At 33.4% G+C, this 275,546-nt stretch overlaps 22 protein-coding genes, 1 non-coding gene and 1 pseudogene across 38 annotated transcripts; 12 read left to right on the top strand and 12 right to left on the bottom strand.

Moving 5' to 3' along the window:
* The first annotated feature begins 3,991 nt into the window (after positions 1-3,991).
* On the top strand, positions 3,992-5,457 carry LOC112420754 (uncharacterized). Its single transcript, XM_024780406.1, has 2 exons — positions 3,992-4,080; positions 5,004-5,457. The coding sequence occupies exons 1-2, from the start codon at positions 3,992-3,994 to the stop codon at positions 5,455-5,457; spliced, it is 543 nt and encodes a 180-aa protein (XP_024636174.1).
* A 21,473-nt stretch (positions 5,458-26,930) lies between these two features.
* Positions 26,931-27,898, top strand: LOC11430443 (lectin beta-1 and beta-2 chains). Its single transcript, XM_003605045.3, has one exon. It carries the CDS (start codon positions 26,931-26,933, stop codon positions 27,729-27,731), a length of 801 nt encoding a protein of 266 aa, XP_003605093.1. The 3' UTR covers positions 27,732-27,898.
* A 10,868-nt stretch (positions 27,899-38,766) lies between these two features.
* LOC11425551 (probable protein S-acyltransferase 14) lies at positions 38,767-44,622 on the bottom strand. The gene is made up of 7 exons (XM_024782409.2): positions 44,140-44,622; positions 42,253-42,472; positions 42,068-42,159; positions 41,694-41,817; positions 41,533-41,618; positions 40,861-40,926; positions 38,767-39,539 (listed from the first exon to the last, which is right to left on the bottom strand). Exons 1-7 carry the CDS (start codon positions 44,347-44,349, stop codon positions 39,420-39,422), a joined length of 918 nt encoding a protein of 305 aa, XP_024638177.2. The 5' UTR covers positions 44,350-44,622; the 3' UTR covers positions 38,767-39,419.
* Positions 44,623-54,675: 10,053 nt separating this feature from the next.
* On the top strand, positions 54,676-58,019 carry LOC11423995 (vestitone reductase). The gene is made up of 4 exons (XM_003605039.4): positions 54,676-54,874; positions 56,369-56,890; positions 57,256-57,451; positions 57,588-58,019. The coding sequence occupies exons 1-4, from the start codon at positions 54,748-54,750 to the stop codon at positions 57,730-57,732; spliced, it is 990 nt and encodes a 329-aa protein (XP_003605087.1). The 5' UTR covers positions 54,676-54,747; the 3' UTR covers positions 57,733-58,019.
* A 15,495-nt stretch (positions 58,020-73,514) lies between these two features.
* LOC11423994 (F-box/LRR-repeat protein At2g42730) lies at positions 73,515-75,535 on the top strand. The gene is made up of 3 exons (XM_039833877.1): positions 73,515-73,952; positions 74,100-74,996; positions 75,292-75,535. The coding sequence occupies exons 1-3, from the start codon at positions 73,527-73,529 to the stop codon at positions 75,472-75,474; spliced, it is 1,506 nt and encodes a 501-aa protein (XP_039689811.1). The 5' UTR covers positions 73,515-73,526; the 3' UTR covers positions 75,475-75,535.
* Positions 75,536-79,005: 3,470 nt separating this feature from the next.
* Positions 79,006-80,888, top strand: LOC11424353 (F-box/LRR-repeat protein 13-like; annotated as a pseudogene).
* A 1,692-nt stretch (positions 80,889-82,580) lies between these two features.
* On the bottom strand, positions 82,581-85,029 carry LOC11434067 (aspartic proteinase Asp1). The gene is made up of 8 exons (XM_024780405.2): positions 84,851-85,029; positions 84,447-84,573; positions 83,955-84,190; positions 83,537-83,785; positions 83,229-83,367; positions 82,931-83,122; positions 82,754-82,826; positions 82,581-82,675 (listed from the first exon to the last, which is right to left on the bottom strand). Exons 1-8 carry the CDS (start codon positions 85,027-85,029, stop codon positions 82,581-82,583), a joined length of 1,290 nt encoding a protein of 429 aa, XP_024636173.2.
* A 7,557-nt stretch (positions 85,030-92,586) lies between these two features.
* On the bottom strand, positions 92,587-94,021 carry LOC120579864 (aspartic proteinase Asp1). Its single transcript, XM_039832593.1, has 6 exons — positions 93,972-94,021; positions 93,554-93,787; positions 93,241-93,379; positions 92,938-93,132; positions 92,763-92,835; positions 92,587-92,678 (listed from the first exon to the last, which is right to left on the bottom strand). Exons 1-6 carry the CDS (start codon positions 94,019-94,021, stop codon positions 92,587-92,589), a joined length of 783 nt encoding a protein of 260 aa, XP_039688527.1.
* Positions 94,022-107,071: 13,050 nt separating this feature from the next.
* Positions 107,072-116,761, top strand: LOC11428640 (protein transport Sec1a). Its single transcript, XM_039832592.1, has 21 exons — positions 107,072-107,218; positions 108,429-108,484; positions 108,599-108,680; positions 109,172-109,250; positions 109,365-109,415; positions 109,548-109,644; positions 109,741-109,773; positions 110,802-110,927; positions 111,292-111,483; positions 111,560-111,643; positions 111,729-111,827; positions 111,912-111,988; positions 112,741-112,837; positions 113,109-113,234; positions 113,330-113,425; positions 113,933-114,055; positions 114,303-114,383; positions 115,168-115,376; positions 115,489-115,579; positions 115,667-115,756; positions 116,708-116,761. The coding sequence occupies exons 1-21, from the start codon at positions 107,140-107,142 to the stop codon at positions 116,759-116,761; spliced, it is 2,022 nt and encodes a 673-aa protein (XP_039688526.1). The 5' UTR covers positions 107,072-107,139.
* Positions 116,762-119,448: 2,687 nt separating this feature from the next.
* LOC11424352 (ATP-dependent RNA helicase DEAH13) lies at positions 119,449-126,004 on the top strand. The gene is made up of 12 exons (XM_003605027.4): positions 119,449-119,587; positions 119,669-119,741; positions 119,961-120,033; positions 120,117-120,203; positions 120,297-120,346; positions 120,451-120,511; positions 120,606-120,989; positions 121,270-121,515; positions 121,633-121,863; positions 122,433-122,549; positions 122,691-123,893; positions 124,142-126,004. The coding sequence occupies exons 2-12, from the start codon at positions 119,722-119,724 to the stop codon at positions 125,663-125,665; spliced, it is 3,996 nt and encodes a 1,331-aa protein (XP_003605075.1). The 5' UTR covers positions 119,449-119,587; positions 119,669-119,721; the 3' UTR covers positions 125,666-126,004.
* A 5,434-nt stretch (positions 126,005-131,438) lies between these two features.
* Positions 131,439-131,511, bottom strand: TRNAK-CUU (transfer RNA lysine (anticodon CUU)). Its single transcript has one exon. It is a non-coding gene; the product is annotated as a tRNA-Lys (tRNA).
* Positions 131,512-132,101: 590 nt separating this feature from the next.
* LOC11425550 (F-box protein VBF) lies at positions 132,102-134,980 on the bottom strand. Its single transcript, XM_003605025.4, has 3 exons — positions 134,657-134,980; positions 133,053-133,171; positions 132,102-132,584 (listed from the first exon to the last, which is right to left on the bottom strand). Exons 1-3 carry the CDS (start codon positions 134,906-134,908, stop codon positions 132,230-132,232), a joined length of 726 nt encoding a protein of 241 aa, XP_003605073.1. The 5' UTR covers positions 134,909-134,980; the 3' UTR covers positions 132,102-132,229.
* A 1,331-nt stretch (positions 134,981-136,311) lies between these two features.
* On the bottom strand, positions 136,312-143,045 carry LOC11423056 (ATP-dependent DNA helicase 2 subunit KU80). Its single transcript, XM_003605024.4, has 12 exons — positions 142,884-143,045; positions 142,648-142,740; positions 141,950-142,001; positions 140,109-140,240; positions 139,228-139,631; positions 138,587-138,873; positions 138,038-138,233; positions 137,707-137,913; positions 137,397-137,564; positions 137,010-137,315; positions 136,618-136,748; positions 136,312-136,511 (listed from the first exon to the last, which is right to left on the bottom strand). The coding sequence occupies exons 1-12, from the start codon at positions 142,896-142,898 to the stop codon at positions 136,451-136,453; spliced, it is 2,052 nt and encodes a 683-aa protein (XP_003605072.1). The 5' UTR covers positions 142,899-143,045; the 3' UTR covers positions 136,312-136,450.
* Positions 143,046-144,779: 1,734 nt separating this feature from the next.
* On the top strand, positions 144,780-148,291 carry LOC11423993 (uncharacterized). Its single transcript, XM_003605023.4, has 6 exons — positions 144,780-145,201; positions 145,921-146,046; positions 146,518-146,587; positions 147,017-147,109; positions 147,239-147,352; positions 147,969-148,291. The coding sequence occupies exons 1-6, from the start codon at positions 144,999-145,001 to the stop codon at positions 148,023-148,025; spliced, it is 663 nt and encodes a 220-aa protein (XP_003605071.1). The 5' UTR covers positions 144,780-144,998; the 3' UTR covers positions 148,026-148,291.
* A 5,014-nt stretch (positions 148,292-153,305) lies between these two features.
* On the bottom strand, positions 153,306-162,760 carry LOC11418936 (pentatricopeptide repeat-containing protein At1g09220, mitochondrial). Of its 9 annotated transcripts, none has more exons than XM_039833480.1 (7): positions 161,010-162,760; positions 159,685-159,841; positions 158,844-158,914; positions 158,330-158,581; positions 156,731-157,228; positions 154,450-155,504; positions 153,306-154,302 (listed from the first exon to the last, which is right to left on the bottom strand). In XM_039833480.1, exon 1 carries the CDS (start codon positions 162,702-162,704, stop codon positions 161,220-161,222), a length of 1,485 nt encoding a protein of 494 aa, XP_039689414.1. In that variant the 5' UTR covers positions 162,705-162,760; the 3' UTR covers positions 153,306-154,302; positions 154,450-155,504; positions 156,731-157,228; positions 158,330-158,581; positions 158,844-158,914; positions 159,685-159,841; positions 161,010-161,219. The 9 variants fall into 9 exon arrangements, with proteins under 9 accessions (XP_039689414.1, XP_024636625.1, XP_039689415.1 ...); XM_024780857.2 differs by having other exon boundaries at positions 153,306-154,632; positions 155,319-155,504; XM_039833481.1 differs by having other exon boundaries at positions 155,319-155,504.
* A 1,240-nt stretch (positions 162,761-164,000) lies between these two features.
* LOC11435035 (tRNA 2'-phosphotransferase 1) lies at positions 164,001-171,373 on the bottom strand. 5 transcript variants are annotated; one of them, XM_039833299.1, is made up of 10 exons: positions 171,172-171,373; positions 169,379-169,498; positions 169,046-169,171; positions 168,619-168,779; positions 168,391-168,538; positions 167,757-167,846; positions 165,978-166,032; positions 165,573-165,695; positions 164,756-164,812; positions 164,001-164,358 (listed from the first exon to the last, which is right to left on the bottom strand). In XM_039833299.1, exons 4-10 carry the CDS (start codon positions 168,675-168,677, stop codon positions 164,234-164,236), a joined length of 657 nt encoding a protein of 218 aa, XP_039689233.1. In that variant the 5' UTR covers positions 168,678-168,779; positions 169,046-169,171; positions 169,379-169,498; positions 171,172-171,373; the 3' UTR covers positions 164,001-164,233. The 5 variants fall into 5 exon arrangements, with proteins under 5 accessions (XP_039689233.1, XP_039689232.1, XP_003605066.2 ...); XM_039833298.1 differs by lacking the exon at positions 168,619-168,779; XM_003605018.4 differs by lacking the exons at positions 168,619-168,779; positions 171,172-171,373 and having other exon boundaries at positions 169,379-169,608.
* Positions 171,374-172,544: 1,171 nt separating this feature from the next.
* Positions 172,545-178,573, bottom strand: LOC11424351 (chaperone protein dnaJ GFA2, mitochondrial). Its single transcript, XM_039832591.1, has 14 exons — positions 178,463-178,573; positions 177,998-178,081; positions 177,644-177,682; positions 177,073-177,147; positions 176,518-176,577; positions 176,342-176,429; positions 176,160-176,224; positions 176,003-176,077; positions 175,625-175,697; positions 175,360-175,451; positions 173,844-173,927; positions 173,490-173,550; positions 173,151-173,208; positions 172,545-172,836 (listed from the first exon to the last, which is right to left on the bottom strand). The coding sequence occupies exons 1-14, from the start codon at positions 178,571-178,573 to the stop codon at positions 172,740-172,742; spliced, it is 1,062 nt and encodes a 353-aa protein (XP_039688525.1). The 3' UTR covers positions 172,545-172,739.
* A 386-nt stretch (positions 178,574-178,959) lies between these two features.
* Positions 178,960-182,475, top strand: LOC11434526 (uncharacterized protein YpgQ). Of its 2 annotated transcripts, none has more exons than XM_003605016.4 (9): positions 178,960-179,132; positions 179,787-179,868; positions 180,297-180,550; positions 180,639-180,669; positions 180,794-180,812; positions 180,958-181,055; positions 181,421-181,519; positions 181,676-181,848; positions 182,049-182,475. In XM_003605016.4, exons 1-9 carry the CDS (start codon positions 179,115-179,117, stop codon positions 182,133-182,135), a joined length of 861 nt encoding a protein of 286 aa, XP_003605064.2. In that variant the 5' UTR covers positions 178,960-179,114; the 3' UTR covers positions 182,136-182,475. The 2 variants fall into 2 exon arrangements, with proteins under 2 accessions (XP_003605064.2, XP_039689235.1); XM_039833301.1 differs by lacking the exon at positions 178,960-179,132 and adding an exon at positions 179,231-179,455.
* A 2,147-nt stretch (positions 182,476-184,622) lies between these two features.
* On the bottom strand, positions 184,623-193,595 carry LOC11438654 (chaperone protein dnaJ GFA2, mitochondrial). The gene is made up of 18 exons (XM_003605015.3): positions 193,310-193,595; positions 193,116-193,197; positions 192,572-192,658; positions 192,191-192,273; positions 190,903-190,986; positions 190,752-190,790; positions 190,046-190,138; positions 189,141-189,191; positions 188,969-189,056; positions 188,779-188,843; positions 188,622-188,696; positions 188,262-188,334; positions 187,795-187,886; positions 187,625-187,696; positions 186,459-186,515; positions 186,095-186,155; positions 185,653-185,710; positions 184,623-185,170 (listed from the first exon to the last, which is right to left on the bottom strand). Exons 1-18 carry the CDS (start codon positions 193,379-193,381, stop codon positions 185,074-185,076), a joined length of 1,329 nt encoding a protein of 442 aa, XP_003605063.1. The 5' UTR covers positions 193,382-193,595; the 3' UTR covers positions 184,623-185,073.
* Positions 193,596-197,491: 3,896 nt separating this feature from the next.
* Positions 197,492-201,356, top strand: LOC11420716 (FT-interacting protein 1). The gene has a single exon (XM_039832590.1). It carries the CDS (start codon positions 197,680-197,682, stop codon positions 201,262-201,264), a length of 3,585 nt encoding a protein of 1,194 aa, XP_039688524.1. The 5' UTR covers positions 197,492-197,679; the 3' UTR covers positions 201,265-201,356.
* A 5,450-nt stretch (positions 201,357-206,806) lies between these two features.
* On the bottom strand, positions 206,807-208,353 carry LOC11430441 (F-box/kelch-repeat protein At3g23880). Its single transcript, XM_024781008.2, has one exon. The coding sequence runs from the start codon at positions 208,178-208,180 to the stop codon at positions 207,392-207,394; it is 789 nt and encodes a 262-aa protein (XP_024636776.1). The 5' UTR covers positions 208,181-208,353; the 3' UTR covers positions 206,807-207,391.
* A 15,767-nt stretch (positions 208,354-224,120) lies between these two features.
* Positions 224,121-233,224, top strand: LOC11419927 (uncharacterized). The gene is made up of 9 exons (XM_003605009.4): positions 224,121-224,721; positions 224,877-225,927; positions 226,195-226,649; positions 226,975-228,079; positions 228,492-228,770; positions 230,310-231,113; positions 231,502-231,951; positions 232,053-232,198; positions 232,673-233,224. Exons 1-9 carry the CDS (start codon positions 224,228-224,230, stop codon positions 232,767-232,769), a joined length of 4,881 nt encoding a protein of 1,626 aa, XP_003605057.1. The 5' UTR covers positions 224,121-224,227; the 3' UTR covers positions 232,770-233,224.
* A 1,959-nt stretch (positions 233,225-235,183) lies between these two features.
* On the top strand, positions 235,184-240,521 carry LOC11425549 (protein VARIATION IN COMPOUND TRIGGERED ROOT growth response). Its single transcript, XM_024781803.2, has 2 exons — positions 235,184-235,772; positions 239,651-240,521. Exons 1-2 carry the CDS (start codon positions 235,633-235,635, stop codon positions 239,862-239,864), a joined length of 354 nt encoding a protein of 117 aa, XP_024637571.1. The 5' UTR covers positions 235,184-235,632; the 3' UTR covers positions 239,865-240,521.
* A 14,495-nt stretch (positions 240,522-255,016) lies between these two features.
* On the bottom strand, positions 255,017-259,520 carry LOC112421391 (uncharacterized). Of its 3 annotated transcripts, XM_024783027.2 has the most exons (9): positions 259,316-259,517; positions 258,618-258,676; positions 257,807-258,089; positions 257,513-257,728; positions 257,180-257,428; positions 256,227-256,429; positions 255,848-255,866; positions 255,390-255,596; positions 255,017-255,311 (listed from the first exon to the last, which is right to left on the bottom strand). In XM_024783027.2, exons 3-9 carry the CDS (start codon positions 258,083-258,085, stop codon positions 255,075-255,077), a joined length of 1,410 nt encoding a protein of 469 aa, XP_024638795.1. In that variant the 5' UTR covers positions 258,086-258,089; positions 258,618-258,676; positions 259,316-259,517; the 3' UTR covers positions 255,017-255,074. The 3 variants fall into 3 exon arrangements, with proteins under 3 accessions (XP_024638795.1, XP_024638794.1, XP_024638793.1); XM_024783026.2 differs by having other exon boundaries at positions 255,848-256,429; positions 257,903-258,089; positions 259,316-259,520; XM_024783025.2 differs by having other exon boundaries at positions 255,848-256,429; positions 259,316-259,519.
* Positions 259,521-275,546: the final 16,026 nt, after the last annotated feature.

Raw genomic sequence — 275,546 nt, 5'->3', positions numbered from 1 at the left:
CAAAAAAAAAAAATGTTGTGCACTCCCATTTTTTATTTTATTTGTTGAGACGGTGATTTGAATGTGCGCTCCCATTTTAATACACATTCGTTGACACAAACAATACTCCTATTGATTAAAACCACCCCTTGTTGCTAATCAATCATTGTGAAGCCTCTACTCAAGTAAAGAGACTGTTTGATGCACCAATTTGTTCCATGAAACATTGCTTATCGGAGGATTATCAATGTTGTGCTTCTTTGACAAAGTATCCTTCACCTGGATTTTGATTCTAAACCCAAGCATATTTTATTTATTATTTTTAACATTTTAATGCATAGAGATGGTAGCCAAAAAATCTATACATTCTCCCACTAAATATATCCACCCAAAGGAAAATATTTGTATTCAGCTTCCAGTCCATTTCATATAAACCTCCACTCACATTCAACATATCTTCCACAAACACCTGTTTATTAATTGATGGATATAAATCATTTCGACACACTCACACAGCTTAAAGAGATAAAATAAAAAATAATTCAATAACATGGTATTTTAAAATAGTTAAAATGATATGATGCTGTTTGTGTATCTAAATAATTTGTGTGAGTTTGATTTATTTTTAGCAGGGGTGAAAAAGGGTCATCACAATTCTAAAATATCAAATTTGTATTTTTTTTTTTTAAGGAAGGAAATCTCAAATTTGTTGAAAAGTTATTTTCATCGTACGTTTTTTGTTTGTTACTAAAAAAAGAAGTTTTTCATTGAATTATAACAACTCACACAACAAACATAAAGACAAAGATAATTGTGAACTTTATATTTTCTTTTTAAGTAGTCTAGTATTTAGAAATCACTATAAATAAGGTGTTCAAAGTTTGAATCATGACCTCCGTATATTAAAAAGTATTGTTCATATTAACTGAGGTATTCTGAACAAATTATTGCAAACTTCTACTTCTCAATATTGATATATATCAATCGATGGTGGGACACCTTGATATGTAGTCCACAATAGAACTACCCCTATTCTAAATCTAAACATATATATGTTTTGTTTGTTGTGGCGGTGGGATTGAAAAAAAAAAAAAAACTTTGTTTGGAGTAAAAGAAGTAGTAATCAATGACCAAAGTAACATCAAGCAACCACAATAAATAGACCTAGATCTCAATGTGAAGTAACACAATAATCATATTTAAACCAACAAAAATAAGACAGATGAGAAGAAAACAACACACCAATATTGTTTACCTAATTCGGTCTATAATGATCTACTATCGAGAGAGAACAACTCTCCAATCCACTATGATAAGAATGATATAAATAGGTTACAAGAAATCACTTATAATCTCACAAAGAACAAACCCTAATTTGTATCCATTTTTCAAGTCACCTAGTCTTCACAATAAATACTAAGAGAAAACACGAAAGGAAACTTTTTGTGTTAGCAAATGTTTCCCAACCAAGAAAAAAAACTCTCACCCAAGACTCTCAACTCTAAAGTTCCCTCCTTTGATTTTCAAAGTTTCTATCTCTTGCAGCTCTCTCACAAAAAAGTGAAGAATGAAATCTTATATAGTGTCCAGAATCCGAGAAATCGTGCCATGATTGGCACCTATCGTGCTACGATTTACAGTTAATACACCAATACATTACTATACCAATACATGCTCACGTGCCACAATTTTTTCATAACTTCGACATACAATTTTTGAGTCAAATATAAACATTTGAATTTTTTTTTCTTTTTTACAAATACACGTTTTGAGTTTGTTAAGGCCACATATTAAAAACGATGTTTGATAAACATATGCAATCAAAGATTGAAGAGATAACGGAAAATAAACTAGATCAACTCAAACACCAAGGTAGTAGAATTAAACCATTTAAGATCAAATCTCAAGTTGAAATACAACTTGACATTAAAAATCCCAAGCTCTTAGATAAAAGGTTAGTCAACCATTGGCTTGCATAAGAGCTCAGATAAGAGAGAGGGAAATTAAGGAATATTTAAAGGATGATTACATTTTTTTTTTAATATGAATTTCATTGTTTGAATAATTATTTGTAGACATCACTTGCAAATTTACTCATGTGTAAAATAAATATGGAGAAATTTTAAATGAATAGATTTTATGAAGTATTTTGTCAAAACTAAATTTAGATAATTACAAATAGTATTTTAAAACTACGATTTTTTTAGACAAAAACTTAGAACTTGAAATGTCTTATTTACTCTATATAATATGAATCTCAATTTGGTTCATATTATTATTTCAAATTATGAAAATTGGTATATGTTTAAGAAGTTTACACATTAGTGCCTATCTATTTTTCAAATTGTTTCGTATAATTTTTTAATTTTTTTTTTTACAAATTGGTCTTATTAATAAAAAACTTGGTCCCTGTTTTTCATATTTTGAAATTCGTCCTTCAAACTTTAAAATTTTCAAATTTGACATAAATTTTTTAGGCTTAATTATACTAATTTTTTAGGTTAAAGTGTGCTAAACTTTTAGTCTAAACTATATTTCTATACCTTAAAGTTATAAAGAGGAGTGATATTTTGACTTCAAGAAAGTGTTTTAACTTACTCCAAATCATGACCTTGAATTTCAATATTGATTAATGGCTTAGATTAATTGATATGGTAGACTTTAATTTTATTCTATATTGGAGTCAACACTCATCACCACAAAATAATAAAACAATGAATGTCTTTTAATTGATTGATTTTTTTTATTCATCTTCCCTTTGCTTTTTCTTTTCTCACGCTAAAAGAAATGGAAAAGGTTTAACAGAAAAATATAAAAACTCTTTCATGGCAAAAATGTTTATCAGCAAAAATTGTAAAACTCGGATTATCTATTGATCAGCTGAAATGTTTTACTACCAAAATAGTATTAACAGTGTAAAAATAATTGAGTTAATATGTTAACAGTGAAACAAAAATCTTAAAAGACTAATTGAGTTAAAATGTTTTAAAGATTTGTATATTTGGGATTTTTTTTCTTCATGAAATGAAACTCTTAAAATTTTTACTCCCTTAGTTTCTTTAAAATGTTAAATAGTATTACTACCTTGTCAAGATAGGGTTTTTATGTTTTGTTGTTAATGTTAACCCTTTTCTATTTCTTTTAGCATGAGAAAAAAAAAAAAGCAAAGGGAGAAGAATAAAAAAAAATCAATCAATTAAAAGACATTAATTGTTGGTGATGAGTGTTGACTCTAATAGAGAATGAAATTAAAACCTACCGTACCAATTAATCTAAGCCATTAATCAATATTGGAATTAAATGTCATAATTTGAAGTAAGTTAAAACACTTACTCTTTGAGTCAAAATATCCCTCCTTAATTATAAATATTAGAAACTTTGGTTCCATAAGTTTGTTGTGTCATTTTGGTCGCTTTATGTTTCAAATATTTTGGTTCATTATTACTTACAAATACCATACACTTTAGTCCCTTAAATTAACGATATTAAACACTTTAATTCTTTTTGTCAATGTCGATTATGTGTAACTTGATGACTAAAGTGTCTAACATTTGTAACTAATTAAGAAACATAAATATAAAAAATAAAAAACTTAAGTAACATGAAGCAAGAAACATGATAATTCACATCAACATGAGCAACATAAATAACAACAAAAAATGTCAAAGTTAACATGGGTTTATTTTTCTTTGCAGAATAATAAACTACAATATCAAACCCAAAGGAATAAAATTGGATATATCAACAAAATTAACCCCACTGCTGTAAAGCAGTTGTGCATTTCTTAACGTTCGCCGCCGCTGCAAAGTGACAACCTTCTCTACTGTGTGCCAACCATTAGGTTGTACCCCCCATTCAATCACCCCTCTTTGCAAACAAACCAAAATTGTGCTCGCTCGTTGGATTGTTGTAGCTTTTCTTTCTCTCTCTCTTAGGCACTCAATCGTGTGAGAAAGGGATAAATCATGTATTTTTTAGGGTGTAATATCTCAGTTTTTGGATAGGGGCAACAATGAAGGATGCAGATATACGGACTGTTGAGGATCCAGATCTGCAACTTGTTGATTCTTGGTTTGATATGACTGGTGTCGATCCAGAAATGTTTACTTACCGGGGGGCAAGATTTTATATGATAAATACTTATAGAAATTTTTTAGCAATGCAAAAGTGATAAAATAATAACATCATTATCATTGAGCAAAATACTTGATATTATAAACACTATCATGTTATATATTACAAAAATTAAAGACTCATAACATCTACAAATTAAAATTGTTCTTTATGTATCTTTATATTTAAAAAGTATGGTAGAAATCATTCAAAATTTCATCTCAAATGCATTTACAGATTTCATCTTATAAAATTTATAAGAGAAACTATTTTTTATGGTATAAATTTTCATTTAATAGGGACAATTTATTATTTTAAGGACAATCTACTACAAGTAGATCCGGGGCTGTTTCTATATGTGTTATAATGATTCAAAAATTCATTTCACGTGAGGGTGTACTTAATCTTATGAGAATTGTTGTTGACACATTTGGTTTGGCTGAGATACACGAGTAATTTATCTAAATGTCCATCGGCAGTTAATTGTCGAAGTTTGTGGAAACCGGCTGCAGTTAACTACCGAGGATTTCCTCGGCAGTTAACTATCGAGGATTTCTTCAGTAGTAAACTGCCGAAGCGTCCTGAAGCCAAGTCAGAGGCAGTAGCTTCATTTCCTGAACCTGTAATGTGTTTCAAACACAAAACACAACATATGTACCTTTTTTTTTATGCATAACGCTTCAAATGGCAAAACAAATATTGGCGCAAATGCACAACTTAATTAAACCAACATTTTTATACCATTAAACAAAGTAAAATATCCCATGAAATTAAAAGTAATGTCATCAATATACGAATATACAAATCAATGTGGTGGATTTCAACATCACTGCAGAGTTTAATCAATTTTTATGGCTTAAAGCGGTTCCATTAAAGGTTAATATTTTTGTATGGCGTCTCTTTCTGAATAGACTTGCAACAAAGGACAACCTGCGCAAGAGGAACGTCTTTGAGGTTTCCAATGTGTCTTGCGCGGCCTTGTGTGGTAAGGAGGAGGAAAGGGACCATTTCTTTTTTCAATGTGATCATTATGGTCGATTATGGCTCTTGATATCGAATTGGTTTGGTATTGTTAAGGTGTTTCATGGCAATATATTTTCACATGCTAATCAGTTTTGTGCTCTTGGAGGGTTCTCAAAGAATTCTAGGACAGCTTTTACTATTATATGGATTTCGGTCTTATTTGTTATTTGGAAGGACCGCAACAGGAGGATTTTTCAGAACCAAGTTGAACATCTCGAAGCTCTTTTTGAAAGGGTTAAACTTCAGACTTATTGGTGGCTGAAAGCAGACTTCATCACTTTCGCTTTTGATTATCCCTTTTGGAGACAAAATCCTTTACATTGTTTACAGACTGTTGTGTAATGTCTGTTTTATTTTTGATTTATGGCTGTTTTTAGCCTTGATGTGTTGTAATTAACTCTTCTCAGCTCCCTTCGGCACTCCTTGTGCTTGAGGGACTGATTTTTTTTATTATATTTCATTTAGTTTCTTCAAAAAAAAAAAAAATCATCAAAATACCAAAACTAAAAAACAAACTACTACTACTGGTCCTGGTCCTGCTGATGCTGCTGGTGCCTCCTCCTCGGCCTCTGGCCTCCCCTCCTGGCCAATATCGGCGCGATCTGCTCCCTAACATGGCTCATGGCCTGAAACCACTACTGAGAGCTCATGACCTCCTCCTGGCCCATCTGTGCATCAGCATAGGCAACAGCGGCACGAAATATGTCATAGGTGTCAGGCGAGCTTCTCGCCTCATACCGCTCCCACTGCTGTGCAATGATCTGCTCTTCATTTGCTGGCCTCGGAAGATCTCCTGGAAGATGTGGAAAAATCTGAGGGTGAGACACCCTAGTGTACCATAACACATAGCCATCCGCCATCAACCATGTCTGCTCTCTTGCCTGCTCACCCCAATCGGCTGCCTTAAGCGTATGAGTGCGAAAGTCGACGAATGCCTGCACAATCTGAGACGGTGGCAGCTCTACAACATTCGTCGGATGTCTGGGGACGGTCTGGACGTATCCGTACTGCCTCAAAACCCTCTCGGGCAAGTGACGGTACACCCTACGAACACCACACATAATCCAGCCTGAATACCAGAAAACCTCCTCAAAATCTTGGATCTCCATGTACTCTTCGTACGGCCTCCAGCATACGTCATCAAACTATATACGATCAAGCAGTGATCGATACGTGACCCCCTCTCCATGACCCTTCTGAAGCTTCCACCTCGCCGCAACCGGATAGTTTTCCATGTAGTCGGTGTTGGGATCAACACTGTAAACTACTCTAATTTTTTTTTAAAAAAATAAACCTAAACAAACTAACATTATCATTAAAATGATTGATACAACTTACTTGTGATAATGTGCAGTTGATTTGCTTGCAATTCGTGAAAATGAATTTGGTGAAGATTGGAGAGAAATTGAGAACTTTAGAGAAGTTTTGAAAATGGTATATGTTTCTGTTTCTGCGTCTGTTTATGTTCAGATTTCCTCAGCAGTTAACTCCCGAGGTTTTCCTCGGCAGTTAACTGTAGCCGGATATTTAATTCCTCGACAGTTAACTACCAAGGGGGTAAAATCGTATTTTACTCGTGTTTCTCAGCCTTATCAAATGTGGGAACAACAATTCTCTAATCTTATACGTTGTTGTGTGAAGGGAAGAAGTGAGAAGTAAAAAAATGTGATGCAGAAAACATATTAAGATTTCAAACCAACACACTTTGTCATTTTTTCTTTGGCAAAGACTTCATTCACTTTTTTGTAACTTTTCATGTGTAGACCTAGTATTTTAATAATATTTATGTAATAATTGTTGAGTAATGCTAGCAACACTCTCTTTTGAACACTCTCTCTAATACTCACTTTCTTATTGGTTTAAATCATTGTGGGTCTACACTTTGAAAATTGAACAAACACAAATTAGTGGGACATACATTGATTTCACCCAATAAAAGAGTGAGTGCTAGAGAGAGTGTTGAAAAGTGAGTGTTGCTAGCATTTCTCATAAATAGTTTATCTTTAATGAATTGAATGAGTTTGTGTGGGGGCAACGTATAGTTTGAAGAGGGGTCAACATGTAAAATTAGTAGGTTGATGGTTAAAAAAATACTAAAGAAGTGGGGCCAGCTGCCCCCAATTAGATGCAAGTGCATCCGTGCCTAGGTGTCGAGACGACACATGGATACATCAGATGGTTTTATTCCTTCTCACATCCACGCATCATACTTTAGGACGAGGATGTTCCTATCCCTAGGCTACCCGAGCAGGTGGCCCTTGATGAGGTTGTTGCTGAGCATAATGGGGAGGATGGGTACTTGGTGCTGACTGGAAGGTTGGACCAGAGACCATATCTATGACGTCATGCCAGTAGTATGGTTCAGCAAGGGACTGATGAATGAAGTCATTTGGCACGAATCCTGGCGGAGGTTTATGGCAGGATGATTTATCGTCGTAGGCGTACTAGGGTGGGGGTGGCAAAGCTAAATTTTACGGTGTTGTAACCTCTGGATCATTTCTATTTTGAATTTTTCGTTTGAACATTTGGTTCGTAATCTTGGCATGATTTTTGTTTTTAATTTAATGTTTGAAAATTGTGTTGTGTGTTTAATTTCTGTTTTGCATTAAAGTATTTATTTTGTACGATCACGAATGCATGTTTATATCGTTTGGAAGCAATTTAAGTCCCAAATGCATATCTCAGCCATAAAACACAACACTTTTGTCTCAGTGCTGAGATATTTCGGACTATATAATCTGAAAAGTGCCTTTTTTTACTCTAAAGTTTGGCAATTGCATATATGGGGTGTTTGACACTTTTTGAATTTTATAATCCAAAACAGACTAAAATAATTCAAAATATATAATCCGAACAGTACCAGCGTGCTTTAGGTTCAAGGTGCTTCAGGGTGCTCATGTCCAAACAATTTATGAAGTTTCCGGATTTTATAATCAAAACATGTTTCGGATTTTAGAAACGGAACAAAGGGTATTTTTAAAAAGAAAAAAATATGACGCGCGAGAAACTGATAGATTGAAAAAAATAATAGTCTAAATTTAAAGGAAATGAAAAACACCCAAATTTATTAATTTGGGATTTTTGTTATTTTAATAAAAAAAAATAATCTATAATCCAACATGGCCTTGCCATCATAACAATTTTAAAACAAGTTAGCGTTTAAAAAAAAGAAAATCTGGATGAACTTTTTCAGGTTTTAAATGATAAAGATAAAAAAAGAGAACAAAATAATATAAAGGGCTCAAAGTATTACACATAAATAAGATAAAGAACCCCGGAAATAATTTTTTTTGTGGTGGCCGGTGTTTGAACCCCGGACCTTACATATAAGATTAAGAACCCCTGAAATAACTTTGCCTATATTTAAAAAGACTTTCATGTTTCAAATATTATATATGAAATACTCTGTTAGGAGTCCCACATCGAGTAGATCAAAGTGCTTGATGTGGTACTTAAGCTATGAGGTTCTCCCATCCATTGAACTAGCCTTTTGAGTTGGGCTCTCCTTATGGGCTTCAGTCCTAACAATTGTTGCTTTCATTTGATAGTTGGACCACAGAAAGGGCTATCTATAGGTTGGATTAAGCTGCTCCGCCGAATACCGCCAAAAAGGAAAGAGCTATCATCGGGTCAATGCCGACAGAGTGAAAGCCGTCGTGGACGTCGGCTCTTAAAGGACGTGGCAATGTTAGAAGTCCCACATCAAGTATATCAAAGTGTTTGATCCGGTACTTAAGCCATGATGTTCTCCCACCCATTGGACTAATCTTTTCGTTGGACTCTCCTCATGGGCTTAAGTCCTAACATACTTAATGAATGAGACATAGATGAAATGAGTATTACTTTTCCTACCATATGCATGACTAGTGCGCCCTGTTAATTTTTAAAAAATGCCCTTGTGTAATCAGGATTTTAAAATTCAGATTCATGTTTACTATTTCGGATTTTATAATCTGGACAATTCTTATTTATAATCAGCCATCAGACTCTCTCACATTTCAGCAGTTTTGAGTTTTGCTTTTAAAAACAACAAAAAAACTAAGTAAGAAATGCTAAAAACCTGTCAAATAAAATCATAAATATAAACATACCATCAAAAAATTCTAAAAATCAAATATAACTACTGCAAATATTTTTGGATTTTTTTGAGAATATGAAAAATGGATCTAAACGATTTAATTTTTGATTTTGAGAGGCGGAGTCCCGTAAGAAGTTCCTTCTACGGGAGTCATGATCCTTGAATTTTTTCTGATTTTTTGGGGAAGTTTCGGAGTAATCTGATCAAGTAGCCCAAAAACCTGATTTTTGAATAAGAACAGGTAACAATGACTCAAAACAGAAGGATGAGAGTTAGAAAGATTAACATTGTTCTCTAAAATGACTATCCATGTTACAAACATGTTTAAAATTTGTGCTGATACAGTTCGGATTATATAATCTGAACTATTTTTCCCTAGAAAAATGGTGTTTAGGGGGTGTTCGGATTATGTAATACGGAAAAATCATGTAGCGCGCCCTATTTTTTGAAGTTTTCGGATTACAAAATCCGGAAAATTCCAAATTTGTGAAAAACTCAAATTTTCATCCTATAACAAAGGAAAAACTGAATCCGGATTTTAAAATCCTGATTGCACAAGGACATTTTTGGAAAATTTATAGGGCGCACTAGTCATGCATAGGGTGGGTAAAGTAATACTCAGATGAAATGAATATTTTACCATGATTCAACCTTCCATCCTCTCTCACACGCTTTAATTTGTGTTAATCACTGGAATTTATGTTGGAACAAAATGTGTTTATCATTAACCCTTAAGAGTTTTGATGATAACAAGACACTAAAAATTGTCAATTGGATATGCTAATATTTGTTCAAGTGTACAGGATTATAGACAAAAATTGACATCTTAAAAAGGTCTTAACAATAAAGAGCAAAGGAATCAACAAAAAGGGAAGCTTAAAGCGTCTGAAGAAAACTGCTCCTGAAGATAAAGCGCTCCTGAAGACAAAGTGCTCCTGAAGTGATGATGTCATCAGAAGCAAGTTCATCAGAAGTGAGTTCATCAGAAGCAAGTTTATCAGAAGTTAAAAATCACCAGAAGTTGCCGTTCATTAGAGGATGCAACTTAAGGCTTCAAAAGTTGTTTAATGGGATTCAACTTCGTCTAAGGATTGCAGAAGACTGGAAAATTGAAGCAACGGCTATTTTGAAAGGATTTGAACGCATTGGATGCTTGTTCCTCAAAAGAGCGTTGACAAAGTACGTTTGTACGAAATGTACAACCACTACCTCCACTACTCTGTTTTGTCTCTGCTACAAGATAAGAAAAACAGCTCTGCCTGCAACGATGTTCCTTCACAATGGGAATGCATTTGAAATTGATCCTTCTTAGGACAATAACCATATCAGGCAAAGGATCATTGGTGATTGATCAAAAGCTTCAAACGACTCTATTTTGAATGTGTTGGCAATTCAACGTCTCTTTCACACCTTTATATAAAGGAGTGAAGACTCAGAGTTTCAATAGAACAATACCAAGAATTAACAGTGCCAAAACTCTGCTGAAATTGTTCTGCATTCAAAAGTTCACTTAGAATTTCTTATCAACTTTCATATCTTAGAAATTCTAGAGTCTTAAGAGTGTGTATCTGATTTGTATTGTGAACACCACTGATTGTATATCAAGTGTTCAACCTCAAACATTTTTCTTGTAATTCTGTTTGAATTAAGAAGTCTCTTGCAGTTGTGCTTGAGCAATAGAAGTCTATTGATTTTGTTCTTGAGCATATGATAAGTGCTAGAAAGTTGTATTTTAAGTGATATATTTTAGGCACTTTTGTTACTTATTATGCAAGTTATTAAGGGAAAAGCCGAGAGATAAGTGATTATTGCCCTTTTACGCTTTATTTATCTTACTTCGCCCATTTGTGCAGGATTTGAACTCAAGACATCAAGCAAAGAGCAAAAATGAAGAAAAGTACAAAAAGGCTGAAAAATGAAGGTTACTCGCCCCCAACTCGCCATGGCCAGTAGAAGGCGAGCAATTCCAGTAGCCAACAGAGATTACACGCCACCAGCTCGCAATGGCGAGTGGAAGGCGAGCCCACTCGCCATGGCGAATGATTTTACTCGCGAGGCGAGTTAGGGCGGTTTAGCCTCTCACAGCTGACGTGGCACAAACCCAATGGCGAAGGAACCTCAACTCGCCATGGCGAATGAAGGAGCTCGCGAGGCGAGTAGATGCAGAATCAGAATTCTATAAATAGCCCACTCAACCATTACATTCATATACTTAGTTTTTCTCTGAGTTTTTCATACTTTTCACTTGTAATATTCTTAGAGAGAGAGATAGGGCTTGTTCTTCATAGAGTGAGAGTGATAGAAAGTGGATTCTTCATTCTTTGTTGAGAAATCACAAGTTGTAAATGAATCTTTCTCCTTCAATTCATTCTTGCAAGGCTTCCATGACAATGAGTAGCTAAATCTCCTTTGTTGGGATTAGAGGTACTTGATCTTAGCTTAACATGTAATCTTTTGATCTATAAATATATGGTTCTAGCATTTGATTTGATATTAATGTTATTCTTGCACTTTAATCTTTATCTTTGATTTAATTGTGATTGAGAAATACTTTTGAATCTAGGTTTAGAATAACCATCTATCAAAACATAGGTTCTAGACATGGAATCGATGTTTTGATAATCACTTTGTGTATCCAAACCTAAAGCTTTCTTATCATTCTATAGATTGAGAAATCATCGATTGAACGATAAGATCGACTCTTGAATCATTCAATAGTTTGAGACATCGACAATTGAAGATACAATTGATTTCACAATATTGTTTGGACACGAATAGTGTTGTCGAGGGATACGTGATAATATCAAAGAAAAGCTAGAATCCATGTGTGATCATTAGGTTACGTGTGACGCTTGATCAAGGAACTCTAATCCTAACAAGTTTCACGCCCTATTAATCTCAATTTTATCGTTTGCAATTGAGTTACTAAAACAAACAACCAATTATCTTTTTAACTTGGAATGGTATTTGGTGTCGAACGGTCCGCGATATCGCACTAGTCCCTGAGGAGACGATATAAATACTTACAATTGTTTGATGCAAAAATACTACATCAGCATAGGAAGTCTCTTGCAGTTGTCCTTGAGCATTTGAAGTCTCTTGCTAAGTTTAACAGTGAGCAATTGTAATCAAATATTACTTTTTAGTGAACTCTCCTTGGAAGTGCAAGGGGGACAGAACTGACTTCCGGTTTGTGGAAGGAACTTGTATAAATTGCTTTGTGTCTTTCTTCTCTCTCTCTGTTTATCCGCTGCAATTAGTTATGAACATCACTTCAGAAGTATAAGTTTGTGTGGGAATAAATAGATAAATCAAAGTGGGGCGGAAGCAAAATTTAATTGTAAAAGAGACATCACTGGATCATGGAGGAAAGGATACTCCCTCGCTAACTTCCTACGTGAAGGTGATGTTTCTCTAATAACTCAAAGTAGCTTCCACAAATCCTTCTAAAAGAAGGAAAGAATTAATTGCATAATTAGGAGGCATCATCAGCACATGGAGGAAAGGATACCCCGTCGCTGACTTCCTACATAAAGATGATGTCTTTTAACTTATAAATTTGCAACACTACTTAGGGTGATCATGGAATCGAGGAGGAAAGGATACCCCCTCGCGGACTTCCTATGAGAAAATGGTATCCCCTAAGCAATCTGCAGCCCCCAAGACGTTTGAATTGTCAAATTAAATCTAGCTAATTCCCATCTCTCTTTGTCATACCCCAAATTTTGACCACTTTTCTCTATTCTTACCCATTTTATTTGTATTTTTAAAGTCGGGAATTTTCGTCGTTTCAGACGAAATTTTGGCAAAGAGGTTACTTTGAAGTACCTCATTTTTGATTCCGAGTCGGACTCTCTTTTCTCTTTTTATTTTCTTTCCATCTTTTATTAATTTTAATTTTAAGATTAGTTACTTTTTTTATACTTAATAATTTTTATTTTCCATCTTTTAGTTTAATTTGTTTTATTTTATTTCGTATTAGATTTATTTTATTTTATTTCGTATTAGATTTATTTTATTTCTTTTTAATTAATTAGTGTCAAAAAAAAAACAAAGTGTCAATAGGTCCAAAATAAAATGTACAAGGTCTAAAAAAAATTTCAAGTCAAGTGTCAACTTTAACATTCCTTTTTCAAAATTCACCATAATTGTCCTTCATTTCCATTAAACCATTTTTCCTTTTTTCATCAACCTCCTCACCTATAAATAGAGCCCTCATTTCACACAATTTGACACACCAAAAAGTTCTCTTGAGTTGTCAAAGAACTTTTCTCTCTTCTCCCTATTTAGCTTGTGTTAACGAGCTATTCTTTTCTTCTCCCTTTTTTTTCTGTCCCTTCGGAATAAGTCCCTTCGGAAAAGTCCCTTCGGAATTTTGTCCCTTCGGTAGCCCATTTCTTTTATTTTCTTGCATTTTTATTTCTTTTTAGCATTTTTACATTTTTATTTTATTTCTATTTAGCATTTTAATTATTGTTATTTATTTTCCAGCAATTAGAATGTATTTAGGTCCAATGTAAATATAAATGAGAAAAGTGTGTGGGTGTGTGTGTCCTTTTATTTCCTTACCGCCTTAGATATATCCAAAAAATGCAAAAAAAATTAGATTAGGGATTTTGTGGTGATCCAACGTCACTACAAAAATCCACGCGCTTTTATTTTTATTGCTCCGTTAGTTTAATTTTCATTTATTATTCAAAAACAACAAAAACATGCAAAACTCCAAAAATATTTTCTTAATAAACCTTGGCTTGTAACCCAAGTTGCTTTTCCTTTTATTTTTCTTAATCAAATGCTTAATTGAATTAATATTCATAATAGACTTGATTTCTTTGTAATTAAAATTCGACAACCTCACCTTATTTTATCTCATGCCTTGAGGCCTCTTATCCCTTCTTGAAACCATTTTCTAAAAATCTAAAATCAACCAACCCACCAAAAAGAAACTTTTCAGGTGAACTACATTGGTTTTGATCCCTTTTCTTAAAGGGTATGTAGGCATAGGATTTTTATCCTTCCAAATCAAATAAAAATAACCAAAAACATACTTCTTCTTCCCCCATTCTTTCACTTAGATTTTTAGGTAATAATTTTCAAATAAGCAATGAATTTAGCACAAGATAAATTAGGTAAGAGGTTCCTACGGAATACCGTAGACGCTTAGGGTGCTAGCACCTTCCCTTCGCGTAACCAACCCCCGAATCCAAAGTCTCGATGAGGGTTTTTACTCATTTTTTCCCTTCCCACGAATAAAAATCGAGAGTTCAAAGATTAACGATTCAAATCAATTAATGGTTTGATATCCGAAAATCACGAGCACAGAAATGGCGACTTCACTGGGGACTTAAATTCTACGCGGGTTAAACCCACCTTATTTTATTTATTTTGTGTTGTACTATTTGTTTATGCTTTGTACATATTTGCTTACATACCGTGTTACGTGAGTGGTGAGATAAGTCCTACACCCGGGCTTGAGTGAAACATAAGATAGGACGGAGTACGATCATAGTGCCATACCAGGAGCGGTCCTGCGATATGTGTACACGTGATGTAACTCCACTCAACGTAGGTCTTTCAAAAGTAATAATATGTCGTCATGAGCAGTCGTGATTGGCGTTATTATTTTTGAAGTCCGTTAAACGTTAAGGACCTTTAGATCACCCTTAACCCATCTTGGCCTCTTTTTAGGACGTAGTGCGGTGGCTAAACCAAGAGCAGTCTTGACTTTGGTCGACACGCGATACTACACTCAAACTAGACTTACTTATGATTGTTATTGGACTAGGAGCGGTCCTATACACCGATATGTTCATAAGGGAAGTTGTAATTTGGGAACTTGGTAGAACCCGTGATACAGGTACATTTGAAACCATAGTCCTTACCAAGTGGCGTTGTTACCCTCGACTCCAACATTGTAGAACTTAACCTCCTCATGTATTCAATGAACTTTAGTATAAACATGCATACATGCATTCATTAATAAATATATTTTTCCATCAAAAATTGAAGGACTTAGACAAGTTTTTTGCAAACATTATGGATATGGACCTTGTACGAGTGAACACCAAGAGATACAACTTCAAAAATCTTAACTGAGCTTTAGCTTTTGTACTTTTTCCTTGGTTTCGTTCTTACCTTTTGAAAAAGGACCTTTTGCAATATCTTCACAATTTTCAAATGAAACCATGTTTCTCTACCATGTTTAAAAATTAACTTTGATAAGTCCTTCAAAAAAAAAAAATCATCATCTTTGCATTCATATTTCTAGTCTGTATCTCATATTTTGTTTCTACCAGCAAAAGGTCAATCCATCAGTAAAGTCGTTCAATGTCTTCATCCAAGTTCGGCTCGCATATGCAGACACTCGTGCAAACAGGAAAAATGGATCGACTTGAGCAAGAGGTCCACGAGCTTCGTGGAGAGGTAACAACACTTCGGGCTGAGGTAGAGAAGTTAACTAGCCTAGTATCTTCATTGATGGCTACAAAGGATCCACCGCTTGTTCAGCAAAGGCCTCAGCTACTATGTCAGCCAACATGCATGAAACGGCCTCGACAACAGGGTTCTCAGTCGCTTATTCCTCAAAATCAGGTCCGAAAAGCATCTCAGTGTGACCCAATTCCGGTGAAATATGCGGATTTGCTTCCCATTTTGCTTAAGAAGAACCTTGTTCAAACCCTGCCACCTCCTCAGATGCCGAATCCGCTGCCACCTTGGTATCGCCCTGACCTCAACTGTGTATTCCATCAAGGGGCGCCAGGTCATGACACTGAGCAGTGCTATCCTTTGAAGGAAGAAGTTCAGAAGTTGATTGAAAATAATGTCTGGTCCTTCGATGACCCTGATATAAAAGTGCTACTTCAACAACAACATATGTCTTCTCACTCTATTGCCACTCTTAGGTCCATCACCAATGTTGTTCAAGATCCGGGCTATCAATCCCAATTTCAGCAATATCAACAACAACCTCGACAACGAGCTTCGGGACAACCACAATTTGATTCGATCCCCATGAAATATGCAGTGTTGTTTCCCGATTTGCTTAGGAGGAAGCTTGTCCAGACCAGACCGCCTCCTCGTATGCCTGAGAAATTGCCAACTGGGTATAGGCCCGACCTCTCTTGTGTCTTCCATCAAGGGGCACCTGGTCATGATATTGAGCGCTGTTTTGCTTTTAGGAATGAAGTTCAGAAGTTGATCCAAGATAAGGTCTTACGCTTCTAAGATTGAACGCAGACATGCAAGTTAATCCGCTATCGGATCTTGAAGCCTAATGTTGATACATGGAATGTTTAGCTACAATTGGGTCTTTGCTGATGTTTATTTCTACTACTCATTTGTTCAATTAGTATGTTTGTTTGTTGCTTTATGTTTTTCAAAAAAAAAAAAAAAAATCCTTCCGTCCCACCCGAGGCGAGAGTGAATTTGTTTAGGGCTTTTTGCTTTATGTATTTTCATCATTAATGAAAGGTCGTCTTGATCCCGACCTCGTTTTTATTTTGTGCTTTTTCTGGAAAAATGGTAATACAAAAAACCAAAAAAAATCTTTTCCTTTAACCATTTTCACATATCTGCATAATCATAATGTTTATATCAATAATCAACTCATGCATTAATAAACCCGTTGAACACTTAAACCTTGTACTCTTTCTCGACTTTGAGTTCCTTGTATCTGGGGCTAAAGAAGAGGATGATGAAGAAGTTTCCACTGAGGTTTCTCGCATATTGGGGCATCTTGGCCGTCGTAGCTGCAAATATGAAGAAAGAATGTCCAGAAGAGGACTTTCATGTACAAAGATTGGCACGAGATGCTACCATCTGCCTTGCAGGGATATTGTACTTCATGCACATTTCAACAGGGGCAGCCCCCCCGCCATCCCTCAGTATTCAATGTAAAGGCACTGTGCCACATGAAGGTCAAAGTCCTGTCAACGGAAGTTCCAAAGAAAGCCAAGATTGATTGAACTTAAAAGTGTTATTGTCGGGTGCCATGGACAGTCATATCAAGAGGATAAAGCAAGTATTCGACAAAGAAGGCTCGTCCCCGTGAATGTCAAGAAAGTGGCTTTGTGCTTAAAAATATGTTACCCAATTCTAGGGGCAAATGGATGCCAAATTACAAAGAATGGTGGTAAACTTGTATGTCCTGTAAATACCGATGCAGTCAAGAAATACTTTGTTAAAATGAAAAAGCTCGATAAGTCGCAAACCTGAAAAAGCGGCTTAGGCAAAAAAGAGCGTCTCGATGGACTGAAAACCCGAAAGGGCGGTCCATGCAAAAGTTAGAGACATTTATAAAAAAATGATTATCCTGATAGGTTGAAACCCGCAAGGGCAATCTATGCAAAAGTTAAGGATCATGACAAAGTAATTGCATCTGGTCGGACATGACTCACTTGGGGCATTTCAGCTGACAAAAGACCTCCGGCTCATTGCAAGGTAATTGCACCAAATCATATATGATTCATCTGGGGTATCTTAGCTGTTAAAGGGCTTCCGATCTGAAGCGTCTGCAAATCAAAGACTCAGAACAGTGGAATTCAAAGTCGGTAGAGGAAACAGTAGTTATTGTGTTCAATGTACCTTTTCCATATAATTACCATTTTCCAAACTCTTTTTTTAAAATCCGTGGAGCCACGCCTTTGGCAGGCCACCACTCCATTTACATTAATTTGAGCCTATGTCCATTTATTTGAAATTCTCATTTATTCTGTTTTGTAAATTTCTCTTCTATTTTTGATGTTAATACGTAAAGCAAAAAAGAAACTTTTAAAAACTTTTTTCATGTCTTCTGAAAAGCATAAACAACAGGTACATCTTCTTCGAACTTATGAGTAGGTGAAGCATACATCAACATCCGTCTCAAGTACAGTTAAACTCTACAAGGTAAGCATGACCAAAAGTTGTGAGATGACCTCTGTCAAAAAACAAATATATACAAAAAAAAAAAAAAAAAAAAGCTCGCTAAGTCGAAAACCCGAAAGGGCGGCTTAAGCCAAAAATGAGCGTCCTGGTGGACTGAAAACCCGAAAGGGCGGTCCAGGCAAAAATTAGGGGCATACAAAAAAAGATTTATTCCCGGTGGATTGAAAACCCGAAAGGGCGGTCCAGGCAAAAGTTAGGGATTTTAAAAATAAAATAAAAAAATACAAAAAATACAAAAAATGAATGAAAAAGACAGAGGCATCACAGCTCAAGTGGGTCGACTGGAAGAATCACTTTGTACTGATTTATAAATGGCGACTTCTGCCATAATGATTGATTGATGGGTTTCATCCCGAGAAATGGCGACTTTTGCCTGTGCTTTGATAGATGGTGATTTCTACCGGTGGTTTGAATAAATGGCGACTTCTGCCATAATGATTGATTGATGAGTTTCACCCCGAGAAATGACGACCTGCCAATGGTTTGTTTCAAGGGCAACACCTGCCAATGGTTTGTTTCAATGGCGATTTTTGCTTGTGCCTTGTTTAAATGGCGATTTTTGCTTGTGCTTTGTTTAAATGGCGACCTTTGACTGTGCTTTGATTGATGGGTTGGCAACTTCTGCCGGGTTTCGAATCGGTGAGCTTTATCCCCAAGGAATGATTACTTAACCATCAACTGAGACATTATATTGGGTCGTATCCCCATCAGTGCTTTGATTATTGGGTCGTATCTCCCATCAGTGCTGTGTTCATTGGGCCGTTTACCCTTTTTGCGGTATGATTAATGGGCAGTTACCCCTTCAGTGGTTGAATTAACGGTTTGTTACCCCTTCAGTGGTTGAATTACTGATTTGTTACCTCTTCAGTGGTATGATTGATGGGTCGTTACCCCTTTAGCGGTATGATTAGTGGGCAGTTGTCCCTTCGGTGGTTGAATCAACGTGTTGTTACCTCTTCAGTTAAGGCGTGACCCCGCCGTTGGTTTTGATTAGTGGGCAGGTACCCCTTCAGTGGTTGAGTAAATGGTTTGTTACCTTTGTTACCTCTTCGGTGATATGATGGATGGGCCGATACCCCTTTAGCGGTATGATTAGTGGGCAGTTACCCGGTCAGTGGTTGGATTAACGTTTTGTTACCTCTTCAGTGGTATGGTTATAAGGCGTGACCCTGCCGTTGGTTTTGATTGTGGAGTTGTTACCCCTCCAGTGTTTGTTTCTTAGGGCCTTACCCCACCGGTTGGTTTGGATATGGGGTTTTACCCTGTAAGTTGGTTTGGATATGGGTCGTATCCCATCAGTAGTTTGAATATGGATTTTACCCCATCAGTTGGGTGACTGTTGGTTCGTATCCCCATCAGCAGTTTGATTATTGGGTTGTATCCCTATCATTGGTTTGATTATTGGGTTGTATCCCTATCATTAGTTTGATTATTGGTTTGTTCTCCTATCAGGGGTTTGATTTTGAGCTTTACCCCACTAATGTTTTGTTTGGACGGATTTACCCCGTCAGTGTTTGACTCACCTCCTGTATTGGTATCCCCGTTGAAGATTCTCAAGTGTTTGTGCTGCGATGCCGGGCTACTTCCTTTTAGGACCTGTCCAAATCTTGTCTCAAAAGTCTTCCGTTGTACTGTTATATGTGTCTCGTACATGTTCATTCATTCATGCATACATAGCATGCATACAAATATCATTCATGCATGGTTGCATTATTACCTAGTGTCTTATTCCAGTGTACCTCGTAAAAGTGTCATACCCAATGTGTCTGATTCAGGAATGTTACCAATTGAGTTTATTTCAAGGGGCAGGTCCCATCCAATAGTCTTTGTATCAATATATTTCGGCTCCCTAGTACCTTATGTGAGCTATCCTTGTACCGAAAGCATGTGCCTTTTATCTATGTTGGTCGTTACCCGAGTTGAGGTAACTGACGGTATTTCCTTTTTGTATGTTGGTCGTTATCCGAGTTGAGGTAACTGACAGTATTCCTTTTTGTATGTTGGTCGTTACCCGAGTTGAGGTAACTAACGGTATTTCCTTTTTGTATGTTGGTCGTTACCCGAGTTGAGGTAATTGACCGTATTTCCTTTTTGTATCTTGGTCGTTATCCGAGTTGAGGTAACTGACGGTATTTCCTTTTTCTATGTTGGTCGTTATCCGTGATGAGGTAACTGACGGTATTTCGTATCTCCCTTTTTGTTGGTCGTTACCCGTGTTGAGGTAATTGACAGTATTTTCTTTTCATATGTTGGCCGTTATCTCAGTAAAGGTAACTGACAGTATTTTCTTTTCGTAAGTTGGTCGTTACCCGTGTTGAGGTAACTGACGGTATTTCCTTTTCGTAAGTTGGTCGTTATCCGTGTTGAGGTAACTGACAGTATTTCCTTTTCGTATGTTGGTCGTTATCCGTGTTGAGGTAATTGACGGTATCTTCTCTTTCGTATTTTGGTCGTTACCCGTGTTGAGGTAACTGACGGTATTTCCTTTTCGTAAGTTGGTCGTTATCCGTGATGAGGTAACTGACAGTATTTCCTTTTCGTATGTTGGTCGTTATCCGTGTTGAGGTAATTGACGGTATCTTCTCTTTCGTATTTTGGTCGTTACCCGTGTTGAGGTAACTGACGGTATTTCCTTTTCTTATGTTGGTCGTTATCCGTGTTGAGGTAATTGACAGTATCTTCTCTTTCGTATTTTGGTCGTTACCCGTGTTGAGGTAATTGACGGTATTTCCTTCCATATGTTGGTCTTTACCCGAGTAAAGGTAATTGACAGTATTTCCCTTTCGTATGTTGGTCGTTACCCGTGTTGAGGTAACTGGCGGTATTTCCTTCCATATGTTGGTCTTTACTCCAATAAAGGTAATTGACAGTATTTCCCTTTCGTATGTTGGTCGTTACCCGTGTTGAGGTAACTGACGGTATTTCCTTCCATATGTTGGTCTTTACTCCAATAAAGGTAATTGACAGTATTTCCTTTTTAAATGTTGGTCGTTACCCGTGTTGAGGTAACTAACGGTATTTCCTTTTTCTATGTTGGTCGTTACCCGTGATGAGGTAATTGACGGTATTTCCTTCTGTATGTTGGTCTTTACCCCAGTAAAGGTAATTGACAGTATTTTCTTTTCGTATGTTGGTCGTTACCCAGTAAAGGTAATTGACGGTATTTCCTTTCGTACGTTGGTTTTTACCCCAGTAAAGGTAATTGACGGTATTTCGTTTCGTATGTGGGTCGTTACCCCTGTAAAGGTAACTGACGGTTTTTCCTTTCCTATGTTGCTCGTTACCCCAGTAAAGGTAATAGACAGTATTTCATTTCGTATGTTCGTCTTTACCACAGTAACGGTAATAAAATAATATTTCCTCCCCAGTGATATCTATCAGTTTTTTCCCCAGTCAATGTATTTTTGTCGTCCTTGCATTCATACTTGCATCGCAGACATTCATACCAGTATATTCATAAGCATTGCATTCTCAGCATTTCAACTGGTCAAAAATTGGTGTACTTAGTATTTAAGTCTCTTCGACCCGTTGATTTAAAATTTTCATTTTTTTTAAATCTCCGTGACGGAGAAACTTAAATAGGGGCATCTGTCATACCCCAAATTTTGACCACTTTTCTCTATTCTTACCCATTTTATTTGTATTTTTAAAGTCGGGAATTTTCGTCGTTTCAGACGAAATTTTGGCAAAGAGGTTACTTTGAAGTACCTCATTTTTGATTCCGAGTCGGACTCTCTTTTCTCTTTTTATTTTCTTTCCATCTTTTATTAATTTTAATTTTAAGATTAGTTACTTTTTTTATACTTAATAATTTTTATTTTCCATCTTTTAGTTTAATTTGTTTTATTTTATTTCGTATTAGATTTATTTTATTTTATTTCGTATTAGATTTATTTTATTTCTTTTTAATTAATTAGTGTCAAAAAAAAAACAAAGTGTCAATAGGTCCAAAATAAAATGTACAAGGTCTAAAAAAAATTTCAAGTCAAGTGTCAACTTTAACATTCCTTTTTCAAAATTCACCATAATTGTCCTTCATTTCCATTAAACCATTTTTCCTTTTTTCATCAACCTCCTCACCTATAAATAGAGCCCTCATTTCACACAATTTGACACACCAAAAAGTTCTCTTGAGTTGTCAAAGAACTTTTCTCTCTTCTCCCTATTTAGCTTGTGTTAACGAGCTATTCTTTTCTTCTCCCTTTTTTTTCTGTCCCTTCGGAATAAGTCCCTTCGGAAAAGTCCCTTCGGAATTTTGTCCCTTCGGTAGCCCATTTCTTTTATTTTCTTGCATTTTTATTTCTTTTTAGCATTTTTACATTTTTATTTTATTTCTATTTAGCATTTTAATTATTGTTATTTATTTTCCAGCAATTAGAATGTATTTAGGTCCAATGTAAATATAAATGAGAAAAGTGTGTGGGTGTGTGTGTCCTTTTATTTCCTTACCGCCTTAGATATATCCAAAAAATGCAAAAAAAATTAGATTAGGGATTTTGTGGTGATCCAACGTCACTACAAAAATCCACGCGCTTTTATTTTTATTGCTCCGTTAGTTTAATTTTCATTTATTATTCAAAAACAACAAAAACATGCAAAACTCCAAAAATATTTTCTTAATAAACCTTGGCTTGTAACCCAAGTTGCTTTTCCTTTTATTTTTCTTAATCAAATGCTTAATTGAATTAATATTCATAATAGACTTGATTTCTTTGTAATTAAAATTCGACAACCTCACCTTATTTTATCTCATGCCTTGAGGCCTCTTATCCCTTCTTAAAACCATTTTCTAAAAATCTAAAATCAACCAACCCACCAAAAAGAAACTTTTCAGGTGAACTACATTGGTTTTGATCCCTTTTCTTAAAGGGTATGTAGGCATAGGATTTTTATCCTTCCAAATCAAATAAAAATAACCAAAAACATACTTCTTCTTCCCCCATTCTTTCACTTAGATTTTTAGGTAATAATTTTCAAATAAGCAATGAATTTAGCACAAGATAAATTAGGTAAGAGGTTCCTACGGAATACCGTAGACGCTTAGGGTGCTAGCACCTTCCCTTCGCGTAACCAACCCCCGAATCCAAAGTCTCGATGAGGGTTTTTACTCATTTTTTCCCTTCCCACGAATAAAAATCGAGAGTTCAAAGATTAACGATTCAAATCAATTAATGGTTTGATATCCGAAAATCACGAGCACACTCTTATATGAAATGAAGAAAGTAATTTGCTCGGTTGGTTTAGTGCTAACATGTTTCCTCATAATATCTATCTTATACAGGAGCAAGAAAAGGGTTGGATTACACACACTCACTTAGAACTTGATTGTTGGGTTGAATAAAGATTACAAGAAATGCTTGAGTTTGTGATTAGTGTACGCTTGAAATAAAAGCCTTTAATGAGACATAAGTTTTCAGTTGAATTGTCGTATATTAATCTTGTTTATTGTTACTATGTTTATGTCTTTTTCTTGAGGACAAGCAAAGATTCAAGTATGGGAAAGTTTGATGAGTCGTTAATTATCTATTTTAGTATAATATTTAGTTTTGTTTTAATTAGATTTAAGTTTATTTTATTTTAATATTATTTCCTTTTAGAACTATTTTACTTCAAATTGCATATTATTATATTTTATGAATGAATATTTGATGGATTGAATCTTGGAGCAAAAGAAAGGGTTTGGAGCTGATTCGGAGCCAAAATACGAAGATTCGGAGACAAAAATATGTCTCCCCCAAGTCAGAAGCTTGGCACGGCCCGTGCTAACATTAGCACGGCCGTGCCACCTCCCAGGACTGACTTTTGCTGCTTTTGCTTAGATTTTAAGCTACTCTATTTTAGTTTTACCAAAAAGCCCGCAGTTTCTTGTGGAACATTCTAGTGATGTAATTGCTTAGATTCTAAGTCGAATGTAAACTATAAATAGAGTAGCTAGCCATCACAAATATTCATCTTTTATTCTTGGAATTCAATAAGTGACAATTGTCTTTCTTAATAAAAGTTCTTTTCTTTTCCTTTACTTTCTTGTTATTTTATTTATGTTCTTCTTCTTCTTCTCTATGTCTACGATGAACATGAGTGAGTATACTTCTCTTGTCTTGGGATTGTTGGATAAGTCTAATGACAAAATCCTAATCAAACCAAGCTTAAACCTAATCTTATATAACCCTAGTTTCTAATCTAAATTCACCGTTTTAACATGAATTAACCATTATCAAACTGTAGAAGCGAAAGAGGATGGTTTGATAATTGTTAAGTTTTCATCTCAAATATCAATTCATAAAACGAGAGTGGAGTCTTGATATTCGAACAAGTGAATTTAGACAAAGATTGCAAAGGCAGCGAAATAGTCTTTGTAATCCTTGAGACATTAGTAGTTTCAATCCTTAAAAGCTTATTCCAGTAATCAAATCAGCGAAATAGGTTTGATTGCTAGAAGAAAACTCTCACTGGACTGAAAGGAAAAGTGAGGGGCTAAAGGGAAACCGGTCTTTAGAAATTAGGTCTAACATAAGGTTCTAGGTTTAAGGTTTTGGAAAGTGAAGGATTTGTCATTATGATGAACCAATAATCCCAAAGCTCTTTTTATTATTATATTCTCTTTCAACCGTTTGAAAACCCCAACTTTGCAAACTTAATTCTCTTCTAATCATCAACTAAAGTTAATTGAATTGAACAACTCCATGTAGGAACGATACTCTTTTATTACTACTTCGGTAAGACCGTGCACTTGCGGTTTTATCGCATCAGTGTGCAAAAGAGATTCACTATAAAGAGTACAAACAAATATGACTGGTGCATAAAACACGAGCACCGAAGAAAGAAAACAGAAAAATAAACAAAAAGATTACAGCCCAACACCCATACAAGAGAAAGGGTGCTGCCACCAATCATGATAGCAAAAAGCAAAATGTAACATATTTGCCTTTAACCACTGGAAAGATAACATTTTCACCTTGTCTGCTAAAATTTGAGGAGCTGCAACCTTCTGCTGAAACATTATGTTATTCCTTTCCTTCCAGATAATCCAGACACAAGCTAACCAGATTATCCGAAAGAAAGTGTAAGAAGAACGCGGAAACCCCTCCATCTGATTAAAGTGTATATAATGATTAGTACTCCCTGCCGGAGTGACGAAAGATAAGCGAAGCCACTGCAAAACCGCAGACCACACGCTGCCAAAAGTGTTGCAGCCGAAAAAGAGGTGGTCTGCGGTCTCCAAAGAGCCGCACCCACCCACGCAAATGTTGTAACCAGTTTGAAGAAGTTAACGTCGAACGAGATTATCTTTGGTTGGAAGCCTGTTGTGAAAAAGTCTCCAAGCGAACAATAAAACCTTTAGCGGAACCTGCTTTTGCCAAACATCATCGGACAAGCCTTGTTCATGAGGAGCATCAACCTGCTTTTGCCAACATCAACAGACAAGCCTTGTTCATTAGTGGAACCCATTATGAGCATCGACTGTTGGGTGACATAGAATTGGTGATATTTGTGACATTGACAAACCACAATGTTAGAAATGACATTTTTCTCTCTTTCACAAAGATTATGATACTGTAATTGATCAATGTCACCAATATTACACAATTCTATGTCATCTAAGTGTTATTCGTGATGTAACGAGAAAATAAAAAAGTAGTACTATTTCTTTTTAAAAAAATAAATAAATAAAAAGTAGTACTATAAAGTAATAAGTGGTCGTGGTTTGAAGACTCACTGACTGCATTAAACCCCATTAAAAAGTACCGGTAGGTAGGGATGTCAATTAGGTATAAGCCTCTTGGACATGTGGAAAAATATCTACGATGGATAAGATTTTTTTTTTTTTTTTTTTTTTGAATACACGATGGATAAGATATTTGAATTTTTGTGTTTGGGTTTGGAAATACGCAAATGTATAACTCATTTCATAAAAAAATTCTTATACCAATCCAATCTCATTTTTATTACCTTGTTAAAAAACTTTTACTTTCAATCCCTGTTTTCTCCTCTTCTTTTCTATATTATTGATGATATTAGTTTTCAAAATATCAAGTGGTAAATATTAGAATCTACGGTTAGTGAAATTATGAATGAACGTTTTTTATAATATAAAGATTATGAATGTTATATTTCGTAATCAAAAGGGAGGGTAAACAGATGACTGATTATCTTATGACTTATGTTGAGAGATGTCTTCGATAACATGAATAATATATTGATTATTTTCATAACATAAAACCACATATAAATAATATTTTGCCATAAAAAAGATGATTTTTGACAAAAAAAAGATGTGTTTTGATTTCAAAAATGATATTTTGACTTTAGATTGAACATTGAAACAATAAATCATATTTTTTTGGGATAAAAAATCATCACTTTAAGGCAAGAAACAGGGATCAGGACCATAATTGTAGGAATTATGAAAATAGAGACAAAATAATCTGATTTTTTTATTAAAAAAAAAAGACTATAAGGGAAAAGTGCAATCAATTCTATTATTTTTTTTTTTGAATTTTCCCTAGAAGGAGTGTCAGAAAGAGATCGCTCAATACATTCCTTCTCACAAGATATATAGCACCGACACTTTGATGTATATTCGCCATTGAACACATACACGTTTAAATCATGGCTTCATGTCTTAGTTCAGTTGGTAAAGACATTGCATATTATATGCAGGGGTCGGAGTTCGAACTTCGGACACTCCATTTCTCCACATTTAATATGTGTGAACTCTAGTCATTAAGACTACTTGACCAAAAATAAAAAATCATGGCTTCCTCCAACTATATATACATACATCACAATGAATTATAACCAAATACAAACCATGGCTTCCTCCAACATATTCCAAATCTCATTCTCCCTTATTTTCTTAACATTCTTCTTCATCCTGTTACTCAACAAAGTGAACTCAATAGAATTCACTTCCTTTGCCATAATAGAGTTTTCCCAAGATCAAAACAATCTAATCTTCCAAGGTGATGCTTATATTAGCTCATCAAACAAGTTACAACTCAACAAGGCAAAAAGTAGCTCAGTTGGTAGAGCACTGTACTCTGAACCTATCCACATTTGGGATAGCAAAACAGGTTTAGTAGCTCACTTTGATACATCCTTCAATTTCATCATAACTGCACCTGACTCCGGCAATGTTGCAGACGGTTTTACTTTCTTTCTTGCACCAGTAGATACTCAACCTCAAGATGGTGGAGGATTTCTAGGGCTTTTTAATGACAAATATTACAACAGATCACTTCAAACTGTTGCTGTTGAGTTTGACACATATTATAATTCTGATTGGGATCCAAGAGATCGACATATCGGAATCGATGTAAACTGTGTTAGGTCTACAAAAACTAAGCCATGGGTTTTCAGGGATGGTGGAGAGGGTATTGTTCTGATAAAATTTGATGCTTCTACTAATGTGTTAAGTGTTACTTTATTTACTGAGGATGGTATTTATACACTCAGTGATGTTGTGAATGTGAAGGACGTTCTTCCTGAGTGGGTAAGGGTTGGATTCTCAGCTGCCACTGGACGTGATTTTTCAGTTCATGATATTCTTTCATGGAGATTTTCTTCTATTTTAAACCACCAACCAAGCTCCATGCAAGCTGCTGCTGCATAGTTTTCTCAATCTATAAGAAAACTAAATAATAAGAATATTCTGGAAATAATAATGATCGTTATCATGTGTTTATTAATTTCGTTAAAAAAAAAATCATGTGTTTCTTATGTATTATGTCATTGTATGTTTTTATCTCTCAACTGCTTATACATCTCTTTAGGTGAATATACATTATGAGCCTCCCCCAGAATCTATGTTACAAATGTCTTTCCACCAAACAGAAACTCCTCTACTCTAATAGACTCCATGCTCATACCATAATTATTTGTGGCTTGAAGATATTGATTGTTCATGATGAAGGGAAAGATAGCTATACATCTAATATAGTTTATATATGAGGAGGTTTTTCAAAATGTATTTTAAGCCTTTAGGCTTTGTTTGGGAGTTGAATTTTGGAGGGGAGGGGAAGGAAAGGAAAGGCTTATGGAGTGGTAACCCTTGTTTGTAAGTTTTAAAAAAACAAAGGAAAGGTTTTGGGGGGTTTTGAAGGGCTTAATTTGTCCAATTTTAAAGTTCCCCCAAATTGGGGGGTTTTGGGGGGTTAAACATACAAATTGACAATTTTGCCCTCTTAATAATTCAAAATTCCAATTTTAGACCTTACTAAAATTATTACAATCTTTTTTAAAAACAACTTATTCAAAACAACTTATTTATACAAGACAGCTTAATAGGACCTCATTTTCAAAAACAGCTTATTCAAAACAACTTATTTATGCAAAACAACTTATTACGACCTCATTTTCAAAAACAGCTTATTGAAAACAACTTATTTATACAAAACAGCTTAATAGGACCTCATTTTCAAAAACAGCTTATTCAAAACAACTTATTTATGCAAAACATCTTAATACGATCTCTTTTTCAAAAACAGCTTATTCAAAACTGCTTATTTATATAAAACAGCTTATTACGACCTCATTTTCAAAAACCGCTTATTCGAAACAACTTATTTATACAAAACAGCTTATTACGACCTCTTTTCCAAAAACAGCTTATTTACGCAAAACAGCTTAATACGATCTCTTTTTCAAAAACAGCTTATTCAAAACAGCTTATTTATACAAAACAGCTTATTACGACCTCTTTTTCAAAAACAACATATTCAAAACAACTTATTTATGCAAAACAGCTTAATACGATCTCTTTTTCAAAAACAGCTTATTCAAAACAACTTACTTATACAAAACAGCTTATTACGACCTCGTTTACAAAAACAGCTTATTCAAAATAGCTTATTTATGCAAAACACCTTAATAGACCTCATTTTCAAATACAACTTATTCAAAACAGCTTATTTATGCAAAACAGCTTATTACAACCTCATTTTCAAAAATCGCAGCTTATTCAAAACAACTTATTTATGCAAAACAGCTTAATACGACCTCATTTTCAAAAACGGCTTATTCAAAACAGCTTATTTATGCAAAACAGTTTAATACGATCTCTTTTTCAAAAACGGCTTATTCAAAACAGCTTATTTATGCAAAACAGTTTAATACGATCTCTTTTTCAAAAACAGCTTATTTATACAAAACAGCTTATTACGACCTCAATTTCAAAAATAGCTTTTTAAAACAACTTATTTATACAAAACAGCTTAATATCACTTCATTTTAAAAAATAGCTTATTCAAAACAACTTATTTATGCAAAACAACTTAATACGACCTCATTTTCAAAAACGGCTTATTCAAAACAGCTTGTTTATGCAAAACAGCTTAATACGATCTCTTTTTCAAAAACAGCTTATTTATACAAAACAGCTTATTACGACCTCAATTTCAAAAATCGCTTATTTAAAACAACTTATTTATACAAAACAGCTTAATATCACTTCATTTTAAAAAATAGCTTATTCAAAACAACTTATTTATGCAAAACAGCTTAATACGATTTTTTTCTTTCAAAAACAGCTTATTCAAAACAGCTTATTTATATAAAATAGCTTACTACGACCTCATTTTCAAACTCCGCTTATTCAAAACAACTTATTTATACAAAACTGCTTATTATGACCTCATTTTCAAAAACTGCTTAGTCAAAAATCGCTTAATACAATCTATTTTTCAAAAACAACTTATTCTAAACAGCTTATTTATCCAAAACAGCTTATTATCACCTATTTTCAAAAAACAGCTTATTCAAAACAACTTATTAATACAAAACAACTTATTACGACCTCTTTTCAAAAAACAGCTTATTCAAAATAACTTATTTTAACAAAAAAAGTTTTGGATAAATAAGTTGTTTTGCATAAATAAGTTTTTTTGAATAAGTTGTTTTTAAAAAAGAGATCGTAATAAGCGGTTTGTATAAATAAGTTGTTTTTGAAAAAGAGGTCGTAATAAGTTGTTTTGAATAAGCGGTTTTTGAAAATGAGGTCGTAATAAGCTGTTTTATATAAATAAGCTGTTTTGAATAAGCTGTTTTTGAAAAAGAGATTGTATTAAGCTGTTTTGCATAATAAGTTGTTTTGAATAAGCTGTTTTTGAAAATGAGGTCATATTAAGCTGTTTTGTATAAATAAGTTGTTTTAAAAATGAGGTCATAATAAGCTGTTTTGTATAAATAAGTTGTTTTGAATAAGCGGTTTTTGAAAATGAGGTCGTAATAAGCTATTTTATATAAATAAGCTGTTTTGAATAAGCTGTTTTTGAAAAAGAGATCGTATTAAGCTGTTTTGCATAAATAAGCTGTTTTGAATAAGTTGTTTTGTATAAATAAGCTGTTTTGAACAAGTTGTTTTTTGAAAAGAGGTCGTAATAAACTGTTTTGTATAGATAAACTATTTTGGATAAGTTGTTTTTGAAAAAGAGATTGTATTAAGCTGTTTTGAATATGCTGTTTTTCTGAAAAGAGGTCATAATAATCTGTTTTGTATAAATAAGCTATTTTGAATAAGTTGTTTTTTAAAAAAAGATCGTAATAATTTGCTTTTCATAAGATAAGCTATTTTTTAAAAAGAGGTCGTAATAAGTTGTTTTGTATAAGTAAGTTGTTTTTAAAAAGTGATTGTAATAAGTTTTTTTTTTTTTTATAAATAAGTTGTTTTTTAAAATAGATCTTAATAATTTGTTTTTCATGCGATAAGTTGTTTTGAATAAATTAGAAGTTAAATTACGAAGTATAACAATGTATTGATTTTAAGAGGAAAAAGGGTAAAATAGTAAAATTATAACATAAGCCCTCCATCTCCTTTCCTTGTTGGTTTTTTAACTCCCAAACAAGGGGAAGGTTTTCCCTCCTTTCTCCCTTCCCTCCCTTTCCTTCCCTTCCCCTCCTTAGCCTTTCCTTTCCTTCCCCTCAAAACTCGCAAACAAAGCCTTAAGGAACTATTAAAGTTTCTTATCTAGCAATTCATGTCTGTAGTAAGGTTTTGCAACTCGAGAGTTTACCTCAACTCGTTTTATTTAGGTAAACTCGACTCGTAAACTCGAATCGTAAACTCGTACGAGTTTACCTAAAATTGAAATTTTATACAACTTATTATATGCATACATATGTAAGCTAATATAATACTATAAAAAGATCAATAGTGAAAAATATAGACTTACTTATAAATGCAAAGTATACCAAACCATCATAAAAAAGTGGTATGCTTAACTTAGTATCAAAATAGAAAAATTAACACACAAAAGCATAGGTTTCATAAGTCTCTAAAGTCTACCCATCCCAAAAATAAAGTTTCACAAGTTTATAAACTTGAGAATAAAACTATCCAGAAAACAAACTAGGTAATTTCTTCGAAAGGTCAATCTTCTAAAGTTCCATAACACCATTCTCATCTATATCTTCATCTTCGGAAACCTAATGTTTCATTCGCTCCCCTGTTCTTGAAAACTCAAAGAAAATGATATGAAATGTTTCACTTCAGTAAGCTGAAACGTGTTGTAAGCTAGAAAGTAAATATGTTGTCATTTGGGCTTGAAAAAAATGGGCCAAAAACAATGGGCCATTTTTGAAGAAAAAAAAAATACAGGAGTAAACTCGCCCGATTTCACACGAGTTTACTGAGTGTTAACTCGGTCAAACTCGTCAAACTTTCCGATTTTACTAGAAATCGAGTTTACCTCCGAGTTAACACGTTTTTAGCACCTAAACACGTAAACTCGGTAAACTCGCCGAGTTGACACGCGGTTTGTGGAACATTGGTCTGTAGTTTTGATCAATGATGTATGTCATCCTATAATGATATATTTTTTAAAATACATGTATTGACCAAAAGTCTATGACAGACCCGCGCAGGTAAAGAGTCTAGTTTTGAGATTAAATTTATCTATGGACAAGCTAATATGGTTTCCGATAGTCTAAGCCAAGATAAAGAAGATTAACCTCAAAGTTGCAAGAGAAGGAGTTTGTTTTATTAAAAAAAATGAAATTAATTAATTATTAACTTATGGAAAATAATTTATATCAAACTAAATGAGTAATCATTAGACATTGCAGCCATTCAGGCACATGTCATTAACTAAATCAGAAAATTGTTTTATTTAAAAAACTCTATACAATTCCTCATTCAATATAGTGATTACTTGTTTTTTGTTAAATCAATACACTCACTACTATGATTTTATGATGTAAAACAAATATTCTTTACGCACAATAATAGAGACTAATTTGAATTCAAGACTTATAGTTAGTGCTCTTGAGTCACTTACTATTAGATTTTATGTATTTGTTGTGTTTTTTTATCGGATTGCTAACTTGTGATAAATGTTTACTCCGTATGCAATAATTAGATGTTTGTAAAGTTTTTAGCCAAAAAAAATGTGTGAAGAGGTACTTTACAATATCACTAACATATATAAATTAAATTCTAATGATCGAAAACAATAACCAAGCATCCCTTATTAAGCTGAGATAGTCATATGTAGTGAAATCTTGTCAGTTGTAATTAGTTAGATTAAAGTTATAGCATTGTCCTCTAAATCAACATTCAATATCATTTTTTGGTTCAATTCATATACTTTCTCGGTGTAATTTTTTTTATGCTGTCGATAAATTATAATTGTTAAATCTTTAAAAATATTTAATTTTTCATTATAACCACTTTTAAGTCATTACACAACTCATAATTTTTTTTAGTCCGGCTCTATCTCTAGCACCATTGAACTAGTTTCAACTAATTTACTTCTTTACTTAGTGTTGTTTTCGTGTTTTTAAAAATCAGAAACTAATACCAAAGAAATTACCGAGTTAAGTCACGATCAGGTCGCTCTCTTTAAGACGTTTCACGGCACTATCCAAGTTAGTGCAAGGTAGACTAACAACCGCGCCGCCTCCAAGATAAAACAGCCCAGATCACTGTTACGATTACGTACTGCACAATATGTAATCGCTCGAGAATATACACCTCAAAATATGGCTTGATCGTTGATTAATACCACTCAATATGGTACGTAACCACTCGAATCGAAACTGAAAGGGACAGAAGGGAGTAGAAGCAGAAGAAGGACTCACCAATGTGGGGCATTTTTAAGTCACACACTAGTTCTTACATAGTGTTTTTCTATCCAACTTTTCACTAGAATTAACTAGTGTTCCAACACTTAGTCTTCTCAATGCTTGTTCAACTGCCGAACCTGCCTGGTTATAAAACAAATATGCTAAGGATATGAGCGACCGCGTCCCTACACATGCCCGCCCTATCCGCATGGCAATGTAGTTATCCAAGACAAACGATCCCTGACATTCGAGACGTTCTCACACGTCTCGTTAGCTCGACCTATTCTCTAGTGGAGAACTTGCAAGGCCATTCCGTCAGAACCAACGGTCTCTACCAAGGAAGACCGACGAAGCTTCGAAAAATAGAGGCAAGCATAGCTTCTCTTTCTATTCGCCCGCTGAATACGAAATTAATCCCCCTTTGCGCCATCTACGAGCAGTAAATCATGTCCGCCCTTAAGTCATCACTCTTCATCAAGAGCAACGACTTAAGGGGCTACTGTTCTGGACCGTCCAAAAGGATCTTAGGCCCATTCACTTAGGCCCAATACAATCCAAAGCCCAAACACCACGTTTTGCAACATTACTTGCGACTTACCCCTTTTCCGCGAAGGGGGTGCACGGAGCAAGCAGGACCGGTTCAAACGAGCCATAACATCTATTTGCACGTTCCCGCAATTATTTCTCTGGCGGTTACACTTTCCACGATTTCGTAACTGTTGGACCCAGGTGTGCCATTACAATGGCTCTGCAGTCCTCCACCTCTATATATAGGGGACTCTTAGCAGTCCCCAATGTAGAATCTACTCTTTCTCTAAACCCTCACTCTATGATCTCTACTTACTTGAGCGTCGGAGCACCTGCAGGTACACACCCCCCGGCGTTCCAAGAAGTACTCTTGACGCATTCTACCACCATTCAAACCACCACATTTAATGCACCGGCAGTCACCTACTGATCAGGTACGATCAATTTGTTTGTTGTGATAAAATCATCTTTTTAAAATAATTTAGTTTGTTTAGATACATCAATGTAAAATGATAGTTTGGAATGAACGAAACAACAGAATATTCAAGCTACCATGATAGAACTTTTAGAAAAGGTTAAATATAACTTTTTTTGGTGGCTGAAAGCTAACAATGTCAATTTTGTTTATGGCACTCATAGATGGTGGTCGGACCCATTACTTTGTTTGAGTATCGACAAACCTTTGCTTTGTAATTATACAGTGACTGTTTATTTTTGGGGTGACTTCTTTAGTACACCTTGTGCTTTAGAGGAACCATCGCCGGTGTTAGTATATTCCATTTTTTATTTTAAAAAGAAAAATGTAAAAGGATTTTTTTTTATACAAAATCACATCAATTTATGAAAGTTTTTTTCTCTCTCTAAATATGATCTTTTGTTACAAAGGCCACAAAAATGTAAATATATATGTTACAAAGGCAACAAAAATGATATTATTCTAACAACGTGTTAAAATATTGAGAAGGTGTAAGATTGTATTGTTAGTAGATATTAAATTTCAAATTAAAAATCTCTCGTCTCTTTCCCTCCCCTCCTCTCCAAAACTCTCGAACCAAACGGACCCTAAATTAGGGTGAGGTCTAGATTACCCTCTCTTGTTTAGGGGGTATTTACCATTTCAAGATATCAACCAATTAAAATGTAATATACAAATATAACATTAAATGTCAAATAAATGAGTCAATTTTTCTATAAAAAAAATCAATTTTAATAAGGTAACTTTTAATTTTTATTTGATTATATTTAGGTATACAATCTTGATTAATTTACACTATAGGGTTTATAACAATTAAAATTTTACATCAAATTCAACCCATCATATACGTTCATAAATTTTGTTTCATTCCAAAACCTAGAACACAAATAACGTGCAATTTCTTCTTCATTCTTCTTTCCATCTTGATTGTTCAATTCTCTTGTTCCACAATTGCCGCCGTTTTCAATTATCGTGAGAATTGTTGCCATCCGTTTGATTCCAGACATCGTGAGATCGTCGTTGTTTCCAAAAGTTATATCCACGAATTGCTCATGAATTAACGCCCGCCTTATGAAATTCATGTTTCTATTAGCATTATTTATTATTTATTTATTTCACTTTGTCTTCTCTTCCATAGCGTTAACCGACCTCACACTATGTTCACAATCTCAACAAATGTTCATTTCGGCAACACAAAATTCACCCGGAACAGAAACAACATAACAACACAATATAATGATTTGGATAAAACAAATTCCAAAAGTAAATTTAATAATATTGTACCAAAAATAAAATTAAGGGTTAAATATGTTTTTGGTCCCTATAAATATATCAACTTTTCGTTTTAGTCCCTCTAAAAATTTTCTTCAACTTTTAGTCCCTATAAAATTTTCAATCACTATTTTTTATCCCTATTTTTAAGTTAATTTTAGTATTTTATTATGAAATTTAGCAGAAATGTGTAGCATATTATAAAAATCTTTCATAAAAAAAATTAGAATTTTTTAACAAAACATAAATTTAATATAAATTTTTAAGAATCAAAAATATAAAAATTCATATTAAATTCATGTTTTGTTAAAAAATTCTAAATTTTTTTGGGAGAGATTTTTATAATATTATGAATTTTTCTGCAAAATTTTACTAAAAAGTATGAATTCTACATATGAGTTTACTTTAAAGAAGGGACCAAAAGTGAAGATGGAAAATTTTTTAGGGACTAAAAGTTGAAGGAAAATTTTAGAGGGACTAAAACAAAAAGTTGGTATATTTATAGGGACCAAAAACATATTTAACCCTAAAATTAATAATCAACACATTGAATATCCATTTATCTTAATCAAACGCAAAATATGTATGATAAAATACAATTTTATATATTCTCAAACAGCTCAATCAAACTCAAAACACAAATAAAAATGGAAGCATCATTGGAATTCATGCCAAAGTTGAAAGTCACCACTGTGACATTATAATGTCAAACGGTTGCAATCAAGTCACGATAGTAGTGAGAAAGAAACGAAAATGAAAAATCAAATAAAGAAGAAAATCAAGTCACAATACCTGATGTGATTACGGAAACAACAATAATTCTCACAATGTCTGGAATCAAAAGGTTGGCAGCGATTCTCACGATAATTCGAAACGACGGAAATTCTGGAACGAGAGAATTGAACAATCAAGATGGGAAGAAAAATGAAGAAGAAATTGCACGTTATGTGTGTTCTAGGTTTTGGAATGAAACAAAATTTATGAATGTATATGGGGTGTGTTTGGTAAAAATAAGTTATAAGCTAGCTGAAAGCTGAAAAACTAGCTTATAGCTGATGTCTTATAACTGATAGCTGAAAAACTGGTCAAATAAACGAAAAAATATTAGGTTAAACTGCTGCAGACGTAACAAAATTAATAAATAAGGATAAAGCAAATGAGGGCAAGAGGATAGGAATGAAATTGGTGTGCGATGTATTTTTTTTAGATGGAATTTGTTAGGTTAAATAATTGCAAACCTAATAAAGGTAATGAGTAGGAAAAAATTAGGTTAAGCTGTTGACCCAGCAAAATTAATAAATAAGGAATAATGAACAAGGATATTAACAAAAAGAAAAGACAACATGATAGGAATGAAATTGGTGCGATGCATTTTTTTAATATTAAATAAGTGTACAAAAATATTTCCTTAAAAAAAAGTGTACTGAAAAAGAAAAAAAATGGCAAGAGGAAAGGAATAAAATTGGTGCATGCATCTTTTTAGATGGAATTTGTTAGGTTAAACTACTGCTAACCTAATACAACAAATGAGCGGGGAAAAAATTAGCTTAAATTGCTCCAGAACTAACAAAATTAATAAATAATGATGATAAGGATTAATTAATTTAGATGGAATTTGTTAGGTTAAACTACTGCTAACATAATACAGTAAAATGAGCGGGGAAAAAATTAGCTTAAATTGCTACAGACCTAACAAAATTAATATAGAAGGAATAATAAATAAGGACAAAATTCGGATTTGTTGTTAGCTGATCAACCCCATCGCCTCGGGCGTTTTTCTTGTTGCGTTATTTATGTTCCATCTAGTTGGATAGACTTCAAATGCCTTGCATTTCTTGCTAATTACACGATCTTTTTTTTTTGTTTGAGAATTTCCGTTACAAAAGCCCAAAATTTTCGTGTGAAAATATAACAAACCCTAACCCCACCTATATTCTCATTAGTATATAGTGTGCTCATATCTCTTTTATATTCCTCAGTTCTAAAGAAGCTTTGGCAATTCTTTGTCCACAAATTTAACATTCTCTGTTATCTATCTATCAAATAATCAAATGAAGCTTGTTACAATTTTCATCATCATCTTGTTGGCATGTACATACCCTGCAGCCATGTCTCGAATACTCTCAAAAAAATCATCCTCATCAGTTGATGAAGTTTTTCAACAATGGATGCTGGAATATAATCGAACATACTCATACAGCACTGAGATGAAAATACGCAAAGAAATATTCAAGAAGACCTTGGAATCCATAGAGAACTTTAACAGCACAGCTAAAGATAATAAGTTAATTTATATTTATGACTTAGTAAAAAATTGATGAGTTGTATCTTTAATATTTGTTTCTTGTTTTTTTCACAGGTTATACAATTGGCGTAAATCAATTTGCTGATTACAGCTACGAATTAGACCATTGTGATTGTCTATTACCTAATGAAGATTTTCATCTATAGATGGATGTTTCTAGAAGGACTTATTAAACGTTTGGTTTTTTAGTTTTTGGTAGAATACTTTATTTCTTTTTTAGTTTGGTATACCTGCAATTTCTTTTATTACTCCCGTTTTTTGTTTAACTGTGGTGATTTTCGTTCCTTGATTAATGTTATATATTTGCAAGTTTGTTTGTTTTGTTTGTTTCTTGCTATCTTCAACTTTAAACAAAATTTTGTTACCTTCACGAAGAGTTAAAATTCTATAAATATGCATAATATCTAAAAAATTGTTTGTTACGAGAGAAATATAAAGCGCACAACAATACAATTCGCTATTTATGTTAAAATTCTAAAACGACACTTAAAAAGGAATGGATGGAGTAATTAATAAATAAATAGTATTTTGTTTATTTCCTCTATGTTGTCCAGTCCAATTAAAAAGAAAAGGGAAATCAAGTTTCCTATGTTGTCCTTAGTACGTGTATGCAAAAATTACACAATAGTAATTAGAGATTTTTTTGTTCTCAATATTATTTTAATAGTTTCAACAGGTAATTCTCACAGCATATCTACTATAAACGATTGTGAGGGTTTTGGGAGTTCATATTTCTTTAATTTAAAATTTAAATAATAGCTACTCCACTTGATTCCCTTTGTAACCAGACCGAAGAGTGTCGATCCAATTGTTCCCTTGCTTAGTCAGCTTGTGTTCATCGATTAACTTTCTATCACTGGAACATGACAAAGCACTGTGCTCAGCGGCGTTCGAAGCGAGTAATTAGATCTTCTCACAGGCATTTACATTGAACTCTATCACCATATTTGCCCGGTCACAAAACCCTAAAATAAAGAATAAAGGGGACTAATTTAAGAAATGTATGAATTCATTGACTAACAACTCATTGACATTAATTAAATTCATAGATTACTAATAATCTACAATTTGAGAATATATTATACAAGTATTGGAATGCTACTAGTTTCTTAAGAATTGAATATAAGAAAAAGAAGCAAGAGAATTGCATTGCTTGGGGAAAAAAATCCTCACACTATAAGGAAACTTGAACATTAGCCTGTCAAACCATAACCTCACACTTTCCCCTCTCATTGCTCCCTCCATTTCAACTTAACACATGCACCTCTAAGTAACATTATAAAAAAAAATCATACTAGCTCTGTGCAGATGAATTGCTTGGAGCCTAGAATTACTTACAAGCCGGATTTGTAAGAGTGAGAAAGCAAAGGGTTTCAGAGTCTATATGCCTTTTGTTACATGATGTGTACACTTCTGTTTGGTTTGAGATAACATTTTCTGATTCATATTTTTTGTTGTTTTCACTTTTATTTTGAAACTGTCCCGATGTTAATTCTGTTTCATGTTTTTAATGATTTGTACATGAAACGAAAAACATGTTTTCGATTCAAATGTTTGAAACCTGAAACGGAGTGAAAACCGGGAACAGTTTCGCAATTAAAAGTGAAAGTATAAGATGAAAACATTAAACTTAAACCAAATATGCCCTTATGGTTTTTCAGCTATTGGGAATCGAAGTCGGGTTTTGATGGATACTCGAGACCTTGAAGAGCTGGCATCCTTCGAACATCTTCTTCTGAATAAGCAGGAATGAACCAGTATTTCTTGTCCATCCCAAAAACCTGATATCAAAGAAGCAACATAAATCATAATGTAAGGGTCAAAATGATCTCTATTATGAACCAACTATTTCAAAGACATTAATTATTATTAATAAGAAAGAATATACAAAATGTTTGTACTTCATATATTTAGGATATTGGTATATAACATATAAGAATATACAGGATGCAACAAACATTTTGAAGTGTCTATACTTAAATTGCAACAAGACTAAAGTAAAAATATTCCTACTTTTTTCCATGGAAACATAAAAAAATGGTTGTTATTCAACCCATATATCAAAAACAAATATGCCAATAATATCTAGTTCTCTTCCTAACATAAAGAGACATCGAGTCAAAAAAAATTATACAGATCACATGTGCAGAAAGAGGCTGGCCTCAAAATCTGAATGAAACTATGTTTACAATACAGCACAAGTTTACACTGCCCATATTTTAACTAGCACATGGGGAAAACGAGGGTGGCAAAATTGTGTAAAAACTAGTCCATGTTAGTAGGTAGACAAGCCATTGTCTTTCCACAAATAAAATTACACGATGATGTATTAGACAATGGAGCCTAAGCTGACACAGACACATGTCATTCGGTTACTTCACTATATAAGTACTTGTGTCACTGTCAACATCTCGGTGTCAGTGTCTTGTTTGGTGTTTGTGTCTGTACTTCATAGCTAGAAACTTCTTTAACATAAACTGGACATTTCAGCAAGTATTTTCTACTTGGATTATTTAGGATAGATAATCTACAAATTATGACATCTTGGAAAGTGACAGGATAGAATTAGAGTTAGCTCAACTAACTCTAATTCATAACATTTAGAAAACTGCAGAATCTAACTGTAACTACCTTGTAACTGTCCAAAACTGAATTCATACCAGTTTTGACAGCTGACAGAATTTAGTAAGCTTGGGATTGCTATATTAGAAATCATCAATGGAAAATAGAATTGAGCTCACGTTGAGCTAAAGAATCACTCTCAAACTCTATGAAAGATCAAATATCAAAAGTTTAAGAAATCCAATAAAAAGCAACAGGACAAGGGATACATATACAGATCAGACAGAGAGAGAGACAGAGAGAGAGAGTCCGAGTTTTATTCCCCATAATGCATACTTAAGTTACTCATCAAAAAACTTAATTGAACATCCAGTCTCCTTAATCAATAGTGCCAAGATTGTTAACACAAAATGAGTTTATTGGACTGATATTTACACCATTTATCAAATATTTTTTATGAAGTTGACATGAAAATACCCCATACAGGTTACAGAACATATAAAAATAAAGTGACAAAACACTGTTACAGCAAGCACAGACCTGTTCAAAATTTTTCCGACGACCAAGATCATAACGCCATTTTGGAGTAGTTTTCTTCTCATATGCCTGCTCACAACAAAGAGCAAACCATTGATCAGTATCCACTTCACATAAGCAAAACTCCATACAACATGGAAAAGCATATGAAAGTATTATATTGAAAAATACAGTAATCTTTTTGCAACACATTTTCACACAGCTTTTACCTCAGCAACGGAGGATACAGTTCAGGCATCATAAATATTTCAACAATTTAAACTCAACTAAGGGAATCTTTTAGGTGAACTTATTTGAGCTTAACAATTTAAAGTCAACTAAGCATTTGTGAGACTGTTTGAGAGAGCTTATAGAAACAGCTAATGAAATGTCCGTAATCTCTTTTCATCTAACTTCCATAAGCTCTCTAAGATAGCTTAGGAAAGCAACTTACAGCTTATATAAAAACTGTTTGAGATAGCTTAAAGCTTGTAAAATAAATAACTTATACATCTGTACTTATATGATAAGTACTTGAGGTATGAGCGCTTATGTAAGTTGTTTATCCAAACAGGACCTAAATACGGCCATTCAACAAGGAGCAAAACAGTTTCTTCAGGTGAAAGTTGGATAAGGTGTAGGGGATCTACTATCCCAAGTAATACAAAAAAGGTTCATTTTTATGGAAAAATTTACCTCAATAGTGGTTGTATTGGCAGCCACCAACGATATGTGCATAATCAGAAATCCCATCACACTCAATGCGAAAGCGAGGTTCAAAACTGCAGGTAATCCAACATTGTTACATAAACTCACAGATGGAATCAAAATCTAGAACGGAGTGTTAGAGATCCTACCAAAAGCAAGAAAAGTCGTAGCAAGAGAGCTAGGTGTTCCAGGGATTTCTCCATCACTAAAGAATGCTATGAAATGTGGCAGTAACGATGCCGTCACTAGAGACGTCTCAAGGAAAGTATAAAACTGCAAGATCATTTAATCAGATCATGTTAACCAAGTTTTTTTTTATTGGCACCATAAATAAAACAAGAAATTTAGAAAATCAGTGTTATAGTAATACTGATATTGGTTCTTGGTGTTGTTGGTTTTACTTTAATGTCTCAGGAAGTCAGAGACGTTAAATACAACCATTGCAAGTCAGAAATAATTATAATATCATTCATAAAAGTAATAACTGGATAACAAATAAGTAACTCTAGTTGAGTGTTCATACCAAGAAAAGAAGGAAATACTTGTAATTTAGAGCCCCGACACAGTTAACTACCCACACACAATGGTGGTCCATCTTCAACACACATCGCCCACCTGATATCAAACCGAAAAGGAATAAAATCAAGTTGTCTTGTTCTAAATGTGACACTACAAAAAACAGATACTTTTCTGTGCGAAAAAACTCACAAACTGAACAATGATGGCATCGAGGCGGCTTGAGCTGGTTGCACTTCCTACAATACCGGATCCGTTGATTGGATGGATCACACTGCACGTTACTGAACTCTGATCCAACTAATGGGTCTTCCTCTCCTCTCTCCTCATCAATTGTAGGCCTCCAGTTCGGAGGTACACTTCCAGGGTCAATAAAAACTACGGAAAAATAACTCCACAATAGCATAACCAACTGCATAATAAAGAGGAAAATTCCAAATTAGCACATCATTCAATTCACATACCAGATAAACGACACTTCATTAATCAATCAAACTAATTAAATAAGTCTTAACGAAAGCTAAACATCTGTATGAGCTTGTGTAGATAAACTTCAGAAGAAACACTTGTGTAAAAAATATATTGAAGAAACACTTGTGGAAAAAATATATTGAAGAAACATCCTCTCCAGTAACTCAGATTTTTAAACAACTACCAAGGTTTAAAAAACAGTCTGTGATCGTGATTGTGTCCAGATGTCACGGTTTTTTATGTCTCCACCATGACTACATAATCCATGTTTGATCGCGATTTCTGCGATATCAAGCATCGTGACACAAACACGACAATTATGCAATTTTAAACAGCGATGACTGCTTGTCATTTTTCGAATAAGCATCGTGACGCAAACACATTACATCACACAACGCAAATGCAACTTCAAGCCTTGATGACTACTTGTCATTTTTCCAAAGAGCACTGCGACACGAATGCAATTTAAAACCTTCATAGATACTTGTCAGTTTCAAATTAGCATCATCAATGTAGATATTTAACACCTCATTTTTCGAATAAACATCACGACGCAAATGCAACTTAAAAACTTAAAGACTATCAGTTATTTTTCGAATAACCACTGTCAATTAAGATGCCTAATACTTCATTATTCTACATCCCACTCAGAATCTGAAAGAAAAAGATAAAATGAAAAGGGATCCCAACTAATGAAAACTTTAAAGAGAACAACCATTCTTTTGTTACCAAGATCGCGACAACACCATCCAAGCTTGATCGCAATTTCCGCAAAATCAAGCATCGTGACAGGACTGCGACACAACTACAATTTAAAACCCTGATTACTAATTGTTCTTTTTCGAATAAGCATCACAACACGACAACAACACGAATGCAATTTAAAACCCTGACAACTAATTCTCACTTTTCGAATAACCGCCATTAATTTATATATCTTAACACATCATTATTTTACGCCGCATTCAGAATCTGACAAAAAAGATAAAATGAAATAATATCCCAACTAATGAAAACTTCCAAGATAATAACCATTATTTTGTTACCAAGATCGCGACAACATCATCCATGCTTGATCGAAATTTCCACAGAGTCAATCACCGTGACACAACCGCGACACAACTACAATTTAAAACCCTGACAACTACATGTAGTTTTCCGAATAAGCATCGACAAGACCACAACATGGATGCAATTAAAACATTGACAACTACTTCTCACTTTTTCGAATAACCACCATCAATTAAGATCCCTAACCTCTTAATTCTACGCTGCATTCAAAATCCGATAGCAAAAGCTAAAATCAAATGGATTCCCAACTAATAAAAATTTCCAACAGAACAATCATTATTCTCCATTAATTTCAAACAAAATTCACACTTCTCAATGTCATCTCCATAGTATCACACTGAAACCCATCAAATAGACACTATAAATCATCATGATCCCTAAGTCAACAAGCTAAATTCTAATGAAAACATCATATCCTAAACATCCTCAAACAAATCAAAAACAGATTAAAAACATTCACAAACCAAAACACAAACAAATTCAAATAAAATTAAAAGCATAATTAACAAAAAAAAAAAAAGGGTTTTTGAAACTTACCAAAGCATGAAACAAGATCAAAACCAAGACAGCAATAAGAGAATCAAACCCTCCATTATACAAAGAAGGAACATAATTGGTAATAACAACAGCATAATAAGTAACACCAACAACACCAAGAACCAACAAAATCATAATCGAACCAAGTCCTCGTAAAGCTGTGCAGAACTTGAACACGTTCCATGCCATCGTAGCTCCAGATCTATGCATAATCAATCAAAAAAACCAAAACCCACTTCGATTTCAATGCAAAGTTTGAAACTTTTCGATTTTCACAACAACCCCACAAAAGCAGAATCATCAATTTTCACGAAAAACACCGACAGCAACAACCTCGGAGCTAGAAATTTTTTGATTGGGTCATGGGTTTGGTGAATCTAGGGTTTATTGAGAATTTGGGGATTTTTGGAGTGGAGAAGAAGATTGAAGTGAACACGATATAGAGATTCAGAAAATGTTGAATTTTTTTTCAAACATTTATTTTTATGATGAATAAAAGAGTTTTTTTTTTTCTTTTTTATTTAACTTATATTCTATGAGTTTTTTTTTAAAATTTTTTATGGGAATGTTTTGGTGAGTGTTAAGGTGGTGGTTATTATTTTACTTTTAAGGAAGGTGGTGGTTATTTAGCTATAAGTAGGGTACTATTATTACCAAAAATAATTAAAGTATCCCTAAAAGAAATTAGCTAATAGAATACTATTATTACCAAAAATAATTAAAGTATCCCTAAAATAAATTTTTTTTCCTCAAAAAAAAAAAATACTAATTGGTTTTTTCGAATTCTGTTTCTTCACTTATTTATCTTATGGATAAATTTCTAACCATAAGAATACTTGTCCAAAAATAAAATAAAGTAATTAGAATTTTTTGTGTGAATTGAATATCATCTACATACAACTGTTGAAAATATTCTCTCGAACTGAGTAGGATTATAATAGATGATAAATTTAAGGCTTAATAGCAGTTATTGTCCCCTAAAAAATATTCACGAAGTTGTGATTTTGACCCCCTAAAAAAAAATTATAAAACTGTCCCATAAGTTTTGCAATTGTAGCAGTTTTGACCCCAATGCCAATTTTTGATAAAAAAAAAAGTAAAAAATAAAATAAAATAACACGTGGCACCTCACTTGGGGTGCCACGTCAGCGTAGACCAAGTTAAAATTGATCTAGGGGGCCAAAACTGCCACAGATACAAAATTTATGGGCAGTTTTGTAATTTTTTTCTTAGGGGCCAAAGTTGCAACTTTGGAAAAGTTAGGGGGTTAAAACTGCTATTAAGTCTAAATTTAAATGAGATTTAACACACGGGGTCAAATTTTTAATGTTAGATTTAAACTTAAAATTTTTGCTTGAGCTGAAAGATAAATTGTATCATCTCATTCAAACATTGTTGGGTTAAATAGTAATTGGGTTGATTTCTTAGTGTAGTCGTTCTTTTCTTTTTGCAAAATTAGTTAGTTTAGTTTTTGATTGACACTGCTATTAATAGTTAACAGTTAATAACAGGGTAATAAATAGGTGATGTAAGCATCTAAAGTTGCTTCGTTTTGGTCAATAAAATCTAGAAGGTGAGTTATATAAGACTTGACATTTTCAAACCTTAACGGAAAATGGTAAACGAGACGAGTTTATCAAAGAATTTGCACCATATTTTCTTTTCTTTTCTTTTCCTTTTTATGGTAATCATAGTGTGAATAGATATGGATCCAAACATGACAGGTTCATATCTGTTGTATTTTTCATCAAAAAATATTTTGTGTGTTATCGTTGTATCTAAAATTAAAACTAAAGTAAAAAGTAGAATTTTTGTAGTTTAATCATTTTTAGGAAACAAATACTAACGTTTGTCCTAAGAACCCAATTTAAGGAACTTAAAATGAAAATTAAAGATAAATTTTATATTGAAAATATAATTTTTGAAACTTTTAAAACTTTGAATGTACAATTTCAAGAAAAAACTTATATATTTGACTTTTTAACTTATGCTTCAAGTCACAAGTTAATATTTCCCAACAAACTTATAGTATTTTTTTTTTTTTAAGCAAAGTAGAAATTGAATTAAAATAAAAAGGAAGTACAAGACTGGGGGGCATGAACCTGACCCGGATAACCACCAACTCAAACCCTAACGGGTGATACAACAAATATGTACACTAGTGGTAAATAGAAACAACTACGGACAGTCCAGCGCACCCACGTGTGGATACGAAACAGGACTGCAAAAAAAAAACGTAGCATGAGTGTCTAAAGTATCAAGGCAGGCGTATGAATCGTCTGTCAACACAGAAACGATTCAAGGTCCAACAACTCCCTAAAAACAGCAAGCGAAAGTGCCCTTTCGAGCCAAATCAATCCGATCGAAGTCCAAACTGAACAAACGTCGGAACACAGTCCATCTACGGCAGAACCGTGACAGATGAAAATAGTTCTGAAGGAAATTATAGTATTATATTAGAAGGAAATTGTTTGTAATAAGTGGTTATATGGCTCAACAGATTTGAATATATGAAGCTCGAGATATGTAGTGCGGGTGCGATACGATACGAATGTATGGACAAGATATGACTAAGATATAAATACACGCAAACAAAATTTAAGACACAACACGACTAAGATACGTTAACAAAATTTTGATAATAAAACTTATATACATGTAAAATAATTTAAAGAAATATGTATTGATTACTATTTTTTTTTCTTCAAGTAGCTTAATGGCTAGAGTTCATATTTTAAGGTAAATTTGTATAATTTATAATCTATTTTCATTCCTAAGTTACAAAATCAACAAAAGCATCATTAAAATAAGTTAAAATAAGTTTTTGTCTAATGTTGACTAAATTGACACTTCTTTCCCTAATTATCTCCTTTCTCTAAAAACATAATTTTAGGTCTATTTCATTAAGAGACAATTTTAATCATCCAACTCTCAAATTGAATCATATATATCTTAACTAAATTTTCACAACATTGTTCACGATTAGATTTACCCTTCAACTTTTCTAGGATACTTATTTGTTAAGTATCTTAAAAATATATGTGTATATGTGAAGCATCCAATAAAATATTTTCTAAAAATTTTAAAACATAATTCTAATACTTTTTTGGATGCATATCTGCGGAATATTGGTATCTGATACATACACAAATATGTCTTCGTGTTTGAAGTATCTGATCCAAGTTTCATATACTTGAGCTAGGGAATAAGATGTATGTTGGAGGTTCTAAATTCAAACTTAAACGATGAAGAACAAATTAGCTAACAAATAATTACTAAATGTTCCAGGCAAGGCCAAGGTCCCACTTCGGGTCAAGGTCTAACTCCAACCGAAGCCCAAAGCTATAGATATAAGGACAAAGGGGTAATTATACATATGATTGTTATCACATAAATGTTTCGTCAAAATTACATGACATTCTCAAAAACTTTGGTGACAACGACATATTGTTAGATGATTATCGTTGTTTATAATATTAATATATGATATAATATTATTACTAACGTGACTGAAACATGCATGGTCACACACATAGGACAAATAGATGAAATAAGATAAATAAATATGTAAGGCTTATTTATAAATTTACTATAAGTAGAACTTATTCGTAATTAAATTAATAAATATGATTTATTAGTTAAATTATTAAATGCAGTACATTGTAAGTTACAATGCGTTAAAGTGGAACGCGGTACATCATAAGAAATGGTGCGCACAAATGAGTCCATAAATAGAACGCACTTATGCATGATTCGGTTACCACTTTTACAAAACCCTATCTGTAAACCCTTGTTTCCTTAAGTTTGCCCATCAATCCTTCTTATTTGTAGCATCTATTTGTTTCTGTTTTGGTTTCAAACGTAACGGGTTTCTCAATAAATTTGTGATCCTTCCTTTCAGTTTTTGCTGCTCCTTTAATTCTGCTCCCATTGATCATGATTGAGATTTACGATTTTGAGTAATCACTCCACCATTAATGCATTGATCCTCTACCTTGTGTTAATACTTGTAGTAGTTAGCTGCTGATGGGAGTAAATGAGCAATTTTCCGATGTTTCTAAGCAATTTCTCAAGCGGGAAAATAAATTTTAAAAGAAATGGGCCAATTGACGTGGATGTTTCTCTTGATGGTATTTATAGTAGTCCAAAATGTGGATTTAAATTAGAATGATCCAACTGTTGAATTAAAAGAATTTGACCTAAGCGTGGACTTAACATTTAGTTTGGTTCAGAGGTTTTGAAGTGAAGGGAAGGGGATCGGAGGAAATATTTTAAATTTGTTGTGTTTGGTTTAATTTTTAGAGTGTGAGAGGGGGGGGGGGGGGGGGGGAGCAAAATCATTCATAAGCTCATTTACTACTTCCCCAAATTGGAGTTTTTTGGAGGGAAGAGGAGGAAAAGAGAGACGAGTTAATACAATTTTAATTATATAGACATAATTATCCTCATATTTATGTTTAAATGACAAAATTGTCCTTATTAAAAATTTAAGTATTTTCAATATATTATTACGCTATTTTTCGTAATAACATGCCAATGTCATTTTTTTTTTTAAGGAGAACCACATATTGTTCTCTTCTATTTTTATTTTTTTTTACGAGAATTCTTTTTAAGATTATTTTTTTACGAGAATTCTTTTTAAGATTAAAAATCATGATATTGTTTTAAGATTAAAGGGATAAAAAAAGTAACTTGGATTTAAAATCCCTCTCCTTGTGGACCAAACATATATTTAATTAAAATATCTTTCATCCCCTTCCCTCCTACCGTTTGAACCAAACATATATTTAATTGATATATGTCCCCACCCCCTCCCCTCCACTTCGTTGAACCAAACAGACCCCAGGTGATCATGACCCAACTGTGGACTTAAACGAGTTTGTGACTAGAGTTGGGCAGAATTTAGGACTGTACCTGAAGATGAAATTTCGGAAATGGACTTGTTGAAGACCATCTAACTAGATTAAAGGGGGACTCAGCAGAGGCGGAGCCAAGCCAAATTTTATGAGGGGGCCTAAATATGAAAAATATTTATTTGGACAAATTATTTTTTTGGTACAAGATTTGGACACAATTCTATATAAATAATCTTTGGACACAAAAAAGAAAATTAAAATAAATTAAGAAGATATCTTATATTGTCGCAAGTATTTGAGCAAACTATATTGAGGCCTGCATACCCACACACACGTGTGCAGGTATAAATAGAAAAGAATTAAAAATGTGTTTTTTTTCTTTCTAATATGATTAAATTATATCTATTTTATGCAATTGTGTTCAAATTGTGTGTCCAAATGATTGTAACCATCAAAGCATATTCAACTAATTGTTTTAATTTTTTTTATTTGTGTGTGCGCGTTCAAACATTTTTATTTTATTTTAGACACATAATAAAAATATTATAGCCAATATACTATAAATTCATCTTGGTATTAGGGATGACAATTGGATCCAGATCTAATGGGTACCCGCAAAAAATACCCACAATGGATAGGGTAAAATCCCGCTTTATGGGTCTGAGCACGGGTACGGGTAATACCCACAAAACTAAATGGGTATGGGCACGGGTAAGGGTACTATATTGTCCAGACCCGTAACCCCGTATATACATATTTATATAATATCATAAATTATTTATTTATTTTTTATGTATAATTAATTAATTTATTTAGCTATTTAAGTCTAAACCTAAACTTACACCAAACAACTGCTTAATACAATTACAACTCCATCATGATGGTGTATAATTTTCTAGGGATATTTTGGATGTTTTCTATTTGACTAAATACCACGATTCATATTATTTTATGAGTTAATTTTAAAAAATTGGAATCGTAGTTTTATTTCATTTGTGATGTTTTTTTTGTTTTTTCATAGTTAAAGTTAGAGTAATGGATGCGGGTATGGGCACACCCATAAGGTATGGGAAAGGGACTAAAGTTGTTGTCCGCGTGGGTACGGGCACGGGTACGAGTATTTTTTATAAATGCAGATATGGGGATGGGCACTGTAGTACCCTACCCATTGGATACCCATTGCCATCCCTACTTGGCATAGTGGTTGGGTTCCTTTTTTTCTCTAGTAGTAAGCATGTTAGAACATGCAACTTCAGCTTGCAGGTTTAAAATTGGCACTAACCGCTGGAATAAAGTGTATAGTGTAACATCATAGACATAATATGATACTCCCATCGTTCAGAGTTAACTAAGTCAAAAGCTCATTTCAAACGTATTAAGAAAAATGTATAAATGAAGGAGAGAGAGGAAAAAAAAAATAGTTTTAAGTGCACTTGTTAAGTATTGGTGCATTCTCTACTATCATAAATGTAAAGTGGTATATATTGAAGGGTTTTTCTATATTGAATTGGAAATGATTAAAGTAATTAATATTGTATTGAAAAGTGGAATGACTCGGTTATTTTGGGATTTTTATTTTTTTTATTTTTTTTTGCAAATGGCTCAGTTATTATGCATGGAAGAGAGGGAGTATTATATACAAATGATTGCATGCCGTGGCCTTCCCTAGTCATAGCATAGCTCCACCACCGGGACTCGGAAGAAAACGGTGCCCTTAACATTAATTTTGATGACTCAAAAGAAGAGGTTGATCTAGAAGGTAATTTTGCTAAGGAAGTAGATGAAAAACCTATTCATTAGGGTGAAGGTTGTATGGATACAAATTAGTTTTGTGATGAACCAGTTAGAAATAATGTTTGTGGAGTGGCACAACTAGATTATGCATGTATAAATGATAAGAGCAAGGGTAAGGACAAATTGAGTTTGAGGGGGTATGTTACATATGTTTATGATTCTTTTATTATTCTATTTTATATCCTAATTATGTTAGGATTAATTAGCCTTTCTTTAGGTATAATTATTTTCTTTATTACTTTGTCTCCAATCCTATATAATATAAATAGTAGCTCTTACTTGTATCAGAAACACATTAAAAAAAATCAAGTTGTTTAGGCTCTAGTAGCAAAGAGCTCCTTCTAAGAACGTACCTGAGAATACTGGGTTCGATTCCCAAGGGGAATAACACTTGACCAGTGCGCATGCCTCTACGCATGAGCCGGATTAGTCGTCCACCATTAATAGGTCGAAAACCGGTGCAAAAGTAAAAAAAAAAAAAAAAAAGAAACACATTCAAAAAATATACAACTGTCTATTTAGTTTATATCTTCATGATTTTCTAGATGCCCAAAACTACAATTAGCATTACTTTTAAGAACATGAATTAATTTGAAATAATGGGTTTAAAAGACAAAATAAAAACAATTCCAAATTGGTTCGTTGATAAAGTGAAATTTTTTCATAGAAGAAAAAAAAGGATCATGTCTCTAGCCAAGAATTGTAGTATGTTAGTATGAAAATAATGGTTTTGGCAAGATAGGTAACTTGCAAATTCATACAAGGATGTATGACAATGTGTTGGAGTCAACTTAATGAAGGTTGGATTAATGTCAACTGTGATGGAACCTATTCTATTATTGGCCCAAGAGTTGAGTTGCCTTGTGAAAGGGTAATTAGAAGATCATTTGGGTTCTTTTTCAATTAGCAAGATCTCTTAGTGGTAATTTAATTTATTTCTTTGGGGCTTGGACCATTTTCTTCATAAAAAACTGATTAAAACAATGATCCAATTTTTATGTGCGTATGAATGTGAAGGACAAGTCACTTAGTCTATGAAGCCCCGATACTTCAAAATGGATGACGTACCGTATCCCCTGCGTATCCTGCACCGATACCTGCCCGATACTTTCCGATACGTATCCGGAGAGTATCTAAATATTAAATTTTATTTTTTAAAAAATAATTATCCGATACTTTCCGATACATCCCGATACGCACGGATACTTGTGTTTTTTTATATTATTTTGATTTCTGTTTTTTTTTTTTTGTGTAAAAAATAAGAATAAAAACATTATATTACTATAATATATATATATTTCCTTTATCTTTCTTTGGTGCCAGTACGACCCACACCACACCACACAACCAATTGCATCTTTCCCTTTCTAAGAAATTAGGGTTTCAACTTTTTCTTCCAAAGTGGTCGCCGTCCACTTTGGCCACCGTCGAACTATCCAAAAGCTTGCTTTAAAGCTTCCTGTGCAACCTTGTTCTTCCTCCTGTTGTGAGAGAAATTTGAGTACTTTCTCTTTTATCCATTCTTTGAAAAGAAACAAAATGGATCCAAAAAGGGTAGAAGATTTGGTTTATGTGCATATTAATCTTCGACTATTGTCAAGGAAAGAATGTGGATATAAGAAAGGACAATCAAGAATGTGGGACATTAGAGGAGATGCGCATGAACCGCTTGATGGTGTTGGAATTGAGTTAGCAGAGTTGTCTTTGGATGAACCGGATTTGGAAGTTGATCTGTATCTTGATGATGGGAATGGAGGAGAGGAGATGTAAACGTCAGTTACTTGTTAGTGTTAACTCTTAGTACTGATGTGTTCTTTTTTTGGATATAGTGATTCTTTTTTGGATCGATATAGTATATCACTAACAAGTTCATTTTGGATATAGTGTAGCATTGATGTATAACACTGATGGTGCTCTTAATTTTGGTATATATTGCGTATGTAATTGACTAATGACCACTCTCTTAATCGTCAATATTATATTTATATTAATGTGCTACGAGTCTGGTTTCTTGTGTTTGTTAATATACTTGCATAATAAAAAAATGGTTATAATTATATAGTACATTTAATTATATAATTTTTTTATTAACGTATCTCAGCCGTATCGTATCTTGATTTTTGAAATTTTGCCGTATCGACGTATCGGTGCAGTATCGTATCCGTATCGTATCTCGTATCCGGGCTTCACAGCACTTAGTCATTCACATTGACACGTCACCTTTTTTTTTTAAAAAAAGTCACTTAGTCACCTTGTTTTAGAGATCCCTTGTTTCGAGAAGCGTAGTATAGTGTCTTATTTTAATTGGGGATTTCTTGCTCCCTATCTTATGACATTGGTTTGAATCTCATGTTAAAGGATTCAATTTTGATTTTCATCAATGACACTCATCTTAAAGGTGCTTGAAAATTTTGGATTCTTCATTATGGTTATCTTATTTAGGTATTGGGTTGTATTTTTGTTGGCTTTTATATGGTTTGAGTCTAACTTTATAACTTCTTATTTACCGCAAACCTTATGCGGTAAATAATTTTTTAGTGATTGCATTTTTCCCATCACTCAAATTAATAAGACCCTTTTCTACCATAAACTATTAAGTTACCCAAAAAGAAAAACACAAATAGCTGTAACTCGGATTTATGGAAATGCTTAAATCATGATGATTTGTTAAACTGCTTAATTACAAAAGACTTAACTTATAAGTATTTCCCTTGTATACAAAAAAAAAAAAAAAACTTACATTTCCCTTTTTGATGCTGGCATTATCATTAAATAGAGTTATATTACAATTTTCAGACGTACATCTCACTTATTTTATGAATTTTAGACGTTTATCTTACCATGCAATTTGGAATGGAGACAAAAATAAGAAAACCTAGTTGAAATTTTAAACACTTGGATATTTTTAATTATAGAACATAGTCGTATTTAAAACATGACAGCATTAACTGAAAAATTAAAATTTAATAAAAGTTGCGTGACGCAATTAGAGAACAACTCAATATTGCTTATTCATTCAAAAGTAGTAGTAACATATAATGTACAGCTAGATAGCAATGCAATGCAATACCATACATTAATAGACAATGAAGCTTAAATAGCTGGAATGGCATGTGAATACTATGAAGAATGCTCGACCAACGCCATAGAATATGGATGTATACGGTAATTGAATATTTAGCATGTATATTCACTATATTAATTGTATATAATATTGACCAAAAAATATATAAGTTAACAACATCATGTAGTGCATCTATTAAAAAGAAAATAATGTATCATTGTGAGCTTAACTCAGTTGGTCGGGATATTGCAGATTATATGTATGGTTTCCCCGTTTAAAATGCGTGGGTCAATTAATTATTTGACTGAAGGTTCGAACTTTTTCTCTTATAGAATCGATGGTTTGATCTCTAGCCGCTATGCATATAAAAAATATTTACTCTCAGAGGTCAACCTTATTATTTTATCCTTCTTTGTTAAATTATTGCAAAATATGTATATTGACTATATAAATTTACCAAATTTTTTTAAAGGTTGATCTTGTTAAGAGTATTACATTAGATGAAATATGACTTAATACGATTTTATAAGTGGGGGTATTATTCACATTATTACATTAGTCATTTTGTAATAATTTAATTAATCATAGCTCAAATTATAAGTTATTCACATCAAATCAATAAATCCTAATGGCAAAGTCGAACCTACTCTTCAACATATTAAATGTCTTTGCAACCTTTTACCATTTGTGTCCACTTACTAGACACTTTTTAAACAAAACATGACAATCAATCAATAAATCCTAAAACAAAAGCATATTTTAATTGATTAATTAATCAGTACATTAACAATTTAATTATATTAATTTGGCTAATAATTAACATCATTGTATTGAACTTATGTATAAATATTTCCTACCTTGAGAGAAGATAGAGATTGAAATAGGAAGAGAGAAATGGAAAACGATAAAGGTACAATTTGTGTGACAGGAGCAACGGGGTATGTGGCATCATGGCTGATTATGAAGCTTCTTCAACATGGTTACGCAGTTCATGCCACCGTTAGATCACACCATGTTAAAGGTATATATAACGTTCATTTTCTTGGAAATTAAGCAATAATATATTCTTCTATATTTGCTATTCTTTTGTTTAATTGATGATGATATAGCCAAAGCTAAGAGAGATTTTAGGAGATAATAATCTTTGTTAGTTATCACAATTGAGGTGAAGTCATAAATTAGTGAATTATGTAAGGAGTTGATGTTTTGTTTGTGATCTTTATAAGTTGAGGGATGAAAGGGTTGACCACCACCTTGTATGGGAATTAAGATTTTGAATGATTTAAGAGTACTTTGAAAAATTCTTGATTTTTTTTTTTTATCTTGAGTATTGATTATAAGTATTTTCTCTCAAAAATACTCTTTTAGAGAGATGAAAGATTCTCGTTTCTTTTTCTTCTTCTTCTTGTGTAGATCTTCCTCCGCACTTTTCTTATCTAAAACTCACAATTTGAAAAACTCAAAATATGAATTGAGAGTTTGGATTGTTTTAGAAGATTTTCAAATATTCTTCAATTCTTTTCATCTTGCAAATATTGGTCTTAAGTTTTCTCTCAAAAATCCTCCAAATGGATAAAAGATTATCGTCCCTTTTCCTTCTTCCTGCTTAAAATTGTCCCTTTTCCTCAAACTCAAACAAAAAGTCTAAGTGTAAGTTGGACCATATATCCTTGAAAAGGGGATGTCTAACTTTATGGTTGGGTGGCCCTACAACAAATTACAGATACTACCTTCCTTTTATTCTTTAATTTGTATATTTCCAGGAAGAATGACTAAATTGTGTAAAACTTACAAGTGTGACATTAGATAGGTTTCAAATTAACCTTGATCCCTACTTCTACTAATATTTGATCATTTTGGTCATGTCTTAGATATTGAAACTATATATATACTACTCAACCAGTAAAAAATTGGACAATTTAAATTGTGGTCACATACTTGCAAATTATTTCACGATCTTTTGATATTATGAAAAATTATAATTAAATACGACTAATCATATTAATGCAAATATAGTTGCAACCCATTGAAGACCTCTTTAAAAATTTTGATTTTGCGAATTTATGTAGAGTACAAAGACAAAAAAAATATATAAAAAAATCAATAGAGAGAATAAGAATACAAGAGAGTGTGACACGTATGCTCCTATACAATGAGAGTGTGCCACATAACTAATAAAAATTGAATTTTCTTATTAGTATAGATTCGCGAAATCCGATGATCCAAATTGGACCTAGATCCGCGGTCTGAGTAAGGATCGGATAGCTGTTGACCGCGGCTCAAAGTCACTAGCCCATTACGGACCAACCTGATAGAAACATGCCATCTACTTTGTTTTCATATCTGTGTTTTCATTGCTACTATAATTTTTTTCTTCGAAATTTGAAAAATTATATTAATATCATCTAGCTCAAATACTATAGTAGTAAAAATTGTAATCCACATACACACTCACTAGTGTATAGAAAAGAAATTTAACACTGATTTTTTATTTTATTTTTTTTACTTTTAATAGAAAAGAAAGACTTGAGCTATCTTACAAATTTACCAGAAGCATCAAAGAAGCTAACTATCTTCCATGCTGACCTTGATGATTCAAGTAGTTTTGAAAAAGCAATACAAGGTTGCATTGGAGTTTTCCATCTAGCACACCCTATGGATGTGCAAAACCAAGAGCCAGAAGAAAAGGTGACAAAAAGAGCAGTGGAAGGAACCCTAGAAATTTTGAAAGCATGTTTGGAATCAAAGACAGTGAAAAAAGTGGTTTACACTTCTAGTGCAGCAACGGTTTTGTTCAATGATAAGAATCTTGATGTGGTGGATGAAGATATTTGGAGTGATATTGATATTTGTAGAAGTAGTAACCTTGTTGGATCTTCTTATTTGGTGTCTAAAATTATGACTGAAAAGAGTGTTTTAGAGTTTGGAAAAGTGAATGAATTGGAGGTTGTTAGTTTGGTTCTTCCTTTGGTTGTTGGCCCCTTTATTTGCCCTAATATACCTTCATCTGTTTATATAGCACTCGCCATGATCTTTGGTATGTATTTCATTCTCTCTCTCACTCTAGGTTTAAATTTAGTCTTGGACATACAACAACGTTAAAACTCTTAGAGAGAGTTGACCACCCATTTGGGTCCCACAAGACTGGAGTGATTAGTCTCTACAGTTGTGCGTGCGGAAATACCTGATTTATAAAAAAGAATATTATATACATTTTCTTTATTTGCAAGCTATTTATTTATTTATTATTATAGGCAAAATATTATTAATTAAATAGGGTAAACGAGTTCCTAAAACTTATAGCAAAGGATAATATATTAACTCTCCAATTCTAATATTTGAGGTATATATATATGTAATTCTAATATTTTGTATATTTCTTATGTGCTATGTTTATTATAGGAGACCAAGATAGATACAAGTATCTCACCAACTCATACATGGTGCACACAGATGATGCCACTCGTGCACTTATATTTCTTTTTGAGTCAGAAAATGTTAATGGAAGGCTTATTTGTTCCTCAGACAGAATATCATTTCATCAATTGTATGAATTGCTTTGTCAAAGATATCCAGGGTATAACATAACAATACCAAAGTAAGTTTCATAATTTATAAATCTAACCAAACATACATTATTTAGATTTGTTCTAACTCACTTATTTTCTACATATATGGTTGTTTTCCTATATAGTAAAAAAGCTTAGCCTAATCTTTGGGTAATTATTTTGCAGTTCAATGAACACAAAAAATGGTGATAAAAAGTTCAGTGATCTATCATCAAAAAAGCTCTTGGATACTGGGTTCAAATTTAAGTACAGCGTCAATGATATGTATGATGGAGCTATACAATGCTGTAAAGAGAAGGGCATTCTTTAGTTCATCTATGGGATCATGAAATTTATCATGATAAAATTTTTAGAGGAAATTTATTATGATAATTGAAGAACAAGAAAATACGCATAATATTGCTGACTTACATAGACTAGGATATTCAATTTGTTTGATATTTAATATTTTGCTTCGGTAATTTGGGTTTTCAATTTGAGCTTGTTTTATTGTTAGTTTATAATTTCATTTTTTTGTAATGTTTTATAATTTAACTTAATGATCTAATTCTGTCAGAAAAAAACTTAATGATCTAATTTAATTTAATGATTTTATTCTAATTTGCATTCTAATTTTAGATTACTAATATGAATATCAGTATCAAGCACATGCTAGAATTTTATCATATTTAAAATTTGGATGAAGATGTGATATCATTCTTATTTATGTGGTTGCTCAAAGTACAATGGGTTGATCGACAGGTGTTGATTGCCCCATAAGGTCCAACAATGATAACATAGTCCGGTTCGACTTTGTGAGGAAGTATGAGGGGTTCCTCGTGGTAGACATCGAATGCGAAGATTCTCATATTGAAGGGGAGATGTTAATTTGTCAACTATGAGTTAAAGTTCTATATTGGATGCAAGAGTAAATTTTGATAAGCATATAAGTGATATGATCATATACCTAATGCCTTAAAGTTTACTTGAGGGGGAGGTGTTAATTTGTCAAGTGTGAGTTAAAGATTCATATTAGATGCAAGAGTGGATTTTGATAAGCATATAAATGATATGACCAAATACACATGTCTAGGGGTGTAACGGTTCGGTTTGGATAGATTTTCAGTCAAAAAAAAAGAAGTCTGAATCGATGAAATCTTCATCGGTTTGGTTCAGTTTGATTTTCACTCTTTTCAAAAAAGGAACCGAACCAAACTAATCGGTTTTGTTCAGGTTGGATCGGTTCGGTTGACCAATTTATTTGGAAATACTATTAAAAAAAAAAAAAATCATATTCTCACAAATTTGTATTTCATACATAAAACATACGTCATACTAAAATATTTCATGTAACTTTGTATTTCATGTTATCTACTTTTTATAACTAACTTTACTCTATTTAATAAAATAATAATAACGATGATGGGAGAAAGTGAATGGATTAAGGTCCCGTTTGGATTGAGCTTATGAAAAATAACTAATGCAAAAAAATAAGTTTTTATTTATTATTCATAAGCTTGTCAAGGTAGCTTAAGAAAAAACGATTTATGAAGATACAATATTTGTTCGTGAGAACTTATAAATTAATATAAAAACTTATTTGTTTGGATAGACTAATTTTCATAAGCTCAGAATAAGCTCAATCGAAATGGGGCCTAAGTAGTATTTTACGTTAGACTTTAATTTTGGGTCTGTTCATAAGTGTGTGTGTGTGAGGAAGGATAATATTAGTAAAATGGGGAGTGGGGTTAGGATCGGTTCAGTTCATCGGTTTCTTGGATCTCAAAATGAAAATCGAGAACCGAACCAAACAAGTTCGGTTTAGATTGGTTTGTTTCAGTTTTAAAAGCGAACCAGAAAAGGTCAGATATATTCTCGGTTTGGTTCGTGTAACAGCCCGATTTTTAGCTAGATTTATTTTAATTACTTTTATTATGTGTTTGTGTGTGATTAATCATCATTGGGTGCATTTTCATGGATTTCCGTATTAGAAGGGTATTTTGGTCATTTAGAGAGTAAGGGTAAAATAGTAATTGTGGTGAGAATTATTTTTAGTATTTAGTGTGAACCATTATTTTGTTAAGTTACGAGTAAATTGAGTTTTTACCGTTTAGTCACCGTTAGTGACATTTTACCGTTATTAGTTAAAATATCGTTTGAAGTGTAGAAATATTTTTGGTTTGAATAGAAATGGGTTAAGCCCACTAGAGTTTAGAATTGAGCCCAATTGAATAGAGCATGTAACACCTCATTCCCAAATATAAATTATTTAATAAAATATACACACATCAGAGTAATAATTTCAATGGGCATGTCACACTTCATTTTCAAATTTTCTTAAATAGAAATATATAAACTATTTAAATGACTTTCATCAATATTATCATTAATTTGCAGCGGAATAATTATATTTAAGCAACAACAGTAACTGTCTAAACTTCCATAAAACATCTTGGCATAAAAGCCTCAACCAGAATAATTCGACAATCATAGGGCTACAACAGCATTATCCAAAATTTGATACATAGGAATGAAAGAAAAACAATAAAATCCCATCCCACGTATCAGAGCCCTAGACACTTTGAGCCACCACCTACTACTCAGGATCACCTACAAGTTACCTGTAACACCCCGTTTTCCCAATATACAAATTTCTTAAACAATTATCAGAGTAAAACCATAAACGGGATATCACATAGAAACGTAATCCAAAAACAGTTAAATAATAATTTAACCTTCACAAAATATCTTTAACATAGCAGCTGAATATTAATTCGAAAATCATAAATTAACTTGGCACGTAGGCCCCATCAAAATAGTTCATAATCCATAACATAATAAAAATAATATATTATCCACGTAAAAGAATGAAGCATGTATAACATTAAACCCCATCCCGTTACGTATCAGAGCGACCTAGACGACACAGTGAAGGCAAGGCCACTCACGACGGCAACTGCACACTAAGCACGATCACCTGCAAGTTACCCATACGAAGGGCAACATTTTCAAGCAGAAGGGGTGAGATTTCATAACAAAATAATGCTAATCAAAGTAATTCGAATCATAAATTAACATTAACATCATAATCATTCTTGGATAACTTTTGCATATTCAAATAACAAGTATCACGTATTCATATATTCAACAATATCACGTATTCACTTATTCAACCGTCATCAACAACATAGCATTTATGGACATGACAATGTGACAATGCTCTTAGACTCCTTATATGCATGTGGTACCAATCGTCATCATAAGTATTAATATACTTTAATCGTGCGGAGGACAAAGCTCCTATAAAACGTGCGGAGGACAAGGCTCCTAATATTCGTGGTGAGGACTAAGCTCAATGATATGCTATGCATGGACACATATGAACAAAACATCGTAATCACTTATCAACATGCATCCAATAACTTGGAGCTAAACTTCATCATATAATTATGCACTTAGTTAAATAACGGAAGCAGCATAAACAGGTCACATAACAAGATGATATCATTATATCAATAACACATAAATTGTATCATTATCAACTCTTCATATCTTGCATAAATATACATTACATTAACTCATGTTCAATCAATATTATCATGACTTAGACTACTCTACAGACTGCATTTAACAACATCACTAGGTCTCATTACCAATTAGGGGTTCACTCTTGATCAACAAGTGCGACACTGATCGCACAAACACACAAACAAGTTCATCCTGGTTGTACTCGCGAGGCGAGAGTACTTACTCGCCATGGCGAGTACCACTCAACTCCCAAACTAAGGTTGTTCTGGGTTCCCTCTGATCCTACATTCATTCCTAATCAATACTAGGTATGTTCTGGTACTCAAAGGCATACAAAATTCAACTAAAAAGGTCGAAACACGAAATCTAACATGCACTCTGCCTAAGCTCGCTATGGCGAGTAAGGTCGCTCGCTATGGCGAGCTGCATTGCACAACTCGCGAGGCGAGGAATCAGGGTTCGCGAGGCGAGCGATGAATGTTCATCACTCGCGAGGCGAGATTCATAGCTCGCCGTGGCGAGCGATGAATGTCGCTACGGCCAGACTTCCTAAATTCACAAAAACTCGACGTTTCACATGGTTCTAAGCTTGTTTTTGATTCCAAAGTTCGTCCTAAACATTATCTAAGGTCTAGGAACACTTTCTACATCAATTAAACCAATTCTCACCGTTTGATCATCAATTCTAAGGTTTTGACCTAGTTTTCGTTTTCTCCAAATCACTCCTAAATCTTGTTAACTAATCATCAGAATCACATTCAATTAACAATACTGAGTTATTAGTCTCACCCTTACCTGGTTATGAAGAAATCGCAGCCCTCTCTATGCTCTTCTCCCTTCTAAGCTTTTCTCCCTTCTTCAAAAGTTTTCACGTACAATGAGTTTCTAAAATATTAGGTCTTCTCCTATTTATACCTCTTTCTAATAACTTATCTTATCTCACTTTCTCCCCCAAAACTATCTAAAATATCAAAACAGCCCTCAACTAAATATTTTATATTATTTTCAAATCTTTATTTTATTTAACAATAAAATAATTCCCATATCATAATCAAATCCTCCAAAACTCATAACTTAACACGTCATCGATCAAATCATCAAAACATACCAAAATCATACATATATTATATAAATATAATATAATCACCTAAACTCGATTAAATAACGATTAAACGAAAGTGGGCGTTACAACTCTCCCCCACTTAAAAGATTTTCGTCCTCGAAAATTTACCTCAAGCAAACAACTCTGGATAAGACTCCAGCATCTTACTCTCAAGTTCCCACGTCAAGCTTTCACCAGTCGCTCCCGTCCAAACGACTCTCACGAGAGGTATCTCCTTGCCTCTCAACGTCTTCACTTTACGATCATCAATCCTTACCGGTAAAGTCTCTACTGTAAGGTTGTCTCTAACTTGCACATCGTCACTTTGGATCACATGAGATGGATCCGAAACATACTTTCGAAGTTGCGACACATGGAAAACGTTGTGCAAATTCGCAAGATGCGGCGGTAAACCCACACGGTAAGCCATCGTTCCAACTCTTTCCAGTATCTGATACGGACCAATGAACTTCGGGGTCAACTTCTTTGACTTCAAAGCACGTCCTACACCAGTCATAGGAGTGACTCTCAAAAACACGTGGTCTCCTTCCTGAAATTCAAGATCTCTTCTACGCTTATCGTGATAACTCTTTTGTCGACTCTGCGACGCTTTCATTTTCTCTTGGATCATCTGAACTTTCTCAGTAGTTTGCTGAACAATTTCTGGTCCTAAGACCACTCTCTCTCCTGATTCAAACCAACACAACAGAGTTCTGCATCTCCGACCATACAAGGCCTCGAACGGTGCCATTCCAATACTAGAATGATAACTATTATTATAAGTGAACTCGATCAACGGAAGATGACTATCCCAAGTTCCTCCTTGCTGAAGAACACAAATTCTCAACAAATCCTCTAGCGACTGAATTGTCCTCTCCGACTGACCATCTGTCTGTGGATGATACGCCGAACTCAATCTCAACTTCGAACCCAAGGCCTCTTGCAAACTTTTCCAAAATCTAGAAGTAAATCTTGGATCTCTATCTGACACGATGCTCGAAGGAACACCATGCAACTTCACAATCTCCTTGATATAAATCTCTGCTAACTGGGCAACAGGGAAACTAATATTAATAGGTAGAAAATGAGCTGACTTCGTCAACCTGTCAACAATAACCCAAATTGCGTCGTTCCCTCTAGGAGTATTCGGCAAACTCGTCACAAAATCCATCGATATACTATCCCATTTCCATTCTGGCACGTCTAAAGGTACCATCATTCCAGCAGGTTTCTGATGCTCAACTTTCGACTTCTGACAAACTAAACAGGAATACACAAACTGTGCCACATCTCGTTTCAAACCAGACCACCAGAAAATCTTCTTTAAATCATGATACATCTTCGTAGCTCCCGGATGAATACTCAAGCTACTTCTATGAATCTCTTCAAGAATCATCTTCTTAATCTCTTCATTGTCTGGGATACAAATTCTTCCTCGGAATCTCAACACACCTTGATCATCGATTTTAAAATCACCGTCTTCAGTCTGATCTCTAGCAACCAACAAGTCCACAAACTTTACATCAACTTTCTGTGCTTCCTTGATACTTTTCAGAAATTCACTATCAATCTTCAGCATACCCAATTTCACACTCTGAGGTGACCATTCGCAAACCAAACTCATATCTCTAAACTGTTCAAGCAATTCGAACTCTCTGACCATCATGGCGGACATATGCAATGTCTTCCTACTCAAGGCATCTGCAACAACATTAGCTTTACCTGGATGATAATTCAAACCAAAGTCATAATCTTTCAACAATTCAAGCCATCTTCGCTGTCTCATATTCAATTCCTTCTGATCGAACAAATACTTCAAACTCTTGTGATCACTAAACACCTCAAATCTCGAACCATACAAGTAATGTCTCCATATCTTCAATACAAAGACTACAGCCGCCAACTCGAGATCATGCGTAGGATAATTCTTCTCATGAATTCTCAACTGTCTTGAAGCATAAGCTACCACTTTACCTTCTTGCATAAGTACACCTCCTAAACCCAACTTGGACGCATCACAATATACCACAAAAGGTTCATCTGACTTCGGCAAAATTAACACTGGAGCAGTCGTCAAACGCTTCTTCAATTCACCGAAACTTTTCTCACAATGGACGTCCCACACAAAAGTTTTACCTTTACAAGTCAACTGCGTTAGCGGAAGAGCTAACTTAGAAAATCCTTCAATAAACCTTCTATAGTAACCAGCTAAACCCAAGAAACTTCTAATCTCTGTAACGGACTTTGGAGTTTCCCACTGTGATACCGCTTCAACTTTAGACGGATCCACTGCAATACCATCACCAGAAATAACATGGCCTAGAAAACTCACTTCTTTCAACCAGAATTCACACTTAGACAATTTGGCATAAAGTTTCTTCTCTTTCAACACTTGCAAAACAATCTTCAGATGCTCAGCATGTTCTTCTTCAGTCTTGGAGTAAATCAAAATATCGTCGATAAACACAACCACAAACCGATCCAAAAATGCATGGAAGATGCGATTCATATACTCCATAAACACTCCAGGTGCATTGGTCACACCGAAAGGCATAACTTTATATTCATAGTGACCATAACGCGTTCTGAAAGCTGTCTTCTGCATATCCTCATCCTTTACTTTAATCTGGTGATAACCTGACCTCAAATCAATCTTGCTGAAAACTCGTGCACCCACTAGCTGATCCATCAAATCATCAATTCTCGGAAGTGGATACCTATTCTTGATAGTTACCTTGTTCAACTGTCGATAATCAATACATAGCCTCATACTACCATCTTTCTTCTTTACTAACAAAACCGGCACTCCCCAAGGCGAAACACTTGGTCTAACAAACTTCTTCTCAAGCAAGTCTTCCAACTGTTTCTTCAACTCAGATAACTCAGAAGCAGACATACGATAAGGTGCCATCGAGACCGGCTTCGTTCCAGGAACAAGATCAATAGAAAACTCAACTTCTCTCTCTGGAGGCACATCAGGAATCTCATCTGGAAAAACTTCAGGAAATTCACACACCACCGGTAACCTATCAATCACTGCTTGATTCTCAGTAGATAAAGTAGCCATTAACGAAAACATCAAGATACCGTCGTGTTCCAGTTGCTTCAGCTGCTTAGTAGATAAAAACTCTGCACCACTTTCCTCTTCGACGGAAGAGAAATGCACTGACTTGCTAAAACAATTAATAAGAACGTGGTTGTACTCTAACCAGTTCATACCCAGAATCACATCCATACCGCTCAAAGGTAGACAAACTAAATCCATTTCGAAATCACGACCAAACATAGACAAAGGAAATTTCAAACATACGAGAGAAGTAGTCACCGAACCCTTAGCTGGAGTTTCGACAACCATCTCTCCATTCATATCAGACAAATCAAGACCCAAAGCAGAAACACAATCGAAAGCAATAAAACAATGCGTAGCACCAGTATCAATAATAGCAACTAAAGGAGTATTATTAATATAGCAAGTACCTCTGATCAAACGATCCTCGTTCTCTGTCTGAGTACCAGTCAAAGCAAAGACTCTACCAGTAGTCGGCGCCCTCTTAGGCTGAGTACACTGTGAACTAATGTGACCCTCTCCATTGCAATTAAAGCACACAATGTCTGTACGATTGCAATCAGCTACAACATGACCTTTCTTGCCACACCGAACACACTTCTTGATTTCCTCAGGGCAGACGTTGCTCTTGTGGCCCTTCTCACCACAATTGAAACACACAATCTCTGCAGCATCCCTCTTCTTAGGCCGTCTCACATCGACCATCTTCTGTTTCCCTTTATCAGCAGGGGCACTGTACGGCTTAGGACGACTCTGCTGTCCCTTGCCCTTCCTTTCATTCACTACCTTGTAGTGAGCCTTCGTATCCTCTTCATAGATCCTGCAGCTATTGACCAAATCCTGAAAAACTCTCAGCTGTTGGTACCCAATCGCCCTCTTGATGTCGGGCCTCAAACCGTTCTCGAACTTGATGCATCTCGAGAACTCAGCATTCTCTGCAGTATAGTGCGGATAGAACTTAGACAGCTCCACGAACTTGGCAGCATACTCTGTCACAGACATGTTTCCTTGCTTCAACTCAAGGAATTCGATCTCTTTCTTCCCGCGAACATCTTCCGGAAAGTATCTTCTCATGAACTCTCTCTTGAAAACAGCCCAAGTCACAACAGCTCCCTCCTGCCCAAGGGTAGGCAGAAGAGCAACCCACCAGTCATCAGCTTCCTCGGCCAGCTGATGAGTACCAAACCGCACTTTCTGATCTTCAGTGCACTGCATAACCCGGAATATCCTCTCAATCTCCTTAAGCCACGTCTGGGCTCCATCAGGGTCATAACGTCCTTTGAAAGTCGGAGGGTTCTTCTTCATGAACGTCTCCAACATCCTAGCTTCAGCATTCGCACCGGCATTCACGTTAGGTTGTTGTCCCACAGCTTGGGCAACAGCTTGTAGAGCAGCAGCTAACGCAGCATCATTTCTTCCAGCTATTTCCGAGATTCTACAAAAGTAGAAACAACAACATAAGATAGTAATATAAATATTACTAAGACTCGACACGACTCTCAAATTGACCGGACGGACCAACCTGCTCGGATACCAATTGTAACACCCCGTTTTCCCAATATACAAATTTCTTAAACAATTATCAGAGTAAAACCATAAACGGGATATCACATAGAAACGTAATCCAAAAACAGTTAAATAATAATTTAACCTTCACAAAATATCTTTAACATAGCAGCGGAATATTAATTCGAAAATCATAAATTAACTTGGCACGTAGGCCCCATCAAAATAGTTCATAATCCATAACATAATAAAAATAATATATTATCCACGTAAAAGAATGAAGCATGTATAACATTAAACCCCATCCCGTTACGTATCAGAGCGACCTAGACGACACAGTGAAGGCAAGGCCACTCACGACGGCAACTGCACACTAAGCACGATCACCTGCAAGTTACCCATACGAAGGGCAACATTTTCAAGCAGAAGGGGTGAGATTTCATAACAAAATAATGCTAATCAAAGTAATTCGAATCATAAATTAACATTAACATCATAATCATTCTTGGATAACTTTTGCATATTCAAATAACAAGTATCACGTATTCATATATTCAACAATATCACGTATTCACTTATTCAACCGTCATCAACAACATAGCATTTATGGACATGACAATGTGACAATGCTCTTAGACTCCTTATATGCATGTGGTACCAATCGTCATCATAAGTATTAATATACTTTAATCGTGCGGAGGACAAAGCTCCTATAAAACGTGCGGAGGACAAGGCTCCTAATATTCGTGGTGAGGACTAAGCTCAATGATATGCTATGCATGGACACATATGAACAAAACATCGTAATCACTTATCAACATGCATCCAATAACTTGGAGCTAAACTTCATCATATAATTATGCACTTAGTTAAATAACGGAAGCAGCATAAACAGGTCACATAACAAGATGATATCATTATATCAATAGCACATAAATTGTATCATTATCAACTCTTCATATCTTGCATAAATATACATTACATTAACTCATGTTCAATCAATATTATCATGACTTAGACTACTCTACAGACTGCATTTAACAACATCACTAGGTCTCATTACCAATTAGGGGTTCACTCTTGATCAACAAGTGCGACACTGATCGCACAAACACACAAACAAGTTCATCCTGGTTGTACTCGCGAGGCGAGAGTACTTACTCGCCATGGCGAGTACCACTCAACTCCCAAACTAAGGTTGTTCTGGGTTCCCTCTGATCCTACATTCATTCCTAATCAATACTAGGTATGTTCTGGTACTCAAAGGCATACAAAATTCAACTAAAAAGGTCGAAACACGAAATCTAACATGCACTCTGCCTAAGCTCGCTATGGCGAGTAAGGTCGCTCGCTATGGCGAGCTGCATTGCACAACTCGCGAGGCGAGGAATCAGGGTTCGCGAGGCGAGCGATGAATGTTCATCCCTCGCGAGGCGAGATTCATAGCTCGCCGTGGCGAGCGATGAATGTCGCTACGGCCAGACTTCCTAAATTCACAAAAACTCGACGTTTCACATGGTTCTAAGCTTGTTTTTGATTCCAAAGTTCGTCCTAAACATTATCTAAGGTCTAGGAACACTTTCTACATCAATTAAACCAATTCTCACCGTTTGATCATCAATTCTAAGGTTTTGACCTAGTTTTCGTTTTCTCCAAATCACTCCTAATTCTTGTTAACTAATCATCAGAATCACATTCAATTAACAATACTGAGTTATTAGTCTCACCCTTACCTGGTTATGAAGAAATCGCAGCCCTCTCTATGCTCTTCTCCCTTCTAAGCTTTTCTCCCTTCTTCAAAAGTTTTCACGTACAATGAGTTTCTAAAATATTAGGTCTTCTCCTATTTATACCTCTTTCTAATAACTTATCTTATCTCACTTTCTCCCCCAAAACTATCTAAAATATCAAAACAGCCCTCAACTAAATATTTTATATTATTTTCAAATCTTTATTTTATTTAACAATAAAATAATTCCCATATCATAATCAAATCCTCCAAAACTCATAACTTAACACGTCATCGATCAAATCATCAAAACATACCAAAATCATACATATATTATATAAATATAATATAATCACCTAAACTCGATTAAATAACGATTAAACGAAAGTGGGCGTTACATTACCCATAGGAAGGGCAACATTTCCAAGTAGAAAGGGTGAGATTCTCAATCAATAAAAATAATATATAATAACATCAATTGAAAATCTAACACCTTACAACATCAATGATTATTCAATAAGCATAGGTATTTCATAATCAACAACAATCATCCAAATATAGAATTCAATCAACAAATGCAACTCATGAAATGACACGACACCCCCCCCCCCCCCCCCCCTAATACTCCTCAATAATGCAACTATGCATGTGGTACCATAATTCAGGGCCGTGACCCACACCGCTGTCGAATGGTTAAAGCATTCTCAACAGGACCTAAGTCCTCACTGCTCCACACCGCTTTGAACAACTAGTGTTCCACCGCTTTGAACGACAAGGCGTTCCAGAGCCGAAGCTCTCCCACTTGATGTTTATGCCACTACCCAACCTGTGTATATCTACATACAACTCGACTATTACATATATTTCATATGACTTACTACTCCACAACTCAGTAATCCAAATCATACACAATTATTTATAATTATGCACACACATCAATCACATTCCACATGTTATATATATATATATATATATATATTCACTTGTTTTCATACACAATCATCTCCAACATTTACTAACACCAATCAATCCAATCGCCGGCTTGTTCTAATAGGATTCGGTTACCTACACCAGGGTTATACTAGTTAAAGAGGAAGTTATAGAATGCTCAAGAAGTCCCCTCATGCACTAAGTAACAGTTCAGAAAAAGGCTGACTAAGGCTCACTTCGCTTAAGCGACGTCTAGCTCGCTTAAGCGACCAACTTATAGTAGGTCTGGGTTCAGTTCGCTTACGGGTCGCTCACGGTTCGCTTGAGCGAACTTTGGACAGAATCAAAATGGTTTTTCGCTCACAGGGTCGCTTACCATTCGCTTAAGCGAATTCTTGGCAGAATCAAACTTAATTTTCACTTACCAGTTCGCTCACGGTTCGCTTAAGCGAACGGGTAAAATCGCATTCTAGGCAGTTTACTTGAATGCTCGCTTAAGCGACGGCTGCTTCGCTTAAGCGACCAATCATCTGGGCAGTGCAAAAACCTACGGTTTCAGACCTCTCCTCACTCCAAAAATCCAATTTTAATCCCCCGATCACCCAAAATGTTTTCCAGCAGATGTTTACAGGTCCTATATACAACTAAGCATCTAAGGAAACACAGAACAACCATTAACAGCAACAATTACAGATCATTCCACCATCATACACAAATTCATCAATTCATCCAATCACTCATAAATTTCAATCAATTTATGATCACAGCAACAACAAGGATTAAGTTTTCATTCTGAACATTATATTACAAGAGAATTAACATTATCTTTACCCATTTCCCTTCAGAATTCTCGTCAAACCCTAACCCTCAATTTATTTTCCAAAACTATGCAATTAGGTCAATTTCAGAAATTATAGATTATGATTATCGAGAGATAGTCTCACCCTTACCTTAGTTTTGCAGAAAATAAGACAGCAAGGATCGGTTCTAGGCTCTCATCTCTTGTTCTTGCTCTTCTTCTCCCTTTTCTCCCAAAAGCTAGTTTTCTTACGTTCAAACGTTCTGACTGTTTTTCTTTCTTTTTTAACTCCCTTCAATTCTATTAATTCCCCTTAATTTTAATAAATTATAATTAACTCTCTAATTCCTAAAATAATATTAATTTCCACTTATTTTAATTATTATTATAATAAACTATATAATAAAATGCACACACCACATAAATCACCAAAAATCATATAAAATCACATATGAGACTCTAAATAAATCAAAATAAAATAAAATAATAATTAGGGCGTTACAGAGCACACCTAAACCTAACTTGGAGAGAAATTCATTTCATTCATTTTCATTTCACAAAGTTAGAGAGAGGTAGAGAGAGAAAGAGGGAGAAAGGAAGAACAAGGGTTAGAGAAAGGGAGAAACTTGAAGATTGAAGAATTAGGAGCTAAAGTGAAGTCTAAGTTTGAATTAATCATAACCTAAGGTAAGGGGGTTAGTCTTCATCATAATCATAATTGTTTGTTTGCAATTTTTCTTGGTTTGTATGAAAAAGTGCTTAATTAAGTGAGAATTTATATGAACCCAATCTCTAATTTTCGTGCTCTTGTTTTGGTGATAAGTTTGAGTATGTTAATTGAATGATAAATGAATTGTTGGTGATGAAATAACATGTTCATAATGTATGAGAATGGGTTGTTGTGAAATTATGCTTAATTGATGACTTATGACATGTTGTTGTTGAATTGAGGTGTGTGAATCAAGTTCCAATTGATGTTGTTGCTGCTGAGATATGTTGTTGATTATGATTTATGGCTTGGGTGTTCATATATCATGAATTGTTGATGAGAAATAAGATGTTGTTGGTTGTTTTGCAATAATGGGTAAAATGATGATTTTGGGTTTAAAATGATGTTTAATTCAAGTGGTTTTATGGAATTGAATGTCTTTTCATGTTAAGAAACGTTTGGATACACTTTGGAATCGAATTTGGGTAATGGGAAGTCGAAAATTGGGATTTTGGAGTGAAAATGGATTTTTTCCGTAAAACTAAATTTTTCTGAACTTTGCTCACTCGCCAGGCGAACTAGTGGCGAGTAGCTACTGTGATGACTCGCCATGGCGAGCTGCCCAGTTGCAGCATCCCCTGTTTTCGCGTTTTGCGTCGTTTTCACTCGTTTCCGTTTTGTTTTGGCTTTTGATTTTAACATGAAATTTTTAGACAATTGAGTTGGCAATCCATTGGCCTTGGTTTGACTTGAGAATAATGTTTTGTTTTTGAGTTATGAAGAAATACTCTAAGGAGGTTTTAATAAAATTTACGAAAATTCCGCACAATTGTTTCTAAGTCAACCCAAACCTTATGGATAGTTTCCAAACTTCAAAGTCTGTTCATTATAAGTTCAATTGAAGGTTTTAGAGCATTCGAAACTTGGTTTGTGAAATTGGGACTTAATTTGGAAAATTACCTAGAATGTCTATTTTTCCGGAATGTGATTTTTCTTAAGAAATGGAATGGGGTTAATATTGTTTAATGATTTTTGAATTTCTGGAGATGTATGGGTGAATTATGATATGTTGGATAAAATGAGGTGTTGTATGTTCTCTTACTTGGAATATGAAAATGCTTGAATTGGTGAAACTATATGTGATAGTTGATGTTGAATAACATTGTTGATTGTTTATGATCATGTTGAGGTGATGATGATGAATGCTATGATTTAATTGTGTATGGACATGTTTTCTTGATAATGCAAATGATGTGGAGATGATGATATTGGTGAATCCATATACATTGTTTATTATGATGTGGTGGGTGAATATATATATGATGTTGTGAATTGTTGGTGAGTCCATATACATTATGATATGATATTGATTATGCAAGTGGTGATGAATTATTGGTGTGATTGCATAAATGCAAATACATGTTTGGTGATGACGGGTATGTTTATATATCCAATTGGTGATGATTTTGATGATGATATGGTGAGTTGTTGTGTGGACATATGCATTAATATTGAGTCATATGTTCATGCATACATATTTGGTGATGACGGATATGTTTATATATCCAATTATGTTTATATATCCAATTGGTGATGATGGGCGACGGCCTAAATATTGGTGATGAACGGTACCGCATGCATATAGGTGTTATGTCTAGGATCATATCATGAGGTGACATGAGTCCTAGTTGTGAAAATTAATTGATGTGCTTGTGGTTGTAAATGATTGATGGTGATGTTTGTATTTGTTGGACTGTTGTGCCATGTTAAGATTAATTATGTGAATTGATAAACTCATGGAAGTAGTGGAATTGTGAATGATGATTATTGATGATGATGTGTTCATTGAATATATGTCGGTGAGACTTGGATTGCGGTGATAATGTATGTATGGAATATATATATTTTGATTCGTACATGATATTGGATTATGCTATTCATGCTTATCTGTGTTATTGATTATGTTGATGTAATACTCACCCCCAGTGGTTTTAACCGCCTACTTGCCTGTATGGGTGAGTAGACGTTGTGCAGGACTAATAGCTTGGTGTTTTCTTGAGGTTGGTGGATAGTGGGAGCTTTCTCCACTATCGGGTCTTAGAGTAGAGTGGCTCTGATCTAGGGTTTTTTCGTTAGCTCTAGATCTTGTTGGATTATTTTGATACTTTGAGATTTTGTCCATGTGTCGGAATTGGAGATTTTATACCTATGTATTTTGAGATCACATGACATGTATGTTGATGTATGATATTTGTATCCGCTGCGACCAATGAGGTTTTATATACATGCATGTTGACCGTTGATTTGTTTTTGATTTTCTTTGATTTGGTGAAAGTAGCGACTATATCTTGAATATATGAATTATTCACATGTTTAATTGCTTTAATAGAGTTAGGGCGTTACAGTTCGGTTTAGACTTTTGATTTTATCGGTTTTGTCCAAACTGCTTACACCCTTACACATGTGACTTCCGCGTCATTAAATTTGTTGTCCAATTATGTGTTGGCGTGGACAAAATCAAGGGGACGTCAATTTTTCAAAAAAGTTTAAAATTGAAGACTAGTAGTGTTATTTAGTTTGGGGCCAAAATCACTTCTTTGTAAAGTATGGGAGTCAAAAAGCAATTTAGTTTTAAAAAATAAAACCTTACCAAAACTAAGACCAGTGTTTGACATGTAGTTTTGCCCTAATCCTATAAAGTAATATTAACAGCGTTGTTGTACGGAGTAGTGGAATACACACCTTGAGAGTGATCATGGTTGGAAAATTCAAGTTCCATCCCGGCAACAAAGTGGAAGTGAGCATCGACCATGGCATCGGCATATACTGCTCATGGTTCACCGCCACCATCGTCAAGTGGGTCTCCTCCGACAAATTACTGGTCGAATACGATGACGTGGACGTGAAGCCAACAACTGTCGGTCTTCATCAGCTCCGACCAGTACCTACGCCAGAGAGCGATGATTGGGAAGTGAAGATCGGCGACAAGGTGGAGGCTTTCCGGAAACAACGGTGGTGGGAAGGCCGCGTTATTGAAGATTTAGGGAATGGAAGTTTCCGTGTGTGTTTTACAGACTCGGAAGAGATTGTGTTTCCAAAAGACCTTCTTAGGGTTCATCGCCAGTGGATAAATCACAATTGGGTTCCGCCAATCACACCCCAACAAATCAAAAACCATAAGGTAAGATTGTTTATTTTTAAGATTATAATAACAGTGACAATAATTTATTGGAAAAAGTTGTTTTTAATTAATGAATAAATATAAGTATAAGTATTTACATACATAATTAATGCTATAAATATTTATACAAGTTGTTTATCAAACCAGGAACTTCGTAGGGAACTGAAGCGACAGCGGCAGGAAGATAGGATTAGTGATTTGCCTGACTGCATATTGCTCCACACATTGGGTTTTCTTGAAGCACGAGATGCTGTTCGGACTTGTATCTTGTCTAAACGGTGGAAGGATCTTTGCAAACGCGTCACTACTCTCACATATACTCCGTCTCCACTTACATCTTCGTATGAAAGATCTAAGAAATTTATGTCTTGGGTTCTGTCCAGTAGAGATCACTCATATTCCCTACTTAATCTTACTATTGATGCTTGGATACAGGAAGATGAAGAGCTATGTAAACTCATTAATATAAATCCGCTACTCTCTTTGAAAATTAATGGGTATGGAAGGTGTCCAAAATCTGAGTTACTTCCTTTAATCTTTGGCTCTCACTCTTTGACATTTCTTGAGCTTTGTTATTATAGTTGGTATGACGGGTATGCAAAGTGTCCAAAATCTCTTCACTTACCTGCATTAAGAACCTTGCATCTTAATTTTTTCAGATTTGTTGCAACTCACAATCATTGTGCTGACCCTTTTCCAAACTGTCACGTGTTGAATATTTTGGTTCTCGATAGCTGTTCTTTGATTGAGGATGCACAAGTCCTCTGCATATCTAATCAGACATTATCCAATTTGACTATAACCTATGTATCAGCTGTCCAATTTTCGCTTTCTACTCCAAATCTTAGTTCTTTTACTATCCATGGTGGTTCTTTTTTTCGTCAACTCTTGGCCTCCACATGCAATCTTTCTTTTCTTCAACAAGTAAATATGTATGGCATTTCCAATAACGTGGAAGCTTCAATCTTCTTAAGATGGCTGCAAGTGCTGGCCAATGTAAAGATTTTGAGATTTGACTATTCTGTCATTGAAACAATACAAAAGGTAGGTGACTGTTGTGTACTTTCACATCTATATTTTGATTACACAAACATTTGGGTCCTTGAATATGTTAATCCGTGTAAGTAGTCTTTGAATGTATTACAAAAACATATCCGAATTTGTCATTTTCTTATCAACTTGAGCCTCTAAGATGTATTTCATTTGTTAGTTTGATCTATGAAATTACTAACAGATTACTCTAAGATGTATTTCATTTGTATTCTTAATGTTTATAACATATCTGCATTCACGTAAAATATCCATATAATAATGTCTCCTATTCATTCGAATTGTGCAGGAATTCCGCTTAAATCCAATTTCGAAGAAAGCGCAACCTCCACGCTTTGCTAGATTGGAGTTGTTTATAGTGCACAAGCCTTTTTATCCAGATAGGGAACAAGAAATAATGGAAGTAGTGAAACACTTGCTTCAAAACACTACTTCAGTGCCTAGAGTTCAAGTTGGTAGCTTTTGTTTTTGATTATTTTGAGGTTGATGCCTCAACCTTTTTTCTACTGTTGGTTTTCAAAACAATTGTTCTGTTTTTTTGTATATTGTTTGCTAAAAACATATGAAGTGAAGAATTGTAATACGTGGTCAACATCTGTTGACCTTGTACAATTTGTGATCTCAGAACCATTCTCATCTCTCTAACTAATTATGACTAATAGAAAAATTGTAACATATATCTGTGTGAAAATTTACACCTACTTCTTTCTTTTAATTCTTTACTTTTGTAGTAATTTATAATCTCAATTTGCATTGTGATGAAATATAGATTGTTTTAATTTTCACATTATGAGAGTGCCTTTAATAAGTTTCTCTCATTTGGCTTGGGGAGGACCTTGATTTTTATTGCTTCCTTCTCCAATGAATCAAGAAACAATGATTCAAATTCATGAATCAGCTCACACAGTGTCTCGAACAAGTTAAGGATTTTAAACATATACCAGGCTGAATGGCTTCAATTTGCAAACGAATCAGCAAAAATCAGCAGTTGAATTATTGTTGCATGGAAAACATCTAAGAAGTAGAGATCAAATGATACAGATACGGAGTCTAAGATAACCTCATCGTACAGTTGACGCTCACCGGGAAATAGTATTCTAAGAGCGACCTTGGAAGTTTTTATCCATCTTCCAACCATTCCTTACAGTAACTGTTGTAAATCTCATAGCACTCTTTCTCAAATCCAGAATCCGCCATCAATTTCACCGTTTCATGAAAGTTATTTGTTTCAGGCAAAAGTGCATCAATTACGAGCTTGCGGTCCATCACAACCAATTTACAGTTACCTTTCACCATTTGCAAAAGCATGTTACCAATATTGGAATTGTTTTTCTTATGTTCCTTCATATAAGTAATGAAATATAATGTTGCTACAATTATTGTGGTTGTTATGAATCAACTCGAATGACTACGTGTTGTTCATCGAGTCCAGGACGCTGAATTTCTTCTGTACCATCTGGGGAAGACAGAGAGTAACAAAGAATAATAAGACAGTAGCTATAACAAACTCCAACAATAATCAACGACAATTTAATCTTTATGAGTTGTACAATTAAACATCGAGATAAGAGTACATGAGATTCACTTCGAATCCGCACTGAATTTGTCTCAACAAATTAAGTGAAATGATAGGAAAGGATGTACATGAAATTAGACTATATGCATCAGGTTTTCCATTCATAATTTTATCAGAGAAAAAGGAATATACAGAAGTAATTGTCGATACCAAAAATGCTGAATGAGCTTTGAATCAGCTTCTGCAATAATTTAGAGTACCTATTTGGTGACATGAGTTTTGGATTGACAGGTCTCAATGCCAACTGTCTCAATCTAATTTACTATTGATAAAGGACTCACAGACACGACACTGAATCATCGACTTTGATATTAATTTAAGAAAATAATTCATTGAATTTAATCAAATGTGTCAGTGGCGTATTGATATTAGACATCGACACATGTTGGATACTACACCCGCATTCAATCAATAATGTCAGTGCTAAAGAATTTGCAATAGATGATACATATTTTTTTTCCCGAAAGTCAGCATATTTATAAACAACTGGTCGTGACCACACATTAAACAGATTTTTCTTGTCGTAAAAATGTGACAATAATTTGCATTAGTTTACAAAGTTCCTTTCCATTTCAAACTCCTCTATGACTCTAAGAAGATATCAGTCTTATAACTCTTAAGCCAAATACAAATTAACAGGCTACACTATCCTTTGGAAATTAAATACGATGTCCAGAAGAATTTCCAATAGACTAATAAAGAAAAAGCTATAGAGAATTTTAGGAGCTTTTTTCCAAGTATCATTGGATTCATTTCTTATGCATTGAGCTCTTCTTTTACTCATCTTTTTGTGAAGAACTTATTGAGACACTATAGAAAGGTAACACATAATCATTGGAGGCCTTCATCTAAGTATTTTACCTAATAACTTGCAAGATCTATCATTTGCCTTTCACAGTATTGAAAACAATTCAAGAATCTGATTCAGAACCTGAAAACTCCTCCGTATCAATATAACAATTCGTTTATACAATATTATTTTATTTAAACTTTTTTAATATAATTATAGTTAAAGAAAATTGTTTGAGATTCAAACTATGGAGAAGGGTCACAAAATGAAAATTCTTTCTTGAAACTGTCAAGAGATTGGCAACCCTGAGACAATGAGAGCTTTTAAGAAGCTCATCTGGACATGCTTGACATTGTTTTCATCATGGAGACCAAAAAGTTGAAGTCTAAGTCCTTTAACCTCCGTAATGTTTTTAATCTCAGTAATCATAATTTCGTTGACTGTAACACTTATGGTGGTGGCAAAGCAGGGGGCCTAGGTCTTTGTTGTAACACTGATTCTGTGAATATTGATATAAAAAACTATGATTCATACTATATTGATTTTTTCGTGTATGATAATAGGCCAAATTCTATCTCATGGAGAGCTACTGGCATTTATGGTAACAAATAAATAAAACAAAAATTCATTAATAAATAAAATAAAAGACTTTACCATTTAAAAAATAAAATCAAATAAAAAACTTTGAGTTTAATGGGGTGTGGGTTGACCGTCTATCTAAAACAACTTTGCACACACGACCAATCAAAATATTTAGAATCGCCACATCAATTAATATTTTTAATTTACGTGGGTCAAACATGACAATTCATAATGTTTTGATAGATTGTGTGTGCAAAGTTGTTTTGCCCTTTGATTAACCCAACTTTCATTTTTTGCATCAAAACTTGCTAAATATCACTTTTGACCCCAACTTTAACTCATTTTGCTCAAGTGACGCCCCTTGATTTTAACGAGGTTAACGTCAGTTCAGTTAATTGTTTGTTTGTGTAATTGTAGGTAACAAAATACACATGTGACTTCTACGTCATTAAATTTGTTGTCCAATTATATGTTGGCTCAGTCAAAATCAAGGGGACGTCAATTTTGAAGAAAAGGTTAAAATTGAAGGCTAGTAGTGTTATTTAGGGCCTGTTTGTTTTGGATTTTTTTGAAAAAAAAAATCTATTTTTTTATCTAAAAAAATCACTTTTTATTTTTTTATTTTTGTAGTGTTTGTTTTAGATTTTTAAAAAATCCATTTTGTTAAAAAAAACTTTAGCCTCAAAATGAAAAGCTATTTCAAGTAGCTTTTCTAAAATCTATTTTTTTTCTAAACATAAGAAACTAAGTGTAAGAGTTCTAAATTTAAAAAAAAAATGATTTTTTATGATAGTAAACAAAGAAATAGTTTTAGATTCTTTAAAAATCTTTAAATAAAATCTCAAGATTCTTTTAACTCAAAATATATATATTTTTTAAAGCTGAAACAAACACTACTAAGGGGCCAAAATCAGAGTCAAAAAGCAGTTTATTTTTAAAAAATAAAACCTAACCAAACTAAGACCTGTGTTGGACATGTAGTTATGCCCTAACCCTATAAAGTAATATTTGTTGTACAAAGTAGTGAAATACACACCTTGGGATTGGGAGTGACCATGGTTCAAAAATTTAAGTTTGATCCGGGAAACAAAGTGGAAGTGAACATCGACCGTGGTGGCGGCATATACTGCTCATGGTTCACCGCCACCATCGTCAGGTGGGTTTCCTCCGACAAATTACTGGTCGAATACGATGACATGGACGTGAAGCCAACAGATGTTGGTCTTCATCAGCTCCGACCAGTACCTACACCAGAGAGCGATGATTGGGAAGTGAAGATCAGGGACAAAGTGGAGGCGTTCCGGAAACACAGGTGGTGGGAAGGACTTGGAAGAGATGGTGTTTCCAAAAGACCTTCTTAGGGTTCATCGCCAGTGGATTAATCACAATTGGGTTCCGCCAGTCACACCCCAACAAATCAAAAACCATAAGGTAAGATAGTTTATTTTTAAGATTATAATAACAGTGACAATAATTTATTGGAAAAAGTTGTTTTTAATTAATGAATAAATATAAGTATAAGTATTTACATACATAATTAATGCTATAAATATTTATACAAGTTGTTTATCCAACCAGGAACTGAAGCGACAGCGGCAGGAAAATAGGATTAGTGAGTTGCCTGACTGCATATTGCTCCACATACTGAGGTTTCTTGAAGCACAAGATGCTGTTCAGACTTGTATCTTGTCTAAACGGTGGAAGGATCTTTGCAAACGCGTCACTACTCTCACATATACTCGGTCTGGAGTTACATCTTCAAATGCTTTTGAGCAATTTATGTCTTGGGTTCTGTCCAATAGAGATCACTCATATTCACTGCTTAATCTTACTATTAATGCTTGGATGCGTGGTGGTGAAGAAGAGCTATATAAACTCATTAATATAAATCCACTACTCTCTTTGAAAATTAATGGGTATGGGAAGTGTCCAAAATCTGAGTTACTCCCTTTAATCTTTGGCTCTCATTCTTTGACATTTCTTGATCTTTGTTATAGTAGGAATAACACGGATACAAAGTGTCCAAAATCTCTTCACTTGCCTGCATTAAGAACCTTGCATCTTAAATATTTCAAGTTTGTTGCAACTCACAATCATTGTGCTGACCCCTTTCAAAACTGTCATGTGTTGAATATTTTGGTTCTCGATAGCTGTTCTTTGATTGAGGATGCACAAGTCCTCTGCATATCTAATCAGACACTATCCAATTTGACTATATCATCTGTACTAGCTGAACAATATTCGCTTTCTACTCCAAGGCTTAGTTCTTTTACTATCGGGCATTGTCCTATTTTTCAGAAACTCTTATCCTCCACATGCAATCTTTCTTTTCTTCAACAAGTAAATATGTATGACTTTTCCAATAATGCGGAAGCTTTGATCTTCTTAAATTGGCTGCAAGTGCTTGCCAATGTAAAGATTTTGAAATTTGGCTATTCTGTCATTGATACAATCCAAAAGGTAGTCTTTGAATATGTTAGTTGGTGTTAGTAGTCTTTGAATGTATTACGAAAACATATCTGAACTTGTCATTTTCTTATCCACTAGGTCCTCTAATATGTATTTTATTTGCTAGTTTGATCTACGAAATTACTAACAGATTACACACATACGGATGTTTTTGAAGCTCCGTACATTCAAATACTGTAGGGAAACTGCCCCACACGTTCAATGGCTAAACTCATTTGTATTTTTAATGTTTATAACATCTCTGCATTCATGTAAAATATCCATTTAATAATGTCTCCTATTCATTCGAATTGTGCAGGTATTCCTCTTAAATCCAACTTCGAAGAATTTGCAACCTCCACGCTTTGTTAGATTGGAGTTGTTTATAGTGCACAAGGCTCCATATGCATGTGAGGAACAAGAAATAATGGAAGTAGTGGAACACTTGCTTCAAAACACTACTTTAATGCCTAGAGTTGATATCATATAACCTCTATTTAGATTACTATAAATTATAGATCTTAAGATTATTTTCTCATAGTTCAAGTTGGACGTAGCTTTTGTTTTTCATTATTTTGAGGTTCATGCCTCAACTTTTTTTCTGCTGTTGGTTTTAACTCTATTTTATGAGTACAGATTGAGCAATTTTTCAAAACAATTGTTCTGTTTTTTTCTATATTGTTTGCTAAAAACATATGAAGAAAATGTCTCTACTTATTCCACTCAATCTATCCTTGATTTTTTGTTTTTGTTTTGAAGAAGCTAAATAGCCCACTCAAATTGGCACCGGAAAGAATTGAACCTGAGACTTTGAAAAGACCTTGATTTTTATTGCTTCGTTCTCCAATGAATCAATGTTTTGAAGACCTTGATCACAGTGTCTCAAACAAGTTAAGGATTCTAAACATAGGCCAGGCTGAATGACTTCAATTAGCAAACGAATCAGCAAAATTCAGCAGTTGAACTATTGCTGCACGGAAAACCTCTAAGAAGTAGAGATCAAATGATACAGATGTGAAGTCTAAGATAACATCATCGTGCAGTTGATGCTCCCTGGGAAATAGTATTCTAATTAAGAACGACCTTGGAAGTTTTTATCCATCTTCCAATCACATAATCCTAATAATTTATTTATGAATAAGTCTTCCAACCATTCCTTACAGTAACTGTCGTAAATCTCATAGCACTCTTTCTCAAATCCAGAATCCACCATCAATTTCACCGTTTCATGAAAGTTATTTGTTTCAGGCAAAAGTGCATCAATTATAAGCTTGCGGTTCGTCACAACCAATTTATAGTTACCTTTCACCATTTGCAAAAGCATGTTACCAATATTGGAATTGTTTTTATTATGCTCATTCATATAAGTAATGAATTTTAATACCGAATGAGCTTTGAATAGTGTTGCAATTTGCAATTTATATGCAACATGTTACTATGTTGTTGCAATTTGCAAACAAAATCATTAAACAAATTATGAAACAGAAAACAGTAGTGTAAATAAGTATCTTCAACAAATTTCAATTTACAAATAGATGGTTGAAGGAAGATCTGAACCAAACCCAATAAATCTCCATTTCATGTTCTCTCTCTTAGACAGTATGTTGTGATTAAAAATTGCTTAAACAGACAGATGAACAAAATTTTGCTGAGAGAAACCAATTTTAGCTTTCGATGAGAACCTGTCTTCTTATTTCAGATGGAATTTCCTTGCAAAGGACCAAAAATTCTGTAGGCTGTTTTACGATCGATAAAACACCCACACTGACAACACACTGAATCTTCGACTTTTTGATATTAATTTTAGAAAATAATTCATTGAATTTAATCAAATGTGTCAGTGGTGTGTTGGTATTAGGCATTGAGACATGTATACTAAAACCCATATTCAATCATAGGTAACAAAACATATTGATTCTCTTGGTGTGTATAAATAACCTTAAACTGACAACAACACCCCTTCTAGATCCCTAGTATTACCGTCGTACAAACCAACATCTTCACTCAGAACAACAATGGTCACAATTATTTGAAGAAAATTGTAATTTTTCTAATTGAAACAGGAATTTAGATCCCTCAATATCACATATATTGGAAGGTTACAAATTACAGACATTGATATGCTCACTTTCCTAACATGGCATCATATGCATGTGATAATATATCATGATAATATACTGATCTATGACCGAGGAATTTGTTTACAATTTGCAGATGCCCATCCAATCTGTTGTTTCTCATTGTCATAAACCACTACCTTGTCTTGCAAAGAGATGTCTGTTAACAACAAAAGAATAGACTTTACAATAAAATTCTCGAATATATAGCATTTTTGTAGGTTTAGGAATGTCTTACCTCCAACTACATTACGATTTCCCAAGCCAGCTTCATTGCCATTAAGAATCCCTAAGCAGACATTGCCATATTTCTAGAAATGAAAAGACCATCATAAATGTAAGCTTCAAGTGTTCTTTTCATTATAAGAGGGATATGATAAGATTATATATAGATTCAAAAAAAAAAAATACTAACTGTAATTATTAGATAAGCTACAGGAGGCAGTTGAAATTGCAAATTCTTTGATTTTGTAAAGCTCAGAGTCAAGGGCTTGAAATAGTTGTTGACTTCATTCAGAGATTTGAATGGTTTGACACCCTTCCAACAAATTGGTAGTGATGGATCCTTAACTCTACTAAGTGGCTTCCCTTTTAAATCATTATTCACCTGAATCATATGTATCAATTATTAGTAATAGAAGATGAAATTTGAATATCATAGGGCAAAATAAGAAAATAAAATTGATAGCATTGTTTCTTAGTTTTTGTCTAACCATATTAGCAACAATGGTATAGACTGGGGAACTGAAGTAAGTGTAGGAGCTCCCACTATCAAAGATAATTTGAAGACCCTTAGCAGGAGTAGGCTTTCCATTGAAAAACAAATCTACTGGACCTGTGTTATAGTGTTTTCTGAAACAAACAAAAAAATATATAAGGTTACGTGTAAGTTCTTACAAGTTACGACATTCTTTGTCTCAAAATGAAAGATCCGTGTAAAATGGCCAAATATATATATTTCATTTGGCCGAATATATCACTTATTATGGACAAAGAGAGTAACATTTAGTCCGACACTTACTCTAATGAACTTTGAATTATAGGTGTCCAAACAATTCCAGATGAGGGAACGAACTTATCTCCAAGGAATAAATATCCTCCTCCTTCTGCACTAAGGCAGTGACCTAACACATTGTGGATAAAGCCAATAGAGGTAAGTTGAGACAAAATACTTGTCTTTCCGTTGCCAAGGCCAAGGATCCCAGCTGGTTTGGAATGTGGGGGAGTAGGACCAGAAAACTTCTGCTCATATCCACACCTAGCATGCCAAAGACACAAAATCCAAATATAAAATTAGAATACTTATGATTGCATTGCTCAATGAGTTTAATTAATATACTCTGTCAGTGTATAATTATTGTATACATCATTAGATATCTGTGTAAATGATCAAAGTCGTATTATTAAATGCAAAAACTATGAGAAAAACAAACAGTTACCCGAATGCCACCAAAGGATCCTTTGTAGAGCTACTAGGGCTTCCTATATGCATATAGTCTCGGACTAATACACCAAGAGTTGATGCATGGTCTGCATATTGAACGTTGTAAACACATGGTGGACTTTGCTTAGAACATATTTGACCTAGTACATGTGTTGATTGGGTTGCAACACAAATTGGATCCGAACATTTTACAACTTGTTTGCCATTAGGTTTATAAAGTTTATCTTTGGGCTGCAAAGGTAAGGAAATAGAGTGAAAATCATCATAAGACATCCTTATTTAGTTCAACACTTACTGAGATGAACTTTGAAGATTTTTCGGTGTTTCGCTAATAAATATAGTTGCATTCAATAACTTCTATTATTTCAAATTATTATTACTTTCTACAGTGTCCGTCTTGTGGCCAATATATGTATATGTGTCCGTGTTTCATAAACAGTACTAACTAATAACTAAAAATGTCAACATATTATAATTTAAAACATACCATGGTGCAACCTTTACACGGTGCATCGGGTCCATCGCATTGAACCCAAGTTAAATCACTGCCGGTGTCGATGTCAAGCTCGTAAGGTTTGGGAGGATTGCCAATGTTGATGGACACGGTGTATAACCTACATCAGAGGAGCATGCATACATACATATAAATTATAACTCAATAAACTATTGTAATCTATAATTTATAAACTAGAATAAAAAATTCAAAAAGTCAATGTTAGGTCACCCATTGAAAATGATATAATTTGATACATGCGAAGATGATTATGAAATATCAGTATTAACTGGTTGCATTAATACTGATATTGATATTAGAAGAAAAAAATGTCCCTGAATTATATTGCAAAAACAATTATTGATGAAGAAAAGAGAGGAATTGTGATATTAACATACCCATCTGGATATACATTTCCCTTAATTGTGTAAACAAGAGAAGAAATGAGGGAATGTATAGAAGTTGGGGGGATTGAATTATTCTTATTGGCTGCTGAGAAATGATGAGGAAAAATAGAAGAAAGTAATAGAAAGAGTGAAAATGCTATCAATGAAAATCCTCTATTTTTCACATCCATATTCAATAAATCAATGGAAAAGAGATTGAATTTTGGATATGGAGCTCAACGTTGTCTCAATGGTTTATTTATATAGAAAATTAAAGGAGTGCGTTACATCTTCTTCAATGTGAGAAAATTTTGTCCATTTGAGTGTGAATAAGGATTTTGTCCATTTTCAAAAAAAAAAAAAATCAGTGCAAAAGATAATGAATTTGGATATGGATGTCAACATTGTCTCAATGGTTTATTTATAGAAAATTAAATGTAATTGAATCAATGAAGATATTTCGTTACATCTTTAATGTGAGAAGATTTGGCTATCATATCCCACCCCCTTCGAGTAGAGTTGCGAAATACTTTTTTGGTTTCTCTTCCAAATACATAATAGGATAATGTTGTTTTTGAATTTTCAAACTGTTGTATTTGAATTTTCAAATTCTATTATCTACCGAAGTTGTTACTAGGTTGAATCACAATCAGGTCGCTCTCTTTAAGACGTTTTGTGGCACTGCCCAAAATTGTGCAAGATAGACTATCAACAACGCTGCCTCCAGGATAAAACAAGCCCAGCTACAAATGTTCGATTAACTACTGCACTGTAGAAAACCGTTCGAAAATTACACCTCCAATATGATACCAAGATCATTCTTTTAATACTAAAACCATTTTAATATGGTACTGTTACCACTCTATTATGGTGTTGAGACCACTCAAATATGGTGTTACCACCATTCTAATTATTAACTTCTCCAACTATGAACCCACTTGGATTGCCCTAGTGGTATAGGCTTGGGACTTGGGAGTGTGCTCCTCCTCAAGGTCTCAAGTTCGATTCCCTCTAGTGTCAATTTGGGTGGGCTAATTTAGCTTCTTCAAAAAAAAAAAAATTTCTCCAACTATGATACTATGATCACTCAAATATGGTTTTACACCATTCTAACGTCTAACTTCTTCAAGAATCGAAGAAGAATATATTTTAGGATCATTCATAATTTTGAAGGGACATTATACCGAAAAAGAGACAATGATCTTAAATTATTATTTATTCCGAAGGACATAAAAATATCGAATGGACTATGAACTTAATATCATTCTTAATTCCGAAGGGACATTAAACCGAAAAGGGACTATGGTCTTAAGAACACTCTTAATTTCGAAGGGACGGAAAAAAAGAGATGAAGAGAAGAAAGACACGTCAACACAAATCAAGGAAGGGAGAAGAGAGAAAGAGTTCCCGACAACTCAATGAAACTCTTTGGTATATTTTTTGAACTAGGTGAGCTCTCCTTTTATAGGGAGAGTTTGTAACTAATTTGGAGAAACTTAAGAATTAAGTAAACTTAAAAATTAAGCAACCCACAGATCAGCTCAAGTAACACACTAATCAGATAAGTTCAAAAAGAAACAAACCCACAAGATTAGCTTAAACAAACTAATGAAGGAAACATAAGAAATTCAGTTGAATTCTCAATCTTATTGCAACAAACATAACCTAAGATTATGGGAAGTGATATCCATGAATAAAGAATAATTATTATTATTATTTTCATCATTATCAAGTACTTAAAATAGCTCTAAAAAAAGTATTTAAAATTAAATACCACTATGTAAACACTGTGTGTGTGTTCTATTTTATGTGGGACCCCCACACTCTATTTTTTCAATTCACACAATACTAGATCAAAGTTTAATTACTTGGTGTTTAATCTTCTAACCTTCTAATTTCTTTCCATCTTCACACCAATGTTCCAACAATCCCCCACTTGAATTTAAACAATGGTTTCAATAATATGTCAAACGTTCCTATAAGGTTGGTAATAAACAAAGGCGTCGCCAACAACTTGAACCTTCGCATAGAAGGATAATATTTCGATTTAACAAGAGTTGCTTACAACATTGAACTCTATCTCAAACATAGAATCCACACACAAACCTTTTCCTAAGGTGTATTCTAAAAGCCTCTACGTTAATGGCCCTGCACGTCTATCCTAATTTTAACGAACGCTCTAGGTATTCTACCCCGAATCACATAGGAACCGACCTCAGTTCTACATTCGTATAGGTGAGTCTATCAAGAGTACCCATGTAGCTATGTACTCCACTCAACATAGAGGATAGGTCTCATTAAGAGATTATATTATCTCATCCTTCTATCGCTGCAGGATTCATGCTTTCTTAATTTTCTCATAGCATGTTCAATCACTCATACTTGTTATTACCCATTGAACCTATTTCTTGGGATCTCCAGTCATTTAGGTCAGGTTACCATCACTTGTGACCTTTGGGCATTATTCCCATCCTATTGGATATGTTTAGGTCTTTCTTTCTAGTAATTTCCTTTCGTCAAAGGATTGACTAGTTCTTTATCAGTATGTACATGATATGTTTTAACTGTTCCTTTTGAGAGTAGCTAGCTCTCTAATCATTTATGTGTTCGTGTCTTAATTATCGTCTCTTTTCATTGTAGTAACGATTCTCAATTTATGTAATAGCTGCAGTACTATCACAATGAATTAACACTCTGCCAACAGTTTTATCCACTAAGGGTTCTCAACTAGCAAACATCGTGTTGTTATGGAAGATGGTGATGATTCACGATGGTGGCTCTCTGTTCTCCCAAACTTTTTTTCCCGTGAATCCGGCGAGGAATTGATGTGGCATAAATTGTACATGTGTCATAATTTTATTGGGAACAGTACCAACAACACTTGTGGTATTGTACCTAAGTTTTGTCCTAATAATAATAATTATTTTTATCATTATTAGTTATTTAAAATTAAATACAACTATTTAAACACTACTAATGTGTGTGTTCTATTTTATGCTTACACTCTATTTTTTCAATTCACACAACATTCGATCAAAGTTTAATTACTTGTTTAATCTTCCAACCTTCCATTTCTTTTCATCTTCACATCAATGTTTCAACATATACTTTAAGTTTAAACTAATGTGTATACCCATGTACCACACGGGGAGGACATCAAGAGGAACAGGGGAAAAATCTCATTGAATAAAATTAAAAATAAAATATTTCATACTTTATACATTAAATATTAAATTCTTTTAAATTTGACTTAATATTTTGAAAGTAAAAAGTATTAGAAAAACTCATTGTTTCAACTATCACTCTACCGCTGATCACTCTCTTATTTGCTTATAACATATTTTAATTTTAAAATTCAACTAATTGTAGTTTTTAAGCAAAATTACACAATTCGTTCAGGAAACACTTTCATCCTTCTTCTTTTTTCACGTTTTAGTCCTTTATGTTACAGTTAGATAACAATTTCGTCATTTATCTTATCATTTTCCTGATTAAGTCGTTTATGTTACAAAATGTCAACATCGTTATCTTCTTTTTTTTTCAAAACAAAATCAAAATAATTATACAATTTTTATAAAAAAATTCAACAAATTCATAAACAAACTCAAATGTTCAACATACAAACTTTGAAAAAAAAATCTCATAAAAAGACTAACAACGTTGACATTTTATAACAAAAAAGATTAAATCTAAAAAAAATGCTAAAAGAAGAAAATGTTAGTTACATGATTATATCATGAAAGATGAGTTCTCGTGAGTTTAGCTCAGTTGGTAAGGATAATGCATAATATATGCAAGATCGGGGGTTCAAACCCCGACCACCACAAAAAAAAAAAAAAAATCATGAAAGATGAAATCAAAAAATAAAATGAAAACAAATGATAAATGTGTTCTCTAGATTTCTTTTTATAACTAGGAGAAAAAACATGCATCAAGGAGAATCGTAAACATTCCAGCTAAGTTGGCATCCCGACGAGACTCCAATCAGCTACCACCAAACTCAGAAATAAATCCTAACACTAATCATAGATCATCTAACGCTGCGTTTTTTATTTTTCATAGATGCTAGTCAATTGAAAGTCAAATGGAATGTATAATTTTGGCTAATTTTTATTTAGAAATCAATATGCCGCATACAAAATTAATATTTATGTTATATCTTTCTTCTTACTTTAACCGATAATTTGTTTAGAAAATGGTTGAACTCTACCTATAATTTGTTTAGAATATGGTTGAAAAAACAAAAACATTTTACAATTAAAGAAACACAAATAAAGAACATAAAAGGTTCATTAAATCTAATTGAATTGTAAGAAGGTGTCAAAAGATCGAACAACTTCTTATTCATCAACACCATCTAATTGGAAGACACAAAAAATATTCGTAAGAGAAATGATATTTATACAATCAATTTGTGACAACTTTTGTACAACTTTCTCTCTCATAGTCTTATCCTCTCTCTTCCTTTTTCTCTCTCCATTGTTTTTGACCAATAAGAAGAGAGAAAAACAAAGTTGTCACTAAAGTTGTCATGGAATGGATGTACAAATATCATTGCTCTATTCGTAAAGAGCACTGATATATGAACAACCCAATTTCTTACACCGTATGTACACCGTCTCACATTTTCCTTGTCAATTGATATGCACGCAAAACGAGGAGGGTAAAAGAATATTAAAATAATAGCAAATAGTATCTAAAGCATGCAAAAAGATTGTCGGTTGTCACAAACTGATGTTCATATAACATTTATGATTTGTAAAATGTTTTTCTTTCAAGTTTATAATAGAAATCAGAAAATATAATGTAGAATAATCCAAGACTCTTATCATTGTTGTATACAGTACCGACCAACTTCTTCAAATCATATGAACCACAATTGTAAAGTCCTTGCACACTATTTCTGTGAGCTTAGCTCAGTTGATAATGACATTGCATAATTTATGCAAAGACTGGGGTCTGAACTGGACACACATTTAATTGTGTGAGCTCTAACTCCTAAACTACTAGATAAAAAAAAAAAAAAAAAGTCGTTGCCCACTAGACTGTGGTTGAAATATTTACTTATTGAATTGAAATATCAGTAGCTATTAAATAGCCAATGCAATCCAAACAAATAGCAAAAACTAAGCTACATGCATGCTTAACCAAAACAGTGGCAATCAAAAATAAGAATGAGTCAAATAACAACCTACTATCACTTTCCAAGTTAACAGGCATCACTACAAGAAAATCTTAGATTTGCTACCATAATTGTGCTACAAAATGTAATGGTAGTAAATATGAATATAATTTAACTACCATTTCCCTGAAATTAGTTTTACTTTGATTTTGTTATTTTTAAATATAAATACATAAAATAAAATAACGAGCAGTGCTATGCAGTACGAGACATGTGGTCACGGAATTTGATGAAACACCAACAACACTTACCATTCAAGGGTAAAGTGGAAATAAAGAAATTGTATGGGGGTAAAAATGTAATAGCAAATTCACAGTAAAGTCATTCGTTGTTTTTCGTTTAGATTCTTCCGTACCATGTAGCATTTTCCTAAAATAACTCCTAAAAGAAAAAACTTTCTCTATCTCTCTCTCTCTCTCTGTTATCGCGAATACTCTCACTCCCAATCTCCACCATTGTCGCCGTCGATTGCTCCGATAACCGCCGCCTCGCCGATCTACATCGTTGCGTTCACCGATCCCATTTCTTCATCACAATCGCAATCTCAGAATTTCAATAACAATCTCAGGCACAACAAACCCCAAATTCTTCACCACAATCGCAAATCCCTAACATTGAATCACTGTTGAATCTTCTCCGATTTGCAACGGATTTCGCTACTTCGCAACTTTTCTCCGATCTTCGCAGGATTTTCTCTGTTCTACACTTCAAAGTTTGGTTCGCTAACTCACATCTGATCTTCGCTACTTTGCAGAATTTTCATCCGATTTTCTATGATTAAATTCAATTTAATTTTTCTATTATATGAATTTCAGCACCTCAGAATCACCGAATCTTCGTTACCTCGCAGGATTTTCTTTGGTCTACACTATTGATTCAGGTATTGATGTGTGAAGCTATGATTAACTTCAATTTTGTTTTTCTTTCATAAGAATTTTAGCAGTTATTGATTTCCTCTGTTTGTTTGTTAAGTTTTTGTGCATATATGATATCAGGACTCCTTTGTGATTAATCAACATAATTTATTATTTTGAATTTTTCAATTTTTAACATGTGTAGCATAATGACAACAAAGTTGCTACTACATTGTCTTAGTTTTTTGTTTATTTTATTAAAAGGTTATCAACGAAGTTGTGGTCTTGCAACTTCAACTTACAGCTTGCAAATGCTTTGGCAACTGAAGAAGTCTGTCTAGAACGAGTGGAACAAAGTGCTTCCCTCAAAAAGCCCGAGTCCACGACCTAAAGAGGAGCCGAAGGGAGCTAATGAATCGAGTATGTATGAAGGGGTCAGTCAAGCGGTTCGGGTTCTCGGTCAGTTCCCGTTCGCCTGCCCCCCAGAAGGAGACTACCAGGGTTCAGTCTCGGCCTTAGAACGTGGATATGTCTGTGCTACTAAAGTACCCTACCCAGAGTTGCAGGTTAGTTGTGATAGTTACAATCTCCTTTGCAAGTAAGTTATTTTTCTTCCTCATATTTGCCCCATGCTTAACTCTTTACTTGTGTCTGAAATCAAAACATCACCAATGTCCATATAGCTAGCTAGTTTGACTCAGTATCTTTTGAACTCCTGCTTCTATTAGAATGGGAAAGCTTTCTGTTTTTATGTGATGGTTTCTAGGACATATTTGGTTTTGATATTATTACCTATAACTCAAGTGGGCTTGTCCTGAATAATCTTATTATATAAGGATACCTTTATTTTTCAAGATTCAGTAAGGATGAGATGAGAACTAAATTGATTAGTAATTTGTGTGTAATCACTATTTATTTATGGTGAGTCAATGCCTATTTTTACAATTAAATATACACACACACATGATTAGATACCTGAAAATAATATTATTAAAATATATATTGCTACAAATTTACTACGAAATTGTTATGAACTTGCGGCTATTGTTTTACTTCAAAATTATTGCGGCAATATCCTAACTAAATAGCTAGGAAGTATAGACTTTTGTACAGTACAGTATATTGCTACATATTAGTCAAAAAGTAGCTATGATTTTTTAAATATTAGTTACCAATTACCTAGGAATTATTTTAATAGATAATTTGCTGTCAAATCCATGCTACGGCCAATATGACAGCTAATTCCCAACTAATTAGTGTCTACTGGTGTTTGCTATGAGTTAGCTACTAATTTCCTCTTATTTATTTCGTAGCAAATCACTGATTTTCTTGTAGTGGTTTGTTCTAACAAAGAAAAAAGCTCAGATAAAACATAATATATCTCATCAGGTTGTAAAACATGGAATCACGTAGTATTTGTGTTATTTATAGATGAGAACCCCAAATTAAAATAAAACGGATGCATCATACACCACCACAATTAAGAGTGGTTGTTCCATGGTATGCATCAATTACAGCATAAAGAAAACTTAGGTAATGTACAAACTTTAAATATACTCCTATCACATATATTGTAAGGTTATAGATTACAGTCATTGATATATGCTAACTAATTTAACATGGCATCATATGCACGTGATTTTATTACTAGTATGGAATTTCTATCCGTTATTACAATAAAAGATATATCATGATAACATACTGATCTTTTATCAATGAGGAATTTGTTTACAATTTGCAGATGCCCATCCAATCTGTTGTTTCTCATTGTCATAAACCACTACCTTGTCTTGCAAAGAGATGTCTGTTAACAACAAAAGAATAGACTTTACTATAAAATTCTCGAATATATATATATAGCATTTTTGTAGGTTTAGGAATGTCTTACCTCCAACTACATTACGATTTCCCAAGCCAGCTTCATTGCCATTAAGAATCCCTAAGCAGACGTTGCCAAATTTCTAGAAATGAAAAGACCATCATAAATGTAAGCTTCAAGTGTTCTTTTCATTATAAGAGGGATATGATAAGATTATATATAGATTCAAAAAAAAAATACTAACTGTAATTATTAGATAAGCTACCGGAGGCAGTTGAAATTGCAAATTCTTTGATTTTGTAAAGCTCAGAGTTAAGGGCTTGAAATAGTTGTTGACTTCATTCAGAGATTTGAATGGTTTGACACCCTTCCAACAAATTGGTAGTGATGGATCCTTAGTTTCTCTTCTAAGTGGCTTCCCTTTTAAATCATTATTCACCTGAATCATATGTATCAATTATTAGTAATAGAAGATGAAATTTGAATATCATAGGGCAAAATAAAAAAATGAAATTGATAGCATTGTTTCTTAATTTTTTTGTCTAACCATATTAGCAACAATGGTATAGACTCGGGGACTGAAGTAAGTGTAGGAGCTCCCACTATCAAAGATAATTTGAAGACCCTTAGCAGGAGTAGGCTTTCCATTGAAAAACAAATCTACTGGACCTGTGCTATAGTGTTTTCTGAAACAAAAAGAAAAAATATAAGATTACGTGTAAGTTCTTATAAGTGACGACATTCTTTGCCCTAAATATATATATATATATTTCATTTATACGCATTTCTTAATCTGTGTAAAATGGCCGAATATATCACTTATTATGGAAAAGGAGAGTAACGTTTAGGTCAATACTTACTCTAATGAACTTTGAATTATAGGTGTCCAAAAAATTCCAGATGAGGGAATGAACTTATCTCCAAGGAATAAATATCCTCCTCCTTCTGCACTAAGGCAGTGACCTAACACATTGTGGATAAAGCCCATAGAGTGAAGTTGAGACAAAATACTTATCTTTCCATTGCCAAGGCCAAGAACCCCTGGTGTGGAAGGTGGGGGAGTAGGACCAGAAAACTTCTGCTCATATCCACACCTAGCATGCAAAGACACAAACTCCAAATATAAGTTACAATATTTATCATTGCATATTGCTTAATGAATTTAATTAATATACTCTGTCGTTGTATAGATATTTGTGTAAAATAACTGTACATTAATAAAGTATACTAATTAAATTCTTGTTTGATGCAAAAACTATCACAAAAACAAACACTTACCCGAATACCACCAACGGAACATTTGAGCCACTCGGGCTTCCTATGTGCATATAGTCTCGGGCTAATGCACCTGTAGATTCTGCATTGTCTGCATATTCAACCTTGTAAACACATGGTGGAATTGGTTTAGCACACTTTTGACCGAACGTGGAGAAAGGTGGTTGGACTGCAGCACAAATTGGATCCGAACATTTTACAAGCTGATTGCCATTAGGTTTATAAAGTTTATCTTTGGGCTGCAAAGGTAGAAAGGTAAGGAAATTAAGTGAAAATCATCATAAGACATCCTTATTTAGCAATGACACTTTATTTTGAAGATTTATTCAATGTCTCACGCATATAATTACATTCAATAACTTCTATTATTTCAAACTATTACGTGTCTATCTTGTGGCCAATATATGTGTATAATAGTGCTAACTAGTAACTAAAAATGTCAATATATTGTAATTTAAAACATACCAAAGTGCAACCTTTACACGGTGCATCGGGTCCATCACATTGAACCCAAGTTAAATCACTGCCGGTGTCAATGTCAAGCTCGTAAGGATTGGGAGGATTGCCAATGTTGATGGACACGGTGTATATCCTACATCAAGAGGAGCATACGTACATACATATAAATTATAACTCAATAAACTATTTTTTGAATAAGTAACTCAATAACCTATTGTAATCTATAATTTATAAATAAACTAGAAGAAAAAACTCAAAAAGTCAATGTTAGGGTCACCCATTGAAAATGATATAATTTGATACATACGAAGATGATTATGAAGTTTCACAAGAAATTATAAATATTAAAGAACAAAGTTCATCATAATTAGTTGACATAAAATGATTGACCAAGTTATTAGAAGAAAAAAAGATGTCCCTGAATTATATGGCAAAAACAATTATTGATGAAGAAAAGAAAGGATTTGTGATATTAACGTACCCATCTGGATATACATTTCCCTTAATTGTGTAAACAAGAGAAGAAATGAGGGAATGTATAGAAGTTGGGGGGATTGAATTATTCTTATTGGCTGCTGAGAAATGATGAGGAAAAATAGAAGAAAGTAATAGAAAGAGTGAAAATGTTATCAATGAAACTCCTCTATTTTTCACATTCATATTCAATAAATCAATGGAAAAGAGATTGAATTTTGGATATGGAGCTCAACGTTGTCTCAATGGTTTATTTATATAGAAAATTAAAGGAGCGCGTTACATCTTCAATGTGAGAAAATTTTGTCCATTCTAGTGTGAAATTTTGTCCATTTTCAAAATCTGTAACATTTTATGTATATGTATTTTGTGACTATATGCAATTTATAACATATATTTAACATTATTTTTGTTTTGGTAGAATCCTCAATTTTGTCCTCGTGAGCATAGCTCAGTTGGTTTGGACAATGCATAATATATGCAAGGTCGAGGTTCGAACCCGGCCACCACCAAAAAAAAAATCCTCGATTTTAATTGTGATTTTGCTATCCTATATCTATTCTACAAAAGTTTTATTTTGATTGCGATTTACGAGTCCCGGTTTCGCTATTACCTTCCAACCTTAAGTAATTTTAACAATCTTGGTTGCGAAATACTTTTTTTTTCCCTTCTAAATACATCATAAGATATATACTTGTTTAAATTAATTTTCAATAAAGTGAACAAGTAAGTGTCCTGTAAGCTTACATCAATCGCGAGAAACATTACATAATAATATAGGCAGGAGCCGGAGTTCAAACCCCGAACAACCTACTTCTTCACATTCAAAATATATAAGCTTCGATGTTACTTGACAAACAAAAAAAAGGAACAAGTTAGTCCATTAATTGTTTTTGTTTTGTAACAAATTGATCATTTTTTCATTCAACTTTGTTAAAAAGTGTTTACATGATCTTTTAACATTGAGTTAGAACGTCCAAAAAGTATACATGATATCAAACATTATTTAAATTTTATTGTTTATCAATTCAATCATAATTTTAGAGATAAACACTTCATCAACAATATTATAAATTAAGTAATCGAATGATAATAATACCAGTTGAGATCCTCTCAATTTTCTAAAATAAATGGCAATGTTCATTACTATAGTTTTGATGTAAATACATGATATAAATGCACATATTTCTAGAATATATGACATTAATTGAATATTTATACACAAAATATGTAAGCTCCGATGTTACTTAACAAAAAAAAAATATTTAAGCTCCGATGTTACTTGATAAAAAAAAATAAAAAAATAAAAAAAGGAACAAGTTAGTCCATTAATTGTTTTTGTTTTGTAACAAATTGATCCATTTTTTCATTCAACTTTGTTAAAAAGTGTTTACATGATCTTTTAACATTGAGTTGGAACGTCCAAAAAGTATACATGATATCAAACATTATTTAAATTTTATTGTTTGTCAATTCAATCATAATTTTAGAGATAAACACTTCATCAACAATATTATAAATTAAGTAATCGAATGATAATAATACCAGTTGAAATCCATGATGTAAATTAAATGGCAATGTTCATTACTATAGTTTTGATGTAAATACATGATGTAAATGCTCATATTTCTAGAATATATGACATTAATTGAATATTTATACCCAAAAACTATAGTAATGGATATTGCTATTTATTATAGGAAATGGAGAGGATCTCAATTCGATTAATACACTTATAAAAACCTTAGAGCACCTCCAGCGGGAGGAATTTTGCTGAGTCCGCAAGCATGTAATTTGGAAAAGTGAAGTATTTGGCAAACTGTACTGGTGGAGTCCGCCAGCATGTAATATTGGTTACTTTCTTAAGCAACTTTGTGTCACGGTTCTCACCATTTAAAATATATATTTGGGTTGCACCATTGGAGGTGTTCTTAGTTTTGAGATAGTTGAATTTAGACCGGCCAACTACTTTGCATCAAACATCCACATCAATATTTTTTTAACTAAGTTTGATGCAAAGAGTGTAATTGTGCATATATTGTTTGACTTAAATGACTAGATGCACACTTTTACACTAACTTTGATGGAAAGAGCGAAAACATTTTTATTTTTTTTATTTTTTCTAATAAAAAGAAAACACTTATCTTGATTATGTGTTTTTCATTGACAAGTTTAATACTTTTTTAATCTTGGATGCATTTCATTACATGTTTTTCGTACCATTTTTCAAATAAAATTCAATTTTTGTGATTATAATAAACGGTAAGAAAATTGTAGATATCAAATTTAGTTGGTAATTATGAATATTTTATATGAAAAATCACACAAAAACGTCTAGTCAAATGTTATATTATTGAAAAATTATTGTTGCGAACTCTTTATTTTCACCCTTTTTTTTTTTTACAAAACTTTATTTTCACTCTTGAATTGCATTCACATTGACCATCGAATAAACGTACAATAGTGGTGAAGATATTTATTTTGGTTGACAAATAGTAGTAGAAGATTGTTCTTGCAAGGAATGAAAATGAAATATCTTAAATTGTAAAAGATACTTCATCCGTCTCAAATTATAAACAATAAATAATAATTTCATACTTATTAAAAAAATTAAAATATAGTAGTTTGTAGTATAGTTTTTTTTTTTTTTTTGCGTTATCCTTAGAATAAGTTTCATATAAAGATGTAAAAATAATTTTCATTGATTATTGGTTATAAATAAAATGAAATTAGGGAAAAATGAATGCAATTTATAATTAGTTTCTCTTTAAAAAATATGATTTTTTTTAAAAATAGCATAATTAAATATGATAAAAATTAGTCATTTTTACTTATAATTTGTAAAGAAAGATAATGAATTTTTTTGCTTATAGTTTACTACGGATGAGTTGTTCTTGCTTGCAAGGAATGAAAATGAAAAACATTTAATTGGTATTTGTTGAATTGCTTTTATTAAGTTTATACTTAGTTAACCATCATTCAATTGGTTTTCCATAGATGATGACATTCACCCTTTTTATAGAAGATGTGTATTGATAGCTTCTGACGCGTTTTGGTCTTTGGATATTGACATTGACCATGACACATGTAATAATTGATTTAATCTTTTATAATTTCTTAAAGGATTAAATATATTTTAATTTGTCTTTGTCTATAAGATTTTTTTTTTTTTTAATAGACAAAATGGTAAAGTCATTTTAAACTCACACACAAAAGTGGAGGTATCGGAGTTCTAACCCCGGTCATAACATCCGGCCTAACAATTTCAACATTTTATCAGTTGAGCTAGTACTTCTAAAAGTTTTAATTAGTGGTTTAAATGGAAAATGCCAAAATCAATATATATTATCGAATAAAATGTATAGGCATCTTATGTTATAATTATAAAAGTTTCGTCTTAAAAATTTAAATTTTTTAACATAAAATTATCAGATGAGTTTTTAATGATATGAATTAAATACATATATTTTGTTAAATAACTCTTTATAATGTTCTTAGCATGTCTATAAAAAAAAACTTTAAAAATTATTTCTTTATTGACAACATGACCAAAAAATGCTTGCAAAATATTTTTATAGAGACTAAAAAGGTATTCTTTGTAATGCATTCTAAGTATTATTATTTTTTTTAGCAAAACTTAGATATTTAATATTATCTAATTTTTTTGACATTTCATTTGTATGTTTTTTTTTTTTTTTAAGGAATTCGTAATGTTAAAAGCATAGCCATATCCATATCGAATGAGAACTCTAACTTTTGATATTAGTAATTGGATGCATATGAACCACTTGGTTAAAAGAAAATCACTTTAAAATCACTAAAGTGCATAGCCCACTAATATTAACCAAATAAACATAAGTTTGGCACCTAAGTTACCACCGTTTCTTTCGTTTGATCTCTAAACTATAAAAATTCAATAAATAAATCCTAATTTATTATTAATTCATCAAGTTAATCTCTAATTTTCTTCACCAATAGGATGATAATTTAGGGATTGTCTTGATGGATTAAAAACAATTCAATTTTTTTATTAGAATAATTATTGGCCAGATTTTACTTATTTTTTGGTTGAACTCTAAATTACTATAGGCCCCTCTTTCCTTTAGGAATTGGACGGTTAACACACAAGAAATATAGTTTAGGAACTACTTAGTATAGGTTAAGTAAGAGTTTCTCTATTTCTATAGGTCATCAACAAACCGTTTCAGTGTTGGTTTCAATAAACGAGCTCTGCTTTTGGTTTCTCATTTGTGGTGGTCCAGTCAAAATCTGGGTTTTTGATCTGGATTTGGTCTCAAAGATGGTGATTCATGCTACCGGAGCTCTAAAAAAGACAATGTGGCTATCTTCAGGGGACACACCTTGCTTTTGTTGAATCATAAAACTCGTTATGTTGATGTGCGAATTCGTCTTGATGTGGTTCAGATGTCTTTTCAATGCAGTAAGAGTTTGTTGTGCTCGAAGGGGCCGTGATGCTTGTTGTGCTTTGTTGTTGTAGGGGAAGTTGGTCCGTGAATTTGTGTGTGTTGACGGTCGGTTCATATACCATGACTGAAAAGACGGGTTTGGTTTTGTTCAGATCCGTCTCTAGTTTGGTTATGATGTTCGCAACAGTATTGCTCCTCCAAGATCATGGATGTGCTTCATAACAGGTCTTCTAGGCTAGAAATGGTCATGTACTTGTTGTCCGTTGTTGCTGCGAATTGTGGGTGCGGGTGTTACCGTATTGGTGATGCTCATGGTGCTCAGACTCGTTCATTGACCATCCCTCGATCTAGTCTTCAATTGGATTTGAGTTGTTTTCTATTGGTTTTGGCTAGAAATGGTCGTGAACCTTTTTGTCGCAGCATAGTGGGTTGTAGGCATGGGGTTATGTATCCGTGTTGGTGGTCGAATCTCTCACCTTCGAAGTTTGGCACTATATAACATGGGGGAGGTTTCAAATTCTTCATCAGTCTTTGATGTTGGATTGTTTGGCTCGAAAGAGACGTTATGCTTGTTGATGTCGCAAGGAGTTGTTGGTTCTTGGATCCATTTTGTGTTGACGATTGGTCCGTACACTGCTAGTTGGACATCCACCGGTGTTGTGTTTATTTATTTGTATCACCCAATTGGGTTGGCATACACTTTGTGTGGATTGACTAATTTAGGTTTATGTCCCCCAGTTCTTTTTTGTATTTATTTTTTCCTTTTTTTTAATAATATATATATAAGCATCTGACATAGACTAAAATCTGTAAGTCATTCTAACTCTGTTGGACTATCTTCTATTCCTTTTTTTTATGTTATTGAACTCTTGCCTTGTAAAAAAAAATTCTATAGGTCATGGACTAAACTAGCAAGACTAATCATTTATAGATTAAATTGATTGATTATTCACTATAACCACTAACTTTTCATCTCTCACGTTTTGAACACACAGAGCCCGCAAACGAGTCCATCATCTAAATCAGACACTAGCAGCCATGATACAGCTGACTATGGACCCTATTGGTGATAATACAACAATTGAGAACTTTGATAATGGAAGAGACATTGTTCCATGACAACATATGATCGGAATGGCTAAACAGACCCCAAAATGAGCCTATCATCTAAATCAGACACCGGAAGCCGTATTACAACTAACTATGGACACTACTTGTGACAATACAACAACTAAGAACTTCTTGGTTGATGGAGGAGGCATGCATTGCTCCCCGACATTGAGTGATAACGAAAGCTAAATATGAGTAGTGTACAATGGACAATACTTGTGGCAATACTTACTTTTGATTCATTTACAGGTTACTACATGCACCTATGCTAAACCCTATTTTTACCCTACTTTCTCACTTCTTAATCACATAGTGGTGGACCCTAATTGTAATTTATTCCATTAACTCTTTCATTAGTTAGTTACTAGCCACCATTAACCCTTTCATTTTCCTTCAATTAGTAACAACCCATTATACTTATTGTATCTTTTTATTTGACCCACTTAACTCAACAATTATTAAGTTTCGTAAAAAGAAGGTGCATTGATTTCTAATAAAAAAAATTACTCTTTTTTATGTCAATGAAATTCCAAGGAATTTCAATTTCCTCTCTTTGATTATATTTACTCTCGATTTTTTCTTCACCTCTTTCTCATTTTCCCTTATCTTTCTTTTCCATTTTATTTTCTCCCACTAATCATTCATATATAAACCATTGTTCATATACTGTTTTCTTTATCGAACTCATTTTAGATGTATGATTTTCAGTTTTTTTTTTTTAATTTCATTTTCTATATCATGTAGTCTTCATAACTTGGTGGGATATACTTTTTTATTAGTTTCTGATAAATCTTTCTGTTTGGATTTCTTCTCATTTGTTCATTTTTCTCTTATGTGTAGAGAGAAGTTTTGGTGCAACAAAGTGGTCATTATACCTAAAAGGTATGAATATCACTATTTTTCATATATTTTTTCATTCATGTTTTCCATTAATATGATCTATGATTTTTGTGCTTTTAGTTTTTTCCTTTGTGTTGTTTGATCGAGTATACTAAATCATTTTTTTTGTAGCAAAGTTCAAGATTTGATTGATGTAGACAACAAGGTAGCTGCTGTATGTTTTTATATTTTTGTAACAATTTTAACAATTGATTATAACAAAATATAATGTTCTAATATTTCCTTTTGTGTGGGGAAAGAATTCTAATGGATATCGGGTGGATTTGAATTTTTCTTAGAGAAATAAATGTTAAATATAGAGATTGGTAATTCAATTGGTTTGAGAAAAAAAAATTAGAGGATTTCATTAATATAAAGAATTTCAACAAATATACCACTAAAAATTACTCCCTCCATTTTTAAATATAAGCAAAATCTATTTTTTATGTTCATTCATTTAATGATGCATGTGGTCCATATTATGAACCACATACATCATTAAATGAATGAACCTAAAAAGTCAATTTTGCTTATATTTAAATACGGAGGGAGTATACTTTTAGAAATGCCTCAATTGAGGAATGAATTGATGTATTGGTGTGTAATTCCTTTTTTTTTTTTTATTTTAAATCCTTAGAGTTTATTGTTACAATATCACAATTGAATTTTCTATTTTGTCGTTGAATTTGATATGAATCCAAGCTACTATCGTTGACATTAGAAATGCAAGGATACATGGTTTGTTTGGTATTAGCCGAGGTTTGAACTCCAAACTTTACATATATTATGCATTGTCTAAACTGACTGAGCTATGCTCACGAGGACAATGATACATGATTTATCATGACAATAAATCTTCTTAAAGAAAATTTGTAATAACACTATCAATTCGTATATTGTCTATGATTATTTTTTTTTGGAACAATATTGTCTATGATTATTGTTGGACACAAACTCTAGCGGTAAGATGTCGGACATGAAAATTGTTGTGGTAATTTTCAATGCTAAACTTTGATGGGCTAAATTTTTAAATTTTATCTCAGGGTTTATAAAAGTATGTGCGTCGCACGAGTTTACTGATAAGTTTTTAGAAATGTGTGATCAATCATGTTTACCTATACATATTTGTAATTTTTGTTGTTTCTGTTTCTCACCAAATGTAAGTTTAATATATATATATATATATATATATATATATATATATATATATATATATATATATATATATATAATTATTATTTTTATAAATAATGAATCATAAAATAATATTAGTTAAAACATCATATCCAACTCGTGCGTCGCATAGATGTAGGTCTAGTTTCCATACGTCAGAGACTGAATTAGCAAGAGTTCTAATTTATGTACTCCCTCCGTCCCAAATTATAAGCAAAAAAACTCATTTTCTTTGTCCCAAATTATAAGTAAAAAAGACCAACTTTTATCATATTTAATTATATTTTTTCAAAAAATTATCTTTTCCAAGTAAAAATTAAATGCAATTTGCATTCATTATGTTCTCTCTTTCATTTTCTCTATGACTAATAACCAATAAAAATTGTTTTTACATCTTTCTATGAAACTTATTTCAAGGATAACACAAGAAACTATGTTACAAACTACTATGTTTTAGTTTTCTTAATAAATGTGATTTTTTTTTTGTTTGCTTATAATATGAGACAGATGGAGTATTAAATTGATGGATTAGTCGCTATTAAGTATTAACCCAACTTTAAATCTCTGAAGTTTTGAACACAGAGCCCGCAAACGATTCCATCATCTAAATCAGACACCAACAACAATAATACAATATTGACTATGGACCCTACTAGTGACAATATTTACAACTGAAAACTTCGTTGATGAAAGAGACATTCCTCTCTAGCAGCAAGTGATCAGAATAGCTTCTAATTGGTAGGTTAAAAAATCACTTAAAAGTCACATGAAGGGCAAAGCGCACTAATATTAACCAAATAAACATCAATTTGGTACCTAAATAACCACTGCCTCTTCTTTTTTATCTCTAAACTATAAAAATGTCTAAAAAAGGGGATGATAGTTGAGGGATTGTCTTGATGGATTAAAATCAATTATATTTTTGTCTAGAACAATTCTTGGTCCCCCTTTTCCTATACGAGTCTTGAAGGTTAATACACAAAAAATAGTTTTTGAACTACTTAATATATTTATGTTGGTCAGAGACTAAATTAGTAACAGTAATTATTTATCGCTCTCAAAAAAAAAAAGTAATTATTTATAGATTAAATTAACGTTTTGAACAAAGAGTGCGCAAGAGTCTATCATCTAAATCAAACATTTGCGGCCATAATGAACCATATTGGTGACAATATTGCAACTGAGAACTTGATGGACAAACGGACGATTGTTGTCGAGGCATTGTTCCCCGACATCAGATGATTAAAATGGCTAAAACTGGGTTTAAATCTGAAGCAATGCCTCCTCCATGAACCAAGTGATTAAAATCCAGTTTTAAAAACTAGACAATGGTTAAAATCCTTTTTTTCTCCACACTTTAATAGACGTTGATGGACTATTTAGTGAGCTTTTAGCTCCCCACGTCATTACATTTCAACGGATTCTCATTTCTTTTGTATATCTACATCTCTCTTCTCGTCTTCCCCTTTCTCTCAAATCTCTATAATATTTTCTATGTTCTCCTTCTATATCTCTCGTGTCTCCACTTTTGTTATGCTTATGCTTATATACTTTTACATCTTTCACATTTTTATTTTTATTTTTTTAATGCTCTTCTCCACTTTGTCAGCCCGTGAACATTATAACAGGAAAAACATAAAATAAATTAAAGAAGGCTTAATTATTATTCTTTCATCGGTGAGAAGTCGACTTTCTCTTGAAACTTTGAAAAAATAGTGATGGACAATTCCAGAAAGTGTACCAAATCATTCACAAGAGATAAAGTAGTAAGTAAGATCGTCTCTACATGTATTGTCATTTCAACTCATCAACTAGTGTTACTTATTTAAAATAGAAAATAAAAACAATAAAGTAAATTAGGGGGGAGTTTGCAAGTTTATTTGATTGCGCAAAGATATGGTTTGGTTGCAGAATGTTAGCGACGGTTAGGATTCTTCGAATACCCTTTATTTACTTGTTGATTAAAGACAAGTCAATATTCAATTATAAGACAAGGATTCTATCTAAGTGATGAGTTCGTGGAAGTATGTCTCTCCGGCTATAAAATTTCACTTGATGATCACTCTAAGGTAATCTGCAACACTATAGGGTGCATAGTCATCAATCCTACAAGGCCCAGTAGGCCAACGTGCATTAGAGTGGGGTTTTACTCTCTCAGAGGTAATTGAACCATAAAAGAATTAGGATGCCTAAAATGTCTTCTAATTGTTGTCAAAATCCCAACTCAAATCCTAAAATTCAGGATTTTGCGACTTTCTTCACCTTCAACGACTCAAATCCATAGTAGAATCCCAAAATGAGCAAAATTCATCGATTTTGATTGCGATTTTGCGATTTCAAACAAAATCGCAGGATTTTAAAGGGTTTTGAAGAATTTTGTCATTTCTTTATTCATTTATGTATAAGTATTTTGTGGACTTTAAACTAATTCATTTATAATTATATACAATTTATAACATATATTTAGCATTATTTTTGTTTTGGTAAAATACATCGATTTTGATTGCGATTTTACAATTTCTTATATCGATTCTATAAAAATAGTTGAGTAAAATCCTTCGATTTTGATTGCGATTTTACGAGTCCCGATTTTGCTATTCCCTTCCGCCTTGTAAGTCCCGATTTTGACAACCTTGCTTCTAAAGGGTCCAACACATACTTTCTCTTACCTTAGTAGTTCTACAAATGGACAATCTTGTTGCTAGGTTCATGCACCTTCCCTAGGTATCCCACGCTCCCTAGGTCCAATAAAAGCACAAAGAATTTTGTATAATAAAATTAAATAGAAATTATAAAATAACTCAATAAAAGACTTGAATTAAAAAGATCTAACCAACAAATAAAAGTTCATCTTAGAATACTAACTTAAGACAAAATTAAAAAAGAATAAAACATCCTAAGACTAAGGTTGAGGAGAGACTCCTCTCTTAAAACTCTTAGTGATTATTTTCCTCTTGAACCGTATCGTTTTGAATGAGTAACTGTGAATGAGAGGAGTTATATTTATAGGTTGATTTTTTGGATTTGGGTTGAAATACTATGCTTTTTCCTCAAACATGCAAGAGAAAAACAATATTTCCCGAAGGCGCACGCGACGTTTTGCTTTGCTTTGCTAGCAACAATCAGAGTTGGATCTGAAGCCAAATCTGGGAGTTTACTTTTTTGGTTAAGTTCCAATTGAAGTGGCCTCGTTAATTTCACTATTTTATGTGAAGTTACTTTAGAAGCTTAGATCAGTGAAATTATTGAGGGAACCTAAGGATTTGTTGTGTTGTTTAGTGCTTCATTTTTATGGGTTATAGAGGGAGCAAAGTATAATAGAATTTATTGTGTTGTTGTTGCTGCGTTCTGGAAAGATTTGATATGGGTTTGAGTTTCATGACTGCTATAAAAAAAAAAATTTGTTTTAAATAATTGTTTTATCCCAATTGGAAAGAAACAAAATTAATTAACCAACTCAGCATGCAACCTAAGGCGTTGTACACAGTTAGCTGAATGAGGGTCTAAAATAAAAAAAATAAAAAAATCATCAAATTACAAGGGGAACCAAAACAAAATTACAGGAAGTAAATCAAAATTCGCTCAAATAACGGGGAGTAAACATCTATATATTAACCCTAAAAAAAACTCGTCCTTTTCAATTTTACGCTTGCCTCGTTAATAGTATAGTTGAGTACATTAAATGGATTAAGTCATGATTACCATGTAATATTAGAAATGCTTTGAAAAATGTTGAAAACATGAGACTCGATAGATCAATCTAAGACTTGACACAAACTATCTCAAACATGTTGATTTATAATGCTATAATTTTTTTTTGGTATATGTTTTAAATAACTAAAAATCCTTAAAAGGGTTCTTAGTTGAAAGGTTTAAATTAACATGTGTTTAGCTACGAGTCGAAGAAACGAATAGGTTTTTGAATAATGTAAAAAACAAAAGAAAAAAAGATAAAGAAAGACAAGGGCAAGTGCGCGAAAGGGAAAATATATTAATCTAAGTGAGGTTCATACATCGTTCTTTCTTCATCTTTTTCTCTCTATTTCAATCTAAATAAGTGATTTTCACATAGATCTAGTTTTTTCTTTGTGATTTCATCATCTAAGTGTGGTGGTTTGTTGTTCGTCGTCTTGTGCGGCGTTGTTTGATTTCCCGTCTTCATACGGTGTTCATTTGATTCTTACAGAAAGATTGATTATTCAATCAAAAATTTGGGCGTCAACGTTGTATATCCGAAGACCATGGATATTCCGATCACTTTAATTTTATCATATTTTTAATCCTTATTTCATAAAAACTTAATTCATAGCATTACCGCAATAAAATAAAATAAATAAAAAAAAGGATATATAGGTTCATAACTATCTAGTCTAGTTATAATGACAATGTGGCGAAAATGGAAGTTTGTGCAAGAAAACGACAACGTTTAGAAGGTAATATAAAAGGGAAATGTGTTTGACATGGAGAGCATAAACCGTAACCGAAAGTTTAGTTCTAAATTACACGTCCTCCTCACACTTCCTTAGACATGCAAAATATTAACGACTTTCTCTCAAACTCTTTTTTCTTCCCTCAAATCTTCCAACGTTTTTCTCTCTCCATTTTCCATTCTCAAATCTTCAATTGTTGCAGGAACAACAACAACAACAATGTCGCTATCGGATTCTGAATTCTCTTATGGCGGTGGTGGATCGGATTATAGGCCTTTTCGCCATATCAGTCGTGATAGTAAGATCCTTTTCTCTCATTTTTTTCCTTCGTTTTCCTCTGCATTCTCGAGAAAAGTGTTTTTTTATAGAAAAAAATGTACATGCAAGCGTTCATGTGGCTCCAAGGTTCAATTATCTTGAGATTCTAGAAAGCATGTTAAGAGTTTTACGTTGGATGAGAGGTGACGCGTGTTTATGAGTGGGGATAATCTTCATCTTAAAAAACGGTTTGTAAGGTTGAGTTAAGCCAATCTAAATTCTAATATGGTATCAGAGTCTATTCAAGATCCATTGAGCCACCTGTTACCAAACCACCAGGTCATGCTCAAAATGTCTAGTCTTGTGTGTGAGGTTGTGTGTTAAGAGTCCCATATTGGATGGATACAACGAAAATAGTTAATTTCAAAACCGGTACTTCTGGTTGAAAGCGTGTTTGGTGTCAAACATTGACCAATACATTGTAGTTACATTCAATTTTTTATTTTTTGAACTATTATTGGTATCTATGTGCGTAAGAGTGTCGTGTTCGGTGTTTGGCGCTTCATAGATTGAAACACCTCCACTGGAGAACGAGTATTCCGGTTCTCCATAACTATTTCATTTGGTTAAGAAATTAACTTTTGGAATCTGTCAATTGACTAAAAAGAATTCGTAAAGTTTGTTGCGGAAATTCTTTTTTTTTCCCCTCATCCTTCTTCGTATTAAGTTTTAATGCGTTTAATATTCTAGAAAATGAGCCTATATTTTCTCTGATAAAAGAACGTAGCAAAAGAAATATGAGATTTTATAGCTTCGAATTTTCAGAATGTGTTTTGTTGCTCTTTTACAGTATGCATTTGGAAAACACCAAAATCATAGTAGACGTGAAGCTATACATCAGAGCTTTTAAAAATTAGGGTAAATAGTTCTAAACTTACGATGGCAGTTGCCCAACGATCAACCAAACCCACGCGTAGTTAAAAATAGAAGACAAAATCCAATTAAGGATGCCATTTTGGCTTTTCTGGTTGTTGTATTGCACTAATACTTATGTATAAGTTGCTTTTACAGTGGAAGGAATGAAGGAATGGCCGCAAATAAGTAATGTATAATCTATTATGGTAAACTTATGAAATTAAGCTGAAAAGAGCTTATAGACATGATTTATCTTCATAAGCACTTCTAAATGCATGCATTGCTTTCACCTTTTTGACTTGTTTACTAATTTGTTCATGGTTGTATGTTCATAGGATTATTATATGAAATGCTTAGGTCAGCAAAATCGGGGGATTCGAAAGCATGGAAGGTGTGGATTTAGTATGGATGTTTTGCACTTCTCATATACCTTTGTATCTCATCTTTAGTTCATTCAAGTAGACAATGACAGATGATGTTTGTCGATTTTTTCTGATTCTCGTAGGTGCTCATAATGGACAAAGTTACGGTGAAAGTTATGTCACATTCATGTAAAATGGCAGATATTACAGACCAAGAAGTTTCTTGTAAGAACTCTAAAAGGATATGACTTTTCTAAGTTTATTTATTTTTCTGCATTTCTTTTTGAGAATCCATTTGCTCTGATTAATGACACAAGAGAAAAATTTAACTAGCTTTGTAAGAGGCACTTTTCATTGTTAATAAATGACCAAACACTTTAGAAGTGAGTGTTGGTGCTAAAGCTCTTGCAAGAATTATAAGAAAACTGACAAAGAGATTACAAGTGTTTCTCGGTACGAGTGATTCTGTGCTATTCTAAGCGACCAGAGAAAAACAAATTATCATTTGCGACAATATTTCTCATTCATTAACCTGTATTATCGTGTTACACGTGATGGTAGTTATTCTTGTCTTTGAATATTGACCATAAATGAGATGCTTTCTTCTGTTTCCTGTTTTTTAACGTTTACGCCTGATATGCAATGAGCTAACTTTTCTGCATTACAAGTTCTGTGGTTATGCTGTTAAAAATTTGATGTAAGACCTCTAATTGCAGTGGTGGAAGACCTTTTCCGTAGAAGGCAACCATTACCATCATTAGATGCTGTTTATTACATCCAGCCATCAAAAGAGAAGTAATTTCATTTCTTAATTAGAAATTTCCATTTTTATGTCAGTGACTGATATAAAAATAAAACATCAAGAAGTGCTGTTTATCCATATTAAGCATTTCTTTTCCTAGCATGCAGTGTGGTCATGTTCTTGTCTGATATGTCTGGAAGGGAGCCTCTATACAAGAAGTATGCGTAGACTTTTGATTTTTACAAATATTGTATCGTTTCATCTTTTATACGTTTGGGATCATACTGATTGTTGCTTCTTTTTTTCTTTTTTGGATTGGGGGGGTCCATTGTTCCTATGCTACTTTTTAGAGCATATGTATTTTTCAGTTCACCAATCCCCAAGGAACTTATAAACCACATCAAGTGTGATACAAGTGTCTTACCTCGCATAGGTGCATTGAGAGAGGTCAGGATTTGTTTTAACCATCTATATAGTATTTATGAGCAAGTGATCGTCGTCAAATTCGTTTTGACTGAAATTAGTTTTGGATTTATTTTGCAGATGAATTTGGAATACTTTCCAATAGATAGCCAGGTATATAATGATAAAACTATTTCATGCTTCTGGCAATGTATTTCATGTTTCTGAAGAAAAAAAACTATCTGCATGAGTTTACTGATTTATGAGAGGACATTCTATAAGCATGATTTTGTCGTACGATCCCAAGGTTTTATTTCCTTTTAACTTTTCAAAGTTCATAATTGACATGACATGAGCATTATATGATACTTTTAACAACTTAATAAAAAATACAGAACTATGGAAATTTGAAAAATAAAGTCATAGTATTATGAATCAGAGGATGCCGAGTGTCAAGGTCCCATACAATGGAAAGATAGAATGCATAATGCTCTCTAGGAGTCATCACAAAGAAACAATTGAATAAAAGATGATTGAAATGATACATGAGTGTTCCTATATATAGAGATTAGTTAAGTAACTAATTCTAACTAATCCTTAACCAAGCTTCTCAAACACTCTAACTAACTATAGTGTACTCTAACTAACTATAGTGTAATACATAGAATACATTATTTCTGCTCTTCTGGTGCCCAACATTATTATACTGTTTGAGCATGCAATAAACAGCTATAACTGCTTTTTTTTCTTGTTTTTTCCTGTATGAAAAATATATTTGTTAGCTTTTATCATGTAATGATTATCTTTACTTAGTTTGGCACATAACTGATTAATATAAAGAATCAAAGGTTTGTTTTGAACAATAATTAGATAGGCTGAATAAGTGAGAAAGTATCTATTCCTTAATGACCTTAGCCAATCATGCAAATTTGTTTCTAGCTGGTGGTAAAAGAATTTTTGCACATTCTTTTACCAAAACTAAAACTCTGAGCACATGTTTCTCCTAAAACCCTTGGATATCATGCGATGTGATATCGAAAATTAACTATCCATCTTTTATAAATGTTAAGAAGCTACTCTGCTTCAAACATAGTTACACTTGTTTTTGTATTAATTTTAAGGAAAGAATCACCTTGACCTTTTTACATAATGTTTGAATGAGAGAAAACATTGATTTGTGTTCTGAAATATATATTGTCTAGGGGTTTATCACTGATCAAGAAACAGCTCTGCAAGAACTTTATGGCAATGCTAATAATATTCGTAGATTCAATACCTGCTTGAATAATATGGCAATTCGAATGGCTACAGTTTTTGCTTCGTTAAAGGTGTTACTTTACTACTTCACCTCATGTTTTATATTTGTAATTTTAACTCGGATCAAGGTTTCAATGGACTGCTTTTCTTACCAAATTTAAAGAGACAAATTGATGGTTAAAGTCGTACTACTCTGGTCTCAAATATTAGCAAAAAAAAGTCAAACAAAGTTGACGTATCTAGTTAAAAAGTTCAACTAGATATATCAACTTTGTTTGACTTATTTTGCTTATATTCGAGACCGGAGGCCGGAGGGAGTATTGTTTACATTGTGTCCTGTATTCCTTTTCTCCAATTTTCTTTTTGCATATTTTTATGTGATATACTTTGTTCTATATTCGGAAAGATGTTATCTTAATATCTCTATCTCATTAGGAGTTACCGAATGTGTGGTATCGTTCGGCAAAGGAAAGTGATGAGTCGGAGCCAACAGCAGGTCGTGAACTAGTTCCTACCAAGCTTGCTGATGCGGTTTGGGACATGGTTTCCAAATATAAATCTACTATTCCCAACTTTCCACAAAGTGAAACATGCGACCTGATCATTGTTGATAGATCCATTGATCAGGTTAAAAATATTTCTCTTCACTGTGAATCTTTCATGTTATATCTTGCTTTTGATAACTGATGAATCTGCACCACAGGTTGCTCCTGTAATTCATGAATGGACCTACGATGCTATGATCCACGATTTATTGGATATGGATGGAAACAAATATATACATGAGGTATGAGGCTCTTCTTTCCTCCACTTATCTTGTAGACAAGTTTTTCACATTTTGCCACTCTTGATTGACTTAGCAATCACTTTAGGTTGCCAGCAAAACAGGGGGTTCACCTGAGAAAAAGGAGGTCCTTCTAGAAGAACATGATGCAGTCTGGCTTGAGCTTCGCCATTCACATATAGCAGATGTACGTCTTATTCACTCTTTATCTGCAATCATTTTATTTTTCTTGAATCAAATCTCAATGCTCTTTTACCAACTTAAATTCCAGGCCAGTGAAAGATTGCACGACAAGTTTACCAACTTTGTACAAAAGAACAAAGCAGCACAAATCCATCAAAGCGGAAGGTACTCACTGGCACCCTTAGCCCTGCTTTACACAAAATTAGTGTCCGTTTTGTGAAATGCCGGTCTAACTTAAGGTCCTATATCTTTCACTGTATAGTCATTTTTTCTTTTACATACAACACATTTGGAGAAGTCTATAATTAAGACCATCATTTTTTCTATAATTGGAGTTATCTCAACTTTTTTTCATTTCTAATCTCGTATAGAATAGTTAACTTGTTTTTTTTTCTCATACAATATTACAACGTTTTATAGATAATTTTGTTATTAAGTATATATTGTCATTTTATTATTTGTCCAAAAATATTTCATATTAAGAAAAATGTATTTTATTTAACAAACACTGGGTAACATATTGAGACTGAATATCAAACTTATTATGTGGTTGAATTTGGATCAAAATATAGATATTTTACTCAAATGCAGCAATAGTACAAGTAGAGGTACTTTATCACCGGTGATTGCACGTTACAAACGATAGAAAATATATTGTTCTAATAAGAATACTCACGTTCAAATTTCTCTTATTAATGTAAATAGATTGAATTCTTACCTAACTAATAACTCGTAGAATGAAAATTGGAAACTAAACTAAGATTCATTACATACGAAAGCAAAGATTTATCGTCTCTCAAGCCTTTTCCACACAGGTTACTGTTTTGTTGAGATTCTTCTAAACAAAAATGGTGATCGTTGCACTTCTCTACAGTCGGATAAACACTTTTTTGACCTATAAATTTGATACTTTGCAGAGATGGTAGTGAATTATCTACACGAGACTTGCAAAAAATGGTTCAAGCTTTGCCCCAATACACTGAGCAAGTGGAAAAGATTTCACTCCATGTAGAGGTGATTGAGTTTTTCCATCTTGTTTCTGTTGTCTTTTAATTTTTTTTTCTTTATAGTTATCGAGGAAGAGTATTTGATTGCAGCTTAAGAAATAAGAATAATGACAATGGAATGCAAGAGGACAGAAATTGCATAATTTTTTATAACTCGTGCTCACTAAGACTCGCAAACATCTATAACATACAACACTCTTATGAGCTGATAAGGGTCCTAACAAAACAAATGAAACATATTTCTATTCTGACCACTCTGCATGATTAATTCAACGTAGATAGCCGGAAAGATCAACACAATCATCAGAGAAAACGACCTTCGAGAGCTTGGACAGTTGGAGCAAGATCTTGTTTTTGGGGATGCTGCAGCCAAGGACGTTATTAACTTTTTAAGAACAAAGCAGGTCTTGTACTGAATCCATATGTCCGATTAGGCGATATAATATACATCTCAACACAATACGTACAATTTCCGTATAAAACATTTTTCCATGTGCAGAAAATGTCTCCTGAATATAAGTTGCGGTTGTTGATGATCTATGCAACCGTCTACCCTGAAAAGTTTGAGGGTGATAAAGGTGTAAAGCTAATGCAGGTCGATACCAACTCCTATAAATCACGTTTTATAAATTCTACTAATTATGTTTCTTTATTAGGTTTATGATTTGAAAATATTTCTGATATTCTTGCTTTTCCTAACTCAAAAATAAGTAAAGATGCTCAAATTCTGATCAGATTTATATTCTTTAGAAGGTTTTGTTGTTGTTGTAGAAGGTTGGTAGGTAAAATTGACTGAATTAAACTTGTGCGACTGTGCTAAGCTCTGAATTGCTAGATATTCATGTCGCATTTGTAAATTATCTTTGAGTATATGGGTTTGGATCGCTTTATCTGTAGTTGCCTCGTAAACAAATTTGGATGTGGTGTCTTTTGAGACACAGGACATTGTAGGTTTATTGTTACCTTACTTGATATATTTGATTTCTGAGGTCCAGTCTGATCTTTTTTGCATTCAGCATCTAGCAACAAATACAATACTATAACTCAAAGAAAAAGAATATATCATAAGCGATCATTATTGATGGTTTGTTTATCTAACTAGTTGGCAAAACTATCACCCGATGACATGAAAGTTGTCAGTAATATGCAAATGCTGGCGGGAGCAACCAAAAAGAAGGCAGCTGCTGCTACTGGTGATTTCTCACTAAAGTTCAGTAACCAGAAGGTAAACATATATATTCATTTCATGCTTATAGAAGTCAAATGGAGGAAATATGTTAACTGCGGACTTATATATTTACGAAATGAAAATAAAAGTATATGATTTATGGATTCCCTTTCATTATGGATTTTAGATATTTCAAGCTGAGGGCGGTATGGTATTGTATTACAAAATGTTCTATTTCATGCCCTTGTGTGAATGCTTTATTTTCCATCAAATTATCTATAAAATATTTTTTTTTCTTACATAGACATCGCAAGCAGCACGCAAAGATCGTACTGATGAAGAGGAAGAAACATGGTCACTATTTCGATTTTATCCCGTTATAGAGGTACGACTAAATATCATGCAAGCCTTTATTTTCCAAATTTATTGCATTTGAAAATGATATCTTTGGATTTGAGTTCTCTCAAATTTTATGAATATTAGGAAGAGAAAGAAACCAATTTCTTCTAATATAACCTAGGGGCTCAATAACCAAACATAGAGGATCCTTGCACAGGGAAAATCGTGATTTTCTTGCTTCAAAAAAAAAAAACTGCAATGCTAGTCCAAATAAGAAATTTCCAGTCATTGGCTTTTACGATGCAAAAATGTAAACAACATTTGCAAGATGGTTGATCTGCCTATCCTTGCTTAGTGAAGCTGCCGAATCTTTCGTAATTTACATGTTTAATTTAATAACATTTTAGAATTTACAGATTATATAGTTTTTCCACTGTTAAGAGTCCCATATTGGAAGTGATATGGCTTGAACAAGTGTTTATATGCTAGTCCTCAAATCACAAGCCGGTTTTTTGGGGTTGCGTTAGGCCCAACCACAAATTAGTTAATTTGTGCAGTGTGTTACACTTGCCATCCAATAAATCTTTCCTCTACATGAAATTATATTAGATTCAATTGGGCTAAGTGGCGGTAAACATATGCAAAGTCAACATGAAATTATATGAACCATACCTAATGAGAATAGTTTTTGTTGTGGAATTGTATGAGAAGATTCTGATTTAAACATGCTAAGGAAATTGCATAAGAAATATTGCTGTTTAACTATAGCATGAATAGTGTCATTATTGTATATGATCAATGTAAATCATAGAGGGCGTTGCATTTATCAGGAGGTCATTGAAAATCTGAATAAGGGTGATTTGCCAAAGAGTGACTATGCATGTAAAAATGAACCAGTTCCTGCTTCCAAAGGAAACTCTGCTCGAAGCAGCACACGCAATCAGACAACTCAAGCACCGACTACCGCTCCTAATTCAATAAGATCTAGGCGAACAGCCAACTGGGCTAAGTCTCGTGCTTCTGACGATGGATATTCAAGGTGACATGAACTATTACCTAAACACAAATTTGCTTCTTTAACATAAATGAAATATGCTTTCAAACGGATACAGCTTTAGCCCTGAACTTATAGCTTTTCCAATCTTCTTTAGTGACTCCACGTTAAAGAACGTGGCTGCTGATTTCAAGAAGATGGGAAAGCGGATCTTTGTGTTTATTATTGGCGGGGCTACTCGATCTGAGGTAAAATTTGATAAAGAACTTCTGCATCCATATTCGGGATGTTGCATTTGTAATCCCATCTTATGATATTATTACTTTTATTTTCAGCTACGTGTTTGTCATAAACTGACAACAAAACTAAAAAGAGAAGTAATCCTAGGCACTACTTCCATGGATGATCCTCCTATGTATCTTACGGTAATAACTCCATCATTTTTTGCAATTTCCTACCAAGGAACAGTACAGAGCTCTCATAATTCAGACTTTTATATGAACAATGTCCGGATTATAATAGTTGATCATCTTCTACATTGTTCCATGCTATTTAATGTTTCTTTCTTTTCAATAAGATCCATCTTAAATGATTTTTTTTAACCCGGGGAAGTGGAAATTGTTATTAATTACCTTATGGGATTTGAAATCCGTCCTTGAGGTTACAAAGTCAAACTTTTTCCATTGAGCTGACACCTAGTGAACAATCCATCTTATATGATTGCCTTTTACGTTGCCAGGAAATTGGTATGGCCCAATTAACATGATTAATTACGTTCATTAGAACTACTATGGTGATTCTACATTCACACATTATACTATGCCATCTCAATATGAACTAGATTTTGACCTTTGGTTTTTTTTTGTTCTCCTGCAAATGTGGCCGATACGGCTGCAATTGCAGTTGCAATGCTAATGCTACGTATTAAGAATGTTAAAAGATGAACCAAGATAAATTTTCTCATTGATGAATTAATGATTTCAGCAAGTATTTATAGACAAAGTGTTAGTATACTGTAAGCTATCGTGCACTATAGTGTAACTAGTCACTCTTAAGCTAGTTGCTTGAGCTGCAAGTAAAGTCAGTCAACTGTATCTTTGACTTCTATATCTTTACTATCCAAGAATAAGACCTCTAAAAAAATTATATTATGACCGCAATTGTTTTTGCGAACCGTAATTTAGACCTATGAGAACAATGCCATGTAAATCCTGATAGGCAGAGATTTTTGGGTAGAAAGAAGAGTTTGATTGAAGTAGCTGCTGATATTTTTTTAGTTTCTTTTATCAGTTTTTATTTAGAAGCTAAAATATTTATCAAACTGAAACAAATATATAGCACAATTGATTCTCCTGATGCCGTGTAATAATGTGCAGAAATTGAAGTTATTGTGTGACGGCCAAATTGCACCGGATGGCCTTGGAATATGAAGTGTTTCTGAATACTGCTAAGTGCTTATACCCTTTATTCTTTAGACATAGAATGTTTATACTCCCTCGACAAGGGATGAACACAGGGTTCCCTTCAATTTTGGTTACGCAAATTTTGTCATGTACGATGGACATTTGGTCCTGTTATGATATATACATATATGTAATAAGATTTTATGTCACATTCAGCTGAAAGGAAGATAATAAAGTATAGCTTTTATAGTTACTTCTTCCATATTCTCCCTTGTTTAAAGTTTAATACTCCCTCCAGTTTCATTTTTTATATACAGTAATACTATATGTCGCGAGAATATTCCTCGTGAATCCTCACGAATGACAATACGGCTTGAGTTAAACCGCTTGCACCTCTCAACTATTAACCTTCTGCAACAAGACTATTCCAAATCTTCTCTCCATGACTCCATATACCAAAACCTTTTCTTCACCTACTCTATTTTGTTTTTCTTGTGGGGACAAGTTTACCTACTCTATCTTGTACAAACAAATATGCTTCTTTTTCAAAATTATTTTTATTGTTAACCTAAACAAGAGAGCTTAGTATACATTCAAGATTAAAAAAAAAAAAAAAACTGTCAAAATTGAATAACATGTTTAGGTTACATGTTTTGAATTTGAGCATTGCAATTGAGTATGAAGGAAAACATATGTCATCTTGTCTTCTTGTTTTCAATGATAATTAGACTTCACTTTTTTTTAAGGATGGGGCTAATGTCAAAACCCAACCAGGAAGAAATATAGATCTAATCTATGATGATTAAAGTTATGACGGCTACATTTTCCAGTTATGACAGCTACTCTTGTTTATTGTGATAACGTGAGTGCAATGTACCCTTCCGGCAACCCAGTTCAACATCAACACACCGAACACATCGAGATGAATATACATTTTTTGCGGGAAAAAGTTGCTTACAGCCAAGTAAGAGTATTACATGTTTCATCACGTTATCAGATTGGTGGCATCTTCACCAAAGGTCTTCCGTTGCAACTCTTTCACGATTTTCTTGATAGTCTCAACATTCGTCAACCTCCGATTTAGCCTAGATTGGTGTATCAGACTATTATACGCATATCTCCATATTTAGAATATCAATGATTGTAATTTGATTAGGCATGATTGTATAGGAAATCACTGGTCAAACTCTCATTGTATTAACAAAGCAAAAACGAATGGGAAGGCAACGCCAATAATTCTTACAATATCGAATATAGTATGAACTTCTAATGTTCTGGAATAGTTCAAAAAATTAATAGAAAATAGAAAACTAAAAGTATCTAATGAAGTGAATCCTTCCATATATATGTTTAGTAAAAAACAAATGAGTAATGTTCTATTTCTGGTTAAAAGATTCACCTCTCCCATTTACTTTACGAACTATAAAATAATACACATGCAGACCTCAAGATTCAGTGATCTCTAAGAGAGGTACTTACAAATCATCCATTAAAAAGTCAACATGTTGGCAACAACTATTTTTGGATAAAAGATTCACCTCTCCTATTTAGTTTACGAACTATAAAATTATAATACCCATGTAGACCTCAAGGTTCAGTTATCTCTAAGAGAGGTACTTATAAATCATCCATTAAAAAGGTCATCATGTTGGCAACAAGAGTTGAACTCACTATCTTGTATGCAAGTCAACTCTTTACCAAGTGAACCAATTTTGCATGATTGTTTAGAATATGCAGGGGTAGGAATAGTCTGTGTCAAGTTAGGCTCTACAAGACGTAAACCATGACTTAAAAAAAATCGAAAGTCTAAGCTTGGCTTGTAGTCTATTATAAACTTAATTTTTAGGTTAGAGTTTGGTCTTTTGAAAGTCTTACTTGTTAGCCTAATGAAAAACATATTTCATATGAACAAGTTTAAATAAATAATATGATTCATATTTAAATAAATTAATAAACTAATAAATCAATGAAATTAAACTTCATTTGTATATTTAACATAACATTTTAGAGAATTTGATATACATACCATCATATTTTCATTAACTTTTATAATAATACATTAAAAAAATTATAAAAAAAAAATGTAGACTAATAACTTTAAACAAGTAATGTTCTATTTCCCCTTGTATGATTGTTTTTTTTTTTCTGGTGTTCGGAGTTCGAACCCAAACTTTACATATTTTATACATGCCTATGTTATTTTCAATTCATTAAACTAGTCCTTCATTTGTAACCAAAATAAAAAACTAGTCGTTGATTTCATTGACTCTTAAAATAGAAGAGAGTAATTTTACTTAATAAATTTTAAAATGTTTTAGAGATTGTTTACATTTCTATGATTCAGAGACAAAATACTTCTTCCATTTCATAACTTTGATTGTTTTCGCATTTTATTTTTATTTCAAAAAAATATATAGATTATATTTTAGAAAAAATAAAGGTTCATTTTTAAAATAAGAAAATGTTAACTATTACTTCCGAAGCATTGATTAAGGACTTTAAATAATAATTTTTTATGAAAGTTTGTGTAATCATTGGAAATTAAAAACTTTAAAATTTTAAAAAAAATAATTATTTAATTTAGCATAATGTCCCGGACACTTGTTAACTAGACCCTTTAAAATAATAAAGAAAAATCATATGAACATATTTAAATAAAAATTCCGAATAGTAGTAATAGGGGTTTGGTTCCTTAAAAAAAAAAAAAAAAAAAAAAAAAAAAAATTGGTTAAAACCTTGATTAGAGTTGAGAGCTTTGGAAGTGAGGCAGTAAGAAAGTGACCCCGCGCCGTTTCCGTAAGCTTCTCCGGTCTCTCTCTCTCTCTCTCTCTCTTTCGAACCGCCGTCACTCAGGTCCGTTCCCTTTTTTTTCTCTATTGAGGTTTCGCTGATTATTATCTATCTTATTATAATCGTTTTTGTTTTATTTTGCAGCTAGTAACTGTTTCTGAACACTTCCTCTGTACGGTGGTGGAATTGTAATCAAAATGGAGTTTAACTCTCTAAGGTTAATCACCTCACCCCTTTTCTTCAACTATTTCATTACAAATAATGCACTGTCGATGTAAAAAATGTTTTACACTTGCTATCTTATGCAATCTGCGATTGACAACACTGATTTGATCGGTGTGTGTGAAAAACTTTTTCATATAGCAAGAAAAGAGTGAATCAATGTTTGGTTAATGCTATATATGATTCTTATAATTTCTTTCTTTTTTGAGGTTAGTTATGGAGATGGTGATAGTAATGCACTAATTTTGCCAACTAAGAAGATGAAGAAAAGGAAAGAGATGGAACAGGTAGGAATAGTTTGAACATGATTATGTGTTCTTTCAATTTGCATGTTTACGCATTTTGTGTGATCGATATTATTTTGTATTAGGAACGTGGAAAGAAACGTGGTAAAGTCCAATCAAATAAGAAACAGAAGTTGAGCAAAACTCAGAAAAAGAAGTTGAAGAAATCAGAGGTTTGTGGGGGTGTGGACAAAAAAGGATATGATTTTTGTTTCTTCTTTTTTTGTTTTGGGTCTCAGTTTGTTTGGTTCATTTCATTTGTATAGGATGACAAGGAGAAGCAACTTCTGCTGGAAAAAGCCCTGAAGACACTAAAGTAAGTTATTAGTTCGCTACAGTTTCTGCTTTGATGCTGTTTTCTATGGGAAGTGCTAAGTTGTTGAATAAAAAATGGAACTTTTTTTTATTTTATTGTTTCAGTGAGAACACTCTTCCTGAGTATGCATTTCCTCTTCTGCAGTCATCGTGCAATATTAATCGGGTTTGTATTGTCAGAAACAATTATACTTTTACAAAAATATTAAAAATCTTGAGCTTGTTTGTTGAGTGTTGACTGTTGCCATTGTATATTGTAGGTTGAGACCGTGAAGGAAAAGCGTAGGAAGGCTGTGCATTTATTGAAAGAAGGATTGGATGTCCCACATGATGATGACCTGTCCAAGAAACAGGATATTGCATGTACATCTGAATCCGAGGAAGAAGAGATTCATACGGTGCAGGTTAAGGAATTTGAGGAAAATGATGTTATTCAACCTTTTAGAACCGAAAAAGAAATTTTATATACAACAACTGTTCCTTTGGAGTCCACTCAAGAACCAGTTCATAGAAATGAAGTTATTAATTATGAAACTGTCGCTGAACCTGTGGCTGACGTTTCCACTGACAAGCAACCTGATGAAATCAGAAGTTCTTCTCCCACCTCTCGTTCTATTGATGACATAAAAAGCACCAATTCAAAGGTATAATCCCTTCTCAGTAATTGGTGGGTGTGCACTGTGCAATCAAGATACAAGATTCAATTTTTATTTTTTTTGTTCATTTGGAACGTTGAATTTATGACACTAATGAAGTATTATAAGCTTTACTTTTTATATTTGTTTCTCTTTTTTTTTGTATGTATATTTGCGTAAATATTTTTTCATATACTATTGTATACACACTATAGTATGTCTATAAGACTCCATATTGAGTATCTGCAACTTACATCAATGCTTTTTGGCATTTTTTTACTTGATACAGGACAGGAAAAATGAGAACCCCACCACGAACTTCAATGAATTGAGCAATCTTCCACATGTTTCTACACAAAGGCCCTTGACTACTCCTACAGTTGTGCATGTTTATAGACCACCAGAGGTTCAAGAGAAAAGAAAGGATCTTCCTATTGTCATGATGGAGCAAGAGATAATGGAAGCTATAAACTACAATTCCAGTGTCATCGTATGTGGAGAAACTGGATGTGGTAAAACAACACAGGTTCCTCAGGTTAGTATACTTTTACTTAAGTATGTTATGATGGTATTATCTATCATTCAAAAACTAGCTTACATTTTGACTAATAATGACAATATAATAATTTATTATTATTTCAAAATATATCAGTTTCTTTATGAAGCTGGCTATGGTTCAAGCAAGTTCCATGCTCGCAGTGGTATTATTGGTGTCACTCAACCACGTCGAGTGGCTGTTCTTGCCACAGCAAAGCGTGTGGCATATGAGCTTGGTGTTCGGCTAGGAAAGGAGGTTGGCTTTCAAGTTAGGTACGATAAGAAAATTGGAGAAAATTGTTCTATCAAGTTTATGACTGATGGAATTTTGCTGCGAGAAGTTCAGGTTGTTATATTTTACCTTGCTATGTTTCCCTTTTGTTCTTTTTGGTGGTTCTTTTACGAGTTTGTAGCCTTATCACAAATGATAAATAAGGAGAGACCTTTGTTCAGTTTGTGGGGAAGATAGAAACGTTTGTTCATATTTAGGATCGTTGTAAGTTGCATAAAGTCAATACATATAGAATCTTAGAATTTATCATTCCTTAATTAAGAACATGTATTTTTCGGCATAATACTTGAGAACATTATCATTTGTATGTGAATGATTATGTACATTTTAGGATTCTGTATATTTCATATCACATTAGATTGGAAACTGACAATGGATTGATTATGATTTTCCTCTTTCATTTGTTCATGGCTATTATCCGTAGTAGTTGCAAGTGTCATTGCTATTACTACTGTGGCAGTGTTGCTGCTGTTTATTACATTGTGATGATATTGTTTATTCCACTCTATACTCTGATATGTTGTTCTAATGTAATTGTTCTTACTTATATTAGTTACACTAAACAAGATGAGTAACAGAATCATATGTACTTCTGTTGTTTAATTGAATACCTCTGGATGCAGAATGATATTTTATTAAGGCGTTATTCTGTCCTAATTCTTGATGAGGCTCATGAAAGGAGCTTGAACACAGACATTCTGATAGGGATGCTCTCGCGTGTGATCAGAACTCGCCAAAAGGTAAATCGAAGTGTTTCATTATACCCATTTTTTTCAAATTAAGTTTAAATCCGTACTATCTTATTTTATAATTTCCGTTCATTTAATACTCATTCCACCTACATTATAATACGCATGCTCATTATCTTACTATTATGATAGATTTATGATGAACAACAGAAGATGGTCCTTTCAGGAGAAAGTATAAGTCCTGATAAAATGGTTTTTCCATTAAAACTTGTGCTGATGAGTGCCACCTTGCGAGTGCAAGACTTCACATCTGGAAGGTTATTCCACACTCCTCCACCTGTGATAGAAGTTCCAACGAGGCAATTTCCAGTTACAATGTATTTTGCAAAGAAAACCGAGATAACAGATTATGTTGGTGCTGCATATAAGAAGATCTTGGCAATTCACAAGAAGTTGCCATCTGGGGGCATACTTGTCTTTGTCACTGGACAAAGGGAAGTGGAGGACTTGTGCAGGAAGCTACGCAAAGCTTCAAAGGAGTTTATCATGAAAAAAGTTAAAGGATCTGTGGAAAATGATAGCAATGTGGTCAATGAAACAAGTTCTGTTGAGGGAATAAATATTAATGAGATTAATGAAGCATTTGAGATGCCTGGAAGTTCATCCATGCAACAAACTGATAGGTTTAGTGGTTATGATGAAGATGACAATAATTTTGATGAGAACGAATCTGATTCTTATGATTCAGAAACAGAGAGTGAATTGGAATTCAATGATGATGATAAAAATAATCACAACGGTTCAGAGAACAATAACAATATTGTGGATGTCTTAGGAAATGAAGGAAGTCTTGCTTCATTGAAGGCTGCTTTCGAAAACTTGTCTGGGCAAGCAACATTAAGTTCCTCAAATGTGAATACAGAAGATGGTTTAGACCAATCGAAAGTTGGCAGGGAGAAAATAGCTAGAGAAAATCACGATTCCTCTCCAGGTGCACTCTTTGTTCTACCACTTTATGCTATGCTGCCTGCTGCAGCTCAACTTCGTGTATTTGATGGAGTCAAGGAGGGAGAGAGACTAGTTGTTGTTGCTACAAATGTTGCAGAAACATCTTTAACAATTCCAGGGATTAAGTATGTGGTTGATACTGGAAGGGAAAAGGTGAAGAATTATGATTCCTCTAATGGCATGGAGACATATGAGGTGAAATGGATAAGTAAGGCATCTGCTGCTCAACGTGCAGGCAGAGCTGGAAGAACTGCTGCGGGACACTGTTATCGTCTCTATTCTTCTGCAGCTTTTAGTAATGAGTTTCCTGAGTTCTCTCCTGCTGAAGTTGAGAAAGTACCTGTCCATGGTGTTGTCCTTCTCTTGAAATCCATGCAAATTAAGAAGGTAAGTTTGATATTTTGATTTTACGAGTTTTCATTCCATCTACTTGTTTATATTGGATGTTATCATTAACTATATAAGGCAAGGAAGTAGGTTTTCCACCATATATCTATAGCAATTTGGTTTATGGTGTTATATACTACTTATATTCTTAGTTTTGCTCGTGAACTGTCAACTTTGTTCCACACGTGATTTTATTGAGCCTTTCTATTGTCTGATAATTTGATTTTCTCAATTCCTTTTTTATATAGGTTGCAAACTTCCCGTTTCCTACTTCTCTTAAGGCTGCTTCCCTGCTTGAAGCTGAGAATTGCTTGAGAGCTCTTGAAGCACTTGATAGCAAAGATGAGCTCACACTTTTAGGAAAAGCCATGGCACTTTATCCTTTGAGTCCTCGTCATTCTAGAATGATCCTTACTGTTATAAAAAATACAAGGTACAAGCGTATTTGTAACTCAAGTCTGCTTTTGGCATATGCTGTTGCAGCTGCTGCTGCTTTGAGTTTGCCAAATCCTTTTGTAATGCAATATGAAGGAAATGATAGCAACAAAGATTCAGAAACGTCCGAGAAATCTAGAATGGGGGACAATGAGAACAATATTGATAAAACAGAAAAGACGAAGAGAAAGAAACTAAAACAGACCTCTAAAGTTGCTCGTGAAAAGTTTCGAATTGTCAGTAGTGATGCGCTAGCCATAGCATATGCCTTGCAGTGTTTTGAACATTCACAGAATTCAGTACAATTCTGTGAAGACAATGCATTGCATTTCAAAACCATGGATGAAATGTCCAAACTTAGACAGCAACTCCTCAGACTGGTCTTTTTTCAGAGTGATAAAGGTGGTTTAGAACAAGAGTACTCGTGGACTCATGGAACTCTTGAGGATGTGGAACATGCTTGGCGAGTTTCTTCTGCGCACTATCCTCTCCCTCTGGTTGAGGAAAGGCTCATTTGTCGAGCAATATGTGCTGGCTGGGCAGATAGGGTTGCCAAACGTATTCCAATTTCTTCAAAGACCGATGATGGAGTGACAATTTCTCGTGCCGGTAGGTATCAGTCATGCATGGTTGATGAAAGTATTTTCATTCATCGTTGGTCATCGGTCTCTACTGTACGCCCCGAGTTTCTGGTTTACAATGAGCTATTAGAGACAAAAAGACCAAACAAAGAAGGGGAGACGAGTGCGAAGAGAGCATACATGCATGGAGTAACGAATGTGGACCCAACTTGGCTAGTTGAGAATGCAAAGTCTTCATGCATCTTCTCTCCACCCCTGACAGATCCCAGACCATTTTATGATGCACAGGCTGACCAAGTAAAATGTTGGGTCATCCCAACCTTTGGACGCTTCTGTTGGGAACTTCCTAAGCATTCAATACCCATTAGCAATGTCGAGCATCGGGTGCAGGTGTTTGCCTATGCTTTACTTGAAGGTCAGGTGTGTCCATGCCTGAAAACAGTTCGAAAATACATGTCAGCCCCTCCTGAAACTATTTTGAGGAGAGAATCCTTTGGTCAAAAAAGGGTAGGAAATCTTATAAGCAAGTTAAATAGCAGGTTGATTGATAGCTCTGCCACGTTGAGAATAGTGTGGAAGCAGAATCCAAGAGAGTTATTTTCAGAAATTTTGGATTGGTTTCAACAGGGTTTTCGCAAGCACTTTGAAGAGCTATGGTTACAAATGCTTGGCGAAGTGCTACAGGAGACCCAAGAACGACCTCTGCATAAAAGTTCAAAAAAAAAGTCAAAAGTAAAATCTAAATCGCGGCAATGATTGCTCGACAGTTAAGGTAAAATTGCATATGTAACCCCTACATTTAGCTGTTTTCATAGTTGAAGGCCATCTCTAGATTAGTTTTGAGAGCTTATTATTCAGAACAATTTTATGGTTCTTCAAAGTCCTTTTAAAGTTGTAGAAGTTATACGAGAAAGCTTCTAAAAAGCTGAGATACAGAAGCTATTTTAACTTACACTAGAATTGTCTAAATTTTGTTTACTTATTGCAATATTCTGCATTCTTTTGGTATTTCTAAGTGCTTCAAGTTTATCTAAACTCTGAAGTGACTCAAGTTATGTATTGCCAAGTATTAAGCAATTTTGTGTGAAATCTTTTCCTCGTAATTGTTGTTTTCTAAACAGTGTTTAGAAGAAAAAACATTTTTACTGATAAATTTACAATGAATTTGATTTATAATCTAAATTGTAGATAAATTTTATTTGATCTTAAAGTAGGAAACTTTATTTTGGCAGCATGATTATCTAACTGTACATTAGATTAAAGCAGAAGATGATCATGAAGTGCGTCTAGTCCTCATCAAGTGGCATTTATCCAGATCCAATCTTAATTTTCTATACTTTCTAGCGGATCAGATACAGAAATAATACCCATTATCAGAAAACTAAGGGAGCAACTCTAATGTGGTTCTTAATTTTAAGAATCTGTTGTTAATTTATTTAACATTTAAGAGAATCCTTATGAGAACAAGTTTTAAACATCAATTTTTCACTAAAGGTTTTAAAGATGAAGGCTCAATCGTAGCATCCATTTTAACTTGAGTTCATAAGAATTCTACTATTGGAGTGAACTTTTTTTTGGTGTTATTAAATCTAGTCGACCCCTTAACTTAATTCTTTGTTTTAAAGTGGCCTAATAACTATAAAAATTTACAAATTGGTCCCTTATCTTCCGTTAATCATTTTGATCATCTCCGTTAGTTTTTTAACGCTTAATATTCTTGATATGGTTTCAGTCATTTGATTGCAAGTCCATTGTATGTAACAATGAACCACCAACACCTAATTTTTGTTTTTCTTCATATTCTTATTCATCTTTATATCATCTTCATCATCTTCACAAGAAAAATTACAAATACAATCAATCAAAAATTAAAATCTCAAATTATGTTTTTAAAAACTCAATCTCTCTTCTTCTCTCAAAAACCCATTAATTCGGTGCCCGTTTATGAATTTTCATCTTTGATCTTTGCTTCTTCCTTCATCATGTTATTGCAGCAAATCCCTAAATCATTCAACGTCTAATATTCACGCAAGTGCAGTAAATTTTGTCCCTCACCAAAACCATAAGGGACCAAATTGAAAATTTTAATAGTTATATGAGCAAATTTCGTTCGCTTGTCTACTAATGGAGGTCCCTTACCCATTCCATAGCTTTCAAGAGGCTGATAGCCTCCCCAATATCTACATCAATGATAGGTGAGAACCATTCTGTTTGAGCCAGCACAAAGGCTCCTTATGCGTCTGTGATACACATACCTATGCCCACGATGTCTAGAGTTTCAGAAAAGGAAGCGTCAACATTACATTTGTACCTGCCCGGAGATGGTTTTGTACAAGTTGCGACATGACTAGGATTGATGCGCATACATCCTTGTTGCTTAACTTCTTGAGCGTTCCTCCAACTCTGTAGCAATGTCGTGGCTCTGTCACAAATAACTTGACACGTGTCTGAAGAAACATTCCACACTTTGTTATTTTTGTTTTTCCATATGCTCCACATTAAAGTGCTAAAAAAGTAAAAATTGAATGTTGGTAGGTTGCAGATGCAGCAGAATTTCGAAAATGATACTGGATATGTTGCCGACATTTGAAACATGTGAAACTTTGTACCATAGCCCCATCTGCTGCCAACATTGCGCGCTTTTGGGACAGGTGAATAGCGCGTGCGTACTGTCCTCATTTTCGCTACAAAACGTACACTGTAGAGGACAAACTACACGTAGATTTAAAATTTGATTTCTTGAATTTAAAATTTGATCTTGAGCAATCAAAATTTACTTCAATGTGTAGATCCTTTCAAGGTGGCATTTAACATGGGAAAGGGAAATCCTTTCTCACCATAGGAAAGTTTTTTTGGACCATTAGATTAAGTAAGGAACATAATATTATCATAGTCTCTCAACACTATATTTTACAACATCTTCCACCACCATCCTGTTCTTCTTTTTTTCTTCAACCATGTGCAACTAACTAACACAATCCCACCGGATTCTCGTCGGAGACAAAATATACATCGTTTTGTAATTCATGATTCATCATTCTATCATTTAATTATAACCCTCTGAAACAAAAACTAACAAGAACTATAATTATATCATTTAATTATATATAACTTTTACATACCACCGATACCAGATTTGTTTATTATAGAACTGTTTTTGATTTGGAATCAAGACAGCCTTTGATTTTTGTTAGCTCAATAAAGAAATAAAACAAAAATACTCAATAAAAATTGTTTACTCCTAAATATAATCAAAGACTGTTTTTTATTTACAAATTACATACCACCGATGTGTTATTGAGTATTCCTCTTTAGTTTAGTTTGAGATTGTAATTTGTAATTGTTGTTTTTGACATTGGAATTTGCTATTTTTGTTGCAACAGGATCTAATGAACAACTTTAAATCGAAATTTTTTTGAACAAAATGTTAGCTTTTAGTGTTTTATTGTAAGATTTATAAAGGTTCTTAATCAGTTGAATAATAGATTTATGGATGTAATAAGGGGGATAAGTTGTGAGGTTTGGGAGGGCGGTGCTGATGGTGAAGTTCATGTTGCTGGCGGGTGAGTGAGGACATGGAAGAGAGACAAGGGTGATGGAATAGTGTAAAAATAATATAGTATGAGAGACTATGATAATATTATGTTCCTTACATGATCTAATAGTCCAAAAAAACTTTTCTATGATAGGAAACAACTCCCCGTTCCCATGCTAAACCCCACCTCCTTTACTGCAAGGAACGGATGCACAGCAAGCTAATTGGGGTCAGCTGACCCCACTCCATTGTTTTTTGTATAACACAAAATGTGGTATTTTCATCTGATGACCCCACTTGAAATTTTGTGTTGACCCCACATTACACTTAATACAGTTGTTTTGAAGGAAAACCACCTAATACATAAAACACAAACGAAATAGCATGATTTTTTTTTTTCTTCAGGAAAAGATGAATTTAAATATTGCATACATGTAAATTAAGAATATAATATTTGTTAACAAATTCCTCTCTCCGTCTCAAAACGTTTAAAATTTATGCATAAATTTTAAAAGAATAAATAATAGTGTTGATTTTAATGATAAAATTAGTATCATCTACTAAAATATTATTATTAATTATTGTTAGTAGAGTAGTTAAGTTTAATGAAATTAAATAAATAAAAGTATAATAGGGAAAATATAATAAGTGTTACATTGATATTTTAAAGTGATAATTATTTGAAGATATAGAAAAAATGTTAAGAGACAATTATTGTACTACTATCCCACTCGTCTTGCATTACAACAAAAATTGAGGTATATGTTTTAGCTTTTAAAATAAAATGAAAATGCTCCAAAAAACAAATGAAAGAGGCAAGTAAAAGATGAAAGTTGACTGTCAATCCATGAGGGAAGAAAATCGAACAATAGAGAGAGTAATTATCATCCTTTCATATTAAGGTGTTCAATTTTTTGATTTAAAATGGTATATTTTTTGTTATCTCCAATTTTTTGTTTAATGATGAAGATGTTATCACTTAGGGTATGTTTGGTTGTGGTAGAAATATTAAGGAAAGATTGAAAGAGGAAAGAAGGCATGGATTTCAACATCCTTCTACCTTTTGGAACAACCTAAGAAAGACATGAGGATGGATTGTTTGTGTGGGACCCACCATTCCAAATATGTTTCCGCGCATCATGCCATGGAAAGGGTACAGATTCTTGCTTTTTGATTGAAAAAGACCATAAAACCTACTACCTTTTTATTTTATTATAATTATAAAGTATAAATAAAAAACAAGTAATACTTTATAATTTTTAAATTTAAAGAAGTTAACTACTAAATTAGATAATATGTCTTCAACTATTTTATATTTGAGTATTTATTTAATTTAGGTCACTATTATTCTTATTATTTTATTCTTGTAATATATTTTATTATGTTCAAGGATATTTCTGTCTTTTCATAACTATAACTCTTTCTTTCTTTTTCACTTTCTTTTCACTTTCACTTATACCAAACAACTAAACAAATCATCTCACTTTCCACTATCTTTCTCTCCTTTCACTTTCTTTCCTTAAACTTTCTTTCCTTTCACTTTCTTTCGTCAACCAAACATACCCTTAAGGTTATGTTTTTAGTTTCTATAAAATTATGAATTTTTTTAAGTTTAGTCTCTCAATTTTTTTTATTAAGTTTGAGTCTCTATTTTTGCATATTATAGGGACTATTTTGAGGACTAAAAATCGATGTTTTTATAAAAAGTTTTCAAAATATGAATTATTGTACAAACTATAATATTATTGAGGACTGAAATTATCATTAAAATTTCACCGCCTTCGACTAGGACAATATATTCCCTCACCTTAAATATTCTCTACCAAGAAATTATCATTTAAAATTGAATAGAATTAGATTTGAAAGCTCGTGATTTTGCAAGAACTAAAAATATATTTAACCTATCATATTATTGGTTTTGAATTTAAATATTTTTTATATAAATATTATGATAAATTTTATTCAAAAAAAATATAAATATTATGATAAACATTATTTGACCCCACATATTAAAATTTCTGGATCCGTCCCTGACTGCAAGAAGTTTATATTTGAACATTTTGGTGAAAGTGGAATAAGCAGACTTTTATAATCCAAGGGGGATTATAAATTGAACGCAATCCCCGTCCCCGACGGGTTCGGGTATCCCCGCCCCATCCTCGTCCTCGCATTGAATATATATTTTTTAATAAAAAATAGAAGTTTTTTTACAACCCATAGATAAATGTTGTAATGCATTATCCATCAATATTTTCACTTTAACATTTGTTAGACCAATTGATTTAGTTGCTCATTTAAATATCAACGGTAGTTTTTTATAACACGACAATTATCAAACAAAATAACATGACTTATCAACATAAAATACTTTTCTGCATTCGGGACGGGTTTGGGTATGGGTTCGGGATGAGTACATACATGTTATCCGTCCCATACCCATGTTTTGAAATCGGAGAAAATCCAAACTTATACCCAAACCCAATCAAAACCAGGAAAACCCGTCAAATTGGGTTTGGTTCAGGCGGATAACCACAATATGAGTTTTGTTGACATGCCTAATTATGAGGTTAATTTATATACATTGTCAATTAATGAATTAAAAACACATGATTTGTCATAACACTGACATTGTATATAAATTAAACTCGTATATTATTATTTTATCTAATGCACTGGAAAATACCACTGATAGTGTAATTATTTCTCGCAACAAGATACAAAAGTGTTCCCATTACTGTACGTTAATCTTGTCATTTGTTCCACGAAAAGCTAAATTTTGTTTAGCAATATATCTCAAGATGCTTGTTGTTCATGATATATTATTCTACAGTAATTATTGATAAATGCTATACAAATAAAATAATGAATGGTGTTATTTAATTGGTGAATAAAACAATATGTTAAAAAAAAATAACTATCGAATCGGTCCAGGTCCCAACAAAATGTGTTTGCACCGAAAAAGACAAAAAGGGAAAATTATTTATTTTTCAAAAGCGCCCACCGTGGGGCTCGAACCCACGACCACAAGGTTAAGAGCCTTGCGCTCTACCAACTGAGCTAGACGGGCTTATTGATATAATTTCATTCATTTTAATTATACCATCTTCTACAATACATTTAGTGTGATCCAAATTCCACACTTATTTAAGTTGTGAAATTTTGAAAAACATAAGTTTATATTTTTATCATATAAACAGTATTGCTCAAAAAAAAAAAAACATATAAACAGTACATTTTGGATATTTAAATAAGGGCTTTTTTATATAATGATATTTATCTCTCAACATATATAGCGGCAACAAATAATTTACATGGTAAAATAATCGGGAATGAACTTCTTATGTTCAATTATGGTCATGTTTAGTTTCAATAGTGTGTTGAAAAGTAGAAATAGATTTATTTTGTGTGACAAATGTTAGTATGTTAATTGTTATTAGTATTTTTAATCGTGTTTATTGAAAAGTAGAGATAGATTTATTTTAAATGACAAATGTTAGTATATTAAATCCTATTTTGAAAAACTAAAAACATCAACTTTTCTTAAAAAGCTTTTAAAAAGAGACAAATGTATGCATATCGCTCAATAAAAACTATAAATATCATGGAAGGATATTGTCTTATGTAGGTTGTTTGGTTGATAAAAGGACACCAAATGAGTTTTTAAAGCATGAGAAATTAACAATAATAAATCGAACAAGAAATTGGAGGTTCATAATTCTGACCATAAAAACTAACATAAATACTATTATCTAACATTTTTCCATCCAAAATATCATATAAAAATGTTACAACCTATAAGTTTTGGGTCTTAGTTCAATTCCATCAACAATTAATCTACCTTTAAAGTCCACACCATTGACTTCCTTGAGACACATTCTCACCTCTTGAACTTGAACTTTTTCAGTGTAGAAACTCCCTAACTCAATCTCCAACCATTCATCTTTATGCTCACAATTGCAAATCCCATTTCTTTTACAGTTTGAACGTATACATGGTAACAAATCTAACCCATAAGCACATTCCACATTTTTCACTTTTAGATATGCTCCATACATTGTTTTTGGTGACAACATTTCATTGTTTATGCTCCCTATAGTTTCTAGATAGCAAATGGTTCTAAGTTCAGCAACTTCTGCAAACCTACACACAAAGCCCCAAATAGGGGTAGAAACTTGTTGAATATGTTCACTTTTTCAATCACAAATTGGACCCATTTTCTCTATATAATAAAATGGTTAAATATGTATTTTTTTTTATAAAATTTTTATTTTTATTTTTAGTTTCAATATCAATACATGATAAAATTAAGAGGAACTACAAAGTCATTTTTGTAATTAGTAGGAACTAGAAAGTATATGCAGTCCTACATCAACTAACAATAAAATTTAAAGTAATTATAGAGACTAAAACCATATTTAATTATAAAAATAAAATAAAATTGATCAACTAATTATATTTTTAAAGGTAAGCAGAGAACAAATATGATTATTTTTCTTGTAAAAAAAAAACAAATTTGATTATTTTTGTGTGTCAATGGATGTTATTGTCCCATACCCTAAAACATATATATTACACTTTTTAATTAGAGAATTAGGATGAAGCACAAACCGTGAGCCTTGAACTTGTCTCCAAGACCAATGTAGAGGGTTGTTTCCAAATGTAATTGAAAGTTGTCTTGCACTCAACGAATAACATATTTTGCCTGTTGTTTTCTCAATTGAAAACATCTGTTTCATTGACAAGGTATAGTTAAATAGATTAATTAGAATAGACTGACAATGTAAAACAACTTTACATTATCAATCAATTAAAATCACCCAATTAGACACATATTTTATCTATTCTAATTAATCACATATTATGACTTGTGTCCTCACAATAGATAATTAATTAGTAAAAGAAGATATAAACGCATATTCTTAACTGGTGATTTGTATATCCACAGGCAGCGGAGCAAATATGGATTTAAATTTATATTAGTAAATTCCAACTAATATGAATTTATTAAATTCATATTTGCTCCCCCGCCTGAGCACATACAAGCAACCTTAAGTTAACAATGATTGCATTTATATTGCAAATGTTTGCTTCCTCCATTCTCTATTGGATTATTTACTTAAATGTGACAGATATTAAATATGGATATTCTATAATAGCGTTTATATACAAAAAAAAAATGATAAACCAATGTGTAATAGCGGTTATAGGTACAAAGCGATATCATAAATATCGATTATAGGTATAAAGAGCTATCGTAGACACCCTTATTATAGCTCTTAAAGTTTAAAGCGTTATCTTGACGCGCGCATAGCTATGTGTGTCTGTATATATATTATTAGAAAAAATGTTCTTAGTTATTTTTCAAGAAAAAATTCTTTAATTATAAACCCTTTTGAAGAAAAAGAAACTGTTTTAAAATATAAACCCAATTTCAAACTATTATATGTACACATTTATTTCTTAATATATTCACTATTAATATTATAAGTGTTTTGGAAGACGTAAAATAAAAAATAAAATATTTTATAAAAGGAAAATTATTATATGTACATATTTTTTTGAGCTAATACATTGGATTATTTTTTGAGGGAAAATACATTAGACATCTACTTAGATTTTAGAATGTATGGAAAAGTTGCCCAAGGGACATATAAATTATAATAAGATTTTGTTCTTGCTAAAATTTTCTTAAAAAATTCGATTTGATAATTTAAAAGTTGTTTAACTCTACATTTTTATATTGTTGTCTATTTAATAATATTTTTATGCTGTTTCCAACAGTTATTACACTGTTCAAATACCAACTTTTTTTCTTATTAGTAGTATTCATGTCTCTCAACTAAATCCTATATGTTTTTCTTATTAGTAGAAAAACACTGTGTACAAACTAACTTATTTTTCACCATTAAATAATTAAATCTCATTATATTTCTTTTATTTTTATAGTGAAAATTATTTATTCAATAGTAGAAAAACACTGTGCATGGCAGCAGATATGTCCCTTATTCGTTATAGACTTGACTTATATATGTAAGACAAGTTATAAGATAATTTGTCAAAAATATTTTTTTAATGAATAAGGAATATTCTTAAATGCACTTGTTTTTTTTTAGTACAAAACACCAACATAACATAGCACTATAACATATATGAAAAGCATATATTAATATTTTTCACTTAAATCAAAAGTATTGTCAAATGAATAGAATTACCTTATTACCGTCGTCAATAAGTTGCGGTTTACATAACCTGGCAAGTAATTCTTTCTTTGACGAACACGACAATGGGGGATCCACCAACCTAGAAACAATTCCTTGATAATTATGTGGCAAGAATTTCTCCCACACATTATCTGAATCTGCCATGGATTTCACAATTGAAGAGATTAGAGAAACCCTACACACATCAATAGGTGATGTAAATGATAAAATGTGTGCAACGCAATCTTCAGGCAAAAGTTCCATACTATAGTAATTATTTATTTTCACTAATGTTGAAAACTTTGAATAGAAGATATGAAAAAATTTCAAGGTGCTTTGATTTCTATATTGGCAACTCTTATGCCCTTATATATACAATAAATGAATGCTTTGTGTGGCGTGGGTCCATACATATGTTAGTATATATGACGACATATTGTTTTTAATATGCATGAGGATGTCAACATGGAGGCAAATCATGTGCACATCCAAAATCTGATTGTCATTTTTCATAATATCGACGAGAATAATAGTCATTGATAAAAAAAAAATATTGAGAAAAGATAGAGTATCATCTCTCTTGTCTAAAGGGTACATGTTCTTTTTGTCCATACATTCCATCAAATGGCTCTTAAATATAGAGTTAAATATATTTTTAGTCGTCACCATTATATGATAAATCTAACGGTATATAAAATGGTTAAATATGTTTTTAGTTGCTACAAATAATCAATTTCAAGAGTTAAACCTATATTTTTATATTGTTAAGGATCGTATTGTCAACTCACTGACACATCTTGTTGATTCACTCTGTTTCTTCTATTCTCATAAAATAATGCTACCATATCACTTTTGTTCTCATTCAACACAATACTTTATTATAGTCATGGTTCAAACTCGGGTATTCCCTATCAATTCAACCACAGCTAAAATTCATTAAACATTTGCTTAAAAAATAACACTAATCATGCATCAAAATTACCCTATATTTCAACGAATTATAGATTAAACTTTTAAAAAGATAAATTAAACTCTTAAAATATTACATTTAAAAACAAATAGGCTTAAATAAGTTTTTAAGCCATATAAATATAACATATTTCATTTTTAGTTCCTCTAAATTTTTGTATTCAAACTATGATATTTCAAATATTTTCTATCAAGATTTTTTTGTCTTTGTTTTTAAATCAACTCAAATGGATGATGTAAGAACAACAAAGAACTGAATGAAAAGTTTAGCCAATAAACCCAATATATTGCTTCTCAATTCAACCTTTTGAGAATTGGGTTTAGAAAATATTTTTTATTCCATTTTTTGTCGGTTCCTTCACCATTTGACAGTGAACGTTTCAACCCACCACCTTAACCTCAAATGGTAACAACGAAAAAGAATTGGATCCCGCTCGTTCCCTATTTTTTCAATCAAATTCACCTGCCGCTCCTCTAGCCGAATGCGTGAATGCACCAAATTAACCACCTAAATTATCATGTGGCGGTATATTAGCTACTACCACCTTGCAAATACTCACTATTTATAAGCATAATGCATCGGATGATTGATCGATGCTTATGAGCATAATGCAAGAGTATAGTGTATATTGCCACTATATATTTCTCTATCCAAAACTAGAGTGAATTTCTAGTATCAAGCATATGTAACAGTGGAATTCAAGATCAGCAATTTTAAATTTTTAATAATCAAATATCCGAATCTAAGGTATTTCGAATAATAGTTACAGTATATTCATGTATTCTGCCAAAAGTATAAAATTGAAGCCTTTGGATGCTTCAGCACAAATATATGAATTAATCACATTTGGATTCAGACTTTACCAAGAAACTTCTGGCTTCTTCATCACTGACATCACTGTATTGTGAAAACAAAAAACAATTATGATACGGTAAAGTGAAAGAAAAAAAAAAAACTTTAAAATAAATTAAACCATTAGAGAAAGAGATCATGCAAAAATTACCTGTCTATAGCTTCTGTTTTGGGGATCAATGTGAGTCCCTTAGCAGCAAGATGTTCGCAGAAACTTTGAAGGTTTTTCTCTTGGCAGAAATTGCAAAGATGTTTAAGGAAATCGTTGAATTGTTTTGGTTCCTTCACATAAATATTTTTGTGAAATCAACAAGTTACCATGAATCTCATGCAAAAAGAAGCATAGGAGGATTGAACAAACAAATTCATAGACGGATAAGATAACAAATAAATTAGATGCAGTGTTGTTAATTGCGGACTGTAGAAAATAGTGGTTTTTCAACGTCCACTATGCTACATTGCTATAGTGCTAGTGATCGGTTCAAATTCTGCTATGCTATAGCGCGCTATTTGTAATTTTGCATTCAAGAGGAAATGGATTACCTGCTCAAGTATGCAACCTTTGCGAAGCGCAACTAAACAGTCCAGTGCTTTGGGATAGTTATCACCTTCATGGGAGTCCTCCACCATATCAAATATTTTATCTTTCATATCCTTGATTGCTTTTACAACCCAATCTGGACTGTCTCGGCGTGAAATCATGGCTTCAAAATCTTGGACAGGAGTCAGATCCCCGATTTTCTCAACTTTAATAGACGTATATTCGATGAGATTGGCAGGCGGGGCTGTGATGTTTTCTTTACCCTCTTCATCACTTGTCTTTCCTCGCAAAAAACGCCTTGGCTTTTTCTGCAGTGAGATATTTCAAATATAAAACTTATCTGAAATTAGTACCGTCTACTCGACTAAGAACTAAGTACTCATTCTTACCAAGGGATTTCCCTGCATCTCAAAAGATCTACGATATGAGTCAATGACAGATTGGTTCTGCAAAACCAAGTCAGTCTCAGGTTCTGTAATTTTCCTGAGTGTATAATCGAGAGGTGGCACTGAAGCATCTGGATGCTTTGATTTCAGATCAAGATAATGATAAAAGCGCTGAAAAGACACAAAAAATCTGATGTCAGAAGCCAAATTTCAAACCCTTGTAAGAGAAAAAAAAATCAAAAAGAAAATGAAATGGGGAAATATAAAAAAGAAGGAAGTAAAATAGAAACTGATAGGTGGATCAAATATGTACCGCCAGTACTGGATTTGGGGTAAAGTCAGGAAGCAAAACTTCCTGTTTCCCATCTGGTGCAAGATCAAGCATTTTTATGAAGTTAGCTGCTGATTCTAGTTGTTGTTCATTTGGCTGGCACGATGCTGGGAAACTACTGAAAGAAGGAAACTGAAACTCACGCACATCCTCGGCAAAAGGAAGAATATTGAAGTAAAATGAATCAGGCTGCACAGGATAATCATAAAAGCAAGAAATTTTAATTATTAAATAAAAAAGGAAGTCACGGAATAGAAACCAGAGAAAGTAAACCAAAAAATAACACAAACTGAGACCAAAAAAAAAAACCTACAAGATTTTCTCTATCAGATACATTGGGTGTCAAGACCCCAATAACAACATTCGCTTGTCCCTGTCTCCAGACGCACCGTAAAATTGCAACCTTATTCATTTCCTTCATAGCCCTTGATAGTGCAGAAACTGCCAGTACAGCCTTTGTATTCCCCGGTTCAGCTATGAACACATAGACATCTTTCATGTATTGGTGTCTTTAGTGTGCACATTTTAAAACAAAAAGAAAAGTGAAATAATGAGTCCGGAAGTCTTCTTTAAGGGTGTGTTTGGATTGAGGGTTTATGAGGGGAAAGGAGGGGAGGGTTCAATTTTATTTTTTAAATTACGAAGAATGTAAAATGTTTTTTTTAAAGTAAATTAATTGTTTTTGAAGTATTATATGATCATTTATCATGTTGTTAATTCAATTTTCAAAATATTATTTTATAATGTTCGTAATTTAAAAAAAGAAAAGTAAGCCCTCCCCTCCCTTTCCCTCCATCCAAACACACCCTAAGTTTTATAGAATTAAATCAAATACAATCCCTTAAAGCATATGCAATCTCACCTCAATATATTAGAAGAATCAGTAAATCCCAAAAGCTTCACACCCTTTTCCGGTTTGAACTTTACAGCATCCCATTCAGCAGAGGAAATAGGAATTATTTGAGGCCCATATCGATAACCTTTAATTCTTTGATCTGGAGGGACAACTTTATCCGGATCTGCGGAACTCTTGTACTCATAATCTACTTTGACTTCATGTGTTGCGAATTTATCAGTTTGAGGAGCCTTATCAGAGAATTTCTTCAGAGTTGGAAATTTCTCTTCTTGTGTTTTCTTGTACACCATTACCTGATTATCATTTAAGGTTTCATGAAAATAAAATGTCTTTTCATACAAATCACCGCTTTATTTAAAAAGGAAAATTTGATAGGTAATACAAATAAAATATTCTGTTAAACATTAAGATGAAGGGAAAACAACATCAAAGATGCCTTCACATGTGTTCACCGTGCCTTAAATTATTCAATATAAAGATAAAGATTCATATTGTCTATAACCAACTCAAGCTTGTAGCATTTGAAAATCATTAATGGAAAAACTTGCAAAATGAAAGACAGTTAACCAACTATGATAGGTACACTTAAACAAGATATTCGTTAAGGACCTGGAGACTAAATCTACATATCATATTGCAAATCTTACCTTAATCCTCAGTTTTGGGCTCAATTCAAGATCCCCTCTGAAAACTGTCACTGGAGTTATATTTCGAGTTTTAAGAGCACCAAACAAAGAAATTGGATCCTCAACATACAACAATCTTGTCTGTGTTTCCTTGGAAAAAATATTTAAAAGACGATCATTCTCATCCATTATCTCCTTGTTTGCATCTTGACTAAGTTTTCCTCGTACAATTATACTTTCCATTTTCATACCATGAGCTGTCATTTGTTTAGCAATCGTGGTAACTTGCTCTTCTTTTGATCCTTCATAAGGATCTTTTATTGGACACTGTGCATTTGTAATAAGGCAAAGACGTTTCTTTCCTTTGTTAGTGTCTCCAAACTTTTTTATTAACATATCCATGGCAACAATGACAGCATCAAGAACTAACATCGAAGTCAAGGTAACCAGAAAGGAGTAGAAGAGATCTATTACGACAAAAAGAAAGGTTTTCAGGAAAATATTAGCTCATTATACCAATCACATACAAGACTGCACCATCAACAAAAATTAAGTTATACAAAAAGTTGTTCTTGAAGCAGCAATTAAAATTTATAACAGAATACTTTTGTTTATGTAAAAAATACATATATATAGCCAGTTATTATAAAAGAATAAAACAGAACTAAAATGAGAGATAAATGGCAGTGAGAATACGCGGTAGGAATCAGTAACACAAATCAATGAAATCTTATAATCTAATAAAAGGAATTTTCCAAAAGAGAAACTTTTAATGACAGATGGTCTAGTTATTTTTCATAAGCTAGTAGCATCACTATTTTAAAGTAGGTCGAAATACAAAAGCATATTTATTTTCGGCAAATAAGATATACTTTATGTAGCGTGTATAACTTTATGGATACAATCACCATCAGTAGTTCCTCGAGGCAGTTGTTGTAAAGCCTCAACAATGTCTCCATCCACAACTTTAGAATTTTTCGAAACCACAACATGCTGATATCCACCAACTTCTGTAGTTAATTCATTATCCGTGTCTGAAAATAGTAAACACAAAAAAAAAAAAGGTAAGAGATGTCTTTGATCAAACCTAAATAACAACAAAACTACATGAATCTTTTCCCAATAGGTAGAGTCAACTGCATAGATCAGAGTCATAATATCATATCATATATCATGTCTAAAAATAAACCATTTAAATATCAATTCTTTTGAGTGGTATGAACTACAAATTTTTCTAGGTTTCCCTCTAATTACTAGACAATCATCCTCTAATCTACTTACCTTACCAAGGCTTCTAGTTTTTAATGTAGATGCTACCTCAATTTTCTTTAATATATTCATTTTTAACTATCTTGTTTTGCACATGAACTCACCTATCTTAACATTCTTATCTCTACAAAATTGAACTTATTGTCCTGTTGGCCTTGTAATATTTAGTCCCATATACAATATTACAAGTTTACAGTCATGTAATAAAATTTTCCTTACTCTTGAGGAATACTTTTTTATCACAAACAAAGTCAAAGCACTCCTTCATAACATAAAAAACAACTGAATTTGAGAAAATAACTAGCAAAACGAACATGATTCTTCCCATGAGAAACTGAAGTTAATCGTGACAGTAGAAACAATAAATAAAAATGGAAAACCTTGATCAAAATTCTAAGTAGGAAAAACAAATTCCTATTAACCCTGATTCCCAATTCTGTACTGATGTATAGCAGAACAGTAATAGGAATAGGCCAAAAGTTATGAAGATGGAAGAATCAAAGATTTTCGAAAAACCTAGACTTTCCCATAACCTCTATAAGCACTACATAGTCCATATATCTAGTTGATATCGGGCCGCTCAACACCTTCTCATGCTCAGGATTGGACATCAAAAACACGGACTAATGCACGTGAAATAACTATAATCTCAAGTTCTCAATACCCCCCAAGACTGAACATCTGAAGGATGGACAAATGCAGGGGTAACAACAGAGATCGCGGTCCTTCTTTTAAAAAAAATAAAATAAAAGCAGAGATCGCAATCCTACAACAAATCTAAATAGTCACTAATATCATATTAAAATTGGAGCTGAGGGTCTAACTCAGCCCCACAAAACCGACTTGTAAGATGAGGACTGCCCAAGCCTTTATAAGCATTACTAGAGCCATATATGTAGTTGATATATGAAACTCGACAATATTGTTCTAAGGAAACCTCTGCAACTGTGATGTAAGCACTAGTTGCACCAAACATGAGCAGCGTATTGTTAGATAACCCAATAGTTAGTTATTTACTATCGAAGTAAGATAGGGTTTAACAGAGGACGGGCATCTTGTCATTTGTATAATTGCGGATTTGAGCTAGGGAATTGCAGACCTTGAAGTTCTGCAACATCTTCGGTGTTATTGGCTCCGAATGGCTAACCATGGCAGAAGGCCAAAATTCACTATTTTAAGCCACCATTTCCGCCATAAAACACAACAGCACCACCACCCTTCACAACTTGACCATAGCGGTTGGCAAAAATTCCACAACCGCAATCATGGCCACTATTTGATAATACTGAACATCTTCCTGTAACTGACCATCAATTCTAATACATTATCCAACTCCTATCATCAATGTAATCAAGATAGCAGAGATTCTTCTACTTAAAATAAAAATGAAACATAACAAATAAAGACCAAGTCAACAACATCACCACATTTTTCCATCATAGATTTGCATCATAAATAAGATTAGAGTAAGTACCTTCTGTTCCAAATAATACAATCCCCACTTCATCATATTTGTTATAAATCAACTGCACATTATTATACAAACAAACATAAAAAGAATAAAAATTAAAAAAAAAAAAAAGATCATGTTAGTATTGAAGCTCTTAGTAAATAAAACCAAACAGAAGATTAGAATAATAACAACTTAAAAATAATAGGTTTCAATATTTTTTGTCCCTGCAAATAGACTAATTTTTTCTTTTGATCCTTATTGTTTTAGTCCCTTCAAAATTTACTAGTATTGGTATTTGTCCGTGTAGAATATTTGATTTTAGTCCCTTAAAATAAAGACTCAAATGAATTTAACAGTGACCAATTTCAATATAAACAAATTTTGTATTTGCAGTGACTAAAAACTAAAAGATACAATTTCATCACAATTTTCTTTCGCAGCTCAATGTAGCCCCTTACAAAAAATAATACCTAAATTAGTCCCTAACATTTTTATACAGAGGACAAATTAGTCCTCAACTCGTTATAACATAAAGACTAATTTATCCGCAATTTGAAAATAGCATACACTAGTTTGGTAATATTTTTTTGTTGGATACTAAATTGGTGTGAGAGACCAAATTGGGTATTCACTCGTACAAAAAATTTACGAAATAAAATAAAAAAAAATAGTAAATTTGTAGGGATTAAGAATAAATTTAAACCAAAAAAAAAAAAAACCTTTTTCTGAACAAGCATGGAACAGACTTTCTCAACTTCAGGAAGAACAGGATGCATGGATGGGCCCACATCAAGCAGCAAAAGCAAAGCTTCCTGTGTATTATTTCACATTTAAAAGTTCAAAAAATTAGAAATTTAGAAAAAGGGGAAAATAGAAAAGAAAAAAAAAATAGAAGTAAAACCCTAAACCCAGAAGAATGGAGTGAGGGTGATGGAAAAGGAAGGAAAAATCGAACCTTGTTACGAGCCATGGATGGAATAAGAAGAGGGAGAGAGGGAGCGTGGAAGGTTAAGCTTGCGGAAGAAGATGATGGGTTGGCTTATTCGTCTTCCCGCTTCAAAGATTGGTCAAATTTGTTTCCAACAAAATTCACAACTAGTATTGCCTTTTGTGACAAATTTTCATTACTCCCTTAAAATTAACAAAACTTCAATTATCCCTTGAAATTTCACAACGTTAATTAATTTACCCCTCCGTCAAATTTTTCTGTTAGTGAACATGACGTTTTGCAAATATCCCTCTGAAGTTTTGCACTTATGTGCAAAATGCCTCCAAACTTAAATTTTTTTTTTTTTTCTCTTAAAGATAAACAATTAACGATTAAATATTAAAGCTAACTATTAATTTTGGAGTTTGGGAAAACTACATGCATATATACATCAAAATAGGGAAAAATGTGTATTTTTAAAGTGACAATAATGGTTATTTCTAATAGACAAATTTTTATTTTTAGGGGTTTATAGACAAATTAATAATCAATTTTAAATTTATATTTTCTCCTTCACCATCTTAGTCTTTTAACTCCTCCAACTCCTTCAACAATTTGCTCAAAACCATTTAAACTACACAACCCCAAATATTTCAATATGATCTGTTCTTGTTTGCACACTTTATAGAAAACTTCATTCTTACTTATTGTTTGTGCTTCAGACAAGGACAATCATTCATCGTATACAATCTAGGTCACACCACAATACTATTAGACCGACATATCATATATAACATATTAAGTAATATTCATGTAAAAAAGACACAAATCATCAGCAAATGAAATATGTGATAAATATGTATAGAGGAACACTTATTGAGAAATGTCAAACACTTAGACATATATTTCTTTACCTTTGAAATTAATCCACAAATTATCCCATTATTGTCACTTTAAAAAATACATTTTTTTCCCCATTTTGAAGCCTATTTTGATGTATATATGCATGTAGTTTTCCCAAACTCCAAAATTAATAGTTAGTTTTAATATTTAACTATTAATTGTTTGTTTTTAACAAGAAATAATATAAATTTTTAAGTTTTTGCACATAAGTGCAAAACTTCAGGGCGGTGTTTACAAAACGTCATGTTCACTAACAGAAAAATTTGACGGATGGAGTAAATTGATTAACGTTGTAAAATTTCAGCAGGGATAATTGACGAAACTTACAATTTCAGGAGGGTAATTGCCTATTTACTCATTTTTTTAAGGATTTCACTTAATATTTGAGTGCTACATTTTTTTAGAATAAAAAAAATAAAATCCAATACATTATGAAGGATTTTTTTTAAATGAAATTTAATCAAAAACACAAAGAATCCTAGCTAGCACGCAATACTCAAACAAACACTCATACATTAAATACAAACGTCTACAAACAAACCAAAAACACCATCCACTAAGAGTCTCCGAAACCAATAAAAACTAAACACCAAAACCAAAACTATAAAGTCATCTCCCAAAATTAAACTCTAAACGCCCTATAAAATAACCATCAAACCTATCTAAAATCTGTGCAACCACATCTTGCCTCTTTTCTGCCGCTGAGCACAATTAAGCACAGATAAAATCACCACGAGCATCACCACCATTATCCACGGCCACCCCATCCAAAACCACACCACTATAACCACCACCAACCACCACACTAACCTACACCTCCACATTACGAGGGATACGTCGGGGGACACCGATATGTATGGGATACATGATATTTCTATTATTGTTTGTTTTTCGTTTTTTATAGTTACATCATTTTAATTTTTGTTACATCTTAGGATGACAAAATTATCTTTAAGGAAAAGAAGAAGAAACTTTATCCCTTAATATATATTTGCCCTTCCTCTAAAATGATGATATTTGGCCATTCAAGAAAATCAAATGAAATGAGGATTATTTAGTCAAAAGAAAATGGACTGTGGAAAACCATAGAACATCACCGACCGTCCCACTCCAACCCATTCATTTCACACGTTTCATTCATTCTTATATTATTATAGTTTTGGGTGGGTCAGGTTTTGGATTTTCATCGTTCTTATTCCTATATAAGATACTCTCAACTCAACTTCAATTCAAGTACCAATGGCATCAACATCATCTTCAACCACATTCTGCAACCTCAAGTTTCACTCCACACGACCCAACAACAACAATGTTTCCTTTCTTCCTCGCATTCTTCACATGAAACAGGAGGAGGAGGACAACAACACCAACCAAATCAATCGAAGACAACTCATATTGAGGAGCAGTGAAATAGCAACGATTGGTGCCATCTTCAATTTCAGGTACCATGTTACTTTTTTAATGTAAATATCATATTTTGTTTTTCATCTAATATTTGATATTATAGTAGAAAATACTATGGAAATTAGACTAAGGTGGTTTGAACATGTGGACAGAATACCTCTAGATTCTGTTGTAACAAAAGTAGATTAATTAGATGGAGGGTAGTCACATCACCCATAGGAGAGTAAGACTTAGAAAGATGTAGAGATTAATGAGCTATGAAGCAAGGACACTTCTTGGATTAGGCGTGTCTGACACGACACCAAAACATATAATTACACTGAATTATATGATTTTCTCATTATTGGCGGTGTCAGCATGTCAGTGTCTGTGTCCGGATCTGTGCTTCATAGTTAATGAGTTAGATAGAAATATAGTATATGATAAAACATTATGGTGTCGTTTGATCCATGTAGCCAACTCCATTTGATTGGATAAGCCGTGGTCAGTTGGTTGTTGTCGGGAGAAGGGTCTGTATTTAGTCTATAAAAGTATTTGGAACATGATTACCTCCGAGGGAAGAAACCTACGAAAACTCAATAAAAATTATAGGATATTGGATAATATAGCTTTTAGAAAGAAAAAAAAAAAAAGCTATATTATATTGTGCTTTGAGTTTACTTTATTCCTTGTTGAATTATGGTAACAGATTTTATGTGATATACTATGGTTATTATAAGGGCTTAATTAAGTTGTTTTGCTATGTGTTTCGATACAGTGGGAAGAAGCCTGAATATCTTGGAGTTCAGAAAAACTCATCAGCATTGGCTCTGTGTCCAGCAACTAAGAATTGTGTATCAACCTCTGAGAATGTCAATGATCTCACCCATTATGCTCCTCCTTGGTAAAGTTTCCTTCTTTTTCTTCAGCGGATTTTAGCCTTAGTTTTCTGAAACTATATGAATTATCTACAATTTCTGTTTTTCATTTCAGGCTTAGCATGATGTTTATTTTTGCATTAGTAATAACTTGTTAAAATAAGATTTTGAGGCGGGTCTGCTAAATCAGATTAAGGAAATAAGATTAAATTAATCTGGGGTTTAGTCCAAAAAGAACCTATAACATATATGTGTGAATCACGTTGCAATAATTCACTTAAAATAATTTAACACGTTTTGAACCAACCAATGTTGACTTCAATTCTGCACTATGGAATTTGGAAGTAGTGCAATGTTTTGTTTGTTTATTTATATATTTATTATTTTAACTTTTCATTAACTTGGTACTTCAAGTAAGTATATATAGTCCCACCAAAATTTGAATAATATTGAACAATAGTTGTGTCACTTACTTAAATTCTTTAATTATTATACAGGAACTATAATCCTGAAGGCAGGAAAAGTCCAGTGAGCAGAGAAGAGGCAGTGGAGGAACTAATAGAAGTGGTAATAAATTTTTTTTTTTTTCAATGGCGGTAATAAATCTAATTGAAACCACGGATTCCAAGTGAAACCTCATTTTGGTCCTTATAATTGTCGGATGTTGTCATGTTTGTCCCTAAGAATTAACTATGAGAATTTTAGTCATTTTAGTCAAATGCTATGTTATGCTCTAAGTAGCATTTTGAGTCTACTCATAGTTAATAACTATGAGAATTGATAACTAATTTGACATTCAAACATAATTTTTGTAGAAGCATCCAATTTTATGGACTTGTCACAGAAAGTAACGAGTAGACTGTAATCAACAATTTACAATTTTGGAATAATTTTGGGATTCACTCGAAACTATTCTATTTGGGCTATGATACATGTTATTTGCACTTCTCAAATCATTGAAGTGAAGCTGAAAATGAGTTGTTGATGATTTGACAGATAGAATTAACAAGACCAGACAAATTTACACCAAAAATAGTTGAAAGGAAAGAAGACTATGTTCGAGTTGAGTATCGAAGCTCAATCTTGGGGGTATGTATGTGTGAATTACATCTACTGAAATCATGAAATAAAATCATCATATTGATATTCATTTAATACATTTATATGATTCGAAGAACATGCTCTAATCGCTCCCTCCGCACATTGCCATGTAAACAGTTTGTAGACGATGTTGAGTTTTGGTTCCCACCAGGTAAGGGCTCAATCGTGGAGTATCGATCTGCGTCAAGGTTGGGAAACTTTGATTTTGATGTGAATAGAAAAAGAATAAAGGTAAAACTCCATCACTCATATGCATTTTCTCTACTGCTTTCTTCATTGTTATGTTAGATAGGGTGATTCTGTTAGAAACTAGTACAACCAAAGTACAATTTATTTGTAGAAACAAACTTCTATTGATGGTAGAATATGTTTACAACTGAAACATAATAAGAGGTAACAGATTCATTGTTTTATGTGATTAACTAAAAATTTGAGTCCCAATAAACGTTTTTTCAATGCTAATCACTTACTTCAAAATAACAAATTTGTTTAAAAAACAATAATTTAGTTTGTATGCACCGTCAGTGTAAACCTTTTTTACATGTACATTTAATCAAATCTCACTTTATACATATTTAAGCAGATATTTTATAGATCAACATAACAAAGGGTTATATTGTGTTTTGATCAAATACATGTGTAAAAACAGTTTTACAACGTCGTTGCATATTGATTAGAGTTTAATTAGTATGCTCTGTCGGTATAAAATAATTAGACACCGACAGAGTATACTAATTGAATTCTATTAATTAATCTCTAAATAATAGTTGACATGTTCTATATGCTATGGAGAAAGAGTCCTTGATTACAAAATTATCTTACAAAAATACATCTTGTTTATTGACAGGCATTGCGACAAGAGTTAGAGAAGAAAGGATGGGCATCTCAAGATACTACTATATGAATAAACTTATGCAAGATCCATATAAGCAACTAGTATAACCAATTAAAACATTGTTGTTAGTGAATTGTAACCTGCAATACCTTTTTATTAGACAACAAAGCTCACACAACCAGGAAGGAATGATATGAAGATATTGTTCAAACCATCTCTAACTTTTATTTGTGGCCCTACTTAATTAACTATACCAAAGAAGATGGTATTTTCTTTAACAATGAATGTAATGGAGTTTGAAACTAAGATTTCGTGTAGTCTCCTCAAGTCTCAAATTATGAATTTTTTTTAAGAAGCAGAAAGCAATATATTTAAAGATCCCTAAAAAGGTCCTCGTGAGCTTAACTTAGTTCGTAAAGATAATGCATAATATATGCAAAGTCTGGGATTCGAATCCCAGACACCACAAAAAAAAAAAAAAAAGACCCCTAAAAAGCACAAGACGTAACCGAAACATAACAAAGAGCTACCACTACATTGTGGTAAAGCCAATACAAAGAGAATGTTTGGACCACTGTGAGTAAAAATCACAACAAATACCCGAGTTTAAGTTCTTTAACCACCACCATAAATGAAGCTTAATGCACTCAAGCAGCCGATCCAAAATCATATGCTTATTTCTAAAAATTATGTTGTTGCGTTCCTTTCATATGATCCAGATACTTGCCAATCAAAATACGTGATGACATACGTGGATATCCTTCTTGAACATATGCGCACCTCTGAACTGTAATGCAAGAGAACCAATATCATATGGAAGAACGGTAGAAATCTCAAAGCAGCTAAGAACAAGATGCCAAACTTGACTAAAAAAGTCATATTCCAAGATGAGAGGCTTGATCATTTCCTCTTTCCCACAGCCTTCCGAACACAGCAACGAACATGATATAACCACCCCCTGGCGAATCAAATTGTGCTGAGTTTGAATTCACTTGCTAGTAACTCTCTAAGCACATAACATCCCTTAAAGTGGCACCGCTTTGTTTCAAATAACATTGAAATACATACCATTACCAAACTGATAGTTAAGAGAGAATTTGATAAGTTCCTTTGACTGAATAACCCTCTACGACTACAATGTCATGCTTTCAAACCCATTTGTGTAAAACGATATCCTACAAAACAATAACGTAACATGTAACACTCTATTTCTATTAAAGCGATAAAACACGCGAATAAAGCATATATTCAAGAAATAGACGCTACGTCATAATACAAAATCCAAAACAAGAAACACGTATAAAAAAAAAATCTCAACAGTCGCAGCGAATATAAACCATATGTTTCAAAGCATACATGCCATGATATCAAAAATACATCAACATAAAAGTTCTCTAATTCCCGACAAATGGGTAAATCTCCATCATGAATAAATCCAAAACAGATAATCGAGATAATCATAAACAGACACCTAGATCAGAGCCTATCCTAGACTCTATGAAACCGATACCGGAGATAGCTCCCGATATCCGACCAGGCATCAAGCAACTCACTGAATCAACTACTCCTGCACAACGTCTACCCATCCATACAGACAGGTAGGCGGTCAAAACCACTGGAGGTAATCATTACATCAATCATAATCAATAAAATAAATATGAACATAAATGAATCATTTCAAGTTCCAAATAATTAACATGAATGTTCAATTCTCAATAATAATTCATAATGATAAATCCAAATATCACAACCAATCACTCACATCCACAAGTATGTCAATTATTTCACATTTTGGACTCACGCAACAATATGATATGTCCCTAAACACGACACATAAATGCATGCGGTACCGTCGTCACCAACGTCTAGGCCGTCACCCCATGATGCCAACAGAACATCATAATCACCTCAATTGGATATAAAATCCGTCACCATCAGTCATGAATGCATGAACATATGACTCGACAACAATGCATATGTTCACACAAACCATTCACCACAATCTCACCAAATACTTGGCATATATGCATTCACCAACAATCCATCATCACATGTCATATATGCACTCACCAACATTTCACCATCATCATTCAATATCAATACATGAATTTTCACATTTCAAATAAAGATGAAATACAAAATATTATAATGAACATCATATCCAACACTTAACAAGTTACTCACATAACTTCATTTAAACAATCAAAGCTATTCATCAAAGACTTATAAGTTAATCGACTTTAGAAAGTTAAATTCGACAAAGTCCATATCAAGTGGCAAACGGCCAACATTGATAATTCCCAAAATAAAGTAACCTATTCAAGTTTGAAAACTCACAACTCAATATTAATCAATCATGTAATCATGATCTTAAGCCACTTACAAACTATTAGACATTAGTTCAAAGTATAGTTTAAGTTTGTATGAGAAAACCCAAATTCACATTTTCCACATTCCCACCCGAAATATCAAGTTTAACATGATTAAGATATTTGACCAACTTTACAAGTCTCACCTAAGTCTATATGAACTGTAGGTTAAACTTGTAATCTCAATTAGTTTGCAAAAGTTCGTTTCGACAAAAATCCGAATTTCCTAAAAATCCAAGTTTCAACCCAAAATGGAAAATCTCAAATTTGAATGAGTAAAACATGTTCCAATAGGTTTAGGAGTATAAACAATAGTTAAATAAGTTGAAAGAATCATTTTACAAAACTCGGATTGGTCCACTAAAGCCTGAAACGAAAAATCAAAGTTGCTGAAACTGGGCAGGTTCGCGTAAGCGACCACCTGGTTCGCTTAAGCGAACAAGTTCCAGTAGCTACCGGTAATGTACGCTTACTAGTCGCTTACCGGTTCGCTTAAGCGGCCGGGTCCCAGAACTTGCTATGCTGGTTCGCTTAAGCGAACAGTCATAGTTCTATAGAAAATATTACGGGTTTCAACCCCTTTTCATCCAAAATCCCCGATTTTGATCTCCCAATGCCCAAATGTGTTTCCAGATAGGTCAATACAACTAAAAAGGTTCACAAGAACACAACAAACATCAAAACAAATGACATTTAAACATAATTCACCAATTCAACCCATTTTACAAAACCAACAACAACAACTCATTTCTCATCATCAAATCATGATTTATGAACACTCAAGCCATGAATCATCAACAACAATATCACTTAGCAACAACAAAATCAATTAAACATGATTCTCATCATAATTCAACAACAACATAGCACAATTCAACATTTAGAGCATAATTCAACATATAACACTTTCACATACTTGAACATGCAATTTCACCAACAACAATTCAATTATCACCAATTTCATGTATTCAAACATATCATCATAATTAGAGCACGGATTTTAACAACTATGAACAATTACTCACTTACTCAATTAAGCACTTAATCATACAACAAATGAAAAATTACACTAAATGATTATGATTGAATTCTAACCCCCTTACCTTAGTTAGCACAAATTCCTTGCCCAAACTTCACTTTAGCTCCTAGGATCTCTACCACTTCTTGAATCTTCAAGCTTCTTCTCCTCTAACCCTTTTCCTCTTCTCTTGCACTTTCTCTCTCTACCTCTCTCAAAATATCTTATGTAATGAAAAATGAATGATATTTTCTCTTAAGACAAAGCTTATATAGGTTATTCCTCTAATGGGCCTAACCCTAATGCCTTAGTGGACTTAACCCACTCAAACAAAATTCTAAAATGTTTCTACACTCTTAATGGTAAAATACTAACAACGATCACTTAACGGTTCACAACTAATTATCTCACTGGTAACTTAGTAAAATAATGGTTCTTGCTAAAACACTAAAAATAATCCTCACCAAAAATTACTAATTTTACCCGTCTAGCACGAAAACCCATGAAAATGCACCCAATGATAATTAATCACACACAAGCACAAATAAACAATTAAAAATAAATCTAACGAAAATCGGGCTGTTACATAACACACTCCACCCACTGCTCCTCCTCTAAGGCCAACAATCTTTTTCTCCACCCTTGCTCGTCAGCCCCCACCCTTACCTCCACATATCATAAGGATCCCTACTTAAATGACCAAATCGAGACCGCAACATAACCACATCTATCCAAGGGCCATTCCAAAAATATGTATTTTCACTGTTATCGACACTACGACTCAACCCTTGATTAAACAAACCCTCACCACCATCGCCTACACCCTCATAAGCGCTTTTCTACCCCTTCTTTTTACCCGACCTCCATCTATCGCATACTTTGATCTCGTCACCTTAAACCACTGATCCGCAAACAGTCTCCAACAACACTTCCCTATCAAAGCTAAATTCAAATCCTTAATCCTCCTAACCCCCAAACCACATGACTCCTAATAAGACATATTTAATAAACCGTATATACTAAGCACAACTCGACAAACCGTATATAGGTTCTTACTCTTCCAAACAGATAATCTTTTTCGAATCTTGTCTAGTTATTGCCAAAAAGAGAGACGATGATGATTCACTCCAATCAGAAGACCCATATACACAAAAGAGATATGCCCAGTTTTACAATTTAAAATCACTGCTGCTTTCACCAACCATGACTCAAACACATTAACTACAACAAGAATAATTTTTATAGAAATTCACTGTCACCCCTGAAATAAGCTTAAAAAGTACCAAGTTTGCCATTAGAGCTCTACTATTACCCTAACTATGAAATTCTGGTTATGCCTTTTAGGCTTACAAATGATCGAACATCTTTTATGGAAAAATATTTCTTAGATCAATTTGTGATATTGTTCATTGATGACATTCTTGTTTATTCCAAGAGTAAAGAAAGGTATGATCCAAACTATTCTACACATGATTTGAATGTGGTAGTAATGATTTTTGCTCATAAATATGGAGGTATTATATGGAGAGGCTTGTGAGATTTATACTGATGATAGGTATACTCTTCAACAACGAGATTTACATTTTAGAGAAAGAATGTGGATGAAGCTCTTGAAAGATTATGATTGCACAATCTTAAATCATCCGAGAAGGGCTAGTGTTGTTGTAGAGAATTATGAATCTGTTTGAATCTTAGTGCAACTTTCATCTTAAGATTGATGCTCAATATGTGAAAACTATACTTGATCTTAGAGGGAGTTGACATCGATGTTTTCTTATTATGACAGAATTTTCATATAAATAGTTACCAATCTAGTAGTATTAAAGTGACGCCTTTTGAGCCGTTGAATATAGACTATGTATTTCTTTGATATGATGGTTTGAAGTTGGAGAGTCTAAAATGGTGGACCTAGATTTGCTTTTGTTAAAGATGGTTTGTTGTATGGAACTTTACAACAAAATATAAGGTTTTTCTGCTTCCAGAAAATCAATTATACTTCTTATTCAATCAAACCTGATGCTTCGGATCAAAACATATTTTAGATCAATTCAAATACCGGGACACATGATTAGTAATTGGCAATAAATATTAGTTCAGATTATTTCCGCTTGGTATGACTTGTATGGCTTGAAAGCATCACTATTGGATCACAAAACCTTCACTTGGCTCCATGCACATTCCTACAAATGGAAAACAAACAAATAGTAGTAAAAGGGTCTTAAAAACATAACAAAATGGCCAAGATAACAAGTAAAGCAAAGGTCTTAACCAAAATTTATTCTTTTAATTTTTATTGAACTTTACTTTTTTAGTTAAAATCTTAAAATGATTTCTTTTTTATTTATACAATCAAGTTTTATATTTGGAAAGATATTGAAAGTAGCATATCCCTACGAAGTTGAGGCAATGCCAACTTACTATTTTCAAGGTATCAGACATCCTACACCAACCCCAAGCAATAGGCGGCCGATGATAAGCATTTCAATGTTTACCGCAAAATCATTCAAAAATGCACAAACAATGAGATACACGACACCTAAATTCTTCTTGAGTTTCCTATTTTTATCCAAAATTAAATGTATAGTATAAGTAAAGTGGGGGAATGAAAAATTACATAGTGAAAACCGAGTGGTTGCTATAAAGAAGTAATACTCACCACCTCTCTTCCTAATTATGTGGAGCTAAGAATGATTGAAGTGGGAAATGGTGTTGGTCTTTTACTAGAAATTAGAAAAGAAGTTATAGATTCATTTTCCAAAACACGTTTTTATTCTTCAATTACTCATGGCTACTCATTTGCCTATTTAATTTTTAGTACCATCTTTTTAATAACATTCTTCACTACTCACACAAGTTAAAAGTTTATCTTAATATCAAATGACAATTAGGTATGTCAAAAGGAAGACTTCAAGTGCATATATCTCTCTGCTTTTGGATCATACAGGAGAGTAACAGCATCCTGCAATAAATCATGTTTTAGTCGTGTTAGTAATGTTACCAATGACAGATTACGGTGGCTAGCCAAAAATCTGCATAGAACATGGCTTTACAGCCTATGGCAGAAACATGACATATATTATATACATTGCGGCCTATGTCGGCTTACAAAGAATCTTCCATGCCATAACACCATGGTGGTAATTTTGACGGCATGAGTGTTTGTCAAAAAAAATTTGAAGAGTCAAATGCTTCAAGCATAGCATTAATTCAATAAACTTCATCTGATGTCTTTGAAAGCAACTGAACCATTGCAAGCGCTCATTTGCTTGTTATGTTGATTTTGATATGTCTGCTTTCAGAATCAAAAAATGACATGATGTTAATTCTATCGGAAGCTTCCATTTTTTGTCACAGTAAAGTAAATATAAGAGAGCAATAGATGGTACTGAACAATATATTATGAATCCAACATCACAGTTTGTAACCATGACTATCCCAACATAATAAGGTGATTGCTAAAAGACTAGAAACTTTAATAACTGATGCATGTAAAGAGGAATAATATCTCCTATATTTATTCGGTAATAATTACATAGAGCCTATATAAAACCGACTCTGATGTGTAGTTGAGACACAGTTTTACAACATATGCCTTTGTTTTCTCTCATTCAACAGTAATAAAAGCATTGTATATTCAATATTTCATGAATCTTAAAATGCACACATTAACTAATTCAAATAGACAATATATTGCAATTTAAAAACAAAAACAACGAAAACACTGACAGGTACCAAGAAATGAGAAACAAGAACGCACTGAAATGTTGTATTAGGATTAGGAAGGATTACCCCGTTGAAAGGTACCAAGAAATGAGTAAGATGGAGCACTGACAATACTATTACTCTATTAGTGTTAAATACCGGCCTGTATTGAGGTGATAACAGGTCCTACTATCTAGTAACCAACAAAGAGAAACTTCCAGACACAATAGATACCAGGAAATTAAAGATAGTTAGATGGAATAAGTTTCTCACGTGCTTAGCAGTCTTGAAAAGGTTTGCAGTAGCGGACAAAACCTTCTGCAAAGCTTTTACATCAGCTTGAAAACTAGAAGAAGCCATTTACACATTTCTCAGCTCTGCCATAAATTAGCTTGCTGCTTGGTCGTGGTAAACGGGAATTGAGATCAACGAGAACAATGAAGAACTAGGTCGTGAACACTGAAAAGTGAAAAGGAGCAAGATAAGGTGTTTGATACTGATAGTATCGTTAAGGTTAAGAATCCACCTCTATTGCAACATTACCATACAAATGTAATCATGAGAATTGAGAAAGATTGCAATGTGAATCTTTCATAATGCCATAAAATCACCACTGACTATAAGAAATAAAAAGAGATAAAGGATGCTGCATAATGATGCAAATACCAACTCATACAATGAATACAACACAAGTGAAATAGTAGAAGTGATTACTAAGAAGAAACAATAAGTGGGAGGATGAAAGTTGGACACATGACAGATAAGTAGTAGCAGAAATTAAGAGCACAAATGGCCTCATGACAAGAAAGCACACCAAATAAAATGTTACAAAGCAGATCAAAACATTTATGTCTCTATCAAACAATCTTGACTTTTACGAAAAAAATATGCGCAAATAGTTTTTGCATAGTCCAAAATCCAAATGACATAGTAGTTAAACTCTCCACCAACAAAACTAATGCAAATTTTGCAACACTGGTAACAAAACCAAGCCTACGACATCATTAAATTGAACCAAAAGCTTTCAAGAGTTCACATGGTAGGTTATGTTCACATAGTTTACTATTTCTTGTGATTCATAAACAAAAATTATTTTAGAAACTGTGATCCAAACAAGTCCCCTATGGTTTCCCTACCACCACTTTGTTGGTCCGTTTAATACTTGGAATCATAAAAAGTTTTTACAATATTCATGAACAGATGATAAAGATGGCCTTATCTTTCCCAAACTGCAAATTCAGACATAAAAGAGACATATTAAGAGTGTCTAGAAAATCCCGTTTTAACTTATCTGAGGCAATAAGATCTTGTATCAGAGCTTACTCAAATAGCTAATGATATTTATAAAAGCTGTAAGTTCCAACTTATTTTGATATGCACTTCCGGATAACTTATAGAAACAGTTAAAACAAAGCTTATGCATAGTTTATCAGAACAATTTATGAAGCTTTTGCTAAGGATGGTTTGACGTATGGAACTTTACAACAAAATATAAGGTTTTTCTTAGTAAAAAAAAAATATAAGGTTTTTTTGCTTCCAGAAGTTCGATTATAATTTTTCTTCAATCAAACTTGATGCTTCGGATCAAAACATATTTTATATCAATTCAAATGATATTTTAAAGATTCTTATATGCATCAGAACACAGGATCAATTAAAAGACAGTAATTGGCAGTAAATATTACTTCAATTTGATGACTTGAGCTAGTTCAGAAGATCTGATGCAAAAGAGCGATGACCTGCCAATAGATCTTTGAAATGGTGGTGAGTGACCCTTACAAGATACATTTATGTTCATTACTTCAACATTGTCATGAACGCTACAAGCACCAAGAAGCGTCCGCCAAATAACATCATTCGCGACTTCACGGGGAACCTGCAAAGCAACCTTCTCAGCTTCTTCTAACCTCCCTACTCTCCCAAGCATATCTATCACACAATCATGGTGCTTGACATCCGCCACAAGTCCATAATCATTCACCATTTTACCGAAAAACTCAAGCCCCTCCTCGACCAATCCACGGTGACTACAAGCACTCAAAATACTGAGGAATTCCACCTGATTTGGCCGCACACCAGCCTTTTCCATTTTTCAAAAGTATCCACAGCCTCCCTCACCATCCCAAATATAGAATAACCAGACATAACCGTATTTCTCTCCGGCATTTCACCGAACACCTGAGCTGCATCAACCAAAAAACCCCAATTTGAGTACATATGAAGCAACCCAGTTTGCACAAAGATATGATTCTCAAAACCCATTTTAAAAACAATACAATGAAGGTGAAAACCAAATTGGGTTGTGTTTAAATTTGCACAAGCATGAGCTAAAAAGATCAATGTGAATGAATCAAGTGAAAGAGTGTGGGAGGTTATTGAGACTTGAGGGTAATGGTGGAAGAGTGAGGAAGTGATGTTTTAATATAGCAAATAATAATGACTTATAAAGGGCATGTATGTCTTAATATAGTCAATAATAATGACTTATAAATGCATGTATGTCTTAATATAGTCGATAATAATGGCTTATAAGGACATATATGTCTTAATATAGCTGATAATAATGACTTATAAAGGCATGTATGCCTTAATATAGATGATAATAATAACTTATAAGGGCATGTATGTCTTAATATAGTTGATAATAATGCCTTAGAAAGTAGAAAAGAGGTTATAAATTCATTTTCCAAAACACGTGTTTTTTTTTCTTCAATTAGTTCACAAATTTTTGACGAGTAGCCTACTCATTGATTGTACTCATTTGCCTATTTAATTTTTAGAAATGTATTTGTCAAAAAAGAAATAAAATTCATTGTATTTGATAACATTTTGTATATACACTTGATGTGTTACTTCTATAGTAAGAGTATAGTTTTGCAACACAGGTTAGGAAATACATTTCAACGAAATCCCGTGAAGTGAACTAAGTTTGAATTGTAATTACTATTTTTTCCATTATTAAATTTCTATATGAACACATTATCCTTGAGAATATGAACCCATTATCCTTGTATAGTAAGCTTTCCACCACTGTCATCAAAATTACATTATATCTTTTTATCTTATTTAGTTGCAACGCATCTGTCCTTTAACTTCTTTTTTATGTTTAAGTCCTTTATATATCAAAATGTGCAAGGCTTAATCCTCTTTTTAATTTCTTTATTAAAAAAAATGCTGAAATAATAATTTTATTAATAACTTTATTTTCTAAAAATCAAGAAATTCATAAACAATATGAACATCTTCATCCTCATCTTTCTTAAATAAATAAATAAAATGTCCACCTAAATACGCCTCCAGGTTGCTTGATTATCTTCACTTTCACTTCTTCATAACTCAAAAACTTTAGAGGGATTGCACAAAAAAGAAGGGATAGCACCACATTCATCCTATATTCCACACCCATACTTTTCTTCATTATTCACGGTAAGTTAAAAGTTTATCTTAATATCAAATGACAATTAGGTATGTCAAAAGGAAGACTTCCAGTGCATATATCTCTCTGCTTTTGTATCATATAGGGCAGTAACAGCATCCTGCAATAAGTCATGTTTTAGTGATGTTAGTAATGTTATCAACGACGGATTACGCTGGCTAGCCAAAAATCTGCCATATAACATGGTTTTGCAGTCTATGACAGAAACATGACGTATATTATGGACATTGCAGCCTATGTCAGCTTGCAAAGAATCATCTATGCCATAACACCATGGCGGTAATTTGACAACACGAGTGTTTGTCAAACAAAATTTGAAGAGTCAAATACTTCAAGCATAGCATTAATTTAATAAACTTCACCTGATGTCTTTGAAAGCAACTGGACCACTGCAACGGCAGCTTATTTGCTTGTTGTGTTGATTTTGATATGTCTGCTTTCAGAATCAAAAGACGATATGATGTTAATTCTATCAGAAGCTTCCATTTTTTGTCACAGTAAAGTAAATATAAGAGAGCAATAGATGGTACCGAACAATATATTATGAATCCAACATCAGTTTATAACCATGGCCATCCAACATAATAAGGTGATTGCTAAAAGACTAGAAACTTTAATACCTGATGCATTTAGTATCATCAAAATCCAGCACATCATTCTAATTGTTAAAAATATAGTAGGATCTTTATATTTATTATATAAGCTTATTATAAAAACATTTAATATTCAATAATTCATGAATAATCTTAAAATAGACTCTGATGTGCTGTTGAAACACAGTTTTACAACACTATGCCTTTGTTTTCTCTCATTCAACAGTAATAAAAACATTCTATTTTCAATAACTCATGAATCTTAAAATGCACATTAACTACTTCATAAAGACAATATATTGTAATTTTTCAAAAAACAACGAAAACACTGACAGGTACCAAATGTTGTATTAGGATTAGGAAGGATTAACCAGTTGAAAGGTACTATGAAATGAGTAAGATGGAGCACTAACAGTACTATTATTATATTCGTGTTAAATACCAAGGCCTGTATTGAGGTGATAACAGGTCCTACTATCTAGTAATCAACAAAGAGAAACTTCCAGACACAATAGATACCAGGAAATTGAAGATTGTTATATGGACTGGAAAATGTTTGAAATGTAAATAGTAATTTTTTCTGTAAAAGTGTTGAGATTCTTGGACTCACCAAATGCCTAGCGGACAAAACCTTCTGCAAAGCTTTTACATCAGCTTGAAAACCAGAAGAAGCCATTTACACATTTCTCAGCTCTGCCACAAATTAGCAGCTTGGTCATGGTAAACGGGAATTGAGATCAACAAGAACAATGACTAGGTCGTGAACACTGAAAAGTGAAAAGGAGCAAGATAAAGTTTTTGATAGTATCGTTAAGGTTAAGAATCCACCTCAATTGCAACATTAACATACAAATGTAATCATGAGAATTGAGAAAGATTGCAATGTGAATCTTTCATAATCCCATAAAATCACCACTGATTATAAGAAATAAAAAGAGATAAAGGATGCTGCATAATCATGCAAATACCAACTCATACAATGAATATAACACAAGTGAAATAGTAGAAGTGATTACTAAGAAGTTGGACACATGACAGATAAGTAATAGCAGAAATTAAGAGCATAAATGGCCTCATGACAAGAAAGGACACCAAAGAAAATGTTAAAAAGAAAATCAAAACATATATGTCTCTATCTCAAACAATCTAGACTTTTACAGCAAAATATGCGCAAATAATTTATGCATAGTCCAAATGACAGTCATAGTAGTTAAACAATCCAACAACAAAACTAATACACATTTTGCAACACTGGTAACAAAACCAAGCCTACGACATCATTAAACTGAACCGAAAGCTTTCAAGAGTTCACATGGGAGGTTATGTTCACATAGTTCACTATTTCTTGTGATTCATAAACAAAAATTATTTTAGAAACTGTGATCCAAACAAGTCCCCTATGGTTTCCCTAACACCACTTTGCTGGTCCGTTTAATACTTGGAATCATAAAAAGTTTTTACAATATTCATGAACTGATGATAAAGGTGATCTTATCTTTCCCAAACTGCAAATTAAGACATAAAAAAGACATGTTAAGAGTGTTAAGAAAATCCCACTTTAACTTAACTGAGGCAATAAGATCTTGTGACATAGCTTATAAAATTTATAGAAACTATAAGTTCGAGCTTATTTTGATATGCTCTTCAGGATAGCTTATATAAACAGTTCAAACAAAGCTTGTGCATAGTCTATCAGAACAACTTATGAAGCTTTTGCTAAAGATATGTATGGAACTTTACAGCAAAATATAAGGTTTTTCTTAATAAAAAATAAGGTTTTTCTGCTTCTAGAAGTTCGATTACAATTTTTCTTCAACCGAACTTGATGCTTCGGATCAAAACATATTTTATATCAATTCAAATGATATTTTATAGATTATATGCATCGGGACACAGTATCAATTAAAGGAAAAAGTAATTGGCAGTAAATATTACTTCAATTTGAAGACTTGAGCTAGTTCAGAATATCTGAAGCAAAAGAGCAATGACCCGCCAAGAGACGTTTGGCCTAGTGGTTAGTGACCCTTACAAGGTACTTCTGCTATGTTCATTACCACCTCTCTCCAAGCAAGAAAGACAGAACAATGATCTATCGGTTTCAAATGTTATCACCTATATGATTGTATTGTACATATCACATGAAATTTAGACTATACTGTAGCCCGGAAGTTTAAAGACATTTCTTTTATCTATCATTTCCCTTAACCTCTCAACATCTTTGAATCTCCCAACACTAGCAAAAATATTGGACATTAGAACATAATCACCACCATGTCCCTTCTCCATCTCGAGTATCTTCTTGGTCACCCTCTTACCAATTTCAACATTGTCATGAACGCTACAAGCACCAAGAAGCGTCCTCCAAATAACATCATTCGCGGCCTCATGGGGAACCTCCAAAGCAACCTTCTCAGCTTCTCCTAACCTCCCTGCTCTCCCAAGCATATCTATCACACAGCCATAGTGCTTGATATCCGGCACAAGTCCATAATCATTCACCATTTTACCAAAAAATTCGAGCCCCTCCTCAACCAATCCACTGTGACTACAAGCACTCAAAATACTGAGGAATGCCACATGATTCGGCCGCACACCAGCCTTTTCCATTTTTTCAAAAGTATCCACAGCCTCCCTCACCATCCCAAATGTAGCATAACCAGACATAACCGAATTCCAAGACACTGAATTCCTCCTCCAGTCAGGCATCTCCGAAAACAATCCACTCGCACTCTCTATACATCCACACTTAGCATACAAATCAATCAACGCATTCACAATCCGTATATCAACCGCATTAAACCCTCTCTTCTCCACATATCCATGAACCGACTCACACATCTTAACATTCCCAAGATGAGCAATAGCAGGAAAAACAGTCAAAAGGGTAACCTCATTAGGCTCTATCCCATCAACCTCGATCATTTTCCTAAACAAAGCCAAAGCTTTCAAAGGCTTATTCATCCTCGTGTACCCATCAATCACAAGAGTCCACGACACCACACTCCGAACCACCATTCTATCAAAAACCGACCTCGCGAATTCAAGCTGACCCCATTTAATCAAACCACTAATAAAAACATTCCAAGTAACCGTATTTCTATCAGGCATTTCACCGAACACCTGAGCTGCATCAACCAAAAAACCCCAATTTGAGTACATATGAAGCAACCCAGTTTGCACAAAGACATGATTTTCAAAACCCATTTTACAAACAATACAATGAAGGTGAAAACCAAAATGGGTTGTGTCTAAATTTGCACAAGCATGAGCTAAAAAGGTCAATGTGAATGAATCAAGTGAAAGAGAGTGTGTGAGGTTGTTGAGAGTGTGTGTGAAGAATTTAAGGGATTCATGAGGGAAAAGGGAGAGAGAATATGAACGTATAAGGTTGTTGAAAAGGAGTAATGAAGTAAGGTTGTTGTGAAAAGGGTAATGGTGGAAGAGTGAAGAAGTGATGATTTGAGAGTGAAGTTGTTGGAGAAAATGGTAATGAGGTGAAGGGTTGTTGAGAAGAAGGGAGAGGAAGTGTTGTGGGTGCTTTGGTTTGGGATTTTGATGAATGGTTTTGTGAAATATTATTGATTTTGCAATAGAAGATGAACCATGGCGATTAAACTTCATATGTGACATTGTTCGTTGTTAAACAGGTTATGTTTTGTTGGAAACTATATATGTTTTGTTTTGTGTTTTTGAGCAAACACAGCGTTGTTTGAGTTGAAAAAGTCTGAACTTTGTGGGTAGGTAATTGCACCGTATCCTGCGTATCTTGTACCGATACCTCCCAGATACTTTTCGATACGTATTGAAAACGTATCGTATCATTAAATTTTATTTTTTAAATAATTATCCTATACTTCCCAATACGTTTCGGAAGAGTATCATATAATATAAATTTTAACCGATACGTATCGGAAGAGTATCATATAATATAAATTTTATTTTTTTATATTATTTTGATTTCTGTTTTTTTCTTTAAAATGTAAGAAGAAAAAAACATTTTATTACTATGGCACTAACAATGTTCCTTTTGGATATAGTATAACATTGATGACGCTCCTTTTGGGATATATTATATATGTAATTGATTAATCATCACTCTTTTAATCGTCAATATTACTTATATTTATGTTGATATGCTACGAGTGTATGACTGGTTTCTTGTGTTTGTTAATATAATTGCATATTAAAAAAATTGTTATAATTATATTTTTTTATTAACGTATCCTATCGTATCTTGATTTTTGAAATTTTTCCATATCGGCGTATCAGTGCCGTATCGTATCTTGTATCCGGACTTCATAAGTGATAGTAACATCGTGTTCGCAGTACGATTTGGTTCGGTTCTGATCAGAAAATTTAAATGCTCGCTGTTCAACTTGTTTGTATGGCTTCTAAATAGATATGATAAGTTTATTCCTCTGAAAAAAAATAGATTAAATCAGATGGCGGCGCCTCAAAAAACGCTTCTAACATAAACGACTCTAAACACGAAAACAAGCATCATTATGATTAAACAATGTAGCGCATAATCATGAAAGAAAATATGAGGCTTTAATGACAAGAAAATATGTAACATGTTTTTCTCCCATCATGTGATGTGAATAAACCATTGTCCAGGTACCATGATTGGTGTTTTAACTCTCTTGTGAAGCTTATCTTAAACATAAACAATTTCAGACTTAGGTACCCATATTTTCGTGGCTCCTTTGGGATTAGTCCGGGAGGACTTAGTCTTCTGCACTGTTTTACCCTTGGAGGTTTTCAACATTGAACATGCTATTTTCTTATGTCGCCTCTTCATACATTGAGAACAAGCTACATGCTTTGGCTTATCCTTGTTATTAAAAAAACATTTAACCCTAATAATAATAATAATAATAATAATAATAATAATAATAATAATAATAATAATAATAATAATAATAATAATAATAATAAAATCGAATCTCCTCTAATTTTTGTATATACTTATACAAGTTATTGTGCTAATCCAAAGTAAGATTGTCTAAATCCTGAAAGAAGTAGGCAGTTAAATCAGTTTAATCTAATAATAACTTGAATTGAAGTTTGTGAAAAACTTGCGATAGATATCCACAATGATTTAGTAATCCTCAACTTGGAATATTTTACATTAGTAAGAACAAAACATGCCATAGATTTTAAAAAGGAATGGGCTGTCTTCCAGGCCATGATTCTATCTTCTGGAAATACTTGGATGGAACAACACCATCAAAACCTTCCGTCAAGATCACCTTGTTGTCAGAAATGTATAGCTTCATACCTTCTGAAATGGGATGAAACATAATAGAAAGAAACAATACACAAGTCAATATTCTTGTTGGAGAAGATCTTTGGTTTAAATATATTTTTGATTTTATAAAAGTGACAATTTTGATTTTAATGTTTTATATGCAGACAAATGTTAGTTGTTGGTTGCTAGTATGTTAAGTTAGTAGCGAGAGTTTAAACTCTAAACCTGCTTCAGATGTCCCCAACTTGCAGCTCAATCACTCGGACTACACCTTGTCCTTAGACTTGATTTTGATTCTTATAAAAGTTTTATTCGTTTTAGTTCTAGATTTGACCGAAAAAAGAGTGGTTTTACTCTACAGTAGTATCTTATTGGGGACTAAAAGATGAAGTGGTTTCACATTCAGAACATGTTTAGAATATTATCATACCCTCCAAAGCTTTTCTAACATCAAGATAGATCAGAACATTGACATCTCGTCTCATACCTGGGAATAAAAAAAGAAATAGAAAAGAAATTAGGTAGCTGCATCTAATAACTGAAAACTATTAACTACATATTAGTTCTCTTCACAAGACAAGACCATCTTATTGTCCCGTGCAAGAAATTTAGTAGTCTTTAACAAATTTCAGACTGCATAAAAATTCTCACACGAGCAAAATTCAAAGGTCCACCGGATAAGTTATGAAGCGATAAAGGGGTGACAATAGGTCCAAATTGGGTGCTTCTGTGTTTATCAATGGTATTTCTGAGAGAGGGTTGATGGCTAAATCACAACAATCATCTACAAATTGATCAAATCATTTGCAGAGAAATAATGGGTTATTGACACTTCAGACATCAATGAAGTATACATGCATTTGGTTCTGAGTTACTTACTACCTAATAGTTTAGCTACTCTCACATTAAAACTCTGGACTGGATGATTGACTATTATTATTTGAATCTTTTCGAATCTTTCCTATGCAATAAGTTCACTATTTCTACTATCCAGACCTTAAGTAGAAAGCAACAGAATCAGGAAAATTTTCATTTGGGATTCCACATTTGGTTCAAAGCTAGATTATCAATCACAGATTCACAATAGACTTCATCTTTTCATTAATCCTTCTGGATTTTGAACCCGGCCGTTATCCTTAATATTCAAGAAAGGGAATCAACTTGCCTAACCATAATGAGACAAAATATATCCAGATTTAAACTTTTCGATAGGTAAATAGGAGTCTTTCCATAATATATGACATTACCACTTATTACTTCTCCATCTGTTGGTAAACCACGAGAGAAATGAACATGCAATCTCTTCATGCGTTTCAGACCAGATGCTAGAATCGAGTCCAAGTTCCTTTTATATGTCCCATGCACACAAACTGCATATTGTGGAAAAATCAAGATATGAAACAAATCAAATAGCAACATATATTGAATTATTTTTAACAACATATGATCTGTAAAGACACTACACAGCTTTTCAGTTGTTATAGATGTGTATTATTTATGGTAAACCAATATATGCCAACATATCCACTATTCAAAAGATAATTTGTAGTCACAAATATGTAAATAACTTAGTAGTTAATATGTTGCTAAGTATCATGTTAACCATGAACGAAGTCTATACTCTATAGCAACACAATTCAATAATTATGCACCTGGAAATTCTTCAGCTGAAAGGATTGGTTTCAATAAGCTTTCAGTTTCAACAGCCTGCAAATCAAGTCAAAGACTATAGAATGAACTCACAACCAAACGCTCAACATAACATAAGCGAGAACGTTAACCTGATACTTATGCAATAGGACTCGGCGACTAGCGATTGTAAACATATAGTAATGGTGACAAATCTGATAAAGGGCAAAATGGTAGACAACAAAATGTTTTCTATTCTCTTTAGTAAGTTCATTTTAAAAATAGCTTTCACCAAGGGCAATATACAGACAATAGTAAAAGATGGTTTAGCTCAATCCATAGAAGACATGGTCGATAACTTATTCTCCACATAATGTCTTCCAGAAGTTTGATTGCAACTTTTTCTTTTATCGAACGTGATGCATTGACACAAGACATCTTAAGAGTTTATCTATATTAACTCAAATAATGCTTTTAAGCTTTTTATACGCATCTTCTAGACACAAGATCTATTCAAGGACAAAGTAACAGGCGGTAAATATTATCGTAATGAAACCCACTTGGGCTGGCCTAGCGGTATTGGCTTGGGACCTCGGAGTGTGCTCCTCCTCAAGGTCTCAGGTTCGATTCTCTCTGGTGTCAATTTAGGTGGGCTAATTTAGCTTCTTCAAAAAAAGAAAAAAAAGTATTATCGTAATGTCATGACTGGAGCTAGATTAGAACATCTGAAGCAAAGCGCAATTATTATCTGCCAATAGGCCTTTGGCCCAGTGGTGAGTGGCCCTGACAAGGTTCTTCTCCTGTGTTCACAGATTCAATTTCTACTTTTCTACCATCTCTCTCATAGCAAAGTAAAGCAGAACAATGATCTATCCGCTTCAAATGTATCACATATATATTATATTGATATCATTTAGACTAAATTTTAGCCGGGAAATTTGAAGGCATTTTTTTTATCTATCATTTCCCTTGACCAATCTCCAATACCAGCAAAAATATTGGACGGACATCAGAACATAATCCCCATTTCGTACCCTCTCCATCTCCATTATTTTGTCAGTCACCCTTTGACTGATTTCACCATTGTCACAAAACTAAAAGCACCTGAAACTCCCTCCATATTACAGCTTATCTCAATTCATATAAAATAAAAAATAAATAAAAAACACCATTGTTTCTTATCATCAACATTTGTCAGTTTCCAAACTAGGCTTTTCTTTAAATTCATTTGGTCTTCTACCTCCTTCAACCTTACCGGTGTAAGGACATAAAGATAAGGAACAACTATAACATGCTAACTACTTGATTAGTTGATGGAATCAAATGTTGCATGAAGGAAAAAGAGAACAACAGAACATGAGAATAGGGACTGAGCCCTTCATGGAATGGAAGCAATCACAAGGTGTATTCGAGGCACCTTTTCTCTCTTAACAGAATGATTTACTTCTTAAATGCCTATTGACTCTGTTTCCTAAGCCATTTATAATGTAAGCTATACAACCAAGTTGTTAGCCATTCTCATTTCCACTCTTACACCACTTAACATACACTTTCTTAACCATTGAGTACCTAACACAAATATAAGTTATTTTCTGTACTAACAATATCATATCTCAAGTATTATAGATTGTTTTCCATTGATGGCATCTGAGCACGACAACGACTAAAGCAAATTTAAACAAAGAATTAGGTGCATTACCATTCGAATGTGTTGCAGGGTACAGTTTCAATCACTTCCATTAAACAATAACTTAATAGGCAAATTCAATGAGTCAACATTTGATGAACAAGGTATATTTTACCGTGGTTGTGTGGCCTTGGTTTGCACGGATTAGTAGCTCCCCATTTTCTTCTACGAGGCTGAAACGTTGCTTGTTATCTTTTCGAACAGCCTGAGAATAACCATTAGATAATTTAGAATTAAATTATTTTCTTCAGGAAATTCATATGAAAATGAAATGAACATTACAGAAAAGTGTTCATATGTGTAACTAGATCAAACAAATATCAAAGAAGAAAACTGGATTTCGTATTTATCATATTTTTAATACACAAGCTATAGGTCCTGTTAAGACACAGGAGTACAACAAAAATTAGGAAAGAAAATCTCTTCTATGATGCTTCTAATCAACACAACAGTTTTACAAAATAAAACAGATTACAAAAGGAATAAATGTTCCCTTGGTAACCATTCCCTTGATTCAAGTTAAGAATATGCCTCACACAACAAACATGTTCGTAACAAATAAAAACAACATATTGGAGTCTGGCTAATATCAACAATATGACATTATTTTTTATATTTTCATCAAAATGGTTTTCAGATAGTGAGGCATGATAATCTAACTACGACAGAAAAGAACAGCATATAAAACGCGATGAGAATGCGTGCAAACAAAAAGAAAACAAACGTACATTAAATTTAGATCAACTGACCTCCCTAATGTCATCAATAGTGTGGGATCGTAGAGGAATATTAGCAAATGTCTTCAAATTCAGCTTTAGCAAATCGTTAACATTCACAAAACCATCACTCCTCATATTCAATTTCAACTCAGATGCCATATGACGTAAAATTCGTGTCCTGCAGATATCAAACAAAAGCATAATTTGAGTGAATTGCTTAGTGCAAGAACTAAGCGCAAAACAGTTTAGTTAACTCACAACATAGAGTTCATCCACTTTGTTGCTCCAATGTACAATCCCATGCAAACAAAACACATATGTTTTTTCAAAAGAGCCTGGTTTTAGTTCATTTAAGTTGCAAGAAATATCCCACGGAAATGCTTCCTTCTTGATCAAAGTGCATGACAGTTTGAAAACTTCTTTGATACATGAAAAAAAATGAGAGTATCTACTTTATTTTACAAACAACCAAGCCTTATCCCACTAAGTGGGGTCGGCTACATGGATCAAATTACATGATAGTGTTCTATCATAAATCAAATTTGGATCCAACTGATTGACCTCTAAATCCTTTCAAATGGTTTCTCTAATAGTTTTCTTAGGTCTTCCTCTAACTACAAAGGAAAGAGAAATGTTTATGAAATAAAAAAATAAAAAAACTATTAGAGGGTGAAGTCGTGCTTACAGGAGCCTACCAAGAGCATCAATTTTGTCCTTTCCTGAGCCACTTGGCCCACTTCCACCACCACGGCCTCTTGTTCTTTCTCTATCATTTCTTGTATCAAAAGCCCTTCCCCTGCTATTGCCAGAACTGCGCACAAAATATGAATACGCATAAAATTTTCAACTTGACTATGTAATGGAAGCTACTCATACATAGTATTGAATTTCCTCAATAAAGTAATGAAATCCTTTGAAATTCAGAAATTTTTTCACAAGAATTGATTTTGAGTGAATTGATTCAGACTAAAAGTAGTATTTGTGTTTGGATACATTCATTAAATCATAAATTAATTACCTTGAAGGAGTGGCGCGATTGTTGTCCATTGGAGTTGGAGGTGGAACAGAGGCAAAGAATCTGAGAAGAAGAGAGACACGTGGCGGAAGGAGATTGTAATGGCGTAGAACAATGATACTGCTGTACCTCACCGAAGAAAACAACATTAGAATTATAATTCAATGAGATATTCAAAGCGTATAAGAAGAAGAAGAAAAAGGTTGAGAGAGAAAAAACTCGGTGGGTGCTAATAGAATAAGTTTTAAACTCGGTTGAGAGAGAAATAATTTTACTGAGAAATTTTATAATAAAAATTCAAATAGAATAATAAAAAAAAAAAAAGGATATGTTTGATTTGTCGAAAAGTAAAGGACTGAACAACGTAAGTTTTAAATTGTGTTATTTAAACATTTTTGTACATCAAGGCTATTTGATTTGATTAGCTTTTGAGTCACTAATTATTTCACGACTGAACATTTAATTTTATTAAGAAAAGGGAAAAAAAAGTTACAAACTACCCCATTCTGAAAAGATTTTGGGTTCGGGGTTAGTTACATAAAGGGAAGGTATTAGCACCCTTTATGTCCGTAGTATTCTACAGGAACCTCTTGATTTTATTTAATTAATGTGCTATAACTTGCTTGCTTATTTTGAAAAGAAGAATTAAAGTGGAAAAAATAAAGACCTAAATGTCTACATTTTTTATTGTTTGGAAGGACATGGTCCTCTGCCTACGTACCCGTGAGGGATCAAAACCTCGTAGTTCGGGGTAGAAATTGATGTTTGATTGGTTGTGTGTTTTTTTATTAGTTTTGAAAAAGGTTTTAAAATGAAAAGTCAAGTGGCAAAATAAGAATTGATTTGTGTTTTTTATTAAAAGAAAGATGACTCGAAGTATGATTAAATTGATTGATATTTGTTTAAGAAAATAAAATAAAAAAAAGACGATCACTTGATTTAGGATCAAGGTTTGTTTATTAAAATGTTTTTTGTGATTTTTTGGTTATTTGCATGTTTTTGAACAAATGAACTAGAATATAAACTAACGGAGCAGAAAAGTAAAGCGTAGGTACCTCATGGTGGCGTTGGACAATCACGAGGACCTTTTACCTAAACTACAAAGCAGATAAGAGACATACACACATGCACGCACACATGCACCTACGACTAATACATAAAAGCCTATTTACATTCTAAGGTCTGCAATAAATAAATTACATTAAGCCTATATTTACATTCTAAGTTCTATGCATAAAATAAAAATAAATTACAATAATAAATAAACATGCATGAGAGAATATAAAATACTAATTACAATGCTAAAAGATAAATAAAATGCATGAAATAATAAAAAAAAAAAGTGGTTCAATCACAAGGTGGGGGTGCAGCAGTATTCAGGGGCGTGCAGAATTGAGAAAAAAGAAAGAGATTAGGCTTCAGAACCGGACCGGGTCGGTTTGTTGAGTATCTGGGTCGGGTTAAGGTCAAAAGTCCAAAGGATTAGCAATGGGCCGTCTGATTGATCAGACGGCCTAGATTCAATCACGGACAAAGGGTCAAATCTCTTGATCAGACATCAAAGGGAGAGGCACGCGGACGCACATTAAGAGGGTAGGCGCGCACGCACAGGAACACTACGGCCTATATATAAGGAGTAGACAAGATTTTCAATCATTTTGAAGTTCTCCTCTTTCTACTTTTTTTTGGATTCTTGCTTATTTCCTCACCCCCTACTCCTATCTAAACCCAAAATCCCCAAATACCAAAACCTTAGACCTAGATCTTAAAAGAAAGGAACAACACAAAAAACTTACTATTTTCGTGTGCTTCTCGTGGCCGGTTTCGGATCTGCTGCAATTTGTGTGTGTCCGGTTCGTGGTGTGATGGCTTTACTCCGTCTTCCTTCTTTCTTCTTTTCTTTTTCTTACGGTTCTCTTTTTCTTTTTTTTTGATTTTTTCCTATATTAAAACAAGACAAACAAAAAAACAAAATATGAAGTCCTAGATCTAACTACCTTTTGTTGAATTTTGGGAAAGTTGTGCGTTGAATTTTTGGCTGCTTTTTGGACTTAACATTATCGGATAATAATAAAATAATAAATGAAAAAAAAAACAAAAATAAAAGAAATGCAGACTTTGGACCTATCTAAAATTGAATTAAAAGAAATATTGATTTTAAAATAAAAAAATAAAATTAGGATTAATTTAAAAATAAAAGATAGAAATAAATGATTGTAGACCGAGAGAAGAGGGTTAAAATTGTCATTATGTAAATATCATTTCTGTAAGTTTTATTGTGCTTGATTTTAAAACTATTTCTTTCAAAAACACTAGAATTAACAATAACAAAAATCCTGCCGAAATTGTTAGGCCGGATGTCATGACCGGGGTTCGAACCCCGGTACCTCCACTTGTGTGTGTGAGTTTATAATGGCTTTGCCATTTCATCTATCTACCAAAAAAAAAAAAAACAAGAACAAAAATCCTTTATAACACAAGATGAGTCATAAGGATAATCAAAAGATGTCAAGATAAAATGTATAACGACATAAACAGGAAACAACGTAAAGGAACTAAAAAATTAAATTACAAACATTGACGAGGATGCAACCTCCGAATCTAGTACTCAAAATAAAAAGTGATGTATTTTAATTTCAACCACCAAAAAATTTGAAGTTTGATTTTCTCGCTTAAAGTTTTCAAGTTTTTGCCCTTATGCTTAAAAATACGATTGCATACTTTCCACATTTTAAGTCCATACAATGTTCAACATAGTACACTCCCTTTTGGAAAAGCATTCTAAAGCACCAAATAACAGCTGATGCTCCAAACTCTCACAAATTCAAATGGTTCCTATCTTCATTCACACCAGAACCTCCTATACACATGCAATCATTATTGTTCAAATATGGTTCGGAAGCAAACGCCAAAAAAATAAAGAAACTTTGTGCGGAAAGCGTTTTTAATCAAATATTGTTATTACTATCCGTGGAAATCAAGTATTCATACACATTACTCATATAAAAGCGTTTAGAAGAATTTAACAACCAAACCCATATATCCTTCTCACCTTCATGCAAAACAACAGACGTTACCAGTAATTTTAGCTGAGATAATACAAAAATAATTTGAGACTTGCAGAACTTCTGTTAAAGAAAAAATATGTACAACTTTAACTAGAATTCTTCATATGCACAATATTGATTTCTAAGTTCTAACTTTTATAATTTGAACTGTGAACAACACGTGTGATAAAAAAACTCATATAATATTTGATTCCAGAAACCTGCAAAAACTTCATCAGCAAGTGGATTCTCATCTATTTGAGCATGAATTGGTTTCACTAAATAAATAATTAAAAGTGGAGGCTCTGCAAATGTTTTTAACTAGGAGCTGAAGCAGCTTTCCATTTATCTGATTCCTCTTGCCCTTCCTTCACAAAATCTTGGATCAATTCACGCTGTCTCTCTGCCAGTTTTCTGTAAAAACATTTCAAACATGGTTATTGAACAGAGAACCAAATCATGGTTATTCAGAAAGAATCGAGATTCATCTCAATGTATCAAGATTGATGCTGCTGCAATTTATGTAAAACATGGTTGGGTTCAGTTTTGTTTCAAACAAAGATACAAGTCACACATGTAATGTCCGAGACCGACTACCATGATATAAAATAAAGTCACTTTAATTGCTAATTAAACATTAAATATACATATGAAACCTAAGCATGCAGTAGTACAAAGAGAAAAACACAGTTTATAAATAACCCTGCAACATATTATGAGAAACTCACGTTGGAATGCTGACATTAAAATGAATATATTGGTCTCCATATTTGAAGGTATTTTTTCCTGTAAAAAGAAAAAACAAGACAAGATTGATGAAAGAAGTCAGTTTAAAAAAAACAAGACAAGATTGATTTAAGAAGTCAGTTTACTGAAACACACATCTATTAAAAATCCAAGCAGCAACAAGTTCATATATTCCAAATCAGTGCTGTCAACGACCACAGAAACGCTATAGAACTTATACACCACTATAGCGCAGTATTGACAACACTGTTCCAAATGCATTTTCCCAAATGCTTTCTTATAAAATAATAAATTTCTCCAAATAATATCAAAATGCATACCTTTCCTTATACCTTTCCCTTTCATAACCACCTTCTGACCAGGTTGGGTGCCTGGGTGGACCTGCCAAACAGAACTCATCATTCAAACCTCCCTAGTCACTTTACATGCCAAAAGAAATTAAATCATGTAAAGAAGTGCTAGCAACACATTATTTTTATCACTTTTTCTATAGTTTCCTAAAATTCATATGCAACCCACCATTTTCAAAATTTGTCTCACTATATAAGAAATGAGACCGATATAAATTAGCAGAATCCACATGAATTTTTTCGCCAATAAATAGTGCTAGGCTGTTAGAAAGAGTAGTGTGTTGTCAGCACCTCTATATTATGTATTGAAATAGCAATGCTTACCTTGATCATTACACTTCCGGTAGTAAAAGATGGGACCTCGATGATTGCCCCTAAAATCGCCTGAAATAAATATTTAAAAGAAAAATTTCAACTATTTAGTAATATCAATAAAAGTTACAATTTATAAGTAGTAATATCAATAAAAGTTACACTAATAACTATCACGTTGGTTCAAGATGAGACAAAAAAAAAGATGTTCAGGATCCAAAATATCATGACAACAACTAGCACAAACAAAAGCCTCCGTGCCAGTGCCAAATTAAAAATTGAAATAAGTATTTACCAACTAAATATTATAGACAATCAATTATACCAGAAGGAGGCAAACAAAATTCATGCCATCAAAACTTTCACAGCGTGGCAGCTCCTACAAAGGTCCTGTTGCGAATTCGATGAAAATCACACCAACAACAACTTGATGTGTGGAGCAAGGGATAATTAAGCAACCAAAACAAAGTGTATGGAACAATGAAATACAAGGCAAAAGTAGAAAACAATGGCGAGAAGAACACAAAGAAGAAAAGAACACAAAAGAATTTGTTGACCCAGTTCGGTCCAAATTGACCTAGTCTGGGGGAGAGAGCAGCCCTCCAATCCACTATATGATGAGTATCGTTACAAAAGAGAAATCAATGGGTTACAAGAATAAGTCTCCCGCCTAATTCTACCCAAAGTCCCAGCCTCTTCCTGTAACCAAGAGACTCAATCCTAATAGTGTTTCCCAAGGTGAATCAACCCACAAACCCTAGTGCATTTGCTCGTAAGAGACAAACTCTATACAAACCCTAGTTTTGTTGTTGCCTTTCTAAACCCTTGTTTCAGCCCCCTCTATCTCTCCCGGTTTGCTCTGATACAACGTCTATATTTATAGTAAAAGTTTCGCTTAAAATTTGGAACAAATCTGCACCCAAAAATACGTTTCTGTTATTCGTCACCAGCGCACCATCGTGCCACCATTTTTCCAGTGCCTTGCCTCAAAAAACTGAAACCTCCATCGTGCCACGTTGCCCAGCCATCGTGCCACGATTCTGCAGAAACCTGATTTTAAGTTAACTCTCACAGGTCCTCAACTAGATCAAGAGATACATGTGCTACCAAAGGATTATACCACTTAGACATCTCAACTCAATATAGGGCTACATTTCTTGGAGCATTGCATTGAGTCTAGTGTATAGCGATTTAAATCAATGGATCTTTTATGAAAGTAAACTACAACTTAGGTCGCTAAAAGATTTGGTTGAGAAGGAATAGATCCTAATGGTGACCAGAAATTAGGAAGAAAAGAAGTGAGAGGAAACAAAGTATAAAGAAAGAGATAGTAAAAAATGGGATAATTTTTTAGTTATTTGTTAGAAGAGAAAATGAAATGACAGGAAGTTTAAAGCTTTTATCTTCTCTTGTGTGATTGTGTAACGAGAACACAGAAAAAGAAAGAAGAAAAATGAATTGAGAGAAAGTTTAAAGCCAGCGGAAAGAAATAATAAAACTGGCAGTGACTTCTAAGCTAGTGAAGTACCTTGACAGTAACATATAGATCACCAGGATGATCTCCATCAGGATCTGCTCCACCGCTTCCATCCACCTTTAGGGTCTCATTGTTGTCTTTGCCTGCAAATGGAAAAAATCATACATAAGAAAACATTTTTAGAGTGCAACCTTAAGAGAAATCAACATGGAAATTTCTCATTCATGTAACATTTTTCTCTTTGTATGCCATATAACATGGCCTACTTAACAAATTCCAACACTGCATTCCAAAAAGATTGAAAAATAATAATTACCAGGTATAATATCCAACTTGACTGACTTTGTTCCTTTGACAACTTTCCTACCCTTGCAAGGCCTACAGAAATCCTGATACCAATTACAAAAGATTAAAAACCAACAATATATTCCCACAATTTCATATTATTATGAAAGACCACCATGTACATAGAAATACAGGTAATGACTATAGTGTCATTTATTGCCTGATACATGATTTTATTTAGAAAAATTAAGGGAGACCAAACTAATAACGGCAGACTGCAATAAGCAGGTTACATAGACACAGGAAGTTCGTTTCGTTTATCATATTTGAAGTTCTGAACCCTTATAACTAACATATTAAATAGAAGAGAATCGATATTGCAAAGTGCAGAAGACAGTTTGTACCATACCGTTGCAATTACTCCGGTTCCCTTGCAGTTAATACAAGGAATCTTCACTCCGCCTATCACAGTTTGTATAATTACCTGGAATTCTCGAAAATTATCAATTGAACAACACTTCTCAAGCATGTAACAGGAATTAAATCAATTCCAGCATGATACTGACCTTTCCTGACCCTTTACATCGCTTACAAGTTTCAGGTTTTGTACCGGGAGGAACACCACTCCCACCTGAAACAGTTTGGCAAGTGCGAAATGTGTTAACTTCAAGGAGCATTGACTTGTCAGAATTCAAGCCCATCTGAATACAAAATACCAGTGAAGGTTGACAATCATTAACAAACATACCACAAGCATTACAAAGCACATCTGCCTGAAATGACAGAGTTTTGGTGCACCCTTGGATAGCTTCCATAAAAGATAGTTCAATGACAGTCTGTGATAAGAAAGATTATTATCATGGTTTTCATCAAACAATCACTTAGCATGCTTAATAATGTCTGAATAGGAAGAAGGAAAACGACCTTGACATCCTCCCCGCCACCCTTGACATCCTCCCCGTCAGCCCTCATATCGAAAATATGCTGATCACAATTGAAGGAATTGAGAAATAATATTAGATTTCAAATTAGGGATTCATTTTGACGAAAGCTTTAGAGCATTTGTTTATATTTAACAAAAAAAACTACAAAATTTGTAAAACACAGATTTAGGCGACATATTCATATATAACATGCACTGAGCCAAGTATATCAGCTTACAATCAGAAACAAGAAACTGATATGTGACCAAACATATCATTCAATTAAATTAAATGGAAAGATGTGACTGCAACTTTCAGCACATACATATGTACAAATGTTCAAAAGAAATATCATTTTTCATTTTTACTGAACTAAAAATATGGTTGTTGTTGGGATTACTTGGGGTCTGCTTATATGGTTTTCACAAAATATGAATTTAACAGTTAAATGATGAAAAATAATATATATTTTAATAAGTATGGACATAGTTGAAAAATAAATATCTCCTGCAAGCTTGATTAATAAAATACAGAGAAGAAAATAGTAAGTTATTACATATCCGAAAGGATTAAAGTCAGGCTCGTCTCTGAAACAAGTGCATTTTTGGTTTACATAGGCATCATGTCCAACCTACACATTCATGAGAAAGTAAAGTGAATCAAGTGAAAAGGCAGTAGATACACAATCAACTATAAGAAGCATGCACAACTTCACAAGCACATTAAGCATAAGTTGTCCACAAACATAGAAACAAATACACATACATTATTTTTCGAACGAAGTATGAAATGTTGTTGTAGATCTTTAAAATTTCTAGCAATCTCTATGTTTATTATTTAAAGTTTTCTTCTAATAATTAAATAACATTATATAACTTCTGCACAGGCCTAATTGTATATCTATGCTTCACTCTAAGATACATCCTCAGTGATAAGAGGCCTATTACTAACACTTCACATTTCTACTTACATCCATCTTTCTTTTTCTGTTAATTAGCTGTATATAAATTTTGAGTTCTCCATGAAACTTATCCTACAATATGTTTCATTCCCAGTTTAGTGAAAAAGGTAGATACAACAAAATATTCTACAAAGTTTTGAAGAAAATAGGCAGTAATGAACTAGACCTGATCATACTGTTGATGTTTTTCCCCATCCTTCAAAACCTACAAACAATAAAGGGAAATATACCAGCAGTCAGTTAATCTGGGATACGAAAATGGATTTAATAAGAGATATGAACTATCAATGTAAAACAGTTTTCCACTGACATCCAATGAAAGTCTACTACTTTGCCACATCACCCCACATTTGTAATGATATTTTGAAAATGGTGGTATGACTATGCCATGGAAAAATGGTAGTCTGCATTGGATGTCAATGTAAAACTGTTTTACAGCGACAGTGTATGCTCATTAGACTTTGAATTTAAGATAGATATCTGGCTCTGGGTAGTATGACAAACAAAAACAACGATACACCTCATATGCCAATGTAACTTCTTGAAACTTCTTTTCGGCCTCAGGATCATCTTTATTTGTGTCTGGATGGATCTTCTTTGCAAGCTGCAGAATATGGAAAGGAAATTAGGAACAATAAGAAAATACAGAAATACAAAATAATTTTAGAAATGTCTGATAATGCCTATCAGCTCTATTTAACAAATTCATGTCGAGGAAGAAAGCCGAAAAAGGGTAAGGGGGCTAAAATATTTTAAAAATTGTGTAATGTGTTGATGCAGCCATGAATATAATACAATTTGTATAATCTGAAAACCAGAATGCATAAGATAAAACACAACTCAATATCATAAAATGCATATGTGATTTTAGAAAAGAAATGTGACTCTTCCTCGTCCATCATCATTGGCCTACTTAGAAACACACACAAACCCATATTTCAATACCTAAATTCATCTATATTAATAATTATAAGAAAAAACGTACCTCATAGTAAGTTTTCTTTATATAAAGGCTTGCATCCTCACTCACACCAAGAACATCATAATAGTCCCTTGTCAACGATGCTATAAAATAGTTGGGGGGTGCAAAAAACATGTTGGTCACATGCATGAAACAATAAACATGAAGCAGGCATGCATGTAGCGTCTGAGTTAATTAATAATTTATACCAGAGCCATGAATTGATCTAGAAGCTCCCAAATATGAATTAGCCACTCCCAATAGCAACCAGTTACAAGAAAAGATCAATAATCAATTCATTTAGCAATATTTTGATATGAAGCAGAGTCATTATAGTCAATGAATGCGTCCCAAAAGGTGCTCAAATGTTGTTTTTGGTTAACCAATTTAATCCATAAAATTACAAAAAAAAAGATACTTGTATTTGCAATTTTGATACATTCAAGGATGACATTGACATTGACATTGACATTGACTAGCGCATTCATGAACCAAAATAGTTATTTTTACCCAAATAACTTTACAAACAAAATTAGAAAATAAATAACATGTTGTAATATTCACCCCCTAAAAAATTACCATTTGGTGCACATCTACCAACAAAACTGAAGTGTTTGGATGGATAGGTTACTCCGATTTCTATACCTGCGTTTTGTTTTGTTTTGTTATTACTTCTATGCTTTCTCTCTGTAAGGTAAAATTCACCTCTTCTACTCAAGAAATTGTTGATTTCCATTAAAGCCTCTGTTTTTATATTATTCATTGTGCAAAAGAAATAAGTTGTTTATGTTATTATAGAGAAAGAGGGATATGCAAACACTCCAATGATTAAGTAATAATGGCTTCAGGGTTTTAGGGTATGAGTTAGCCTTTATAGTGGTCAATTAGGATTTAAGGCTCTTGAAAACCTTTGTTCTGGACAAAGGGTTGTGTCACCTAGGATTGCAAATGGATGATTTAGATCGTTATGCGCAGCAGCCCTGATTCAATGTCTTAGGATTTAGCTAGTGACTTGGGGTGAGTGACCCGCTCCGTTGAGAAATTGGCCTTGGCGCAGTCTGGAACATTGCCATTAAGGTATCTAGTAATTTAAAATCAGGCTTATATTTAGGGACAAAGGTAATAATCTAGTGGGTACTGTAACATTGCCATTAGTCCTAGTTAAATTCAAACATGCTAATTATATATTTTATTATTCCTTATGGTTGTGTCATTATATTTCAAATTTTAATGCTGCTTATATCATTTCAGCATTCCATTATAGATGTAATTTTTTTATGGGCATTCATTCTGATTGAAATGATCAAAACATCCCGAGGGCTTTTGATTTATACTTTATTTTGTACAGGATACTAAAGTTGCGTTTTTGTTGGCTGGAGTGGGAAACATAGACATACACAGAAAGACAAACTGCTTTGTTGTGAATTCTAGTATGTCACTGAACTGTATTTTACTCACCATTCTGTAGGCATGTATGTTATCAAACTCCCCTATACAATGTTTTTGTTGTTCATTTGTACCTCATGAACTGCTCCCTCTAGTTCAAGGATTGCAGAAAATAGCATTTTGTTCAAATTCTGCTAGTATTTGACTCCCTACTGTTCAAATTCCGCTATAACTGTTATTTCACAACACTATGTTCAACTTGTTAATTTGATGACAAAGTACTTACTTTTTTTAGTTTTAACTACAGACTACTTCAGCTTCATGACAAAGTACTTTTTTGTTATAGTTTTTGTATAATTTGAAACCAGCTTTTGGTCAAGCTTTTGATTACTTTTTGACAAACATGGGTCAAAGTTGAGTTGAGTTGGATTAAGTTGGCTTAATTGACAGTTTTGAATGTTTCATGGACTAGGGTGCAAATTGTTGTTTTGCGAAGATAGTAGAAGATCATATATTTCGCGAGCGAGGTGTGCTGTTGCAGGCGTTGTAACAAGAGAGAGGATGGAAAAGAAAGAGACAATAAGAAAGGCTGAGGCATTGGTTGAGAAAGCAATGAAAGGGAATGACGCTTCTCATGATGCAGCACATGTTTGGAGGGTTCGTGACCTTGCTCTCTCCCTTGCTACCGAGGAAGGCCTCTCTTCTGATCCGCATTCCATGGAAATTGTAACTATCCTACCTTCTTCCTATTTCTATAATACCATTATCTTTTTAACCTTCATATGGTCGCCTCATTCTCATTTTTCCATTTTAGGTAGAGCTTGCTGCACTGCTCCATGATATAGGTAATCAACTATAATTGTAGCCAGAATTTTTGTCCGTGTATCCATGCATGTGGTTTTTTATTTTAAATAGTAAGTCCCAAATTGTAGTTCACTGATAAATTTACTTATTTGTTGATAACTGCAGGTGACTACAAATACCTGAGGTTAGTAAGTATAAATAATATACTATGTGTGATTAATTCATCTTTGTTGAATTTCTTCCTTTTGTTTTTACGAATTTCATCCTTTTGTTTTTCATTTTGTTCATATTTTTTTCCCCTTCTCATATGAGTTAATACTGTCATTTAGGGATCCATCTGAAGAAAAAACTGTTGAAAATTTTCTAGAGGAAGAGGGAGTTGAGGAGAACAAGAAATCAAAGATTTTGAAGATCATCAAAGAAATGGGTATGTTGGTAAAAAAACTAAAACTTTCTTGCCTATGTTCCTACTTTTTCATGTTCTTCAATTGAAATTGATATGATTTCAAGTAGTAATACAAGGTAAAAGACCTTACATAAGAGTTACACTTCTTACCTTTGTTATTCTTTATTAACATTAATATAATTTCAAGCACTAATTTAGAGAAACATTTTTACATGAATTACAAAGCAGGTAAATCATCTTTAATTCCTTCCAAATGTTGGTGCCTCTTTGATATGTTTAATTGATTTTGCGTTCTTAACAATAACTTATTCCTGCCATTTGTTTGCAACTTCTCCATGCTTATTTATTGGAAATTACTCATTGTTGATGCTGCTTCCAATATTCAGGTTTTAAAGAGGAGGTGACAGGAAAAGGAACTACTGAATGGAGTCCAGAATTTGGTGTTGTCCAAGATGCTGATAGGCTTGATGCTATTGGTGCTATAGGTATTTGATAGAATTCTGTATCCTGTTGCTGGAAAATGTGAAATAATTCCCTTTGAATGCAGAATTATGACAGCTCTTCGAGGCTATGTAGCACCAACACTTCATATGAACACGTGATATACTTAAATTAATCTCTTTGTTTGCCTTCATTATTAGGAATTGCACGTTGCTTCACGTTTGGCGGGAGTAAGAAGAGGGCGCTGCATGATCCTGCTATTTTGCCAAGATCTGATCTGTCTAAGGAAAAATACATGAACAAAGAGGAACAAACTACAATTAATCATTTTCATGAGAAGCTTCTCAAACTTAAAGACATGATGAAAACCAAGGTACATCTCTATTATGATTTTTTCAGACCTTATCAAATTTTCACCGAAAAAAACCAAGTGTGCATTTTTTTGTCTTTTCATGTTTCAAATTCTTCTGCTGCATTATTGAAAAACATACATTTATTTGTTAAGTTTGTCAAGAAGTATATCCCTATATATTAAATCTGCCAAGGAGTTTTGATTTATGCTATCCATTTCAGGCTGGGCAAAGGAGGGCTGAGAGAAGGCACAAGTTCATGGTGGAGTTTGTCAAAGAGTTCTACGACGAATGGAACGGTTCAAGCTAATAAGTACTTGCTCTTGTCTTCATGCAGTTTTACACTTAAAATTGCATTAGTACTTGTGAAAAAGACAAAAATGGAGCATGTATAGGCTACTTCAAGATGCTGAAAATTGTTCATATCTTGTAAGTTGCAGCATCAGTAACTAATTCATGCTTCATGCTCCGAACATAGTTTTTCCACCAAACAATGCCCTTGGTTTTGCAGGCCAGACTATATATAATGTCGAATTTTTATCTATTTCAGTAAACAATGTCCTTGGTTTTGGAGGCTAGACTATGTATAACGTTAAATGTTATCTATTTTTTCACATTTCGTTTGTTATATCGAAGACCATCCTTTCAAACCTTATGCTCAGCTGATGATTTGATTGAATAAGTCTCAGATGCAAATCTATGCTTAACAAATGAGACCATATAATATGTTTCCATATAGTAGGGAGCTAGTAATTAAGTTCTATGAAGGTGTTATTTACAGTCTAAAATTTATTTTCCAACTTAAATTATTTTGAAATCGCTTTCTGCACCCCTCATTTTGCTACCATACTTCTGTTCTTTTTTTTCCTTTCAGTTTTGTCTCCGTTTGAACATTTTCTTTGACTATTGTGTCTAGGAGTGCATTGGACGAAATATGTAAAAATTAATATACTAACGTAGTGTCGTAGTCCCAATTGCTCTGACACTTGAGCTATTCATATTGCATCGTCACTTTCACGACCTAGAAAACATTGAACTTTAAATGGCACAGATTCTACTGACACCGTAAACTATCTAAATTGCATGAACACTTTTGTATGAATAAATAAAAATGTATTTAATTACACTAGTACTTCACAAATATTCATTCAAAACTCTTCTTTTAACTTCGCATTGTTCACCTTTTTTTGACTCTAAGTTTTATCCTTGTTTTTGTATATTACAAATTTACAATGGCGAGATTATAACAAGCTAAGAGTGAATGGTGTTATATATAAGTTCTAGCTAGCTCAACTGATAAAATGTCATGTTGAAATTGTTAGGTTGAATATTAGTGATGTCTTTAGTTTGAACTTGTGACCTCCCATTCGTGTGAGTTGTTTTGTTATAATTACCAAAAAAAAAAAAGACAAAAGAGTAACGGATGATGTTTGAGTGCGAGACTCATACCGGAAGTTATGCGTATAAATTGATAAAAAAAATAAAATAAAATTAGTATTTACAATATATATGCGGTTGAATGAGTTTAGAGGATTCAAATTACAATATATTCCGGAGAATTCATTGCACTAGTCATGTATGATCCTTCACATGTTTGAATCTTCTATAGCAGTAGAGATATTTGAATTCTGAGGGTTATTTTGCTTATTTTTTTTGGAGGTTTGATAAGCAACGTTATGCCTATTTTTTTTTCTTTTCTTTGCAAACATTATTCTACCTACATTCCACTTTAATTAATAAAAAATTTCCCTTTTAAAAGAAAATAATAATAATAAATCTGACATGTTAACATACATTCACACAAAATTCACATGGATTCACCTTGGAGTATGTTTCTGTCAAAGTCTCGCTCGTATTCAAACCCTCGTGATGCCAATTTTTAGACTATTACTTTTCCTATCCAATGACCTTCTCCCGCGCCCTGTAAAATTTTCAAAAATGCCCTTATGCATTCCAAATTTTAAAATCCGGATTCATGTTTACTATTTCGGATTTTATAATCCGAACAATTCTTATGTATAATCAGTCATCAGACTCTCTCACATTTCAGCAGTTTTGAATTTTGCTTTTAAAAACAACAAAAAAACTAAGTAAAAAATGTTAAAAACCTGTCAAATAAAATCATAAAAATATCAAAATAGCACCAAAAAATTAAAAAAAAATTAAAAAATGTGTCTAAACGATGGAATTTTGGATTTTGAGGGGCGGAGTCCCGTAAGAAGTCCCTTCTAGGGGAGTCATGGTCCTTGAATTTTTTCTGATTTTCTGGGAAAGTTTCGAAGCAATCCGACCAAGTAGTCCGAAAACTCGATTTTTGACCAAAAACATGTAACAATGACCCAAAACAGAGGATGAGAGTTAGGAAGATTAATATTGTCCCTAAAATAACTATCCATGTTACAAACATGTTTAGAATTTGTGCTAATATAGTTCAGATTATATAATCCGAACTGTTTTACATTGAGAAGGGTGTTTAGGGGGTTTCCGGATTATGTAATCCGGAAACATAATGTAACGCGCCCTATTTTTTGAAGTTTCCGGATTGCAAAATCCGGAAAAACCCGTTACTCATTTTTTCACCCTTTAACAAAAGAAAACATTCCGGATTATATAATCCGGAATGCTCTGACGGTAATTTTGGAAAAAAAATAGGGCGCGCGAGGAAAGACATCATATTAGTCGGTCTTTAGATCAGATACCAAATTTCCAAAAAAACAAACATTCACACAGAACTGATATATGTACCCTGCTGTATGGAAGTAAGAATCTTATGAATGATTTTAAATTGAAAAACACATCACCAAGTAAGAAAAAAAAATATAGTATATTATTTGTACACCTATGTATTTATGAATTTATTTGTAGCAATCCTCAGTCTTCGACACACAAACCATTGACTCCTAGTTTTAGCTATAGGCCACAGATGAGGTTGCAATGAAAGTACAAAAAGAATTGGGAAATTGAGTGAGACTTGCACAACTTCTGATTAAGAAAGAATATGTACAACATTAACTGGAATTCTACAGATGCACAAGCATATGAGAATGTTGATTTCTAAGTTCTAACTTTTATAATTTGAATTGTGAACATCACTTATGATACTCTTCAAGTGGAAGGGGCCAAACTAAAACAGTGAACCCTTAATTAATGCACCTACAAAACTTCATCAGCAAGTGGGTTCCCACCTTGTTGATCATGACTTGGTAAATACTTATAAATAATGAAAAGTGGAGGCTCTGGAAATATTTTTAACTAGAAGCCGAAGCAGCTTTCCGTTTATCTGATTCCTCTTGCTCTTCCTTGGCAAACTCTTCGATCAATTCACGCTGTCTTTCTGTCAGGTTTCTGTAAAAACATTTCTAACATGGTTAATGAACGGAGAACCAAATCATGAATCAAGAGATCAGTTTTCTGAATTGTGAATTGAATTTTATTGTATATTGTAAGATATATACATAAGAAACATAAGCTGATATTTCATATAAGGACATCAAAATAATTCAAGATTCAAGTCATAAATTAAAATGACGAGAAAAAGTAACCAACTACACAAAGTTAAAGGGGAAAGTGCAATTCATCAGAATTAATTCAGACTCATCAAAATGTATCAAGATTGATGCTGGTGCAATTTATGTAAAACATGGTTCGGTTAAATTTTGTTTCAAACCACGATATGAGTCATATCACATGTATTGTCCGATGCCAATTACCATGATATCAAATAAAGGCACTTTAAATGCTTAATTAAATATACATATGAAACCTAAAGCATGCAGTAGTACAAAAAAAAGGTTTATAAATAACCCTGCATATTATAAGAAACTTACGTCGGAATGCTGACATTAAAATGAACATACTGATCCCCATATTTGAAAGTATTTATTCCTGTTAAAAGAAAAAACAAGACCAGATTGATGAAACAAGTCAGTTTACTGAAACACGCATCTATTAAAAATCCAAGCAGCAACATGTACGTACATCTATTCCAAATCAGTATTATGAACGACCACAAAAACGATATAGAAGATAGCCACTATTTCCAAATCAGTTTTTTCTTTTTTTTTTTTGGAAATTATGTATTTCATTGTAAGGTCAGGTTCTATAGCAGTCGCAATAGGTGCTATCATGGCCGCTAAACTTAACTGCTTTGGAGCGGCTAGGGACTAGACCTCTATAACGCGCTATTGACAACACTATTCCAAATGTATTTTCCCAAAAATGTTCTTTTTAATAACAATAAATTTCTCCAAATAATGTCAACTTGCATACCTTTCATTATACCTTTCCCTTTCATAACCACCTTCTGACCAGGTTGGGTGCCTGGGTGAACCTGCCAAACAGAACTCATCATTTAAACCTGCCTAGTCACTAGATATGCCAAAAGAAATAATATTATATAAAGGAGTGCTAGTAACACATTCTTTCCATCACTTTTTCTATTGTTGCCTAAAATTCACATGCATCCCACTATTTTGAAAATGTGTCTTGCTATATAGGAAATGAGACCCATATAAACTTGTAGAATCCACATGAATTTTAGTCAATAGTAGTATTAGGCTGCTAGAGAGAGTATCTAATTGTGTTGTCAGCACCTCTCTATTATCTATTGTAATAGCAATGCTTTGTTGCTTACCTTAAGCATTACACTTCCAGTAAAAGATGGGACCTCAATAGTTGCCCCCAAAATCGCCTGAAACAAATTTTAAAAGAAAAACAAAGTTCCAGCTATTTAGGTTATTTACGGTTATTATAAACTAATAATATCAATAAATGTTACACAAACAACAAACAAGTTGTTTGAGATGAGTCAAAAAAACAAACAAAATGTTCGGGATCAAAGTATTATGATAAAATAACCACCACAAACAAAAGGCTCTGTGCCACTACCAAATTAAAATTGAAATAAAATATATACTAACTAATTATTGTACAAAGTCAATATTCCCAGAAGGTGGCAAACGAAATTCATGCCATCAAAACTTGCACAGTGTGCCGCTCCTACAAAATTCCTCAATAGATCAAGAGATACACATACTACCGAAGGATTATACCACTTAGACATCTCAACTCTATGTAGGGCTGCATTACTTGGAGCACTGCTCGCATGTGACTCTAGTGTATAACGATTTAAGTCAATGGATCTCTTATGAAAGTAAACTACAACTTAGGGCCCTAAAAGATTGGGTTGAGAAGGAATTGGATCCTACGAGTGACTAGAAATTAAGAGGAAAAAGAGTGATAGGAAAGAGGGTAAAAAGAAAGATAGTAAAAACTGAAAGGAAAGAAAGTTTAAAGCTTTTATCTTCTCTTGTGTGACTAGGTTGTGTAGAGAAAATACAGAAAAGAAACATTAAAAAAAAAAACCTTGAAAATGATAAATATCCCAAAATTAAATACAATAATAAGATTAAATAATAAGAGTAGTATTGTAAGAGGGGGGAAAATTGTTTTCAGTGATTTTTTCTGCAACCTGTGGACGGGAAACCACCTTATGTTGAGCCAAACATTACAAATTCCTTCACTTCCTTTTTCTTCAAGTTCCAAACAATAGAAAAGCATTGATTTGTGTAATTTTTTTCCTTGTGCTAGCTTCTATCACACATTCGCTCATTTCAAACATCACAGGGACCAAAATCGATATTTACTCTTATAATAAAATAATCTATGCTGATAAGCAATATAATTTCTAAAAATTATAAATTAATGACTAAAATTAAATACACACATGGTCTGAAAAAAAATACACAACCAGATAACCAAGTAAAATCAGTGCTCAACATTTTCTTCATGAAACATTACCTGAGTGAAACTTAAAACAGCATCCACGTGAACATCCAATCCTTCTCTGCGAAAAACAGGATCTTCCCTAACCTGTAAAAAGTATAGAGGAAAGGAATACAATTGACTTGCTTTAAAATACAATATAAAGAATAATAAAAAAGGCAGTAATTTTTAAGCTACTGAAGTACCTTGATAGTAGCATATAGATCACCGGAACGACTTCCATCAGGATCTGCTCCACCACCTCCATACACCTTTAGGGTCTCATTGTTGTCTATCCCTGCAAATCAAAAATATCATACAACATTCAACCTTTTTAATAGTGCAACCTTAAGAGAAATAATAAGAGGGATGTGCATTGCCAACAGCAGAGAATAAATACAAATACATACAGACAGAAATGTGTATGTTGTGTTTATGTGTGTATTCTTTGGCTCGAGTGAACCAATTCAAATGACAAAGAGAAAGAGATGAAGTCAATATTACTGAGTTGCTGTTGTTAAGTTCACTTGGTAGAGTGTTTAAGCTGAGTTTGAGAGAAATCAATATGGAAATTTATCATTAATGAAACAATTTTTCCTTTGTATGCCATATAACCATGGCCTACATTACAAGTTACAACAATGGATTCGAAACAATTTGAAATAATAATTACCAGGATAAGTATGCAACTTGACTGACTTTGTTCCTTTTACAACTTTGGCACCTTGGCAAGACTTGCAGAAACTCTGATACCAACAACAAAAGATTAAAAACCATCAGTACATTCCCACATAGTCATATTTCACTTTAGTATGAAAGACCACCATATCGATAAGTTACAGGTAATGACTATGGTTTCATTCATAGCATGAATTTATTTACAAAAATTAAGGGTAGATTGAACAATAACTGAAGACTGCCACGTAAACGGATACAAGGACAACATTAAGCAAGTAACGTAAACTTATATGTCATTTATATCATATAGAAGAGAATCAATATGGCATAGTACAGAAGACAATTTGTACCATACCGATACAATTTTTCCAGTTCCCTTGCATGTAGCACAAGTACTTTCCATTCTGAATATTCCAGTTTGTACAAACATCTGGACATCTCAAAAATTATCAATTGAACAACACTTCTCAGGCTTGTAACAAGAATTAAATTAATTCCAACACGATACTGACCACTCCTGACCCTTTGCATCGCTTACAAGTTTCAGGTTTTGTACCAGGAGGAAGACCACTCCCACCTGAAACAGTTCGGCAACGGTGAGATGTGTTGATATCAAGGAACATTGACTTGTCAGAATTCAAACCCAACAGAATACAAAATACCAGCAAAGGAAGACAATTCATAGCTTAATAACAAACATACCACAAGCATTACAAAGCACATCTGTTTGAAATGACAAAGTTTTGGTGCACCCTTGGATAGCTTCCGTGAAAGATAGTTCAACCACAGTCTGTGATCATAAAGTTTATTAATATCTTTTTGATCAAACAATCCCTTAGCATGCTTAATAATGTCTGAATATGAAGAAAAAAACCTTGACATCCTCTCCGCCAAATTTTTGATGGAAAAAGCTGCTGAAAATATCCTGATCACCATGAAAGGAATTGAGAAATAATATTAGATTCAAATTTGGCATTAATTTGACGGAAATTTTATAACATTTCTTTATTTATATTTGATAAAAGCTAAATAATTGTAAAACAGATTATAGACGACATAATTATATATAACATGCACTGAGCTAAGTGTATCAGCTTACAATTTAAAACAAAAAACGTATATGTAACTCTTAGAAATCATGGTTGGGCCTAACACAACCCCACAAAATCGGCACGTAGGGTGAGGATTGCCCCCACTTACAAACACATGTTCAGGCCATCTTTTGTCCGATGTGGGACTCTTTAACACACCCCCTCACGACTACCATTATTGGGCTTGGTTCGTGGATGATGGGTGGCCCTATAGTGGAAACCTGATAGCAGGTGGCCCAATGGATCTTGGAGAGGCTCTGATACCATCTTCGAAATCTTGGTTGGGCCTAACACAGCCCCACAAAACCGGCTTGTGTTGTGAGGAATGCCCCCACTTATAAACACATGTTCAGGCCATCTTTTGTCCGATGTGGAACTCTTTAACAGTAACCAAACATATCTAAACGGGAAGATGCAACTGAAGTTTCAGCACATTCATATGTACAAACGTTCAAAACAAAAATTCTTTACGATTTATATTGAATTAAAAATATGAGGTTGTGTAGGATTGCTTACGATCTGCTCGTATGGTATTCACAGAATATGAATACCAGTTTCTTTTGACAAAATATGAAGTTAACAGTTAAGTGATAATATTTATAATTGTAAGTATGAACACAATTAAAAAAGAAATATTTCCTGAAAGCTTGATTAACAAGATAGATAGAAGAATGTAGCAAGTCATTACATGGCCACCACGGAACATCTGCTCGAAAGGATTAAAGCCACCATTGCCTCCGAAACCACCGCTTTGGTTGTTTACGTAGGCATCATGTCCAACCTACACATTCATGACAAGTTAAAGTAAATCAAATGAAAGAGGCAGTAGATACTATGAAGAAAGCAACAACCCACTCAATAAAATACACGGACAACTGAGAAACATGCACAACTTCAAAAGCACATTAAGCATAAGTTCTCCAAAAACATAGAAACAAATACACATACATTCTTAGTCAAATGAAATATGAAACGTTGCTGTAGATCTTTAAAATTTCTACTTCTAGCAATCTACTATTCCTAGTATTAAAGTTTTCTTCTTAAAAATGAATGCTAGGGTGAAATGTAAACAGAGTAAGAAGAGACCACGAGAAAGCAAAACTAAAACGAGCTTCGTATTTCTTTATCCCTCCGTTTTTCCTTTTCTATCAAGTAGCTCGAAATAAATTCCCGGATCTCCATGAAACAGAGGCCAACAACTTAAATCATACTATTCCCTCATTAAAATTCACATTACAGTCCACTTTTTTCATTCATTAGAATTCACATGAACTTATCCTACAATACTATATCTTAGTTTCTTCATTGTTACAATATTATATACGAGTTTAGTAAAAAGGTAGTTAAAACAATTCAACAAAGTTTCGAAGAAAATAGGCAGTAATGGATTAGACCTGATCATACTGTTGACGTTTTTCCCCATCCTTCAAAACCTACAAACATTAAAATGGAAATATACCAGCAGTCAGTTAATTGGGGATATGAATACTTAAGATAGATATTTGACTCTGGGAAGTATGACAAACAAAAACAACAATAGTACACCTCATATGCCAATGTAACTTCTTGAAACTTCTTTTCAGCCTCAGGATCATCTTTATTTGCATCTGGATGGAGCTTCTTTGCAAGCTGCAGAATATGGAGAGGAAATGAAGAACAATACAAACCAACAACCAAAAACCAAGCCTTATCCCACTAAGTGGGGTCAGCAGTAAGAAAATACAAAAATACAAAATAATTTTAGAAGAAATAACTCATATGTCAATCAGCCCAGCTTAAAAAGTTCATGTCATAGAAGAAAGGGAAAAGGTAAAGGGACTAAGATATTTTTAAAATTGTATAACATAGTATTTATGGCAGCGATTGATTCATGTGGCCAACCCCACTTAGTGTAATAGGGCATGATTGTTGTTGCTGTTGATGTTGTTGTAGTATGACATAGTATGTGTAGATCCAGACACGGATATAATGCAATCTGTATAATGTGATGAAAACCAGGACACATAAACGCAGATGTGATTTCATCTATTTCAATACATAAAAGGGATACCAAGTCTTTGTATAGCTTTTTATCTTCCAAATTAACCCTTCATTTAAACTCTTTAGTAGTGCTATCAACATTCACTCTAACAATCTCTTTTCAACAGACTCTCTTATTGGGTGAAATGCATGTGTGTAACATCATTTGGAAATGAAGTCCACCATTTTAGAACTAGGCCCCTCAAATTGGTGGGACCTCATGTATTTCACCCAACAAAAGAGGGAGTGTTAGAGTGAGAGTTGTTAGCTCTACTCTAAACTCTTCTATTTACAATTTATCATTCTTTACAAAAGCTGACCCCACTTAGCGGGATAAGACCTGGTTGTTGTATCCTAATTTCAATTTTGAATCAAACTTGATCTAAACCTAATTTAAGTCAAATATAATATAATCCTAGAATCAATCTAAATTAATCCTTATTCAATTTTGATTCAATTTTGAATCCTAAATTAAAATTATAATAACAATACTAAATGAATGAATTTTGTCATCAACTTGAAGCTTAATTTTTGTCATGATGGAGGCCAGCTATGGTCTCTCTACACAATTGTATAATAATGTGAAAGTTATTCACAATAAAACAAAGTCTTCCTCCCTCATCCCACATCATAGGAAATAGTTGAGTTTCCACCAACAAAATATATGATTACTATATTTTTATGTTAGAAATTTAGTAAATTGACAAAGTTTAACAACGCAATGGGCTAGATATTTAAAAACATGCATAAACGGACAAACCCATATTTCAAGACATAGATGCATGCATATCGACAATTATGAGGAATAGCCTACCCCATAGTAAGCTTTCTTTATTTCTGAAGAGCTTGCATCCTTACTCACACCAAGAACATCGTAATAGCTCCTTGCCAACGATGCTGCGAAATAGTTTGGGAGTGCAAAAAAAAACAAGTCATTGACATGCACGAGACAATAAACAACTATGCACGAGAAAGCAAGGAGAAACTTAAACCAAAAATGCACGAACTTCAAGCTACATGCCTACATCTACTGTCCTAGTAAGCAGTAGAAAGTAGTAGACAATATCCAAGCTATAAATAACACACACACAAAAAAAAGAGAAAAAAAAAACTCGCAAACACAATGCCGTGTGATTACATGAGCAATAAAAAAAAAGCCAGGCATGAATGTAACACATGATTTAATAATTTATACCCGAGCCATGAATTGATCTAGAAGCCCCAAAATATGAATTAGCCGCTCCCAATAGCAACCAGTTCTTCAAATTAACACCATCTCTAACTGCAAATGGACAAGGGGAGGAGGTGATCAAAATACAATCATAGAAAATAGAAAACTATATATCGAAACAAAAGCTTAACAGCATTTTTCCGGAAAAGATGGTAACACTAAAATTCAACGTTGCAAGAAAAACAAGAAAAGGATCAACAGTTAATAACTTTAGCAACTTATCGACCTTTCCAAAATACAATTTTCTTAACCATATTACAAAAAAAAAAAGGGACAAAAGACCCAATTGACAAATTGTCCCCCGTAAAAATGTCAACAACCATTTAGCTATTATTTGTTGTCTTGGACTGAATTGAGCCGCGAGAAAATTACGAGGGACCAAATTGGATCTTTTAGTGTTGTTGCTCAATGAAGCACAAATCCAACACAGGGACACGCCAAACCCAGGAGTATTTGTGCTTCATAGATGTTGCTTAATTTCCCAAATTTTTTTAAATTGAATGCATACCATTTCTTGTATAACTACTACCAATAACACTAGATGATGAATTGAATGTCCTATAACCCCTTTGAAACACTACTTGATATACCTGCAAAAAATGATTTTTTTTTTTGCACAAACTTGTTAAACCATAGTTCATACAAACAAAAATGTCAGTAAAAAACACACACACTGATACACAGAAGAAGAAAGATGTGTACGGAATCTTTGGCGCGAAAGAGTGATCGACGAGCAAGGTGGGTGAAGAGGGTGATGCCAGTAGGACGAATCATTTGGGAAATTTTGAAGATTTTGATTGAATTGGTGAATTGGTATTTTTGGGATGAATCGTTAAACCCTAGAAAAACCCCTAATTTGTGGAAATGGAAATGGAAGATTCCAGTAGAACCGGGAAGCGAGGATGAGTTACAGTTGGAAGCGTCTGTCGATGTTGTGTGTACGGTTACACGTGATGTCACAAACAAGTGTTTGGTTGGTAATTCTTTTGTGTACTTTCAAGTGTTTATGTTATGTTTTGTTGGTTATTAAAAAAGATAAACAAAAATATGTTTTATAATATTCTTTTTGGTTAAATATTTTTTTTAGTTCTTATAAATATATCGAATTTTTGTCCACGTGAGCTTATCTCAGTTGGTAAAGACAATGCATAATATATGCAAGATCCGGGTTCGAACCCTGGACATCACAACAATAAAAAAAATCGAATTTTTGTTTTAATTATTCAAAAAAATTCTTTAATTTTTAGTCGTTTAAAAATATTTCAACATCATTTTTAGTTCTATTTTTAAGTCTAACTCATGAGTAACTTTCATATTTTTGAATGAAAATTTCCAACAATGTTTATTAAATTATGAAAATCTCTCAAAAATAATTTAGAATTTTTTAATAAAATATGAATTTATAAGCGTCAAAAACAAAATATTCATATTTAATTCATATTTTTAAAAAAAATAGAAAGATTCTTATAATGTTATAAACATTCTTAGATTCTCGTGAGTTTGACTCAGTTGATAGGGAAAAAGTTCAAAGTTCGAATCCCGGCCACCACCAAAAAAGCAAATATTCGTGGAAATATTCATTCAAAAATATGAAAGTTACTCATGAGTTAGACTTAAAAGTAGGAACCAAAAGTAGTGGTTGAAAACTTTTGGACGACTAAAAAAAAAATAAAAAAAAAATTAAGGAAACAAAACGAAAAGTTGACAAATTTTTTTTTCTTCATGTCAAGTAGTCTAGTGGCTAAATTCACACACATGATGTGTGGAGAAGTGAGGAATCCGGCGTTTGAACCCCGACCTTTGTACAAATTATCCCTGACAGCTACCTACTGAACTACACTTGCGGAACAAAAAGTTGATATATTTGTTAGAACGAAAAACACATTTAACTTTTTTTTAGTAAAAAAGGGTATATAAGTTATGATCACTCAATTTTCTCTCTGCATTACTGAATTTTTTAAATATTTTGGAATGTAAAAACAAGTTTTTAAATATTTTGGAATGTATAAAAAATATTTAAACTAATTTAATGGCATATTTTTAATGTCTTCGTAAACTTAACTTATGATCCTTTTCATTTTATTTGAAGGAATCATCTTCATTTTTTATTCTCTCCATTTATTCTATTATTACCAAAGTTTTGATATATAAATGTCCAATTAATGTCTTCAATTTTAGAAATGTGTGCATTAATATCATTTTTTTTTGTTAAGTAATCTAGTGGTTTAGAGCACACACATTTTAAATGTGGAGACGTGGAGTGTCCGGGGGTTCAAATGTCAACCCCTGCATGTAATATACAATATCCTTATCAACTGAACTAAACTTACAATTTATTTAGTTCAAAACTAAAGAAATTTACATTTCCATTTTATTTAGGAAATGGAATGTATCAACATCTTCAATGTCCAATTTTAAAAATATTGGAGTATTTGGATCAAGACTGGACCGGCTAAAAGCAAGGCCCATTAAGCTGAAGCCCAAGACAAATTAGGCCGAACATGGTGACGGAGCACGCAAAGTCCTGTGCACATCACTGCAAAGGAGCACACCTTGACTCCATCTCCATCGTCCAAATCATCATCAACGGCCTACTAAGATGGCGCTGCATTTCACGTAAACCGTTAAGCATTGTTTGCACCTATATAAGGGTGACTGAACACTACCCTCAAAGTACACGACACTTTAACCACTTTTCACACATAATCACGTCTTTCAGATACTGACTTAAACTTCAAAGTGCTAACGTGTCTGCACTCACCTTTCACCTCCACCGTGAAGACTCAAAATCCGCCACACCGGAGCATCGTAAACAACCATCAAGACTCATCGATCGTCACCGAACCGATCTATTGGTGTTAGAAGGAGGGAATCGTTCACTAATAAAGCACTCAACCACTCAAATATTTAAGAAAGATTTATATGATCAATTGGTGTCAGTAGAATTGCACAAGTGCCAGATGTGTGCATATAACCCTACAAAATGAACATAAATACAATTTTATCCATTAAAAAAAAATTGAAAAGGAAAAATATTTCATTTACTACTTTTCTCCACGAAAATAGTCACACACATTTGACCATCAAAGAACAATATTGGCTAGTTTTCCTTTAAATCTTGAAAAAATTTAAATATAATTACCTACTTTTTAAATTAATATAAAGAGAAATGCTAGAGACACACTCCTTAACACACTCTCTAACACACTCCACTCATATTCAGCCACCTCACCAACTTTTTCAATGATCTTGACCGGTTACTTGTTATTTACCTTTTAACACTTTATTTATTTTTTTAATTATTGAGTTTCAAACTGTCACCCACTATCGGTGAGAACAGAACAATCATCCTGCATAGATTTATTCTTTCTTGAATGCCCTCTGTTTCTCATATGGACATGTGAGGTTGTATGATTCTAATTGTTTTCGAAATTTTTCATTCTAGAAATCATTAACAATGTTAAACTACCATTTCTTTTAAAAAAAATGAAATAAACTATCATGGTGTCTCTAAAAACGAAACTGTATTTATGCCAAAACCACCACCACTGCATTGAATTTTTAACTTTTCTCCTCTTCTCTAACAACACATCATAGTGACTAAAACAACTTTGTTTTCTGATCCACAAGGATCTTGAGAATTGGTGAAGCATTTAGGAAATTGTATACATAGATCTACGTCTTTCATAAAACTCATGTAATCAGATTTATTTCATGAGAGGAATGGTACCACATGCCAAAATCGATTCAACTCTCCCGCTGTAGTTCATGTCTGATCTGCGACGACTGGGAGCCTTGGAGAAGACAACCAAAAATTAAATTAAATTCATAATATAAAAAAGATTAAAATAATTAAAAAAATGTTACTTGCAGTACCGGTGAGCAGGTAAAGGCATTGAAAAAGTTGGTGAGGTGGCTGAATATGAGTGGAGTGTGTTAAAAGAATGTGTTAGGGAGTCTGTCCCTAACATTTCTCTAATATAAAATAAAAAATAATGATCATAAATTCATAATTATGATCACTATTTACATATTCACCGCTTTTCTGAATCACTCTCTTTTTGCTTCGTTTTTTTCTCTATGAAAACTATGACCACGACTAACTATCCAATATTGTTGATTTTTATCTTCCAGGTTTTAAATGGTAAATAGTGGAATTTATAATTTGTCAATAAAATAATAATAATTCCTTTCAAATAAAGTTTGTCAATAAAATAATAGAGATTAAAAAATTTATGTGGTTGTTTAAAATAATCAATTATTTAATAGAGTAAAGAATTTAAATAAAAGGTAAAAAAATAAAAAAAATAAAAGGTAAAATTAGAAGACAAACAAATTTTGGCATTAATAAATATTATATTAATATAACATACATATATTAAAAACTCTCAGCAAAGTAGGAGACAGTTATAAAAGAAGACAATAATACACAAGCAAAGAATCTAAAGCCTAAGCTAATCTTCCTTTGCTTTTGGTACTGCAGCTATGCCTTTCACACCTTGCTTATTCACTTTCTTTCCTTCACTTTGGCATTGCTGTACATAGAAGAAAGTAATATTGATACTAAAATGCACATATAATAACTATGTATACATTTTTTTTCTTCATTCAGTTAGCCCCTCTATGCTATTACCTCCATCTTTAAGTAACTATTACATGACAAAAGTTGAGAATCTTTATGCTGTTTGAGTAAGTTAGGAATCAAACAAACTTTCCAGAATCTCATTATACAAACATAAACTGAAATTAGAAACACTATGAAATCATTGAAGAATTGATATAGAACCTTAACAAGTACAAATAACCTTTAGACCATGAAGAATGTCAGCTTCAAGTTACATAAGCTCTTAACTTTTTCCTATTTCCTTTTTTCTTTTCCATCTTCATATTGTTAAAAATCATGCAGCTTCTCCATGAAATTATTCTTTGCTTAACCAAAACTTTATTATCTTTTATCAATTTCATTCTTAAGTACAACTTCTTTGCTTCAAAATCAAATTTCCAATTGCTTCTGATAGATATTCACATAGCTGCACTTACTTGTGGCAAATAAACAACAGAAAGAAAAGGATATGAAACTGATAGTAGAGGTTATTAATGCTCATGATCTTATGCCAAAAGATGGTGAAGGATCAGCAAGTACCTTTGTTGAAGTAGACTTTGAAAACCAATTAAGCAGAACAAGAACTGTCCCAAAAAATCTCAACCCTACTTGGAATCAAAAACTTGTCTTTAATTTAGATACTACCAAACCTTACCATCACAAAACTATTGAAGTCTCCGTCTACAACGATAGGAGACAACCGAACCCTGGCCGAAACTTCCTTGGAAGGGTAAGAATTCCTTGCTCAAATATTGTTAAAGAAGGTGATGAAGTGTATCAGATTTTACCACTAGAAAATAAGTGGTTTTTTTCATCTGTTAAGGGTGAGATTGGCCTAAAAGTTTACATTGCATCAGAGTCCAAATCTAAAGATTTTTCTCCCATTTCCTCATCAAAACTAGCAAAACTCTCACCTTCTACTCCTAAACAAGAACCAGAATCCACTGCTACTAACCTTGTTCCTCTCCACGGTACTCCATCAACCACTGAAACATTAGAAGCTGATCCTAACGAAGAAGGTTCTGCACTTGATGCCTCAAAAGAAACAACAGAAGTTGAAAAAGTACATTTTGTTGCTGCATCCAATTACTCCATTGAAGAATCTCAGTCTAGTAGCATTGATATTGATCAAGAGCCAAAGATAGAGATCGAAGAACCTGTTGAACAGATATCTTCTCAAAAACTTGACAAACATCAAGTTCATCAGCAACCAAGGATTTCAATAAAGAAAAGACCACAAGATAATCTATTCACAATGCACTCAGTTGATCCGCAACTTCAATCTAGCCGTGCCGAAAACTATAATCACAGCAATGATGGCAACATGCAGCCAAGGATTTCAATCAAGAGACGACCGCGACCGCAAGGTATTCCTCCATCAACGACACACTCGGTTAATCCACAAGTCCATCCTAGGTATGATGAAAGATACAATCTCAAGGGACCCAATCAACAACCAAGGATTTTAGTAGAGACACCTCGGCATGTTTCTTCACCCCCAAGGCACTGTGAAGATCCGCAAGGTATTCCTTCATCAACAACATACTCAGTTAATCCACAAGTCCATTCTAGGTATGATGGAAGATACAATCTCAAGGGAACCAACCAACAACCAAGGATTTTAGTAGAGACACCTCGACATGTTACTTCACCTCCAAGGCATGGTGTAGATCCGCAAGTCAACACTAGCAATGATGAAAACTACAGTGTCGAGGAAACTACTAATCCACAGATTGGTGAAAAATGGCCCAGTGATGGAGCTTATGATGGAAGAAAATGGACGAGTAGTGGTGAAAGACTCACCAGCACACATGACCTTGTTGAACAGATGTTTTATCTCTACGTTCGCGTAGTGAAAGCAAAGGATCTTCCTCCAGGAACAATCACTTCAAGCTGTGATCCTTATGTGGAAGTAAAGCTAGGGAACTATAGAGGAAGAACAAAGCATTTGGAGAAGAAATTGAATCCAGAGTGGAACCAAGTATTTGCTTTCTCCAAAGACCGGATTCAATCTTCGGTTCTCGAAGTCTTTGTCAAAGATAAAGAAATGGTAGGAAGAGATGATTATCTAGGAAGAGTGATCTTCGACCTCAATGAGATTCCAACAAGAGTTCCACCAGATAGTCCACTGGCTCCTCAGTGGTACAGACTCCAACACTTGCGAGGCGAAGGTATGGTGAGAGGCGACATTATGCTTGCAGTTTGGATGGGAACACAAGCTGATGAAGCTTTCTCAGATGCTTGGCATTCTGATGCTGCTACTGTCTACGGTGAAGGTGTTTTCAACATCAGATCAAAGGTTTATGTGTCTCCAAAACTATGGTATTTAAGAGTCAATGTCATTGAAGCACAAGATGTTATCCCGAGCGACAGAAACCGCTTACCGGAGGTTTCTGTGAAGGCTCATTTGGGCTGCCAAGTACTGAAGACCAAGATTTGTTCCACTAGAACAACTTCTCCACTTTGGAATGAAGATTTGGTTTTTGTAGCAGCTGAACCATTTGAGGAGCAGTTGACAATAACTGTGGAGGATCATGTGCAACCTTCAAAAGATGAGGTACTTGGGAGGATAAGCTTACCTTTGAACCTCTTTGAGAAGAGACTAGACCACAGACCGGTTCATTCTCGTTGGTTTAGCCTTGAGAAATTTGGTTTTGGTGCACTTGAAGGTGATAGAAGAAATGAGCAGAAATTTTCAAGTAGGATTCATCTTAGAGTTTGCCTTGAAGGTGGATACCATGTTTTAGATGAATCCACTTTGTACATTAGTGATCAAAGACCAACAGCAAGACAGCTATGGAAGCAGCCTATTGGAATACTTGAGATGGGCATCTTAGGAGCAAAAGGGCTTCTCCCTATGAAGATGAAGGATGGTCATGGTAGCACAGATGCATACTGTGTTGCTAAATATGGTCAGAAATGGATCAGAACAAGAACACTTTTAGACACTTTCAGTCCCAAATGGAATGAGCAATACACATGGGAAGTTTATGATCCTTGCACTGTCATAACACTAGGTGTTTTTGACAATTGTCATTTAGGTGAAAAAGCTCCCAGTGGAAGTTCAATTAAAGATTCAAGAATTGGAAAGGTAAGGATTAGGCTATCAACACTTGAAGCCAATAAAATTTACACCAATTCTTATCCACTTCTTGTTTTACACCAACATGGAGTTAAGAAAATGGGTGAGCTTCAACTCACAGTGAGGTTCACTGCACTCTCACTAGCTAACATGTTTCATATTTATGGCCAACCTTTACTCCCAAAGATGCATTATTTACAACCTTTCACAGTTAATCAAATTGACAACTTAAGGTACCAAGCAATGAATATTGTTGCAATGAGGCTTGGTAGAGCTGAACCGCCACTCAGGAAGGAAATTGTTGAGTACATGCTGGATGTTGATTCCAATATATGGAGCATGAGAAGAAGCAAAGCTAACTTCTTTCGTGTGATGTCCCTTTTCTCCGGTTTGATCACAATCGGAAGATGGTTCAATGATGTTTGTCACTGGAAGAATCACATTACATCAATACTAGTTCACATCCTCTTTTTGATATTGGTATGGTATCCAGAATTGATACTACCAACATGTTTTCTCTACATGTTCTTGATTGGCTTATGGAACTATCGGTTTCGTCCGAGACAACCACCTCACATGGATACTAAACTCTCATGGGCAGAGTCTGTTCATCCAGATGAACTTGACGAAGAGTTTGACACATTTCCAACATCAAGGTCACATGATGCAGTGAGAATGAGGTACGATAGACTTAGAACCGTTGCAGGTAGGATTCAAACAATTGTTGGCGACATAGCTACACAAGGGGAGAGGTTTATGTCTCTACTGAGCTGGAGAGACCCTAGAGGAACTACACTGTTTGTGTTGTTTAGCCTTTGTGCAGCTGTGATTTTCTATGCAACACCATTTAGAGTTGTGGTTTTGGTGACAGGTTTGTATAATTTGAGACATCCAAAGTTTAGGAACAAACTACCTTCTGTTCCGAGTAATTTCTTCAAGAGGCTCCCTGCTAGAACAGATAGTTTACTGTAAATCTGTTGTTTTACAAATAATAATAATATCATTTCAATGATCTGTGTTGTATACATATAGTAGCAGTTTGAAGTTATTTTTTAAGAACGCAATTTATTCATTTCCAGTTTTAATATTCATGTTCATTATTATAACTTCAAAAATATGTAGTCCCTTCAGATTCCTTCTTTCTCATAATGCGACTTGGCTAACATTATAGGGCTGTAGGCAACATATCAAGTATACCAGGTGCTATATATAACAAGGACCAGTTGCACATGAATAAATCAAATATTTTACATATAAAAGGGAGCAATTCCAATATGAACAAATTTTGCAGGAATAAAACAAAACAAGGACGAAAAGCAAAAAGACTTATATTTGTAAGGACTAAACAAAAAGAAAATATTTTTACATGGACTAAAATCATAAAATGATGTTTGCAGGGGCCAAAAACATATTTAAACCCTTTCATTTCAATGCTTTAGGAATCATGGAGGATGCTATGGTTCTTTTCCAAAATCATAATTCGAGCCACATTTTAACAATTTAACCCCATATGAAATGCATCCCTATTAACTAAATCATAATGACGATAAATAAATAAAAATAATGAAGAAGCTTTGAATTTAGCATGCATATCAAGCCCTTTAAAACTAACACAACTGTGCTGGGCTCAGACACCTTCACTATAATTCAATCTCGTTTCTTTAAGATGACATATTGTCCCAATCTCTGAAACTTGACTGACCCCACTTTCTGCTTCTTCTTGCATAACAACATAATAAGATGATACACATAATACTGAGTCATATAGTGAAGATAATGAAAGATGAATTCTTCCATGCAAACAAGTGATCAAATGAAAGCTTCAAGCTCTAAACCTGATACAAATGGTTAATTAAGCTTATGTCTCTAAACATTTTAATGCATACTCATCATAGTAGTATCAAATGATCTACCTAGTCTATATTTCCACAACAACGTTATAACTACCATATGTTTATTTTTCTTATTTTATTCTCCTTCTGCTTCTGATAACCAGTTCATGCAGAAGAAGGGACAAACCGTATTAGAAGGCAGATCAAGGTTAAAATAGTATGATCACTGGAAAGGTAAGGATTAGGCTTGAAGCCAAGAAAACTTACAGCGAGGTTCACTGCACTCTCACCAGCTAACATTTTTCATATGTATGGCCAACCTTTACTCCAAAAGATGCATTATTTAGAACCTTTCACGGTTAGAATCTTCTAGGCCTATTAAGCCGGCCTATTTAAATAAATATGAATAATATTATTTATTTATGGGTTAATAGTGTTTTACCCCCTGTAATATATGTCATTTTCGGTTTTACCCCCTGTAAATTTTTTTTTTTGGATTTCGTCCTTGTAATTTGAATATTTTTGGTTTTGGACCTTCATGAATTTTGACTGTACAAAATCGAAGATATAGCAGGGGGTAAACCGAAATTTGCTAAAATTAACAGGAGGTAAATCGAAATTTGCTCAAATTACAAGGGGGGTAAACCTAAATTTTCTCAAATTACAGGGGGTGAAATTTTTCATGAAGGTCCAAAACCAAAAAATATTACAAGGATGAAATTCAAAAAAAATATTTTATAGGGGGGAAAACCATAAATGACCTAAATTACAGGGGGTTAAAACACTATTAACCCTTTATTTATTATATTATATTTTGCACTTTAAATTAAAATAAAAATTTGTTAACTTTTTCAGTAATTTTTTACATATATAATTGTATTATTATAAACTAGAATTGAAATCTGATACAGTATATAGTCGAATTTCCTAAAAACTCATGCTGATTATCAAAAGAGAGTTTAATCTAATTGATATATTAGTTCGCTAATCTATTTAAACTTAGATAACATTGCTTAATTAAAAATGTTCATAAGAAATAGACTTTTAAATAGGTTAGTAGGTCGTATCAGGCTTTCAGAAGGCCAGACTCGGACCTAAAAAGTAAGTCTATGACATACCGCAGGCCAGACTTAGGCCTTCAAAAAATTTGGCAGGACAGGCTCAGGCTTTGCAAAGTCTAGCTCAGCCTAGCCTATTCCCACCCCTACTCGCAATAATACTTTTTCATATAAGGATAAAGATTGATATGACAATAAGTAAATAAGTAATAAGTAAGTATATTGAATGATTGATGTGTCAATATTAATGAAGCATTTTAATATGAGGGACTATTTTGACTAGTGAAGTGCACAATTAGAGACTATTTCAAAATTTCAATAAAATAAATTAAAAATTATATTTTTTAAGGTCTTCTAAAAAATGTTTCAAATAGGTCCTAAATATTTCTACTTTTAAATTGTTTAACGTGCTTAAAACACAAGTTAGCATCACCTTAATTAATTTAGAACATTTTCACTCTCTCTCTCTCCCTCTTTCTCTCAAAATTCATTCGTTTTAAGCAAAAAATAATAATATATTTATTAATTTCACTTGGAAACGAGCTTATCTTTACAATAAGCTATTTCTTATCGAACCTATTTTATGAGAATAAAATATGAAGTATTCAATTTTAATTAATTAAAAGATATATTTCTTCAAAAAAAATTAATTAAAAGATATTATAAGTTTTGTAATAAAAAATAAAATAAAAAAAGATATTATAGGCTCCATGCTAGAACAGATAGTAGTAACACATTGCAGTGATCTGCGTGTGTTGTATACTTGTAGTAACACATTGCAATTTATTCATTTCCAGCTTAATCTCCTTGTTCCTTATTATAACTTAGAAAAATAATTGATCCCTTCTGGTTCCTTCTCATATGTAAAACCTAAAATTGAAAGTTATTCTAATTTGTGTGTCTACTTCTATTTCACCATTTACAAACAATAGATCATAATTGTACAATTTCATTCAAGAAAAGGCACTTGCATCCAAGCAAAGAACAACTAGAACAACATTAACTTGTATCATGGACAAAACATACACATATTGGTAATAAAACGAAAAGATGTTCCTCGAAAACTTCACAAAAAAATAAAAATATTCAGCAGGTTATAACAAATGAGAATCAGAATGCAAGATAAAAAGTGCAGGGATGTTAAAGGATCATACAAAGACTGTTAGAATTCATCAATCACCATTAATGAATCTTCAAGAGCTTGAAGCTCAAGGGGAAGAGAGAGAAACTCTGTAACAGAATATGAAGTTGAGATTCATTGATTGGAAAAGTTAGCTACGGAGGAGTATTTATATACTGTTACAATAAGGCAAAGATGAAATCTAACTACCTATCTTAATCAACTCTGCTTAACATAATCTTAACTCTAATTACAATTACTAGCTGTCATATATCTCTAATAAAGACAAATCATGCAGGTCTTCTACCAACAGTGCTGCTTTACAATTTCCAAAACGGATACTTCCCTCATACTAGAATGCAATTCAAGACAAATTATCTCATAGTGCAACTATTATAGACAAATTCAAATCCGTATGAACAAAGCTATAGACCGTCTACCAAAGTAACTTTTATGGACAAATTCACAAACATTCTGCCACTATTAGTATTACACCACATTTCCTTCTCCTTTATTCTCATAATAATATTGTCAATTCTCCTATATAAATTTTGACAGGACAGAAAGTTTTTCTTGACAAGCCTCCCACACAAATAACTTCTTTATTATTGGTATCCAACAAAAATAAAGGCATAGACATCTAATGAAAAGAAATGACAGTATGATTAGGGAAAAAAGAACAAAGCTCAAAACACAGACCCATGCCTTGAGAATGCTAAAAGGATCGTCTTCTGCCCTAATCATCCCATAAGGTATGATCTCAAACTTGACTGGTGATCTAAACTTTGTCAAACTTCCCCCATAAGTCTTTGGAAGAGTAACACTTCCATTAGACGATTTTCAGAAAATGGATTATCAGTTTGAACAAAAGATGCCTTCATTTTCTGATAAGATTTATTCAATCTCATGGCATATTGCTCTATCTTCCTCATTAACTCTTCAAATTCAAGATCATGGTATCATTCCTCCAAGGATTATTCAATGCAAGAGCTTGGAGCTTACTCATCTATTTCAGGCCGGCATTTCAATTCAAGATAATGCTTGAAGTTTTAGAGGTTGTCCCGATTCGATACGGAAAATCGCTAAACCTACTCAACACTGATTTGAAAACTGGTTCTCCCAATTTTATCTCCATTTTTCTCGAAAAGTGTCAGTTTGTCGTTTCTAGTATATCAATGTACTCTAGAACAATAGCCATTTTGATGTTCAAGGTATCTTAGAAGCGAACAGTAGGCATTCTATCGTTCCCAGTATATCAAGGTATATTTTACGACACTCATTCATCACCATACCAAATTTTCCACTCATTTAATAAACTTATGGAAAATTACACTGACCTGTCACGAATATTGGGGTCTAACTCATCCTTACAAAACTGACTTGTACAGTAATGAATGTCTCTCTTTACAACTTAACACTGTTAATAATATGTTTATCCCCTACTTTCACTCAAAACATGTCCTTTGTGACTTCTTTTTTTTACAGAAACGTGTTAACACCTAAAGCCAATTAGACATTTATCAATATGCATTGTGCTATACTTTTATCATCAAAACATAACATGTTGAACATACCAGCTGAATCGAAAATTATGAAAACAAGCAAAAAAAATTGATGGTTGTGTGGACACAAATCTCTTTTGCATCTCTAACAGTCTGCCCTGTAATGTGAAATTGTGAATATCAATGTGGTTGCAACTAATATATGACATAGTGTCAAAAGCACTGTCAAATAATAAGGTATTATTTGAAAGCAATTATCAATGAAACTGAGATATGTTATTGAAAGTCAACAACAAAAGCACTTTCTGCATCAAAAGAAAAAAAAAAACACTTTTCTGTTATATAAAATCAAAAGGCATCACCAATGGTACTAAATTGTTATTTCTCAAACGAAAACTTCAAAATGTTAAAATAAGGGGAGGAGAGTGGTCTTAGAAAATTAGAGAGGGTGTGAATGACATTTTGACATATCTCAAGGGAAGTTAGTTTAATTTTCTCTTAAACTTAACATGAAATAAGCACGATAAAGTCCACAAACACTATGTAAAGACCAAAAAGCTTCACAATTAGACCTGATCCCTTTCAAAACAATGAAACCGAAGAAACAAACAAAAAAGATAGAATCGGTCATGAAAACCAACAACCAACATGCCAATTATGTCAACTATTTAAACCATACTGCCATGAAGTAGAAGGCAGAAGAATGTATACTAACCTGCTTGATATATTGTATAGAATCACATTTTAATAACAAGACCTTAACCAAAACAGAGACTTCTAAAACCTTAATACTGTTCGCTGAATTATTTTTAAACCGTTAGTTTCGACTGCAAACTCCTGGAAACAGTCTCTTGTGTAAAAACAGGGTAAGGTTGCGTACAATACACCAAATGGTGGGACCCCTTCCCGAACCCTGCGTATGCGGGGAGCTTTAGTGCATCGGGTTGCCCTTAGTTTCGACTGCAAACTCCTCAATGCACAACAGAACTCAGAACCACAAAAGGCTCGGAATCTGAATCACTTTTATTACAGTAGATAAATATACAAATAATAACTATTTAATTGTGCAAGTCATAGTTTCTCTAAAACATGTATAAAGCTTTCCACAGTGCTAAGACTTCAAGTTGTGTTACATACTACATCATGTTACAAATGCAGTTACCAATACAGTCAAACATATACTACCCTAAAAATGCAACCACCCAAGAGTTCAAAATACAATATAATTATAAATATGAAGAAAATCGTTGAGAATATTTCACAACCTCAGTCTTGTCTTCTTGATTGTGTGATCTTTCTTAAACTTGCTCATTGTCACCAGGGAGTGAAAGCAGAGACTCGGTATACATGACAACTTCGGATGGACTATTAAAGAAGGTGCGATGCCTTAATAGCTGTCCTTTATCATTATACTTCACCAATCTGGAATTAAGAGTTCTTCCAATAATATCACCGTTTTTTGTAGAGTGTATAGGGTGAAAGTAGTGATCAGGAATGGCATCAACAGAAAGAACAAGAGTTTTATTCCAAGATGAATGCACTTTGTATTCTTTCATCACCCATATTTCAAGTGTATCTTTATCATTATCATAGACCAGAATGTCCTGATGCTCTGTGGACAAAATCACTTGGAATAGGTATCTCAAACAACTTCCTTTCCATTAAATCAAAGGCAACAATGACAGTCAAACCTAAATCACGACGTAAAGCCAACCAATGAATAACACCATTAAATAGCAATCCTTCTCTGCAAGAAGAGAGGACACCATAAGGGAAGTAATTACCCTCAATTTCTTTCCATGTATTATCTCTAACTGAGAAAAACTTCAAATGTGTTGAAAATGCGGATGGATTATAGGACAATGAAACCACCAAGTAATCATCTCTTGACTGGTCATAACCAAAACCCTGACATTGTGCTACTGATTTGGAATCAACAGGAGACAGGTGTATATGTTTTTTAAATCCAGTAGATGGATTCCATATGTAGATGTCTGGAGGACGGTACAAAAGTATAAACCCTCTACATGAACCTCTAATTTCAACCGGAAAATGAGATCGGGTAAGCGAAAAAGTAATGTTGAGTGAAGCAGGATCATCATCGTTAAGAAATGCTTTAAAATCTATAGATCGAGTTTCATGAGATAGAGTTGATATAAACATAATTCTAGAAGCAGCGTGTTTTGCAGAGGTAAGTTGAAAATGTGAATTTGCAAAATGGGGAGCAGAGATAAGAGAAAACCATGACTTACGAACAGACTTGAAACGTGTAAGAGACTTCACCGGCAACCTCAGTAGGATCTGGAAAATCAATTCATGAGGAAGATACGGCAGTGTCGTCGTCTTCTTCTTCTTCTCCTCCGAGCTCTCTACCATCTTGTAAACCCTAATTTTACAGGAAGGGTTTCCAATTTACCACTCGATCAGTCTTATATAAGCAGAGTTTTAAAAACCGATGATGATGATGATGATGTAATTAAACCGGGAAAAATCCGGATTGAACCGGAAAAAACTTGTGCACAACACGATGAAAGGAGAAAGTTGAAAAGTGCTGATGAATGACACATTTATAACTACCACTAAGAGCCGTTTAATTTGGGAAAGCAAACTTCTTTTTCATCATTGAAAAGTAAATCTCAACCGTTAGATTCAAGAGAAACATTGATTTTATTATAGTCTTTCTACATTATATTTTTTCCCTTTATCTTTCCACATCCATGCCACTCTTTATGGGTGGTATAAATGGGTCCCACATAATACTTTATACTTCACACTTTCCAATTATTTAAACCACTCAACTACATTTTCTAAATATCCATATCACTCTTCCAAAACTTAAAATGGATCTCACTAATCTTACAATATACTCCAAAAGCAAGTTAATAAAATATTTTAAAAGCAAGTTTTCAAAAGATTGGCAAAAGCAAGTTAATAAAATATTGTTAAAGGAGTGAATGGAACCGGTTCCATACTTTGCTACGTATCCAACAAATACCACCTCCATCATGTTAATTACAAATTATTAAACCACTATAGTCCTAAATTTTCAAGTATCTAGCAATTTGGAATGCCAGAATTTACAAATTATTAAAATGTTTCCCGAAATTGTGTAATGTCAGTTTCAGTTCAGTTAGAGCCTTCGAGGTACTGATGTGTTAAGTGACATTGTGGTTTCTCCAAGTTGATGTCACCGTCACACGTAAGCCTAAACGTGAGTTTCTGATTCTCGATAGTGATGGACATAATGTACTTAAATTTCCAAGTAGGATTCACCTTAGAGTTTGTCTTGAAGCATAGATGCAATGACTTAAAAGAATCAACTTTGTACATTGATCAAATTCAAAAACCAACAAGACAGCTATGGTAGCAGCCTTGAAATAGGTATCTTAGGAGCAAAAGTGTTCTGCCTATGAAGATGAAGGATGGTCATGGAAGTTCAATCCAAGATTGTAGAACTGGATGGTCATGGTACCCAAATATGGTCAGAAATGGATCTAAACAAGAAAACTTTTCGACATTTTCAAACCCAAATTAAATGAACAATACAAATAGGAGGTTTAATATCCTTGCCCTGTGATGACATCAGCTGTTTGTTTTTGACAATTGCCATATAGGTGAAAAATATAATTTGTCCTATGTGACTTTTTTTTGACAGAAACTTGTTAACACCTAACGCCAATCATACCAGCTGAATCGAAAATCATGACATTCTACCAACAAAAGCAGTTTCTGCATCAAAAAAAATAAAAAAATAAAAGCACTTTTTTTGTTATATAAAATTAAAAGACATCACCAAAGGTACTAAAAGAAGTTCATAGACTGTAATTTGCAAAGAGCTGCAAGAGCATCCATGTACTTTGTTATTTTTAATACTTCACCATGTATTGTATAGAATCACATTTGAATAATAAGGCCTTAACCACAGCAGAGACTTCTAAAACCTTAATAATGTTTGCTGAATTATTTTCAAACCATTAGTTACGACTGCAATGGCCAACAGAACTCACAGCCACAAGGCTCCGAAGCTAAATAATTTTTACTCCATTTTAAAATGAGTGTCGCTTTAGCAAAATAAAATCATTTCAAAATGAATGTCACTTTCAGTTTCCGGTGCAATAATAACTTTTTCTTTTCAATTGTACCCTCCAATTAATACTCTGGACACTGCTTCCAAAGTATTACTTTTAAAACTAACAAATAGTTAATAAGGATAATTTGGTAAAATAACAATTCTCTTTCTTTTAATCATTGCATTTCTTAATATGTGTGTAAACACCTAAAACGACACTCATTTTAAAACGGAGGGAGTATTATGGAAGAAAAGGGTCAAAGACACGGGAATCAATAATCTAAGAATGACAATAAGATTGAACAAAAAAAAAAAGATATATTAGAAAATGTGGCTGATGAAGAACATTATGATACAGGCTAACACAAAAATAGCACATAAATTAAAACCTGCAAGAGAATCTATGATTCAGGCAACATTTCGTGTGATTTATTAGTAAACTATGTGCATATTAGAGGCCAAATGTCAATTTAGATAGAACTTTGATGCAAACATTAGATCCATCTATGGAAGTTAGTGAAATCTTTGGCAATTTAAAGATTTCTTCTCCAAGAAGATTGAAGCTCTCTTCATCAAGCTTGATTTGTTTTAATTTTAAGTCAGCTCCTTATCCTCCCAACTTTCTCAAATAATCTCTCCTCCCAATTTTAAATTAGTTTTCTTTCCGTTTCCTCAACATGCATAAACCCATCAGATTAATTTACCATATAAAACTATTTCAAATAACAGCGAATCACACATCACAAACGAAGCTGTCAAGATTTCCAATAAGCATACCAAATAGTTCAGCTCATTTACATACTAGCTCATGTTACAATTACAAATGCAGTTGCCAATACAGTTAAACACATATTACCTTACAAATGCAGCTCATGATACAATATAATTATAATGATGAAGAAAATGGTTGAGAATATTCCACGACCTCAGACTTCTTGTTTGTGCGATCTTTCTTAAACTTGCTCGTTATCACCGGGGAGTGAAAGCAGAGACTCCGTATACATGACAACTCTGTACATGGCAGGTTCAAATGGACTATTACAGATGGAGCGATGCCTTAATAGCTGCCCTTCATCATTATACTTTACCAATCTACTACCAAGATTTCCTCCGATAATATCACCATTCTTTGTAGAGTACATAGGGTGAAAGTATCGATCTGGAATTGCATGAAGAGGAAGAACAAAAGTTTTAGTCCACTGGATGGATTCCATATGAGATGTTTGAACGGCGGTACAAAAGTATAAACCCTCTACACGAACCTCTAATTTCAACTGGAAAATAAGATTCGGGAAGCGAAAAAATTAAGGTTCCATGAACCACGATGATCATTAAGAAATGCTTCAAAATATAAAGATTGAATTTCATGAGATAGATATGATATGCACATAATTCTAGGAGTGTTAGCTGCGGCGGTGAGTTGAAAATGTGAATTTGCAAAGTGAGGATCAGAGATAAGAGAAAACCATAACTTACAAACACATTTGAAACGTATAAGAGACTTCACAGGCAACCACATCAAGATTTGAATAATCAATTCACGAGGAAGATACAACGTCTTCTTTTTCTTCTCCATGCTCTCTTCCACCGCCTTCTTCTTCACTGTGATTCGAGAAACCCTAATTTTACTGTATCAGTGTCATAATAAGCCGAGTTTTAAAAACCAACGATGATGTCATTAAACCAGGGAAAAAACCGGTTGAAAGATAAAACTTGTGCAGAACACGAAAGGAGAAAATTGCTAAGAAGAAAAAAGGACACATTGTGTTTTTTGTTTAAACTAGACTTTCGACTCATGCGATGCATGGGTCCTATCAATTGTAATAGACATTAATAAGTTATATTATTATATTTTCATCGATGTTAAGTAAGCCAAAGGAAAAATTATATCACATTATTAATTTTACTCATGATGCATGGATTTATCTTCGCTCAAGTTTAACTCATTTCGTTTATGAGTCAAGTTCAACAAAATAATTGTTGAGTTTCAAACTTTGGTCGAATTAGCACTGTTTAATGTCAGCTCTAATGGAAGTTAATAGTTCACAATTAAAATAATCAACTTCCCTAAAAATTTTGTTTCAATATTTAGAATTTATAGTACCATAGGTATTCCTTATAATTTGGGCAAGGTATGAAAATAGGCCTTGTAAAAAAAATAAACACATATTTCACCTATGTAATTTTAGATTCTTCATAATTAGACTTCGTCCTATAAAAAAAATATATTCTCAAATAGCCCCTATAATTTGTACGAAGTCAGAAAGTTTACCCATGTAAAAGGCTAAGCTATGAAGAATCCAAAATATAGAGGTTATTTCCATGTTCAATTTTTTGCAGGATTTATTTTCAAACCTCACCGCAATTACATGAACTATTTGAGCTATTAATTAACCTTTTTTTATTAATAACGTCCAAAGGCCAACATCATAGTAAGAATACTCTATCCACCTTGTATCATTTGATCAAAAATCTGATACAAAGTATTTGAAACATAACAACAACTACAACTGAGCTATACCTATCCAATCAGGTATACCGGTCACGTAATCAACACTCCGTAATGTAGTACCCTAATTTTGTCTGGGAAATTTCAAAAATACCAAAAATAAGTGATAATTTTAGTTTTTTATCATGTTTTCCATCATCGTTAATTTTCATCACAATATCTAAAAAATCATAAAAACACATAAATGTGAGAATTGCAATCATTGAGTCCACTTACAAATACCCATTTAAAAGGGTCTGAAATAAAATCAAATAAGAAAAAAAAAAACATAAACAAAACAAACAATTAAAATAAGATAAAAAAGAAAGAAATAAGATTTGGTTTCCTTTTCAGCTTGCACTTACAGATTGTCAATGTTGTAAATTGTTGTTTTTCGGGTTCAGAAGCGTACCTTTTTAATAAAGTCGAAATCACCACCAAAGATATTACCATGTTGAGTCTTCTTGAAGTCCTACCGGGTTGAGTCACGACCAGGTCTAAGACAAATCACGGCACTACCCGAAATTGTGCAAGGTAGACTAACAACGGTGTGCCTTCAGGATAAAACAGCCTAGTTCACCTGTTCGATTAAATACTGCACCGTATATGATCGTTCGAGAAATAACACTCTCTAATATGGTACTAAGACCACTCTTTAATACTGAAACCAATATGGTATTGTTACCATTCTATTATGGTGTTGAGACCACTCAAATATGGTGTTACCACCATTCTAATTTTAACTTCTCCAACTATGGTACTATGACCACTCATATATGATATTGCTATCATTCTAACATCCAACTTCTCCAAGAATTGAAGAAGAATTTATATTTAAGATCATCATCTTTATTATACCGAAAAGGGACCATGATCTTAAAATATTATTTATTCTAAAGAGACGTAAATAATTGAAGGGACTGTGCTCTTAAGACCATTCTTATTTCCAAAAGGATAATAAACCAACGATGGATTATGGTCTTAAGAACACTCTTAATTCCGAAGGGACAGAAATGAGTAGAAAAAGGAGAACGACTTGTCAACACAAGTCGAAGGAGGGAGAAGCGAGGAAAAGCACAGGAAGCATCAAATGTGAATTTCGGTGTGTGTAAAGCACTGTGTGAGCTCTCTATTTATAGAGAAAGTTCACAACTAATAAGTGAGAAACTTTGGGAGCAAGTAATTCTCATATTAGATCTAGTATAAAAATATCTCAAATTGAGTCTCAAATTATATTATTCAATACATGAATATATTATTGACTACAGAAATATATTATTGACTATCAAAATATATTTCAGATCATGCACTAAAATATATTAGATTGCTTACCAAAATATTTCAGATTGTATTCCAAAATATTCTAGATTGCGTTCCAAAATATTTTTAGCAAAACTTGGGGACTAAGAAAACACTTTCTAATAATGATTAAATTAATTATTTAATTTATCATTTCCATATAATAAAATATATATCAATATATATTTTTTCTCTAGTGCTTACTTCGTTCACATAATTATAATTATGTACCCCCATTAATTAGAGGTACACCCCGTTTTCCCAATATAAAATTTCTTAAACATATATTAGAGTAAAAACCATAAACGGGATATCACATAGAAATGTAATCCAAAAACAGTTAACTAATAATTTAACTTCCACTTAATATCTTAACATAGCAGCGGAATATTAATTCGGAAATCATAAATCAGTTTGGCACGTAGGCCCTATCAAAAATAGTTCATATCGTAATCCATAACATTATAAAAATAACATATTAGTCACGTAAGAGAATGAATCATGTAGAACATTAAACCCCATCCCGTTACGTATCAGAGCGATCTAGACGACACAGTGAAGGCAAGGCCACTCACGGAAGCGAACTGCACACTAAGCACGATCATCTGCAAGTTACCCATACGAAGGGCAACATTTTCAAGCAGAAGGGGTGAGATTTCATAACAAAATAACATTAATCAATGTAATTACGAATCATAAATTAACATCATAATCATTTCTTAACAACTTTTCATAATTGCTAAACAGTTATCACGTAATCATATATTCCAATTATCATAAACAACATAACATATTTGATAAACACTTATCACATAATCACGTAATCAATCATTATCAACAAGGCATCTTAATCATGACAATGCGACAATGCTCTTAGACTCCTTATATGCATGTGGTACCAATCGTCATCATAAGTATTAATATACTTTCATCGTGCGGAGGACAAAGCTCCTAATAAACGTGCAGAGAACAAAGCTCCTAATAAACGTGGTGAGGACTAAGCTCAATGATATGCTATGCATGGACTCTTAACAACAAAACACGTAATCATCATAATCAACATGCATCCAATAATTTGGAGCTAAACGTCATCTTATTCATTACACATAATCATCATGCACTTAGTTAAATAACAGCAGCAGCAGCATAATCAAGTCACATAACATGATGATATCATTATATCAATAGCAAATTATTTGCATCATAATTAAACTTCATACCTTACACAATTGTACAATACAATAATCATGCTCAATTAATGACAACATGTCTTAAAGGCTTTACAGATTGCATTAGACTTCATCATTAGGTTTCATTACCAATTAGGGGTTCACTCTTGATCAACACGTGCGACACAGATCGCACAAACACTCAAGCAACTACATTCTGGTTGTACTCGCGAGGCGAGAGTTCTTACTCGCCATGGCGAGTACCACTCATCTCCCAAACTAGTGTTGTTCTGGGTTCAATCTGATCCTACATTCATTCCTAATCAATACTAGGTATGTTCAGGCACTCAAAGACACCCAAGGTCCAACTAAAAAGTCGAAAACACAAAATCTAACATGCTCTCTGCCTTAGCTCGCTATGGCGAGTAAGGTTGCTCGCTATGGCGAGCTGTGTTACACAACTCGCGAGGCGAAGGGAAAGGCTCGCGTGGCGAGCGATGAAGTTCATCACTCGCGAGGCGAGGATCATCACTCGCCAAGGCGAGCGATGAACAGAAGCTCGGGCAGAATAAGGGTTTTCTCAAAAATCCATCAAACAACATGATTCAAAGCCTAATTTTGATTCCGTAATCCATCCTAAACATGTTCTAAGGTTAAAGGACGGTTTCTACATCATTCTAATCAAGTTTTACCGTTTGATCATCAATTTTAGGGTTCTGACCTAATTCCAAAACTTTTCTAAATCAATCCTAACTTTGTCAATCAATCATCAGAATTACAACAATTAATGTTATTGAATTATTAGTCTCACCCTTACCTTGTATGAAGAAAATCGCAGCACTCCTAGTGATTCTCTCTTCTCTTGGCTTTTTCTCCCTTTTCTCCAAAAACGTACGTACAACAATGTTTTCTCTAAAACTAGGTCTTACCTTATATATCTCCTCTTAAATACTTATCTTATCTCACTTTCTCCCCCAAAACTATCTAAAATATCAAAACAGCCCTCAACTAAATATTTTATATTATTTTCAAATCTTTATTCTATTTAACAATAAAATAAATCCCTTAATCTTATCAAATCTTCCAAAACTCATAACTTATCACGTCATCAATCAAATCATCAAAATCATCGCAAATCATCAAGACATATCAAAATCATGCATATATTATATAATTATAATATAATCGTCTAAACTCGATTAAATAAACGATTAAACGAAAGTGGGCGTTACACCCACTATATAAACACTACTAATGTGTGATCCATTGATGTGGGACTTCCACTTTTTTCAATTCACACCACACTAGTTCTACCCATTGTGGGAATTTGTGTTTAGTCAATTACTCAATTTCCACATATGTTCCAACAATCCCCCACTTGAATTTAAAAAATGATTTCAGTAATAATGTCAAAGACGTTTCAATAAGGTTGCTAATAAACTAAGGTGTTGTAAACAAATTGTACCTTTGCATAGCGGATAATACTCTGACTTGTCAAGAGTTGCCTATATTATTGAACTCTATCTCAGACATAGAACCCGCACACAAACCTTTTCCTTAAGGTGTATTCTATAAGCCCGTGCGTTTATGGCCTTGCATGTGTATCCCAGTTTTAACGAACGCTCTAGGAATTCTGCCTCTAAATTCCATAGGACCGCCCTCAGTTCCAAATTCGTATAGGTGAGTCTATCAAGGGTACTCCTGTAACTAGGTACCCCACTCAACATAGAGTATAGATTTCATTAAGAGTTTCTATTACCTCATCCTTCTTTCACTGCAGGATCATGCTTTCTTAATCCTTATCATAGCATGTTCTATCACTTCATGACTTGTTATTACCCATTGAACCTAAGTCTTGGGATCTCCAGTAATGTAGGTCAGGTTCCCATCACTTAGTGATCTATAAGCATTTGTCCCATCCTATTGGATGTGTTTAGGACTTTCTTTCTAGCAATTCGTTTCGTCAAAGGATTGACTAATTCTTTCATCAGTACGTACAAGATATACTTTAACTGTTCCTTTTGAGAGTAACTAGCTCTCTAATTCTATGTGTTCGTGCCTTAATAATCGTCTCTTGCCATTGTAATAACGATTCTCAATTTTGTAATATGCTGCATCAATGAAAAGGGTTTTCAACTAACAAACATCTTTTCAACTTGCTTCTTCACTAGTTTTCTCTAGTGTTTTCATCTCAGATTCATTCCATAGTGGATTGAGTCAATATCATTTGTTTCAACAAACAACTCCTCCAGTGATGCTCAATGTGCAGCCACTGTCGCTTATGACTCATCTGAAGGATGTTCTATTTTGTATCTTGTACCTTCAAGTACAATATGATACTTCTCATTTGTATCTTGTACTAGTCAAGTACAATATGATACTTCTCATAAGTATCTTGTACCATTTAAGTACAATATGATACTTCTCATAATGTAATCCTAGAGTCATAATTTTCTTAAGGCACCTCATGACTCTTTCAATAGCATGTCAATGCTTCTCATGCGTCTACTAGTAAACTTGAAGAAAGAAAGAAAAAAAAGTTTCATGACGTGGCCAACGTCGATTCTAATACATTCAATGACATACTTAAAGAATGCCAATGATGCTCACATATTATGTTTGTCTAACACCATCTCAAGTGTTCTTGAAAAGTTTTACATTTGGATCATAAAGTGTGCTAGCAAGTTTACAGTTAAATAATTACATTTCCTTAAGATATTCTCAACTTTGTGAGATTCATTGAAAAAGTTCTCTTTTCTGATCTAGTAATCTTCAAATGAAGAATTACTTCAACTTTGTCTAGGTCTTTCTTATCAATGTTGTTGATAAACAATGATTTCACATAATTCATAACATGAATCTCTAAACCAAATATGAGCAAGTCGTCTTCATAGAGATATATGATTGTGCAAATATTATTTACATATTTGTTGTAAATACATTTGTCACTTTCATTCACATCATACTCATTCGATAACATTAGAATGTCAAATTCATGTTATCCCATAGAAGATTATGTTAGACCTCACAAAGAATTATTTAACTTACAAACTTCGTTTTCTTGTCCATGAATCACAAAACCTTCAGGTTGTTCCATATAGATTTCTTCTTTTAGTTCACCATAAAAAAAGCAACTTTCACATCCATTTGGAGTACTATCGATTTATGAACTGCGGTGATGAGTCATTTAATATCCATTTTTATATGTTATTTAGTTTAGTTTTAAATAGATTTTATTTTATTTTATATTAGTATTATTTTCTTTTTGAGTTAGTTTATTAAAAATTGCACTTTATTATATTTCAGGAACAAATATTGGATGGATTGAGTCTTGGAGCAAAAGAAAGGGACTTGGAGCTGATTTAGTACGAAAATACGAAGATTCAGAGACAAAATTATGTTTACCCAAAGTCAGAAGCTTGGCACGGCCCGTGCTATCATTGACATTGCCGTGCCACCCTCCAGAGTCACTTTTGCTACTTTTGCTTAGATTTTAAGCTACTCTATTTTAGCCCGCAGTTTCTTGTGGAACATTCCAGTAATGTAATTGCTTAGATTTTAAGTCGAATGTGTGCTATAAATAGAGTAGCTATCCATCACAAATATTCATCTTTTCTTGGAATTCAATATGTGACAATTGTCTTTCTAATAAAAGTTCACCTTTACTTTCTTGTCATTTACTTTTATGATTTCTCTCTTCTTCTCCATGTCTACAATGAACGTTAGTGAGTAGACTTCTTCTTGTCTTAGGATTGTTGGATAAGTCTAAATGACATAATCCTAATCAAACCAAGCTCTAAGCCTTAATCTTATGTAACCCTAATTTCTTATCTAAATTCACCGCTTTAACATGGATCAACCATTATCAAACTGTGGAAACGAAAGTGGAGGGTTTGATAATTGTTTATCCATCATCTCAAATATCAATTCATAAAACGAAACTGGAGCTTTGATATTCGAACAAGTGAATTTAGACAAGGGTTTCAAAGGCAGCGAAATAGTCTTTGAAATCTTTGAGACATATAGTTTCGATCTTCAAGGGAACTAATAATGATCAAGTCAGCGAAATAGGCTTGGTTGTTAGAGGAACCAAAATCTAATAGCAATCAAGTCAGCGAAATAGGCTTGGTTGCTAGAGGAACAAAAGAGAAACTGTCTTGAGAAATTAGGTCTAATATAAAGTTATAAGCTTATAGTTTGGTTTGTGAATAACTTGTCATTTAGATGAACCAATAATCTCAAGGCTTTTATCTTTTCTTTTATTATTTGCTTTTAATTAAAAACCCAAACTTTTCTACCTTATAAATCTTTAGTCTAATCATTTATCTAAAGTTAATTGAATTCATAACTCCCTGACGGAACGATACTCTATTTCACTACTTCGATAGGACTGTGTACTTGCGGTTTTATCCCATCAAATTTTTGGCGCCGCTGCCGGGGAATTATTGTAATTTGATTAACTTTTTAATAGTGGTTAGTCTAAATATATATATATATATATATATATATATATATATATATATATATATATCCCTCCCTTTCTCCTTTTTTATTTTTTTATTTTTTATTATTTCTTATCTTTAACCATTTTTATCTCAGACATGGCTCAAAACTATTATCGTTGAACTCCTTCCCCTGTTTTGCCTCCTTGTTATGGAATATTCGGGCTGTTGTTGTTATGTTAAATAGGATGGACAAGTTTGGCTGTTGACGGGTAGGGGTGGCGAACGAGTCTTTGTTCGTTGGTCTTTATTGGCTAACATTTCTCTTCAGGTTAACGTTGACGATGAGTGGTCTTGGAACAATGTTCATGGCGGTGATTTATTTATTCAAGTAAACAAGCTTACCTGCTGTTGCATGAGGCGATTGTTGATGGTGCGTGTTACCTCCGTTGCAAGCTTCTTCTTATTTAATTTTAAAATTCCTATTATTCTGGTGAGTTATTTATTTGCTTTATTGTTGTTATTAAACAACATGTTACCCAAAGTTATTAAAAAAATAAAAAAGATATATTATATCAAAGTTAAAAAGTTTAATTATACAAAAATCACAATTTAGTTTAATACCACATTTATCATTTTAAAATGAAATTAATTAAAATATTTTAAAATAAATATATTATGTAAAATTGTTTATAAACAAAATAAATAAATAAAATAGACATGTATTTTTATGTCATTTTATATTAATCAGTCACTTCAACTACCAATTTTACCAAACACAATAATTTTAATAAGCAAACTTTTTCAACTATAAGTTATCAGCTAGCTTATAGCTTATTTTTACCAAACACACCCTAAGTATAATTTATTTCGTCGTGCCATTTTAAATGTTTCTTATCAGGATTGTGATCCTAATCACTTTTTATTTATATTTATACTTTTATCTTAAATTTTTTAAAATTTATAAATATAGACCAACAAAGTTTAACATTTTATCCAAATAAACAAAATTAAAAATGAAGGGAGTTCAATTGAAACATTTGAATTTCCTAGAATTATAATTTTTCATAAATTTCCAATTACCACGTGAAACACCTAATTATAGTTGTGCATTTTCTGAAATTACACTCAATAATACATTATTTAATAAAAACATTGAAGATCTAAAAATAATTAAATTAAAGAGATTTTTTTTGTTGGAAATTTCCCTAACAGCATTTCAACGTATAATGCTTTAGAAATCTCGTTTTCTTGGTACTTTTGTTGTCCCTTGTTAGTGTTTTTGTTCTGTCTTTCTTGCTCATGGCTTCATCATCGTTCTCTCTTGGTGTTGACAGTGATGGCAAAGGTTGAGAGGAAGAACTGTTCCCTCAATCATTCCCCATAAGTCTGGACCATATGGTTGCAACCTCAATTGCTTGAGAGGTGATGGATGTTCCCCTATTGGGTAGACGGTTTACGTGGTATCATCCTAAGGGGCGTACGATGAGTCGTATTTTATTTTTTTGCTCATGGACAGTATATCAGGGGAATCCATTAAAACATGAGTCTTATTTATAGAACACAAATAAGCAAATAAATGTTCAAAATAATTAAGGACCACTAACCATATATTCACTAATGAAGGTTGTAGAAAAGTGGAAGATTAAGAATCTAACATTCACTAAGTTTATTATTAAGAAATCACTTGACCATTCCATTACGCATATGCAACAACAAAATCATTAGCTTTTGTATTATTTATTTTTTTAGGGTTTTTTTTTTTTTTGAGCAATTTAAGGGTGCTTTTTCATTATTTAGTCATGGTAATAAAGGCAATAATAGATCTAACTTTTAGTAATCCAACTTTAAGTCCTTCCCTTCCTTAAAAAAAAAACTTTAGGTCCCTCCACTACGCGTTTAAATCATAATAATAAGATTTAGTCAGAAAAAAATCATAATTAAAAGATGTGTAAAAAATATCAATATAAAAAGACCATCATAACAAATTTAATAATGGACTAATGGTGGACTACGTTGATTTGTTTTGTGCTTTATATATTCCTTTCGAATTATGAGACTCAGCAACTCTACGGCACCAACCCTTAAAGTTTGATCATACTCTCCACATATGTCCAGACCTGAATTGATAAACTTCGTTTGATTGTTTCTTCAATTATTTTATCTGAGGTATTTGTTTTCAATATTGATTTTAATTTAATTGAAGAGGATAAATTACAATAAATGTTTGTTGGATGAAATTGAAAACGAAATTGTGAATTAATTAATTAAATCAAAGTTGAACTCTTAATTAAGGGAAATCAATAGCGATTATCAGTCGAATACGAAAAATCATAGTGAGAAAAACAATATTCTATGATGTTCAGATCTAGGTTACTCACCATTTTTGTTGCTTATGTTCATTTGTTTTGGTTAAACCATGACCAGTGTCGGCCATCAAAAATCTCATTAACTAGTTTAATTATATACAATTCATAGGTGGGGTCAGTGTTTTGTTGTAAATGAATTGAGAAAAAGTTGGTAACAGATAACCGGTAATTAATCTTAACCGTCCAAATATAATAATAATAATATATCTATGGCTAGTATTAATTTAGAAAGCAACTTGTGCATGATGCACAAATTTATAATTTGTGCATTGTAAATGCTACCTTACCTTAAAAAAAAATCATAAAAACACATAAATGAAACTTGTGGGATTCTGACCTGAACTCGCCACGGCGAGCAGAGGCTCTCGCCTCACGAGTGACCCAGAAACAGAGAGTCTTGTTAGGTTTTTGCGACCTTTGTTGCATGAGTTGCCGAGAGTTGAACCTTGGGGTAATATTAAGACTTAACGATGATGTTAATTATAATCTGTGAAGCTGTTTAAGATGTGTTGCTGATTATGATGTGAAATAATGGTATGTGCATTACTTGAAGTATAATTGAATATTTAAGATGATGTTGACTTGCAATTGATATTATTATGTCATGCTGTTTTTGTATACTGCCTATGTTGCTATTGTTATTTAACTAAGCTGCATGAATCGGTCTAAGTTGATGAAGATGATGATGTTTCCAAATTATTGGATTATATAAGAGGTTGTCGAATTAAGATGTTTAAGAGGTCGAGTCCATGCATTAGCATTTCATTGTTGGGGGCTTGATGCCCTGGAGCTTTGTACTCAACACGTTGAAGCTTTAGCTCAATTAGCGATGGGGGCTTGATGCCCTGGAAGTATATTAATACTCAAATAGCGATGGGGGCTTGATGCCCTGTATTGGTACCACATGCATATAAGAGGTCTAAGTTGCATAGTTGCGTTTGTTGAGTCGAAGATGATAAGTTGTGAAGTTGTGATTACTTATAAGAATTGTTAACGAAGTGATTTATGATATATTATTATCCATGATGAATAATAAGATGTTTTTATGTTGTTAAATATAATTGTTGAATTATATGCTTAATATTATTGTTTTGTGAAATCTCACCCCTTCTGCTTGGAAATGTTGCTCTTCGTATGAGTAACTTGCAGGTGATCAAGAATAGGTTGCTGTGTTTGCTGTCCTGAGTGGCCTTCCTCACTGAGTCTTAGGTTGCTCTGATACGTAACGAGATGGGGTCTTTGATTGCATGCTTCTATTCCTTTACGTATTTATTTATTGAATTATGATTAAGTTGTTGAACTACATTTATGATGTGTTTTGATGAGGCATGCGTGCCAAGACATTTTATGTTGAAGAATTTTATGTTGACATTCATTTACGTATTTATCTATTTAAGATTTCTCAGAAATATGATATCCCGTTTATGTGATGTTTTACTCTGATTATTGTTTGAAATTTTTAAGTTGGGAAAACGGGATGTTACACGTAAAACCTTTGACAAGAGCCCACATGATGCATCTAAAGATAAGGATTGACAATGTCTTCCATCTATCTTCTAAACACTTGATGGAAGTGTCGAAACTTTTGTAAGATTCCTGAAAAACTTGACATCAATACTTTTCAAGTGTATTGGGAAAATTCAAGTCCCACATCGGATAGATAAGACTCTTGATATGAGTTTATATAGAGGAGACAATCCTCACCTTACAACGCTGGTTCTTTAAGGATGAGTTAGACCCCAAATTCGTGGTTGGGGGCGGTTTTGTAAGGATGAGTTAGACCCCAAACCCCACAAAACCGGATTGTGAGATGAAAATTGCCTCCACTTATAAACACATTGTCAGACCATATCATGTCCAATGTGGGAATACGTGTCATGAAATAGCGTCCGCATCCCACGCTGCGTCGCGCCACATTTCCGCGTTGATAGCAGAACCTTTAATACTCTTTGTAAGTAGTAAATTTTAGCTGTAATATTTTTTTTTCTTTCTAATTGGGGGTACTTAAGTTATTTTGATAGCCTTTTGTTTTTGTATATAGATAGTTGATAGTTCTCTAAAAAAAAATAGTTGATAGTTGACTGATTGATATGAGATCCTATTTATTTTTTTCATTATTTTTTTTAACTTGGTTTCTCGTCCATATACGGATTTAGTGGATTGTGTCTATAATTAGTGAATTTTTATTTAGGATAGATTAAAGTTGATACACTGTTATAACGATGTATTTTCATTTGAGTTACTCTTGTGTGAGGTCCGCTGTCCCCGTTCTTTGTATCTATTTCATTTTATTTAATGGAGAATGTTAAACATTATGAAAAAATTGTAAGTAACATCTTATCCTTATTTAGTATATTTTCCATTTAGCCTAAAAAAAAAAAATACACGTTGTTAATACGCAAAAGAGATGTTGTGGAAGAGGTGAGGCCACGAAAGTTAAGTACAGTATTTGGAAAAATGATTGGAGACGACTTTGACTTAATAACGAAGCATGATGATGATAAATAAACATAAAGAGTCCAGCTGAATTTCTCATCCTCGTCTATAATACTCCACACAGACACACAATTACTCACTTCACTCAACCATGTCTTCTTCTCCAAGCTCCTCATATGAAGTTCCTCATCCTCATCATCTTTGGATGTTCGATGTGTTTTTGAGTTACCATGACAAATACATTGGTAAATCTTTTGCATTGGATCTCTCTTCCGCTCTCACACAAGCTGGATATGCTGTTTATATCAACAATCACGATCTCACAAGCGGAGAACAGAGAAATTCAGCTGCAATCAAAGCGTGTAGAACTTCCATCATCATTTTCTCAAGTAAATTTGATGGTTCAACATGGTTTCTTGAAGAAATGGAGAAGATATTGGAGTGTCGTAGAACCATAAAGCAGGTATTTGTGCCTGTGTTCTATGATGTTGATCCCTCCGATGTACTAAAACAGAAGGGGGTGTTTGGAGAAGCTTTTGTAGATTGTATTGCACGAGGCATCTTGACAGAAGACAGCTCAATACGTTATAGAGACGCGCTCTTTGAAGCTGCCAATATTTCAGGATTTCGGATGATGGACACCAGGTAACTAGAGAAACTTTGAAGCTTTTTTCAATTTGCATTTTGAAATTACTAGTTAATTGCTCTTTTATTCTCTATTTAAGGGATATAATATAAGAGATGTAATAGTAATACTACTAAATTTACATTTCTGCTTATCTTTACCTCATATTTTATAGGAGCCAATATAATGAAATCAATGACATAGTGCAAGGTTTCTGTCATTTGATAGAAGACCAAAAATCGTTATTCATTGCTGAACATCCGGTGGGAGTAGAAGCTCGGGTGAAAGATGTGATTCAACTATTGAACAGCGAACAAGCAGAAAATACCATGATTGTAGGGATATGGGGGATGGCTGGGGTTGGTAAAACAATAATTGCTAAAGCCACTTATAATCAAATGAGTTTCACTTTTGATTGCAAGAGCATTCTCAAGAATGTCAATGAAACTTGCAAATCGGGTGATGATGGGCTGGTTTCTTTCCAGCGACAACTTCTTTTAGACATCTGCAAAACAACAAAGATACATATAGATACAGTTGAATCAGGAAAGAAGATATTACAGAGAAGCCTTTGCCATAAGAAGGTATTTCTTGTACTTGACGGTGTGAATAAATTGGAACAGTTGAATGCTTTGTGTGGTGATCGTGATTGGTTTGGTCATGGAAGTAGAATAGTTATTACAACAAGTGATAAACATATACTTCGTAACCTTCAACTTGATCATGTGTATAGAATGAAATATATGGACAATACTGAATCTCTTAAGCTTTTTAGTTGGCATGCATTCAGAACTCCAAGTCCTAAAGAAAGTTACGCTGACCTTTGTAGAGATGTTGTTGAGTACTGTGGGGGGTTGCCGGTAGCTCTTGAAATCCTTGGGTCTTATTTGTTTGACAGATCTGTACAAGAGTGGAAGATTGCACTCCAGAAATTCAAAACCATTCTCCCCTATCAAATTGAGAAAAAATTGAGAAAAAATCTTGATGTCTTAGACCATGACAACCAAGATGTATTCCTTAAAATAGCTACTTTATTTATTGGGATGCACAAAGATGATGTAATTCAGACATTAAATTACTCTGGGCATTTCCCGGAAATTGCAATATCAATCCTTGAAGATAAAAGCCTTTTAACTATAGATGGCAACAACAGGATTGGAATGCATACTTTGTTACGAGCAATGGGAAGAGAAATCATAAGGCAACAGTCGATGGATATGGCTGCGGTGAGTAGATATATGCTCTGCTCTACTTGACTTATCGTTAATTTTCATATTTTGTTTCTAAAGGAATGAAACCGAGTGACCATCAATTTGCTTTTAACATTTAGTTTCGTAATTTATTGAAAGAACTTATGAAGTTTGTTAGGTTGTGACTTGTGAGGCAAGAAGTAGTATCAAAGTTCAGGTCTCAACTAATAGTTAATTTGAATTGCATCCAAAGTTTATAGCTACCGTATATTTAAGCTTTGGTAATTTGGTTTTTTGTTTCAGACAAAGATGTACGACGTGTTCTTGAGTTTCAGAGGGGAAGACTGTCGAGCAAAATTCATTTCACATCTATATATCTCTCTTCAAAATTCCGGGCTTTATGTTTTCAAAGACGATGATGGGATTCAACGAGGAGATCAGATCTCAGTCGCACTAATCCAAGCTGTCGGACAGTCTAAAATTTCTATTGTTGTTCTGTCTAAAAACTTTGCTAATTCAAAATGGTGTATGACAGAGTTGGAGAGAATTGTGGAAATCAGTAGAACCAAGGGTATGGTGCTTGTGCCAGTGTTCTATGAGGTAGATCCCTCGGAAGTACGTCATCAGACAGGAGAGTTTGGAAAAGCTTTTGAATGTCTTCTATCTACAAAATCAGTGGATGAATACACAAAGAGAAATTGGAAAGCAGCACTCCATGAAGTTGGTAGCATAGCAGGGGTTGTCATCTTAAAATCCAGGTAATTTAATTATTACTTAATTTGTTATATTGTCAAACAGGTAAGTTTGGAGAATCCTTTTAATTGTTTCTGTACTTGTAGTCCTTGAATATAAGTTCTTTACCAACGCACCTGCACCTGATTAAAGCCAATTAAATTGTTTCATTCACTTTTAAATTGATGATATATTTCAAACCATTTGTGATAAAAATTTAGCTTTCAATGGATTGTATATACTATTATTTGACTGAAAGTGATCACTCAAGACAAAAGGAAAATGTATATGTTCTGCAATGCTTGTATAACTGTTTTTTTATTAGCTTACTATTGGGATCATATTTTACAGCGACGAAAGCGAGGATATCAAGAAAATAGTTGATCTTGTTACTCATTTGCTAGACAAGACAGAATTATTTGTTGCTGACCATCCGGTGGGACTAGAATCACGAGTACGAGATGTTATTCAACTACTGAGCAGACAAAAATCCAAAGATCCTCAACTACTAGGGATATGGGGCATGGGAGGGATTGGGAAAACAACCCTTGCTAAAGCCGTTTACAATAAAATTCGTCATGATTTTGATGCAAAGAGCTTCCTGTTCAATGTCAGAGATGTTTGGAAAGTAGACGATGACAAAGTTTCTTTACAGCAACGACTTCTTTTTGACATCTGCAAAACTACAAAGATAAAGATAGACTCAGTTGAATCAGGAAAAAAGATATTACAGGAAAGACTTTGTTCGAAAAAGATATTTCTTGTAATCGATGATGTGAATAAATTGGATCAATTGAATGCTTTGTGTGGAGATCGAAAATGGTTTGGTAAGGGAAGTAGAATACTCATCACAACAAGGGATGATGATTTACTCAGTAGGCTTGAAGTCGACCATGTATACAGAATGAAGGAAATGGATAGCAGTGAATCTCTAGAGCTTTTTAATTGGCATGCATTCAAGCAATCAACATCTAGGGAAGGTTTTACCAACATTTCCAGAGATGTTGTCAAGTACTCTGGAGGATTGCCGCTAGCTCTTCAAGTCATTGGGTCCTTTTTGTCGACTAAGAAAATAAAAGCAGAGTGGAAGGATGTACTGGAGAAACTCAAACTGATACCTAATAATGAAGTGTTGGAGAAGCTGAGAATAAGTTTTGATGGTTTAAGTGATGATGATGTGAAAGATATATTCCTTGATATTGCTTTTTTCTTTATTGGTATGGACCGGGAAGACGTAACTAAGATACTACAAGACTGTGGGCATTTTTCAGTAATTGGGATAAGTGTCCTCGTACAACAAAGTCTTGTAACTGTTGATAGGAAAAACAAGATCGGAATGCATGATTTGTTACGAGACATGGGCAGAGAGATCGTCCGCAAGATATCAAAAGATGCGGACAAGGAGCCTAGTAGATTATGGCATTATGAGGATGTGCATAAGTTGCCAATAGATACTGTAAGATCTTCATGTATGCTTTTATTAAATACATTGCTTGTGTTGTGTTTTGCCTCTGTGCACTGTATTCGACACCACAGACAGAAATGTCTCGGTACCTTAAGCTATCAAGCAAAAATTATATGAATGATTTTATATTATATCTCTAACAAAAATATATTATCTCTAATATAGAAGGATGAAAAGTGAATATTGATAAATCTGTTATTAGCTGTTACCATTCATTTGGTGGCTTATTTTTCTCGATATTGAAATTTGATTCATTGTGAATCATTTAATGCTACTTCTTTCCTTGTAACAGACCATTGGCTTCAAACCTTACTATTATATATAGCTATACTAAAAGATTTTAACTGCCACTTACTCTTACCTAAGCTATGTGTTTTATTTTACATTTCATCTTGCTTCACAGAGTTCTTTAGCTGTCAAGGGACTGAGTTTAAAGATGTCAAGAATGGACTCAACAACTTATTTGGAAACCAAAGCATTTGAGAAGATGGACAAGCTAAGATTTCTTCAACTTGTTGGCATACAACTTAATGGAGATTACAAATATCTTTCAAGACATCTTAGGTGGCTTAGTTGGCATGGATTCCCTTTAAAATATATACCTGCCGACTTTCATCAAGATACTCTAGTTGCTGTTGTCTTGAAATATTCCAATCTGGAACGAGTGTGGAGAAAGTCTCAGGTATTAATTCAACTTGTTTTGCTCTTGTGACCTAGTTAATTTAATGTCTCACTTATTTTGTGTTTTTTATTAGTATTTAATTCATCTTTACCAGAGGAATTATAGCACTGCATAATAATAGACTAAAATGGATAAAAACACCAACCGGAAAACGAATAGGAAAGATCTGTTGTTATTGAGGAAATCCATGACCAAGAACAAGCCTTTACCAGATGTAATAAATATAATAACATCCGATCTGGTTACACTCTATACCATTTCAGTATTAACTCTCAACAATAACAAAAGAAATATATTGCAAGGTTACAGTCCGATAATTCATCTTTCAGAATAGTCTCTGAATGAAATTATCTGCTGGTTATAATTCAGCCTTCCATTTTCTTCAAGAATATCAGGGACACACTTATATTTTTTTATAAAAGCATTCCTCTCTTTCTTCAAGAATCCTCTACTAAAATATTTTTTTTATTCAGCATTCCATTCAATTCTAAGAAAATATCTTAGTTGACCCAAGTATTTTGTTTCAAAATGGTGCAATATATGTTTTTATATTTCTGAATTTCAATATGATAACTTGATGTTATGAGAATGTAATCTACATAAACCTTAGGACAGACACAAACTAGATGACTACTTTACTACGTAATCCTCATCATTACAAATCATTCCAAACTTCTTTTAGATAAAGTTGAATCGCTTAAATCATGCAAGAAAATATTTTTTATGGCATCCATTTATAGAGCATGGAAGAGCTTGGGATGAAGCCAGTGCTTTGTAACAAGAGATAAAACATCTCCATGATCCACGACAAAAATTTGAATGAAACTTGAGATCACGTGTGGTTGATTCCAAAATCCCCTGAGCCATTAGGTCCTACTTTGACAGCGAATACCCAATGACATCCCACAATATTTTTATTTGGTGATGAAGGAACTTGAGATCAAGTGTGGTTGATTCCAAAATTTGCACTTCCTTAATCATTTCCTACTGCCATCTTATATGGGAAAGAGCTTCCTAAAAATTTATAGTAATAGAAACATACTACAAAGAAAGACTAACAGAAGATTGATGATGATAACTTCCAAAACTATACATAGGATGAGGATTACGAGTGCAGAGAACTAAGTAAGATTGCTTCAGAGAAGGTTGAGATGCTGAAGCCAGTGAGCTCAGGATCCAATTGAGATGTTGGATCTTCACAAGGACAGTGATGATAGGTGTTCAAAGACAAGCACTATCATCTTGAGGGCTAAAGGTTGGAGGATTGAGTTAAGCAGTAGGTAAAATTGTAGATGGGTGGAGTACTTCACCCTTTAAGGTGAAAATTTGAGAATCATCAAAGAATGCCACATCAATAAAAGTAAAGAAATGATGTGGACTTCAATATGCTAAAGCAGTCCTCTAAATATTTTAAATTGTTTAGGGAGGATGACTAATTGTTGTGTTTTAATAATTCTTCTCAATATTTATAGTTGCTTGTATTTATTTTTTTGTATATTTTGTCTCTAATATATGTCTTCAAATTTTTTTTTGTTGCAGTTTCTGGTGAAGCTGAAAATTCTTAATTTGAGTCATTCTCACAACTTGAGACATACCCCCGACTTTTCAAAATTGCCAAATCTTGAAAAGTTAATACTTAAGGATTGTCCCAGTTTGTCTTCGGTTTCTTCTAATATAGGACATCTCAAAAAGATTCTTTTAATAAATTTGAAAGATTGTACAGGCCTTCGAGAACTTCCAAGGAGCATATATAAGTTAGACTCGCTGAAAACACTCATTCTGTCTGGATGTACAAAAATTGACAAGTTAGAAGAGGATATAGAACAAATGAAATCTTTAACCACCTTGGTTGCGGATGACACTGCTATCACAAGAGTGCCCTTTGCAGTAGTAAGATCAAAAAGCATTGCATTTATTTCTCTATGTGGTTATAAAGGATCTGCACGTAGAGTGTTTCCTTCTATTATTCAGTCTTGGCTGTCTCCAACAAATAACATTCTATCCCTAGTTCAAACATCTGCAGGAACTTTATGTCGTGATTTCATCGATGAACAAAATAATAGTTTCTATTGTCTATCATCCATTTTAGAAGATCTTCAGAATACTCAACGTCTTTGGGTGAAATGTGATTCACAAGCTCAACTTAATCAAACTGTAGCAAGTATTTTATATAGCTTCAACACTCAAAATTGTGAGGGATTCTCAAATATTGAGACTTCAGCATCAAATTTTCGTCGCACTCAAGTTTGTATTTCCAGCTCAAAAAATTCAGTAACTTCCCTTTTGATTGAAATGGGAGTGAGCTGCGATGTCGCAAACATTCTTAGAGAAAATATTTTGCAGGTTATCTCTTTCTCCTGCCCTTATTCACAAACACAACATTCTCTATATTTTCTTTATACATCACAAACATCTACACAAACTCACTTGAAGTTCGATGCACATGTCAAAGTTAGCATATATTGAATCACATGTATAAATTTAAATAATTTGTAGGTATGCACTTCAATAGTATAAATTTACCTTCTGGTCGAACTTCGGATCACCAGAACCTCTTTCCCTTGGGAAAGGGACGGTTAAGACCAAATAATCACTCACAATAATTTGTATTTTTTATGTTTGATATATATAAAATTAAGCAAATTTTGACTTATTGTCATTTTACTTGACCTTGTTTATAGATTACATAATGTTCAAATAATTGTTTCTTAATATACATGGACTGTTACAGAAAATGCCTCCCACTGGGTCTGGTTTGCTCCCCGGTGACAACTATCCTGATTGGCTAACCTTCAATAGCAACAGTTCTTCTGTAACTTTCGAAGTACCTCAAGTGGACGGGCGTTCTTTGAAGACAATCATGTGCATTGCCTATTCTTCTTCTCTAGACAATACAACAACAGTTGGCTTTAAAGTTGTGTTGGTGATAAATTGCACCAAAAACACCATTCATGTCTACAAGATAGGCGCATTATTATCATCTTTCGACGAGGAGGAGTGGCAGAGAGTAATATCAAATATAGAACCTGGAAACGAAATTAAGGTGGTTGTTGTTTTTACAAATGAATTCATTGTGAAGAAAACAACAATTTATCTTGTCTATGATGAACCAATTGAGGAAAAGACGAACCACTGCCATGAGCCAGATGAGAATGGCATTGTGTCTAGTGGTGATGAAAATGTAAGTTCTATCAACACTTGGAATCTTTATGATCTTGTAATTTTATGATGCTACGCCATACAGTTCACTTATCACTCCTTTTATTATGTTTGTGGGTTTAGATATTTGGTAGACTCTTCTTCACTATTCCTTCCCTTGCTCGAGCTGTTCTGATATCACGGCCTTTCTGGTTCTGTTTGGCTGGTATTATGGTTTGGTCGTCTAGCTGCCGTTCTGACAAGCGAACAAGAAACAACCCTATTCTAAGGTACAACCCTATCTTTTTTGCTTCTGTAAAACATTTTTTAAAAACATTACTTCTTCTTTTCGTATCCATTTAAGCTTTTCCATAAACTTCTCATTAGTAAAAGGCCATATCATCCGTTAAATTTATCCTAATTTTTATTTTTATTTTTAGTTTACTCTTAACAATAACTTTGAATTTAGACTGTGAATAATATATTTCTCATTCGAAATCATGTTTTTTTTAATATTGCGCTGAGTTCAAGTGCTAGCAACAGAGTTTTTATTATCGAATAAATTTTTTGTCGTAACGTGTCCCACTCAATAGGGAACAATATTGATATGAATTAGTTCGATCCACATGAATTTCATCCAATGATAAAAAGTGTGTTGGTAGTATTATACATTTCCTACAATGAAGCCTCGAAAGAATAATGATTTTTGTTGCCAATATTAATTTGAGATATTTCCTACTATTGTACTGCTTTGTGTGAAATAGGGATGTTGCATCGACGAGCTCTCAAGGATTCAATAATTTAGAATCTTTGGACAAAAACCCTTTGGATGGTGTACAAGATGTGAAAAGACGGGGTTAAAAGAGGTACTTGATTCCAGTCAACATGGACTGATTCCAATAATTTCAAATTCCTGAAGCCATAGGACGAGGTTGCAAAGCAACAGGAGAAAGCAGAAAATACCAAACATAAGGATCAATAAGAATGGGAAGAGAAGTTAAAAGGGTAATGTTCTTCCTAACCAAATCAATCTTAGATGAGTGTCTTTCTTTTATCTCTATTTCATTTCTGTTGAAAGGCGAAATGGTTGTTATCTTTATTTCATTGTAGAACAATTTGACTGTTGTAGAATCTTTAAATTTTACTTGGAAAGTATAGAAAAAATATCATAAATGGTTGTTCAAGATGAATAATGTAAAACACATATCATACGTGTTATTCACAAATCAGTAGGGATTTTAAAAAGTGTTTTGGATTTTAAAAGATTGTAATATTGTAAGGACTTTTATGATTCTTATAACAGACATTTTAATCAAGATTTTGTAATTTGGATTTCAATTGAATTATGAAAATGGGTGAGCTTGATTCAACTCACACTGAGGTTCACAGCACTCTCACTAGCTAACATTCTTCATATCTATGGCCAACCTTTCACTCCTAAAGATGCATTATTTACAACCTTTCACAGTTAATCAAATTGACAACTTAGGCTTTGTTTGCGAGTTGGATTTTGGAGGGGAGGGGAAGGGAAGGAAAGGCTTATGGAGTGGTAAACTCTTGTTTGTGAGTTTTAAAAAAACAAAGGAAAGGTTTTGGGGGGTTTTGAAGGGCTTCATTTGTCCAATTTTAAAGTTCCCTCAAATTGGGGGGTTTTGGGGGGTTAAACATACAAATTGACAATTTTGCTCTCTTAATAATTCAAAATTCCAATTTTATACATTACTAAAATTATTACAATCTTTTTTAAAAACAACTTATTCAAAACAACTTATTTATACAAAACAACTTATTACGACCTCATTTTCAAAAACCGCTTATTCAAAACAACTTATTTATACAAAACAGCTTATTACGACCTCATTTTCAAAAACTACTTGTTCAAAACAGCTTATTACGACCTCATTTTCAAAAATCGCTTATTCAAAACAACTTATTTATACAAAATAACTTAATATGACCTCATTTTCAAAAACAACTTATTCAAAACAACTTATTTATGCAAAACAGCTTAATACGGTCTCTTTTTCAAAAACAACTTATTCAAAATAGCTTATTTATACAAAACAACTTATTACGACCTCATTTTCAAAAACCGCTTATTCAAAACAACTTATTTATACAAAACAGCTTATTACGACCTCATTTTCAAAAATCGCTTATTCAAAACAACTTATTTATACAAAACAGCCAAATATGACCTCATTTTCAAAAACAGCTTATTCAAAACAACTTATTTATGCAAAACAGCTTAATACGATCTCTTTTTCAAAAACAACTTATTCAAAATAGCTTATTTATATAAAACAGCTTATTACGACCTGATTTTGAAAAACAGCTTATTCAAAACAACTTATTTATACAAAACAGCTTATTTCGACCTCATTTTCAAAAACAACTTATTCAAAACAACTTATTGATGCAAAACAGCTTAATACGATCTCTTTTTCAAAAACAGCCTAATCAAAACAACTTATTACGACCTCATTTTCAAAAACCGCTTATTCAAAACAACTTATTTATACAAAACAACTTATTACGATTTTCTTTTCAAAAAATCTCTTATTCAAAACTGCTTATTACGACCTCATTTTCAAAAACCGCTTAGTCAAAAATCGCTTAATACAGTCAATTTTTCAAAAACAACTTATTCAAAACAGCTTATTTATCCAAAACAGCTTTTAATCACCTCTTTTCAAAAAACAGCTTATTCAAAACAACTTATTTATGCAAAACTACTTATTACGACCTTTTTTGAAAAAACAGCTTATTCAAAACAACTTATTTATACAAAGTAGTTTAGGATAAATAAGTTGTTTTGAATAAGTTTTTGAAAATGAGGTCGTAATAAGCTGTTTTTGCATAAATAAGCTGTTTTGAATAAGTTGTTTTTGAAAAGGAGATTGTAATAAGTTGTTTTGTATAAATAAGCTGTTTTGAACAAATTGGTTTTTGAAAAGAGGTGGTAATAAGCTGTTTTGTATACATAAGTTGTTTTGGATAAGTTGTTTTTTAAAAAGAGATCGTATTAAGCTGTTTTTTGAAAAGAGGTCATAATAAGTTGTGTTGTATAAAAAAGTTGTTTTGAATAAGTTGTTTTTTAAAAGAAGATCGTAATAATTTATTTTTCATAAGATAAGTTGTTTTTTAAAAAGAGGCCGTAATAAGTTGTTTTTAAAAAGTGATTGTAATAAACTTTTTTTTTTTTTTTTTTATAAATAAGTTGTTTTGAATAAGTTATTTTTTAAAAATAGATCGTAATAATTTATTTTTCATGAGTTATGTTGTTTTGAATAAATTAGAAGTTAAATTACAAAGTATAATAATGTATTGATTTTAAGAGGAAAAAAGGTAAAATAGTAAAATTATAACATAAACCCTCCATCTCCTTTCCTTATTGGCTTTTTAACTCCCAAACAAGGGAAAAGTTTTCTCTCCTTTCTCCCTTCTCTCCCTTTCCTTCCCTTCCCCTCCTTAGCCTTTCCTTTCCTTCCCTTGAAAACTCGCAAACAAAGCCTTAACCAAGCAATGAATATTGTAGCAATGAGGTTTGGATGTTGATTCCAATATACTGAGCATGAGAAGAAGCAATGCTAACTTCTTTCGCATTTCTCCGGTTTGATCACATTGGAAGAATCATATCACATCAATACTAGTTCACACTTCACATCCTCTTTTTGATACTGATACTACCAACATTTTTCCTCTGCATGTTCTTGACTGGCTTATGGAACTATCGGTTTCGTCTGAGACAACCGCCTCACATGGATATAAACTCTCATGGCCTGAATCTAGTCATCCTGATGAACTTGACGAAGAGTTTGACACATTTCCAACATCAAGATCACATGATGCAGTGAGAATGAGGTATGATAGACTTAAAACCGTTGCAGATAGGATTCAACATCAAGATCTACTGTTTGTGTTGTTTAGTCTTTGTGAAGTTGTGATTTTCTATGCAACTCCATTTAGAGTTGTGGTTTTGGTGACAGGTTTGTATAATTTAAGACATCCAAGGTAATTTCTTCAAGAGAGTCTGTTTTCCAAATAATAATGTCATTTCAGTGATATGTGTTGTATACTTATAGTAACAGTTTGCAATTTAGTCATATCTAGCTTTAATCTCCTTGTTCATATTATTATAACTTAGAAAATAATTAGTCCCTTCTGGTTCCTTCATAACCAAATCCTAACAGTGCAAATTTTTGTTGTTGTTTCCAACTCCATCTTCACTATCTTAAAACTATAGTACATACAGATATGGAATAGTCTATATAGTAGCAAAATGACAATATAGCACTTATTTGAAAACCAATATAACAACTATTATAGACAAATGCAAACCCGTATGAACAAAGTTATAGACCTTCTACCAACATAACTTTTACAGACAGTGCAACTATTCTTGCATTCTCTTCATTGAAAAGCTTTTAGTTGACAGCTTGCATATATACTTTCCACATAAAGTGCGCAATGAGAGAATTGAACATATGTTTCTTCAAGCAATCTCTCATCAAACTACTGTTTTGTCTTGTTTTATTCATTGAATAAAGTCTAGTGTTAAGACTATAAGTTGCAATTGTAGCACTATTTAGGATCGTTGGGTGATTTAATATTGATGTGTCTTCTGATCTAACGTCTTATAAATTCATGAATTCATGTGTAACTCATTAATTTTAAATTATTTTTTTGCTGGTTTGAAACAGAGAAATGACAAGGGCCAAAGTTAGTAGAATGACAGAAGCCACTAATATTAGAGCAAAAAAAACTTTATTTTTTCCTTCAACATGTATATCTCATCAGTTATAACAACATACATTTAGCATTCAATCCAGTTACACCTTCATAAATAGCAGCAAGTCACACATCACAAACAACTGTCAATATTTCCAATAAGCATACGACAATTTAGTCAACCAGTAAACATTCCATGACATATTGGTTCACCTCATTTACATAATAGCTCATGTTACAAATGAGGTTACCAATACAGTAAAACACATGTTACCCTACAAATGCAGCCACCCAAGAATTCATAACTATAAATATGAAGAAAATGGTTGAGAATATTTCACGTCGGTCTTCTTGTTTGTGTGATCTTTCTTAAACTTGCTCGTTGTCACCAGGGACAGGGAGTGAAAGTAGAGACTCCGTATACATGACAACTTCGGATGGACTATTACAGAAGGAGCGATGCCTTAATAACTGTCCTTTATCATTATACTTCACCAATCTAGTACCATGATTTCTTCCAATAATATCACCATTTTCTGTAGAATATATAGGTTGAAAGTAGTGATCAGGAATGACATCAACCGAAAGAACAAGAGTTTTAATCCAAGATGAATGCACTTTGTATTCTTTCATCACCCATATTTCAACTGTATCATTATCATAGTTCATAGCTAGAGCTGTCAAAAATGGGCCGGGCTTATGGGCTGGCCCATTGGCCCATATTTTTGGGCCGGGCCTAAAAAACTAACCAAAAAATGAACTCGGGCTTTTTCGGCCCAAGCCCATTTGGGCCATACAAAAGTTGGGCCGGCCCATTAACCCATATTTCATTTTATTTTTGTTAAAAAACAACATATTTTTAAAAAAATTATCAACTAATTTAAAATTTATTAACAAAAAAATATTTAAATAAATAAACTTAATAAATATGGATGAATTTAGCTTACAGTTTTAAAATTTTAAAGTTTATAAATTATTAATTTGATTTAATTGAAAGAATAATCTAGAGTTATATTATTATTCAATGTTAATGTAAAAATTATTTATATTTTTATGTCCATCCAATCATGTTTTAGCAAAAAAATAATGGTGAGTAACTAATACATAAGAAAATACATAAAAAAAAAAGTGAATAAATTTTAAAAATAAAACATAAACGGGCCAGGCCAGGCTGGCCCATGGCCCACCCGGACCGGGCCGGGCTCTAGAATTCACGGCCCAATCATAAACAGGCCGGGCTGACCCATTTCTATAGTCGGACCTCTCGGGCCCGGGCCGAGCCGGCCCATTTAACACCTCTATTCATAGCCCATAGACTGAGAAATTCTCCAAATACCCACAAACCAGAATGTACTAATGCTCTATGGTCAACATTATTTGGAAGAGGCATCTCAAACAATTTCTTTTCCATTAAATCAAAGGTAAGAATGACAATCCAACCTAAATTACGACGCAAAGCCAACCAATGAACAACCCCATTAAATAGCAACCCTTTTCTGCGAGAAGGGATGACAGCATAAGGGAAGGGAGTACTCTCAGTTTCTTTCCATGTATTATCTCTAAATGAGAAAAACTTCAAATGTGTTGAAAATTAACTATGGTTGGATTATAGGACAATGAAACCACCAAGTAATCATCTCTTGATTGGTCATAACCAAAACCATGTATATCAATGCGACAATATGCTGCTAATTTGGAACGAAAAGGAGACACAGGTATTTGTTTTTTAAATCCAGTGGATGGATTCCATATGTAGATGATTGGATGACAGTACAAAAGTATAAACCCTCTGCATGAACCTCTAATTTCAACCGGAAAATAAGGTCCACGAAGTGAAAAATTAATGTTCAGTGAAGCAGGATCATCATCGTTAAGAAATGCTTCAAAACCTATTGATCGAATTTCATGAGATAGAGGTGATATGCACATAATTCTAGGAGTGTGCGTTGTGGTGGTGAGTTGAAAATGTGAATTTGCAAAATTGGGATCAGAGATAAGAGAAAACCATAGCTTACAAATGCATTTGAAACGTATAAGAGACTTCACCAGCAACCAAATCAGGATTTGGATAATCAATTCATGAGGAAGATACGGCCGTGTCTTCTTCTTCTTCTCCTCCATGCACTCTACCATCTTGTAAATCCTAATTTTACAGGAAGGTAAAAAACCGATGAGTGTTATAAGCCGAGTTTTAAAAACCGATGATAGTGTCATTAAATCGGGAAAACACCGGATTGAACCGGCTGAAACAAAAAAACTTGTGCGGAACACGAAATAGCGGCAGTTTGCCTAAAATGACCTTGATTTTAAAAAACTTTCGAGGGTAGTTTGGATTGATGGATTAAAAGTTGTGCATTGGATGCCAGTGTCAATTTATTTGGCTATATTTTCTGCTGTTTAACTTCTAAATGTGCAAAATATAAAATGGATATATAAAACTAGTGGGAAATCTATGCATTGTTAATTCTGAAAGAGATACATTAAGCATTTTTCAAAACCTCAATGAGATTGTGTTAGAGAAAACCTACAATTCTAAAACAGAAAGGTGTATGCCTAAACTTTAAATCTAAATATATTAGGAGAGTCAAATCCCTTAAATCAAGGGATTTATTTAGAATATAAGGGATGTATTTGCTTGATATAATCACCATTTTACTCAATACTAAATTTACATTTGTGTTAACTTTCTCTCCTCTCATCCTTTTGAGTTACATAACAGAAACACCCGAACACAATAGTAACCTTTTTTTTGTTGAACGTGTTTCTTATTTTAGACTTAACACTGTACGCTTTCATGTGGTGAATTTATTGCTAGTATCAATATGTGACATTATGGCCGATACTTGTCTTTTCTATTCAAATGGAGAACACTTGATTGTCCATATCCAATGCATCCTTTATATATAATTGAGATTTTGCACATATATACCATTAGTATTTGTTCACTAAAATCATATGGTGGTGTTTTATGTAGTTGCTAATGCATCTTATATTGGGCTTACATTTTATAGGAGCAAAAGTGAAGATATCAATAACATAGTTCAAGGTTTGATTCGTCTGATAGAAGACAAATTTGTTTCCGTTGCTAAACACCCAGTGGGAGTAGAAGCTCGGATGCAAGATGTTATTCAACTATTGAACGCGGAACAACCAGAAAATACCATAATCATAGGGGTATGGGGGACAAATGGGGTTGGTAAAACAACAATCGCCAAAGCCACTTGAAATCAAATGAGTTACAATTTTGAAGGTCAGAGCTTCCTTCTAAATGTTAATGAAATTTGGGAGTGTAGTGATGGCCAAGTTTCTTTACAGCGGCAGCTTCTTTCAGATATCTACAAAATGACAAAGATACAGATAAATACAGTTGAATCAGGAAAAATGGTATTATGGAAAAGACTTCGCCATAGGAAGATATTTCTTGTACATGACAATTTGAATAAATTGGACCAGTTGAATGCTTTGTGTGGTAGTCTTGAGTGGTTTGGTCATGGTAGTAGAATAATTATCACAACAAGTGATAAACATATACTTTGTAGTCTTTAAGTTGACCTTATATATAGAATGAAATATATGGACATTACTGAATCTCTTGAGCTTCTTAGTTGGCATGCATTCAAAACTCCAAGTCCAACGGAAAGTTACGCCGATCTTTGTAAAGATTATGTAGAGTACTGTGGGGGATTGCCGCTGGCTCTTGAAGTCATTAGGTCTTTTTTGCTGGATAAATCTGTAGCAGAGTGGAAGAATGCACTGAAGAAACTCAAAACCATTCCCAACGATATCATAATTGGAAAGTTGTGAACAAACTTTGATGATTTAGATGGTAATGAGAAAGAAATATTCCTTGATATAGCTAATTTATTTATTGGGATGGACAAAGATGATGTAATCAATGTTGAATATTTTGAATTTACTTTAATTAATTATGAAAATATAAATGAAATATATAGTATTAAATATTTATATATTATTGTACTTGGTATTTATATATTGGGCTTATTGTGAACGGATCGTGATGGATTGGACCGTTCTTATTAGTCGGCCCATTTGAGAGGTCCCTGCCCATGAGTATATAAGCTAATTATCCATTAGGTTAGCTACACAAAAAACTGCAAGTACCCTTTGAAGTCACTTCCAATTCTTCATGGGATCTCCTTCAACCATTCAAGGTACACGGTTATATGTCAATTGATACTAATTAATAACATGTTATATTTCATATCTATAAATTTGATTATTTGTTAAAAACTCTTCAATTGGTATCAGAGCCTCTTAGATATGTTATATGGCTGTTTGTATCATTGCAATCGATGAAATTTTTCAATTGAAATTCTCACTTTTTATCACAATTGAACATCGTATGTCTAACTATTAATATATACACATATACGGCGACATCGATTGCAAGCCATCTTTGAAAATTGAATATTATAAAACACAACTGCCACAAACATGTATGGTCTATGATATACACAATTCTGTTATCCCTGTTTATCAACAAATTTTTATATTAATTGAATTTGTGTATACGCATGAAAATCAATTGATTCCAATATTGACTTGATTCTTTGATATTAACGCTTCCGATTCATGTATTTTTTGATTTACTGCAATATTCATTCAAGCAAAACAATGTATTCTGTTTGCCGTAACCGCTTTAGTATTCTGCCGTGCTGAACCATGTAACCGTAGAGATCCAAACGGGTCAGTTGCGGGTCTGACCCGTTTTAGAAAAATAAAACTGTTAGTCGCGTGTACACGCGCAAAAGAACCCGGACGTGTGTAACCGTCCAGCGAGTGTGTTACACGCACGCATACATATGCACGTGTCCCTGTTTTACCCTTCACACACAATACGTGCAATCCCTATAACGCACACATGTTTTGTGCTGTTAACTCACGTACAATCTATAGGGCCCAAGATTAAATTAATTTGCTTACGTAGTCTTGTTTCTATTTGAAAAGAATTACCGTAATTATAATACTTTTAGGGCATGTAGTATATGCTTGATATAAACTTATAAAATTTATTTGAGTATAGATATTGTCAATTTGTACAGTTGTAACTTTGCCTATCGCAAGTGCAGTTGTGCGAGTTATGTATGTTAATTGCGTAAATAAAATTTGTTCTATAGCAATTAATTCATTAATATTATTGGTAACTATATCCTATCGATATATATTATTATTAATATAAATTTTAAATCTGAAAATTATATTCTTAATTTTTATTGTGTGAAAATTTATGAATATTCCTTACTCTTATTTGACATTGAGAAATACTCACTCTCTAAAATTTGAGATTGATGTGTCAACGAGGAATTTTATATTTCTATTCAACTGGTAAATATTATATTATTTGAGATAAAATTATAATTCTCTTGTACCCAAAATACTTAGAAGATTTGATCTATTCTATGCCTTTAAAATTTGGGATTTGTTGATACCCTCAATATTATTTATTAAGTCAAGATTAAATTTACTATTGTATATTTTATGGGTTTCAAAATCTTGTCAAATCTTGAAAAGATCGTATCAATTAAACTGAGAATAATTTCCTTCATTTTGTGAAAAGATCTTAAAAATCTTGTGACATAAATAAATCTGGACATTTTCTCTAGTCAAGACCTGTAATTTATTACCCAAAATTTTGTGATCAACTTTATTAATTCTTTAATTTTGTGTCTTGTCTCAATCAAACATTTGGATCACAATTATATTAATTATGTAGGGAATAAAGCATTGTTGCATTTTTTATGCTAAAATTCTAATTATGAATTAAAATTTGTACGCCTCTTTATTGTTTATCTGCTAAATATTATCTAAACAACTTATTAAGAATAGGGGCAATTTTAAATCATTTATTATCCTTACAACTATACTTATATATAAATCTTATTGATTTATAATAGAGTGTTTCCTATATGTTAAGTTATAATGGCTTATTCTTTATTTATTTTAGATGATGGTATTAATAAAATAAAATAAAATATATATTCTAATTAAGTCATCAAAGGTCATTGACTCTAAGTATAAGGATGAATGTCACATTATATTAGGTCATTGGTAATTTAATTTTCAACCTCTTTTGACTTATTATTGTACATATAAAGAAATTTATTACCTCTTCTCTTTTATTGTGCAACTATTGTATCATATATAAAAGTGAAATCCTTTTTCAGAATATTCTAAGTTGAACTCTATAATTATTTTATATTATTTTCTTACCGCAATACTCCGTATTTGTATTTATATTCTTTCTAATCTACTATGGAGGTATTTAAAATTTAATTCTAAGAGTTCTATTCTCGATAAAATACTAAACTACTTGATACACTTATTTTAAATTATAACTCTTGTTATTATACTATTTCATATAAATAAATTCTAAAGCCAAAGTCATATTTATGATGTGCTAATTTAAAATATTAAGCATGTTTTTTCATTATTTGAATATGATCGATGTTGAGTAAATTAAGTACAAATTTTTATGCATGATAGTTTATTATATTCTCTTTAGCATAAATATTATTGATTTGTATGGTTGTAATCTCACCTATCGTGGATACAATTATGCAAATTTAGCATTATATTGGTGACAATCATACCCTATCGGTGTTGTTATTAATGTAATTTTGTTATTACTCAATGTACCTTAACCTTTTTTTTTTATACTTATGTCAAATATAATTAGAGTATCCTATCAATATTAAAAATAAATAAATAAAAAAATAAAAAATTGAGACATAAGAATTGTACATTGTGATGATATAGTTCTTACTTATTATCCTTAAGGTCCTCGAACGTGAATACAATAAGTAAGTTACTCTATTAAAAGACATGTAGAAAATTGTATAAATTTTGCAATCCAATATTATTATATTTTGAATTAAAATTCTACCTAAATGTGATTTTTTATATATACAAATATTTTAGATTGGTACTATCCCTTTGTTATATGAGTGACGGACATACCCCATCGGTGTGACGTTACTTAACATATCATTTTGTGATAGAGAAATAGTTGAATATTTTATTAAAAATATCTTTCAAACTTTGTAATTCAACTATCATTATTTATTCTCTATCAAGTGGGAGAATCTTTACTATGTATTGTGTAACGTGATGGACATACCCTATCGGTATGACATTATTTAACATAATCATTCTTTAGTGGATAAGAAGAATACCTTATTAGTTTAACTATCATTCACCACCAAGTGGAGAAAATATAATTTTTCAACAGGCGAGGAAAATTCTACATGTCAATTAACTATATCTCATAAACAAATATATAGAATGAAATATATGGACATTACTGAATCTCGTGAGCTTCTTGGTTGGCATGCATTCAAAACTCCAAGTCCAACGGAAAGTTACGCCGATCTTTGTAAAGATTATGTAGAGTACTGTGGGGGATTGTCGCTGGCTCTTGAAGTCATTAGGTCTTTTTTGCTGGATAGATCTGTAGCAGAGTGGAAGAATGCACTGAAGAAACTCAAAACCATTCCCAACGATATCATAATTGGAAAGCTGTGAACAAACTTTGATGATTTAGATGGTAATGAGAAAGAAATATTCCTTGATATAGCTAATTTATTTATTGGGATGGACATAGATGATGTAATCAATGTTGAATATTTTGGATTTACTTTAATTAATTATGAAAATATAAATGAAATATATAGTATTAAATATTTATATATTATTGTACTTGGTATTTATATATTGGGCTTATTGTGAACGGACTGTGATGGGTTGGACCGTTCTTAATAGTCGGCCCATTTGAGAGGTCCTGATGAGATAAAACCGCAAGTGCACGGTCTTATCGAAGTTGTAAATTGGGGGTTTTGAACGGTTAAAAATAATATAATAAAAGAGCCTTGGGATCGTTGGAGCCTTGGGATCGTTGGTTTCATCTAAATAACAAGTCCTTCTCAAACCGAAACCATAAGCTTATAATGTTATGTTAGACCTAATTTCTCAAGACAGTTTCTCTTATGTTCCTCTAGAAACCAAGCCTATTTCGCTGACTTGATTACTATTGGATTTTGGTTCCTCTAACAACCAAGCCTATTTCGCTGACTTGATTGTTATTAGTTCCCTTGAAGATCGAAACTATATGTCTCAAAGATTGCAAAGCCTATTTCGCTGACTTTGCAATCCTTGTCTGAATTCACTTGTTCGAATATCAAAGCTTCACTTTCGTTTTATGAATTGATATTTGGAATAATGGACGAACAATTATCAAACGTTTCCACAGTTTGATAATGGTTAATCCATGTTAAGACGGTGAATTCAGATAAGAAATTAGGGTTACATAAGATTAAGGCTTAGGGCTTGGTTTGATTAGGATTATGTCATTTAGACTTATCCAACAATCCCAAGACAGGAAGAAGTCTACTCACTCATGTTCATCGTAGACATGGGGGAGAAGAGAGAAAGCATGAAAGTAAAAGACAAAGAAATAAAGGAAAAGAACTTTATTTAGAAAGCAAATGTCACGTATTGTATTCCAAGTAAAGATGAATATTAGTGATGGCTAGCTACTCTATTTATAGTACACAATTGACTTAGAATCTAAGCAAGTATATTCCTAGAATATTCCTCGGTAGATTGTGCGCCAAAATAGAATAGCTTGGAGTCAAAGCAAAAGCAGCAAAAGGCATCTGGAGGGTGGCACGGCCGTGCCAAGGCTAGCACGGGCCGTGCCAAGCTTCTGACTTGTGGGAGATATATTTTGCTTCCCAATCTTCATGTTTTTGTGTCCAATCTGCTCCAAATCCCTTTCTTTTGCTCCAAGACTCTTTCCATCAAATATTCCTTCCTGAAATATAATAGATTGCATTTTAAAGTAAACTATCCTAGAAAGGAAATAATACTAATATAAATTTATATAAAATCTAAACTAAAAAGCATATTAAAATAACATATTAATGACTCATCAGGTCCCTGCCTCCACTAATGAGTATATAAGCTAATTATCTCATTAGGTTAACTACACGAAAAATTGCAAGTACGCTCAATCAGTAAGGAGTCAGAAGAGCTCTCAAAACCTAATTCTCTGAAGTCACTTCCAATTCAACATGGGATCTCCTTCAACCATTCAAGGTACACGGTTATATGTCAATTGATACTAATTAATAACATGCTATATTTCATATCTATAAATTTGGTTATCTGTTAAAAACTCTTCAATCAAGACATTAGCTTACTATGGGGGTTTCCTGGAAATTGGAATAACAATCGTTGAAGAGAAAAGCCTTGTAACTATAGATAGGAAGAACAGGATAGGAATGCATACTTTGGAAGAAGAGACATCATACGGCAACAGTCAATGGATATGGCCGAGGTATGTACACTATGATATGGGCTCTACTCGATTTATCATTAATGTACATGTTTTGCTCCTATTCCAGCGCTAGCAATTCTAACGGAGACACCGATGAAGCTGAAGATGATGAAATTCATCTGAATCAAAGTGAAAAGGATAGGGCTTCCCCCATGAAGGATGTCGACTGGTTTGAAAAGAATCTGAACAACGACATTGTTATGGTCGAAGGGGATCAATTTCCTTTGATGGATCAGCCTCCTAAAGAAACTGAAGGAGAGAAGTCTTCTTCTGGTGAGGAGATTGAGGATAGTGGTACTCCTTTTACCCATCTCCCAATTCCTGTGGATCAAGAAACGTTTACTGACCTTAGGAAAAGGGATTCAATGGCCGCTTTGAGGTTGATTTATGAAAACAAAAGCTCCATTTTGGCTTCCCCTCAAGTTACTCCTCCTTCTGCGAGTAATAATCCCTCGACCAATACTCATGAACAAATCCTTTAGCAATTCAAAGAAAAACTACTAAATGTCGATCTTGCTCAATCCCTTCAACAAGATGATGGTTCCTACTTTGAAGTCAAAGGTTTGATTGAATCCCTCAACAATTCCTCAGAGACTGTAAGTAACAAAGAGCTACTTCGTTTCTTGCTTGGGTTTGGTCCTTTGCTGGATACCCTCACACGAGACTTCAAGAAGAAAAGAGAGATTACCATTGATGCCAATAAGCAGGATCTCCTTCGACAAAAAGAACTAAAACAAGGCGAGTCCCTGAGAACCGATCGAGGCCTATTCTCTCGATGTTCAAGCCCAAAAAGAAAAATATGAGCTGGAAGATTTAGAAATCAGCATCCCTTTGTGGGAAGATGATCTCAAAAAGCTGCAGGAAAGAATTGATGTAGGAAAGAAGAGGCAAGCTGAACTTAGTGGGTCAAGCTTGATTTCAATTTCAGCTCAGCAACAGGTGAAAGCAGAAGTTGCTCTTCAACACTTTGAGAAAGCTGCTGCAATTGAAGCTTCCACTGCCACACTACTGGCTGCTGAAGTTCTGGTTGATTCAAGGTTGCAAGAAGTTGTAGCAGCTTATGAAGCCATGAAGCAAAACATTAAGTTTTGATTTCAACCATTTATTGCTTTCTTTTCTTTTGTTTGGCTTTGTTAAGACATTTTGTATCCTAACACTTATCCATTTTAGCATTTCGACAATATTTATTTTCTTGCCGAATTTACTTTCTTGTGTTACTTCCGCTTTCACACAATAGGCTTTACATCTTTCGATACATGCCTTTTATTTTTCACAAAATGGGAAAAAAATTTAAAAATAATTTCCAACTGAGAAGATCAACCTGGAAATCAACCTCTCTTGCCCCCACAATTTTTTGTCGATTTGACCCAAAATTAAAAAGGCATGGATAGGAATTACCCATTTTGATTTCTGTTGAGAAACTTTTATTTCTTTGTAGTAACAAGTACCAACGTTTGCCATTTGGTTTTTACTTCAGGAACTATATTGATTCCTTCTCAAAGATAAAATCGATTTTGTGGCCAATCAACCATTCTTCCTTAAATTTTTACCTAAGTATTTCGACAGTATCTTTGATTTGATGGTCCCTTAACCATCTCGTATCACCGTCTAGCCTCTAAGGCTTTCGCGACCTTATTTCGGCCAAATAAACCGTGATTTTGTTCCAAACAATTTGCTCAAATGTGATGATTTCATTTACCTTTTTGTATACCGCTCTATCGTTCTTTACTCCAAACGACATTACTATTCATCTACATCTTTCCTCGTCGAATTGAGGCTCTGGAGCAGTCTCCTCGACGTGTTCTGCATCTTTAGTGATGTCCACCATTTGACATTCTGCAACCTCAGTTTCTGCTTCTACTTCTGCTTCGACAGACAGGTTCTCGACAGCATCAATAATTGATTCGACCGTATTGCAGCCTCCAATGTCAGCGTACATCATACTCGCATCTTTCAATGGATCAAAGTCTACTTGCATTTGAGGCTTTGGCTTGTTTCCAAACTTCAGTCTGCCTTCATTAAGACCCTTCTGAACCAAATCCTTGAAAAGGAAACATCGAGAGGTGTTATGTCCCAAAAAGTTATGATATTTACAAAAACCTCTTTTCTGACGTTGTTCTAGTGGTGGGATTTTTACATCCTTAGGAGCTACCACTTGACCATTAGCAACTAAGAGATCATAAATCTCGTCGCATTTGGTTACGCCGAATGTAAATCTCTTGGGGACATATCTTTCATTGCTTGTTTCGACGGGATTATTCCCATCGGAGAACCTTAACGATTTACACGTATAAAGGGGCCCTGTTTTCAACTCAGCAATATCAAACTCATTTATTTCGACATCGCCAAAAGCTATGTCGAATTCTTGGTTGCTTTCTTCTGATGCGACAAAAGCAACCTTTTCTTTCTTGAAATGTCTTTGAGTTCTGGCTTTTTCAGCCTTTAGTCTTTCGACATGTCGAACTCTGTCGGCCAACTGGGCCATATCTCTCAAGTGTTGAGTGTCGAGTTTCTTTCGAATGGAATAATCTAGGCCACCAGCTGCTATTTTGACTAACTCATGTTCAGGCACTTGAGTGAAACATCTAGCCTTTAACAATCTGAATCTATTGAGATAATCATCAATGGATTCAGTGGAACTTCTCTTAACACTCGCCAATTCTTTTAGACTGGTCTTAGATTGGCCCATGTAGAATTGTTCATAGAATAAATTTTCCAATTCAGTCCAATGTTAGATGAATCAGTTTTGCTCTTCGGCTAACGTGTTTGACGTTTAACCGTGCGGAGCAAGAGACTGATTTGTGACTCCGTGGAATTGTCGGCCATCTCCTCGGGTCATTGAGGACCAATGAGTGGCTACTCCTGCGTCGGGACCGCTAAGTGGACACTCGTTGGAGTGGTTCCCCTTCGGGGGCTATGAGCAGGAGAAGGTGAAGTTGTTTGTCTGTCGCGTTGAGGACGTTGGATTTGGCTTTGAAGACATGGTGCAGCACCGTTGATAGCCATGGTTTTGTATGAAAAAGTTTTGGTTGTTTGTATGTAAAAAACGGGGATATCTTGTTATTTTCACACAAACAGTGTCATTGATGCTACCTGATCAGAAGGTGGATGTCAATGAGCGTTGGACCGAATGAGGGGTGTGTACCTGCAGACACTCTGAAGCTCAAGTCAGTAGAGGTTCATAATAGGGGGTTTGAGAGTGAAAGAGATTCTACCTTGGAGGTTGTAGGGAGCCTGCTATTTATAGAGGTGGGTGAATGCATAGTCGTTGTAATGGCACACGTGTGTCTGTTGGTTACGAAATCATAAGAAGTATAACTGCTAGTGAGATATTCGCGGGAACGTGGGAAAAGAGACATTACTGTTCGTCGAATGTAAATGTCTTGGGGACATATCTTTCATTGCTTGTTTCGACGGGATTATTTCCATCGGAGAACCTTAACGATTTACACGTATAAAGGGGCCCTGTTTTCAACTCAGCAATATCAAACTCATTTATTTTGACATCGCCAAAAGCTATGTCGAATTCTTGGTTGCTTTCTTCTGATGCGACAAAAGCAACCTTTTCTTTCTTGAAATGTCTTTGAGTTCTGGCTTTTTCAGCCTTTAATCTTTCGACATGTCGAACTCTGTCGGCCAACTGGGCCATATCTCTCAAGTGTTGAGTGTCGAGTTTCTTTCGAATGGAATAATCTAGGCCACCAGCTGCTATTTTGACTAACTCATGTTCAGGCACTTGAGTGAAACATCTAGCCTTTAACAATCTGAATCTATTGAGATAATCATCAATGGATTCAGTGGAACTTCTCTTAACACTCGCCAATTCTTTTAGACTGGTCTTAGATTGGCCCATGTAGAATTGTTCATAGAATAAATTTTCCAATTCAGTCCAATGTTAGATGAATCAGTTTTGCTCTTCGGCTAACGTGTTTGACGTTTAACCGTGCGGAGCAAGAGACTGATTTGTGACTCCGTGGAATTGTCGGCCATCTCCTCGGGTCATTGAGGACCAATGAGTGGCTACTCCTGCGTCGGGACCGCTAAGTGGACACTCGTTGGAGTGGTTCCCCTTCGGGGGCTATGAGCAGGAGAAGGTGAAGTTGTTTGTCTGTCGCGTTGAGGACGTTGGATTTGGCTTTGAAGACATGGTGCAGCACCGTTGATAGCCATGGTTTTGTATGAAAAAGTTTTGGTTGTTTGTATGTAAAAAACGGGGATATCTTGTTATTTTCACACAAACAGTGTCATTGATGCTACCTGATCAGAAGGTGGATGTCAGTGAGCGTTGGACCGAATGAGGGGTGTGTACCTGCAGACACTCTGAAGCTCAAGTCAGTAGAGGTTCATAATAGGGGGTTTGAGAGTGAAAGAGATTCTACCTTGGAGGTTGTAGGGAGCCTGCTATTTATAGAGGTGGGTGAATGCATAGTCGTTGTAATGGCACACGTGTGTCTGTTGGTTACGAAATCATAAGAAGTATAACTGCTAGTGAGATATTCGCGGGAACGTGGGAAAAGAGACATTACTGTTCGTCGAATGTAAATGTCTTGGGGACATATCTTTCATTGCTTGTTTCGACGGGATTATTCCCATCGGAGAACCTTAACGATTTACACGTATAAAGGGGCCCTGTTTTCAACTCAGCAATATCAAACTCATTTATTTTGACATCGCCAAAAGCTATGTCGAATTCTTGGTTGCTTTCTTCTGATGCGACAAAAGCAACCTTTTCTTTCTTGAAATGTCTTTGAGTTCTGGCTTTTTCAGCCTTTAGTCTTTCGACATGTCGAACTCTGTCGGCCAACTGGGCCATATCTCTCAAGTGTTGAGTGTCGAGTTTCTTTCGAATGGAATAATCTAGGCCACCAGCTGCTATTTTGACTAACTCATGTTCAGGCACTTGAGTGAAACATCTAGCCTTTAACAATATGAATCTATTGAGATAATCATCAATGGATTCAGTGGAACTTCTCTTAACACTCGCCAATTCTTTTAGACTGGTCTTAGATTGGCCCATGTAGAATTGTTCATAGAATAAATTTTCCAATTCAGTCCAATGTTAGATGAATCAGTTTTGCTCTTCGGCTAACGTGTTTGACGTTTAACCGTGCGGAGCAAGAGACTGATTTGTGACTCCGTGGAATTGTCGGCCATCTCCTCGGGTCATTGAGGACCAATGAGTGGCTACTCCTGCGTCGGGACCGCTAAGTGGACACTCGTTGGAGTGGTTCCCCTTCGGGGGCTATGAGCAGGAGAAGGTGAAGTTGATTGTCTGTCGCGTTGAGGACGTTGGATTTGGCTTTGAAGACATGGTGCAGCACCGTTGATAGCCATGGTTTTGTATGAAAAAGTTTTGGTTGTTTGTATGTAAAAAACGGGGATATCTTGTTATTTTCACACAAACAGTGTCATTGATGCTACCTGATCAGAAGGTGGATGCAAGTAAATTGCCAACTGCAGCATTTGGGCTTGTTTTGTTAATTGGGCCTAAGCAATTAAGCCCAGGTCTTTGACCCATCCACAACAAATATATTAAATGTTAGGTAACATAACAGGGATGGGGGTTTGAATTGAAATATTATACAATTCTCTCTCTCTCTCTCTCTCTATATATATATATATATATATATATATATATATATATGTGTGTGTGTGTGTGTGTGTGTGTTTTCTATAATAGACCCAATTAATTTCATGAATGTTTATTTTAGCAAGTAACATTGTTTACTTAGACAAAAAAACTTGTTCAACCCTTCAACATACCCTCCAAAAAGAGTACATTTAAAGCGATACCAATTCGAAATTGTCAATTATTATACAAATATTAATTAAATACCATAAATACATGTTTAAAACAACGCACTTACAAAAATCAAACTTATCCATTTGAATCCAGTTCAATGAGTGATCAAAATATATGAGTGAGCGAAATTAAGGTTGAAAAAAAATTGATATTGAAAAATAAAACTATTTTCATCAAAAAGTAATAAATTTATTATTGTACTATTGTAAATAAACATTAGTAACTAATCCTATTAATATGAAGAAAGTGATAGTCACTTACCAATCAAATAGTTGTTGTCGTAGGAGTTGCTCCTACATATAGGCATATCAATTCGGTCACCCTACATAACAAAGATTAAAACACCATACTTTAAACAAAAAAAATAAAAAAACACTAAAACGATAAGAAAATAATACCTTTCAATCCATTAGAACCAACTCCATGGAAAATGGTAGTTTTTATTTTTTATTTTTATAGTCTTGAACAAACCAAACATGAACAACCCTCACAACCAATGTCCACGATTCTTTTCGGAGCAATCTGATTAAGTAGCCCGAAAACCGAATTTTTTATTAAGAACAGTTACCAATGACCTAAAACAGAAGGATAAAAGTTAGGAATATTAATATTGTCCTTAAAATGATTGTCCATGTTACAAACATGTTTAGAATTTGTGCAGATACAGTTCAGATTATATAATCCGAACTGTTTTTTCCTTGAAAAAGTGTTCACGGGGTGTTCGGATTCTATAATATGAAAAACTTAAGTAACGCGTCTTATTTTTTGAAGTTTTCAAATCATAACATTCAAATTGGTAAAAAAACTCATTTTTTTCACCCTAAAACAAAGGAAAACACTAGTTCGGATTTTAAAATTCGAAAATCTACAGTTCAGATTATATAATCCGAACTGTTTTTCCCTTGAAAAAATGTTCACAGGGTACAGGGTGTTCGGATTCTATAATCTGAAAAACTTAAGTAACGCGCCCTATTTTTTGAGGTTTTCAAATTATAAAATCCAAATTGGTGAAAAACTCTTTTTTTTTTTTTTCACCCTAAAACAAAGGAAAACACTAGTTCAGATTTTAAAATCCGAAAATCACAGAGACATTTTTGAAAAGAAAAAAAAAAAATGGGCACGCGAGAAATGGATAGAGTGGGAAAACTAACGGTGATAAGTTTAACATTGTCATTTTGATGACCGCAAGAATTGTAAGTTGGTGAACAACAGAAGAGTTAAAGAGCATGAACAAGTAAATATGTAATTACCCCTTTGACATTAACAAAACTTCAATTACCCCCATAAAATTACACAACGTTAATCAATTTATCCCCTCTGTCAAATACTTATGTTAGTTAGCATGACATTTTACAAATACCCCCTTGAAGTTTTACACTTATGTGCAAAATGTCCCCTAAACTTGAAAATTTATATATATTTTTCTTATCCTTAAATGTGACTGCATTTTCATTGAATTGTGGAGCATTATCCCCTCTACTCATATTCTTTTATTTCACCTTCATGTATAAACCATAGAATTCAGATTACCATATTGTTTTTCCTTGGTTATGAAAACTAAGAATCTTTGAATGTGACTTTATAAATATTGTACTAAAAATGTTTTCTAGTGTTAAATCAAAGAGTCCATGTAATCAAGCTTCAAATGAGCCATAGAGCATAGAATTCAGATTACCATATTGTTTTTCCTTGGTTATGAAAACTAAGAATCTTTGAATGTGACTTCATAAATATTGTACTAAAAATGTTTTCTAGTGTTAAATCAGAGAGTCCATGTAATCAAGCTTCAAATGAGCCTCAGCGATAGTGTTTCAAGGTGAAGTGAAAGGTATAAGAAATAGGGTAATCTAATAGACAGGGGAGGAAAATAAGATAGATGGAAACACAGGCAACAAACCTTTAACTAAGATAGATAACAACATGCATTTTCAATATCTGAGAATCTAATTATGCCTCTCTGCTTTGTCTAATTCTCTCTACACAGTCACAAACAACCTTTAACTAAATTGTAAACATGATTAAAAATTAATGAATCATAGATACCAAATCATCTACACATTTTCTAGAATCAAACTGAACTATTTTCTGCATAATCAAACAACAAGAAAACCTATTAAATATAAATATCTTTTGAGATAAGAATAAGAAAAACAATATATAAATTTTTAAGTTCGGGGGACATTTTGCACGTAAGTGCAAAACTTTAGGGGATATTTGCAAAGTGTCATGTTGACTAATAGAAAAATTTGACGGCAACGTTGTGCAATTTCAGGGAGGTAATTGAAGTTTTGTCGATGTCAAAGGGATAATTGTCAAAACTTACAATTTCATGGAGGTAATTGCCTATTTACACGAGCATGAACCTTTTGAATATACTGAGTGGAAGAATCTGACGTGGGACAGGACGAATAGAAAGATAATGAAAGATGAATTAATTCTACCGTGATTTCATCGTTGATATTCTCCACATCAATTCTATAAACAAAATTGAATTTGATGTTTTGTGTTTTTTTTTAAGATGATATAATTTTTTTTTATACCTAAAATAGTGGTACGGAAATTATAAAGCATCCACATAAACAAAATAAAATAAAACGAAAAAATTACAATATCAGTTCATAAAACCAGGTGATATGAACTTTAGTTTTAATGATATCAATTTTACTTTAGTTTTGTTGATGTTTTGGGTCAAAGCAGGTGATACCTAAAAAAACTGTATCATTAAAATAAAACGAAATTTTTTTACTTTAGTTAATGATACATTCTTTTTAACTAAACTAAAATTGACAATCAAAAGATTGGAACTTGTAAGAGTTGGACCAAAAACTAAGAATGAACTCTCTCTCTCTTCTCCCCCTTCTCAAACCCCTTTCTTCTTCTTGTCAGATGGGTGATTTAGAATCAATTTTGACCCAAAAATCACCACTCTGAATTATTTTTCCTTCTATCCTAATTAAATAAGTGATTTCACATATTTTCTGTTTTTTTCATTTGTTTTTGTGATTTCGTCGTCTCTGAACGACTCTACTTGTTTTAATTTCCCGTCTTCGTGCGATGTGTTTTTGATTTCCCGTCTTAGTGCGGTGTTTATTTGATTCAGGTTGAAAGATTAACTTTAAGCAAGTGCAGATCCGATCAATGACAATGACTTAATGACTTTAGTGTCGTCAACGTTGCAGATCTGGAGACATGAGTGTTCCAGAGACTTGAATAGTCATATTTGTAGGCATAGATATTTTGCCGTTTTATGCTATTAACATAGATGTTGTGAGTTTATTTACAGATTCATTCTTTTTGTTTTTAACGAATTTGAATTTGTACTGTATCGATGTATTCTATCAATTTGAAAGAATGACCATTCATCCATATCGTCTAATAGCTTGCGGGGGTCAAAATCAACTTTGAAAGGACTTGAATCTGCCTTTGCTTCAGTGAATTTCATAATCATATTTTGACAACACTCTTGAAAGTTCTTAACTTCATCTTTATGAAAGGGAGTTGAATCCGCAAATATCTGAATAAATGATGACATAATATTAGATTATCATATACACATGCAAAAATAAAATTAATAAATTTATACAACTTTAACCTGCTTAGTAAGATCTACTTTCAAGGCTGCTAGTTGGGCATCATTGATAACAGACTGGGTGGAATGAGATTGTGATCCGAAGTGTTCTCGAATCTCCACACCTTGACCAACAGCACAAACACGACCAGGGTGTTCAGGTTGCCCAAGAGCTTCCGTCAAGATGTCCTTACGTCCTTGTTGCTCAAATCCATTTGATACTAGAGAATCCTACAACATCAAAATATGTCAGGCCTTGTAATTTGAAAGAGAAAAAAAATCTTTTGGTGCAAATATGTATCCCATGTAATTTAAAAAATCTTTTAATTTGAAACCAGGATACTGTTTTTGATTTGGCAATCGAGCAGAACATAAGTAGGAGAAATTTGAATGGAAATCTTGATGACTTTAGAACATAACTTCTTAGATCTAACAACATCCTAAACCATTAAGATAGAGATAGACACAAATGTAATAAATACCTTATTAGCAATAACTTGCAAAAGTCTTTTTTGCCATTTAATGAAAGTGTTGACGGCCTCAGCAACTGTTGTCACCTCATCAGTGGGCTCAGGTACTTGAGCCTTTGCATCTATCACCTTGGTAATCGACACTCTAACCATATCATTAGTTGGCACCTGATTGTGTATAGTGGGCCCTAGGTTGTACATATTAGCATATGCCACAATGCTTCCATCAATATACAATTCACACTCTTTTGGGATATCCTCTTCTGGCATAGATTGTACATTAGAGCAACTACCATTTGTGCTAACGTGTTGAGCGGTATTAGGAGAACAAATTGGGAAATTTTGATTTTGATGAGAGTAAATTGACTGCGGCGCTTGCTCTTTAACCTGCTTAGTAAGATCTACTTTCAAGGCTGCTAGCTGGGCATCATTGATAACAGTTTGGGTGGAATGAAATTGTGATCCGAAGTGTTCTCGAATCCCCACACCTTGACCAACAGCACGAACACGACCAGGGTGTTCAGGTTGCCCAAGAGCTTCTGTCAAGATGTCCTTACGTCCTTGTTGCTCAAATCCATTTGATACTAGAGAATCCTACAACATCAAAATATGTCAGGCCTTGTAATTTGAAAAAAATATGTTAATGCAAATATTTATCCCTTGTAATTTAAAAAATCTTTTAATTTGAAACCTGGATACTGTTTTTGATTTGGCAACCAAGCAGAACATAAGTACTAAGGAGAAATTTGAGAAGGTAGTCATTGTTTTAGTTGAATTGTTTGAGGAAGTGATATTTTATTAATTCAATTCCAATGGACATAATATGAATATAGGTTCATTTTGAGGCAATCTAGATTTACGGAATCACAAGTTGTCTGTTCTACCTCTTGAACTTTAGTCAAGCATAGAGATAAACTGGGGAGACGTAAGTTGTCCCCCAAAGCAAAGTAATCTATATCTATATTTATATTATGATACTTCTGACAAACTTCAGAAATGATACATTTATGTACGAGTATCTGCAATATAGCGGTGTTGTAAAAAATAAAAAATAAAATAAAAATAAAAACTTGCAGCAAACCAGACCCAAAAAAACACTTGCAATTCACCACAAAGTCTGCATCAGACAACAAACGACAAAAAAAAGGTCTTAAGCCACCCTATCACAACCTAATTACTGGAAGAAAAAAAATGCACGGCAAAAGGCACAAAACTTTCCGGTAAAAGTCAGCTCCTTAAAGGCTGGTAACAACACTCAATTATCAGTAAAAAAAAAAACATTGTGGACCACAAAGTAGCATCAGACAACAAAAGTTAGAAAAAAGGTCTTAAGCATTTACTTACAATTTTTTTTGCAACAAGACGCGTTTCTTCTGAGGTATACTCTCCTGATGGTTTTAGTCTGGCTCTTTTCCACTTTTCATGACGTTGTGGTGGAGATGGAGGTGGAATATCTGAGTCTCCAGCTGCTTCTTGTCTATTTTTTAATTTTTCTTGCATCATCTTTTTCACAAGTAAAGCATATCCCCCTTTAGACAATAAATGGGGATGTTTATTATTAGCCTGAGCCTTTTGTGCATTTTTTCTTTTCTCCTATAGAAATAACACACATATTCATTAGGTAATATATACTAAAAATACATTTAATTGAAGAACTAAATAATAGATCAAACTAACCAGAAAGGAAGGATCATCTCGCGTCTTAACAAACTCCTTCCACGTGCGCCCGTCAATAAAATCGTAAGCCTCAGTAGGAGACTTGTGACTTAGATCCCCCTTAAATAAATATCTACTTGTTAATGAGTTTTTGAATGCTCTCCAACGCCCACGTGCATATATCATAGTTTTCTTTTTCACTTTCACAATATTTTCATTAGGAATATCCCAGTTATCCTACAATACACAACAAATGTAGGAGTTAGTATATGACAAAATTAAAGTACAATAGTGACAAACACAATTAAAAATTACATTGATTGATTTCCAAATATCATTTTTTGCGTCATCAGGAACAACATCCCAATCATTTATCAGAATACTAGCAAACTTCCGAGCAAAGGAAGCCACCTGGTACTTGAATTTTTTCGCGTTTTCCCCTGAAGGTATTCCACTTGGTTGGAATTCAATTTGTAATTTCTGACCCTGTGCAGTTTTAACTTTTAACTTCTTCATCCGGGTGCAACCTCTTCCCCTTTTTCGGTTAGATTGAGTACTCAACTCACTTTGTGAAGGACCTGCTTGATCACCCATGTGTCTGTTTAAAAAGAAACATAATAATGGTTAGTACCAAATCAAGCTCAATAACATTAATATTAATATAGTACGCAAACAAGAATTACTTATAAACTGCATATTCAAATCAATACAAATGCATTTTCAAAAAAATTAAAATAAAATTTTGTTCTTCCTCCCTACATATATCTCCCAAACTAGAATTTCATACCAATCCAAATTTCATACAAAAACATATTTATCACAACCGTTTCATAATCAAAATATTATTATAACCCAAAATTTCGTATCAAAGTAATACAAGTTACACCTATTTACATATATTTCAATAGGGCATATGGATTCTTTCACACATGAATAATTTGGATTTTGTTCATTGGTTTTTGGTTTCTAAATCATTAACTTACTCCAAGTAATAGCATACCCAAATCAATAGAATTTTTATCTATAAATGACATGGAAATATTATAAATAAAGCTAAAATCCAGTGCACATGAATATTGAGACAAAAAATAAGCATATTTATAAACTTTGCATGTTTCTCTCCCACCTTATATAATTCTTCAGCAGTTCTTGTTTCTCATCAGCAGCCGGTACCTCAAACTTTAGCTGCAGCAAACAAGCAACAAAATCCGATATAAGGCCTCAGAGTAGATAAACCAGAATAAGCAAAACAAAATCAGAGCAAAACCACAACATATTGCCACTACACAGATCCAACTAGTTGACTGATGAATATGATAGGCGAAAAAGGCATAAACTAACACCGGAAAACAGAGGAAATTGCAAACCTTAAACTTAGACATCATGACAAAAAACAGAAACAAAGTACATATCAAGGCTAAATTTTAAACCACAACTTAACGAAGTATCATTTTAGCATTATAATGCCTAGCCTACAAAGCATCGAAGTCCAATGACTCAAACTTTTCTCGGGAATTTTATCAAACATGTAACGGGCATCAACAAAATCACCAAAAAACAAAATAACAACATCATACTATTACCCACGTGTGAATCAAAACACAGCCCAAAATTTTAGGGTTTAATTTCATAGTGAGTGAAAGAAAAGAACAAACAGCGAATAAAAGATTTAGGGTTCAATTTCTCAAAATCTCTCGGTCTAAAAAAAACCCCAATATTATAGATTTTAAACCCTAATCAGAGAAGATTCAATTATTTCCAGCAGTCAAATAACAGATTCAAATACAGGAAAATTATCAATCAGAGAGAGAGAGAGAGAGAGACCTGAAAATGAAAAATGGAAATAAAGATTCAAACAGCAGGAAGATGAAGAACGAACGAGGTGATTATCGAATTCAAGGAAGAAGGAGGTGTAGCTTTGAATCTGATGAGTGAGGAGGAATGGTGCATTGTGATTCTTGAACTCAGCAGCTATTTATAAGAAGAAATTTGGAAACGATCAATGGGTTTGAATATTATCGTATTTTAATTTATTTTTAAAAGTAAAAGTTGGTAAACCTGACTTAAGATAGTATGTTCATATTCTAAGGTCAGTTCCTATTACTGTTTATCGTATTTACTTAAGATAGTTCTCCATGTTCTTAGGTCAGTTCCTATTACTTTTTATCGTATTTTAAGTTATTTTTAAAAAATAAAAACTCTTAAACCTGACTTAAGATAGTACTCCTCTGTTCTTAGGTCAGTTCCTATCAACGAAATTATTTAAGAGTTTTTTTATATTTTTTTTATCACCTTTAATTTAAGTCGGGTCCCGACTTAACACAGTTAAATAGTATAATTACGAAACTGCCACTGCATTCTTTGTTAAGTTGGGTGGCAAATCTATTAACTTTATCTAGCAACAATCTCGTGCGGAGCACGAGTTAATTTGAAGGGTATATTGCATTGAGATTTTCTTAAATAACATAAGTATCCCTTCTAATTTTACAAACACATCAACCTCCCCTCATTTTATTCGTTTCAATAACTTTTGTAAATATATAATTTAATTTCAGTCGTTTTAGTTTGTTTGTATCTATTTTCTCTTTTAACAACAATTAAGTTAAATGAGGATTTTAATTTTACAATGGAGAGACAATAACAACATTTATTTTTACCACCAAATAGAACTAAACATCGACAGTTACATAAGAGATCAAAAGAGAATATAGAAATGAGAAGAATTTGATGGATGGACATTATGGTTGATCAACGAAAAAGAAATAATCTTCTATTAATCCGTTTTATTACATTAGAGTTTAAAGATTAAACCACTTTGAATGATGAACAATAAGTTGGAAAAAAAATCACCTAATTGAAAAATAAAAAGAAAAACAATATATTGAAAAATACTCGTATGAAGAAGGTAATTGCTAAAAAAAATTGAAATTAAAAAGTTTAAACCATGTTATATAAGGGAGATTAGTGTTTAGTTAAAAAATGGAGCGAGTGTTTGTGTTATTTAAGAATACCTTATGTTCTTGAAAAGAAGACCTTATGGGAGGTTAGTGTAATTTGCCCATGATTTTTTTTACAAAGTAATTTGCCCATAATAAAATCATTAAAATAGTTGTTATTAAATATTATAAAGTAGTAAACTAAAAATATGTAAAAATAATAAAGATTTTTTTATTGATAGAGATGTCGTTATGAGTCCTGTATGAGTTGTACAACTAATATTATTTAGTGCCTCATTTATCATTTTTTCAATGTTTTTTATAATTATATTTCTGAAAAATATAATAATTAATAATGTACGACAATAAAAAATAATATTTTATAATCTGATATGGTTGCCACTTCTTTGAAATTTTTTGTAAAGGATGGATTGGTGACGGGTATTTCAATTTATTTTTAAAAATAAACTCTCTTTAAGTCAAACGGTCAATTACCTGACTTAAGATAGAACATGTTCTTTAAGTCAGGTGGCAAATCACTTAAGTCAAAAATCGACTTAACCAAGTTAGAAATAATTATGAAACTGCCACCGTATCCTTTTTAAGTCAGTACCTGACTTAAGCGCCAATACTAAAAAGTGTTTCGTCTTTTTGCTGGAAATATATGACTTAAGATGTATCACCCAATCTATAAATACATGAGATTGACAAACATTCTCAAAACAAAAATCACTATCACACAGAGAAGCAAAAAAAAAATATACTAGGTAAAGACTTAGACCATTGTCTTTCCATCGAATTTTTGTCAATTCATTCTTAACACTTTTTTAATGTCTTAAGATTCACAATTTTGCTCTTGACGTTTCTTTTTCCGTGTTGTAGAAAATGAAGATGATGGTCTTCATGCTATTATTCCTGGCTTTCAACTACGTCACGGGGGCTAGGAATGAGCCGGTGTCGACTCTCTATGGAAACACTGCATTTCCTCCAACCGTTCAACCCACCAAACCAGAGCTGCATCTTCATATTAACCTCACTCTAGAAATAGCTCTACCCATTGGAGGTGGAACCATTGTCTTTGCCATAGCAACAATAATATATAAACTTAGGAATAACAATCATACTGCGCAGGGGCAGCTCCAGGAGGCAACAACTGAACTAACTGTGAATCCAAATGGGCCTACCGTGACCGTGCAGATTTAAAACAGTAAGAAAACTGCTTTTCTCCCTTTTAAAATGATTCATTTCTTGTTCCAACGGGAGTTAACTCACTCTCGATATTTTTCAGCAACACACTGTCACTTTTTAATTCAAATCAATCACTTTTTAAATCTCGCTGAAAAATATTGAGTGTAAGTTATCTCCCTCTAACTCTAAGTCAAAGGAATGACCAATTTTGAGAGAAAGAAAAGTATTTTTAGAACAGTACTATTAGTAGGGCCATTTGAATTTTTCTTCCGTTCTTTGCAGACCATGGGTTATTGTGTGTTATTTTTCTGTAATCATTTGAGAATGTTTTATTTAAATTCAAGTATGTAATAAGGCTCTCGCTACTGATTTAATTTTTTTTTGTTTTTGCAAATGAATCTGATGAATGGTTGTGATCTCTTTGAATTGTCGTCTGCTAGCATTTTATTATTTAAACATATATATTGAAATCCTTTGAAATCCAAATTACAAATTTGATAGTCTTTTAAAATCTTAAAAGTCATTAAAATTTTGCATATTCTTTTAAAATTCACTAGATTTTTTCATGCTAAAATTGTCTTTTAAAATATTAATCCAATACATCCTCCTATAGTAACTTTTTGAAATTTATATTAAGATTTTTTGTGTTTGAATTCACAAAATAAAAATTGATAATGTAAATTTCATGTATTTGTTCATCGAATTTTTAGTCGAGCATGCTTAATAATGAGTTTACTTCATTTTTAAAATTGGGTTAAATTTTTGTATTATAATTAAGTTTTGGTAAAAGAGAATTTAAATTAAGACTGCAAATCTAAACTCATCCCCACTAACATCAATGACATTGAGGCTTGGCTACACTAGATTGTTTGCACTTAACACGGATTCATTTCCGTAACGTACAATCACATCGGATTATAAGATTTTAGGTGTTTTGGACGAAACAATAAAATTGTACCCTTTTAATTATTTCAATAGTTTTCTTCTTACATTTTTATTGCAAAGAATTCATTTATAATCAAAGTTTTCTAAAAATATATTTTCAATATCATTAATCAAACTGAATTAAAAGGATATATATCTATATAGTACTAACTACTAAGTAAAAATAATAAATTTGGTGCCTGTAAGATAATGATGCCCTAGGTTGCCGCCTCTCCCGCCCACCCTTAGGGCCACCCCTGCGTACAATCAAATTAAAAGTAGGCAAGAGTAATGCCAACAACATTTTCTTTTCAACACTCTTTCCACCACTCACTCTCTTATTAGCTTAAGTCATGATGGGTCTAACTTTAAAAATGGATTTCACTTTAAGTGAAGAGTCATACATTAATTTTATCTAATAAGAGAATGAATATTGAAGAGATCAAATGTTAAAAAGATATTGTTTTTAACATTTCTCAAGTAGGCGAACATCCATGACATCGATTCTTCTGAGGAAGAATTTAGATTTGCACATTTTATTTGGTATTAAGATACACTCACAAGACTAATTTTTTTTTCCTTCTAGAATATGATTTCTCTCTTGGGTTTATCTGGAATTTGTCAACGAACTAAAATAACAAAATATTTTAGTGCATGCCCGGGCATAATACATAAATTTATGATCTATGAATTATTCTTGTGATATCCAATTCAGAGTATTTGACTATTGAACAAGGTATATATTGACCTGGTCTGATCAATAAATTCGACCAATATATATGATCGAAATCCAGACATAATATAAAACTAGTCTCGTTAACGAGTGTCTTCGAGACACTCTTTAAGCATCCTAAATTTAGTAATTATTCTTTTAAAAAATTAACTATTACAATTTTCAATGCATTTAATACACAACTTTTCATTAAAAACTTACTATTTAAAGTGCTTAAAGAGTGCCCCGGTGGCACTCGTTAATATTTCCCATTCGAATACCTCCTTCAAGAATTCCATAAAGCCCCTTGAATTTTGCATTATTAAGAATTTTGATTGGTCGATCACTGTTCGTGAAACTTTCATGATTGTTTTTTGAGTAAATTACACTTCTCTCTCCTACGAGAAGCTTGAATTATATTTCTGTCTCCTCTTATGTCAAAATATACAATCCCCTCCCTTGAAAAATAAAATTTAGGGGGCTAAACTGCCATTAAGCCTTTATATTTTTATGATATATACTAATTTTGAACTACCATTTAAGAAAAATAAATTCATTTCTTTATAATTTAAATGTAAATGATAATTAAATTTAAATATTTAGCTATTGATTTTATAATTTATAGTATATAATTAACTTTTAAATAACCATGCTTTATTGTCTTTAGTAATTTTTCACATATTTTAATTTTATTTTGGGTTGTTTCATATTTTATTATAGGGGTTTAAAACTACACATTAATGAAATTGTGAATAAAAATAGCGAAAAATATGTATTCAAATTTAGATTTTATTAAAATAGACCAACAATACTGTTTTTTTTTTCTTCTGAAGTGTATTAGATTTTTATTTTTTTGCTAGATTATTAGAAATTAAAAAATATTGATGGAGTAAAGTGTAGATTTTAACATAAGAGGAGAGGGGAATGTAGTTCAAGCTTCTCTTATGGGAGGGGAGTGAAAAAAATTTCAATATCTTTTGAATAAGAGAGGAGGGGTGTATATTTTAACTTAATAGGGGATGAAAGTGTAATTAAAGCTTCTTTGAGGGGAGGGGAGTGTAGTTTACTCTTGTTTTCTTCGCATAATATAGCAACGCTCTTTCATTAATTAGGATCCGACTGTCATACGTTTTGTTCTCAATTCATATATTAATAAAGGGTTCTCTCAAGATAGCCCGTTTTTAAATATATAAAAGGTTCCTGTAAGTTCGTGTGTTTTTTGTTTTTGTCATGTTCTTTTTTTTTTTAAACAATTCCGGTAAGTTTGTAATATTTTGGTTTTAGTCTCAAACGTTAACTTCAGTTAAAAAAGGTGTTGCTAGCAAACAAAGTCACACGTGGCAATCCCTGACATGACAAAAGTGGCTTATGTGGCCTAATACGATACTGACACAATATTGAAGCTAATTTCCCCCCTTTTTATTGCCAAAATCCTATTGGTTTTCGTTTTGGTCACTGTGTTTTATGGTTTCATCCAAAAGGTTGTCAGACTCTCGAGTTTACATTAGACTCGAAAAGAGTCTATAGATTTGACTAGTAAACTCGTATGAATCTCTAAAAAATTAAAATTATCTTTTAAAAAATATGTCAGTGACACAAAACTGACATATTTGTTTATAATAGAACACCAATTAACATAAAAATTAAAATTTCAAACTCCATAACAAATTTGTTAACAAAAAATCTCGTATTAGAGCAAGCAAAGTAAAAAAGTAATATAAATAGATAAAGTCCTAGTCAGTCCTAATTAGCTACTATATATACCAATAAAATTATAAAACATATATGCTAATGGCTTCAAACATTCAAAGCTCCTGTGCAATCCTGTTCATCATCAAAATCACCATCATTGTCATTATCATCAACATCCTAACCATCATTATCAAACTCAACCCCAAATAAAACACTTTATTCGTCATTGCCTCTGTAACAACCCGATTTTCGTTATATTTATTTTAATTATCTCATGTGTTTTTATGTGATTGCGTGTAATTAATTGTCATTGGGTGCATTTGGGTCACTTCACTAGAATTGGGTAAATTAGTAATTTGGAGGAGGATTAGCTAGCATCTATAGAGAATTACCGTTTTACTAAGTACTAGTGTAGTAATTAGTATTTTTACCGTTTAGTGACCGTTAATAGTGTTTTACCGCTAAGTGATAATTAATAGTATTTTAACGTTGAAAATAGTAGTAACATTTTGAATTGTGCTAGAATGGGTTAAGCCCATTAGAAACTAGGCTAAGCCCATTAAGAGAATTATACCATTTGAGTGGGTATTGGAAAATATCATTCATTTTCATTTTCCCTACAATTCTAGAGAGAGGATAGAGAGAGAAAGTGGGAGCTAGAGGAGGAAAAGGGTTAGAAGAGGAACTTGAAGAATTGGGTGAACTTAGGAGCTAAATTGAAGCTTAAGCTTGAGCCAATTACAATCTAAGGTAAGGGGGTTAGTCTTCACCATAATCATGTTCATCATCTTTCATTTGAAAATTCAAAGATTATATGAATTTTTGTATAATGCATAATTGCTGTTAAATTCGTGCTCCAATGGAGATGTTATGTTTGAATGAATGTATTGATGAAAACTGTGTGATTGTTGGTGGAATTGTATGTCCAATTATGTGAAAATGTGAAGTTATGAAAATTGTGCTCAAGTGATGAAATTTTGCTAAGTGATTGTTGAATTGAGATATGAATTGTGTTTCATTGATGTTGTTGTTGTTAAAGGAGTATGTTGTTGATGAATCATGACTTGAGTATACATAATCATGAATTGGTGATGAAAATTTGAATTGTGTTGGTGTTTTGGTGTAAATGGAAGAGTTGTGTGAATTGGCCTAAAGTGAGATTAATTTTCATGTTCAATGTGTTTTTGAGTACTCTTATGAGTTATATGACCTAAAAACAATCTTTGGAAACACGTTTGGGCATTAGGGGATTAAAATTGGATGTTTTGGGTGAAAATGGGTTGGAACCCGTAACTTTTTCTAGAAAATGATGAAGGGTCGCTTAAGCGAACCCCTCAGCGAACACTCATATTGTTTTCTGGGTTCTGGTCGCTTAAGCGAACTCCTGAGCGAACGTTCATAATTTCTGGGTTTTGGACGCTTGAGCGAGCTGTGAGCGAACTGAAAATGAGCTACTGACTTGAGTTCGCTTAAGCGAACAACACTTTTTCCAGAACTTTTGAAATTTCATTCCAAGCTTCCGAGGGCCAATCCGAACTTCTTAAACTACTTCTTTTCACACATGTAATCATTGTATATGCTATTAATCCTACTGGAACACTTCCTTGAACAAGAATTGGACTTGGTTCTTGAGAATCAAAACTCAACTTTGAAAATGGTTCAAGAACGTTGACTTTTCCGAAAAGTTGAATCTTCAAGGAAATGGAATGGGATTAAAGTAGTGCAGTGATTATATGATTACTGAAAATGATTAAGATTGGTTTCCTTAATCTTTACTTAACTTTGGATTTGAAAATGAGATTTCTTAGAAAATGTTAAGAGTGTTGAACGTTAATGAAAATATCCTTTTAAGCCAATCACCTTCTAAATCCTTCATGATTATTTTGTGTGCTTATATAGAAGTATATGATTGATAGTTGAGTGTTGACTTAGATGTTTATCTTAAGGTGATGTATTTTCCTCTTTGCTTGAGTTGTGAATGAATCATACTTTGATGTGAAACTATGTGAAGAGATGATGTTGTGAATGTATATATAATAATCTTGGTGAGAATATGGTGTGAACATATACATTGTTGTAGAGTCATATGCTCATGCATGTATGATTGGTGAGAGGGATGGTTATATATCCAACGGTGAGACTATGATGTTCTGTCGGCATCAAAGGCGACAACCTAATTATTGGTGAGACTGGTACCACATGCATATATGTGTCAATAGGTGCATATCATGACATGAATCTCATTTGAAATTGTGAGTGGTGATTGTGTGCGAATAGTTGTGGTTTGGTATTTGTTTAGGACCCATGTGATTGGTGAATTGATAAGAGATATTGGGATGAATATATATACTTATGTATGAGAATGTGTTGTAGATCAAATGCATGATGTTAATTGAATTATTCATGTTTAATGCTTTTGTTTATGATGATGTAATACTTACCCCCAGTGGTTCGTCCGCCTACTTACCTGTACGGGTGAGTAGACGTTGTGCAGGAGTAGTGCTCGGTGAGTTTGTGCTTGGTGGATATCGGGAGCTTTCTCCGGTATCGGTTTTTAGTTGGCTCTGATCTAGGCTCTGTCGTGTCGGTCTAGATTAGGCTTTTCAGATTTTGTTATGTTTTGGAGATCACCCGTTTATTGGGATTTTGTTATTCGTTGGTGTTGATGTAATAATCATTGATGACAGGTATATATTTGGATAACTCTGGTTTATCTTCCGCTGCGACTGTTGAAGTTTTATACATGTTTATTGTTTTTGGAAATTGGTATGATGACGTAACTTCTATTTCTTGAATAGATGTATTATTCGCATATTTATTTGCTTTAATAGGAATAGGGTGTTACAGCCTCCACCATCACTTTGCACATCATTATTAGCAACATCTATTTCCATAATATTTTGATACACAACAAGAGAATGTCATTGGAGAAGGAAGAAGAAAATGCTATCGACGAAGGTGAGTGGAACGAAATTCTTCTATCTTTCGTGAGAGTGAGAATTTTGTTTCTAAATGGAGAGTGAGATCGAAAAATAAAAGAGGATTTTAGGTTTTTTTTCCTTTCATATTTTGTTTAGTTGGAGCTTTTTTGTTTTTTTTTTTTCAAAAAAAAAAGTTTTAAAAAAAAATCCATAGACTCATAAACTCGTGAGTCTATGGTAGTTTGTACGTGTCTACATCAAAAATGATTTTATGCGTGATTCCACTCCTTTTTGTCATCTAGACTCGTACACTCGTCTACTCACGAATTTTATGATTATACTAGTTACAAACTCGTGCTTATGATATGTGAATTATGATTAGATATTATCCAAAATTATAAAAAAAGAGTGTTGTTGTTATAGAGTTACCAAGAAAGGATTGATACCCATATTTAAAACAATTGAAATCAAGTAAAGAAGTAGCATCAGTGAGTGAAGATAATCTAGTCTAGGATTAGAGTTAAGGTGATATGTTGAAAGTGCGGATCATGAACACCAAATCTTTATTTGGGAACGACTTGAATGTGCATATTTTTAGGTGGCTTCTCTAGGTCAAAAATTAGCTTATCACCTACCTCTAACATATGTTCTCGGCAAAAGTTGAACCTGTTGAGGCAAAATCCCTAATTAATTTTAAAGATAATAAACTTTAATGATTAAGGATTAAATGGACTTTGATTAATTCCTTGGTATTTAACTTGTGCTCTTGAGTGTTTATACTAAGACAGGAACAAGGATTAAATCATACCAAGATGCATAAAATCAAAGGACATTGAATTCATGAACTAATTCTGAAGTTCAGAAAGTTAGTTCAAAATGTTGATCAGTGAGTTGATCAGAACGTTCTGATGAATAGTTCAGAAGGTTGTTCATCAGCAACCCAGATTCATCAAGAACGTTAAGAACATGCAAGTACACTTGACATGAATAAAAGGTCCAGAAAAGTACATTTGCATGGATCTATCAACAAATAAAGGCATGAACAAGGATCTATGCCAAAGGATCTTTAATGTTCATCCAAGACTATGAACATTAAAGTACTAGGAATATTCCAATGAGAATATTGTCCTAGATGATGCATTCACTGCACTTCAGTTGTGTCTTACTATTAGGTTTGATTACATTAAAAATTTAAGTCTTACAAATCAACCTAAAGTAAGAACAAATGGAACATTCTGAAGATCAGAATGTTCACTTCTGCACATGCTTCCAGCCATGAACAGTATAGTTGGTGGAAAGTTGGAAAAGCTAGCAAAAGGAGATCTTGCATCAGAGATAACGTGTACTCTGATATGAATCAAGCATATCTCCTTGAAGCATGGGCCTGAAGATTACAGATCCACTATCCTCTCTCTCCTGCACCAAAATCCAGGACATATTTGAATCAACTTTATCCTACTTTTTCAAGCAACTTTTGCTGCATATGGAGAAGTCACCTTTTGGAGGATAAAGCCCAACAAATCTCATGTCACGTCTTGAACTAGCCCAGAAACTCATCTGACATTCATCATTGAAGAACCCAGATGAAGAACATCATGAATATTAACATTCTGATGAAGAACACAACAACATGCTGATGTTCATCCTAGGAACACAACAACATTCTGAAGTTCAGAATGTTCACCCAGATTTTCAAGTAAAAAGCTTGTGGGACCCAGGACACATGGCATAACACCATTGGACACTCCAAAACGGCTATATGAGCCCAAAGACTCTATAAATAAAGATCAAGGCCTCAACAAAACACACAACATTGCAAAGCATACAAGAAAACAACTCTGATTTTGTTTGAAGCTTTTGCAAACTGAAATTGATCAATCTCTAAGGCTTTCATTACTTAGTGCAAATCAATACTCTCTGTTATCTTTCTTAAAGATAACTTCCTCTTCTTCCTTCTCTGTTTGATTCACAAACATTCAACCTCCATCAAATTGTAACCAAAAGTCTCATCTAGCTTTAGGGGTACTAAAGTGTTAGTTTGAGCAAAGGTTGTAAAAGTTTAAGTGGTTAACTTAGCAACAAGGTGCAATCCTGCTGAGGCTTAGAAAATACAGAATTGTAAGTATTCAGGTGAACATAAATTGTAAGGTGCAGGACTTGAGAGGTTATCTCAAGCATCATAGGGGAAACTCTCATAAGATTGTGAGGAGTGGACTAGCCCACGTTGGGTGAACCACTATAACTCTTTGTGTGTTCTTTCCCTCTTCTCTATACTCTTTAATTACAGCATACACAACACACACTTACACATTTACTTTATTAAATTGTTTTTGTTTATGAACTTCAGAACGTTATGAAGTCAGAAAGTTAACTTAACTATTCCAAGTAAACAACTTGAAAATCACTTTTAAGTTTCAGGATAATTTTTAAAGGGTCACAATTCAAACCCCCATTCCTTGTGACTATTTTATCTACTTTAATTGGCATCAGAGCCCGGTTCTAAGGGTTTGAACACTTAAACAAGTGTTAGAGAAAAGATTCAGGAAGTATGTCTAAAGTCAAATACATAGCTGAAGGAGGATCATCAAACAGACCACCACTCTTTGATGGCTCAAACTACTACTTCTGGAAAGGTAAGATGGAACTCTTTCTCAGATCTCAAGACAATGATATGTGGTCAGTTATCACAGATGGAGACTTTGTTCCAACAAACAAAGAAGGAGCTATAAAGGAAAAGAAGGCATGGTCAACAGATGAAAAGGCTCATGTATTACTAAACTCTAAAGCTAGACTTTTTCTATCATGTGCACTAACCATGGAAGAAAGTGAAAGAGTTGATGAGTGTAAAAATGCCAAAGAGGTATGGGACACTCTGAAAATATATCATGAGGGTACATCTCATGTCAAAGAAACTAGAATTGATATTGGAGTCAGAAAATTTGAAGTTTTTGAAATGAGTGAAAATGAAACCATTGATGAGATGTATGCTAGATTTACTACAATAGTAAATGAAATGAGATCTCTTGGAAAGGCTTATTCTACTTATGATAGAATCAGAAAAATATTAAGATGTCTTCCAAGTGTATGGAGACCTATGGTCACTGCAATTACTCAGGCCAAAGATTTAAAATCTATGAATCTAGAAGATCTCATTGGCTCATTGAGAGCTCATGAAGTTGTACTTCAAGGAGACAAACCAGTGAAGAAGGTAAAGACACTTGCATTGAAAGCATCTCAACAAAGCTCATTAGTAGCTGATGATGATGTACAAGAACCACAAGAATTAGAAGAAGTTCATGAAGAAGAAGCTGAAGATGAACTTGCACTAATCTCTAAAAGAATTCAAAGAATGATGTTGAGAAGAAACCAGATCAGAAAGAAGTTTCCAAATACCAACACTAGCACCAAAACTGAAGCTGACAAAAGCCAAGTCACTTGCTTTGGATGCAACAAAACTGGACACTACAAAAGTGAATGTCCTGGCATCAAGAAGGTTCAAAGAAAACCTCCTTTCAAGAAGAAGGCAATGATTACTTGGGATGACATGGAAGAATCAGATCCTCAAGAAGATGCAGACACAGACATGGGGCTGATGGCTCAGTCAGATGATGAGGAAGAGGTAATTATCTATAAAACTGATTCTTTATATAAAGATCTTGAAAATAAAATAAATAGTCTCTTATATGACTCAAACTTTTTAACTAATAGATGTCATTCTCTAATCAAGGAACTTTCTGAGATAAAAGAAGAAAAAGAATTACTTCAAAACAAATATGATGAGTCTAGAAAGACCATAAAAGTTTTGCAAGATTCTCATTTTGAAATGTCAGAAAAACAAAGAGAACTAAACAGAAAACAAAAAGGCATTGCTTCTATACCTTTTGAAATGCAAAAGGAAAACACACTCTTAAAAAGGGAAGTTGAAACATTAAAAAGGGATCTTACAGGTTTTATAAAATCTACAGAAACCTTTCAAAACATCTTAGGATATCAAAATGAAAGTAGTAAGAAATCTGGTTTAGGATTTAAAGATCCAAACAAAATTATTGAAAACTTTGTACCTAAGGATAAAATGCGAATTAAATGTTATTTCTGTGATAAGTATGGACATGATGAATCAGTATGCCATGTTAAGAAAAAACTTATCAAACAAAATAAATTTAATCTTAGTTCATAATGTTCTCATCTCAATAGATCAGAAAGTTCACAAAAGGCTGGGAAAGCTAAGATGATGTGTTCCTGTTGTAACAAATCTGATCACACAAGACAGAAAGTTACATTCAGAAAAGATCTCTTAGAAGAACTAACCCTCAAGGACCCAACATTACATGGGTACCTAAAAATTTTATCTTGTCAAATGTAGGTTCTGCCTCAAAGTGCAAGAACAAAATCATGGTACCTGGATAGTGGTTGTTCTTGGCACATGACAGGTGACAGGAACTGCTTTCTAACCTTTGAAAAGAAGGATGGAGGACTGGTGACATTTGGAAACAATGACAAAGGTAAAATCAGAGGAAAAAGTACTATAGGTAACTCTAACTCTGCTAAAATAGAAAATGTTCAGTATGTGGAAGGTTTAAAACATAATCTACTTAGCATAAGTCAATTGTGTGATAGTGGATTTGAAGTTGTCTTTAAACCTAACATATGTGAAGTAAGACAGACCTCCTCTAACAAACTGTTTTTCTCTGGATCAAGAAGAAAGAACTTATATGTTTTAGAACTAAATGATATGCCTACTGAATCCTGCTTTATGTCTATTGAAAAAGACAAATGGATCTGGCACAAAAGGGCTGGTCATATAAGTATGAAAGCCATTGCTAAACTTTCTCAACTTGATCTAGTTAGAGGTTTGCCTAAGATTAGCTTTGAAAAGGACAAGGTCTGTGAAGCTTGTGTTAAAGGTAAACAAGTAAAAAGTAGTTTTAAAACTATTGAGTTTATTTCAACTCAGAAACCTTTAGAGCTTCTTCATATTGATCTCTTTGGTCCAGTTCAAACTACAAGTCTAAATGGCAAAAGATATGGTGTTGTGTATGGTTTTGTTATCTCAAGCATCATAGTGGAAACTCTCACAAGATTGTGAGGAGTGGACTAGCCCACGTTGGGTGAACCACTATAACTCTTTGTGTGTTCTTTCCCTCTTCTCTATACTCTTTAATTACAGCATACACAACACACACTTACACATTTACTTTATTAAACTGTTTTTGTTTATGAACTTCAGAACGTTCTGAAGTCAGAAAGTTAAATTAACTATTCCAAGTAAACAACTTGAGAATCACTTTTAAGTTTCAGGATAATTTTTAAAGGGTCACAATTCAAACCCCCCCTTCCTTGTGACTATTTTATCTACTTCAGAACCATTGGCCGTCTAAGTATTTTTCGTAACTTGCTCTCTTTGCTGATACTTATACCTTTTTTGAGCTTGTTTGTCGATGAGTGTGATTATTTTCCGTGTTCCTTTTAGAAATGTCCTTGATATCTCATTTGGAAAGTGCTAGGTACAAAACAAATTGCAGTGTTAATTAGATGTTATATATATATATATATATATATATATATATATATATATATATATATGTGAATCAGGATCCATTGACATCAGGTGTCAACGAATTCGTTGACACCAAATCTCAACCATCTATTTCATTAAATCCAATGGCTATAATTATTTGTACACCGAATAAACTTAAATTGAAAGCACAATATTATTGTACTCTTTCTTTTGCAAAATTTGATGCATGCTCTTTCCTCAGTTTGATGCCTAATTGGAATTGCATGATTTGAATAATTTGACGAAAGGTGCATGATATATGGATATGGATACATATAATCAATCAATCATACTGTTTTGATAGAATGAAAACCTTTTAAATTTAATTGAATTGGTTAATCTTTAAAAGCAATAAACCCTAGCCGCAAGGCAAAATCAAGGATGTTTCAGATTCATAGTATGTTTCACTCTCACATTCTAATATTTTCTTTTCTTCTTCGTTCTAAGAACTATGTTTTATATGTTAATAATTATCGCTTTTGATTAGTTTCTTTGTTAGTTTCTCATGCCGAAGTACGTGTCAACGAAAGCGTAATTCAATTTCAACACAGACTTGTTTCTTAATTATTTGTTAGATAAAGGAAAAAAAATAGGATTTGGTAATTGATTTTCCGTAAACAACAAATCCAGAATCATTGTGGATGTGTAATTGAGATCATTAACAAACTTGCACATATGCTTCCAGTATTTTAGCGCAGTAGAGGAGAAAAGGTGCAGCTGTGTCAAATTATCAAACAATTATAGTCTTTGGATTTAATAAAATAGATAGTTGAGATTTGGTGTCAACGAATTCGTTGACACCATGTCAACGGATCCTAACTCTATATATATACAAACAAGAAACAATATTACGGATGGTGGCAGTTGATAACAATCTTTTAAAAAGAAATAAAGACTATCAAGATGTGGTGATGTTCTTAATTTCAATTTTTCAAAAACAATAATTGTATGCTATTGAGAGGAAGAGTACACACACAATAGAAACATATCAGCCTTTGATTAAATAAAATATACGGATGAGATTTGGTGTCAACGAATCCGTTAACACCTGATGTCAACGGATCCTGACTCATATATATATATATATATATATATATATATATATATATATATATATATTAAATGAGTCTATCTATCTATTCTAAATTATGTCACTTTAACAATTTCATTTAAAGTAAGAAATGTAGTTAATGTCGTAAAGAAAGGAGTAATTATGTGTTATTTTATTTAATTTTTTCTTTTGATAAGCAAGGAGAAAGGACAGGCATCAGGAGACATCGTCGACATACCAATTAGGTTGGTACCCCGAGACACCTCCATCCTTTGTCGTCAGACTCAAAGAAATTTTATTAAAAAAATGGGAAAAATAATTACAGAAGGAGGGGGGACTAGGCCAATACTCTCCGAAAGAAACAGAAGAAAAACTAAAACAGAAAGAAAGAAAGAAATAGGGGAAACAGACTAAGGAAATCTGTAATTAGGCAAACCGCATCTGTCCCGAAAGAAAGCTAAACTCAGAGCATGTGAGAGAGTGTCAAGCCAAACCACGCCAACCACCGAATGACCCAAATTACTAAATAGTCTGCACAGCAGTTACCTTCACGGAATATATGGGAAGAAATTACCTGAATCCCAAGATTGCGAGCATTTTTCCATCTGTTACGTAACAACATGGGCACCAAGAGAGGGTTCGAAAAAATCATGAGAGCACTAGTTGAATCACTTTCCAACCAGATATTCCTCCAACCGTGGCGGGCAGCAAATTCAATAGCAAAAATGATCCCCATAACCTCTGCATAAAAAACAGACTGCATCCCAACGTTACAGGCAAAAGCACCACGAAACGTCCCTCGGTGATCTCGATACAGCCCCCCACAAGCCGCATATCCACCAATCACCGAACCATCCGTGTTAACTTTCAACCACGGGGCAGTGGGAGGCTTCCACAAAACCAATATAATATCCTTAACCTTGCGGCAATGGGGTGAAACCGCAAATGAGTCGAGAAACACAGAGTCGAAAGGTAAACTGTTATCCTTAACCTTAGCTGAATGTACAATAGGCATTTGAGAACCTCAAAGAATTCCTTGCCCACCAAATAATGTGAATAGTGTGCAAGACCGCT

This window comes from Medicago truncatula, chromosome 4 (assembly GCF_003473485.1).
Source record: "Medicago truncatula cultivar Jemalong A17 chromosome 4, MtrunA17r5.0-ANR, whole genome shotgun sequence".
NCBI classification, from domain to species: Eukaryota; Viridiplantae; Streptophyta; class Magnoliopsida; order Fabales; family Fabaceae; genus Medicago; species Medicago truncatula.
The sequence above is the reverse complement of the archived record's forward strand: the minus strand, read 5'-3'. Positions and strand labels throughout refer to the sequence as shown.

What these genes read in the sequence shown, in the direction of transcription:
- LOC112420754 (XM_024780406.1), top strand. Translation starts at nt 3,992, where the DNA reads ATGAAGGATGCAGATATACGGACTGTTGAGGATCCAGATCTGCAACTT. An exon ending in ACTGGTGTCGATCCAGAAAT is followed by an intron (nt 4,081 to 5,003) that starts GTTTACTTACCG and finishes CTTTCTGAATAG; the next exon opens with ACTTGCAACAAAGGACAACC.
- LOC11430443 (XM_003605045.3), top strand. Translation starts at nt 26,931, where the DNA reads ATGGCTTCCTCCAACATATTCCAAATCTCATTCTCCCTTATTTTCTTA.
- LOC11425551 (XM_024782409.2), bottom strand. Translation starts at nt 44,349, where the DNA reads ATGCATAGATCTGGAGCTACGATGGCATGGAACGTGTTCAAGTTCTGC. An exon ending in TGATCTTGTTTCATGCTTTG is followed by an intron (nt 42,473 to 44,139) that starts GTAAGTTTCAAA and finishes TTTATTATGCAG; the next exon opens with TTGGTTATGCTATTGTGGAG. An exon ending in GTCGGAAAAATTTTGAACAG is followed by an intron (nt 39,540 to 40,860) that starts GTCTGTGCTTGC and finishes CTTTGATATCAG; the next exon opens with GTTTTTGGGATGGACAAGAA.
- LOC11423995 (XM_003605039.4), top strand. Translation starts at nt 54,748, where the DNA reads ATGGAAAACGATAAAGGTACAATTTGTGTGACAGGAGCAACGGGGTAT. An exon ending in TAGATCACACCATGTTAAAG is followed by an intron (nt 54,875 to 56,368) that starts GTATATATAACG and finishes TACTTTTAATAG; the next exon opens with AAAAGAAAGACTTGAGCTAT. An exon ending in AGCACTCGCCATGATCTTTG is followed by an intron (nt 56,891 to 57,255) that starts GTATGTATTTCA and finishes TGTTTATTATAG; the next exon opens with GAGACCAAGATAGATACAAG.
- LOC11423994 (XM_039833877.1), top strand. Translation starts at nt 73,527, where the DNA reads ATGGTTGGAAAATTCAAGTTCCATCCCGGCAACAAAGTGGAAGTGAGC. An exon ending in AACAAATCAAAAACCATAAG is followed by an intron (nt 73,953 to 74,099) that starts GTAAGATTGTTT and finishes TTATCAAACCAG; the next exon opens with GAACTTCGTAGGGAACTGAA. An exon ending in TCATTGAAACAATACAAAAG is followed by an intron (nt 74,997 to 75,291) that starts GTAGGTGACTGT and finishes CGAATTGTGCAG; the next exon opens with GAATTCCGCTTAAATCCAAT.
- LOC11434067 (XM_024780405.2), bottom strand. Translation starts at nt 85,029, where the DNA reads ATGGATGTGAAAAATAGAGGATTTTCATTGATAGCATTTTCACTCTTT. An exon ending in GGAAATGTATATCCAGATGG is followed by an intron (nt 84,574 to 84,850) that starts GTATGTTAATAT and finishes CCTCTGATGTAG; the next exon opens with GTTATACACCGTGTCCATCA. An exon ending in TAGCTTATCTAATAATTACA is followed by an intron (nt 82,827 to 82,930) that starts GTTAGTATTTTT and finishes TTTCATTTCTAG; the next exon opens with AAATATGGCAATGTCTGCTT.
- LOC120579864 (XM_039832593.1), bottom strand. Translation starts at nt 94,021, where the DNA reads ATGCACATAGGAAGCCCGAGTGGCTCAAATGTTCCGTTGGTGGTATTC. An exon ending in GTTCCGTTGGTGGTATTCGG is followed by an intron (nt 93,788 to 93,971) that starts GTAAGTGTTTGT and finishes TTTGCATGCTAG; the next exon opens with GTGTGGATATGAGCAGAAGT. An exon ending in ATACCATTGTTGCTAATATG is followed by an intron (nt 93,133 to 93,240) that starts GTTAGACAAAAA and finishes CATATGATTCAG; the next exon opens with GTGAATAATGATTTAAAAGG.
- LOC11428640 (XM_039832592.1), top strand. Translation starts at nt 107,140, where the DNA reads ATGTCGCTATCGGATTCTGAATTCTCTTATGGCGGTGGTGGATCGGAT. An exon ending in TACAGACCAAGAAGTTTCTT is followed by an intron (nt 108,681 to 109,171) that starts GTAAGAACTCTA and finishes CTCTAATTGCAG; the next exon opens with TGGTGGAAGACCTTTTCCGT. An exon ending in AGATTTCACTCCATGTAGAG is followed by an intron (nt 112,838 to 113,108) that starts GTGATTGAGTTT and finishes AATTCAACGTAG; the next exon opens with ATAGCCGGAAAGATCAACAC.
- LOC11424352 (XM_003605027.4), top strand. Translation starts at nt 119,722, where the DNA reads ATGGAGTTTAACTCTCTAAG. An exon ending in ATGGAGTTTAACTCTCTAAG is followed by an intron (nt 119,742 to 119,960) that starts GTTAATCACCTC and finishes TTTTGAGGTTAG; the next exon opens with TTATGGAGATGGTGATAGTA. An exon ending in TTTTGCTGCGAGAAGTTCAG is followed by an intron (nt 121,864 to 122,432) that starts GTTGTTATATTT and finishes CTCTGGATGCAG; the next exon opens with AATGATATTTTATTAAGGCG.
- LOC11425550 (XM_003605025.4), bottom strand. Translation starts at nt 134,908, where the DNA reads ATGGAACTTTTGCCTGAAGATTGCGTTGCACACATTTTATCATTTACA. An exon ending in TTATTGACGACGGTAATAAG is followed by an intron (nt 133,172 to 134,656) that starts GTAATTCTATTC and finishes TCAATGAAACAG; the next exon opens with ATGTTTTCAATTGAGAAAAC. An exon ending in AGACAAGTTCAAGGCTCACG is followed by an intron (nt 132,585 to 133,052) that starts GTTTGTGCTTCA and finishes CTTTGTGTGTAG; the next exon opens with GTTTGCAGAAGTTGCTGAAC.
- LOC11423056 (XM_003605024.4), bottom strand. An exon ending in GATTCTTCTAATATATTGAG is followed by an intron (nt 138,234 to 138,586) that starts GTGAGATTGCAT and finishes TGCACACTAAAG; the next exon opens with ACACCAATACATGAAAGATG. An exon ending in CCCCAAATCCAGTACTGGCG is followed by an intron (nt 137,565 to 137,706) that starts GTACATATTTGA and finishes GTGTCTTTTCAG; the next exon opens with CGCTTTTATCATTATCTTGA.
- LOC11423993 (XM_003605023.4), top strand. Translation starts at nt 144,999, where the DNA reads ATGGCATCAACATCATCTTCAACCACATTCTGCAACCTCAAGTTTCAC. An exon ending in TGGAGGAACTAATAGAAGTG is followed by an intron (nt 146,588 to 147,016) that starts GTAATAAATTTT and finishes ATGATTTGACAG; the next exon opens with ATAGAATTAACAAGACCAGA. An exon ending in ATCGAAGCTCAATCTTGGGG is followed by an intron (nt 147,110 to 147,238) that starts GTATGTATGTGT and finishes CCATGTAAACAG; the next exon opens with TTTGTAGACGATGTTGAGTT.
- LOC11418936 (XM_039833482.1), bottom strand. Translation starts at nt 162,704, where the DNA reads ATGTCACATATGAAGTTTAATCGCCATGGTTCATCTTCTATTGCAAAA.
- LOC11435035 (XM_003605018.4), bottom strand. Translation starts at nt 169,524, where the DNA reads ATGTTGTTTTCTTCGGTGAGGTACAGCAGTATCATTGTTCTACGCCAT. An exon ending in GATGCTCTTGGTAGGCTCCT is followed by an intron (nt 168,539 to 169,045) that starts GTAAGCACGACT and finishes TGATATCTGCAG; the next exon opens with GACACGAATTTTACGTCATA. An exon ending in ACCAAGGCCACACAACCACG is followed by an intron (nt 166,033 to 167,756) that starts GTAAAATATACC and finishes CTTGATTTGCAG; the next exon opens with GCTGTTGAAACTGAAAGCTT.
- LOC11424351 (XM_039832591.1), bottom strand. Translation starts at nt 178,573, where the DNA reads ATGTTTTTTGCACCCCCCAACTATTTTATAGCATCGTTGACAAGGGAC. An exon ending in ACTTTAATCCTTTCGGATAT is followed by an intron (nt 176,578 to 177,072) that starts GTAATAACTTAC and finishes AATTGTGATCAG; the next exon opens with CATATTTTCGATATGAGGGC. An exon ending in GATGTAAAGGGTCAGGAAAG is followed by an intron (nt 176,078 to 176,159) that starts GTCAGTATCATG and finishes CGAGAATTCCAG; the next exon opens with GTAATTATACAAACTGTGAT.
- LOC11434526 (XM_003605016.4), top strand. An exon ending in ATCCGCATTCCATGGAAATT is followed by an intron (nt 180,551 to 180,638) that starts GTAACTATCCTA and finishes TTTCCATTTTAG; the next exon opens with GTAGAGCTTGCTGCACTGCT. An exon ending in GAAGATCATCAAAGAAATGG is followed by an intron (nt 181,056 to 181,420) that starts GTATGTTGGTAA and finishes TCCAATATTCAG; the next exon opens with GTTTTAAAGAGGAGGTGACA.
- LOC11438654 (XM_003605015.3), bottom strand. Translation starts at nt 193,381, where the DNA reads ATGATTCGTCCTACTGGCATCACCCTCTTCACCCACCTTGCTCGTCGA. An exon ending in TGTGCTTTGTAATGCTTGTG is followed by an intron (nt 188,844 to 188,968) that starts GTATGTTTGTTA and finishes GAACTGTTTCAG; the next exon opens with GTGGGAGTGGTCTTCCTCCT. An exon ending in GATGCAAAGGGTCAGGAGTG is followed by an intron (nt 188,697 to 188,778) that starts GTCAGTATCGTG and finishes TGAGATGTCCAG; the next exon opens with ATGTTTGTACAAACTGGAAT.
- LOC11420716 (XM_039832590.1), top strand. Translation starts at nt 197,680, where the DNA reads ATGAAACTGATAGTAGAGGTTATTAATGCTCATGATCTTATGCCAAAA.
- LOC11430441 (XM_024781008.2), bottom strand. Translation starts at nt 208,180, where the DNA reads ATGGTAGAGAGCTCGGAGGAGAAGAAGAAGAAGACGACGACACTGCCG.
- LOC11419927 (XM_003605009.4), top strand. Translation starts at nt 224,228, where the DNA reads ATGTCTTCTTCTCCAAGCTCCTCATATGAAGTTCCTCATCCTCATCAT. An exon ending in AGTCGATGGATATGGCTGCG is followed by an intron (nt 225,928 to 226,194) that starts GTGAGTAGATAT and finishes TTTTTGTTTCAG; the next exon opens with ACAAAGATGTACGACGTGTT. An exon ending in GAGTGTGGAGAAAGTCTCAG is followed by an intron (nt 228,771 to 230,309) that starts GTATTAATTCAA and finishes TTTTTGTTGCAG; the next exon opens with TTTCTGGTGAAGCTGAAAAT.
- LOC11425549 (XM_024781803.2), top strand. Translation starts at nt 235,633, where the DNA reads ATGGAACTATCGGTTTCGTCTGAGACAACCGCCTCACATGGATATAAA. An exon ending in CATGATGCAGTGAGAATGAG is followed by an intron (nt 235,773 to 239,650) that starts GTATGATAGACT and finishes TACATTTTATAG; the next exon opens with GAGCAAAAGTGAAGATATCA.
- LOC112421391 (XM_024783025.2), bottom strand. Translation starts at nt 258,085, where the DNA reads ATGGGTGATCAAGCAGGTCCTTCACAAAGTGAGTTGAGTACTCAATCT. An exon ending in ATATTTGGAAATCAATCAAT is followed by an intron (nt 257,729 to 257,806) that starts GTAATTTTTAAT and finishes TGTGTATTGTAG; the next exon opens with GATAACTGGGATATTCCTAA. An exon ending in AAGTAGATCTTACTAAGCAG is followed by an intron (nt 255,312 to 255,389) that starts GTTAAAGTTGTA and finishes TCATTTATTCAG; the next exon opens with ATATTTGCGGATTCAACTCC.